We start from the raw sequence: 288,123 nt of genomic DNA, 5'->3' as shown, positions 1-288,123 counted from the left end.
GGATTTTAGGGGACCTTGAAGGGTATTTCTAGCAGTACTATAGCCCATAAACTCTCACCAGTGTGCTTCTTCTGTCCCTCTCAAGAATATCAATTGACTTCAGCTAGTCATAAAAATGAGCTTTTAGAGAAACAGTATTTTACTAAAGTGATATAGTAAGAACAGTTGATACCAATACCCTCCCCCCCAAGTTTGTGCTCCACTTTCCAATAAGTACACGTAGGGTCTAGGAGAAAATGGTCTCAGGCTTAGAGCACATGTGTCAAAGAAGCTAAGTTGGAACCGGTGGGAGTTTTTTTGCTGGAATCCTAAAGATGTTTCCCCTTAGGCATACTGTAGCTTTCTGATGGGCTCTTTGTAGAGTCCCAAAGCTGCCTTTTCTAGTAGTTTTAGTTTGTATTCGACTCCCAATGCAGACGCTGCCGCCAGTCTCTGCTGCTCTAGGGTGTCCACCAGGACTCCTGTGAGAAGTCCAAATCCTCCATCCCATAGAGATTCACAAATTCCTCCTCTGGTCGAGGTCAAGGAGGTGGAGGAGGTCATACTGCTTCTGGCCATCTCCTGCCCCTAGGAAATTCCCTCTCAGGGGTTTGGCTCCAACTGTTCTCTCCTGGCTAGCCTTCGGAATGCTGGTATCTGAGCTAGCTTGCTATTTATAAAAGACCCACAAGACCTGACAGAGGTTACATTAGTTTAATGCCTTCAATTGATTGATTCTACAGGGACATTTTCACCTGATAAAGGTATGGGGCTAGAGCAGGGGAATCCAAACTTCACAGAACACATCCTTTTATTCAAGGGGCTGCACTTGAAGAACTAGAGTGCTACACGTGACCTCGAGGCTGCAAGTTCCTCACCCCTGGGTTAGAGTATCTCATTAAAGTGGGGCCCAGCATGATTGATAGGTAGTTTGAATCAATTGACTCTCCCCACCCTTACACAAACATGAAAAGTTATATGAAAATAATATTAGGCAGTGTGTGATTGCTGACTAGGTGGTACAAATGATAGATTATATAGGAGTTCAGTGGTGGGGACAACTTCTGTGGGCTAGAGTGGCTGGGAAAGACTTTGCAGAAGAGATGAGATGAGCCAGGCATTGCAGAATGTCTGGGCTGGGGACTGGGGGAGATCCATGAGGAGGTTAGATGAGCCAGGGTGTGGGCATCAGATTGAGTAAAGTCCATGCAGTAGACAATGAGCTGAGCAGCCTAGCTTCATTGGAAGATTCCTGTGGGGAAATAGTGGCATATATTACTAGTAAAATTAATTGCAGCCAGACTATGGAGGGAGATCAATACCAAGCTAAGGAATCTGGATGTTATTCTATAATCACTAGGGAACTACTGAAGGTTTTTGAGGAGGAGAGAAAAATGATGCAAGTGCAGTTTTAGAAATATTAGTGGCATGGAGGATGCATTAGTGGCAGTAGAGACGATAATTGGGGAGCCTAGTTAAGAGAACGTTATAGAATACAGGAGTGAGGCACTAAGCATCTCATCTCTAGTCCCTGGCAGTGAACCCAGAGAGGAAGGAATTAGGTATAAAACAGATTATTAAGGAAGAAGCCACAGGATTTTCTGATTGGATGAGGGATCAGGAAGGATCACAGCTCTAGAACTGGAGGAACCTCAAAGGCCTTGTAAGGCCAGTCCCTTAATTTTACAAATAAGTAAATTGAGGCCTTGGGAGGGTGAGTGATTTGCTCATGATCGTACAGATAGTAAGCTTCAGGGGCAGTATCTCTACCTAGGTCCTCTGACTCCAGAGACAGTTAGAGCTAGCCTGAGTATATGAGATAACAAACATTTGCAACATTATGAAAATTCTCTTCTTTTTTGTTGAGCTGGAAGTAACTGGAGACTGGTAATGTTCAAAGCTGGTAACAGATTAGGCCTGGGATCCTTAAAACTATTTCCGTGAAGTTTATGACTAAAAATTGGCTAGCTTATATATTTATGTTTAGAAAAAAAATAGAGTGTTATACAAAGATCATAAACAGCTTTTAGGAATGAGAAGTAATGATAATGCTTAGCAGTGGGCTATTTTTTTTTAAATTCTCTTGAAGCCTTTGAGATGGGTTCATCTACCTCCCCAAAATTATACAAATGAGGAGCACAGAAAATCTTCAGTTATGCTATGTGCAGCCAACCAAGCACTTCTTCTTAAAGCTTTGTTAGTCTATTCAATTTAATTCAATTTAACAAAGCCTTTATTAAGCCCCTACTTTGTGTCAGGTGCTGCGGTAGACATTAAAAGTGTAAACAAAATGAAAAAACAGTCCTCCGCTCAAGGATGAATTCTGTCAAGTGAGATAAGATACCTAAAGCACTTTGAAAACCTTGAAGTGCAATTTAAATATTACTTATAATAACAATTATTATATCATAATAATGATGATAATTATTATTATTATTATTATGCAAGATAGACACAAGTAAATAAATACAAAAGGTAATTTGAGTTGGGAATGGGCCTTAACAACAAAATGAATCAGGAATGACCTCCAATAGAAGATGAAACACTCATTGATCCTTGAAGGAAGTCATGTGTTCTAAGAATCAGATGTGAAATAGGAGGCCATGGCAGCCATCAAGGACAGACTATGAAATGGCATGGAGGCTGTGGATGAACTACCTAGTTCTGGGAATAGCCAGCAGAACAGTTTGACTGTCATGTAGAGTATATGAAGGAATGTTAAATAATCCTGGCAAGGTAGGCTATAGTCAGACTATGAAAGACTTTAATGCCAAGCTAAGGAGTTTATATTTTATATTAGTGACAATAGGGAACCATTGACATTACTAAAAGGGGAGTGAAATGGTATTTTTAGGAAGATTGTTCTGGCAGTTGTATGGAGGACAGAGTAGAGGGGGGTGAAGTCTGGAAGCCAGGATTTCAATTAGAGGGTTGTCACACTACTATGTTAGAGAGGGGATGAAGGCCTGAGTTTAGGTGGCAGTGATCTTAGAAGGGAAAGGGACAAATGAGAGATATTATAGAGGTAAATCAACTAAACTTAATAATTAATTGGACCTGAAGGGTGAAGGGAGGGAAGATTTCTGGATGATTCTACAATTTCAAATCTGGATGCATGGAATTATGGTTGTGCCCTCAATAGGAGGGGTTTGGGATAAAAGATGATGAATCTATTTAATCCCTGATCTCGTGAACAATTTCCTTCTACAAGAATGTCTAAGTCCTTTTACAATGAAGACAAGAAGAATGGATGTTGGATATGCACATGGCATTACTCAGTGTTGATTCTTTTTTTAACCTCTCTTATGCTGCTGGTAACTGCTAATGCTTCACTCTATCCCTAAGTTCTTTATAGTCTCTTGTAAAAATTTGGCAGTTTGACAGCTCTACTTACTCACTGCGAGTAGATAAGTTTTAAAAGTAACCTTTACCCAAGCACTAAACAAAGCTATTCCTTGGACTCTAAGGACTTAAAATGGCAGCTAACATGGCTCATAAATTTACTTATATTGATTGGTTTTTAAATGGACTGAATTTGCTGATCCAAGAAAATGTTGGTTATGATCTTCTCTTACTGTGCTAGGTATGTTCTATAGCCTTACGGGAAATATCCACATATGAAGTTTTTTTGGAAGCTCCACTACAGTGCTACCTCATAGTGATCAACACAGTGAGAAAACTTATAAAAATGTTTTATGGAATATATTTGTACAGCTAGAATACCACTGGAACATGCAGACAGCCCAAGAACACATCTATCCTTTTCAGTCACATGTCTTCCGTATGATGTTCTTCACTCCTTCCCGTACGTTTCCTCTTTGGTATCATGTTACCACCTTACTCATCACATGCCTTTTCATTGTCTTTTGGGTGACTCATAACTTCCATTCTTTGGAGATTATAGTATTCTGTGACATCAACAGAAGAACATTATCGACAAGTATTTTTAAATGCCTACTATGTAGCTCAACACCATGCTAAGCTATGCAGATACAAAGAATGAACCAGTCCCTACTTTCAAAGAGTTGACATTCTTAAAAGATGAGATTTTCAAAAAGAAGCCTGAGATCCTTAAAGCACTGCAGTTTCCCAAATGTAATCCAACCCAATCTCCTCCTCTTCAACACTGGGTCTAGTTCATTGGTATCCTTTGGTATCCATCCTATATTAAGATCTAGGGGAAGGTCTTCAGCACTTTGGGTGGACTCTCAATAGAGGATTTATGGGAGGACATGGACAGATTCCTAGAGAGAGAAGAGGCTTGGACCAGCTGTCATCTGCACTGTTGAAGGGAGTACTCACATTAATAACATCACAAATATATTAATATAAAAATAGCTTTACTCCCTTGATCCTCACCACAGCATCATGAGGTGCTATGATCAACCCCATTTTACCGATGAAGAAATTGGAGCTTAGGGAGAGATTAAAGTAATTTGTCCAAGGTCATTGTTAGCAATTGTTAGAGGCAGGATTTGAACCCCAGTCTTCCTGTTTATAAGCCTAGCATCTATTCAGCACAATAAGTCAAAATATTCTTCTGCATTGCTAAATTGAAAACAGATGTTTTCAGGGCAATAAATTAGGAAATACTATTGTCTTTTTAGGTTTTGTAGGTTATTAGTTCAATACTCTGTATTCAGGGCACATAGAAGTGACTTACAAATAAATGACCTGGATAAATGAATGTAAAAAAATGATATGGGCCTCATTTGCTACTGGCAATTATGTGATGGCTCTTATTTTAAATTGTTTTTTCAGAATTCCATTTCCATTTTTAATATATGTAAATTAGCATCACTATCTAGGTTTAAACTAATTTCTTGTGCTAGATTGTTTTCCAGAAGTGGGGATTCTCTTACCTTTAGTTTAAATGTTCAGTCTATTTCTACATTATATATGTGTTTGTGTGTGTGTATAATTTATACATGCATATATATAGATATTACATATATTCATATATGTGTGTGTGTACATATATATGTATATATATTCAGAAAATTTCTTACATCCACCAATTAGTGCCTCTAGTGTAGGTCATGGGGATTTTTTAGTTTACATCTATCTGAAAATAGGTCAAAAAGCCCTTCTCTAACTAGAGTTGTGTGTTCAGTTCTAGGTGGTGTATTTCAGGAGGGACATTAACAAACTGGGGGACCTCCAGCATAGGGTAAGCAGGATGGTGATTAGATTCATGATTTGGGGAAAGTTTAAATTAGATGACATCTGAAGTCCCTTCCAACTTTGAGTTTGTGATTCTACTATTCAAAATGTGCCATGGAGATCTGGATTTTCTAGCAATTTACAGTATTTCGATTTTAAAATACTAGAAAAAGGCAGATCTCATTGCCCCCCCCATTATCTTCTATTCTAAGCAAATGTCTATTTTCCTACTATCTCTTTTTCCCACTCTATATATTAAAAATAATTAAAGAGACTGGGAATATTTAGTCTAGATGTAGCAACTGGGTATCCCACTTAAACATGGGATCCCAGAAAAGTGATCCCCAAGTTCAAGGTACACTGTGGATTAGCAGTCACTAAAAACTATAACTCATGAGTCCCACCGCCTCCCTGATGTGTTGCCTTTTGTCAAGTAGCCAGAGGGAATATTAATTTAAAACAAAATGATTTAATCAAATAGTATAGTTGATAATGTAACAATAAAAGATTCCTTTCCCCCCACCCCAAACCCTTGCACACATGGAATACTGTCTTCTAAAATTAATATACCACAGAAGAAAATATGTGATCAGCATATAGGCATAGCAAATAGGCATGTATGTTAGGAGGGCACACATCGATGGTGCAACTCACCTCTGATGCCATATAGCTGCTCAAGGCCTCTGGTGATGACATTGCACTGCTCTGGGCTCCTCCTTTCTGAGCATCTCCACTTGTCTCCTATTCACTCACCTTATCTCTGCTGCTTAAGTATCTTCGAGGATCTTCAGGATCATCTGCTAGGTTCTTGGCTCTCAGTTACTAAGATTGGTTCTATGACTAAAAAGCCTCACCATGACCAGGGCAGGCTGATAGCTCTTTTGCTAATAGTCAACTCTATAAGTCACCACATATAGCTAAGAGAAACCAACTGAAGTTCCCCTAGACTAATAAGACTAAGTCTATTCATTTTTTTTAACTTTTAAAGAGCATTTAATGCCTATACTTTACAATTTATTTACAAAGATTAAGAAGGCACTCTGCCAAACTTTAAAAAAATTAATTTATTTATTTTTAGTTTTCAACATTCACTTCTGTAAGTTTTTGAGTTTTAAATTTTCTCTCCCTCCCTTCCCCCCTCCCTCCCCAAGATGGTGTGCAATCTGATATAGGCTCTACATATACATTCCTATTAAACATCTTTGCACATTAGTCATGTTATAAAGAAGAATTAGAACCAATAGTAAGTCTATTCTTTTGCTTACCTGCACCTTGTGCTGATTTTAAGCCATGGCCCCAAGCATTTATTTATCTAACTTAGGGTTAGGAAATTCCTCATGATTACCTTTTAACCTTTGATTGGTATCCTATGTCTCCAAAACCATTTCAAGGATTCTGCCCAAAAATTCCCACAAGATTCGTATAGAGGCTGTTGCTACTAAACCTGCCTCCCTCCTATGATAGCATTCAGATAAGTTTTATGGAAAGTTAAGTAGACAAGGCTATTGCCCTCCATTATACTGGTCCACATTCCTTACATTATGCATAGAGATATATAGATATACATACATACCCCTATACACAATACTATATATATATATGGGGGGGTATGTTGTCTATATATGCATGCTTGCATATATATGTATATACGCATGCATATGCATGTATATATGTAAGTGTGCATATATGTGTGTACATATGTATATGTATATATGTATATATACACACATATCTATATGTATACACACACACACACATATTTTTGTATATGTATTCTAGAAACAATAACCAAAAAGGCTCTAGATTTTGTGCTATAGAATTTGTGGGGACGGTAGAAAGGGGTATGATCATTGCCTTCAATTATTTTAAGGGCTTCTAGTTACAAAAGAATTAGATTTATTCTTTTTGGTGCCAGAGGGCAGAACAGGAGTGATAGACAAGAGATGTAGATTTCAGCTCAGTGTAAGGAAGAACTTTCTGATTTTGGAGTAAGGAAGGTCTGGACCTATGATTTCCTAAGTGCTGGGTCCTCCTGGTACTGAAACTCTCTCCATCCAATGTGGATCAGAAACTGTTCTGTAAGTGATTGTCTTAAGGAGTTGCCTGAGATTCTGGGAGTTTAAATATTGCTTAGGGCCCTGCAGTCAGGATGGATCAGAGGCAGGAGCTAACCCAGATCTTCTTCCCTCCAAGGCCAGTCTTGTATCCATCATGCCATGCTATCTCTCTCCTAGTGTTGAAAAATGGAACAATTCTTTCTCCAAAGGTAGATTGGCTATCTCAGGAGATGTGAAGGAAAGGAGGATAATGACCACTTTGGGGGAATACGACAGAGAAGGAATTCATGCCTGCTACTGGTTGTTGTCCTTCGTTCTCAAGGAAGACCAAAATGACATCACTATGCTAGAGTCAGGTTTCAGTGTGTCCGACTGTGATCAGACCAATACGAGCTCGGAATGCTCTACCACAGGTCAGACACAAGTAGTCCATGTGCACATTTGGGGTGGATTCTCTAAATTTATATATCTCGCATTTCTTTTGAGCTATTTCAATTCAGCTTTGCTCACAGAGCACAGCACCTTCTCTGATGTGGGCACACCATGCTAAGAGGTCCTATGCAAAGTCTCCCATGCCACACAATCAATTCCAAAGTTCTTAAGAGAGACCTTGAGAGTGTCCTTGTATCACTTCTTTTGACCGTCATGTGAATGCTTGCCTTGTGTGAGTAGCCTTTTTGGCAAGCACATGTTTTGCATTAGAACAATGTGGCCAGTCCATCAGAGTTGTGCTCTCTGAAGTAGAGTTTGAGTGCTTGGCAGTTTATTTCGAGAAAGGACCTCAGTGTCTGGTATCGTATCCTGCCAGGTGCAGGAATTCATGCCTAAGATAAGGTTGTACTAGATGACCTTCAAGGTTGATAGATACAACTGTTTCTAACCCAGGCTATAAATAATTGTAGCTTTCGTGCTGAACAACATGATAAAAATCTGTCAAAACCCAATAATTACCTCCAGTAACTCATGCAGCCTGTCTTAGATCTTCTAACTTGATCATGTTGGGTAAATATTAAACACATTCAGGAAACAGACCAGGTTAACTGGAAGATTCCTGGTTCTCTCTCTGCATAAGTCAGCAGGGATCTTTTGTGGTCTAGAGTGAACTGGCCTCAGATTAAATCCTAAGTGAACCTGGAACCTTGGAGATACAAAATCATTAACCTTCCTTCTGTAGTCTTTTGTGTGACCTAGATGCTGGAGGTTTTCAAAAGAGACTCAGAAGGACTCACTCATTCACCTTTGGAGGACTGAACTGTGAACTAAATTAAACAGGTTTTAGAGGTGGGACAGATAGACAGCATTAGGCCAGCTACTCAAAGAACATAGGTGAGTTGGTGAGTTTATTTAGCACTGCTAAGCCCAGCATGGAAGGAAGGAAGGAGGGAAGAAGGAAGAAGGGAAGGAAGGAAGGGAGAGGGAGGAAAGCAAGAAAGGAAAGAGGGATAAAAGGATGGAGGGAAAAAAGAAGGCATGAAGGGAGGAAGGAGGGAGGGAGGAAAAAATGAAGGAATGAAAGAAGGAGGGAGGGGGAAGGAAGGAAGAAGGAAGGTGGGAGGGAAGAAGTAAAAAATGGAGGAAGGGAAGGAGGAGAAAAAAAAAGAAGGGAAAGAAGGAAAAGAATCTCTGACCTCAGACACATTAGAACCTAATAGACATGGCAAGATTTGCTCCTGGGTTTTGTATATGTGCTTTGGTGTTGAGGTATGTGCTACTGAAGGATGAAGCTGTGAATATTTTGGCCTCTCAAAACATTGCTGTTGTTGCCTTGGGTGTCTAGTTTCATTCTGCTTTCTAAACTTATGCCTCTCTTGCTCTCTAGCAAGGAAAATGTCTCCCTTCTGCTAATCCTGCTACATCATCTGGATGTTTCAGTGAGTAATCCTTTAAGTTTAAAATTAGACTGAGCAGCACAATTCTAGATGACCAGAAATTTGTTTTAAAATTTTTGCTTCTAATTTATTTAACAGTTTTTGGTATGCTTTCTTCAGTTTCAAGAGTACATTTATTAGGGCCAAAGAACCTGGATGAGGTTACTTTTCTGAATTATTTAGAGATGAAAAAGTTAGGAGAAAGAAATATTTTTAACCTATATGTGATGCTATGATAGTGCCCTCCTTTCCCAATGACAGGAGTTGGAAATCAGTCACAGCCCCAAGGAGGATAGTAGGGGCAACCCAGGTCACCACATGTGAACTGCTATAAGTTCCTCAGAATACTTACTTGACTCACTCCCCCACTCTCCATATAGTGTATGGTGCACCTTGCAAGGACAGTGGTGCACTAGTGCTGAAGGCCACACAAAGATAGCTGAAATACCTGCTCTTTCCCTAAATCATGAGTGTGTACAGCTCCTGAAACTTATATTCAGTGATTAACTTAGTTCTGTTTCTCCAGATGCTCCCTGACATTCGTTTCTACCATAGCTTCCACTACTTTTGTTTAAAAGAAGCTTGGGGGGGGGCGGATGTTCAATTTTAAATTTTGGTTAAAAGTAAATGTGAGATTAAGGCAATAGTTTTGCCCCCTTTAGTAAACTACACTAAAAATTCTCCAGCTGGACTTCTTGAAGTAGTTAATTAAGGAAAGCAAGTGCACTTGGGGAAATTATTGTAATATAATATATAATTATATTAATTTATATATTAATAATTATGGCATAATCAAATGTGTTTTTCTAAACACAAACATTAAAAAAAAAAGATTTGAGAAGTGTGACACATGTTCTGGAGCTCCAAATCTAATTCCCACTCATGTTGATGAGTCAGGTCCCTAGAGTTTGGCTGCTATGGCTTCCTTCAGAATTCTAGGAATAGCCATGAGAAATTGGGAGGTGTGTGTCTAATGCTACAGCTCATGAGCCCCCACTGGTGTACTTCCTGTGATGATTATCCGTTGATGTTAATTAGCCAGACTTAACTGATCTTAGAAAGAGATATTTACCAAGGTGGTAAGAACAATTGGTACAAAACATTCCCCCCAAAAGTCTGTGATACACTCTTCCACAAGTACATACAGAATCCAGAGGAAGGTAGGCTCAAATTGTAGAGAGTATATGTGTCAAGGGAAGTCCTTTTCTCCCCTTTGTGGAGGTACTCAATAAAGTTCCCCTTAGGCATGTTACATCTTTTCTGCTGGGTTCCTTAGAGCCTTAAAATATCTTTCCCCATTTTACCCAGTCTGTTCTTGGATTCTGGTATAAACGCTCACACCAACCACTGCTGCCCTGGGGAAATGAAAGAATGCCAATTAAGAAGATGGAAAGTCAAAAACCTTTTGGATCATTTGAAGCTCTCAGAGTCCTCCTCTGGCCAAGGAGGAAGGTGAAGAAGCTAAGGCTGAAGTCTGGTACTCTCCTCCCTCAACCCAAGTGATTTCTTTTCAGAGGCATCTCTCTCTCTCTCTCTCTTTCTCTCTCTCTCTCTCTCTCTCTTTCTCTCTCTCTCTCTCTTCTCTCTCTCTCTCTCTCTCTCTCTCTCTCTCTCTCTCTTCCCTGCCCCCAAACTCTTGAATCTCTTGGGTTCTGAAGTCATTCCTGTTTTTATACAAGTCCCCAAAGGTAGGATCAAGTTCCTCTCCCAAAAAGAAAAGACATCTTACTGTATGTAGAGGTATCCAGGTCTTGTGCATAACTAGCAAACTGAGATGTGTTCTCCCTTAATAAATTTAAAAGGATGATTTCTACAGCATCCTTAGAGAAGAAATTAATTAACCAATCAACAGGCATTTATTAAACAAAGTAGGCAGTGAAGATATAGAGACAAAGAGGAAATAATCCCTGCCCACAAGGAACTTGAGGGGCAGGGCAGAGGGAGGCAGAAAAGACATATATACACATAAAATGCATATTATATATATATATATATATATATATCTCCACAGATATACACACATATAATAAACATAAAGTAATTTGGGAGGGAGGGGCTAGCAGTTGAGATATCAGGGAAGGCTTCGTGTAGGAGGTATGAGGAACAACAGGAACAAGTATGGCTCTGCTACTGGACAATCTATCCTGGGAACAAGCATGAGTGGGCAGGTTTCTGTCCAGGAGTAAGGAGGATGTTTCCTCTTATACATAAAGACAAATTACCTTGATGAACCATTAATGGCTCATGCAAAGTTGGCTAAACATCCCATTTTAGCCTGTGCAATGTCTTTTCCTATGTAATTGCTAAGCTCTTGGCACCAAGATGATATTTTGTTTTGATAGCCAACAAATCATATGTCTTGTCCCCATTTTTATTTGTCAGAATGAATGATAGCTAAAAGGAAATAAGATTTCTGGGCTATTTCCATTCTGTTATTCATAAAGTTACCAAAAATGAGATGTTAGCCCTTTAAAAACCCACACCCCCCCCCATCTATCTCAAGCAAACAGTGACCTCAGATAATGGAACTAGCAATAAGTTAATACCTCAAGTTTTCAAAGATCCTTTATCTATGGCAAGGTCCTTCAGGCTAAAAAAAAGAAAAGAAGCCAGGTTTGGGTGATGCCTATCAGCACCATTGTGTTCAACCAGGTCTGGCCCCATTTTCATAGCTTTCCCTTTGACTGGGTCTCTTCCAGGTGTCTAGAGAGACTGGTCTCTTTTCAGGGCTTTGGGAGAGCTGCAAATAGGAGACAAGTAGGGGAACAAAGGGAATTGGAAATCTTTTCAAAAGTCCTTTTTAATGTTTCTTACCATGTGCTGCAAAAAAAAAAAGACATTTGTCAAAATCAGAGAAGAAAGTAGAAAAAGGAATGGGAACATAGATTTAGAGGAGAGAATTTCAATAGATCTATAAGAACATAGTCATAGAACGTCACAGCCAGAAGGAAAGTTTGAAGGTATCTAGTTCAATCCTTAAATTTTACAGATGACACAGCTAAGGTCCAGGGATACAAGTGACCTGTCTAGCAGTGGCTGAATTAGAACTAGAATCCATGTCCAGCCTCTTTCCTCTAGAATAAAACAGAAATTCCTCTGTTTGACATTTGAAGCTCTTTGTAATTTGGCCCCTTCTTACTTCCCCAGTCTTCTCTACATTACTCCCATCTGTTATCATTTTTAATCCAGTCATTCAGCCTTAGTTGCTATTCTCCACACAAGGTCCTCCCCTCAAAAAGCCTTTGCACTGAAGATCTCTCATGCCTGGAATCTACCCTCTTCCCAACTCTCTCTTTTGGAAGCCCTGGTTTCCTTCAATATTCATCTCAAATACAACCTTCTACCTGAAGCTTTTCCTGGTTCCCCCAGTTGCTAATATACTTCGTTTCCAAACCACCTTGCGTTTTCTATACATGATGTATACGCTTATATCTATATATACGATCTCCCCGAGCTAGAATGTAAGTTTCTTGAGGGGAGGAACTGCTTCGCTTTTGTCTTTGTATTTCCAGCACTTAGCACAGTGCCTGATGTAGGGTAAGCGCTTAATAAATGTTTGCTTATTGATCGATTACACTATGCAGACTACATCCTACAAAGGGAATGTGTATGTACCAATCCTTCTCTTCCAACTGCCAAATCAAGTAACAGGACAATTAGGTGTGTATGCCTTGACAGAATGCCCCCTCCATGAGAAGCTGACTTATTGAGAAGCAGTCTGAGCTAAATTGGAGTGTCTGTTTCCCTACTTACTTACTTTGTATGAAGGGATCATGGAATTTCAGACTTGGAAGGGAGGGACACTGGAAGCCATCGATTCCAACCCATACCTGAGAAAGAATCTCTCCTACAGATCCTAGATATGGACATATCTGAGAAGTGGTCATACAGCCTTTACCTGAAGACCTCCAGTAAGGCAGGGACAGAACAAGCATTTATTTATTCAACACCTACTTTGTGCCAGACATTGTGGTAAGCATTTTACAAATATTATCTCATTTCATCCTCACAACTCCAAGGGATATGTCCTATTATTACCCCCATTTTACGGTTGAGGAAAATGAGGCAGGTAACAGTTGAGGGATTTGCCCACGGTCACATAGCTAGCTAGTAAGTATCTGAGGATGGATTAGAACTCAGGTCTTCCTGATTCCAGGCCTAGCTCTCCATCTTCTGTGCCACATACCAGAACAACCCAGTATCTCCAGAGGAAACCCATTCCATTTTTGGATGACTTATTATTAGAAAGGTTTTTTTAGTTTTAGTTGTTTTTTTTTAATATCAAATATAGATTTACTTCCTTGCAACTTCTATACATTACCCATACAATTCTGCCTCCTGGGACCAAGTTTAAAAAAAATCTAGTCCCTCTACCACATGAGAGCTCTTCCAATACTTGGAAATGACTCTCATTTCCCCCACTGAGTTTTCTCTACTTCAGGCCCCAGTCCCTTCAGCCAGTCCTCATGTGACATCACCCTTCATTATCTTGGTTGCCATTCCCTGGACACTCTCTAGTATCCTTCCTCAAATGTGACTCTTGCAATTGAACATGGTACTCTAGCTGCAGTCACCTTTAGAGTCCTGGACATTGGGCCTGTCTTCAAGCAGCTCAAGATTATATTAGCCTTTTGGCTTCAAGGTTGCCCTGTTGACTCATATTGAGCTTGAGGTCTACTAAAGCCCCCAGATCTTTTTCAGATGAGCCAGTGCCTAGGAATGCTATACATAATGTAAACTCTCAAACTCTTTAGTCACTTAAATTCCCTGAGCTTTCTTTTCCTTGTTTGTAAAATTCAATTAGGCAAACATCTAAGTGCCTACTGTGTGCAAGGCAGTGGGCTTGGTACTATCTCTAATATATAGTAGTTTGAAGAAATGGAGAGAAAGCTCTAGCAACAATTGGAAAGGAGGTAGGAGAAAGGGAGTGGACAGCCAAGAAAGGCATCACCCAGGAGGTGGCCCTAGACCAAGAAGGATGATCTGTTCTGAAAGGCAAAGATGAGGACAGCATGAGTGAAGGGGTTGGGAATCAGAATTTTTGTGAAAATTGGATGAAATAACGTAAGTGAGAACATTCTGTAACTGTAAAGCACTATATGAGTGTGAGCCATGGGCAACTTCCTAGATTACAAATGTAAGAACATAGATTGAAGGTGAACCAGGAACATAGACAACAAAACATCCTAGCCATTGGAACTCAGATTAGTGCAATGACCAAACTGGATTCGAGAGGAATGATAATGAAAGATACCTCTCTCCTCTTAGTAGAGAGGTCTTAAAGCAACAGGTGTGGAATGAGGCAAATACTGTCATTTGCCTCAAGATAAATCTCAGTTTATTCTGCTCTTTGTTACAAGGAAGGGTTCCAGAGGTAAGGGGGAAGGGATGGCTAGAGATAAGTATGTGGTACAATAGATAGAATACTGACTTAGAATCTAGAAGACCTAAATTCAAATCCTGTTTCAAGACACTCATTTATGTGACCTTGGGCAAATCATTCAACTTCTTGACTTCCTCAGTTTTCTCATCTTTAAGATGGGGATAATAACAGCATCTACCTTACAGAGTTATTGTGAATATCAAATAAGATGTCATTTATATAATGCTTTGCAAACAACAACAACAGCAATAATAACATTTTTATGGTACTTACTATGCGCCAGGCACTATGCTAAGCACTTTACAATTACTAGATCTTAAAGTGCTCTAGAAATGTTCACTATTATTGTTGTTGTTGTTGTTGGGAAGCTCTGACAATGTAAAAATAGATTTCAAACTTACATTTTAAAAAATTATATCCTAGTAAAATTTTTTGAATGTTCCCTAATATTAAGAAAATAGGTAGTGTTTAGAAAAACAATAATACATAGCATTTAATTGTCATACAATTAATGTATAAGAGAGAAATAATGATAGGAAGTCCTTCCTGCCTTTGATTAGAGAAGATACAAGGCATTTACTTTTTTATCATTATTATTCTGGTCTTTCTTTGCCATTCCTTCAGTAGTGGGAGTTATGGGTTTGTCAGCCTTCCCATTATTATCCTTTATTTTCAACATCTCCATCTTAGTCACTGAACATTACATTGGACTGGATAGCCGCCTAGAGAAATTTTCCTTAATAGTATATAATGGAAACTTCTTTTATAGCTGTTTATAACCCTGAAGGATATTTTATTCCTTACAAAAATAATTCATAACTAAGCATCTTAAGTGTCTTTTGTGCATTGGGATAAAACTGGGATACTAGAGTAGGATGTGAATCTTTCAATGTAAACTTTTACCAACTAAGTGTAAAGATGGTGACATAATTCTCAGAGTATAATGTATGAGTAGGGCATAATGAAACTAATTAGTCACATCTCATCTACTTATACTGTTATTCCATCCTTTTGCTCTGCCAGAATCACTCAACAGTCTCTCCCAGGGAAATTCATCTGACTAGAGCATTCTCCCGGTATTGGCATCATCTACTTGACTTCTTAGATACGGTCCACCATTTTCCACAGTGCCTCATACTCAGCAAGTACTTAAGTATCCATTGAATTGAACTGAATTCTCCAGTTGGTTCAGGATCTCTACATTTTTTTTTTGCCCTTATCCTTTTATTCTTGCATACTTCATTATCCAGGTTGATTACTTCATAATACAAGCATGAGTTTTCCTCACCACCTGATCAATGTTTCCACTCCCATATGTTCCATGCCTATTTTACTTCAGCCATCCACCAGACTAGGCATGCCCTAAACTTCCTCATCACTTGTAATGGCTCAATCTTCCAAATCCTGAAGTCTAGAATTCCCTTCCATCCATGCCATGCCTCAGTCTATTATCTATCTTTGTGTTCTCAGCACCTACAACAGTGCCTTGCTATAAAATATACTCAAATACTCTCATGGGTCTTTGGTCATTCCCTCCAATGATGCAGCTCGAAAGCACTTGATGCCTATCCATGCTGTGCAATCCTTGTCTATTTCCTTGCATAAGTCCCCCACAGAGGATCCAAGCAATACGCTGGCAGACTGCTTTGCTTTCTCCTAACCTCAGGGATACCAGAGGAGCACTATCTGATCAGTTGTCTTAACTCTTTCATCTCTGGAACTCTCACTCTGTGAATGAGCATCTCCCATGTCTTTACTGTTTCATGCTTTATCATATCACTTTGCTCTCTTCTTGCTAACTACTCCCCATTCACCCCCAGCTTTCCATTTCTGGAACCAATTCTTTTACCAGAACCCCTAATTATACCACCTTCCACCTCTTTGTGGGTTTTGGTCTGTGAGTTATCCTCCTTCCCTCCTCCATCTCTCATCTCCTTCATGTTTACTATCTTGTTCTTCACATACTCCTTCTTTGCTTTATAAATGTGCTCAGGCAACTACTATTTTACTAACAAAACATAAAACACATGTCTTTCGTTGTGCTACCTTACCTTAAGATGTATCACTTTTTCCTTTTACCTCTAAACTTCTCGGAAAAATGGTCCACTACTGACATCTGTTTCCCAGATTCATTTCAATTTGATTCAGAGGACTCGAGGTCTGAAAAGACTAGCTGGTCTAATCCCTTCATTTTATAGATGAATAGAGGCCAAGAGTTACTTTGCACAAAATGACATGGGCGGAGTCAACTCAAGAACTCTTTTGCTGGGCACTGTGCAAGGCAGTAGGGGTGATAAAAAGATAAATAAGTCACAATCTCTATTATTTAGGAGCTTAAAATCTAATGGTGGCAATACAACACTTTCAAATAGTTGTAACACAACCTAGAATTTCCCAAGTGCATAGGAGATGTACTAAAAACTAGTTAAGGTCCATAGAAACCAAGATCGCTTGGGTGGTCATCTGATCTGGGCTTAAAGGATAGCACAGATTTCAACAAAGATGAGAAGAGGGAGGGTGAGGAGTTCATTTCAGATCCACATAATAGCATAGATGAACAAAGTCATGCAGAAAAAATTCAGGGTATGAATGGGAGATGGCAAGTAATCCAGTCTGGCTAGACTATAGGCTTCTACAATCTTGTGTATCCTTTATAGAGCTAATTTACAGATGGGGAAACTGATGCTAAAAGGTTTGCCTGATATTCAAACCCAAGTCTCCAAATTTTTTTTTTGTTGTTATTTTTTGGCTAGGCAATGGGGTTAAGTGACTTGCCCAGGGTCATACAGTTAGTAAGTGTTATGTGTCTGAGGCCAGATGTGATCCCAGGTCCTCCTGAATCCAAGGCCGGTGCTCTATCCACTGAGCCACCTAGCTGCCCCACCAGGTCTCCAACTTCTAAGGTCAGTATTTTCTTCCACTAAACCATGCTGCCCGAAGATTCTTGATAAATGGGTTTTTGGACAGAATTGTAGTAGACAATGAGATCATATCCAATAATCAATAGTCAGTTCTTGAATTATCTTTTTATTCATACAGAAAAGGGGAGACATCAGCTGAGAACCTCATTTGGGTGAGAGTCCCAGAGTCTTCATATGGCAATTCCAGTCATAGGTCACTGAGTACAATAGATACCTTTCTGAAAAGTTGTGTGTGAGTCAGAATGCTGGAAATCAAACTATACTTCAAATAGAAAGGATGAGCTGGATATTGTCCTAGCTGTTCTGTCACTTAGAGGCTTTCACAGGACAGGCAGACCAGCCAGTGATGCTCAAAACAACAGTTCTTTATTACCAGCATTTTGTTGTTGTTTTTTTTTCAAACTCACACAAAGGAGGAAATGAGACTCAAAATGAGAGGACTGGGAATAAACCCATTAAAGAGAATGAAGAGCAGGAACAGTCAAGCATGAGGGAGGTGGAGTGAAGAGTGGAGGGTGGAAGGGAGAGGGCAGAGATAGTCAATGATACAAACAGCGAGGTTGGCATGATGATCTTTAGGCTATGGCAGGAGGTCTTAGATAATTGGATCTAAAGATAAAATGGGGTCATTTTACAGTCAAGGAAACTGAGTTTAAGTGACTTGCCCAGGGTCACACTACTATTAAGTGTTGTCTGAGGTTGGATTTGAATTCAGGTCTTTCTGCCTGCAGGCCCAGGACTCTACTCACTGGGCTACCTAGCTCATTAAAGAGCATTACAGAGCTAGTCTTACTCCTTTTTACAGAGGAAGAAATAGAGGCTCCAAGAGTTTGAATGTGAGTTAGCTAACATCATAAAAGTATAAACAAGTGATAGAGAATTCAGACTTTCAAATCCAGTGGTCCTTTCACTAGGCCACATTATTAGGGCCAGTAAGAGACTGCCCTCCAGTTTTGAAACAATCAGATTATAATAAGCTCTCATCTCTCCTTCTGGTTTGATGGGTTGTTCTACCCAGAGCTTCAGAATTCCTGCTTCAGGGAAGCTTAATAACCAAGGGTTAGAGAGGTTACTAGTCAGGGAAGGGGGAGGGAGGAGGACAGATCTCTAGAAAGTGTGTCTGATTTCTCTCTGATGTTACAGGCAGGGAGATAAGGAGATTGACCAGGAGATAGCTGCCAATTATCAGTCATGGGGATATGGACATTTCCAGCATGTAAGACTATGAGGGAACATTGGAGGTGCCAGGTAGGAAGAGATGCAGGCCTAGAGCTAAGGTGTCTGACACCTGCAGCAGGCCTCAGGCTGCCTGCAACACTCCCAGGTGAGGCCCCAACCAGATTAAAACATAATCTATTTTATAAAATAAATAAAAATAAAATAGAACATAGTGTTAATATATAGTTTTCTAAGTCAACCCACAGTGGGACAGGACTGGAATAATTTAGCAACAACAGCAAAGTACCAGAATTGGTGAAAGTGGTCAGCCCCTGGGGCTTCAGCCTATATGTACCTAGCTAACTGCTGTGCTAAAATATACTTGATTTTCTTCCACACTCTGTGATCTAGCCATACTGACCTCTTTGTGGTTCCTCACCAAAGACACTCTCCAATGCATGTCTTTGTCCTCTTTCACCTCCACCTCTTAGAGTTTCTGGTTTCAACACTCAGCTTAAATCCCATCTTTGGCAGGAGGCCTTTCCTGGTCCCCTCAGTGTGACTGACATGCTGTTGTTCAGACATTGTCAGTCATGTCTGACTCTTCGTGACCCCATTTGGGGTTTTCTTGGCAGAGATTCTTGAGTAGTTTGCCATTTCCTTCTCCAGCTCATTTTACAGAGGAGGAAACTGAGGCAAACAGAGTTAAGTGACTTACCCAGGATCATACAGTTAAGTAAGTGCCTGAGGCCAGATTTTAGCTCAGAAATGTGAGTCTTCCTGACTCCAGGCCCAGCACTCTATCCATTGCACTACTTAGCTGCCCCAGAAGATTTTTCCCTTCTCTGCTCTCTTAGAACTAGTAACTTCCTCTCCAAGGATACCTTCCATCTACTCTGAATATCTTATAGGTACATAATTAGTACATACAAAATAGGTACATCTTCTCCATTAGAGTGTGAACTCCTTGAGGACAGGAACTGTTTTTGTCTTGTTTTATTTTACCTTCCTATACATCCCCAGAACTTAGCACAATGCCTGACTACTGAATTAAACACTTAATCAAATATCTGTTGATTGATAGACAGTTTGAGGGAAGAAGGACTGACCTGGTGCTACCTTGCCCAGGAGGGAAAAACACTAGTACCAATCCATAGTACCTAGTCTGTGAGAATTGAGAGGCAGGGAGGGAGGGAAAAATGAAGGAGTTTCCAGGGGATAAACCTACTAGACTTTGATAAACAATTATAACCTAGTTTTGCCAGGAAATGACCATTTACATATTCTTTTCTTTTTTTTTCTCTTTGGGCTAGGCAACAGGGTTAAGTGACTTGCCCAGGGTCACACAGCTAGTAAGCGATATGTGTCTGAGGCCCGATTTGAACTCAGGTCTTCCTGAATCCAGGGCTGGTGCTCTATCCACTGCGCCACTTAGCTGCCCCTATATATTATTTTCTACAGATTTATCACAGTCCCTGGTCAAGAGCTGCAGAAGTTGGAAACCAAGGACCTAAAATACCTGAACTGGAATTTAAGAGTTAGAATGGAATTTCAATGATGTCAAGAGCTATTTGGAGCCAGAAATATGACAATGATTTCTGTTGTTTCTGAAAAACTGCCGAAGGATGAATTCAGAAAAATTGAATGTCAATGTCATAAGGCAAATTTAAGGCTATACATCCACAGTTATGAGGGTAGCAACAGAAAGAAGAACCACAAATCTCTATGGCCTTTAAAAAAATACAAATTAATAAGTCCTATTACATTATTCTAATAGTACACTTAGACCATAGAGTCAGCTCAATCTCTTTTATGTTGTTTTTTTCCTAAATAAGTTTTATTAATACCTTTTATTTTTACATCTTAGTCGTTTGTGGAAATACTCCTCTCATCTTAACTGTCCCCTAACTTTAACTTAAATGCCATCTTATAATGCTAAAGAAAAACAAATCTGACTAATGTATATAACGTCCTGTCCCTAATAGTTCCTCACCTCTCTGCCAAGGCAAGAGAGCTATATTTCATTATTGGTCTTCCAGTATCATCTCTGGTTTTTCAGAATCCTATTAGTGACTTTTTCATACATATTGTTGTGGGCATTGTGTATATTGTTCATGTGTGTGTGTGTATGTGTGTGTGTGTACACATGTGTATATATAATATATATGTAAATGTGTATATCTATATGTATATATGCATATGTGTATGTATATGTGTATATGTATATATGTGGTGTGTGTGTGTGTGTGTGTGTAGTTTTGGGCATTATGTATACTGACCTTCTTACTCATATGTGCCCAGTGGTGGAATAACTAGGCATGAGCCATTTATTCATTTCCCTTGTGCAATTGGAGATTGTTAGCCAGAATGATTAAACCAATTACACCTCCCCAAACAGTACTACAATAGAAAGAACATTGGACTAGGAGTGGGAATCAGATTCATAGGTCTAGAACTGAAAGAACTTCAGGATAATCCCTATCTAGTCCAATTCTGTCATTTTGCTGATAAGGAAACTGAGGCCTGGGAAGGTTAAAGTGATTTGCCTAAGGTTACATTAATAATATCCAGCAGAGGCAAGATTTGACCCCAAGTTGTCTGACTCCAGACTCCACTATTCTGTGTTATCTCTGTCAAATGTTTCCAACACTCAGTTTCCAACTCCTCTACTTATTTGCTATGTGACCTTGGCCAAGTCACTTTCATTCTCTGGGCCTCAGTTTTATCATCTGTAAAATGAGGGGATTGTAATAAACGATCTCTGAGGTCTCTATTGTTCTAAAGTAGGAATTCTTGATTTTTATCTTATTTTTTGCATCTTGGACCCCTTTAGGGTATGTGAGCTTCTTGAAGGCAGGAACCATGTTTTTGCCATTCTCTGTATCTTCACATGGTGCTTGGCATGTAGTAAACCTTTAATAGGTACTTGTGGATGAACTGAACGGTGAAGCCTATGGGCTGATTTTCAGTGTAAGGCATGCATGTTGCCCATGTATGTTATGTGTATGTTCACATGAGTCTGTTTAAATTGAGCTGGGAGAAGCATGACAGATCTTTCTAGAGTCTCCTCTGTCCCTCGCCAAAAAGATTTTGATATCTATCCGTTCCCTAAATGTTGCTGGTCTAGGCAAAATCATTTTTAGGTTCATATCACTCTCCTAATAACAATCCTTTAATGGGAAAGGAGTATTCCAAGATATATCCAAAGGTTTGAGGCCTAATGTCAATTACACAAAGACCATCACCAATCAGGGATATTAAATAAGACCATTTATTTATTCAAGCTGACTGCAAACAGAAATCAGCAAAGTTCTACAAATTAGAATATATTAGACAATACAGAGTAAATGAGCTCTCCCACTGGGATCAAGATCATTCAGTTTAATTGAGAGAGAATATCCAATCCCACCCAAAGGGAAATTCCCCGTGTGGCAATCAATCAATAAGCATTTATTAAGCACCAGTTACTGTGTGCCAGACACTGTGCTGAGCATTGAGGATGAAAAAAGATAAAAACAATCCCTGTTTTCAAGGAGCTCACAGTCTAATGGAGGAGACAACATGAAAACAACTTTGTACAAACAAGCGATATACAGGATAAATTGGAGATAACAAATAGAAAGTACTAACAGGAAAGGCTTCACACGAATTTCGTTGTTGTTTGTCCTTCATTCTTGTTTTGTTTTGTTTTGTGTGTGTGTGTGTGTGTGTGTGTGTGTGTGTGTGTGTGTGTGTGTTTAGGCAATTGGGGTTAAGTGACTTGCCCAAGGTCACACAGCTAGTAAGTGTTTGTCCTTCATTCTTGAAGAAGACCCTGACATCAGGAAGATGATGTCACGGATTTAAGTGAGGGAGGGCTGTGCAAAGTCACCAGCCTCACTCTCTCCTCCATAGCCATCTGGGTCCCTGTGGCAAGATACAGATCAGGACCACTGGAGATGGCCCCAGATGCAATGGGAGACGTTGGCTTTTTTAAGCTAAGGCCTTTCCCAGGTCTCAGTTTGGCTGAGGCAATACCCATTCAGTGATTTAAGCTAGGTAAGAAATGAGCCAAAGAATGGCCTCTTTTACCTAGTCAAAAAAAAGAAATAAATCTGGGAGGGGATGACCCTCAGGGTTTCTGGCCAAAACAAAAACAATTGCTACTTGCACTCATTTTGAGCCAGCAGGGCCCAAACAGCGGTCAAGTGAGGCTTAGGCTGGAACCTATTATAGGCCAAACAATGAGAGCCCCAGTGATTCGGGTTTAAGGCTTTAAGGTTCAAGAGAGAAATCTAGCCAGTAAGATATCTTTCCAGGTCTGTGATCAAAATTTACGTTCGTTTGGGCAGAACACTCACAAATAAGGGTATGATTTCATAAGTGGCCACAAAGAGAGGAGAGAGGGCTGGAGAGAAGGAATAAAGGAAGGATCGAAGGAAGGAGGAAGGAGGGAGGGAGGGAGGGAGCTGTGTTGAAACACGAAAACAACTGTGTACGAACAAGCGATATACAGGATAAATTGGAGATAATCAATAGAAAGAAAGTACTAATAGAAAAGGCTTCACATAGAGGATGGAATTTTAGGTGGGATTTGAAGTCAGGGAAATTGGAAATAGAGACATGCTTGAGGCACCAATTCCTCTAAGTATTGGATTCTTCCTGGAGCCTTTCTCTTTCTCCAAGTACCTCTCCCTGAAAAGAACTTGGAACCATACATTCTCTCTGGAAGCCAGAAGCCAGAAGCCAGAAAAAGCACTCTCCTCTCCCAGGCTCTCACCAGCTCCACCCTCACAGGAGCATGAAGCAATCATTCTTTCCACCAATGAGGAGAGTCTGATACCAATCTGAGGCGTGAGCTCTTGGGTTACTTCAGAATAATGTTTCTATACGCAGAAAATATATGATTACAAAGGAAACCAATTATATTAAAATACAATAATCATTTTTTTAAAAAGTTCACTGACCCACCAAATTAATATCTCCTGTTCCAGAGGACTATGATTTAAAATATATATATATTTTACAAATGAGGTAACATGTGAAAGCACTTCATTAAATCATAGAATACTCTTCCAGCATACTTCAATACATTAGGAACGTAGTTTGTGTCTTACAACTTCCACAAGGTCACATTATTTAGTTATGAGCTGTGGTTATTGAAAAATCCGGTCACCTGTGGCCCATTTAGGTATGAGCCTCTCAAAACTCTGCTAGGCAGGTCTTCAGGTTAGAGATGGTTACCAGGACTAGATTGGAAGCCTCTTCAGTTTGATTGGAATTGCCAGAATTTGTTTTCCAGCTGAACAGCCTTTGAGGACCCAGGGCCCTATCAATGTCCTGGATGACTTACTGGGAAAATAGCTTCAATGGAGAGGTATAAATATATTGTTATTACCTATAGAAGCTGGAAGGAGCATATGGGTAGGGCTCATATATTTTTTAAAGGTTTTCAACAATGTGTTAAAACAAAAATGGCTTTTCACTTAAGTTTCTTTTCTTTTTTCTTTTGTTTTTTCACTTGTTTCATTTAGCTACATGATATATTTAACTAGGGCACTGCATTGCCTGAGCATTTGGCTTAGTCAAGGTTTTACTGTAATAGCTGTTGAAAGAACTTTAAAGAAGGGGAAAGAGAATTATAGAAATATACAATATCATTACATGTCTTTCTAAAATGTTGGCCCTTGATATATTGTGATTTAATGCTTTTTTTTCCTTCATTCTCTTGCCAAATTCTTTCCAATAGAATGGTGAGTAGCAGAAAAAGTCTATGAGTCAAAGTCACTTTAGATTTGGATTAAATGGGCTCAGATGCTCCTTCCAACCCTGAGGTTCTGTAATAGATCATTTAGCAAGAGCTCTAGGGAGCTGAGAGAGGTGAGAACACTGGACTTGAAGTCAAAAGACTTAGTTGGAGTTCTGGCTCAGCCACTCATTGGTTGTGTGACTCTAGGAGGTCATTTAATGTTTCTCTAGGGCTCAGTTTCCTTATCTGTAAAATGGGTGTGAGGATCCCAGTCCTGCCTACTTCTAAGGGTTATCATTAGAATCCAATAGGAAAATAAATGTGAAAACATTTTATGAGCTAAAAAAGGATGGAAATATATGTAGATATATACACACATTATATATCTATCCAGGGGTAGGGAACCTTCGTGGCCTTGAGGTCACAGGTTACCCACCCCTGAATTATATACATATACATACAATGGGACTTTACACGTTAACTGAGAACATTCAAGTTTTCTCAAGGTTTGGAGCAAAGAGCACAACAGCCAATTGTATATTGCCACAAGAGTGTACAACAACCTAAATTCATTGCTAAGAAGGCCACACCATATGTGTTAGATTTTTGCCACCCATTTCCTGAGCTAGCTAGATAGCTGGTCTCTGCCATAGTTCAATGTTAACCCCCATGACTGTTTTCCACCCTGAATTTTAACTGTTTTGGCTAAGGCTTCAATTTCCTCATCACTCCCTGCCAATCATCACCCTACTCCTCATCCTGGTCTTTTCTCTGGTCACACCATTTCAATTCAGTACAATAAGCATTTATTAAGTGCTAGTAATGTGCAGAGGAGCCCTATAATAGGTATGATAACCATTAGAAGGGAAATTTGTATAAAGCAAGGATTGTTTCTTTGTTTCTCCCCTAGCAACTAACACAGTGCCTGACACACAGTAGGTGCTTAATACATGTCTTTTGATTGATTGACTGATTGATTAATAGCACCTGCCATCCTGGTGCTTGGTATATACATGCAGCACAGGTCAGGTACTACCTGCTACACAAAAGACTTGCTTTCCCTATTCCATCCAGTTATTAGTACTTCCTCCCTCTTGAAATTACTTTTTATATATTTTGTATCTGATTTTTTGTGCATATTGTATTTGCTTGATAGGATGTAAGCTCCTTATGGGCAGAAACTCTGTCTTTGCTTACTCATTGTATAGCACAGTACTTTGTCGGGAAAACCTAAGTTCAAATTTGACCTCATTCACTCACTGGCTGAGTCATCCTAGGTAAGCAATTTAATCTCTGTTTGCCTTAGTTTCCTCAAATGGAAAATGGGAATAATAATAACATCTATCTCACAGGATTGTTGTGAGGATCAAATGATATAATATTTGTAACACACTTAGCATAGTGCCTGACACATAAATGCTTACTTCCTCTCTTTCCTCCCTCTCTTCTCCTTTGCATTGTTGTTATTCAGTCATGTCCAACTCTTCATGACCCCATTTCGGGTTTTCTTAGCAAAGATACTGGAGTGGTTCGCCATTTTCTTCTTCAGCTCATTTTACAGGTGAGGAAACTGAGGCAAACAGGGTTAAGTGACTTGCCCAGAGTTACACAGCTGGGAAGTGTCTGAGCCAGATTTGCGCTCAGGAAGACTCCAGGCCCAGCATTCTATCCACTGTGCCACCTAGCTGCCCTTTATGCATAGTAATCACTTAATAAATGTTTGTTAACTTCAACTGAACAGATCGTGACAAGTACAAGAGAGTAGTACTACTAACAAATTACTCTTTGAGACTGGGGAAGAAAACACTGTTTCTGAGCAGGGTTCTTTGTGATAGCAGTGAGTATTTCCATTTCCAACCCTCTTTATCGAGGACCCTCTAGCCAAAGACATTTTTCTAGGATCATAGATATGGAGCTGAGAGGAACCTGGAAGGTCGTTTTCCCCCCAATCCCTTACTGTGGTTGTATAGGAGGGTCACAGCAATGGATGAAAAGTTTATATTTTAAGTGAGATGTTCAGGATTTTAATAGGGAGCATCTTTGTATTAGTTCTCCTGGTTCTGCTCACCTGACTCTACATCAAGATCTTCCCTGTTTCCTCTGCAATTGTCTCAGTTTCTGTATCTGTATTTTCCTTCCTGCTATTGTTTCCTTAACCTCCTTTGTTTCTGTAATTTTTTTTTTGAGCCAGAACTGTGATTTCATTTAGGTAGGGAGCTCTGGGAAGACCAATATCTGTGCTACAATTTAGAGATTTAGAGAATTATCTGGGGCACTGAAAAGTTAAACAAGTGACCTCCCCAGAGTTCCATAGCCAGTATGTATAAGAAGTGGGACTCCTACTGCCTAACCATTACACAATGCTACCTTGCATTAAATAAATAAATAAATAAACAAACAAACAAACAAACAAACAAATAAATAAATAAGCGTGATCTTCATATGGTTTGTTGTTTAACAGCCATTCTAATAATTTCAAGCCTATTTAAAAATTAATATGAGATGACACATTCATGTTTTTCAATTCAATAAACACATATTAAGCACCTACTGTGTGCCAGACACTGTGCTGAGTGCTGAGGCTACAAATAAGAAAATAAAAGATAGTCCCTGACCTCAGGAAGCTTACAATCTAATGGGGGATAGGGGGACACATCATCACCGGGGGTGTGGTATCATACCCCTTGGAGGTGTCATGTTCCATATTGTTAGAACTAAGTAGAGCTGCAGAGGGAAGGTGTTTCACAGGAAGGACAAGGGGCCAGCCACATGCTAACAAACCTTGAGGCTCCATTGACACTAATCTATGACATAATAGTATGTATGTGACTGTTGCTCAAATGGCAGCTGATTTCAGAGAAGTAAAAAATCGCACGCTGTGTCCTAACCTACCCTCTTTCTTTTTTTTTTTTCATTAGGGAAAGAACAGTGGACAGCAGGTGATGGAAACACTGAAGGAGAAACCCCAGGCATAGGAAGGAGCTGGCACACAGTTATAGAGATGAAAATGAAATTATTTGGAAAAAGCATAAACTTAGCTATCTGCAGGGAGCTAATCTGAAGCTCTGCTAGAGAGACGGGGAAAGAGGAAAGCCATAATGCTGAAAGGATGCTAGGACAACCACGCTGTGAATCTGTAATGTGAGAAGGCGGCCCAAAGGCCAGGACTATTTCAGTCAGTGGGCATAGGAGCTGTTAAATCACGGGGCATCTGTTTTCTTTATTAGATGGCACCAGTGAATCTACATCTGGAATCCACAGACTGTTTTTGGACCAGGATTCCATTATGCCATCCAGACTTTTTACTTGTGTCTCTTTTTATTTTTATTTCATTTATTTATTTATTCATTCATTCATTCATTCATTCATTCATTCATTTATTTATTTGGCTAGGTGATGGGGTTAAGTGACTTGCCCAGGGTCACACAGCTAGTAAGTCCTATGTGTCTGAGGCCAGATTTGAAGTCAGGTCCTTCTGAATTCAGGGCCAGTGCTCTATCCACTGCGCCACCTAGCTGCCCCTTTACTTGTCTCTCTTAATCAACATGGCATTTAGGATTGAGAGTCAAAAAACCTGACCTCAAATCTTGGCTTTGCCTCTTACTAACTTTGACCTTGACCAAGTCAGTGACCTCACTGTACTTCTGAGGAAGCAAAGAAGAAAGGAAGAAGTAGATGCATTTATGTGACAGGTATACTTGAAAGTATAATATTTCTAGCCTTTGTTTTGTTCTCCTCTCCAGGGGCAGGTAGATGGCACAGGAGATGAGCCCAGGGCCTGGAGTCAGGAAGATCTGAGTTCAAACACAACTCCAAACATTTACTAACTGTGTGACCCTGGGCAGGGTCTTAACCCTGTTTGCCTCAGTTTCCTCATCAATAAAATGAGCTAGAGAAGGAAATGACAAACCATATAGTATCTTCGCTATGAAAACTTCAAATGGGGTCACAAAGAGTCAGACACTACTGAAATGACTGAACAACACAAAAAAACACTGTTTTCCTCTCCAGAGTCTCATGCCCTTTTAAGAGAGTGCCCCCTAGAAATCTAGAAAAATCCTTTGAAAAGTTTTTCAAGATTCTTCAGTTATAAGTGGGCTCTACTTCCAGAAATGACTTGTATTTATTTATATGGTTTACCCTCAGTAGGACATAAGTTGACTGACAGAAGGGACAATTTTTCATGTGTCTTTGTAGTTCCAGAGCCTAGAATGAAGCCTGCTCATAGTAAGTGCAGAATAAATGTTCATCAAATTGAATGGAAGTGATTCTTCCAGGGTAAAATGGTTAAAATCTGTCAAAGGTTGTACATACTATATAATCCATGGATTGACAAGCATTTATTAATTGCCTAATATATGATATCTTTGGTAAGTGCATGGTTAATTATTTATTATGAAATAAACACAAAAATGAAATGTTCCTTGCCCTTAAGGAGCTTCCATTCTATCTGAGAAGACAATATATGCAGCTTTAGGCACCCTCAGCTGCTTCTCTCTTCTGATTGATGAACTGGAGGGCAAAGCAATGAACTTTTCCCAAGGCATCCATTTATAGAGGGCCCAGACTTTCTCAGCTAACTTCATTTTCCAACAGCTACTCTGCTTGGTTTTGACTCTTTGAACATCTAGCCCCTATGTCAAGTACTCTTTAGTGCCCCTCCCCTTTTCAGCTTCCTTTTGTCTTAATCCTTTAGATTGTAAACTCTTTGAAGGGAGGGACTATTTATATCCTCAGCACTTAGCACAGTGCCTAGCACATAGTAAGTGTTTAATAAATGTTTATTGACTGTTGGGTGCACCAGTAGTTGGCTGGGATGAAGAAAGGCTTGTAGGGATGATGGCAGCTAAGCTGAATGTTGTTTTTCACTGTTCCACACTTTACTTTTTTTTATTCAATAGTATTTTATTTTTCCAATTGTCCAAATCCAATTTTCAACATTCATTTCTTGAAGGGTTTTGAGTTCCAATTTTTTTTCCCTCCCTCCCCTCTCCCCTCCACAAGAGGGCAAGCAATCTGATATAGGTTATACATGTGTAGTAATGTAAAACATATGTCCACATTAGTCATGTTATGAAAGAAGGAACAGAACAAAAGGGAAAAAACATGAAAAAAAAACCAAAAAAGAGCAAATAGTGTGCTTCGATCTGCATTCAGACTCCATAGTTCTTTCTCTGGATGTGGATAGCATATGAGTCTTTTGGAGTTGTCTTAGCTTATTATATTGCTGCAAAGAACTAAGTCAATCATTGTTGATCATCACACAATATTACTGTTACTGTGTACAATGTTCTCCTGGTTCTGCTCACTTCACTCACTCAGCATCAGTTCATATGAGTCCAGGTTTTTCTGAAATCTGCCTGCTCATCATTTCTTATAACACAGTAGTATTCCATTACATTCATATAGCCCAACTTGTTCAGCCATTCTCCAACTGGTGGGTATACCCTCAATTTCCAAATCTTTGCCACCGCAAAAAAAGCTTGAGCTGAATTTTGATAGAAACTATGGATTGTAAGAGGTAGAGGTGAGGAGGGAGTGAATAGCAGGTATGGGGACAACGCAAAGGCACAGAGATAGAGACAGAATATCTTTGTGAGAGTAGGACAGAAGGCCCAGTTTGGCGAGGCTTGTAAAGCTTAACAAATCTGTAAAGACAAGTTGGGGCCAAGTTGTAAAGGGCTTTACATGCCAAACAGAAGAGCTTATGTTTCATCGCCAAGGTAATAAAAGATCATTCCAGTTCGTAGGTGTGAGGAGCAACATGATCAGGCCTGTGCTTTCAGAACATTACTTGGTCAACCCTGTACAGAATGCGTTGGAGGTGAGTCTTCAATCAGGAAGAACAATCTAAAGACTGTTGAAATAGTTGAGGTGAGAGGTCTACGAGGGCCTGAACTAGAGTGACATCTGTGTGAGTGAAAAGAAGGGATTGGATGTGAAAGATATTGTATAGGTGTTCAGTCTTTTTCAGTCATGTCTAACTCTTCATGACTCCATTTGGGGTTTTCTTGGCAAAGTTGCCATTTCCTTCTCCAGCTCATTTTGCAGATGAGGAAACTGAGGCAAACAGGGTTAAGTGACCTGTCCAAGGTCACACAGCTAGATTTGAGGCCAGATTTGAACTCAGGAAGATGAGTCTTCTTGACTCCAGGACAGTGCTCACTGTGCCAACTAACTCCTCCATTGTATAGGTAACAATGAAATAGACAAAAATAGTGTCTACCTTCCAGGAGTCTCCATAGTAAGATTTGGCATCTAATTGGAATGCAAGGTGAATGAGAAAGAGAAGTCAAAAACCATACCAAGGCCGTAGGCTTGAGGGACTAGAAGGATGGCGGTGATACTGGCAGGAACAGGGAAAATTGGAAAAGGGTGGATTTGGGGGAAAAGATACTGATTTCTATTTTGGACATATTGAGTTTGAGATGCCAATAAGTATATGCATCTTTTTCTAAGCATTTGGTTGTGAAAGCGAGAAGAGATAAAATTATAGCTTGAGGGACAGTGGGGTCAAGGGAGGGACATATGTATATATATTATATATTTATACAAATACATACACATATATACACATATTTAACACGTACATTTATGTATACTATACCTACATATATATTCATATATATTCATTTCTTCCATCTTGGGGCTCATTTGTAAAAACAGGTTTGTTTGGTTTTTTTAAAAAAGATATGGTGTCTTTGATTTTGAAATCACTGTTTAGTTTTGCAAAACGTTGCTGCCCTAGGAGAACATCTTTAAACGCTAAACTGCAAGCAATTGATGGACTTGCATAACAGCTCGAAGGCTATGCAAGGAACAATGGAAATGCAACTGAGGGTTGCTTTACATTGGTGCTGAAAAAAATAAACAGCATTTTAAAGCTAAAAGAGACTATCTAGTCTAAATCCTCATTTTTCCAGAAAAGGAAACTGAGAACCAGAGAGATTGAATGACTAGCATGAAGTCATACAATTCAATTCACTTCTGAGGCAGCTTTGCATTGTGGGATGGGGCTCTGGACTCGGAATTAGGAAGATCTGGGTTTACTTAACTTTTGCATCTGTAAGATGAAGGTATTGGATAGATGGCCTCTAAGGTCCTGTCTAGCTCTAAAGCTATAGACCTATAATCTATAAATCTATGATGAGTCTATTTTTTCAACCAATCCATTAATCAGTTAAGTACCTACTATGTGTCATGCTCTGTGCTAGGCCTAAGAATACAAAGAAAGTCCCTGTTCTCCAAGAGTTTTCATTCTAATATGGAGAAACAGTGTATACAATGCAGATAAAGAAATGCAAAATGTATACAAAGTAAATTTAAAGACAGGCAGTCACTAACCACTGAGGAAGTCAACAAAGGCCATGTGTAGGAAGTGGAGCCTGAGCTATGCCTGGAATGGAACTAGGGCGTGGTGAAGAGGAAGGGGGGGCTTTCGGGTTATGGGGAATAGCTTCTGCACAGGCAGAATGAAATAGGGAAAAAAAAGACGGGGAGGGGGAATGCTGAAAGTAAACATATTAATGATGACATTGTCTTTCAAAATCCATCCTGGAAGGCACCCTTTTTTCATGGTGGCATAGAGTTCACTAGAAATGAAGGTGTGGTTCTTCAGAATGCTCCTGGATGCCAAGCTTTCAGAATTAAACCCTGAGATGAGTCATAAGTGAAAGGCAGAGGCCCTCAGCCACAGTGGAAATGCTCATTTCCCCAATTACTCATCAGGAAAGCATTGAGGCCAGAGCTCTCCATGTGCTAGGAATGTTAACGGTATTTATGCAATGTGGTTGAAGCAATTTAAAAAAAAAAAGGAAATCTGTCATTGCTTCTCTCACTGTAGAATTCATTTCAAAAAGCCTGGCTGCTGTAGTTAACCCTCCTCCACTTACCCCAGCCTGTTATTTTTCAGGAATGTATGCTAAGAAGCAGACAGATCCTAGTATCATCATTTACCCCCCCAAAAAAATTAATAATAATAATCTCCCTACTCTTTAATTTCTCTACCCTATTGTATAAAATTTCATTAAGAGGTATAGCTCCTTCATATATTAGTCTCAGATACTCCATTACAAGATCAGAATTGTGAGTGCTAAGAGTCCAGATCATGTGCTTAATTATGATTCTAAAAATCAAAGAACATTTTTTCATGGAGAAAGTCTATATTCTCTAAAATACCCTAACCCTGCCCTAAACAATATTGTAGATGAATGTCCCAGAAGTACTAAGGTAAATGTTTGAAGTCCCTAGTAGGAGATAAAAACATCATAACAGTTAAAGAAAAGAAGCCTTGGAAAACAACCACGGCTGTTCAAATACAGATGGAATACATTCCAGAACAAATGGACCAGACTGGCAAAGTCTTTAAAAACTCTCTTAGGAATACTTTGACTTGGTAGCTGGTTTTAGCTGTTTATTCAAGGTAGTGGTTTCTTCAATCAAAAGAGATTCTGAAGAGTTTCTCCCTCTTTAAAATGTGGGTGATAATAGCATCTTCCTACCAGAGGATGCGATGAGGATCAACTGAAATAATGCTTTGCAAACCTTTCAATGATATATAAATATTATTTATTATTACTATTGAGAGGAATGATCTGTGCATATTCACGTATCAGTCTCCATTTGTGTCCCTCTCCATTGATTTCTCCTTCCCCTTTCCCCCATAATTTCAAGTCTTCCTGATTCTTTTTACTTTTGAACCCATCTCTTTCAATTCCCATTTTTACCATTCTGGTTCTGAGTCTTAGTACTTGGCATTCTAATGTACTATTGCCACAATCCCCTAACTTTTCTCCCTGCCTTCATCCTTTCTCTGTTCAGTCCTTCCTTCACCCTGACATAAGATTAATTTTCCTAAAACACTACCTTGATCATGTCACTTTCAAAGGCCTACATGATAAAATTGCTCAGGCTGTTCAACTTGTCATTCCAAAGTCATCCACAGACAATATCTAATTTATTTTCCCTACTGCAAATCTCCCTCCCTTCCTCCAAGATTTTCCTGAGCCAAGCCTCTACTCCAATCAAACTGGTCCTTCTCATTATCTCTTCAACACACCTCATACCTCCTCATCCCTGTGATTTTGTGTAGTGTTACCCTCTCCTAAAATGAACTCCCCTCTTCTTTACACCCATATGAAACTTAGCTTTTCTTCAATTCTCATCTTCATTAGGAAATTTCCCACCACCCAAGTTCACTTTATTACTCTGCCCTCCTGAACAACCATAGCACTGATCATCTGTTACTCATGTGCAAGAAAAACACATATAACCTTTGTTCATGCATGTACATATTTGTGTTTGTGTTATGATCATATGCATGTGTGTTTGCACACACATACTTGGAGAAGCGGTACAGTGTGAAGGTGCTTGGAGGCACAAGGCCTAGATTTAACCCCAGCTCAGAAACCAGCTAGCTAACTACAGGCAAGATGGGGAAGTCCTGGAGCAGGGGGCAGGATTGAGAGGGTAGGAACACAAGGGACGCCTTGAGGCTGGAGAGATCTTTTGCTACCCAGTCCCCTTCAAAATCCAACCTGTCTTTATGAAGCACAGAGATGGGGAAGGAATACATTCCAGGCCTGGGACACAAAGATAGAATGTCAAGTGTAGAGAACAAGCTAATATTCCAGTTTGGCTAGAAGGCAGAGTATATGAAGGGGACAAATGTGAGGGTTGGAAAAACTGGCTGGAGCCCAGTTGCAGACTTAAATGTCAGGTTGACAGGTTTGTATTTATCCAAGAAGCAAGAGGCAAAAGGAAATGTTTTTATTTTTATTTTTGTTTTCTAGCAGGGAAATGATATGGTCAAGGCTATGCCTTAGGATATGAAGTGATCAACCACTACCTGGTTCAGGCAGGGACAAGGTCATGTTCAGAATACATCTGCTTCTTCTAGAAACTAAGTCAGGATTTCTCTGTGCGTATGTATGTATACACACATATATGTATATGTACATATGTATGTGCATATTATATATGTATATGTGTATTGTAACCCATTAGAATATAAGCTCCTTGAAGGCAGGGACTAGTTACCTTCATCTTTGTAGCCCCAGCACCTCACCTAGTAACAATAGGTCCCAGTCCAAGCTTCACTTAGTGGTCTTTGTTTGGGCCCTGGATGGCTCAGAGTGAACCTAAATATCAGTTGTTTCTGTTTTGGCCAGAAACCCAGAGGGTCTTCCCCTACCAGATTGATTGTATTTTTAACTAGGCAAATTGGAATGAAGTAGGTGCTTATTAAATGCCAGGAAGTTGATTGACTCACTTGTTGGGGAATACTCTTGCCCTGGCAAATCAGTTTTTAGAAGGTTTGGTCATCCCAAACTGTGATGAATTAGCCTGGGAGGAGGTAGGTAGCCCTGCCCGTGCTCATCCCTAAATATACTAGCGTTGGATTCTCCTGGAGCGATCTCCTGGCTCACTTGCCAGTACTCAGTTAATGATAAAGGAAGTCTCTGCAGCTCAGGAAGAACTAGGTCCAGTCTACTCTATTGATCAGAACTTGATCATCACCCAGATAAAAGGCATGTGGATGTATAGACTAGTCTGCCCAGAGCCAGGGATAATCCTTGCCCACCTGTCCTAGGCTAACCAATCCTTGTAGCCCACATGCTCCTTTACCTTCAAATGACATCGAGTTGATGCTGATTGCCCTTGGGACTGCCTTCAGTTCCCTAGTAATACAGCAGAGTTACGGACCTGAAGAAAACACAGACGATTCAGAATGATTCACAGAGTTTGAGAGCTGAAAGAGCTCTCAGTAGCCAGCTAGCCCAAAGCATAAACAAAAGGAAGCCCACTATAACAGTGCCAACAAGCATTCATTCAGCCTCTGTTTGAAGACCTCTCAAGAAGGGAGGTCTTCTCCATTTTGCACATGCTCTCCTTGCCTGGTTTCAACTTGGCGGAACAAGTTGCCCCAACCAAGACAAACAACGCTTCTAAACTCAACACCATGCTGCCGACTCAAGCCTTGGTGACATTACCTCCCCCAATCTCTTCTCCTCTCTGATTGGAGGGCTTGAGGGTGGAGGTCCAAACTCCTCCCAATGTCTTCCTTAAAAGAGAGCAGAAAACTGTTCTCACTCACTCTACTTTGCATCTGGGTTGTCCCCCCACCACCACCTTTCAACTCCATTAAACAAGATGCCCCTGGGCTGAGTCTCCCCTGGCGTCCCATTCTCCTACTCCTTCCAGAATCCTTTTGTGTGTTGTCTTCCCTTTTAGGTTATAAATTCACTGAGGGCAGAGACTGTCTTTTTATTTTTATTTATTTTATTTTTAATTTATGGACTAAAACATTTTCATAATACAATATAATAAAAAAAAGATGATTGCACGTGAAACTGCAATTCTATTATGTATAATTTGCTATTCCTTTTAAATATATAATAAAGTTATCATGTACTTTTCTTTCTTTTTCTTCCCCAGCATTAAATAAATGCCTATTAGATTGGATTGGTTTGGATTGGATTAAGAGGAAACCCACTACTTACAGAGGCAGCCCATTCCAGTTATGGATAGCTCAAATCACTAATAAATTCTTCCTGACATCAAGCCTAAATTGGCTTCTTTGCAACTTCCTCCCACTGTTCCTGGTTCTGCCCTCTGGGGTCCACCAGAACAAAGCTAATCTCTCCTCCACTTGACAGCCGTTCAAATACCTAAACACCGTTATAATGTTCCACCCAGTCTTCTTTACTACTGGATAAATATGACCAAGTTCTTCAGTCTATCCTAATATGGCATCATGGACTCCAGGCCCTTCATTCTCCTGCTTGCAATCCTTTGGAGACTCCTTAGCTTGTCGATGCTCTTGATTGTTCAGCAACTTATATAGAGTCCCTAATTCCTCACCTCTCCAGACCTTTTTTCAGAACTGCTGCTAACCTCCCCCATCTTAAATTTATAAAGCTAATTTTTTGTACCCAAGACATTTAACCCAACTGAATTTTAAAGCATCAGCTTAACAGATTTGGACCAATGTTCTAGCTTGTCAAAATCATTTTGGATCCTGGCTCCATCATCCACTGTTTTAGCTAGGGCTCCCAAGTGTGTGTCATCTACATGCTTCAGATCTGGTTAGATCACATGTCTCCACCAATGCCATCTACCAACTTGTGCCTGCAGTTCTGAAGAAGAATTCTAGGGGAAGAAGGAGAATGTATATCAGAGGTGTCAAATAGCTGGCCCAAGGCCCATGAGTGTTGTTGAATCAGATTAAAATGTGTTGGGAGATATTTAACAAAGTAAAATAGAATAAAACCTAGATAAGATTATGTTTTAAAACTAAGTCAATACGCAGCCCACAGGGATCCTTCTGGATGGATTGGTGGCCCCATTTCTATTTGAGTTTGACACCACTGGTTACTACATACTCTCAGGCAATGGAGCAATTGTAAGGCTTCCAGGCTGCTGCCAAAAAACAAGGCTTGGCCAGATAAATGGAACCAGATCAATTGACTTGCTGATACCTACTGCCAACCTTTCATAGTTCATGCTTCCAGACACCCACTGACTTCCCCAGCTCTAGATCTCTACTATGAACTTCTCTTTCACCCATTGCACTGTCTTATATTTGGTTAAGCCCAAATGAACCTGCGCTCCTTGGAGGGAAGCCCTGTTTTCTTTTCTTTCTTTTCTTTTCTTTTCTTTTCTTTTCTTTTCTTTTCTTTTCTTTTCTTTTCTTTTCTTTTCTTTTCTTTTCTTTTCTTTTCTTTTTTTTTTTTGCTGGGTAGCACATTAGATAGAGCACTGGACTTGGAATTAGGAAGACTCATCTTCCTGAGTTCAAATCTGGCCTCAGACACTTTCTAGCTGTGTGACCCCGGGAGAGTCACAACTCTGTTTGTCTGTTTCCTCATCTGTAAAATGAGCTGGAGAAGGAAATGGCAAACCACTCTGGTATCCTTGCCAAGAGAAGCCCAAATGGGGTCATGAAGAGACTGAAAGGCAACAAAACAACGACAAACAGCAATATCCAGGGGTCTACCACCATGACTGACAGGGTAGTAGCTGCTTAATGAATACTTGGTGAATTGAATTACCCTGTGGATTCTAGCTTGAATGGCCATCTATTAGGCTTAACTCCCCAGAATGACAACTTGGACCTCTTTCCCTAGGAGGATTCTTTCCCTCAGGCTCTGTTAATTAATGGTAAACTTAGATTATAGGCCCTTGGACAGTCACATGGACTTTGCCTCTCCAGCCTCATTCAACAGCAACATCTACCTGCTCCCTTAAAAAAATTAATTGTTGCTGTGTCATTTCACTCATGTCCAACTCTCTGTGACCCCAGTTGGGGTTTTCTTGGCAAAGATACTAGAGTGGTTTGCCATTCTTTCTCCAGCTCATTTTACAGAAAAGGAAATTGAGGCAAACAGGATTAAGTGATAGCTAGTAGGTATCTGAGGCCAGAATTGAACTCAGGACCTCCTGATGCCAGGGCCAGTGCTCTGTCCACAAAGTCCAGCATCCCAACAGACTGGAAAAATAGAAAAGGGCACTCTACTTTTGTGCTGTGGAGAGAGTGCTAGAATGTGAGTCAGAGGACTAGAATATAAATCCAGGCTCCACCTCTTACTCCCTATGTGTCCTTGGGCAGAACACCTCTCTGATCCTTGATTCTTTATCTATAAAATGAGGAGGTTGGTCTAGGTGACCTCAGAGGTTGCTTCTAGCTTTAAACCCATGATCCTAAGAATCTGCTTGTTGCTGAAAGCATCGTAAGCTCCAGGACCTTATAAGTGCAGGCTGGATATGAGCCAGAGGTGACAATCACCCCTGGATAAGTGCCTAGACACACTCACCTTATTCTTACCCAAAGTTCCATAGTGCTAAAATCCTCTAGAATAAAATATTTGCTAAAGGTCCTTATACTCCTGGAGGGAATCATTTCACCACAGAAACTTTTGTAAAAATAAACAAACAAAACCTCTATGGGGTACCCATATCCTATGAGTACCTCTCTCCTCCAATGAGTCAAGCAATAAGCATTGGAATGTTTTCCTTCCTCTATTCTGACTACTGACCTCCCTGGCTTCTTTTGAGTGCCAATGAAAATCCCACCTTCTACAGGAAGCCTTCCCTGAACTTTTATAATTCCAGTGCTTTCCCTCTTTTATTATTCTTACTTATCTTATATATATTTGATTGTGTGTTATCTTTCCCATTAGATTGTAAGTTCCTTGAGGGCAGGTACTGTCTTTTGCCTCTTTTTGTATCCCAGAGCTTAGCACAGTGCCTGGCACATAGTAAGCACTTAATAAATATTGATTGATTTATTGGCTACTGAGCTATTATTATGTGTCAGGCACTGTACTAAGAGCTGTGGATGCAAAGAAAGTTAAAAAACAGTCTTTGCCCTCAAGGGAGCATCCATTCTAATGGGAGAAATAACAAGATGAAGATAGCAAGAAAAGGGAAAAGCATTAGCCTAACTCCTGATAAAGGTGGGATTTGAGCTGAGTCTTTGAAGGAAGACAGAAAAACTAAGAATTAGAGGTGAGGGGGCAGAGCATTCCATGCATGGCAGACAACCACTGCAAAAGCATAGAGATGGAGAAGGCATGGCATGTTTGAGGAACTGCAAGTGAGCCAATATAGCTGAATTGTAGAATGTGTAGCAGAGGGTAAGGTCATATGCACCTTCTTACTTCAACACAGAGCCAGGAATAAGGGTTAGTATGGAAAGCCTGGGATATAAAATGCTGGGGTCGGGGGTGGGAGTGAAGACGGATGGAAAGGAGGGTATGCATAACAGCAATTACTTTCCAATATCCTTTTCTAGAAATACAGCAGAAAATTCTCTTTCCCATGGCATGTGGGCATTTTTTGTTTGGGATAAATCAAGTTGCATTTATTAGGGTAAAGGTTTTAGAATCTCAGGAGGACAGTAACATACATAGAACATAATTGCCAAATCTTGCCTAGCGTGTTCAAAGGCTTTGTCCCAGCTCTGCCTTCACCTATAGGTTCAGTCTCAGCCATGGTCTAATTCCAGATCTGTGCCTGTGCAGAGAACCTCTAAAGGAAGACATTGGTTTCCTATCAAGATCAATCTGGCTACAGCCTCTTCCCCTCCCCAACTCCCTATACTTATTGCCCCATCTTTTGGTCTTAGTGAAGTTGAATTAATAGTTAACGTTACATTTGATTGACCAAAACCCTATTGACCAGGCTCCCAATGGCTTGGTTCTGCCCCAGATGCTCAGTCTGTGCCTGGGTCCTTCTGCACCTTGTCCTCTGGTTCTTTGCCTGTGTTCCTGGCCCCTGACCCATTCATTGGAAGAAGGTGACTTCTCCTGGTGCAACTGGTTCACTCTAAATACAAAATTCTATCAGTAGATTTGGATTATCTTTCCGCTTGTGCTCTTCTTTTCTGGGCTACATCTCTTGACAATGACTTCTGTATATATGAATATGTGTGTGTATGTGTGTATGTATGTATGTATCTATGGATGGATGGATGGATGGATGGATACAAGTACATGTTTATTCTCACTAACCACCATATCCAACTATCCAATCAATTGCCAAATCTTGTCAATTGTCTTCCCTCCATTATGGAGGGTAAAAGATAAAATGACCAAGGAAACAAAGGTCAGAGCTTCCAAGCACATCAATTTATTAATCAATGAATGCCAACTGCAACATAAATTGGGACAGGGCCTTCTCAGCTTTGGCATGGACCTCAGGGGGAGACAGGTTTTTATGCATTTAGACATTAAAAGCAATTGTTCAAATAAGACCAATTAATTAAAGAAAATAACAGGGTACAAAACAGGATACAAGATTAGGTAGAGGAAAGATTAGAAACTTTCCAATTTGGGAGGGAGAGAGGGAACAAGTTCAATTTCCTGAAATCAGAAAGAAGAGGTGTCCCACTCCCCCTGCCCAAGTGTCTGCATTCAATCAAAGGAACAGGGAAACAATAACTGATTGACCAGTATGGTGCCAGTTTTCAGATAAGACATATGGGTTGCTTGAGATGTATAATTATGAGAAAACTTTTAACTTTGGATCTGACTGGATTTCTGGTCAGCATGACCTAGATCTAGCTTCCCAGTCATGCAGGGCTAAGTTCAAACAATGCATTAAAGTTTTTTTCGCACCATTCACACTGACATCATCCAAATCCAGGCCCATAACAACAGGCACACACACACACACACACACACACACAACACACACACACAGCTGCTTCTGTCTATGGCAGAGGTTATGACCACAGTGAGATATTTGGGGCTCTTGTCTCAATTATTTGAAAGACACTTGAACTGGGTATTGAGCATATCCAAACTCTGGCCAGGAGTTTCCTCTGCCCACTTACATTTTCATGTTTCTCTTAATTATTGCTGAGGCCCTACTGGTGTGATATTTTTGCATATGGCCCTCAACTGTACTTTGCTCATCTGGTGCAGGTTGGTGATTACTGACCCAGGAGTGGATTCAGACTTTGTCTTACCTGATGCTCCAAAGGGCAGGGCTCTTCCTTTGGTATCTCCCTCTGGCAACATGCTATCATTGATCTGAATAAGCCCTTAAAGTTCAACTGCCTCTTTTTTCAGAGGAGGAACGAGGCCCAGAGAGTCCAAAATGACTTGCCAGTCATACAGATAGCAAAGGGGAAGAGCATGGGGTCAAAAAGAATTCTTCTCATCCAGTCCTGGTGTTCTTTCCACTTTACTGTATTGCCCTCCATAGGCTAACTATGAACCCTTCTTACGTTCCCAGAAATTTCCCTGATCAATGACTTAACCAAACTCAACTTCTCCTGGATTGCAGCATGTATTGCAACATTCTACTGATGTATTCAACATCAATTGAAGTGCTGAAAGAGTTACAGACAGTTGTGCTTTCCTCCAGTATTATAGTATTGGGTTTTACCTATAAGAGCATGAGAGGATTAGAATCCATTATCCCTATGGACCCTTCTTGCACTAGTGTTTATGATTCCATAATTAGATCAACATATGATGACACTAATATTAGGCAAGAGGCAGTGTGATGTAGTGAATAGAGGGATAGTCTGGGAGTCAACAAGACCCGAGTTCAAGTTATGCCTTTGACAAATACTGGTTATGTGACCCTGATCAAGTTACTCCCAATGCCTCAGGCAACTCTCAGAGTCTTAAGTCAAAGGCAAGTGGCTGTTCTCCATCACAGGATTATAGACTGAGAGCTAGAAGGAACATTAAAAGTTACTTTTACAGACCCTTCATTTTACAGATGAGAAAACAAAATCCCCAAGAGGCTAAATAACTTGCCTGATGCCAAAGGAGGGAGTTTCCACCCTCTGGTGAAATAACTGGTGTGGACAGACAAAAACAAATGACATTTAAATTCTACATACTCAAGCAACATTTTGCATAAGGCCTCTTTTCTTCTGAGTTTCTATGAAATCTACTTATTAGCCCTACACCAATGGAAAGGGCCATTCCTATTCACACAAAGAAATTCACATTGAAACATTTAGATTGGTTGGTGGTATAGGTTGTTGGTATTGTTGTTCTTCAGTCATGTTCAACTGTTTGTGGTCCCATTTGGGGTTTACTTGGCAAAGATATCAGTGTGCTTTGCCATTTCCTTCTCCACTTGTTTGACAGATGAGGAAACTGAGGCAAACAGGGTTAAGTGACTTGTCCAGGGTCACACAGCTAGTAAGTGTCTGAGGCCAGATTTGAACTCATGAAGGCCTGGCACTCTATCCACTGCTCCACCTAGCTACCCCTTTCCCCATGTACCATACTTCATTCTTTCAAGTGATATATATTTTCTGAGTGCCCAAGGCACAGCTATTATTAAGGAGACATATTCCTTGTGAGTGAAAACATGAACTTTGAAATCCCATCCAGAGGCAAAGCACACCCAGGAGCAGCTTCTGAGGGCACATCTTGCTATTTCGGGTACTTGTTCACTGAGCCTATGAATGAAAACTTACTTATATTTGCAGTGATCAAAGATACTCCTCTGAGTGTTTGAATGGAATAGAATTAGCAGGAGTAATTGCGGACTTGAGGTGGGTGTGCAAGGAGTGCAAACATCCATCTAATGGCTGACTCTGACAACCTGTCTTACTGGCTCATGATTTATATACAGTCAAAGTGCTTTGCCTTAGTACCTGCTATACCAGCAGCTGTTCAGCTGAGCCAAGAGAGCTGCCAAAAAACAGACTGTACTCTGTTCTGCCCACACACCTCCACGATTGCTAACTGAGCGTGGCTTCCAGAATCCTTTCGCTGGAGATGACTGGATGACTTACAAGTAATGCATGCAATTTCATGAAGGTACAACTCCCTGAATGAACCTCTGTGGCACTTTGTCCTCACCTAACTGCCTGACTTTGGTCTCCAGTAGGATTGGACGTCATTTAGGTCCCCCTGTTTATTATTTGTTGCTCATAGGGTCTTTCATTTTAGGGTTTAATCCCCTAGGGAACTGTTCAGGTTGGCTTGCTTTTACAGGGCTGTAGTCGGCCAACAGGTAGCATGTTTCTATGGAAAGAGCATTGGGCCTGGAGCTATGATAATAATAATAATAACAGTAACAACAACAATAACACTTACTAAATAATAAATAATAATTGTTATTATGTAACATATAGTTATCTATTGTTGTTATCGTTCAGTTGTTTTCAATAATGTCTGACTTTTCATGCCCCCATTTGGAGTTTTCTTGGCAAAGATACTGGAGGGGTTTGCCATTTTCTTCTCCAGGTCATTTTACACGTGAAGAAATAGAAGCGAACGGGGTGAAGTGACTTGGCCAGGGTCACACAGCTAGTAAGTGTCTGAGGCTGGATTTGAACTCAGGAAGATGAGTCTTCCAGACTTTAGGCCCGCCATTCTATTCACTCTGCCACTCTAGCTGCCCAATTATATATCACGTATTATATTATAAAGTAGTAATGTTTATTAATAATATTATTGCTAGCACAATAGCTAGCTATAATAGCAGCTAACATAAAATTATATTTGATATAATGTATTATACATTGTAAGATAAAAGTAATTATTAATATCATTATTATTACTGGCACTATAGTTAGCTATAATAGTAGCTATCAATAATAGTGGCTAAGTGCTAAGCACTTTAGAAATATCATCTCATTTGATCTTCATGACAACCCTGGGAGATAAGTGCTGTTATCCCCATTTTACAGTTGTGGAAACTAAGGCAAATAGTGCCTGGTGTCTAGTATGTGGCAAGAGCTTGACATATTAATTGAACAGTTTCAAAGGATAATGAGGTCAAAAGTTTGGTCACCCGACTGAGCAGCTGAGCTAAGATGGAGGCATAGAGTTCATGGAAATTGAGAGGGCTGATGACTATGGAGGTTAAGGCATTAGGTTGTTGTGGTAATGAAGATTTAGTTGTTTCATCCATGTCTGGTTCTTCATGATCCCATTTGGCAAAGAAACCAGAGTGGTTTGCCATATCCTTCCAGCTTGTTTTGCAGATGAGGAAACTGAGGAAACAGGGAAAAGTGACTTGCCCAGGGTCACATAGCTCATGAGTTTCTGAGGCTGGATTTGAACTCTGAAAGATGAGTCTTCTTGACTCCAGATCCAGCACTCTATCTACTGTCCCACCTAGCTGCCCTGATTAGAAAGTGCATCAACACAAATGCTTAAGCCTCCACTGAAGAAGATGAACATAACATTTATTCAATAAGTGATCAGATACCCTGTTAGTAATTATGTAATCAGTAAAAACAATCATTTATATTTATATGATGCTTTAGGTAATGTAGATATTACTTATACCCATTCTTACAGAAGAAGAGGCTGAGGTTTAGAAGAGTTAAGTCACTTGCCTATGGTCACACAACTAGGTTGTAGCAGAACCAGAAAGAATACTGCATTTGGAGTTAAAGACCTGGTTTTGATTCCCAGCTCTTATGACCTGTATGAACTTGGGCAAGCTACTGAACTGTTCCCAACATCAGTTTTCCCATCTGTAAAATTCGGCAATTGGAGTCAATGATCTCCAATATCCCTCCCAGTTCTGTATCTGTAATCTGATGAACTTAGTAGAAAGCCTGGATTCTGATTCCACATCTAGAACCTCATGCTGCTTCCTCCATGGACCACTTACTTCTTTGCATTTTATCCTCTGCTACTGAATAATTCCATTTGCTCTATTTTATGGGTTTTTTAATGTGCATAATTATTATAGTGCTGAGTACTATACAAATCATGAAAGGCTGAACGTGAATGGACCTGACCTTGAGAGTCCCCAAAATGAAACAAGAGTATTCCATGTCCTTTCCTGCTCGCTGTGATAATGATGTGCTTCATCTTTCCAATTATTTTTGAGGCCTTTAGTTGCAAGGGGCCCTTGGGTTTTAGCTACTTACTTACAAATAGCATCCTACTAGCTAGCCATTATTTGTTTTCTAAGACATCTTTGAAAGGGGAAATAATGTACAAAGGTCTTTGTTCTCAGCAGGAACACAAGTTTATAAGGTTTCCTAGACAAGTATATTTACTGGACTGTGTTCATTTATGAGGCTGTGAGATATTGTATGACATAGTGCATTAGAAGGCATTGACATCGCCAGTTTACTGTAACATATGAAATTTTCAATTAAGTGGACTCTACATCTATGCCCTTGAGGGAAGGGGAGATTCTGCCTCCCCTTTAGAAGGTATGACATAAATTGGCTTTGGGTGCCACATCTTCCCTATCAACCTGAAGCCTTAAATATCTGCATATAGGGCCATTTATGCCATTCAAAGAGGTAAAATTGGACATGCTGTCTTCAGCTGAAGTGAAGTGCCTTCAGCTACATCACAAATGGATTCTTTGTTAGTGAAATTGGCAGACACTCAGGCACTCAGGCACTCAGCTCTTTGGCTGGAGTTTTAATGCGCACCAAAAAGGGAGGCAGAACGATTGGCTCTCAGTCCACTGTACAAGAATTCATTTATCTCCCTCAACAATAAGGTACTTTATAACAAGGTGAATTTCTTTTCTTTTTCTCTTTTCAGTTTTTGAAGTACTACCATTCACATAGGATTTTTGGTTTGGAAATGGTATGGGGTGGGGGCGAAGCCAATGATTTCATTGGCACAGGGAACTCCCAACGTGGTAATTTCTTGCAGTGATACAGATCAGCAAATTATTTGTGACTTAAATCTTAGAGAGTTGCCTGGGAAAACGGGGAGTTTAAATAACTCATCTACAGACACACAGTATGTTTCAGAGGCAAGACTTGAACCCAGATCTTTCTGACTCCAAATTCAGGACTATATTCATTATGCTATATTGTCTCTCAGTAACAACACCTATCAAGTTATATGTTGTTAAAACAAAAACAAATGTAAATAGAACAGTCGCACTTGGGAATTAGGTAGATTTTTAAAACTATGGTAGGTCCTCGTATGCTTGGGTTGAATTATTGAATGATAGACTTTCAGAATAGAAAGAGACCTCAAAGGCCTTCTGTTCCAATTCATATGTGAATTTGAATCTGACCAATAACAAACAGGCAAGTGGTCACTTAGGCATTTGTTTAAAGACTTCAAATGAAGAAAAACTATCTACCTTCCTACTACTTCCTGAAGGAGACATTCTCATATTGGGATAAATCTAATTGCTAAGAGGTGGACACAGAGAAATGTCCAAAAAACACCTTGATTGTGGTCTAGCTCATAGTCATGATTACATGTCAAAGAATCATAGAAGTACAGCATTAGAATGGACCTCTGGGGTCATTAATCCATTATAATTTCTTTTTTCTTCTTTTTTCTTTTTTTTTTTTGGGGGGGGTCTAGGCAATGGAGTTAAGTGACTTACCCAGGGTCACACAGCTAGTAAGTGTTATGTATCTGAAGCCAGATTTGAACTCAGGTCCTCTTGAATCCAGGGCAGGTGCTCTATCCACTGCACCATCTAGTTGCCCCATAATTTCATTTTTAAGAGCCTCACATCTCTCTTGCTATGTCTTTCGTCTCAATGACTCAAGCCATCAGATTATGGCTTCTTTTCCTCCAGACTTTAAAAATCGATTTTGCTAAAGTCAAGGGTGCAAATCTGGCCATTCCCAGTGCTTTTTCTCTTCATTAGCATCTCTTTGGCTGTGATGAATTCTGAGAAGATGCAGTTGCTTTCCTCCATCACTTCCACTTCACCAACCAATTACTCCTTGCTGGTCAGCATTCGGTCAAGAGTAGCAGGAACGTTTCTTGCTTCTTTTACTTTCTAAGAGACGAGATTGTAGTCAAGGGAAGTCCCAGAATTTATTAACTGCTCTATTTTTGGTGGACTGAGATTTCTAGCAAATTCCTGGATAGTTGAGGGCCCCCATAATTCTATTACCTCTTGCTGTCTTGGTAGAGAGAATGGGCCACAGAGATGAAAGGAAGGCAAGTACCACCTCCCACACAAGAAGGAGATTACTGTTGGATTTTCCCAGCATCAGGCAAAAGGGAAGGTGAAGATGTTAAGAAGTAATCCCTTATTCACAGTATATTGAGGAGTAAACTGACAAAAGAATTTACCTAGGAAGGCCTGACTTAGATTAGTCCTCAAAGAGGAACTCCCCCAGGAAAGCCTTTTTGAAGCAGAAAGGGTGTGGCTACAACTTAATGGCTGGGGTTTTGCCTTTCCTCTGGCTGTTAAGGCAGCTGGGAGTGGGAGTGGAGCTGACGTAATTTATCTGAATCCCTCTTCTCTACCTTGCCTGCAGGTGTTTGTTAGACTGTGGGGTGTTTGGTCCCCACCCCAGAGCTGAGGTTGGTCAACTCTTTGCAAAGGGGAGTACATGATGACAGTGATTGAGGCACTTTGGTACAAAGGAAGTAGGGTTGGTTCTGGAGTCAGAGGACCTCAAATCAAATCCCAAATTTGATAACTTACTCTCTGGGTAACCTTGAGCCAGTCACTTCATCTTGCTGGGCCTCAATTTCCTCATCTGTAAAATTAAGAACCTTTAAGGTCCCTTCCAACTCTAGAGCTTTATTGTTTGTTCAGTCACTTTTTCAGTTGTGTACTATTCTTCCTGACCCCATTTGGAATTTTCTTGGCAAAGGTACTAGAGTGGTTTGCCCGCCAGCTCATTTTACATATGAGGAAACTGAGGCAAACAGGGTTAAGTGACTTGTCCAGGGTCACACAGCTAGTAGTGTCTCAGAGGCTGGATTTGAATTCAGGTCTTCCTGAGTCCAGGCCTAGCACTCTATCCACTGTACCACCTAACAAGCTACGTTTTAAAAAATTATTTTTTTGCTTGATTTTTATTTTCAGCTCTGAATTCTCTCTCTCCCTCCCTTCAGCCCCTCTCCCACCCACTGAGAAGGCTAGAGATTTGATGCTTGTTATATATATGAAGTCTTCTAAAACATTTCTGCATTAGCCATGTTAAAAAAAAAGCAAGAAAAATAAAGAAGGGAAAAAAAACATGCTTTAATCTGTACTCTGAATTCATCAGTTCTCTATCTAAAGGTGGTTGTGGTGGATTGTTGTATTGATCAGACTTACTAAATCTTTCACAACTGATTATCTGTAAGATACTGCTGTTACTAATGTACATTGTTCTTCTGGTTCTGCTCACTTCACTTTGCATTAGTTCATTTAAGTCTTCCCAGGCTTTTCTGAAACCATCACCTTCATCATCATAGTATTTCATCACATTTATAGACCATAATTTGTTCAGCCATTCCCCAATTAATGGGCATCCCCTCAGTTTCCAGTTCTTTGCCACTACAAAAAAACAGCTGCAATAATTTTTTTTAATATACATATGGGTCCTTTTTCTTTGATCTCTAGAGCAGAGTTTTTAACCTTTTTTTTTTTGACATCTACTCTTTTGGAAATCTGGTGAAGCTTATGGACCCGTTCTCAGAATAATGTGGTTTTTTTAATTCACGTTGAAGGAAATGATAAATTTCAGTTAGAATTTAGTGAAAATCAAGATGCAGGTTTTCTTTTCTTTTTCCTATCTAAATTCTGGAATACTCAGATCTCCAAGGAATCAGAACTTTATTTGACCAGAAAGGTAATGCAGAGACACTTGATGGGAGAGAAAGAAGGAAGGAAGAAAGGAAGGAAAGAAATAAGCATTTATTAAGCACCTACTACATGCCAGGTATTATGCTAAGCACTTTTAAAATATTATCTCATTTGATCCCCACAATAACCCAGGGATCTCCATTTTACAAATGAGGGTTCATAACAATAGATTTTTCAAAATCTGTCTATTGGCTCCTTGGGTTAAGAATACCTTCTCAAGGGCTATGAGCCTGTTACATTATTTTCTTAGCCAGGCAATAAGGCCTTCAGGTACCTCTTTCTTCACTGGCTGGGAAGAAGGAAAGTGGGAGAATTCAGCTTCCTTGCTTTTCTGGGCTCCACAGATGGTCTGGAAAGAAAGCTGTAATTGCAGTCTAGGTCACCTCTGTATTCTCATGCAAACAGAAAATTAATTTAATTTCCCAGGTGCCATTAAGCCTGTATTTATTAGCTGTGTGACCCTGGGCAAGTAATTTAACCCTGTTTATCTCAGTTTTCTTATCTGTAAAATAAGCTGGAGAAGGCAACCACTCCAGTATCTTTGCCAAGGAAACCCCAAATTGGGTCACTGAGAGTTGTACATGACTGAAATGAGTGGACAACAACAAAGGAGCAGGGAAGTGAGAAGACTTCAGGGAAGGCAGAAGTTTTGTCAAGGCCCAAGGACATTCTAACCCCTCCTGCCAGCCCCACCTACCTTGCCCAGTCTGTTCATTGTCTCAAAATTTCTGCCTTATCTTGAAGGTGGGGGAAATAGGACAAACAAAAACAGACAGGTCAGAAAAAACAAAGGTCAATGAAAGACTTGCCTTGGAGCAGAATGGATTTAATTGGGAAAAAGTGAAAATAGATGAGATTGTTGCAAATCACTGAAGACTTCTTAGCCAGTGTTTTGGATTTGGCATGGAGAATAATAGGGAACCCTTATAGGTTCTTAAGTAAGGGAACAACATGGGAACAGTGTTTTGGGAAAATTAATCTTGACAGCAGTCTGCACAATAATTTGGAGCTGAGAAATACTGGGATAGGCCAGTCAACTCTGCAGCTGTTGGAAGAATCCTTCAAAGTGATGAGAACCTAGAACAGTTAATCAGTCAATAAGCATTTATTATGTATCAGGCACCATACTAAAAATTAGGAATACAAAGAAAAGCAAAATCAGCCCCCTTCTTTCAAAGAATGTATATTCTAATGGAGGGGATAATATGTAAATAAATAGGTATATAATTAAACAAAATCAGAGGAGTTGGAAAGTTCTAGGGGATGGGGAAGGCAACTAAGAGCTTCAGAGACCAAGGGAAGAGCCTCTTAAAGAAGATGGGGTTTGAGTTGTCTTGAAGGGAGCCTGGAAAATTGAAAGATGGAAGTGAGGGAGCAGGCAATCCGAAAGTACAGAAACAAGAGGTGGAGTTTTGTGCTCCAGGATGCAAGGGACTCGATCATGTTGTGTGTGGAGGGCAGTAGAGTGTAAGGAGGCTGAGAAGCTAGAAAGGGGTCAGGTCATGAAGAGTTTTAAATGCCAAATAAAAGAGTTTATATTTGATCCTACAGATAAGAGGGAGCCACTGGAAGTCACTGGACAAAGGGATGACATGGTTAGACCTACATTTTTTAGAATGGAGAGAAAAACATGAATCTGAGAGAGATTGTGAAGGAAGAAATAACTAAACTTGATGATACATTGGATATAGAGGACATTGGGATAAAAAAAAAAGTTCCACCTTTCAGGTCCACCTGGGAGTTTAGGTGGATTGCAAGCTCAGTATGAGTCAAGGTGCTTTCAATATTCCCAAACTATTTCCTAATGCAAAGAAATATTCTCTTCAAAATGTCAACATTCTCCCAGTGATGCTATGTAGCTATGAATTATGGAACACCAGAATCTCCAAAGAATCAAAATTGGGTTTGATTAGAAAGGTAACGTAGAGATACTTGGAGGGAAGGGAGGATGGAAGGAAACAAACATTTATTAAGTGCCTACTGTGTGCCAGGCAATGGAACAGCTAAGTGGCATAGTGGATAGAGTAGGGATAAGTTTTGTCAAGTCCCTAGGACATTCTAACCCCTCCCACCAGCCCCTCCTACCTTGCCCAATCTGTTCATTGTTTCAAAATTTCTGCCAAGTCAAGAAGACTCAGCTTCAGACACTCACTAGCTGTGTGGCCCTGGGCAAGTCATTTAATCCTGTTTGCCTCAGTTCCTCATCTATAAAAATGAGCTGGAGAAAAAATAGCAAATCACTCTAGTGTCTTTGCCAAGAAAACCCCAAATGAAGTCATGAAGAGTCAAACATACCTGAAACAATTAAACAATAACAAACAATTTGTCAGGCACTATGCTAAGCTCATTATAAGTATTATCTCATTTGATCCTCACAACACCCCTGTGAGGTAAGTGTTATTATTTCCCCTATCTTATGATGATGAAACTGAAGCAAACAGAACTTAAATGATTTGTCCAGGATCACACAACTAGTAAATGTCTGAGGCCAAATTTGAACTCAGGTCTTTCTGCCTCCAAGCCCAGTGTTCTAGCCATTAGACTACGCATTATTATCAGTGCCAACTTGCATACAAGAAGTGGCATAAAAAATATCCAGGAAATATATGCTTGAAAAAATAAGTGGGCCAGTAATGTGGTGAAGGGTAACAGTGGAAGGGTAACAGATGGACAGCCCCAAGCACTGAGCTGGCGCTAATGGAACTCTAATGGGCCAAAAGGGAAATTTCTAGTACATTGGATAACTTTTCTCTGGTAGATTTCTGGGAGGAGGTGATAGGTCATGATCTATATCATTAGAAAGAGAAACTATATCTGTAAGATCATCATTCCACTGAAGCGTTAAAGTATTAACCAGAGCAAGAATCCTCATTTTTGGAAGCTGCTGTCAGTAAAGAGGGAAGGGGTTGGGGGGAAATGGCTAAAAAACCCTTGTCTCCTAAATGCCTTATCTTTGGTTTACCTAACTTCTGATTAAAACCTTTGGTTGAGCTCATTGACTCAATGCTTATGAAAGACTACAGTGGAAAGAAGCTGCATGTTTTTTGTTTTGTTTTGTTTTGTTGGTGTTATTTTGTTTTGTTTTTTATGGTTGGGGAGCTGTGAAACCTGAACAGCCATGTAACCACAACATGACGCTGACATTAAATGAAATAATATTTATAAAAAGTGCTTAGCACAATGCCTGGCACATAGTAGGCACCTTATAAATGCTTATTCCCTTCCCTCTCTCACCTTTCTTTCCCCTCCTCATCACCACACCCAGATTGATGGCACAGTGAAAAGACCAATGTATCTGGAGTCAGAAGAAATTGGCTTCACATCCAGACTTTGCTACTTATTCACCATGTGACCCTAGGCAACTTATTTCATTTTTCTAGAACAGTGATGACAAACTCAAACAGGAACAGAGGCCACTAAACCATACATGAGGATCCCTGCAAGGCCTCCTATTAACTTGGGAAAGATATTAACATTCTCTTTGTTCTATCACATTTTTATATATTGTGTTAAATGTGCCTCAATTGCATTCAGTAGCACTAAGGAGTATTGTTGGTTGGTGTTTGACGCATCTGAAGTAGAACAATGATTCTTAACCATTTTGAGGTCAAGGCCTCCTTTGGCAGCCTGGAAGCCTATAGGTTCCTTCTCCAAATGATGTTTTTTAAATGCATGAAATAAAATATATAGGATGATAAAGAAAACCAAATATATTGAAATACAGTTAATCAAAATACTAAAAAAAGTTCTCAGACTCCAGGTTAAAAACCACTGATAAATGATATCTTCTACCCCTGCACTATGATCCTGCACCATAATCTTGACACTCAACATGACAGTTTGAGGTCATCCCCTTCCTCTGAACATCCTATGGTGCAGATGCATCTGAGCACCATAATAGGAACCTGCCTTTGATGGAAATTTGGTATTGTTGTGTGTAAAAATTGTCATTTTTTGTGCTGATACTTCTCAAGGACTCCTTGACCCTATAGGGCTGTTCTTCCCCTGTCTTTGGACCATCCTTCTCGTTTCTGTTTCACCACTCCTGCCTAACCCTCTGGACTTAAATTTTTCCAAAAGAACTCTTTGGTTTCACCCCAGCATGGGTTCTTTTTATCCTTCTGGATCAAGACTTGGACCACATCCTTTCACATACATACACACCCCTCTCCTACCCCCCATAGCAATGTTCTTTTCCCCAACCCTACATACTATATGTATATAGTATATAGCATATTCTGTATGCTTGTCCCATCCCCACAAGGGGCCCTATCTCATCCTACACCTAATTTCCTCACCTTCCCTTTTCCCTCCCCTCAAGGAATTAAAATTTTTAAGTTGGTTTAAGCAAACACTATGTAATGCAACAGCAAGTTCTTCTGGGAGTGACATTTCCTTTTGATTTTCAGAAACATGTTCGACTATTTCTACATAAATCTCATCACTCAGCATTTCTCCAAGGAACTAGAACATCAAAATGCAGCCTGTTTATTACTGGAATGAAATGACACACATCATTAGTTGCATCCTTGATGGAGGTGCATCTCATTGCTATACCAAGTCCACAGCTGATTTTAAATGACAGTAGTTAGATAATGTGTGCACAGGGGGAGGGGAGGCCAACCAGAAGTTTCTCTCTGACAATGACAAGATCCAAGTTGCTCCTTTGTAGGTTGGCCCTACAGATGCTCAGGGGCCAACACGAAAGCCTTTTCTTTTCCTTTCTGTAACACAAGAGCAAACTTTATGTCTGAAAGGTCACCTCATTTGCCTTTCTGACAGATTGATTCATACTAGGAGACCTGGTAAAATGGGAGACTGCCATATATAGTCATTATATAGAGAGGAGCTATTTGTTTATTTTTGAAATGTTACTCTACAGATTACCCCCCAGCTTCTGAATTAGAGAAGATGACAAGTTATGCTAGTTACATGTTGTATTATATGTATTATATAATATATGTTGTAATATAATATATATGTATGCTAGTTAAATTAGTTGATTTTTAATTCTATAAGTCTGAGAAAGGCCACAGTACTAAATTTGGTCCCTTTACTACGTTTGCCCATATTAGTCCACAGTATGTACCTATACCTGTCAGTATATACCTATAATTCTCACAGATTAATACAATGTGGGAGCTGGAAGGGACCTTGGAAATCATTTAGGGAAAACCTCTTAATTTATGGATGAGATTAAGAAACTTAACCTCAGGTCTTTCAGGTAGTAAATGACAGAATTAGGACCGGAATCTAATTCTCTGGACTCCCAGTTCAATATTCTTTTTTCTACCTCATGCTGTTGACTTGTGTCCAACTCTTCCTGACCCCATTTGGGGTTTTCTTGGCAAAGACACTGGAGTGGTTTGCCATGTCCTCCTCCAGCTCATTTTACAGATGAGGAAACTGAGGCAAAAAGAATTAAGCAGTTTGCCCAGGGTCACACAGCTAGTAAGTGTCTGAGGCTGGATTTGAGCTCAGAAAGATGAGTATCTTGATTCCACGCTGGACTCTCCATCCATTGTGCCACCTAGCTGCCCTACCTCATCTTACTCCCCCCAAATACTGTGAACGTCTCTAGATATCTCCGTAGTAGACTTCTAACTCTGGTTTGCTTATTATGCTTAGCTTCTTCTTGAAACAAAGGCCCATCTTTTTAACATCAGTATTCTTTAATGACTCTGAGTCATGGAATATTATAGTCTTTGAAAAAGTCGAAGTTGGCAGTGGTTAAATGGGTATGGAAGAGCACAGAGGGGCATGAATAGGCTGCAATACATTATACATGGGAGGATTACCTAAAGGAAGCAGTGCAGAGAATGTTATCCAAGACAGGGGGACCAAAAGAGATGGGCTGGTCACATGGTAAGAGCAAGGGACTATTCATGTGCTCCATTAGTATCCTCATGATGTTATGAAGAAGGTCCCCAATACCTCTATGGTAAACTTGTGATTCATACAGCCTGCCAGTCAATAAATATTTATTAAGCACCTACTATGTGCCAAGCACTATAATAAATTCTAGAGATACAAAAAGAGGCAATCAATCCCTGCCCTCCAGGAGCTCACAGTCTAATAGGGGAGGCAACATGTAAGCAACTACGTACAAACAAGATACCTACAGAATAAACTAGAGATAAACACCAGAGAGAAGGCACTAAAATTAGAAGAGGACCAGGAAAGGCATTTTGTAGAAGGTAAGATTTGGCTGAGATTTGAAAGAAGTCAGGGAAGCCAGGAGATAGAGAGAGGAGAGAGAGGGTTCTAGGTGGCACAGTGGATAGAGTGCCTGGCCTGACGTCAGGAAGATTCATCTCTCTGTATTTAAATCTAGCCTCAGACTTTTACTAGCTATGTGACCCTGGGCAAGTCACTTAATCCTGTTTGCTTCAGTTTCCTCATCTGTAAAATGAGCTGGAGGAGGAAATGGTGAAACACCCCAGTATCTTTGCCAAGAAAACCCCAAGTGGGGTCATGAAGAGTCAGACATGACTGAAAAAAATAGCTGACTGAAAGGATTCTAAGTATACAAAAGAGACAGAAAAAGTGCCTGGAGCTAAAAGATGGAGTGTCTGTGAAAGGAACTGCAAGATGGCCAATGGCACTAGATCACAGAAAGGTGTGTACAGAGAGTGTAAGGTGTAAAAAAGACTAGAAAGTCAGGAGAGAAATGCCAGGTTATGAAGGGCTTTGAACAGCAAAGAATTTTGTCTTTGATACTGGAAGTGATAGGGAACCATTAGAAACTATTGAGTAAGGGTATGACATGGCCAGATCTGTGCTTTAGGAAGATCACTTTGACATTTGAGTAGGGGATGAACTAGAGTAGGGAGAGACACAGAATGAGTAGACACAGATGAGTTCTGTATCATTTAAAGGAAAATCCACATCGATGAGATCACAAATCCTTTGGAGTATTAGAAAACGAGTTCAAATTGGAACTATCAAAATTAAACATGTAAAATGAAAATGAGAAAATAACTTTAAGAGGAAAATTAATTTTAAAAAAACATAGAGCTTCATTTTATGTAAGAAAGGAAAAATTCCATTGAGAACTTTCCCTTGTTAAGTGTTAAGCACCTGTAATTGAATCATTAATTAAACCAAGCAGAAGTATCTATTACAATCTGTTGCAGGTTGCCAGGGGTGGGGAACCTGAGGCCTAGAGGTCACATGTGGCCCTCTAGGTCCTCAAGTGTGGTTCTTTGACTGAATCCAAACTTCACAGAACAAATCCCCTTCATAAAAGGATTTGTTCTATAAAACAAGGCCATACCCATTACCTCCATTCTCACCTTAGAATATTGGTGTCCAAGTTAGAGAAATGGAAGCATAATGGAAACAGAAAACAACTCACCCTGGGGCAGTTAGATGGTGTAGTGAACAGAGCAAGAGTCCTGGTATCAGGAGAACCTGAATTCAAATCCTGCCTCAGACAGTTGACACTAGCTGTGTGACCCTGGGTAAGTCACTTAACCCCATTGCCCAGCCCCCCCAAAAAAATTTGTCATGGGAGTTAGTTAATAATAAGCATTTATCAAATGCTTACTTACTATTTGCAGAGTACTGTGTTCAGTGTGTTCAGTGTGTGAGCCAGACTTCAGCATGATAGGTGGGAGGCAAGGGGCTAGTGTCAGTTTGAGACTTGGGTTGTAAACTAATGTGATATTCTAGGAGCAGAAAAATGGCAACCTACAGACCAGTGTCCTTTAATGGCCCTAGGGCACACTCAGAAGTAGCTGCCATTTTGATGTTACTCTTTTGCCCAAATGCAAATATCACTTTCCAAACTCTTCACTCTTTTATAACTCAGAGATCTTGCATGATCTTAAATCTTACTTCCCCAAATTTACTTTCTAAACTCAAAACCACTGCTTACCCAATATACTGCATGACCTCTGCTTGCTCTTTCCCTTAAGGAAGTGCTATTATTATCCCCATTTTACAGATGAGGAAACTAAACCTAGGAGAGAGTAAATGACTTGCCCAGGGTGACTCCAAGTCCAGCATTCATCTAGCAGCATCTCAAATAAATGAATGCATTAGTGGGAGTTTGTTTTGCATCATTCTACATATTTGTAATAGGTTTCCTTTTTCTAGACTTCTCAGTGGATTGAGGAAGAGGGAAGAAGGAGGGAGAGAATTCAGAGCTGAAAATAAAATAAAATTGAATTTTAGAAAAAAAGTGAATGAACCTATTATACCAGAAGCCTTGGTTCATAGATTTTGATTAGATTACATTTTCTTTCCATAAGCACAATTCCATTTTATATTTTCCTCCCTCTCCCCCATTGTACCTCATACAGTTACCCACCCTTGTTTAGAGGGCTAGGACTGTTCCATTCTTGTCTTTGTATTTCCAGTGCTGAGCAGAGTGCCTGGCACACGGTGGATGCTTAAAAGATGTTTGTTGAATGGAATCAAACTGATTGGCACATAAAAAGAGAGAATCTACTCCTTTCCAGGAGCTTAACATTGAGAGGCCGCATTTTCCTGACCCTTTCCCCAGAAAGAGAATTGATAGACTCAGTGTAGATTGAGCATATTTTCTTTTATTTATTTCTTTTCTGACTTTTTTTTTCTTGGAACATGGCTAATATGGAAATTGATCATGAAACATCATTATCATCTTCCTTATAAAACACTTATTGACCATAATTTTAAAAATTGTGTCCTTGAGACTCATGATGAAACATCCTTTCCACCTCCAGAAAGAGAATTGAAGGATTCAAAGTACAGATTGAAGCATACTTTCTTCTATTTCTTTCTTTTTATTTCTCTTTTTTTCTTGGAATGTAGCTAATGTGGAAAGTGATTTTGCATGTCTATACATATAGGTAATGGGTTTTTTTTTCCCTTGCCTTCTCAATAGGTGGGGAAGGGAGAATGGAAGGGAGGGAATTTGAAACTGAAAATAAAATAAAATTCAATTCTAAATAATAATAATGACTAACATTTATATAGTGCTTTATGAGGTACAGTATCCTTTGTCACACAAGTAAGCCATACCTCAAACTTCTACAAAAACCTTTTTGGCTGGGAGGTCAGGTGCAATTTTGCACAGTCATGACATAACCAATTTTAAAAAAAACCCATAACCAATGTTATTGAGGACAGAAATGCTATTTGTGGTTCACTTTATACTGCATTCCTTTGTGAGGAGATTGTTTTCTTTGTCAGTCTTTACCTTTCTGACTGAACACCATTTTATTTAATAGCTATTATGGGATCTCATTCTGCTTCCTTTTCTTTTCCTTGGCCCTCTGATGTTTTCAGAAGTCTATTTTGTGTGGCTTAGAAGTTGCATATAAAACGTGGCCTTAATCTTCCCCATCTAACATCTTATAAGAGTTCTTGCTGAGAACTTTGGTGCCAGCAGGGAGCCAGTGATGATACAGCTATTCTCCTTGCTTCCTTTGAACACACTTGCTAGGTAATGTTCTCCTACCAGGAACTAAAAGTTCTTAATTTTGAGAATCATCAAAGTTATGCTATATCTATCTATCTATCTGTCTATCTATCTATCTATCTATCTATCTACATATACATATATATATATATATATATATATATATATATATATATATATGTACACATATGTTTTAGAACAACCTTTTCTTTTTAACACAGGTTTGGTCCAATGACCACCAAAAACTCAGGACGTCAAAAATGCCAAAAACATATTATGCTCAAAAAGACAAAAGGAAAAAAAATAATAAATCAGAGTGTGGCTATGTATTACATAAAAGTTTATATTTTTAAATCCATGACCCATAAAGCCCCAACTTTACAGAGCTGAAATAAGGTAGAGTGGGAAGGCTTTCAAAAATATTTTTACAGTTATCTTACTGTCAGAATACCAATTACTGCATGACAGTAAAAATGAGGAACATTTAATTTTTTTTTCCTTTTTATAAATAAAGAGAAAAGTTTTCATGGAAAGGTTACTGGAGGAAAGTTTATAATATCATAGTGCATCAGATATTCTGAAACAGCATTGTCATCTTCCTTATTGACCATAATTTTTTTAATTGTGTCCTTGAGACTCATGATGAAACTTGCTCTCTACCTCCAGAAAGAGAAGTGATGGACTCAGAGAACAGATGGAAGCTTATTTTCTTCTATTTCTTTTTCTTGTTCTTCTTTTCTTAGAACATGGCTAATATGGAAATTGATTTTGCATGTCTATGCATATAGGTAATGGGTTTCCTTTTTCTTGTTTTCTCAATGGCTGGAAAAGAGTGAAGAGGAGGGCAAGAGTTTGGAACTGAAAATAAAATAAAATTGAATTCTAAGTAACAATAATAATAATAATAATAATAATAATAGCTAACATTTATATAGAGCTTACTACATGCCAGAACTGTGCTAAATACTTTACAATTCTTATCTCATTTCATCCTTACCACAACCCTGTAAGGTAGGTGCTATTATTATCCCTATTTTACAGATGAATAAATTGAGGTAAACCAGGGTTAAGTGACATACCCAGGGTCACACAGTTAATAAGTGTCTGAAGCTAAATTTGAACTCAGGTCTTCCTGACTTCAGGCTTGGTGGTCTGCCCACTGTGCCCCTAGCTGTCCCAATTAAGTAAAATAAAACAAGATAAAATAATGTCCTCAAAAGTCATAACTATTTCTTCCATTAGTTAAGAAAAAATAAACCTTTGACTACATGAAGGCCAAATGAAACTTACAATAAATAATTGTTAAAATGAACTAAACAAGTTTATTGGCCATATTAATTTCTCCCAAAAGGGTTGATTCTTCCATGTAAGGGGTTGTTTTTATTTAGAAGCTATTGAGCCACAAGATGAGAAGTTCGGGATATGAATGATATTAGACATCCTTTGGGGGATAGTGGGAGAGCGTAGACCTGTGATTTCCTTAGGAAAGGGCACTCCTGATGAGAAAACTCCCTCTATCAATGCAAATTGGCACTTGTTTGGCAATTTATAATCTAAGAGAATTGCCTGGGGGGATTGAGAGGTTCAGTGATTTGCTCGGGGTCACATCGACTCTGAGATTAAGTCAAGAAGACTTAGACCCACTCTACCCATTAGACCTCACAGTTTCAGACATTCCCTAAATGCAGGCAAATGATCAGGCCTGTAAGTCACTGATGAGGGCCTTCAGTCCCCATCAAGGACCAGAGCTTCTAGAATGTCACTTTGGAAATTGTGTCTGCTTTGGAGCTCTTGCTGTTCATTCACACTCCTAACGTGACTCTAAGACATTTGCAAGGAGCTGGCTGTGGGTTTGGGAAAGTGCTGCCCTATCACTCCCCTAAGAATTCACTGCGAACATCTGACAGTCCAGAAACCTGCAGCTCTGTAACACTCCATTACACTATGATTCAAATCATTGCCACGACTCATGAATTTAGACACCCTGCCCTTCCCCATTCTCTGTCTCAGGGATATCAACCTACCAGCCATAGCTTGGCTCTAGCTCCTACTTGTTCCAGGACTTAGAGACAGGCTTTCTATAGCTCTCAGCTATTCTTACCACAAGATGTTTTCTTCTTTTAACCTCATACCAAGCATTTCCAGGAGCTTTAATTAGAATTTTCAGATGGGGTGAGCTGCAGAAAACCATTTACGCTGACAATGATTAATCATCTGACTGCTATCCTCAAATACTACAAGACAGTTTTTCAGGAGCAATTATTATTTGTAATGCTAACTTAGATTTTACATGGGATTCTATGATCAATATGATTGATAGCTTTTACAGGATTCATTTTTCTTCAGGAGTAATGCTATCTTTGGGGCTTAGTTTCCTCACTTCTAAAAATGAGAGGATAATCTCTAATATCCTCTTTAGTTCTAAAAAATTTTAAAATATTATTGCATTAAAAGTTCTGGCATCTATTTATTCCAAGAGAAAGAAAGACAGACAGAGACAGAGAGAGATAAGAGAGAGGGAATAAGGCTCATTTTTAAAAAATGAAGATGTAAACAAACAACTCTTTTGAAAGCAGGGTTCATAACCTTTTTCATGTCACGGACTCTTCTGCCAGTCTGAGGAATCTTATCACCCTCTTCTCAGAATTATGTTTTCAAATGCATAAATTAAAACACATAGAATTACAAAGGAAATCAATTATGTTGAAATAATTATTAAGATTTTAAAAACAGGAAAAATCCACAGACCTCAAGTTAAGAACCCTAAGAATCCTGACACACACTTAGAAATTATAATTTATAAAATGTGTTATTCATAAATAATTTAATTCAGAAACATATCATTGAAGGCATCACCACATCCAGAAAAATCACCCTTTTGAGAAAGGGCAGGAAAGTCCTTTGGTACTTCATTGACTTGGTAATTTCATCAAGTTGGGCACTCTTACCATCATTGCAGAACTGAAGTGCCCACAGGGCTGTTGTGAAGATAAAATGAGATGACTTTTGTAAAGCACTCAGCACAGTGCCTGGCACACAGTGGGCACATTAAATGTACATACTCTTCCTTTCCTCAGCTCATCCTGTTGGAGTTCCTGGGTTTGTCTTTCTGTAAGTCCTCCACAGAAGACCTCCCCATTTTAGTGGAGGGAGTTTCTGGTAGAGGCAGCAAAACTAAGGAACAATGCAAGGACATCAGAAGTCATGGCACGCCTCAGCATTGGAAGCATGAGCTGTCCACTCCTTGTACATGTCTCGGCCATGTGTATTTCCTTCATGTGTGCCTCTCCACTTGTGAACTCTATGGGCACCCATTCTTCCCAATGATGCTGAGTATATTTGTGGGTTATTGTACCCCAAGTTTATGAGAGATGTTGGTTGCATTGCATTTGTTCTATGTCATTTCAGTAAATAATCTGCCTTTAGCTAATTGTGTCCTCTGGCTGACAACAGTAAAGATAAATACTCCAGTGGAGGCTTGTGGCTATATTTAGAGAAGTGTAAACTCACAGACGACCTTGAACCTAAGCTAGTTGTCCCGTGGGGAGATTCAACTTGTGAGTATGAATTAGGGAGAGGCACCAAAGGGGGGTGCTACCATGGTTGGTGATTGTATCAAATAGTCTGCTACATCTAAGAGGTCCAGGCATGCCTCACGTTCTACCTCAACCATCTTCTTGCCATCTGCTCTCCCCATTGCTGCACTTGCTGGACCACTGGACCTTTCCATCCACACTGCTGCAACATCTTTCTAGACCAGATACCATATCATGGAGGACTTAACTTTCTCAGCTCTAGAACTCCCACCCTAGGTCCCACACTATCCTGATTATTGAGTGTGTAGGACATAGTGTACTGTATGTCTCTGGCCCCCATCATGCTTCACATTCCAACTTGGCCATCTTCTTTCCATCAACTCTACCATAGCATGAATACTCTCATACTCCCTGTCAACTACTCCTCACTGTCCAGCTCTGGAATCATAACTCAATCAATCTTGTCATTGCTACTGGGAAGGGCAGGTCAACGAACTCTCCTATAACTCCATTCACTATCCCTGTGTCTTCTCAAACCAAACACTTAATTGGCTACCACTCCCCTGTATGTATTGCCTTCCCCTATCGATGTGTAGAAGGGAAGCAACTGTCTCACTTTGGTATTTTATCTCCTGTGCCCAGAATGATGCATGGCATGCAGAAAGCAACTAATAAATCATTTTCATTCATTCATTATCTTTTAATATTTTGGGGAAACCAATGTTGTCGTTCTTCACCCAACATGCCTCCTTTTCTGACCATATATGTTTCTTATATCACTTCTTTCATGCAAGTCACCATTAGCAATATTCTGCCTCCTACTTGCATTCACCATTTGTTTCTATTGCCATTTAAGCCTCATTAATTTTCTTTCTTCAGAAATGGGGGTGTTCCATTATTTGCAGTTACATGGCATCACTGGGAGAATATTGTTGTTAGCAACTTAGGATAAATAAAAAAGTTGAACAAATGGGACTTAGACATCACTAATTACTTCTACCCTATTGAAAGGAAAAATAGATAAATAAATTTGTCAAAGTGGAAATAGTAGTCTTCTTAAGATTCCACTCACATTTTTTCATCGTAATTTGAGCTGTAATCATCAAAAAGACAGACCTATGTTTTGACAGTAGAACACAAATTTCCCTATTGGCAGATATGTTACACCTGCAAAATAATGCCTATGCACATATTTTTACATGTCTAATGCTGTAAATTGTATCTAATTTTAAATACCATAAAAACCACCCAAGAATAAGAAGATGTTAGTTGTGTTGTGTATTAGTCTGATGACATCTAGAGTATTGTGTTCAGTTCTGGGTGCCATATTGTAGAAGGGACATTGATGAGCTGGAGGATGCCCAAGAATCTCAATCAGGATGGTGAAGAATCTTGTAGCACGTGAGGAACAAGGGATGGTTTGCTAGAGAAGAAAAGGCTCAGGGACATGAGAGCTGCCTTCCAGGATTTGAAGGGTTATCACATGAAAGAGGGGATATTTGGCTTGGTCCCAGAGGACAGAGCTGGGTATACAAATTACAAAGAAGAAAACTTAGGTATAACTTGTGGCCTAGGACACTAATATTTTGGTTTCCCTGGACCAAGTTAAATCTTGGGAGTTTCTCGAAAAGTCTCATCCCTTTGGATAGTTTTATTCCTACCCAGGTTTCCCTAGGAACCTCAGAATTCGACTCCTGCCTCTACCCAAGATTTCTCACAGGAGCTTCAGATTATGACTTGTGTTTAGATCTTCACGATATAGGTCAACATAGTCTAGCTCCTGGACAAGTACTCAATCATGCAATATTATATATTGGATAGCCTTTGTTTCATTCCACAAGAAACATGTAGAAAAATACCCAGAACTCACAAATACACATAGTCATCAAGATGTTCTCTTCCCCTCTGGTGAATATGGTGGACAAGAGCACTGGCTCTGGAGATAAAAGATCTAGATTCAAATTCTACCTCTGACATTATCTATATGGCCTTGGAAAATCAACATTCAATCAACAAACATTTATTAAGTATCTATAGTCAGCTTACTGGCACAAGGGATGGTAGTGGTTAGACCTGGAGTTAGGAAGACCTGAATTCAAACCTGCCTCGGACAATTCTTAGCCATGTGATCCTAGGAAAGTCACCGAACCTTTCTCAGCCTCACTTGCATCTTCTGTAAAATGGGGAGAATAATCACATCTACCTCAGGCAGTTGCTGTGAAGCAAAAATGACATCTGTTATGTGCTAGCCAGGCACTGTGCTGAGCGAGTCACCTAATGTTTTGGGGCTTCAGTTTCCTCATTTATAAAAAGAATGGATTACACTGGATGACCTACAAGGTCTCTTTCAGCTCTTAAATTTTTTTTTTAGGTTATACATGTACAATCATGTGAAACATATTTCCACATTAGTCATATTGTGAAAGAAGTTTCAGAACAAAAGGGAAAAAACTACAAGAAAAAAAACAAACAAAAAAAGTGAAAATAGTCTGCTTTGAGCATTCAGACTCCATAGCTCTTTCTCTGGAAGTGGTTAGCATTTTCCATCATGAGTTGTTTGGAATTATCTACAAATATCACAATGCTTGGAAGAGCTAAGTCTAACATAGTTCATCACAGCACAACGTTGCTCTTACTTTTTACAATGTTCTCCTGGTTCTGCTCACTTCACTCAGCATCAGTTCATATAAGTCCAGGTTTTTCTGAAATCTGCCTGCTCATCTTTTCTTATAGCACAATAGTATCCATTACATTCATATACCACAACTTGCTCAGCCATTCCCCAATTGATGAGCATCCCTTCAATTTCCAATTCTTCGCCATCACAGAAAGAGCTGCTATAAATATTTTTGTACATGTGGGTCCTTTTCCCATTTGTATGATCTCTTTGGGATACAGACCTAGAAGTGCTATTGTTGAGTCAAAGGATATGCAAATTTTTATAGCCCTTTGGGCATAGCTCCAAATTGCTCTCCAAAATGTTTGGATCAGTTCACAACTCCACCAACAATACATTAGTGTTCCAATTTTCCCACATCTTCTCCAACGTTTATCATTTTCCTGTTTTGTCATGTTGGTCAATCTGATAGGTGTGATGTGGTACCTCAGAGTTGTTTTGATGTGCATTTCTCTAATCAATAGTGATTTAGAGTATTTTTTCATATGACTATAGATGGCTTTAATTTCTTCATCTGAAAGCTGCCTGTTCATATCTTTTGACCATTTATCAATTGGGGAATGACTTGTATTCTTATAAATTTGACTTAGTTCTCTATATATTTTGGAAATGAGGCCTTTATCAGAGACACTGGTTATAAAAATTCTTTCCCAGTTTTCTGCTTCCCTCCTAATCTTGGTTGTATTGGCTTTGTTTGTGCAAAAACTTTTCAATTTAATATAATCAAAATTACCCATTTGGTATTTCATAATGTTCTCTATCTCCTGTTCGGTCATAAATTCTTCTGTTCTCCATAAATCGGACAGGTAAACTATTCATTGCTCTCCCAGTTTGCTTGTAATATCAGCCTTTATATCTAAATCATGAACCCAGTTTGACTTAGTTTGGTATATGGTGTGAGATTTTGGTCTGTGCCTAGTTTCTGCCATACTCTTTTCCAGTTTTCCCAGCAGTTTTTGTCAAATAGTAAGTTCTGATCCCAGAAGCTGGGGTCTTTGAGTTTATCAAATAGTAGATTACTATAGTTGTTGACCACTGTGTCTTGCATACCTAACATATTCCACTGATCTGCCACTCTATTTCTTAGCCAGTACCAAGTAGTTTTGATAATTGCTGCTTTATAATACAATTTAAGATCTGGAATGGCTAGGCCACCTTCCCTAGCATTTCTTTTCATTAGTTCCCTTGATATTCTGGAACTTTTGTTCTTCCAAATGAGTCTTTTTATTATTTTTTCTAGCTCTAAAAATATTTTTTGAGAATTTGATTGGTATGGCATTGAATAAGTAGAATTGTCATTTTTATTATATTAGCTCAGCCTACCCATGAGCAACTGATGCTTTTCCAGTTATTTAGATCTGACTTTATTTGTGTGAAAAGTGTTTTGTAACTACGTTCATATAGTTCATATAGGGTTTGTTTCACAGTTTCCAATTCTTTGCCACTACAAAAAGAGCTGCTATAAATATTTTTGTATACTTGGGTCCTTTTTTTTTTTTGATCTTTGGGATACAGATCCAGTAGTGTTATTGCTGGTTCATAGGGTGTGCACAGTTTTATAGCCCTTTGGGCACAGTTTAAATTGTGCTCCAGAATGGTTGCATCAGTTCACAACTCCATCAACAACGCATTAGCTTTCCCATTTTCCCACATCTCCAATATTTATCATTTTCCTTTTCTGTCATATTAGCCAATCTGATAGGTGTGATGTGATACCTCAGCATCTCTTAAATCTTTAAGCCTACTTTCCACCCCAAGGACTATAAAGGACTCCATCCTTACATTATGAGCCAAAGGGTATGGGCTTGCTTGGACAACTAGATGGCACAGTGGATATGCCAGGCTGGCTATCAGGAAGACCTGATTTCAAATCTGACCTCAGACACTTACTAGTCATATGACCCTGGGCAAGTCACTTAACCCTGTTTGCCTCAGCTTCCTCATCTGTAAAATGAACTGGAGAAGGAAATGACAAATTACTCCAGTGTCTTTGCCAAGAAAACCCCAAATGGAGTCATGAAGAATTGGATGCAACTGAAAACGAATAAACAACAAAAACAACAATATAGGCTTACTTCACTTGGAAGATAGACAAATTTGAGTTTACTAGAGTGTTATCTATCTCCTCACATTCCAGTGAGCTTCATTTTCCAACTCAGAGACCTGTTTAAGCCTCCCTTCTTATAATGCTAATGTAGTCTTACAAATTTTGGATTCGACTAGCATTCGAATGGGAAGGACAGTCATTTTCCCTCAAATAGTTACAAACTCCAAATTCAACTGAAAATTGGTTCAGGCAGTTGACCCCCATCTCTAAGGTCACTTAATTGTAAGAGGAAGGGTGTTCCTGGGCATGAAGGCTGGCAAAAGAGTGTTCTGGCACTGAATCCTGGACAGTGATGAGGGCCATACCTAGTGAGTGGTGTCAGCACCCTTCACATCTCAAGCAAGGTGGATGCCCTTGGTAATTCAGAGGCTGCACTTAGCTCCAGACTGTGGTCACCAAGATCATGCTTTCACATCATTAGTGCTTTTCTGGAATCCCTAAAAGGAGGTTCCTGACCTCAAGCACAACCCCCAAGCCCTTGGCTTGTAAGATATTATCATTATTATCCTCTTTAAAGGAAAGTCACCATACTGCAATGCAATAAACTCTTCAGTCAATATGTTTTCTCTTCTGAGAATCATTAAGTCAAATTTAAAGCATTTGGTTTCTTATTAGAATAGATTGTTGGCCATGAAAAAGCATTCAATCTTCATGATATTTTAAGTTTACAATTCATTTTCCTAATGAGCAAAACATAGTGAAAATAGAACTAAAAGACAATAACTCTTATTGGAAAAAAAATGTATAATTTGGGTTTCTGGCTTTCAGGATGCATATTACAATTGCAATACGTGCTTCAGATTTCTTTCTTTATTACTTTCTTTTTTTTGGGGGGGGGAAGGGAGGCAATGGGGTTAAGTGACTTGCCAGGGTCCCACAGCTGTAAGTGTCTGAGGCCGGATTTGAACTCAGGTCCTCTTGACTTCAGGGCCAATGCTCTAATGATTCAGATTTCTTATAAACAATATGAATGACTTATTCACAGAGTTTTAGTGCTGGAAGGAATCTCGGTGGCTGTATAGTCTCACCTCAATTTGAGAAAAAATAGGCCTTATAAAAATACCAAACAAGTAGTCATCCAGGCAGCTAGATAGAGCAGTAGGTAGAACACTGGGCCTGGAGTCAAGAAGACCGAGTTCAGATCTGACCTCCGAGCCTTGTCATTCTGGCCAAGTCACTTAACTTCTATTTGTCTCAGTTTCCTCAACTGTGAAATGGGGACATTCATAGCACCTAGGGTATTATGAGGATAAAATAATATTTGTAAAGTGCTTAGCACAGTGCCTGGCATATAGCAAGCTCTTAATACTTATTTTTGTTTTCTCTCTGTCCCAGTCTTTACTTGAAGACTTTCAGTGAGAGGAGCCTACTGTTTGCATTGGCAGCCCATTCCACTTTGGGAGACTTCTAATTGTTACGAGGCTTTTCACGACATCCAGTCTTCTTAGAGGGTATGAACAGGAGTAAGCCTGGGTATTCCATAAGACCTTTTTTTTTTTTGAGGCTTTGATTAATATGTTTCTAAGGAAGGCATGGATATATCCATTGATACCCCACTGTAATGACTAATGACATCTTCTTGATGTGGGGACATACTTTGGGTTTGGGGTCTTATTAACTCATCCTTGGGGCAGCTAGATGGTACAGCACATAGAGTGCTGGCCCTGGAGTCAAGAGGACTTGAACTCAAATCTGCCTCAAACACTTACTAGCTGTGTGACCCTGGGCAAGTCATTTAACCCTGTTTGCTTCAGTTTCCTCATCTGCAAAATGAGCTGGAGCAGGAAATGGCAAACTGCTCCAGTATCCTTGCCAAGAAAACCCCAAATGGGGTCACGAAGAGTCCATCGCGACTGAACAACTATTTATTCTTACTTCATTAACGATGAATGATTAAGTCTTCTCATGAGTGGTGATGTGATTGCCTCAGGCTATCATTCTGAACCTATTGAAGATGGAAGTCAGTCAGAGAGATCTAGAGAACTGAGATTCCAGAGAAGAGGCCAGAGACCTAAGAGCAGATCTCGATCCCTAGGGGTGGAGAGTAAGAAGTGAAGCCTACACTCAGTCTCCCACTCCAAGGGACACAGAATTTTCAGACCTTCTAAATGTCGCTCAGCAGAGGTCACTGTGGCTAGCTCAGAGTTAGATCTTCTCTGGAGGTCACTACCCCCCCCCCTCTATCTTTTCAGTCGGTGGACCAAAAACCACCAAGGAGAATGCTGGAGGTCATGAGATTGAATTCAATTTCAATTATCTCAACCTCAAAATTAAAATGAGGATTTCAATAAGAGAGGCAGTTCTTGAAGTGTGGTTTGAGGATCCCTGGGGGTCCCCAAGACTGTGAGGAAAATTAATTTTCATAATAAAACTGAGACTTTGCCCATTAAAATATTTCTCCCTTTTCCAACTATATATCTGTGTTAGGCCAGATTTTCTTTATATTCAACCAAAGTAACATATCACAACAAATTGAATATCAAAGCAGATATGATCATTCAGTTATTAGATATTAAAGAAATTTGCAAAAATATGTCTTTTTAAAAAATGCCACTCTTCTCATTAAATTTCTTTGTTTTGGAAAACAGCTATTTTTGTAAAAAAATATGCTATGCTAATAGCATATGTGATAGGTTCTTTGCTATTTTTAATGAATTAATAAATAAACTTTAAAAAATACATCCAATTAAATTTCTAATATGGTAAATATTGATAGATATAACCCATATTAACTAAAGCTCTTTGAGGTCCTCAATAATTTTGAAGAGTGCATAGGATTTCTTAGACCTTGGTTTGAGAATTTCTAGCCCAGAGTGAAGGTCTTGGTCCATGGGGTTTACTTTCTCTTCAAAGCTAAGAACAACAACAACAATAATTTTTAAAAAAACTTCATAAAATGCTCCCAGTTCCTAGGTAATCTCTCCATTGCTAAACCAGGAGGATGATCTCCCAGTCAGGTGAATTTAGTAATAGCAAATCTCCACAGGTTTCTCTTCCTTCTCAGATAATCCCCAATAGCAAAAAACACAAACTTAGAAAGTAGTTTGAATTATATTAACTTTATCTAGTAAATCATTGTCTTAAAAGTGTGAATAATAGCAAAACATTTTAATAGCAAAGAAACTCTTAGTAATTAACCTTTCAGCCAATTGCTAGAATAATAATACAAAAGGAAGAAATGGAGAGTGGAGTAGATTCCCATTGTTCTGGTAGTTTTTCTGAGAGGCCAGAATTCAGTCCCTCTCTGCTGGATTCTTTTAATAAGCTGAGACGCAAGCCAGGGAAAAGGAAAAGGTTCCGGCCGGTACAAGGCTTAGAGTCAGTCTCCTGGAAAGAGTCGTCTATCTGCTGCTGACTGCCGCCACCATCACTGCCTCCTCTGCTGCTGCTGCCAACACCACTGTGCCCTCTCTCCAACTCCCTGTCCCCTTTTAGATAGATTTTTAAAACTCCAGCTATGCTGAAAGACTCTGCCCTCCAGTCCTGATGCCTACATAAGAATCCTCTCTTCCTGAGCTTGGAAGAAATACAACTCCCAGTCCTGAGTGTCCAGTTTGGAGGCCAGCAGTCCAAGTCTTGAAAGAAGGCTGGTTTTTTTTTTTTTTTTTTGTTTTTGTTTGTTTGGTTTTTTCGAGGCAATTGGGGTTAAGTGACTTGCCCAGAGTCACACAGCTAGTGTTTTGTTTTATTTTTTAATGTGTCTGAGGCCAGATTTAATCTCAGGTCCTCCTGACACCAGAGCCTGTGCTCTATCCACTGTACCACCTACCTGCCCCAAGAGGGCTGTTCTGTCACAAAAAGTACATGGGTTTTGGGGTAAACCATTGTAGAAGCCTGCTTGATGTGCCAAGGAAAATAGAAACCAGAGGGCTGAAAGGGGGTTTCTGACTTGCTGCTATTTCCCATCTTTAGGTTAGAGTTGAGGGCTTGTCTGTCCTGGAGTATAAGGTCCTCAAGGGGGTAGAAGAAGGGAAGGGGTTGGGGTGGTGGGCTGTAGCCAGCTAGGACCGAAACTAGGTGTGCTCCACTTAAGTCTTTTAGATTTGTTTGAAAGGATTCTCCGTCCTTGATTCAAGTGCACAATGTAGTATAGAACTAAGAACACTGGATTCAGAGTCAAAGGACCCTGAGTTTGAACCTGAATTTTCTTCTTAATACTTTCCCCTGACAGGATTCAGTTATTTCATCTGCAAAGTAAGGAGGTTGGACCAAATCAAATAGCTCCTGAGTATAGACCAAACCAGATTAAAATGTGATTGGGAAATATTTAACAAAATAAATAGAAATATAATAAAACAGATATAATTAATATGTGGTTTTCTAGGTCAATATGTGGCCTGCAGGGATCATTACGTACAGTTTAGAGTCTACTGTTTCTATCTGGGTTTGACATCATTGGCCTGGATGACCTTTAAATTTCCTTCTGGCTCTAAAGACAACAACACCCTCAGTCTAGCCAAGAACATGCAATTAGGAAAGGGGTGGGAGTTTCCTGAGTACAAATGAATGGCTATTACAATCTGTAAGAGACAAGAAGGCTCAAAAACTATCAAAAGAGTTGCATAATGAGATTAAAATATTTCTATTCTCTTTTAAAATGTCATTTCTATACTTAGAATTTATAGTCGGTCATGAGTCACTTTTTTTTTTTTTGGTGAGACAATTGGGGTTAAGTGACTTGATCAGGGTCACATAGCTACTAAGTTTCAAGTGTCTGAGGCCAAATTTGAACTCAGGTCCTCCTGACTCCAAAGCCAGAGCTCTATCTACCGCGCCACCTAGCTGCCCCCACAAGCCATTTTTACATCACATAATGTCATGGAAAGAACACTAGCCTTGGTTCTACTCCTGATTCTGTGGCTAACACATACATGTATATCTGTGTGCATGTATATGGGTACATATGTCTTTATGTGTATATAATACATATAATACAGAAATATATTGATTTTATATGCCATATAGATGTATTTTATATATAGTATATAATATAAACATACATTTATATTAACTATATATGTAAATTATATTAAATGTATTTTATCCTATATGTACCTTGTTTGTATGGATTTGTGATTATTTTATCATCATATTAATAATTGATTTTATATATGGGACCCAAAGATCCTCTTTTTGATTATTAATAACCTATTATTAGTAGGTTAGTTATTAGCAGGGTTTTTTTTTAATTTCTTCATTCAAAGCCTAGTCTTTGTGAAAGACAGGAGTGACAATGAGACATTCTCTTCATTCTTGGACAGAACCCCGTGCAACTGGGAGAGCTTATTTCTGATTAAAGGGTATCTCAGTGAATTCCAGCCCATTGTTCACCTGAAGTGGTCTGGGTGAAGATGGATACTTTCGTCTTGATTACTAAGTGATGGGAAAGTGCTAACAGGATCAAAGTCGTGTCCCCGGACCCTTATTAGAGAAAACCCATCTCTCCTTATAATATTCATTCTCTCACTAATTGTTAACCAATCAGAGTTAATTTTCACTCTCAGACACAATTCCTTTTCCAAAAGTATTTAAACATTCAATGACCTCCATGTGGGGTCTTTGGTTACTGAGAGAGCCTTTCACCTCAATTTATTATTTGCTAGCCTAATTAATAAATTTATTATTAATTACCCAGAAACTCTGTCTCTTGGACTTTTCACTCATCTCGACTGTACATATTTATACATTGTTAGTACATTTTTATGTTGTATATAAACTACATATATTAAATATATATTTATTCTATATGTGCCTTGTTTGTACATATTTAGCTGTTTGTAGTTTCCTCCCTTAGATTGTGAGCTCCTTGAGGGCAGGGACTATCTTTTGGTTTTCCAGCACTTAGCACAGTACCTGTGGAGTATAGAAAGTGCTTAATAAATGCTTATTGATTGATCAGCTGAACTTTGGCAAGTCATTTTACATGCTAAAGCCTATTTTCTTAGCTGAAGAATTATAGTGAGATCTCTCAATTTTTTTCCTTCTTTAACATTCTGTAGAGTACTTTTGTGCTTACAAAGCACTTTCCTCAGAACAGTTCTGTGAGGTAGATAGTATGAATATTATTACCCCCATTTTGCAGATTAGGGAACTGAGGCTCAGAAAGTTTAATGACTTGCTCAAGGTCATGTAGCTAACAAGTGTTGGATTCAGAATCTGAATTCAGGTCTTTTGATTCCAAGACAAGTGCTGTCTCAACTCACTGTACCACTGCCTCTCTGGACATTTCCAGATGTTGCAGAAATGAAGTTGGTGTCATTTTGGACACATACCTATAATTCTTTTCTAGTGAGTCTACCATAACTTTCTTCAATACTTCCATCAATCTATAATCCATCAATGCGGATATTCCCTCTCTCAAGAATCTGCCCATTTTTTTTTCATCCTGTGCAATTGTTGTCTATATTCTTCCATAAATCCTCCACACAGTATCTGCTCAGGGTGATGTGTATTTTTAATATTTTGTGAATATCAGCATGATACTGTAGTAGTTCATCTGTCGCTCTTCTAGGATCATAGGGTACAGAGCTGGAGGAGCCCTCAGAGGCTGATTCGTTTCACCTTTTCAGGTCATACATGAATGAATGAATGGACAGGTGCATTTATTAAGCACTTAACATATGCAAAGCACTGGAGATGCAAATAGAAAAAAACAAGATAGTCCCTGCTGTCAAAGAGTTCACATTCTTATGGCAAAGAAGACGCATATGGAAATTTCAGCTGTAAGACAGATGGAAAGGTCTCAAGGTCTTCAGGGAACAGCTGCAAAGCAGATGGTAATGTCTTTTATTTAATGTCATTTCCACTGATAAAATCATATCAGTTTCTGATGTTGAACTATTTGACAGCGTTGAAGGTTTTGGTGACAAGAATGTTCCTTTTTTGGATCTTTTATTTAATGTCATTTCCACTGATAAGATCATATCAATTTCTGATGTTGAACTATTTGACCGTGCTGAAGGTTTTGGTGACAAGAACATTCTTTTCTGGGTTTTCAATAGATACATGGTGGTACCCATATTCTTGATGATATTCCTCCAGCCGAATGTAAGCTTCTTAAGGCCAAGGACTCTTTTTGGTTTTGCTTTTGTATCCCTAGCACCTGTCACACTGCCTTGCACAAGACAGGTACTCAATAAATGCTTGTTGAATGTACTGAAAGAATAAATGTCTTTGATTCTATTTCTTGTCATCATTGGTAATGTGCTATGGATTTTGTTTTACACCAAGCATCTTTCTTACATAGCCCTTTGTGTCCCCTGCAATTGCAACACAGTTCTCAGAACGATGTCCAATGATTCCTAGTCATATCGCTTAAGCAGGAGAATATTGGCCAAAAAAAAAAAAAGATGGGCTTTGACAGCAGGAATTAAGAAAGCAATGTACAATTTCTCAAATATGATCCAAGCCATTTTACTCACCATGTTCCATTCCTAACCAAACTTAGTGTCCATCTATAGTGCAGGAATAGGCTGCCTATTCAACTAATAATTATATTGCCAGAATCTGGACAATATGCATTCTTCACCCACTTGGTTTTTCCTGTGTAAACTGATAGCCTTAACTCATTTAAGTAGTTGAGGATCTCACTGAGAAATTCTGTAGTATCTGATTGGTGAAATTGAGACAATGTCAGTTACGAATAAGAACGTCTAGAGAACCTCACTACCTATAATGAATCCCTCTTATATTTGGCCTTTTTATGGGAAACTCTCTATGGCAATAATGAGTATCTCTAGCCAATGTATCTCTATTTCATGACTCAACTGGTATTATAATCAGAGGAGCTCCAAACAGTTATCTCTGTGGTTTAGTTTGGTTAATGATACCATCCTTGCTGTTTTCCATTCTTTAGGAATTTTACTTATTTTTAGTATCTTAAAAATGTATCCTTGAATTCCTTTAAAATTGTGTTTCTTCCTGCACAAATTTTGCCTCCACCTATTTGGTAAGACCCAGACTTAATTTTATTTTCTTCAGTGTTATTTCTATTTCCTCATAAAGTGTTAGAGGCTAAGAAACAAGGTTTTAGAGCCCAAATGTGATGGCTCCATGGCATTGATGATGAGAATAGGTTTCTATAAAACTAATGGCAGATCTATTCCATTTCACATATATTTATTATTGTCCTTCCAGTTTTATCTTATAAAGGTTCTCAGAAGAATATGGCTTAATTGGAGTTTATGACAAGTTATTTTTTTCTGCACTCAATAATTTTTACTATTTGGTGAGAATAAGTGGTTAGTGTTCTTCCATCTTCCTCCTCTTATGCAATATTATATAAATAAGATTTTATTCTAAATAGGTGCTGCCCTTCCCTAACATGTTTCAGCTTAGTAAGGATATTAAGTGTTTTCTGGCTGATGAGATTTCTGGGCTCTTCTGTTTTTCTCATTGTGGCAATTGTTTAACCCTTGGTTAAACTTTTCTGGAAAAGAGTAGTAGAGTCAATGTCTTTCCTTTTTCCCATTTCACATTTTTTCCAGAGTCACAGAATCACAGAATTTAAGAACAGAAAGGGATTGCACTGGCCATTTAGTCTGACCTATACACAAAAGGAGATCCCACTATAACATACTCAAAAAGTGATTATCCAATCTCTGCTTGAAGATCTCTGAAGCAGGGAACCCATTACCATTCAGAGTAGCCCATTCCACTGATGGACATCTCTAGCCGTTAGGAAATTTTTCCTGACATCAAACCTAAATTTGTTTCTTAGCAACTTCTACCAATTGGTACTGGTTCTGCCTTATAGAGTTAAAAGAATAAATCTAATCTCTCCATCATGTGATAGTCCCTCAAATACTTAGACTAGCATGTCCCCTGAGCCTTTTTTCCTCTTGGCTAACCACACCCAACTCTTTCTTTTCTTTTTTTAAATATATCTTTATTTTATTAAATATTTCCCAATTACATTTTTTAAAAGTTTTTAACATTCATTTTTAAAAATTTTGAGTTTCAAATGACCACCATCCATTCTGCCCCTCCTCTACCCCTCAGGAAGGCAAACAATATAATTTCAATTATACATATGAAGTGATCATGCCCAGTTCTTTCAACCTATCCTCATATGTCATGAAACTCAAGGACTTTCACTCTCCTGATTGTTCTTATCTGGACACTCTTCAGTTTATCAAAGTCCTCTCGGAACCAAACAAAATACTCCAGATTGGGTCTGAAAAATGGCAGACTGCAGTGGAAATTATTCCACTATTCCCAGAAGTTATATGCCTTCTAAGGCAGCCCAAGATTACATTAGTTTTTTTGGCTGCTATATCATACTGCTGACTCATTCTGATCTTGCAGTCTACTAAATCGTCATATCTTTAACTCATTTAAGTCAGCAGTTCATTTAAATAGGTTGAGTTAGAACTCTTGGATTTGCAAATAAGGGTTTGCCGTCCTTAAAATCAATTAGAAAAAAAATGGTAATTTTCATCTTAGCTCCAACTGGTAAATGATCTGACTGTACACAAGCAGCTGATTTGGAAATAACTCTCACACTAGGAACCATTTTCTTTCCATTAAGAAATAGTCAGTTTCATTTTTCATGATGTCATTTTGTGCTTGCCACATTTATCACTCTCTATCTGTTTTTCTAAAGAGATTATTCATGACATTGCAGATATAAGAGTAATCTATAAGCATTTAACTCTTCATTTTAGAAAATTCTAATCTGCATCTGAAAACATAGTCTTTATCAGCTTTCTGTGCCCATTTTCACATTGAAGTTACTGGGTATAGAGGTAGATGTTGACTAATTTTGGAAGATCCTGTCATGTTCTTTGTAAAACATATTTACTTCATCTGTTGAAATAAAGGTCAACACATATGCTGTAACTACCTTTATAGCAGTTTCCTCATCAGTGTTCATCATAAGATCAGATGGCATAGGATCCCAAAGGGTCCCATGAAATTATTTTTCTTGTTGACTCTTGATATGAATTTAAACCAATTCCTTTGTTTGTCCATAAACAACATACAAGCCATTTTTTTATTTAGCTACAATTTCTTTACGTCTTCTTATTTTACTATGTAGCAAGAATATTATTACAGAAAAAAGTTAATTTTTTCTAGTTATATAAGCAATGCATTTCTTGTTGGACAAAAAACTCACAGAATCAACAACTAAACAAATATTTGTAGATAGTCTTAAAGCTATGAGATCCTTAGCACTTTCTACTCTCTTCCCCACTACCCAGCACTGTTAGAAGTGGAGCAAGAAAAATCACTGTATACATTAGTGCATTGTAGGTGCACTAATGGATTGGTCCAACCATTCTGGAAAGCAACTTGGACCTCTGCCCGATAGTTATTGAACTGATCAAGGAAAAGTTCCCAGTTATACAAAAATATTTATAGCTCCTCTTTTTGTGGTAGCAAAGAATTGGATACCAAGTGGGAGGAGGTATCCATCAGTAGGGAGATGGCTGGACAAGTTATGATAAATAAATGTAATAGAGTGCAATTGTGCTGTGAGAAATGACAAAAAAGGGACAGTTTCAGGGAAACTGGAGAAGATTTGTATGAACTGATACATAGTGAAGTAAACAGAAGCAGAAGAACAATTTTTACAACAGCAACATTGTAAATATAAACAACTTGGAAGGACTTAAGAAATGTAGTCAACATAATGGCCAACCATGAATCCAGAGGACTCCTGATGAAACACTATCTGTCTCCTCACAGAGAGAGGATGGACTCAGGGTATAGAATGAGATGTACATTTTTTGGAGATAGCCAATGCAAAAATTTGACTTTTTATGCCACCTCAGACACTCACTGGACACATGGCCACTGGCAAGACACAACCTCCATCTGTTTCAGTTTCCTCATCTACAAAATGAAGATAATAATAGCACTTTATTTTCCAAGATTGTTGCAAAGATAAAATGCCATATTTATGAAGTCTTTGAAAACATTAAAGTGATATTTAAATCTTTTTATCATCATCATCATCATCATTATTTTTACTATGAATTTTTATTATAAGAGTTTTGCTTTCTTTCTCTTCTTTTCAGTAGGGGAGAATGAGATATTTGTAAAATGATTTGAAAACCTTAAAGTGATGTATAAATGCTTTTATCATAATTATTACTATGAATTATTACAACAATTTTCTTTTCCTTTTTTTCAAAATGAGGGAGAAGGTGGGAAGGGGAAAAATAGATTTTTGTTAATTGAAAAAAATTAAAATTAAAATTTTTAAAAAGACACTGTACTAAGAGCCATTTTGTATTTAATCTTTTTCTTAGGTCACCATGGACAAAGAGCTCATCATCTTTTGGTGACCATGCTACTATTGAGCCTCACTTTATTTAGATGGGATGTTATCAATGAGCCAATCACTTGTTACCAGAACCATGTTCAAAGGTCTTCCAGGTACATAGTACCTGGCAGAACCTGAATGCTTCTGACATTAGACCTAGTCATCCCTACATTATGGTGAGGCATCAGCTTAAGATAACCCTCATCAAATAAACTAAATTCAAATCCTTTCCTGTGGTTCTATAGGACTCATCAGCTTGACCAATCCTGTTTCCTTCATTTCTCATTTTATGACTGAGAAGTTCAAGGAGGAATAGAGGAAAGTACAATCGATTTGGAGGCAGAAGACCTGGGTTCAAATCTTGGCTTTGCTACTTACTCCTTGTATGACCTTGATCAAGTCATTAACCTGTCTGGACCTTAGTTTCCTTACTTGAAAAATGGGAATATTAGATTACATCAGTGGTTCTCAAACTTTGGTCTCAAGAACTCTTCTATTCTTAAAAAATATTGAAGATTCCCCCCAAAACATTTATTTATGTAATACATTTTCTATTTCTATGCACATGTAGACACATATGTATATGTTATATATACATATGTATATAGATATTGACACATATTCAATATATGTATATCTACACATATATACATGCTTCTTATTTTACTATGTAGCAAGAATATTATTACAGAAAAAAAGTTCATTTTTCTAGTTGGATAATGCATGTGTGTGTATATATGTGTGTATGTGTGTGTGTATGTATATAGATGTAGATATAGATATGTAAATGTTCATACCTTGATATTTACCACATTACAAATGAAACCCCTGAAATCTATGTCCCAAAGTCTGTTGGTATAAGATTCTCTCTTTATTGGTAAACATGAGGCATTACATTGCAAAAATGGTTTTGACTTCATAGACTCCCTTGAAAGGGTGTCAGGGACCCTAGGCATTTCTGGACCACACTTTAAGCACCACTAGATTAGATGATTCTAAGATTTCTTCTAACTCCAAATCTTGTGGTCCACAAAATCCATGCCAATGCTTAACTATGGCATCTGGGCTCTCCCATTTAAACATTTTAATTTATCCATAAAAATTCCTCATACCACCTTCAGCATATGAAAATAATTGTCATAAAATATGCCTGTAAAATAAGTAAATATAATAGGTCAGAGTGAAATGTGACTTGAGCCCTTGGGGTTCCATTACTGGCACTGTCTTGCTGTATGACTTTTGACACCAGAGCTGGCTGTGCAAGATGTGTAAAAGTCAGTTTGGCACCTCATTTTGGGCTCTAAGCTTATGTAAACAACGCTGAGATATTTCCTTCTTCCCTCTTTCCCCAAAATGAATATTGTCGTCTGAGGGAATTCATGTCTGAGGATTGGATTAGTTCAGTTCCCTCCATCTTCCACCTCTGTCTTGGATGGGAAAGGTTAGTCCAATTTATGAAAGGAAAATTTTGTTGTTGTTGTTGGAGGGGGAGATGTAGGGGAGCTAGGTGGTTTATTGGCTCTTCAACAAGTTGTCCCTTCTTATGATCTCAACTCTAAAAGGACAGGGACTGGACTTGTGATATAGGAACTCTTGACCAAAGAAACTCCCTCTACCAGAGCAGGTTAGCACTTTCTTTGCAAATCTTAAGAGAGTTGCCTAGAGGTTAAGTGACTTGCCTAGGGCAGTCAATACATGTCCGAAATAGACCTTGAACATAGGTCTTTTCAGTTCCAAGGACAACTCTTTATCTACTACACCATGTTGCCTTCATTGAGTATTTTTGGCTGCATTTTGCTACATTGCATATTCACTATTCTGATACCTAATTAATAACAATACCTTAATTATAAGAAATAGAAAAGGGCATCCTAAGGAGAAAGTGAGGCTGACGACTTTGCATAGTCCTCCCGTACTTAAATCCAATTCACTTGCAAGTCACGGCATAACCTCCCTGATGGAATGGTCCTCTTCTAGAATGGAGGACAAACAACAAGTGGCTGTAAACCTTCCTGAGAGGATGCAGGGCAGAGATGACCATGTCTCCTAACCAGCAGAGCAAACTCCAGCTTACCCCTTGTGATGATAAAGAGATCATGTTGACATAGTGTATTAAGTGTTGGCTAAGTGAGAACCTTTCAGGAGGTATCAACCCTCCAATCAACTCTACCTAGGAGGAGAGGTGACACCTGCTGGATGACACGAGGTATTTCAGAAGGGCAACACCTGGTGATGCCAGCTGCGAACAGTAGGAAAATACAGAGGGAGAGGAAACTACAAAAGGAAAGAGGAAGCATGATAACATTTTCATAGGGAAATTAGAATGTTTAAATGGGAAAGCCCAGATAAGCATTGGCACGGATCATATAGACCACAAGATTTAGAGCTGGAAGAAACCTTAGGATCATCTAATCCAATGGTTCTCAAAGTGTGGTCCTAGAGTCCCTGGGCCCCATTTAAAGCCTATTATCAGGTTATTTGTGTGAAGGAATGGTGAGACTTATCTTGTTTGGCCTACAAGGGAAGGGAGGGAAGTGGTGGAGGATAAGAAATAAGCACTATACAGCACCTACTGTGTGCCAGCCATTGTGCTAAGTATTTTTTTTAATCTCATCTGATCCCCACAACAACCCTACATGGTAGTTATTATTATCTCAATTTTACAATGAAGGAAACTGAGGCAGACAGAGGTTAAATGACTTACCCAGGGTCACATAGCTAGTTAAGTATCTGAGGTGGGATTTGAACTTAGGGCTTCCTGACTCCAAGCTCAGCCCTCTAGCCACTGCATCACCAGTAGAAACAGGGGTATCAGAGTGGAAGATGCAAAGAGGCAAACTGGCTTAGTGTACTCCCTAACATTGAGAACTGTCCAAAAGTGAATGGACTGCTTCAGTCCTTAACGAACTCCCTGTCTATCTCTGTTCAAATGGGGGTTGGATGATCATTTGCCAGATAGATCATAGCATAGGGAGATTCCTTGTGTGTGGGTTGGCCTGGATGGGGGCTGAAGGTCTCTTCCAACCGTCAAATCTTGGATTCTCTGATACTTAGTTCAGATTTCACATGCATGGAAAGGAACAAGGATCTTGGGGAGATGATTGTTCATGAGACTGTGTTTGTTTTCCTCAGTCTTTCATTACAGCTATTTGTCTTTCATAGTGTGAACTCCACGCCCAACTGATGGGTAAAACAGATAGGTATCACTTAATCTTGACCTTGGCAGGGCTAGTTATCACAAACCTTTACTTCTAAGAATATCAGCAAAACAGAATCCCACCTCTACCTTCTCTCTCTGAGAGGCCATGGGACATAATGAAGTCAGGAAGACTGGGGTTCAATTCTCATTTCAAACACCATTTGGTTGTGTGACATTGGACAATTCACCCCCTCTAAGCGTCAGTTTACCAATCCGTAAAATGAGAGGGATAATAATAGGACTTATAACACATGGTTGTTCAAGGATAAAATAAGATAAAATAAACAGAAATCCTAAAGTCCATATGAGTAAGAACCATTATTATTGTGTTATGACCAATAGAAATTCCCTCCACAGAGCAGTTTCTGCTATTTGCTGCTGTGAAGATGCCCTTCCTTGACTATGCCCCAGATTCCATAGTATGTAGAAAAGAAAGGTATATACCTTGCTCATCCTACTACTGTTTGCTTCCTCAGGGAGTGGTCCCCACTATTTTAAAGTTTCTTATTCAGACTTTTCACATTCATAATGATTGGCATAAATGCCCCAAAATATGCAATTGTACTTTCTTTTAGCTTGATTGTACCCTAACATTCCCAAGATTTTGCTAATTGCTTACAGAAGACCTGCTATGGTAAGCAATAAAGTATCAGGAAAGATCACTGGCTCAGGAGACGGAAGATCTGGATTCAAATCCCACCTATGATGCTTAACTCTGTGGACAAGCCGCTTCACCTCCCTCACACCCAGTTTCCTCTTAGGTTAAATGAGGAGGCTGAGTTTGATGGCTTCTAAAGACCATTCCAGCTCTAAAGCTATGAGTCCATGATGAAAGAACCACTGCAAAGATAAGTGGGGAAAGAAAAGTCCTTACGGTGAAAATCTCACAGGAAAAAATAACTGAAAAAAAGCGAAGAAATGAGTAGGCAAACAAGAGGATGATACAATGAATTTAACAGTATTTAATAAAAGGAAAGCTAACCTGACCATTAGAACCCCAAAAGAGAGGTAAAAAGCAATTCCAAGATTTTCTAACCCTTTTAAATCAGGTGCTAGGGGCAGAGATTTGCTCTTGGTGAAGGGAATTTTGTCAAAAGACAAAGGCCTTCAGGTCTCACCTAGCTATTTAATCTGTGTTCCAAAAAAGCATGGTTCCTGGGCACACAGATGGACTTCATGCCACATGGAAGATAAGCCACAGGTAGCTGCTACAGTTACTACTTGCAGAATTTTTTTAAAAATATCATACCAGTGAAATTGCAAGTCAAATTCCTATTACTAGCTTTAAACCTTTAATGTGAATTTCTTTTGTTGCTTCTTTCTTACAAAAATGGAGTACAGGAAAAAAAATCATGATTTGTTAAGTTTCTGATGTCTGTGTTTCTATACATAGGACAGGAATAAAGAGAATGTGTTTAGGAAACACATTCATTCAGAAATGACAAGAAGAGGTGTTCTCATCCCTGTATTTCTCCAGTCCTTTTAACATGACTTTCAATTTCTTTGTAAGCCATAATTCAACTCAATTCAATAAACATTTATTAAGTGCTTTCTGTGTTCCAGGCACCATGCTAAGTGATGGGGATACAAAAAGAAGCAAAAGACAGTGCTGCCTTCTAGGATGTTACAATCTAGTGGGGGAAGAAAACATGCAAACATATACAAAGCAAGCCAAATATAGGATAAATAGGAAATAATTAACAGAGGGAAAGCCCTGGAATTAAGAGGGGTTAGGAAAGGCTTCCTGTAGAAGGTGGAGTTATAGTTGGGACTTAAAGGAAGCCTAGTCAGAGTGGAGAAGAGAGAATATTTCAGGCACAGGAGACAGTCAAAGAAAATGCCCACAGTTAAGAGATGGAGTGTCTTACTCATGGAACAGTAGGGATGCTAGCGTCACTAGATTGAAGAGTATATGTTGGGGAATAAGGTATAAGAAGACTAGAAAGGTAAAAGGGAACTGGGTTATGAAGGACTTTGAATGCCAAACAGAGCATTTTGTATTTGATTCTGGAGGCAATAGGGAGCCACTGGAGTTTATTGAGTAGGAGGGGATGACATGGTCAGACCTACATTTTAGGAAAATCTCTTCAGTGGCTGAATGCAGGGATGTACTTGGAGAGGGAAGAGGCAGTAGGCTATTTCAATAATCTAGGCTACAGTGAAAATCAACTATTTTTTTTCTCTCACTATGACTTAAATCCATGGGATTTAGAGCTAGGAGGGACCTTGGGGGACATCTAGTCCTTATATTACAGTCAAGGCACCTGAAACCCAGAGGGACAAGGTTTTAGGTAGCAAGGAACAGAGCTGAGATTTGAACCCAGGGTCCTGACTCCAAATCCAAGGCTCATTACAGATGTCCCCCTTCCTGCCCATGCTGACAACTAGTCATGGTTCATACTATTCACGGAACCAGCAGCAGAAGCATGGAATTGGACACAAATCGTAATTAATTAAAATGTTATGAATGAAAGGCCCCATGTAAATGCAGGCTGCAGTTACTTCTAATCACAGCTGGTTAGATGACTCATTTTTATTATTTAGGTTTTGAAATGGCCAGATTGGCTAATAGCTGTTTTTACCTGCTACATTAGTTCTAACATGCTGATCTCACAGTAAGAACTGCTGTAATTGAAAACCACTAGTGAGAAAACAGAAAGTGAATAATAGTTGGCCCTCAGCAAGTGGTAGACCTTCTGAAAGCCACATTAGGTCAGTAGATTTTTGCTTTGTGTTTGGGTCCCAGTCTATCTATCCTCTACATAATAATCCTTTGAAACTGTGTAATAATGTAAAGGTAAGAAGGACCAGAAAACCGAAGGTACAAGAAAGAAAGTCCAGTAGGAGGAGACGACCTGCAGCTAATAAAAAAAGACCTTGCCTTGAGGGCTTTCCATGGGAAAGGCTAATTCAGAGAACTGTATACAAGAGGGCATCGGGTTCTTAACTATCACTGGCTCTGCACCAGTTTCTATCTGACTCAACGAGCATTTACTAAGAGTACACTTGGTGGCAATCACTGTGCTAGGCTCTGAAGATGAAAGAAAGAAAGAAAGAAAGAAAGAAAGAAAGGAAGGAAGGAAGGAAGGAAGGAAGGAAGGAAGGAAGGAAGGAAGGAAGAAAGAAAGAAAGAAAGAAAGAAAGAAAGAAAGAAAGAAAGAAAGAAAGAAAGAAAGAAAGAAAGAAAGAAAGAAAGAGGAAGGAAGGAAGGAAGGAAGGAAAGGAAAGGAAAGGAAAGGAAAGGAAAGGAAAGGAAAGGAAGGAAAGGAAGGAAAGGAAAGGAAAGGAAAGGAAAGGAAAGGAAAGGAAGGGAAGGGAAGGAGGGAGAAGGAAGGGAAGGGAAGGGAGAAGAGAAGGAAGGAAAAGGAGGAAGGAAGAAAGGAAAGCAGGAAAGCAAGAAAGCAAGCAAGCAAGAAAGAAAGAGAAAAGGGAGTAGTCCCTGCCCTCAAGTAGCTTACATCCTACCAAGGGTGACTTTATCAAAATCCTTAAGGTTTTCTGTGCTCTTCTATCCAGAAGAGATGAAGGTTATCATGAATATAATATTTTCTACCTCTCAGAATTGTTGTGAGGATCAAATGAGATAATATGTGTAAAGCACTTTGCAAATCTTAAAGTCCTATACTGCCTTGCTTGTTTATATTTGTACACTAAGTGCTTAGCAAGTACTGGACATATAGTAAGTGCTTAATAAATATTTTATCATCTGTTACACTACTATTATTCACTACTTGATATTATTATTTATTCATTTATATTTATTTATATTACTATATATTTATCTTTATATTCATTTATAACATTATCATTTATTACTATTATTATTACTACTTTAATAGTTATTACTACTTTAGACTCTGTGAGTCCTAGCTCACAATCACTCTGGCAAATCAGGTTGCCTGAAAGTTGGCTAGCTATAATCTCCCTCTTGGAGTCCTAGGAGTACCCCTCAGGAGTAGTGGGGTTCATTTAGTTCTAACAGCTTGAACTCCCACTCTAGCATCTTGCCTCCACCTTTACATTATCACCAGTGATTAATATCCCAGTATCATTTAACCATCTAACATCAATTAGCTTTTATAAAGGGGTATTTACTAAAAGAATATAACAAGGACAGAAGTACAACCACATCTCCCCTCTCCCGATATAGGGGCACACTTTTCCCTTTACCACCTTGGTCCCTGGGGAGAGTACACATAGTAGGTACTTAATAAATGTTTGCTTAATTGAATTGAGAGTGGGTTCAGACTTAAAGTAGCTGCTCCAAAACATCCACCCCACCAAGTTTTCTCCTGAATACAGCACAGCTGATGGATGGAGTTGCTCCCTTGCTTTCAGGACAGGACATCTCTGCAATGTGTTGCTGCTGCTGGGCTGCGTCAAGCAAGTCTTTCTTCAGGGCTGCATGACTACATCAGGATTGCCTGCTGGTAAATTCTGATTAGACTCCAGTTCCTGTATTTCTGGTGGCTCATTCTTCTGATCTTTCAAAGATCATAAGCTCATAGCACTCTCTAATAATCCTTCACCTAAGAACAGGAAAAGAATTGACCCAAGAGAGACAAAAACAGCTACACTGTGTGCATTAACATTGTCGACCATAAAAAACAGAGTTTATGTTAAGAAAGAGACAAATGGATTAGGTTGTGTGTCCACATTTTACTTCTCTCACAAGCTGGAGACATACATGCCATGGGAGTTATAGTCCAGAACTGGCTCCATTTAGGGGTTGGGGGTACAGAGTTATATGCCCTTCAAAGAGTAGGTGTTCCCAAGGGGTGTCAATCAACTCTGATTGGTCAACACACTGGAATGTGGACTATATTAAGATGAGGGTCTTGAGTAGGAGACTTAGATCACTCAGTAATGAGTACAACACCTTTTCAACTGTGGCTGATATCACCCCACATTCCAACAGAGGAACTACGTCTTCTATCAGATCATCCTGCCCCAACCAGACCACTCCACTCCCAACCTTGGGATAATCTAGGCAGAAGAATCTGTTTCAACTCAAGCAGCTTCAAATGCAATCTCATTATCAGTAATGTCCTTCTGAAGAACTTGGGAGAAGGGGGCTAGTATGACTGAGAGTGGGGGTGAAGCTCTGAGTCTCCAAGATATTGATTACTAAAATTTAAAATCATTTTTCACAACATGTATATGCATGTATTTAAGCCTGTGTGAGGAGATTAGGCTGCTTCCATTATTTCTCTCTCCCCTCCTGGAAGCTTACAGCAGTCCTTGCCTTTATCACCATCAATAAAAAGAGAGCTTGAATTGCTCCCGGTGGAAGTCTTTTGGACCCACACTCACAGTTCCTGTATGCATACTCATTTCCTGATCAGTGGCAGTGAGACTTCATCACCATGAAGTAAGCTAACAGGAAACCATCATTGGCTAGGTAGATATCTGTGCATGTTCTCAAATGGAGAGCAGAGCTCTTCATTACACATGACCAGAAGCAGGCTCCCCAAGGCTCCTCAGCAGGCTTGGCAGTAAATAGTCAGAGCCTTCCATGCATGCTCCCTGCCCTGGGCTTTTATTGGCCAGTCATTTTGAATCTCTCTGTGCAACAGAGACTAGCAGTGAAAGTCATGGATAAGACCCAAAGGGTCTTCATTCCTGTAAGGAGAAGACAATCGAATTGTGGGTACACCCAACACTATGGGGGAACTATTGTTCTTCAAAACCTTGTTAGGTATCACTTCTACTGTTAGGTATCCCAAAGCACTCTGTTCAAACCAGTCCAAATCCATGTCTAAAAGCACTGTTTCAGATTGTTAGGTTAAATGCTGTTCTCATGGAAACGTAGGTTTGGACTGGAAAGTTCTGAAAAAGGAGTCAGTTGGCAAAGTGAGTCCTTGCTAGGGGGTTGCTAAGAACTGCCCTTGTTTAATGTGTAGTTCAACCATTGAATGTATGCAGATTAGAGTCAGATCTGTAGGCAGGCGGGGCAAGAGTGAGTTTCCTGCCAAAGGGGAGAGAAAAGAAGTTTAAAATGTAGACACAGTCTAGGAGAATCCCATTCTGTGACTGGAAGGAGCCCAGTTTCCAGGAGCCATGGCTTCCACCATCTCCATGGCATTACTTTGAAATGGGAAAGCTTCTTGAATTCTGTTTCTGCTATGTGACCGAGGGACTTGGGATAGAAAAGGAAATCATTAAGGTTATGGCTTTCAAAAGGAAAAATACAAAAAAAAATCCACCAGACTATATGGGGTGGCTCTGAAAACTCTACTGGTTGTACTGTCTATATAACTGTTTGCTTAGGAAGAGTGTTGATGTAAACATTTCAAAGATCTTGGATTTCATCTGTATGGGGACCCTTCTCTCCCTTAGTAAATTCAGTTCCATTTTTAAATGCCATCAATCATTTACTGTGAATAAGGACCTATGTTAGGCAAGTACTTGGGATATGAAAAGGAAAATGAAACAGTCCTTGACATCAAGGAGGTGAATGAAAGGGAGATGATGATAATGATGATGATGATGCTACGTAGCATTTACATAGTGCTTTAAAGTTTACAAGGCATAAGTATATAAATATTATCCCATTTGATCTTCACAACCACCTTGAGGGCTAGATGCTATTATTATCCTCATTTTACAGATGAGAAAACTGAGACAGGTAGCAGTTAAGTGACTAGCCTTGGGTCATACAGCTAGGAAATGTCTGAGGCTGGATTTGAACTCAGGTCTTCCTGGTTCCAGATCCAGCCCTCTTGTTTACTGTCCCACTTAGCTCTACCACATATAAGTAAATGCAAAGTAATTTCAGGACAGGGAGAGCTCATACAATGGGGGAAGGGAGGGCAGCTAAGGCTTTGTATGAGAGGTGCCTCCTGAGCTAAGCCTTGAAAAAAGCTAGGAATCTTAAGGGGTGGAGATAAAGATGCAGTACATTTCAGAAAAGGGGGATAGCATGGAGCTAGAAGGTGGAATGTATGAGAAATAGCAAGTTAGCCAGTTCAACTGGAATTTAGAGTACCTGAAAGGGCAGTAATAATGTGAAATAAGTCTGGAAAAACAGGCAAGAGTCAGAGTGTGAATAAGCTGAAAGGGACAAAGGCGTTGTTTGTATTTTATCTTGGCAGTAATAGGGAGCCACTTCAGATTATTGAGAAGGGGATTGACTGGGTTGGAAGCAAAAATTAAGAAGCAGTCACATGAGAGTGTAATGTGACTGAGAGAGTAAAAGTCTTGGTGGCTGGGATCCCTCCAGTCACGGAAAGGAGGTCTCCTGTTCACTTCTGCCCCTCTTTCCTTCCTTCCTTCTTTTTTTTGAGGATTTGGGGTTAAGTGACTTGTCCAGGGTCACACAGCTAGTAAGTATCTGAGGTCAGATTTGAACTCAGGTCTTCCTCCTGACTCCAGGGTTCATTGCTCTATCCACTGAGCCATGTAGCTGCCCCTCCTTCTCCCTGAAGACCTGTATTTAGATGCTATTATGCTGTTGCATAATCTCTACTAAAGTCCTACTGCCAACCAATTGTGGAAGGAAAGTAACTTGGGATCTCCAAGGCTATGCCAGCCCAGCTCAGTCTGTAAAAGCTCATCCCAATGAGAAGGCTGGCCACCAAGGAGAAGATGTTGCCTTCCATTCCTCAACTCAGAGAATCCCAGAGAACCCTAGAGAATCCCACAGAATCTCAGGGTTCAAAAGCTCCTTAGGAGCCACATCTGGACCAATCTGTACCTTGAAGGAACCCCCACTATAACCTCCCCTCAAATGGTCATACAGCTTCTGCTTAGAAACCTACAATGGACAGAAACCCACCAGCTCCAGGGGCCAACATTTTAGACAGCTCTGTTAGGACAATTTTCCTAACATTGAGCCTAAATTCACCATTTTGCACCTCTCACTTACTTCTCCTAACTCTGCTCTCTGGGGTCAAGTAGGACAAACATAATCCTCTTCCAAATGACAGTTTCTCAAGTACCTGAAGTCAGCTATGGTGTTCTGGGAGTCTTCTCAGCTCTAGCCTGACCAATGAGGTGGGGCTCCTCTTAGAATTCCCATCTTCATACAAGGTCTGTCCCTAGTCCTCTCCATGTAGATGAATTTAAAGGTTCCTAATGAGCTGAACTCTCAGAGAACCTAGGAGTGTAAGGAGAGAGGGAACCTTCTCGTTCTTTCAAACAAAATTTCTCTTTGTAAGGAGTGGGTAAATGCCATGTAAGCAGTGGATAGAGTGCTGGGCTTAGAATCAAGAAGAGTCCTCTTCATGAATTCAAATCTGGCCACAGACACTTACTAGCTGTGTGATCCTGGGCAAATCACTTAATCCTGTTTGCCTCAGCTTCCTCATCTATAAAATAATCTGGAAAAGGACATGGAAAACCACTCCAGTATCTTTGCCAAGAAAACCCCAAAATGGGGTCACAAAGTCAGACATAACTAAAACAACGAAAACAAAAGTAAGGTCCTTGTTTCCATTATTGGGAGAGGCAATAGGGACAGAAATAAGGATATACCAAATATGACAGCCTGTAAAATAACTGAGGACCTTAAGTCTTCTTTTCTCAAAACTAATGTCCCTAGTTCCTTTGACTGATTCTGATTCCTCCCAGTAAGGAAAGCCCTTCCAGTAATGAAGGTTGGTACCATCTCTACAACTTACAGAGACTATAGAGAGATTAAGTGACTTGCCCAGGGCCACATTGCCAGCATGTGTCAGACACGGGACTTGAATCCATTATCCTGATTCCCAGGCCAGATCTCGATCCATTACACTATTCTGTCTTTCTCTCCACATTTTAAAAAAGACCACTGACAGATGCTGGCAATCACATTAATGGCTTTAGTACCCTGGGATGTAATTCAGCTGGACCTGGTGCTATCTACTGACAGTTAAAGGCTCTCCTATTATTCCTTCACTTTTCTTGTGAGTCAACTTGCTATTAACTATTTTTGTTCCTTCTCAACGATTTATTCTATCCAATCTTAGAAGTGCGTTCCTACATACAGAAAACAGAAAATAAGAATTGAGTTTTACCTTCTCTCTGTGGTCTACGATTATTGTCCTCTATGTTCTAAGCACTAGGGCTATCTCTTCTAGTAGCCTAGGCTTGAAATTTGATCTTTTCTCTTCTCTAGTCTCAAATTCATCTCTCAAATATCATATCTCTCAAATCTATGTCCTTGTTTATACCCCCATTGCTACCAGCCTAGACCAGGTTTCTTCTCATGGAGGTAACAGACTCCTAACCCTCTAGTATCTCCTCTAAACCCTCTAAAAGATTAATCAGCCTAGTATCCATCTCTGATCATACCACTTTTTAATACGACCAAAGAAGAAATTCAAAGCTGTAGATTGAGGCAAGGGGGAGAGAGTTCAATTCAAAGTGGGGTCAGAAAATACCATGGAGAGCGTCACCAAGCGTTTGCAAATGAAAATTTGTCTCTTTCAGTCTTCAACTGAGAATATTCACATTATCTCCTCATTCTCATTCGGTTGCCATGACCCTGTGCATGAGGACATTGGCCAACAGCATGCTGCAAGCACCAAGAGATGTTCCATAGAAATTCATAGAGTCAGGAGAGGGCGGGACAAAATTGGAATGGTCTCATTTAGTTAGTTTAAGAGCAAGAAAGTAATTAGACTGAAATAAGACTGAAAGGGTAGGTTGAGGGCAGGTTTGTGTGCAGTACTGAAGGTCAGTATGTTTTATCCTGTACATAAAACCAGGACACTGATTTGTTTTGTTTTGTTTTGTTTTGAGCAGGGAAGTGATACTGCCAACCTGTGCTTTAGGAATGATTTTGGGAGCTGTGAGAAAGGATTTGAGAAAGAAAATACAGCAGAAGATGAGATCAGTTAGGCTGCTATTATAACCAAGGAAAAGGTAAGGAGGATCTAAATTAGGATTGTGGCAGTGTGGCTACAAGAGGAAGTGGATGAAAGGGATATCATAGAGATGAAAATGTTCAAAAAATGTTCATTGAATCAAATGACCTGAGAATGTCTTTTGGTCACCTGAACACTTCGTGCTTGCTACAGCAGAAAGGCAGGGGTAAAGCAGTGACGTATAGCTGTCAAAATAGTAACACTGAAATTAAACAGGGATAAAAGCATCTTTCTGGGCATTGTTTCTCCAGGTCTCATCCAGTTCAATAGGCATATAATACTGGCCAAGGAACAGGAGTCAATATGTACAGGTTCCCAAAATGTGCACTTTACTGCCATCTACTGTCAACATTGAGGTTCTGTGATTTACAAGCAATTCATGCCTTACAAAGTTCTAAACAGATAACTAGCTGACTTTGAAGTCTTTAAAAGGATAATTTCCTTAGACTTTTTAAATTGTCCTGAGTGTGCCCTAACCTCCTAACAGCCATATCAAGAAAATAAGTACTTGCAGATCCCAAAGTGTATCATAGGCAATAGTGGGTCTTTATCTTAGGGTATAGTGTATTATGGGGCAACTGGTGTTTCATGGATAGCGAGCTGGGCCTGGAGGCAGAAGGACTCCAGTTCAAATCTGTCTTCAGATATTTACTAGCTGTGTGACCCTGAGCAAGCCACTTAACACTGTTCGCCTCAGTTTCCTCATCTGTAAAAAAAACTAGGAAGGAAATGATAAGCCACTCCAGTATCTTTGCCAAGAAAACCCCAAATGGGGTCACAAATGGACATGACTGAGCAACATACTATATTATTCCTTCTCAATTCTAGATAGAGATACAACTGTAAGAAGATGGGAATTGCTTCATCTAGAATGTTGACTATGCTTAACTAAACAAAAATGGAGTCATTTAAAAAATATATGGATTATATATAGTAAGCTTCTCTACAACTGCTGTGAATGGGACAAGACTTGAGGCTTAAACTCTACCCATGCCATTCAAAACCCTCCACAATCTGACCCCACTGTATCCACCCAAACTTACCACCTTCTATTCTCTAATGGGAACCCTTTTCTTTCGCGAGACAGCTCAATGGATAGAGCACAGAGCTTGGAGTCAGGAAGACCTGAATTCAAATCAGGCCTCAGAGACTAGCGGTGTAACCCTGGGCAAGCCACTTACCCTATCTGCATTTGTATCCTTATCTGCAAAATGGGGATGATAATAGCACCTACCCTGCAGGGTGGTTATGAGGATAAAATGTAATAATTGTAAAGTGTGTGGCACATAGTAGATGCTATATAAATGTTAGCCATGGTGATGATAATGATGTTTTATGCCATCCCACCCACACTAGCAAAATGTTAGCTCCTTATGGGCAGGTACCAATACCTCACATACTTTTTGTCTCGTTTTGGGGCAGTGGAGGCTGTTACCCCCTGTGATTTCATGAGGGTAAGGGAACCCCCAGCATGAAAACTCCCTCTGCTGGCGCAGATCAGCACCTTGTCTTTAACTCATAATCTGAGAGTTGCCTAGGGGTTCATGATCATACAGCTAGTATGCATGGAGGGGGGTGCAGGACTTGATTTCCTGGCCCCAGTGATGGCTCCCTCTCCATTATACCCCACTATTTCCTGCCTTGAGTTTAATAAATGCATGAATGTGTACTTTGCTTCATGGCTACAGCTATAGTTTACAGAACATACTACTCTATATTCTGGCCTTCTCAAATGCCTTTCCTCAAGGTAAAAAGAAAAAAGAAAGCTAGCCTGAGATTGCTCAAGGCCAAGTGTTCCATCAGCACTTCCTTCGTTGGAGTCTATACTAATGCAACATGGTCTTGTGATGTGCTCCTGGAACACAAAGCACAGAATCCAATGTAGCTCATTTAAAGCTCTCATCCCCCTTGAGTACCACAAAAGTGTACTCTGGAAACAGCAACAAACAGAAGCAGTATTCTCTCTGCTCAGAGGTTGGCAATGGTGGACAGCATTTATCCCAGGTACACACACTTGAGCATTTAATGACCTCACACCTACCCTACCCTACTCAGCTCACTATTTCAAAGGGATGAGTTGTTAGGTTAATGGTGGCTCAAAGCTGAACTGCCTACCGTGGAGTAGAAGGTTAGGATCACTGACCCTACAGCATCAATATTTTGGCTTGGTCCAATTCTCCAACCTGGAGAATTTTTTGTTTGTTTGTTTTATTTTGTTTCAAAAAGAAATCTGTAGCTCACAAGGACAGCTGGCCTTGTTTTTAACTTGCTTAATGAAAATGCTATCTTGAGTTTGCTGGCACCAAGCTACTGATATCAGTAGCCTAGTAGTATTCAATAACATAGTAGTTTATGTATCACAGTTTCTAAAACTACACAGAGGTTTTGAAGTATAAGTTACCAATCAGTTTAAAGAGTAAAAGTCATATTAAAATGTCATGAGCATTTTCTTCCCCCAAAATATAAGTGGTTTTTTTTACTACTTCAGGAATAATTATAAATCATATATGCAACAAGTTAATTGATTATTATGGATTTTCCCAATAAGCAACCAAAAATGCTGTCTCAAAGGGCATATTTTCACATCTCCACATTCAATGTTAGTGTAGACACTGGCTTAAGAAGGTTAAGCATTTGTTAAAAAGCTCCATATATAGGGTCAGATCTGTGTGATTCCAATAATGAGGCAATGCTTTAATTCAGCAGCTTGCAAAGGAACTGTGTATGACTTTCAAATAAGTTTCATAATAAATAATGGGAATATTTCTCATGCGTTTCTGAAAAATGAGTGCTGGATGAGGCAAACGCAATAACGTTGCTGGAACTAAGCATAGATGCAATGTAGGAAGAATAATGGGTCTGGTAGGAGAAAATGGTGTGCTATATAACAAAGGAAAATAACTGTAATTTAGAAACATATTTTGGCAGCCTCAAACAAATGAAGATACTACATAAAATCCTAGACTTTTAAACATCATTTTCCTTCCTCATATCAATTTATCCTCAAGTGTTCTGGTTATTTAATTAAATTCTGGAAATTGAATTTTATTTATTTGCCTATTATATACAAACTGTTGCACCAGGCCCTGCACATATAAAGGCAAAAAATAAATGGCCCTTGCCCTCAAGGAAAGCTGAGATGAGTGAATGTAAAGTGTATAAGAATACATTTACAAGAGGAAGAAAGAAGAGGGAAGGCTTCATCTAGGAGGTGGCACCTGAACTATGCTTTGGTGGAAGCTAGGGGTTTTATGTGTGAGAGGTAAGACCAGAGTGCAGTTTAGGCATAGCGGAGAGCACGTGCAAAGGTACAGGGATGACAGATGGAGTGTCATGAATAAAGCTAAATGAAGAAAGCAAAACCAAGAAAACAATATACACAATGACCACTGCAATGTACACTGACAACAGTAACAGAAATTGAACTGTGATTAAAATATAATGAAAATATCAAGAACCCTAGAAAAGTGATAAAGAAGCATTCCTTCTCAGCAGAGAGGTCAAAACCACGGATATGTAATGTAGTATACATAGTCAGAAGTCGTCGCTTTGTTGGTTTGATTTGCTTAGAAGTGTACAGGGGGGATTGTTTTATAAAAGAGGTATCTTGGAGAGAAAGGAAAAGGTAAAGGAAAAAGAATGATGATATTACCCCCAAAAGGGTAATCAAGAGGACATGATTAATACTCATGACCTATATGCAGATTTCCATACCTTTATAAAACCTTTATGAAAATTATACATGTATGTGTGTATCTATATGCATGTTTATATATATATATGTGTGTGTGTGTGTATATATATATACATACATACATATACATATATATATATATACACATACATATATATACATTTATGAAGAGAAAGAGAGAGAGAAAGTATCCTTGATAAAAATATAAGAAAACAGGCAGGCTTTCACAATTTTCCATGAAGATCATATCTTTACAGTCACACAACTGGCTAAAGGTCCGATAAATACAAAACACCATTGTTTATTTTTTGTTGATTAAAAAATTGATACTTTGACAAAGTGTCACCTTAAAAGTCCTCCCTCAGTAAGTCTCATACATATGTTAAGATGATATGATTCCTTGATGTGCTCAACAACAGAGACAAATCTGTTCAATGACCCTCTGATTATTAGTATCAACCCAGACATACACGCTCAACAAAGCTATTTGCCACTGGCATCAAAGAAATCCTACACAAAGTCCAAATGGAAGAGATCCCTTGGTGATGGGGAGGTTCTCCAGATGATCATGTTTGCATTATGCTGATTGTATTAAATCCCAGAATATTATGTTTCTTCCCATCACACACTCTTCAATTCAGTAAAACTTCCTTCTTGCTATTCTGTACATATCCCATCTCCACGCCATCGTACAGGCTGTCCTCCATGAACAGAATTCCCTCCTTTCTCACCTCCACTTCTTAGAATACTTAAATCCTTCAAGGCTCAGCTCAAGGGCCTCCTCTATAAAGCCCTCCCTAGTCCCTCTAGCTGCCAGTCTCCCACTCCCTCCAAAAATTTATTTGTCTTTGTAGACACTTGTGTAAGTGTCATCTCCCCCAACAGAATGTAAACTCCTTTATGGCTGGGACTGTTTCATTTTTGGCTGTGTATCTGTAGTGCCTACCAGCACATTATAGGTGCTTTAAAAATTCTTAGGGGCAGTGAGGTGGCGCAGTGGATACGGCACTGGCCCTGGATTCAGGAGGACCTGAGTTCAAACCTGGCCTCAGACACATAACAACACTTACTAGCTGTGTAACCCTGGGCAAGTCACTTAACCCCATTGCCTAGCCCCCCGCCCAAAAAAAAATTCTTAATACAAATGTTCTACTGATTATCAGAGCATTTCTTACATCTAAGTAACCCAAAAGACAAGGAAGGTGCAAGTGAGCATTTTATTTCCAACAATTACCTGCATTTAAGAAGTGGCAAAGAGATAAAGGAGTTGTAAAATCAGAAAAGGAGGTGAGTTTGTCTTGTAATAAAGGTCAGTTTGAGTGCTTCTGTGATGTCCATGAAATAGAAAAGGACCTAGAGGAAGAACTCTAGGACATGAAATTCTCCAGAGAATCTCTAGGAGAGGACAGAGGAGAAATACACTCCTTAGAAAACATGGTGGGGCTGAGGGGGATGATTTGCAATGATGGAAGAAACCCATCTGTGAGATCACAGGTCTTCCAAAGTATTTAAGCACTGAAGGTAATAGGGAGCCATTCGTGCCATTTTGAGCAGCACTGTGGCAGGGTCAGACTTTGTCTTAGCTAAATGGTTTTAACAGTTGTGTGGACGATTTTTTTATTCATGGGAACATGGAAAGGGAGAGGATGGAAGCAGGGAGGCCAATCAGGAAACTTTGTAATAGGTTTTTTCAAGTTTATGATTTAGTAAAACCATAGGCAGAGGGTATTCACTAGTAAGGGGATGGATTGCCTCAGCAGTCTTTAAGTTCACTGAGCAAGAACTGTTTTCAGTCTTGTCTGTGCATCCTCCAACAGCCAGCACGATGCCTATAGGACTCTAGGATATCAATAAATCATCGTCGATCTTTCTCCTCACAGCAGTGACAGGAGCACTACTAGGGCAGAATGTTCTATATGTTCTCAGCTACCTTTATTATTTCAGATATTTGTGCTTAATGATAACTTTTGTCAAAAGGAAGGTTCGATATGGGGGTGGGGGTGGGGAGGGAGGAACTTATTCCCCCCGAAATGATTGATATAAAGACAAAAGACATAAATACAGCTTTTTTTAAAAATGCCTGCTAAATTGAACTGGAGGGAGGATCATAGCACAGAAGTTGAATAAAAAAAGGTGGGGATATGGTAATAGGAGAGGAAAGGTAAAGAAATATAATGCCTTTAGAAGCAGGTTGGTTTCCCCCCAGTTGAAATCATAAAGTAGAGACCAGATGACCAATTGAAGGGGATATTGTACAGGAAATTCCTATCAGTTGTGGATTTGATTCGACTGTATCTAAGGTCCTGAGTTTATGTAGAGTTCTTCACTCAACCCAACCCAACTCCTACGCCTTCCCATCCTCACCATGTAGTCTTGTTCTTAGGTTATAATCATCTTCAAAGCTTCTCACTGGAACTCTGGACTCCACTCTTGAAGCTGAGAGATGAATTTTTGCTTCATCCTGCCAGGGTCCAAGCATCTACCAGCTGTCTCCCCACCATTTGGCCATAGAAACACTTCCCCCTTTCCCCTACACCATTCTGGCCATTGTCTCCCTCCCTCAGAATGTAAGCTCCCTGAGGCCAGAGTATCCTGCTTGGTTTGGGGGTGGTGGGTTTGTTTCTCTAGTGTTTAACACAGCATCTGGCACATAGTAATTACTTAACATAGGTTTGCTCTTTCTATCTATCTATCTATGTGATTACATTATCAATATTTGCTGCCTTACATCACCAGCAGCAATTAATCCTCCCTTCCACTCATTTTATTTTTTAGGGGAAATGAATAGTAGATTCTGTCTGATAAAGGCTGGAGCTCCTATGTTAAAACAACATATACACAAGAATGACAAATATCAAGTGTTTTATTATATATTTCCAATTAAGAAAAACAGTCTAATGAAAACAGTATTTACATGACAGTATTTACAACAACAACAAAAGACATTTAATCAGGAAATGTATTAAAATATTACTTATTGGTCACTATCACTCTAAAATGTGATATATTGTCCAAATATAAATTATATAAACCAAAAAGGGAATCTTAAAGAAAAATTAAGATTATTACAGAATATCACTTCATGATAATCATATGGCTTCAAACCTGCATTAACTGTATTCTGGATGCTAATATTTATTTCTCCATTTTCTTTGCAAACTATGGTAAATGGGGAAATGCAATGTAAAAGGGTTTGGTTTCAATGTGACATTTTGTACAAATAACATGATCATGTATGTATTAGAGCTATTACAAATTTTAAGACATAATTTTGAAACACTGCCTAAAATAATGCAAAATTGGTTAACAAAACGACATAAATAGAATTCTTGAATATTAATGATAATGTTATATATAAAATATTGACCATATTAACAAATATTTTTCATGGAAAGAGTATGTCAACATATGTACTTTACAGAACATATAGGTACTGTTTTATGAAATATTTATTAGTCAAAACTATTAATTCACTGAATCTCATGCCGGTCAAGAGAAGAAGTTATGATGACAAACTGTCAATAATTACAAAATTAAAAATCTCAACTAATATTTAAATGCTTATTTCAACATAACATATAAAACAAATGCTTTATAATAATATGACTTAAATCTGATGTTGGCAATCGGAGAATCAAATCCATTTGGAATGACTTTCAATCAGCAGACGAACCAAAAAGATAAGTCATGCATGCATGTGCACAGGTAGTGGTGGGGTGGGGAAGTCATATTCTATGACTGTCAAACAGCTGCCACACCACAAAGGCAAAGTAAGAATTTATAATTTTGTCTCAGCAATAGATGGTCCCTGACATTTCCTTTGACTTATAAGTACCATACATAATGGAGACACAATACTTCTAAGCATGCCATTTTATATACTCATAAGGCATATTATAAAAATGGTATAAAAAATAAACCTTTCAGCAGATAAAATAAGAATAAAAAAGAGTACTATTGACATTTTAAAAAATATGATAAACCAATCCAAAATTCACGACTATTTTGTACCATGATTGTACAGTGTCTTGATTCATCCTTTGAATTAATTAAATAAGAAACCTTTGGTCCATCAAAGTTTTAGTTGCCAAATTCTTCCGCCCTATTGTATTACGGATGAATCTAAAAATCTGAAATGAACATTAAAAATAATTCAGAACAAAAAGAAATGTGCAAATAGTTTAAAATTTGTATAGCATTTCAAATAGCTTCTTTAATTATTTACTCTGAAAAATAACCCAATACTGTTAATGAGCTATATGATTTACTTAATACATAAAATAACTCGATATATTTGTACCATCATCATCTGTTTTTTCACAGTTGCAAAAAGAAATTTCTGTATCTGGAAGCCACTTTTATGAAACTGTAAAACAACTGCTCATTACTTACAGGGGTTTTAGTTGAGTTTTACACACACACACACACACACACACACACACACACACACACACGTATATGTGCATATATATATGCATACATACAAACATGTAAATGTATACAAAAACAGATAACAAGAAACTAAAAATCCTTTTTGATTTTTTCATAAGGCATGAGAGTTTTATCCACAGATCAGTTCTTGTGAAGCAAGATAAAATTTTTTCCTCTTCAGTTATTTATTTAAAAGTTGAGAATACCACATTAAGTAGAAAAAATATACTTTAAAATTAATTTTAAATGCATGTAAAAGTAACCACATTTTGTAAAAAAAAAGTTTTTCAGAAACGTTATTTCATGTGGTCACACACACACACACACACACACACACAACACACACACACACACACACACACACACGAGACCACTTTTCCTCTCAGACCTTCCTCTGAGGTTTCCAAGTTTTGTCTTCCCTTCCTCCCTGTCTCCCCCTCAGCCTATGGGCAGTACCTGAGTGGAATTCTAAACAATATTTTCAGAGAAATCAAAATGATCAGCTCCCTTTATTTAGTGGCACTGCCATGTACATCTCTGTGGGACTTTGACATGCCCATTACAGGATTCAAACCTGCCCATGAACGTGCCCTTTATCTACCAGGGTTATTGGTGAGAGAGAAGAGAGAGATAATAAAACAAACCCAAACCCCTTTCTAGAAAACAGCCCTCCTCTTTGCTTGCTCTGATCTTAGATGCTTGCCTGATGATAAAAAGAACAGTATCCAAAGACTTCTAATTGGAAATAGAATTAAGAGATTATCCAATGAAGTTATTCAGTTAGGATCACATATCTGGAATAAATCAATCCCAGCTAGAAGCAAGAATATTTTTAATCCTGGTAATCATAACATGTTTCTGTAACGTAAAGGTGTAAAAAAATCTATCACTTTCCCTATGCCTCCTAATGTTGATAGCAACAGCTAGCATTTACATGGTGTTTTAAGGTTTGCAAGTGCTTTATAAACATTAACTCATTTGATCCTCACAAGTTAAGAAGGTAGGTTTATTATCCCCATTTTATGGAAAAGGAAACAGAAAGCAAGACACATTTAGTGACTTGCCCAGCATCATACAGCTAGTAAATGTCTGAGGCAGGATCTGAACTCAGGTCTTTCTGACAAGTACCATACTCAGTCCACTATGCCACCCAGCTGCTGTCTCACCCCAAATTTTCTTTTTTTTCAAACGATTCCAATACTTTTAGGGTCTCCTGTCTCTGTCCTTCTCCTTTTCTCCTTTTCTTCTTCCTCCTTTTGCCACTCCTTCTGTCTCCTCTATGGGATATTGATCAAGGTCTATCCACTCATCATGGGGGTGTGCTAAGGTTCTGTTCTGCACCTTCACTGCCTCTCCCTCTATACTATTTCCTTTGGTGATTCATCAGTTCTTATGAATTAATTCAATGATCCTCTCTGCAGATGAATCTCAGCTCTATTTATTCAGCCCAACCTCTGTCCTGACCTCCAGTCTCAGGTCTCTAATTGCTTCTTGGACAACTCAAACTGGACGTCCTGGGGGTATCTCCAGGATATTCCTCACATCCAAAACTGAACTCATTATAGTTCCACCCAAACCCTGTGCTCTCCATTGCTGCTGAGGACCCCATGCTCCCAGTCAGGAGTCACTCTTGTCTCCACTCCCTCCCCACTATATCCAAGCCTTGGCAAGATTTGTTGGCTCCACTTTTCCTTATGAAGGGATGTAAAGAGCCACAACAGATTTTCTATCTCACCTTGGAGGTAATACACAGGGAGCTGTTGGAGGTGACATCAGTAAATGGGGCAGGGGGTGGGGGATAGGGGTTTCTCATCTGAAAACACACTTGCCCTACCTTTCTCATAGCAAAGTCATGAGGAATGTACTTTACAAACCATCACATGTAAATTACTGTTAGTATTACCCTGAGCTCACATTACTGACCTTTTACTGTATCTTCTGGACTTTATACTGCTTAAACCTAAAACCAAGGTGAAACCAACAGCCCCTCAAACATGACAAGAGAGAGCTTCTCCATAACACAGACTCTGGATGCTATTTTTCCCTTTGGAGCTTCCATGATGCCCACCAGGCTCATGGGTATGTGTTACAAAGCCCATTAAAATATGGGTGCTGTGGTTCATTTCATAGCATATAGATTTTGGTTTCTATGACCTTTCTTATGATAGAATGATCAACCTTCACTCCTCTGACACAGCCACCAATCTGGTGCAGAGCCTCATCACCTTCACCTGAACCATTGCAATGGCTTGAGGGTGGGTCAGCCTGCCTTGAGTTTCTCCCCACTCCAGTACATTTTTCAACTCAGCTGTCAAAGTGATTGTCCTTAAGCAGAGGTCTGACCATGTTACTTCTTACGCCTTACTCAAAACTCTAAGGGTCCTATACCTGCAGGATCAATAGAGCCCTTTGCAAACTGGCTCCTTCCTACTCTACAGCTTCTTCTTACACCTCACACTCCAGGACCCAGTGACAGAGGCCTCCTGGCTGTTCTTCACACAAGACACTCTCTCCCAACACCCACATTTTCTCTCGCTGTCCTACATGCCTAGAATTCCCACCTTCCTCATCTCTACCTCCTGGTTTCCCTGGCCTCCTTTAAGGTCCAGCAAAAACTCTCCCTTCTACAAGAAGTCTTTCCCTATCCCTCTTAATACCAGTGCTTTCCCTCTAAGGTCAGCTCCAGATTATTCTGTCTATATCTTGTTTGTATATAGCTGTTTGCATATTATTTCCCTCATTAGACTGTGAGCTCCTTGAGGCCAGGGACTGTTCTTACTTTTTTTTTCCTATCCCTAGCATTTAACACAGTGCCTGGCACAGAGGTGTTTAATAAATGCTTCTTGACTTTTCTATGTCTTCTCTCTCTGCTTCTGTCTCTCTTGCTCTGTTTCCCTTTCTCTTCCCTCCTGTCTTTCTCCCCAGCCATAATCTCCTTTCCTTATGACCACATTACTAGTCCTCAATATTTTAAACTCTATTAACCATGAAAGGTGGAAGTAGTATAATAGTAGACTAAGTAAAAGACAAAGCCATATTCTGTGTGTGTGCGCCTGTGTATTGAACCACATGTTACTAGTCACTATCTACTTCTCATAAATGATGTCGCTTAAAAAATGACCAGAGTAACAATTTCAGACTTACCTCCTGTTGTAGGTAAGTAAGAAAGGCTGCTAGAACAAAATCCTGAGAAGCTAGATCCACAACAGAGAAAAACAGTATATCAAAGAGGAGAATAGTGGCTTCATTTCCATAATAGAGAACTTTGCTGAAAGAATAATTTTCATCTGTAAAAGGGAAAAAAAACTTTATGATGCAATCTAAGTTCTTAAAAACACAATTTTTTAATCAAACAGAATTAAATATAAAATTTGGATGATTCGGAACAGCATACGGAGCCACTAAGAAAGTCACACTGTGGAAAACTACGGCTAAAAGAAGTTACCGGCTGACTAATCTTAAGAGTTAGAGGAGAGGTCTGGTTGACTATTATATTTTGTGAAGAATTAACATTGTCCAATGTTTAGAGTTCATCAGCTGGTGGCATTTCCAGCATGTGGCTATACGGTGCTAAGCTCAGTTAATGAGCAAACCCTCTTTGTTCACTGCAGCTTAAAGCTAAACTAAACCTGGGAAGTTCCATTTGCATGGTGTTATGAAGCAACCACAGAGTCTGATCTTAAACTAGAAATACTAAGTTACTCAATAGTGACAAGAAAGATTGTTTCAGTGCATCTATTGCTTTCTTAATCAAATAATCTGAATAAGAAAGAAATCCCCCCAAACTACTAAGCATTAGATTTGTAACCTTCAACTGAGATACTGATTAGCAAACTGCTGTTGAGAGGAGAAAAGTGACCTAAAGAATACTAGACAATGTATGAGAAGGTCAGAGACAAAGGAACCTAAATCACTGAAAAACTCTGCTCACATCCTTGAGAAAGGCATTCATTTTTTTTAATCTACTGCAGCAGGGGGAAAATTGCATAATATGAATAAAAATGTGGTAGCAGTAACACTTGAATATTCACTCTAGGAAAGAATGTTAAAGCAATGACTCTGAGATTTCACAGAATTTTACAAATACAACAATCTCAGAGCAGAACAGAACCCTCTAGTTCAATCTCAGAACAAGTTTATTCCCTTCGCCACATTATGGTTTTTCAAGTATGGGAAAAGAGGTATGTGTCCCTACTAGGTCAGCCTGGACCCAGAGGGTGGCACTAGTATGCCAGTACTCTGTTTAAGAGAGCAGCTAGCTGGTACCATGGACAGAGCACTGGGCCTGGAGGCAGGAAGATCTGAGTTCAAATTCGGCCTCAGACATCAGTAAATGTGTGTGACCCAGGAAAGTCACTTAACCCCTATTTGCCTCAATTCCTCATCTGTAAAATGGGGACACACTAGAAGGAAATGGCAAACCACTCTGGAATCTTTGCAAGAAAACCCCATGGACAAAGTCTATGGGGGTCACGCAGAGTCAGACATGACTGAACAATTCTGTTTAAATCAACCTCATTCTTTCCTCCTAAATCTTTTAGGATCAAAATAACATAAATTAAAAGTTTGTGAGACTCCCTTTTTATAGTGAGACACAAGACTTTTCAACTATTGCTATCATAGAGGCCTTACTTTTGAAAAAATAATGAGCATAAGCCAAAGATTAGATAAGAATATATTGATACACAAGTTTTCACTGTATAAGTATTCTTGTAAGAATTTCTACCTGATTTTTTAAAAAAAAAAACCCAACAAATAAACAAACCCCCAAAACTAGTAAAATAAACACTAGCCTGACTTTAAAAAGAAAAGAAAACCAAATGGTTTGTTTCAAAAGTGAAATAGGAAAATTCATAAGAATTGAAGCAGAAATAAAAATAACTATCAGGAATTATTTTATCCAGTTACATGCAAAGCATTTCCAGCTGAATTAGGACATAGCACAAAAGCTGGAAATGCTCCCACTGGCATTTACAGATACCCACACTATCATCAACATATATTGGAGTTTGACATTTCCTCTAGTTGTAATACAAAGAGGCTTTGAAACTTGTCTTCAATCCTTCTTACGGAATATGCCTTTTATCTGGACGTCTTCTTTGACTTGACAAAAAGGTATGTGATCCGTAAAAGATTAGGATTTCATGATATTGACTAAATTAGTTACAATTATCTTCACCTTCCCATAAAGTTATACAATAAAAAAATTCAAGTTATAATGTTTATTTTTTCAAACTTTGAAAAAAACTCCAAGATATATCAAAGTAATTTAAATAATACCATTGTAGAAGATGCTTTTTTCCACCGGTTCTATGAATTCCATACCAAGAATGCGTTCAAGAAGCAATTTATCTTTTACAAAGTAATCCATTTCTTTGTGAACCTAAGAAAGACAAAGCAGTTTCACAAAGAGTAATGAAGTAAATATATTTTAATAAATTTACGCCCAGAAGGAAGATTAAAATATGAATAAACATACAAATGTAGTTTACTTTTTAAAAATCAGATAATTAGCATTTATTATCAGTACAAAAAAGATTTCTTTCTTCATCATTCATGTGAGGAATCCTTTATATAGAAACCTGTGAAATACTTAAAATTAGTTCTGATTTACAGAAACAATTTTACACGCATCTACTCAGGGATATTATCTGTTGCATGAGGCAAGATATGTCTGTAATGCAAAACACATTAATTGTTTTGTATCTAAGAACAACACTTAAATGGAGGTAGAGTGAATCTAAATGTTTTGCTTGATAACAAATCTCCATTATAACTCACAAATTATTTTGTGCCCCAGAACAATATTCAAGTGTATGTATAGATGAAATGAACCTAACTAGTCTGTCTAATGACACTATTCTCCATTATAACTGACCTTATTTTTACATACACAAAATCTTCATCCTTAGGATAGAGGAATCTGGGAATGACTTGTGTTTACATTACTACCACTTTTATTTACATAGCCCTTTACAATTTACAACATACTTTGCATTACTTAAACCCACTTTACAGATGAGAAAACAAAAACTGTGAGGTGAAGTGACTGTCCAAACTAGAAAATAACTGAGCCACATTCATTCCACTATTAGCTTTATCTTATTCTACATTAATTTTATCATATCTACGCATTACCTTTTTCTTATTCTTTAGAATTTAACCTGACACTGAAAAGCACTATGGGGATTACACTAAGAAATGTCTAAAAAGTTCATATCCTTTGACTCAAAGATCTTATTGCTAAGCATATTCTTCCAAAAAGGTCAAAAGATAAAAAGGTCCCACATTTGCCAAAATATCCATAATATAATAGGAAATAACTAGAAATATTACAGGTGCCCATAAATTGGGGAATGGCTAAACAAACTGCGGCACACAATGTAATGAGGTAGTTCTCTACTGTGAGAAACAAATAACTGACACTTTTTTAGAAAGGTGCACATGAACGGATGCAGAGGGAAATGAATGGAACCACAGGAATGATACGTACGATGACTACAAGAATGTAAATGAGAGAAACAATAAAGTGAAAGTGAACACTTTGAAACTGTGATGCCCAGCCCTGAGGGTCTGAGACAGTGAGCCTCCCTCCAATATAACGGAGGACGCTGGAGTCTGGAAGAACAGCACTGCATCTGTTGTCTCACAATGTAGCTGATGTGTGGCTTGGGCTTGTTGACATGTTTTCCTTTTTTTTCTACCTTTAATAAAGAGAATGTTCTCTAGGCAGGTGGGTGATCAATATGTTTTGAAATAAATGGTATAAAAAAAAACAAGGCACCAATACAACAAAACAAAATCATGCAGACCTTAGTAACAACAACAACAAAAAAACCACAAAACAAAAAACCCAAACAAAAAAACCCCAGAACAAAACCAAAAAATCCAAAGGCTTTTTGCAGTTCACCTACTTAGTTGAATCAAAATAGAATTTTTTTCAAACAATTATTGAAAAGATGTTTTGATTTTAATATGAATATTAAAATACATACATGATCAATGAACGAGCCAAGGAATTTATTCATGGCATGATAAGCTTTAACACCTTGTTCAAAAGTAGCTTCTGATAAACTTAATAGTTGAATAGGGCCTTTTGTCTAATGTGGAAAAAAAAAGAGGTAAACTGAATGCAACATATTTTATATTATTGGTGTTTAAATTATGTGAAATAATTTGTACATCTCATTTATTTATATTTTATACCTACCCTTATTAGTGTTTCATGAATTCTGTCATAATGCTGTCTTGTTTTATTAGAAATGGACATCTGAAAGGTCTGACCATCTGTGTTGGGCAGCAAACCTCTTTGGCTGCACAAATTTTCCTATGCAATTAAAAAATTTATGTTAAGAAGTGAAAGATTAAAACAAAGTTCATTTACCTCAAAAAACAATTTTATTAGCCTGGGAATAAAGAATTTCATTTCACAAAAATTCTTAGTAACAGATTTTGAATTTAAAGAAAACTAAATTTTCCTAAGTTTTAGTTTCTGAGGTTTTTTTTCCCTTCTAGTTTATACATGGCTTCAGTTTCTTTTGGTTTAAGTTCACTTACTGACCAAATATTCTACCACATTTAAAAAAATCTGTTCTGTAGTTTACAATTCATTAATTTTACTGTCCTTTGTAGAAAAGGTCTGACATTTCAGTTCAGTGACTAATTCATTCATTTTAATAAAGATATGCAAATTTTAAAAATGTTTCCTTTAGAATTATTTAAATAAAAATTAAATATACCTTAAACTAATTTAAATAAGAAGTTATTGAAATGTTGTGGCTGAGTAGTTAAGGCAAAAAATTAAAAATCTATTGCCTTTTTCCCTCCACAGGTTTGAATAAGGAAGAGGGGAAAGGGAACATGCATTTATTAAATGACTTCTTTGTGTCAGTCACTGTGCTAAGCACTTTACAAATGTTATTTCATTCCAACCTTGCAACAATCCTGGGAGGTAGGTGCTATTATCAGTCTCCAATTACAGCTGAGGAAACTAAGGTAGTAGGAAAGGTTAAGTGACTTGCCCAGGGTCACACAATTGGTAAGTATTTGAGGTCACATTTGAACCCTGTCTCCAGGCCCAGTGTTTTATCCAAATCTTCTCTATCCTCTGAGGACCAGTTCAAATCATACCTCCTCCATAAAGTCTGACCTAACTATTCTAAGGCCTCAGTAATCTCTCCTATTTTCAACAGCACTCACCATAACTTCTATTTCACATGATTCAGCCCCTAAACTATACAGTCTTATATTGTTCAATGTTGTTTCACAGGTGTTAATTCCGTTTTTGCAACTATAGTGTTAGTTTCTTGAAGGGAGGGAACACGCTCTGTTTTCTTCTGTATCCCCCATAATGATGAGCACATAAATAAAGATCTCCATAAAAACTCAGTGGTCAATTAGTTCGGTATTTTTTTTTAATGAAAGGAAGACTACTCATGGCCAATACTTTTAACTATTCTTTATTATTATTCGTATTAACAATTTAAGAATATCCATTTTAGGTATATCCTGAAATGCAGAAAAACCATAAAAGTTGATCTGCATTATCCCTACAGGAATGTGAAAAGGACAAAATTTAATATCATATTTTGGGGCAAATGCTACGGATGTGGCCTGGTCCCAGAATTGAGGAAGAGGAACATTTAGGTTGGATTGCTTTAGGGAAACTGCACCACGATTCCAATAATCTCAAACACCTTGATGTTTCAGAAGTCTATTTACTTAACAATAATATCCTCATGGTGATGGCACATACCCACGAGTCACTGATGACACAATCATAGATTTATGACTGAAGGGACCCATGAAGTCACATACTTCAAATGCCTCACTTTACAGCTAGTGCAAACGAGGCCCAGGCAGGTGAAGAACCTTGCCCAAGGTTATAAAGCTATAGTCAGCAGGAGAGTCAGGATGGAAACCTAGGTTGTCTGACTCACAATCCAGCACTCCTTCTACTGTACCATACTATCTCATCATCTCGCAAAAATTAAAATGACAAAGAGCACAGCCAATTACTGCTAAGTTAACCAAAATGGTTTATCTAATAATTAAAAACTTCCATTACAACTTGCCTTAATGTTTCACCAGAAGCAGTCTTATTTTAATGGAAAAAAAAAGTACATGCTAGACCCAAGGAGACTATAATATATTTACAGCTTATGTACAATGCATAGCATATGCAAAGCATAAAATGTATTCATGAGAACACCTATGACCAGAAGAGGAAGTGGGAAAGAATGAGAGGAAACAGATACACAACTCATGTTACACTGAGGACCCCCAAGATACTAAAGGAACAAGAGAAAGGCCTCAAATACTTCACAAGTTTCTTTATAGAGAGCTCACAGGAAAGTATAAGCAAGAATTACCCAGAATGACAAGGTATTGAGGGGGTTATCTTCTACTTTGATACCCTCCCTTATGAAAGTGAAGGATTCTAGCTTACAAGGACTAAAATTCTCATGTGAGCTCACGTTATCTGTAAGAGCCAGTAATGGCCCAAAGCAAGAATACTGAAAATAACTGGCAGCAAGGGGTTAATCTGTACACTATTTTCCAAATTTGACCACTTTTCTTCACTTCAATTAACCTACAAGTATTTACAAAATATTATAATAATAAAAATAGTAATAACTAAAATTTATATCATGCTTTAATATGTAAAAATGATAGCTAAGTGGCCCAATGAATAGACTACAGGGCCTGGAAAAACCTGAGTTCAAATCTGGTCTTATAGATACTTACTAGCTGTGTAACCCTGGGCAAGTCTTTTAATTTTTCTGTGTCTCAGTTTCCAATGTCTATAAGATGGGAATAATAATAGCACCTATCTCTCAGGGGTATTGTGAGAATAAAATGAACAAATATTTGTAAAGCGCTTTGCAAATCTATAGAAATGCTAGCTACTATTACTTACCTATACTATCTCATTTGATATAATTTGCCTAGTAATTATTTCTGCAGACACAGAAAAGGCATAAGGCTTAGAACTTTCAATCAAGAAGTTTCTAATCTCATTAGAGACATAAAATTAACACACATGAAACAATTAAAAAAGAAGTGCTGTGATGCTAATTACCACATAATTTTAATAGGGTTTCAGAGAAGGGAAAGATCAGTGTGAACTGAAGTAGCTGGAAAAGTTTCAATTTGAACTGGACATAATTTTGATGGAAAAGAAAAAAGAAAAGCATTCTACTTAAAAATATTTTAACTATATGAGAGTATGTGAAAATAATTCTCCAAAGGGTACCCTCAAATCTGAACACAGATAAGAGTAGTTAAATATGTAAGCCTTAAAAATCTGATGTTTCATTGCTTTGGAAATCTGTACATCATTAATGTTAACGATTCTTTTTTTTCCCCAGGTTTTTTTTTTAAACTCCCAAGGCTTCCTCTCCTCCCATCCTCCCAACCCTGCCCAGAATTCTCTAATGGAATAATACTGTATTAGTCTACAATACAAAAGAGAACTTCCTCACAAGCAGTAAGAAAGATGAGCATAAGAGACACATGTTTTTTGGACATACCGCCTCCCTCTTAAGATTTATGTTCATTTCTTCCATGTCAGTATCTGCATGTCCGTGAACAGATCTACCATGAATATAATATCCAAAACATTTGTGTGATAAGAGAAATACTGAGATCTATAAAGAGAGAAGGAAATAAAATAATTAGCAATCAAACCTTTAATCAGCAATCAAACCTTTAATCAATATAAAGTAAGTTAGATTTAAAATTCTTCCATACTCCTTACTTTTGGAGTAACTGGAAAACTATAAAAATTTGACAGTGAAGTCTCTGAAGAAGAATTATGTATATTTGCTAGAAAAAGAGAAAACAAAATTGGTGAGAGAAAATGCCCAGGTTCACTGCAGATCCAAAAAGGGAAAATGAGTTAATAAATAGATTTGAAAGCAAACACAGAAGAGGAAACTAACAAGGTAGTTGAAAAATAACTTGTATTTGATTGCAATTCTGTGTAGAATTACCTTTGTAGGTTGACTGTTGTAGGTAGAATGGACAACTAATAATGCAATGTAAATCTGTTCATACAAATTCATTTTTCTAAATGTCTTAATTTATTAATAACTTTTTTAAGAAGAAAAATATAACTTTCAAATAAAGTTAAGATGTACTTACATTGCTTATGGAGCATAAATCAACAAACTGTCGTATTTTATCTTCTACAAATCTTTCATAAAAGACAGAAAAGAACACGATCTGAAACATTAAACCAAATTGATGTTCGTTAGCCTCTAAGATTTTAATTTTCTTTTATAGCTCAGTGCAGTCTGCTGAACAGTGGGGAAGCTCCAACCTAGAAGCGGAGACACTTTAACGACTCCCATGGGAGTCCCATGGGACAACTGCAAACTCAGTTGTTACTTCCGGTTGCTTTTTCAAAGGAACATGGCCTTGGAACAATGTATAAAACCTCACCCCAACACACCCTACTGTCAAAAAAAAGGAGGGGTTGGTTTTTTTTTAAAGGCCCTAAACAGGATTTTGACAAAGGGGTGCTTTAAAGGGTTGACCAATGGTTCTCCTTGTAGTTCTGCCCATTCAGAGATTTTCAAATTATTCTTCTCTGATGGAAAATGGGGAGGGGCAAGGGGGAAAGGAGCAGGAGTATGGTCATTCTGACTCCTAGACTAGTGCTTTGAGGGCACAACAGAAGAGAAATGTGAGGGTGAACAGGGATGTGCAAACCTCAGCTTAAGTTCTCATAGAAGATGCAGAAAGCGTGGAGTGAAGAGATTCAAAATAAATGGAAGTCTCTTCACAGTAACATGGAGATTTCAGAGAGTAACACTAAAGCCAGACAGCTGAGAAGGCTGTGGGTTATGGAGGGGAAGGTCTGAGGTGGAGAGCAATGCAGATATGGGGAGCTAAGGGAAGAAAAGCGGATTTTTGCTTTTGCAGATATTAACTCTAATTTGTGGGTTCAAGTGGAAGAAATTGAAACCTGCCTACCACATAAGGGGAAATGACCAATCAATAGGCCCCCCTACCTTTTAGGGTCATAAAATAAAGTCTTTTTTTTGTGTGGCCCCTCAATGCCTCTAACTATTAAAGGCTCAGGTGATCTTATATTTCTAAGACCCTGATGGCAGAGAAAGAATAAGGTGATAATTACGTTCCTGGAGACTGGGCTGAGATCCTATGCAAATCTCAGGGGATAAGACATACCTAGAAGATACTCTACATGGGGCCCAGACACTCAGTTCCTGATCTGAAACAAAGGCCTCTTATAATTAGCCTTTAGGACACTGAAACTTGGGATCTGTAAAAACCTTTTAGTCCCCTTTCAGAACAGGTCCTGTGCTGCCCCAAGCAGCAAGAGGCTGTGACCTGAAATGGAAACTTCTTTGAGCTAGCCTGCCTCTTCTTCTGGCTCCTGGAGGCCAAGACCTCTTAGAGTTCTGAGTCCTGAAGGCAGAGGAAGAACAAGGTAGTGATTAGGTCCTTAAAGACTGAGCTCACCAAACAAACAAAAAAAAGACTAAGCTCATTCTCCATCACTATCTCAGAGCCTCATTCCGTAAGAGTACAGAGACAAGCACACCTAGAAAATACACGGCATCCCAGTTAAATTCTGATCTCCCTGGGTGCAAAGGCATCCCTCAGTCCCTTTGGTAATGAGGCTAGAAATCAGATATGGGTCTACAGTCTCCTTCAGAGAAGGGCCTGCACTGTGCCCTGTGCTTAGAGGCACAAATGTTTAAAAAATTGTAAGTGATAAATGCACTTAAAAGTATATAAATGATAATTAGTTCTTCTAGCAGTAATACAAGGTAAAAGTAGAGAAAGAGATTGCCCCTGTGGTTGTGAGCATTGGCAGATTCTTTTTCATTTCCAGTAAGTAGTGGACAAGGAAAAATTACCTTTTTCCCTGTCTAAATGTCAGGATGGGACCATTTTGTGAGAGTGTAGCTTTTGTATATAAATAGAATAACAGAGATAATGCTGTTTAAGAGCATCATCCATACATACCTGTATCAGGCCAATGACTAGCCAGAGGGTAGTAGAGACAGCATATCGCAAAATGCGGCTGTAAGATGCTATATAGCTACTTGTACTTCTTGAAAGACTAGAAGATGAATCCATTAATGCCAAGTTCTTGAATCCAACAACCTGAAGATAAAAAGGATAGCATTTTAGGGCAAAAGAAATACCCTCACCCATAATAAAAACAGAAAATCCACATATTACGCAAAATATTCAATTCAATTTGAATTGATATCAGAACTACTAAAAAATTGGACTTCAGTTGATTAATCATTTTACCCAGCATTTCAGTTTGTGACTATTTATGCAAGAATTATTATCTAGTCTCTAAAATCCTACAAAGAAGATGCCAGAATATCAAGGAGGCAGCCTGAAGTAGTTAAAAGAGCTGAGTTTGAAAACCTAGCTGCCACCAGAAGTCACTGAGGGATTCCCAAGCCCAAGAGAGGTACTGAGCCACTCTTTCTTAACCATAAATAGGGATGGCAACACTTGTACCAACTACTTCACAAGGCTATAGTAAGAAAAGCACTTCATAAATCTGAAGTTCAGTAGAAAGGCATTGTTATTATTACTGTTGTTGTTATTACTCATGCCTAATACCATCCTTGTGTGCTAAGGCACAAATATAACAAGCGCAAACACAAAGACTCAGACGGCACGGTAAACATGTTCAGCAAGAGGTTGCTCAGCATGATTTTCATCCTTTCACAACATCGTGGCATGGTTAAGCTACCCACTAGAGGAATAAAAGAAATCATGCCTTTTAAAAATCAAGTTCAAGTGAACGTTTTAGGTGTAGTCTTATAATTCATCACCAGAAAGCTGGCCACCAAGCAATGAATCTGTGGCATCTCATCTAATTCATGAGTACTTTCTTCAATGCTAGATGTGGTAAACATCAAAGAACATTGTGAAAATAAAAGTGACTATATATTCACAAATAGGAAAGAATCTGTTATAGACATAATGGTAATTTCAAAATTTGTTTTCTACAAAGAGTCCTATCACTGAATAGTTACTGCAAAGATAAAAGAAAATGCAAATCAGAAGGAAGAAAAATATAAGAGAAAACATCAGGTCGTCATAGTAACTCCAACTCAATCTGTTTAAACAAGATGTTGAGTTTGAAATACACTCTTGGTGGAGCTATGAATTGGTGCAACCAATGGCATTAGGGATATGGGTTGAAAATGTGACTTCAGAGGTATAGGGAGCTCTCAGTGAGGGACTTCCTGTACCAATGTGATCAGCACCTTCTCTACAACTTAGAAAGTCTTACAAAGTCACCTAGAGGACCAAGGAGTTAAGGGACTTGCCCAGAGTCACACAGCCAGTTTGTGTCACTGGTTGGGATATGACTCTAAGGTCAGCTCTCTCCATTATGCCATGGAGAGCAATGTGGGTCTAGACCTAAAAGTCATACCACTACTTGTGATATACAAGTGATATCACTAATTATAATAATAACAGCTACCATCTATATAGTGCTTACTATGTGCCAGGCATGATGTTAAGCGCTTTACAATATTATCTCATTTGATCCTTACCATAATCTGTGAGGTAGGTGTTATTATCCCCATTTTACAGAGGAAGAAACTGAGGCAGAGGTTAAATGACTTGCCCAGGGTGATACAGGTACCAAGTGTCTGAGGCTGGATTTGAACACAGGTCTTCCTGACTCCAGGTCCACAGTTCTACCCACCACCAGCTGCCATTATAAGGCATATGCTTCAAAGAGGTTAAAGGCAAAAGGAAAAGACCCAACTGCACACAAAGAGTGAAAGCAGCACTTTCTGGCATAGCAAAGAAACGGAACAAAGTGAGTGTCCATCAACTGAGGAATAGTTGAACAAATTCTGGTATACAAATGTAATGGAGTATTACCGTGCAGCAAGAAATGATGGCTGTGCCTGGGAAGACCTGTATGAACTGATGCTGAATCAAGTGAGCAGGACCAGAAGAACAAATTACACAATGACCAAAATAACATAAAGGAAAACAGCTTTGAAAAATTTCAGAATTTTGATCAATGCTGTGAGCATCCACGATCCACGACGTCAGAAGAACAAAGAACAGCTGTTTCTCACCTCCTAGAAAGGAAGTGCTAGGCTAGAACAGAGGCGTGACCAAGCGCTGCCCAAACCGGATTAAGATGCAACTGGGGATGTTTAATGAAACAAATAAAAATACAATAAAACAGATCATTTGTAGTTATCTAATTCAATACGCTCCTGCAGGGATCTGTTTCTATTTGAGTTTTATGCCACTGGGCTGAATGTACACAATGAGGTCTATTTTCAGACATGGCTGATGTATTGATTGATTTGTTCTATTTGACTATATTTATTTGTTAGAAAGAGGTGAATAGTAACAGAGATGACCAACAGGAAGAGAGAAGAGAACACCAGTGAAACACTAAGAAAAACACAGAGAAGAGAGGAGGAGAAAGTTCCAAACACAAGCTGGAAGAACTATTCAGAAGATACACACAGACAGGGAAGCTTTGTTATCACAAAGACAGCATACTCAACAGAAGCGCACCATTTCACATACATCCTCTTTGCTGTTCTTCTTTGTACACTGAAAAGCCTGCTTGCTGACATTCACTAAATCATTTTGTTATCACACACTTACTTTACAAAGAAAGCCTTAAGAACACTGATCTATGCAGTAACTAATCATGGTTTCAGCAAACTGGCGACGAAGCATGCTTCCCATCTCTCCACGAAGGGCAGCTAGGTGTCACAGTGGACAGAGTGCCGGGCCTGGAGTCAGGAAGACCTGAGTTCAAATTTAGCCCCGGATATTTATTAGCTCTGTGACCCTGGGCAAGTTGCTTAACCCTGTTTGCCTCCATTTCTTATCTGGAAAATGAGCTGGAGAAGGAAATGGCGAGCCATTCGACTATCTGTGCCAAGAAAACACCAAATGGGGTCACGAACAGTCAGAAACAACTGAATAATACAGAATAACATATGTTTTCAGACATATCCCCCCCCCTTTATTTATTTATTCATAACAGAGGGCTTCTGTTGGGTAGGGAGGAAGGAACATAATTAAGCAGTGATAGAGATGCAAAACAGGAAGAAAAGATTGATAATGAAATATCGTTAAAATATGCAAAATAGAACTCAAAGAAGTTCAGAGAGGACACTGGGAAACTGAGCAGATTTGATATATTTTTAAAAAGAAATTATACAGAACAGAAGTTTCACAATTTTGTGTACAATCTTGCCGGTCTTTGCTGTGTATTGAAATATTCATGTTTGTAAAGTTCATAATAAAAAAAGAAAAATTTAAAAATAAAGACCATCTCTTATGTAGAATCTAAACAAATTAAGTATTTCTTACCAATATAAAGGTTCTTCTAGATATTCCTATTCACAGTTTACCCTGTATTAACTGCATCAAGCCTCAGGTAAGTACAAATCCTCCTCAGTGAAATTCAGAGTAATAAAAAAAATTACATAAAAATTTTAAGTTTAAAAGCACTTTGTTCATAGTAAACTTATGAGATCGAGAGTACAAGTATTCTTCTCTCTGCTTTACATGCAAGGAAAATAGGGCTCACGGAGGTTAAGAATCTTGCCTTATAGCCACACAACTACTACATGTCAGGGCAGGAAATCAAACCCAGACCCACTGGCTCCACAACCAATGTTCTCTTTCCACTGTGCTGCAACACAGAGCAGTCTAACCCTTCACACTTGAAAAACAAAATGGATTAAAAAAATGCAAACTATGATACACAGTTGAATACGCAGCCCAATGAGTTAGTCTACCCCTCTCTGCTTCTGTCTCTCTCTCTCTAATACACATATATTTTAGACAGGTGCTGCAAACAAATAAAGAACATCTATGCAGATCATTCCCAGATGTTTACATCTAAGCACAGACTCTCTCCCAAGTTCTACTCCTATATCAGAAGGCTGTAGGATCATAGATATAAAACTGGAAGGCTCTCAGAGGTCATTTGGTCCAACTTCCTCACTTTACAGATGAGGAACCTGAGACTCAGTAAGGATAAATGACTTGTCCAAGATCTCACAGGTACTAAGTACTAGAAGTGGGATTTGAGCCCAGGTCTTCTGACATCAGATCCAGCATTATTTCCACTCTATCACCGAGACCCTATTGGATATTCCAAACTGGATGTCCCACAGCTAAACTCAACATGTCTAAAATAGAATTCATTACGTATTTCTCAAAACCCTCCCCTCCTTCTACGAGAGCATTGTCATCCTGCCAGTTACCTAGGTTTGCAACTCATCTCAACATACTTAATCAATTTCCAAGTCTTACTGATTCCCCTACCACATCTCTCACATCTATCCCCTTTTCTACTCACATGGCCAGCATCCTAGTTCAAGGATTACTGAAACAGTCTTCTTATCTAGACTATTACAATAGTCTCCTAATTGTTGTCAAGTCTTTTCCCTTCTTTAATTTATCGTTCCCGCAGCTGCAAAGTGATGTTTCTTAAGCATATGAGTGATCATGTGACTCCCTTGCTCTTCAACCAAATACAAACTCCCCTGTTTAGCATTTAAAGCCCAGGCTCCAAACTCCCTTTCCAGGCTTATTCATCCTACTTTGGATGGACTTTCTGTTCCCCATAGACAAAATCCCATCTCTAGTCTCCCCGTTTTTGCACTAGCTGTTCCTCATATATCCCTCCCCCATCTTAGAATCGCTGGTTTCCTTCAAAGTTCAGTTTAAGCACCTCTGTCACTCTTCCTGATCCTACCCTCCCCCCAAACACATGGTGCCTCCACTCAACTCCAAAAATTATCTTGTATTTGTTTTTAAATACACATATGTACATGCACATTGTCTCCCCTGGTAGAATGTAAGATCTTTAGAGACAGGGAACGTTTCATTTGTCTTTGTTTAGCTTTCCACCCATGTGCCTAGAACATACTACCTCATTACTTCCATCTCAAAGAGTCCTTCTCTTCCTTTAGCACACAGTTCACACAACATCTTCTGCTTGCAACTTTCACACTCCCAGCTGATAGTACTCCACCTCCCACACGACTTGGTATTTAATTAATCTGTATATTATTTATTAACTTTTGTCTTTATGTTATGTATGTGCGTAGTTTATATGTCCTTGCTGTTTCCCACATTAGAACATAAGGTCTTTGAGAGTAGGGATTATTTCATTATTAGTATTTGTATCCCTAGTGCCTAGCACATTGCTTGGCACATAGTAGCTATTTAATAAATATTTGTTGACTGATTGGGCCCAGAACTGAGCAGGAAAAGAAAAGCAGGTTGGATTGCCTTAGGAAAATGGTGCAGAGAGCTTGATGATACCAAAACAAAAGCCCAGCTCTTTAAACAATAATACTCAGTCAGTGATGCTATATGGCTATAAATCACAATACCATAACCTCAGAAGAATCAAAATTACAACTCCAAAGGAAACAGAAAGACATATAGTGGGTATAAGTAAACAGCAGCCCAATAACAAAAATTACTTTGGTAATACAGGACTAGAACAAAAAAAAAGAGATTAGGGTTGCATACATAAATCTGGGAGTCATCTGCAGAAAGGTGATAAGTGAACCTATGGGAACTGATGAGATAAATGAGAGAGGACTCTCTCTAGGGTGCTCCAGCAAAGGACATTAAGAAAAAGTGGTCTGCCAAGTAGGAAGAGAAGCAAGAGAGAGAAGTGTTGCCAAAATCTGAGGAAGAGAAAGTGGGGCGGTCAACATTGTCAAATACTGAAGCAGTCAGAAAGCTAAAGGACATTGGATTTGGCAGTTAATAGAGGGTTGGTGACCTTAGAAAATGCAGCTTCACTTGAGTGGTGGGAATGGAAACCAGACTGCAAAGAATTAAGAAATGAGTAGGGAAAAAAGGAAATAAAAAGGAAAAAATAGCTTTTTCTAAGAGTTTTGCAGTGAGAGGGAGAACTATAGGATCACATCACTACTATTATTACAGGATTAAAAGACAGAAGGTCAAGCTTGTTTGACTTTTTGTTTTTTTTAAAGAACGGAAAAGTCCTGGACTTGTTCAGAGACAGCAGAAAAAATAGTCAGGACATAGGAAGACTGAAGATGGGGAGTGGGTTGGTGATGACAGAAGGGTCAAGCTATGGGAGGTGATGTGATCAAAGCACAAGCAGGGGAATTTGCCTTATTGGGGTCGACTTTTTCATCAGAAACTGGAGAAAGGAGAGAATAGGGGTGGGTTGAAGTAAAGGATGAAGATCTAGACAGATGGCCTCTACACTGTCAGTAAAGTAGGAGGTAAGGATCTCTGTCGACAGGGAAGGGAAGGATTTTGGGGAAAGAAGAAAAGGTTGGGAAAAGCAACTGCAGAGAGTGAGAGTCAACTGGGGAAGAATAAAAGAAACTGTCATACAGCAATAAAGTGGGACCAAACAATATGAATTTGTAGGGGATCCAGTCAGCACACTTGTGAATCTTTCACCAGTGGAGTTCAATTCATGCTTGGTGTTTTGAAAGGCATGAACTGTGCCAGATTAAGAGGGCAAGGCATTCAAGAGTGAAAAACAGTATATGGCTGAAATAATCAACTACGGGGTTGAGATTTCTAAGAGAGGAAAGTAAGGCAGAAGAGAGGAGATAAATTAGGACAGAAAGAAGGGGAGGGAAAACTAGAATAGGATGATGATCAAGAATAGGTTTTGGAGAAATGAGGTAGAGGGAGAGACAGAAGGATAGAAGACTGTGGTCAAATAGAGGAGAGATACAGGAAATGGGAGAAGAGTTTAGCAAATGAACTAATAGGCCAGAATGTTTAAAGGAAATAGTAACAAATATATGTATGTGTGTAGACATATACATCTATGTATGTGTAAACCTACATATATATGCATGTATGTATGTTGGGTTTTTTTGAGGTTTTAAGTATAAGGACTAGAGCTAAGGTGGAAAGGAATACTGTGAGCCAGGTGCTGAATTCCTTGAGAAGGAAAGAAAATGACTTGGGACACTAGTACATGCCTGTGATGAGGAATCTGAACCAGGTGATAAAGATGGATGAAGTCAACTTAAAAGGAAGAGAGGCTGCTGAGTGACAATACTGGAGAGCAAGGAGTATGCCTACTCTCCCTGCTCTACCCTTCCTCTATGTTTTAAAGAGGAGGTTCACTCAGTACTGGAGAGGATGTCCAGCACAGTAGGGTCTTTTTTTTTTTTTGGCTAGGCAATGGGGTTAAGTGACTTGCCCAGAGTCACACAGCTAGTAAGTGTTATGTGTCTAAGGCCAGATTTGAACTCAGGTCCTCCTGAATCCAGAGCTGGTACTCTATCCACTGTGCCGCCTAGCTGCCCCACAGTAGGGTCTTTTGAAGAAAGCTAGGTTCCTGTGAGTGCAAGACAGGAGGGTGAGAGAGGAAGATGAAGGACGTCTGCTAATAAGAGCAGAGATTCCACAGGGCACAATGAAAGAGGAAGGCAGAACAGTGCACGAACTCAGGAGAGGCAGGGCTGAGAAGGATAGGGATCTTGGAATAAGAAATGGTAGTAGGGGAAGGGGACTATTGTCTATACAGCTGGCAACTATGTGTCACAGGGATTAGTAGAGGAAGCAGTGGTCATTTGTTAGTCATAGGATAGAGAACGATTTGATTGGAGCTCCTACCCTCATAGACTCTTTGATGGCAAAGAATAGAACCCCAAACACAGTATTTCTCCATTGCTTTATGCCATAGTTACAGGACAATAACGATCACTAAGCATTCTTGTTATAAATTTAAAATGTTAACATTTATATACAACCCAATTAAGCTAACATTAAGCACAACATACAGCATGTTTTTTTTTTATCAGTCACTAAACATACCTCTAAAAAGAAGAGAACAGTAAGCACTTGAAAGAGGGGTTTAATTTTTCTCACAGTCTGAATTTCATTCCACTCGTTTGCTACAAAATATGTCCTCCATATGCTCACAGGAACAGAAGCACGTCGTAGGCCTCTTTCACCTGGTTATGAAAGATAAAACAAAGGGTAAAGCCAACCCTTCCACACTTTGAATGAGAGAGCACAAATGATTGTTTAAATTACCTTCAACAGCTTTCAGAACTTTGCCTTTGGGTCTCTCCCAGTCGATGAAAAAGATATCTATAGTAACCTGGGATATAAGCATGTGCAGAAATTGCAGAGTCTGAGAACAAAATAAAACATATACAGAGACAAATTATAGACATTAAAATTAACTCTTGTGGTTTCCCTTACTTAGGAAACTCCCCCTACTACAAGAAGTGGATCTACAGCAGCTCTATCACATATTAGTAGAGAGAGAGTGGGGCACTGAGTGTATTTTTCTAGGCCAATATAAATTTTCTAGGTCAGAGATATCAAACCACCAGCAACACTACCTAGTGCCAGCTCCAAATGTACTTGGGAAATATTTAACAGAATAAATAAAAATACAAAAGAACATAGATAACATTAATATGTGGCTTTCTAAATCAATATGTGACTGAAAGGACTGTTTTGACACCACTGGTCTAGGCAGTATCAGAGGTAGAACTGGAACCCAGGTCCTTCCTAACTAACTCCAAAGCTAGCTCCCGAGCTGGTTTTTCTTTTCTTTTCTTTTTTTTTTTGGTGAGGCAATTGGGATTAAATGACTTGCCCAGGGTCACACAGCTAGTAAGTGTCATGTGTCTGAGACTGGATTTGAACTCATGTCCTCCTGACTTCAAGGCCAGAGCTCTATCCACTGCACCACCTAGCTGCCCCCCGAGCTGGCTTTTCTATGCATGTTGCATGCATAGAAAAAAATTAACTCCATTCTGTTGATAAAATAAAAATACCATAATTAAATATAACAACCACAAGTGATTTTTAACAAGACTGTATTCTGGGAACTTCATAAAGCTGAAAATCAATGGAAGTTTATATACAGTCATATAATGACTGATTTTTTTTCTCTTCCTACCTTAAAAATGAAAGGATAAAGGAGAGTTATCTGTCACTTGACATAAAAAAGTTAAAGCCACTAGCACAGTTTATATGTAGGCTGGCACAGTTCTGTATTTGACAAGGGATGCAGTCTAAAATAGGGATGGATAAAAATGAGCTTTGGAAACTCAACAGTAGTTAATCATTCCATTCTCAAAGAAGATGAAAGGTGAAGTGCTTTGTACATAGTTTTCATTAAGTATTTGTTGAACTGAATTGAATTTACTACTGTTAAAAACATTAGTTTAGATTAGATGGATTCTCTGAATCTCATGACACCCAGATGTTCACCATTACACTAATAACAGTAATAATAAAAATGATAATGATAATAATAGTTAGCATGCATATAGTGCTTCAAGGTTTGCAAAGCATTTTACAAATATTAAAGCATCTGTGGCTCATCAAATTAAACAGAAATGGGTGACTGAAATGGTTAGTCAGGAGAGGAGTAAAGCACAGCTTTCAAGGCTGCATGATTCAATAAACTCAGTCTTAGACATCTCCCATATTGTTCACCTGTGAGTTTAAATCTGAAGTGGGCTTTAGCTTTGTAAGACTTTCTCTAAGACAGATACTACCTCCAGAATGGACTTTCCACTGGGCATGCCTTCCCTATACTTCCAAGGTCTCTGGTTGACCTCTGGTAGCTCCATGTTGACAAGTCCTGTGTCTTGACATTGGAGGTACTGCCAACAAATGCCCAACCTTCACTAGACTCCCCCCAAAACATGACTTCATCATTAAAGTGAAATCAAGTTTTTAACTCTTCTGATTATGCATCTAGGCATAATATGCATCTGAAAGCATCTGGGCAGAGACAGGTAGGACAGTACATCAACCAATACAGACCATCTTGCTTAGTTGCTAACAATTCTCCTCTTTATCCCATCATGTGAATGTAGAGCTGAGGGGGATAGGGAGGAAAGAAGAATAATTATTATTTTAGCTGATATTAACTATTATATCACTATTAACAACAATAGCTCAATAGATTTTTCAAGCCATTTTTTGTACATTAACTCACTGGAGTAATGGAACACAAATTGCCTGCCAAACTCTCTGCGGTAACAGGTGAGTATGCCTTTACTATCTTTTTGCATACAGTTAAATTCAATTCAACAAGTATTTATTAAGCATCTACTAAATGCAAAGCACTAAGGGAGATACCAAGAAAAATAAGATCAAGTCCTGGCCCTAAAGAAGCTTGCAAACAAGTGGGAGATAGCCAGTATCTCAAAAAAATAACTAAGAGGCAGCTAGGTGGCTAAATGGATACAGCACTGGACCAGGAGTCAGGAAGACCCGAGTTCAAATCCAGCCTCAGACACTCACTAACTATATGACCCTGGGCAAGTCATTTAACCTCTGTTTGTCTTAATCCACTAAAGAAGTAAATGGCAAACCACTCCATTATTTTTGCCAAGAAAATCCCATATGGGGTGTTAGACAGGAGCTCCTCAGCTCCCTTCAGGTTCACTCTGGATTTGGGCAGAGTAGAAACAACAGTGGAGACCACAGGTAAGGGGGTCATATTATTTTATTCTTGATGGCAGCAGGTTGAGACGGGGTGGGGGGGGCAGGGGAGGGGGCGTTCATCCACCCCTACAGCATCCCCAGCATTCCGCCCTTACTGACCAGTGTATATTTGATTTATAAAGAAGCACACAAAGAAGGCATCGTGTCAATAATAAGGTCATAAGTTTACATTAAATAGTTATATAACAATGTGTCAGCATAGAGCAAGTGCAGTGCGGACGTTTACAGGCTAAGCTTATCAGCATGGCACAAGCGCAGCAAGAGTGTCATGGCCAGGATCCTGGCCTGGCCACCTGTATCAAACTGGATCCGTGCCACTTTACACACGTGGAGTCACAAGAATCAGACACAACTAAACAACCTAACAACAAAAATAACTATAATGCAAGGCTGAATGAGGTTAAGCGCGATGGAAGAGATTTTTATAAAAAGTGCTAGGGAAGCACAAAAGATAGAAAGCTCACTTCCAGCTGAGGAAATCAGGAGAAGGTGGTGCAGGATTTAATTGGGCTGGGCTTGATGGGCAGAGATACTGTAGCAAGAGGATGGAGGAAGCAGGGATTTAGAACCTTTTAAGTAGATAAGATTTGAGTAAAGATATAGAGGTAAGAAAGCACAGGACATTTTGAGGAAACATAAGTAGCTTGGTTCAGCCAGAGCAAAGGGTGGATAGAAGGAGAAATGGGAGATAAGATTATAAAGGTAGGTTGGGGACAGATTGGAGGATTTCATGTTTAGGACTTTGGACTTTATTTGGTTAGTAATCTGAATCAGTGGAGGGTTTTGAGTGAGGGAATCATAATCAGAATTGTATGGTAGGAAAATTATTATGTCAGCAGCGACTGAATGAGGGAAGAGACCAAAAATGAGGCAGTAAAGATGAAAGGTTTTTAAAATTGGACAGCTAGAGGAGTAATGACACCATTAACAGAGACATGAAATTTTAAAAGCAGAATCGAGGATTGACTGCAAGGAAAGAAGATGGATTTGGCTTCAGACAGGGTGAGTTGGAGATACAAATAGGATATCCAAAAAGAGGTATTCAGTAAGATAGTTGGAAATTTGATTCCAGAGTTGGGAAAAGAGGTCAGGACTAGAAATGAAGATTTGGATTTGATAATCATCCACAGAGAAAGAATAACTGAAAGTAAGGAAAGGAATATGCAGAGAAGTAGAGGATAGCAGCTGCTGTTGCTGCCCAAGCTCAGAGCACAAGAACTCACCCTCCCCCAATCTTGTGTTTCTTCTACTTGCTCCCCCAACATCCTAATCAGCTCCTGGGTAGCCCCCTTTCACTCTCCCTCCCCCCAGGACATGGGCATTTTGATAGCCAGCACACTGCAAGCGTCACTACCCAGCTACAGAAAATGGTTCTACAGGAAGTGACTTATTATGATGTTTTGGGGGAAAATTCATTGCTCCCAGAAAAAAACTAAACAAGGCATATAGAAAACTAGTCTTGAAATATCTCCCAGATAAGAATCCAAACAAAGGAGTAAGCTCAGATTCCTCAAGCTTATGAAGTGCTTTCTGAGGCAAAGAAAAGAGACTTATATGACAAAAGTAGAGAACAAGCCCTTAAAGAGGGTGGCTCTAGTGGTTGCTTTAATTCTCCAATGGATATCTTTGATATGTTTTTTGGATGAGGCAGAAGAATGAAAAGGAAACAGAGAGGTAAAATGCTGTTCATCAGTTATTGGTGACCTTAGAAGATTTATATAATGGTGCAACAAGAAAACTGGCTTTTGCAAAAGAATGTAATTTGTTTTTTTTTTTTGGTTAGGCAGTTGGGGTTAAGTGACTTGCCCAGGGTCACACAGCTAGTAAGTGACAAGTCTTTGGTCTGAGGCCGCATTTGAACTCAGGTCCTCCTGACTTCAGCACCGGTGCTCTATCCACTGCGCCATCTAGCTGCCCCCAAAAGAATGTAATTTGTGATAAACGTGAATGATGGAGTGGTAAGAAAAGAGCTGTAGAATGCCATCCAAATTGCAGAGGTACTAGAATACAAACAAGAATTTATCAGATGGGACCTGGAATGATTCAGCAAATTCAATCAGTTTGCATGGAATGCCAAGGGAATGGGAAACAAATCAATCCTAAAGACAGATGTAAAAGCTGTAATGGAAGGAAAACTTTAAGAGAAAAAGATTCTGGAGATTCATATTGACAAGGGCATGAAAGACGGTCAGAAGATAACATTTCACGGTGAAGGTGACTAGGAGCCAGTACTTGAGCCAGGCGATAGCATCATTGTTTTGAATCAGAAGGATAATGGTATATTTACAGGACACAATGAGGACCTTTTCATGTGTACGGATAGCTAGTTGGTTGAAACACTGTGTAGCTTTCAGAAACCAATATCAACTCCTATAGTAAAACTATAGTCATTACTTCTCACCTTGGTCAGATTGTTAAACATGGAGATATCAAACGTGTGCTGAATGAAGGTATGCCAATTTATCACCAACCTTATGAGAAAGGAATTCTAATAACTGAATTTAAGGTAAACTTCCCAGAGAATGGCTTTCTTTCATCAGGTAAGATATCTCTGTTGGAAAAGTTACTGGCTGAAAGAAAGGAAGTAGAGGAGACTAAAGAAATGGATCAGGTAGAACTGCTAGACTTTGACTCATCTCTAAGAGAGAAGAGAGGTGGGATTCAATGTCAAACCTCTTAATGGGGGCCAATGAATACTCTTCATTGTAATGCTGACTTTTATGAGCAATAGTGAATGAGTAAAGAACTAAAGTCGTCTTAACACGCTCACATTTTTTTTGCTGTAATATTAAACTAAAGTTGTGTTTTTAAAAGTTAATGCACTGTTGACAGTTGTGAACTGATCTAACCATTATGGAGAACAATTTGGAACTATGCTCAAAGGGTTATAAAACTGTGCACACCCTTTGGTCCAGAAATACCACTACTAGACTGTCTCCTAAAGAAATAAAAAATGAAAAGGAAAAAGGATCTATTTACACAAAAATATTTATAGCAGCTCTTTTTGTGTTAGCTAATAATAGAAAATTGAGGGAATGTCCATCAATTGGGGAATTGCTAAACAAGTTGTGGTATGATTGTAATGGAATACTATTTTGCTATAAGAAATGACAAGCAGGACAGTTTTAAAAAAAGTAGAAAGACTTATATGAACTGATACAATGTGAAGTGAGCAGAACAAGGAGAACATTGTACACATTAACAACAATACTGTATGATGATCAATTGTGAATGACTTAGCTATTTTCAGCAATACAGTGATCCAAGATAATTCTGAAAGACTTATGATGAAAAGTTTTAAATGAAACAGAGAAGAATTTCCTTATTCACCTCCAGAGAAAGAACTGATGGAGTCTGAATATAGATCGAAACATACTTTTTTTTTTACTTTCTTTATTTTCCTTGCAGTTTTTTGTCTGTTTTCTTTTACAACATGACTAATACGGAAACACGTTTTGCATGAACGCACATGTAGAACCTATATTAAATTGCTTGCCTTCTCAATGAGGGGGAAGGAAACAGAGAGAGGGAGAGAATTTGGAATTCAAAATTTTAAAAAACAAATGTTAAAAATTTTTACATGTAAGTTGGAAAAAATATTTAAATTTTTTAAAAAAGTTAATGAATAAAATCAGTAATATAAAATGCTGACTTTGCAATTTATGATGTTCCGTGTGCAAGATAATTTAACATCATTAATTGTTTCCTTATGGTGAGAAGACTTTGAGAATTTTTTTATGACGTGTGCTTTTTTGTTTCAACGTATAGATACAGTGGCTTAAACTGAGGTTTCATTCTTGATTGACACAAGCATTTATAATTGTTAAGCTCTGAAATAAAAATTTTGACCTGAATCCACAAAAGAAGGAAGCAAGGAAGGAAGGAAGGACAGAAGGAAGAGGGACTGGATTGGGGGAAAGATAACAGGTTCTCTTTTAGATGTGATGAATTGGAGATGCCTATTAGACACTAAGTAGACATGCCCAACAGATAGAGCTGATGGTGGGGGACTAGAGCTCAGGAGGGAGTTATGTGTTGTTTCCCCATGACAGAATGTAAGCTTTTTGAAGATGGGAGCTTCCATTTCTGTCTTTATATCCTCAGTGCTCAGAACAGTGTAGTAAGGGCATTATAAAAGCTTGCTGATTGATATGTAGATTTAGGAGCCATCTACATAGAGATGATAAATGAACCCATGGGAACAGATGGAATACCCTGGAGATGAGAAGGATCTATAGAGAGAAGCAAAGCCCTGGGGTGCCCTCATTCTTCGAGGTGAGGGGGAGGGATGCGGGGAATTTATGATGATACCAAAAAGAAGCCTATGAAGTAATGGTTAGACTGGCAGAGGAAAACTAGGAAAAGGGCAGTGTCACAAATGGCAAGAGAAGCCAGAGCATCCAGGAGGAGAAATGAACAAGTTTTAAATGAAACAGAGAAGTCAAGAGAGAAGAATTTCCTTATTCACAAGACCAAGAGGTAAGATATGCTTCCCACTTTTTGACGGAGGGGTGGTAGACTGTAATTGTCATCCATGGTCAATATGGAGGTCTGTTTTAGGATGACTATACTTTATTGCAAAGGGGGATTTTATGGAAGAGAGTAAGGTGGGAATAATTGAGGGAATGACATTGATGTTTAAAAAGGCAGAGATAAAACATGTATTATTTTAAAAAAGAAAAAGATGAGTGAGAAATGAATAATATTGGGTTTATTTCTTGTTTTGAAAAAGGGAGGGAGCCAAAGAAAGTAGATGGGAAGCTGGCACCTGAAGTACCCAAAAGGGATGCCAGGAAAAAACGTGTCACTCAGTACCAAGAAAATGAAATCTATAGATTTTATATGTTAGCCTAGTCTGACTTTCCTATCTTTAATTGGGCAGGCAAAAAAATTAGTGGTGCCTAGCGGTGTTGATGTCATGCTTGTCTAAGAATGCATGCAAATGTAAAATTTTACATTATTTACAAACAATTTTTGTATTTTTGGGGGGAAGTGATGCAATCGGGATTAAGTGGCTTGCCCAGGGTCACACAGCTAGTAAGTGTCAAGTGTTTGAGGCTGGATTTGAACTCAAGTCCTCCTGACTCCAGGGCCAGTGCTCTATCCACCTAGCTGCCCCAGCTGTATGTGTTTTTTAACACAGATTTTACTTCAAAGAAATTCTGTTCTAAGAGGATACATGAATGAATACATCAGGCATGATATAATCCACATGATACAACTGTATCCATTTGAACTACTATTGTTACTTCTTTAAAAAATTATTCAAAACCTTTTTGTGGAAGGATCTTTCTAACTATGACAAACAAAGCAAATTTTTCTTTTAGAGTTTTTTTTGGTTTAAAGATAGTTACTAATTTAGTGAAGAATGGCAATGTGGGATAGTGGATAGTGTGCCAGTCTCCAAGCCAGAAAGACACAGTCAGACAATTCTCCAGGACTGTAAGTTGCATTAGTACAGTTTCCTCACAGGTGAGCTCCCCATAGTGTCCATCCCTGTCATCTCCCTCTACTACCACATTACAGTAAGTCCCTTTATCTAAAATTAAACACGTTGTTCTTAGAAAGCTTATCTTTTTTGTTTGTTTGTTTTTGCTAGGCAATGGAGTTAAGTAACTTGCCCTGGGTCACACAGCTAGTAAGTGTCAAGTGTCTGGTCTGAGACTGGATTTGAACTCAGGTCCTTCTGACTCCAGGGCAGGTGCTCTATCCACTGCACCACCTAGCTGCCCCTGAAAGCTTATCTTCAAAGAGGCCACATGACAAGGAGGCTAGAAAGCCAGCTTCAGGGTGGAAAAGGTCTCAGTTCCAGTCTCAGCCATGACACACATTAGCCATGCAAACTTAGGCAAAATATTTTACTTCTCTGCATCTTAGAAAACTTGCTAAGATGAGAGGTCAAATTGTTGGAGATCTATCTATAAGACAAGGGAATCTGCCCCACAAGTACTTTCCTAAATTATTGGAATCATAAGTCTGGACTCCAGCAAAAAAATTCATTTAAAAGTTACCTTTTCTAAGGAAAACAGGCAGTTTTCAAATGAAGACAGTAAAGCTATAGTCATGTGAAAAAATGCTCTAAATCACTACTGATTAGAGAAGTGCAAATCAAAACAACTCTGAGGTACCGCATCACACCTATCAGATTGGCTCACATGACAAAACAGGACAATGATAAATTTTGGAAAAGATGTGGGAAGATTGGAACACTAATACATTGTTGGAGGAGTTGTGAACTGATACAACCATTCTGGAGAGCAATTAGGAACTATGTCCAAAGGGCTCTGAAACTGTGCATACCCTTTGACTCAGCAATACCACATACCACCTCTAGGTCTGTATCCCAAAGAGATCATAAAAATGGGAAAAGGAGGGGGCAGCTAGGTGGCGCAGTGGATAGAGCACTGGCCCTGAAGTCAGGAGGACTTGAGTTCAAATCCGGCCTCAGACCAGACACTTACTAGCTGTGTGGCCCAGGGCAAGCTACTTAACCCCACTGCCCTAAAAAAAAAAAATTTAAAAAAATTAAAAATGGGAAAAGGACCCATATGTATAAAAATATTTAAAGCAGCTCTTTTTATGGTGGCCAAGAATTGGAAATTGAGGGGATGCCCATCAACTGGGGAATGGCTGAACAAGCTGTGGTACATTAATGTAATGAGAAACTATTGTGCTATAAGAAATGATGAGCAGGCAGATTTCAGAAAAACCTGAAAAGACTTATGTGAACTGATGCTAAGTGAAGTGAGCAGAACCAGGAGAACATTGTACACAGTCACAACAACATTGTGGGATGACTAACTTTGATAGACTTAGCTGTTCTCAGCAATGCAAGAATCTAAGACATCTCCAAGAGTCTCATGATGGAAAATGCTGTCTACATCCAGAAAAAGAACTATGGAGTCTGAATGCAGATTGAAGCATACTATTTGCTGTGTGTGTGTGTGTGTGTGTGTGTGTGTGTGTGTTTTGTTTCTTATGGTTCCTCCCATTGGTTCTAATTCTTTTTTACAACATGAATAATGTGAAAATATGTTTAATATGAATGTATATGTAGAGCCTATATCACTGTCTTGGGGAGGAAGGGAGGGGGGTGAGAAAATTTAGAACTCAAAGTCTTATGGAAGTGAACACTGAAAACTAAAAATTAATAAATTAATTTTAAAAACTTACCTTTAAGGCAAAAGCACACCACACATAAATGACGAAGTTTTCTTCTTGGCCTAGCATTGGTAACAAAACAGAGACAGCCTTCTGTGCCTAGAAGGAAAATTATGAGGCCATAAACAGCATGTTCTTACCCTTTCTGACACTAAATATAATAGATGCTCAGTGAAACTGAAAAGGAAGAAAAAAAATGACACATTCACTAAATGCAGCAAACAACATTCTGGGCAGGCATGAACCAAGGAAAGAAAAAGAATCATTTATAAATACAGCTGAACAAAGTTACTCTAACAGCATGCAGGTTAAGTATGATGAAAAATCTTACTTACTTTGAAAAAAATTAGCCAGTAAAGACCTGTTCCCGTAGCGATGATAAAGAAAACATTACCTAGATCTCCAGCATAGTACATCAAGAACTTCATAACTGTCTGTAATTATTAAAAATAATACAGCTATTGAGAAAATTAAATTATATTTAAGGAAACATATACTAATAGGCTTCAATCTAATCATACCATCATTTTGAGAAACAAAATATTCTGTACATTTACAATACGTTTACCCTTATGCTCATCTGCTTTACATACATCCCTTAATTCTATTCAATATTTACTAAATACCTCCTATGTGCAAGGCACCAAAGATACAAAGACAAAAGCAAAACAGCCCCCGTCCTCAAGGAGCTTATATTTTATTTGGAGTTGGGCAGAGAAGAACAATGTGGATATGGGTAACTGAATATACAGTTAAGTACAAGGTAAGTTCTAAGTAGCTTTGTCAAAGAGAGCCCTAACAATGGGGAAGCGGGGAAGGCCTCTTGTAGAAGGCGACAGCTGAGTCAAGAATTCCAAGAGACAAAGTAAGGGGAAACATGGCAGCTGTAGTGGACAGTCTATACAAAAAGAGACTAGAAGCAAGAGGCAGAATAATTGGGCAACATGATATGGCCAATCTGGCTGGAACACACAGAACATGAAGGTGAGTAGCTAGAAATAAATCTGGCAATGTAGAAATGAGCCAGATTGTAGAGAGGGAGAGGGAAGATGGGAGAAGAGGGGAAAGAAAAGAGAGTAAAGAGAGGAAGAAGAAAGAGAAGAGGAGAGACGAAAGAGGGAGAGAGGGAGAGAGGGAGAGAGAGAAAGAGAGAGAGAGGGAGGGAAGGAGAGAGAGGAAAAAGGGGGGGAGAGAGAGGGAGAGAGGGAGAGAGAGAGAGAGAGAGAGAGAGAGAGAGGGAGGGAGGGAGGGAGGGAGGAGGGAGAAGGAGAGGGAGAGAGAGACAAGAAAGAAGGATAAAAACATTAAGTGACTACTATGTGCCAGGTCCATGCTAAGTGCTTTACAAATATCTCATTTAATTCTCATCACAGTCCTGGCAGGGTGGGTGCTCTTATTATCTCCATTTTACAGATGAGGAAACTGAGGCAAACAAGTAAGTGACTTGCCCACAGTCACATAGCTAGTAAGTGTCTGAAGCTAGATCTGAACTCTGATTCCAGAACAGAACTCTATCTTCTGTACCACCTAACTGCCTCCAGCAGCTAGAAGAGAGAAGAGAGAGGGCAGGGAAAAGACAGGAGAAAGGAAAATGGAGAGGGAGAAAGGAAAGAGTTTATACTTCTTAAGTAGGAACAGTTGTTCTGGCCATATGGCTACTGGGACTCTCCTCTCCCAGCAGTTGCTGAACATTTCTCTATTTTCCTTTTTTCCTTACTGCTTCCACTTAGGCTCCATTCCTCTCCCATGACTCCTCCTCCCCAAACCCTGTTAGTGTCCCTGACCTAGGCCACAGGAACCACTACCAGCAGCCTGGAGACAGGGGAATGCCTACTTCTTGGCAAGTGAAGTAGTGTGGGTGGGAGAAACACGGAGAGTAATCTCTTCTCCAGCTGCAACTGCACATGATGTGTTTCTAACATGCTATAATGAAACTCTGAACACATCTTTCCTATAGAGAGTGTTATATGTGCTAGTGAAGTTCTAAGGGAACTATACTTATTTCAGTTATCGAGGAACCATGCACTCACTGGCACAGATATTCCCTCTGCTGACACAGAATGCTGCATTTCTACAACCTGATATATGGTCTTTAACACAGATAGATGGCCAAAACATTTATCTCCCTGAAGCGAGCCTGGTCCTGTGAAGCTTCTCCAACCTCAACAGGCTGGTTCTCAGAAGGTAGTCATACAATTGATCACTGGGCTCACACTCAAAGCTTTTAAAGGATGTTGGGAAATTAAAAAGCTAATGATGCTCCACACTTCAACAAGATATTAAAGAAGGATTAGTAGAGGTACATCTTTGCTTACATAGGCTTTTGGAGGATGAGAGGTGTGATTCTAAAATCATATCACCCCTTACAACACTGCTTCTATGGAAAAATGGATTCCAAATTGAAAACAACCAACCCAAAAAAATTTTAACACTTCATTCCTTAGCTGAAGACTTCCTGAGTTTTTCATAATGAACTAGGTTTATTTATTATATTCTTTCTTTCTATCCTACAACTACCTTTTCTAATATAGGCTAGTTCAATGTAAAATAAAATACCTAGTCTCATTTTTATTCTCTACTTTCACCACAATGGAAGCTAGTTAAGGTCCTGTCAAGGTCCAGACCAAGGTAATCCTAATAAATAAAAGAACAAAATAATTATACCACCAGCAAATACTTAAGGTATAAACTAAGTATACTGAGATCAGGAAGAGCACCAATTTCAATTTAAATCCATTATAATAGAAACAAAGTCCAAGTTAGTGTGAAAATCTTGCTTTCCATTTGCCAGTAAGTATCCCAAGATCCAACTCACTCATTCTCTCATTTACAAATCCTTGGTTTTTTTTTAACTTAAGTGCATACTATGCAATACATACTATACTGTACTTTGACCTGAGAGAGACACAAAAGCAATCCAACAAAGTCTTTGACCTCAAAGAATTTGTAACATATTAAGTCTTCCAGCTGTCGGGGAGAAAATGATTGTATAAAAGATTTATATTTAAAAGAACATAACATTTCTAAAACGACAGTTTCATACCTGCAAGTCAACCATAGGACTTCCTATGCGTCTCTTCCATCCTGCAGTCTTTAAAAGAGCCCATAGAACTGCCAGCCCCCCCAATACACCCAATGAAATCTAAAAAAAAAAAGTTATTGTTTTTAGAATTTATATAATCTCTTTTATAACACCCTCCAAAAGGCTCCCAAGAATTATGACAATATTAACTCACATTAGTTTGGGTACGTGCTGTTTCTTGGTCCATTTCATATCTGACTGAGAAAGAAACCTGATATTAAAAAAAAAACCCACAAAATTAATTTAACTGATATGTAAAACATATTGCTTTTATCTTAATGATATATCCAACATTAGGAAAATATACTATATGTGAATATATAAAATGAATTATCAATACACTTACAACCAAAATGCTAATATAGTTGATATGTTGATAGAGGCAGCTGGTAGTACAATGGATTAAGTTCTGGGCCTGAAGTCAGGAAGATCTGAATTCATATTTGCACTAGCTGTGTGACCTTGGATAAGTCACTTAACATTGCCTCAGTTTCCTCATCTATAAAATGGGGATGATAATAGTATCTCCTTCCTATAGTTGTTTTGAGGACAAAATGAGATAATGCTTGTAAAGGCCTTTATTAGAGTGCCTGGCACATGAAAGGTGCTATATAAATGCTAATTGTTGGGGGGTGGAGACAAGATGGTGGAGTGAAAGCAGTAACTTGCTTGAGCTCTCCCCCAAACCCCTCCAAATACTCATAAAAAATGGCTCTAAACAAATTCTGAAGCAGCAGAACCCACAAAAAGACAGAGTGAAACAAATTTCCAGCCAAAGACAACCTGGATGATTGAGCAGAAAGGTGTATCACGCTGGGCTGGGAGCGCAGCCCAGCGCAGTGTGGGCACACAGGCCACAGCAAACCTGGAGCAGGCCTCAGAAGACTGAATCGCGGGCAGCTGTGGAGATTTCCAGACTCCTCAATCCACCAATGCCAAAGACAATTTAGAAGGTCAGTGGGAAAAGTCTGTTTCTGTCGATGCTGAGAGAGGAAGGTGGGGTCTCAGCTCCATTCCCCAAGAGTGTGGCCCTGGGGGGGGGAGCTGCTTCCTGAGCTTCCGGCCCACAGAATGAGGGGGAATCCAGTGGCTGATCAGACATGGATTGCAGGGATCTCTTTGCCAGTACTGAGGAAGGAATCTCTTGCTTTGCCTGTGTTTGGATCTGGGTCACAGTTCTGGGCTGCGGTGCTGGAGTGAGGAGGAGCGCTGGTGTGGAGGAGCTTGGAGTGGCTGTGGAGAGGAGCCCCTCCTCACAGTTACAAGACAGAAAGGAGTACTTGTAGTCACAGGCCAGGAAAGGAGTAAACATTATCATACCCTTATCATACCACCTTGGAAGAACTGAAAATTTACAGGTCCCTACAAGTATCTCTAAAAACAGCTGTACAAACCCCTGAAGCTTGGGACAGTACATTCTCCACACTGGAAGCAGATTCGTACCTTAACAAAGAGTTTAAAACTCAAATAATTGGCCAGGATCATGAGCAAGCAGAGCAAAAGGAGTCAGACTATATTATCTTACTCTGGTGACAAAGAAGATCAAAATATACAACCAGAAGAAGACAACAAAGTCAAAGCTCCTACATCCAAAGCCTCCAAGAAAAAATATGAATCAGTCCCAGGCCTTGGAAGAGCTCAAAAGGGATCTTGAGAAGCAAGTAAGGGAAGTAGACGAAAAACTGAGAGTGATGCAAGAAAATCACAAAAAACAAGTCAACAGCTTGCTAAAGGAGACCCCAAAAAAATACTGAAGAAAATAACACCTTAAAAAATAGCCTAACCCAAATGGCAAAAGAGGTCCAAAAAGCCAATGAGAGAAGAATGCCCTAAAAAGAAAAATTGGCCAAATGGAAAAGGAAGTCCAAAAGATTACTGAAGAAAACACTTCCTTAAAAATTAGAATAGAGCAATTGGAAGAGAGTGACTTTATGAGAAATCAGACACAGTAAACAAATCCAAAAGAATGAAAAATTAGAAAACAATGTGAAATATCTCATTGGAAAAACAACTGACCTGGAAAATAGATCCAGGAGAGAGAATTTAAAAATTATTGGACTATCTGAAAGCCATGATCAAAAAAAGAGCCTAGACATCATCTTTCAAGAAATTATCAAGGAAAACTGCCCTGATATTTAGAACCAGAGGGCAAAATAGAAATTGAAAGAATCCACAGATGTCCTCCTGAAAGAGATCCCCAAAGGAAAACTCCTAGGAATATTGTAGCCAAATTCCAGAGTTCCCAGGTCAAGGAGAAAATATTACAAGCTGCCAGAAGGAAACAATTCAAGTACTGTGGAAACACAATCAGGATAACACAAGATTTAGCAGCTTCTACATTAAAGGACTGCAGGGCATGGAATATAATATGCCAGAGGGCAAAGGAGATAGGATTACAACCAAGAATCACCTACCCAGCAAAACTGAGTATAATCCTTCAGGGGAAAAAATGGTCATTCAGTGAAATAGAGGACTTTCAAGCATTCTTGATGAAAAGACCAGAGCTAAATAGAAAATTTGACTTTCAAATACAGGACTCCAGTGGAACATGAAGAGGTAAACAGGAAAGAGAAATCATAAGAGACTTATTAAGATTGAACTGTTTACATTCCTGCATGGAAAGATGATATTTATAACTCATGAGACCTTTGTCAGTATTAGGGTAGTTGGAGGGAAAAAATTATATGTATGTATATGTATATAGAAAGATAGAGGGCAGAGGATAAGTTGAAGATGAAGGGGTCATATCTGGAGAATAAAATTAAGGGATGAGAGAGGATGATACTCAGAGAAGAAGAAAGGGAGAGGTAGAATGGGGTAAATTGTCTCACAAAAACAAGACAGAAAAGAAAAGTCTCTTACAGTGGAGGGGAAACTGGGGAAGGTGAGAGGGAATGAGGGAATCTTATTCTCATAGGATTTGGCTTAATGAGGGAACAACATACACATTCAATTGGGTATGGAAATCTGTCTTACCCTACAGGAAAATAGGGGGAGAAGGGGACAAGAGAGCAGAGGGATGATATAGAGGAGGGCAGATTGGGAAAGGGGGTAATCAGAAGTAAATACTTCTGAGGAGGGACAGGGTTAAAAGAAAGAATAGAATAAATGGGAGGGCAGGATAGGATTAAGGGAAATAGAGTTAGTTTTTCCACAACATGTCTACTATGGACGTGTTTTGCATAACTGCACATGTACAACCTATATTGAGTTGCTTGCCTTTTCAATGAGGGTGGGTGGGGAGGGAGGAAGAGAAAATTTGAAACCTTAAGTTTTAAAAACATATGTTTAAAAAAATGTTTTCACATGCTACTGAGAAATAAGAAATACAGGAAATGGGGTACAGAAGTCTTTCCTGCCCTATAGGAAAATAGAAGGGGAAGGGGATAAGAGAAGGGGAGAGATATAGAAGAGAGGACATACCAGGGGAAGGGATATTCAGAATGCATGCCATCTTGGGGTGGAGGGAGGGGTGAGATGGGGTGAAAATTTGGAACTCAAAAACTTGTGGAAGTGAATGTTGAAAACTAAAAATAAATAAAGCAATTAAAAAAATAAATAAATGCTAATTATTACTATTAAAATATTATTCATGAATATATTGTTCTCTGAATGTATTATTCATAATAAATCCTTCAATACACCTTTGAACATTCAGAAAAGAAAATTATTATCACTAGCCACAATACCTGGTTCAGAATGTCATAGTATTATTACACTTCCACTTTTGAAATCCTACCACTTCTTGGAAACCTGCCAGAAATGCCATCTTCTTGTAGGATTCTTGCATTTAAGCCTGGAAGGGCCACAGCAGATCATTTAGCACAGCCCGTTCATTTTACTTATGAGGAAACTGAGGCCAAGATTTTCTTCAAACAAGGGTCTGACCATGACACTCCCCAGCTCAGTAAACTCCAGTTGCTCACTCTGGGATCAAACACAGACTCCTCTGGTTGACAATGAAAGTCCCCATAAGCTGGCTCCAACCTACATTTACAGCCTTCCTACCCATTACTCCCTTCACTGTCTAGCCAAAATAGCCTTTTCAATGCTTCTCAGATAAGGCCCATTTCCCGTCCCCGTGCTTTTTACACAAGCTGCCCCTAACTCCTGGAACACGCTTCCTTCTCACTGCTACCTCTTTGAATCCTTCGTTCAACAGCTGTTTTCTACAGTAGCCCTTTCTTTGTTCCTCCAGCTGCTCCTGCCTCCCTAAGGATATTTTAAATAGCCTTATATGTTGTTTCCTCCAGTAGAATGCAGTAAGCTTCTCAAGGCCAGGGATTGATTTTTTCCTGTCTTTGTATCTCCATCACCTCGAAGGTACCTGGCAAACAGCAGGGGTTTAATAAATACAGACTGATAGACTGACTAGGCAAGGTCATATAGTAAAAAGTAGCAGTCAGGATTTGAACTCAATTTTCCCTGGTCATTCACATTCCCCAGATGGAAATTATTTCTCTCCTCAGAACTTTTTCAGATAACTGTATGTACCTCTCAAGCACTCACCATGATCTATCTTATCTACACTAAATTGAACTTATGCCCTGTCCCTCTTTTTTAAATTTATGGCTGATATACAGCACAAAAGAACAGGCAATGCACTGTGGAACAGAATCAGAAATCAGTATAATATCAAAAAGTTTGGAGCATGGATCTAAGCATGGGTTATTAGAACTGAAGTCAAGTGAAATTTAACAAGTATAAAATACTGGCTTTTAAAAAGTGGTTACGTAAGTACTGATTAGGGGAAACATGGCTTAGTAACAACAACGACAATAACAACAGTTCATATGTGGAAAAAAATGAGCTTGGGTTTTTTTTTTCCTTCTGGGATTAGCCACAAGCTCAATATAAACCTTTACTATAAGGTTATTTTTAAAAAGCTACTGAAATTTTAGGCTGCAGTAACAGAAGTACACTATCCAGAGAAAGGAAGAAGATAGTACCACTCTACTCCAGACCAGACAGTCATTTGTGGCACTGTGTCCAGTTCTATACAACACAAGCTAAGAACAGTGAAAAACTAGTGTGTCCAGAGAAGGGTAAGTAGGAAAGAGAGTTCTTGCAATCATGTCATGAGAAGAACAGTGGATGGAATAATGTTTCACAGGGAGAGTCATCTAATCAAAAGAAAATACTAGGCCAGGTATAGCAGCTAACTACATATATTTGTAGGGCCGTCACGTTGTTATGTACAATTCTCTGTGAGCCCATTTGGGATTTTCTTGGCAAAGAAACTGAAGTGCTTTGACCATTTCCTTCTCCAGTTCATTTTACAGATGAGGAATTGAGGGAAACAGGGTTAAGTGACTTGCCCAGGGTCACCCAGCTTAATAAGTATCTGAGACCAAATTTGAACTCAGGCCCTCCTGACTCCAGGGCCAGCATTCTAACCACAGTGCCACCTAGCTCCCCTAGGGCCATCATAGGAAAGCAGACATAGATAACATTCTGAATACTTCATAAGGCCCAACTAAACCAATTAATGGATGGAAGTTATAGGGAGAAAGATTTTGGTTTAATGAAGAGAAATGTACTAGAAATTAGAGGCATCTGAAAATTTAACACCTTGCTTGAGAAGGTGACAAGCTCCCTGTGACTAGATGTGTTTAAGCAGAGGCTACATGATCAACCATGAAGAATAGAACAGAAGATGGAGCTGAAGAATCACAGAGCTGGAAGGAACCTCAGAAGTCATCTAACCCAGGCCACACTTGACAGTAAGTGCCTCCTATAGTATCATCTAGCTTCCTTCCACCTGAAGCCATCTATTACTAGGAAGACCTCTACCTCCTTTAGACGGTGCTAACTCTTAGGGAGTCTTTGCTTTTTACCAAAAATCTGCATCTGCAACTTTAAACCAACCTGCTGATGACAATGGTCCCTTCTAATCCTCAGTCTTTTACAATGCAACCTTTAGCATCTTTGAATCTCCCAAAAGTAAGAGACTTAGAATCACAGGATTGAGAACTCAGAGTGAGTGATCTTGGAAATTATTTAGTCCAACTGGTTCATTTTGTAGATGAAGAAGTAGAGATTCAGAGGCTCACTGCATTCTCTCCCTGTACTTCATGTCACCAGGAAAAGGCTTTTAAGCCAAAACAACTAATTACTTCTGTGATCAACTTCCCCAGTGAGAATGTGAACTTAAATGAGAAAGGAAAGATAGTCAGTAACAGGGAAAAAAAGAAGGTAGAGGAAGAAGGATGGGGAAAAGAAGTATAACACACCTCAGACTGCTTGTGTGTTAACCTCAAAGACTATTCCATTTATTCCTGGTCTAGGGCCAGAGAAGCAGGCCCTAGATGACCAGTAGACCAACATAAAGAAATTATCAAAAACTGAGCACAGGGCCAAGATGGAATAGCACTATTTCCACAAGTAGTACAGATAATATAGCTTATATTTGTACCTATTTGAAGCTTGAAAAAGATTTGATGAGTTTTCTGCCATAATAACAGCCAGCATTTATGCAGCGCTTTTAAGGTTTGCAAAGCACTTTACAAATATTACCACATCCCTCGAAACAACCTGGGAGGTAGGTGCTAGTATTATTATTCTCATTCTACAGATGAGACAATTGAGGCTGAGAAGTTAAGTGTCTTGCCCAGGGTCACACAGATAGGTTATGAGGCTGGATTTGCATTCTGGACATCTAGAAACACATTTGTTAGGACAGCTTAAGTTAAGAACTCACCATCACAGACTGGCTATTTGGATCCTGGATCTCAACATCTTGGTAGGCAACAGTAATTAGAGGGGGATAAATGTTTCCACTATTGGTGTTGGGTACCAGGGAAATACTGTGGAAAATAAAAAAAATTCTAATTGGTAAACATATAGGGGAACAAAATACAGAATAAAGTCACCTTCCTGACTCTAGGGGCAATGCGCTATCTACTGCACCACCTAGCGACCTGGTAAATACTTTATTAAGACTATTTCAAAGAATTTTAGAGTTGAAAGGGACCTTAAAAGTATAATGCAATCACTCATCCAATACAGAAATCTCTTTGGTATCATTCTTGACTGATGATCTCCTCCAGTGACAGGGAGATCACTACCCAGAGACATCTTGTCCTACTAACAGACCACTCTACTGACAAAGTACTGTACTTTCTGCTGTTACGTTAAAATCTACCTCCCTGTAACTTCTACCCACCAGTGCTAGTTCTGCAATGTACAGCAGCAAAGAACAAGTCTACTTTATCTTTTATGTGATAGACCTTCAAGTATTTGAAGACAGCTATTATGTCTTTCCTTACACAGGCCAACCATCTATTTCTCCAACCTGCTTTCATATCGCTGAGCCATGATTAGAGTACAGTGATAACTTATGAAATGGATTTCAGACCCCATACCATCCTAGCCAATATCGTGTGTGTACGTGCATGTGTACGTGCGTATGTACGCGTGCACGTGTCCAGTGTATGTGTTGTCAATAACCTGCCTAAAATGTGGCACCCAGAATTCAACACAGTACTCTGGATGCAGTTTGACTATGGGAGAGTACAACTGTTACTATGACTTCCCATAAACTAGATACTACTTTTATTAATGTAATAAAATAACAACAACAATACTAGTAGCTTACAGTTATATCATGCTCTAAGGTTTGCAAAGTGCTCTCATATACTAATCTCATTTGATGTACTTTAACATTGCATTACCTTTCTGAAGTAACTTTCATTCTTTTGCTTTATTTTAAACATATGGTCAACTAAGACTTTGAATCCTTTTTGTATATAATATTTCCCCATCACATACTCATGTAATTTATTTTCTAAACCTAAATCGAGTCCTTATTTTTATTCCAATTACAGTTCATTTTGCTGGTTTCAACTTAGCATTCTAGCCTAGCAAAATGACTTTTAATTTTGATCCTTTAATTTGACCTCTTCTATTCCTCCCTCCTAGCTTTGAAGCACCTGGAGATTTCAATTCATGACTCCTGTCTTTATCCAAGTCATTGATACATGACTGGTATTTCACTAGAGATCTGTTTCTGTTGAACAATTAAGTAGCATACTTTGGTTCTAACTTTGGTTCTCATACTTTTTGTTCTAACTAGCTAAAAAATCTATCATCGTCGAGTCCATACTTCATCATCTTATTTACAAAGAAATAGTGGCGCACACTATGTCAAAAAACAAAGCTACAACCAACATACACTACATTTATGACTTTCCTTTGATTTATCAATTTGACAATTTTATCAAAAACCGGACATGAGGTTAGATATGCAGGATTTCATTTGGTCCTAGAGAGTCACTTGAAGTGAGGTGTGCTCTCTTCTTAACTCTTTACCTAACCTAGACTTCAATTTCTTTTATATACCTATTCTACACTGTCCAGTTTGAAGACTACTCTCCTTGCTAGAGAAGATGGAATTTAATGTTAAATAGCTCCACCTTTTTTTGGTCATTAGTTGACATTCTACCATCATCCCCAAACAGTGGGTCACTCCTTTCCTTGATCTTTTTGTTGCAAGGTTTTTTAAAGCCCCCTTTGTTATCTTTAGGTTGGGGGACGGAAGAGGTATTTTATTGTTGCTACTGTTTGCAAACTTCTCATTCTGGACTTCTACCTTCTTGATAGGGTTGTGCTGCTCTTCTATATTTATTTAAGTGCCTTTCTTTCCATCTTTTTTATGTTAGTTTAAAATGAGTACATCACAGTGACTCTTTTTTATAGATCCTTCTACTTTTTTTTTCTCTTAAGTATTATTTGTGATTGTATAGGTGGAATTTCATCTCACATTCTTGATAGTCATAACTATTAAGAGTTTCCAGGATTACTATTCTCTTAATTTTTTTTTTACCAACCTGCTGTTCAAGAGTCTAGGATATGGGGCTAATTATCCCCAGTGTTCCCTTTTCACTAATATGAACCCCAAGATGACATGGTCACTTTTCCCAAAAGTTCCTATCACTTTCACATCATCAACTGTTTCTTTCTTATTGGTCAGATTAAGTGAAGAACAACAATTTCTATGCTGCTTTCTACCTGATGAGGGACAAAACAGGCAGTAAAGAAAGTCAATATTTTGTCATTTATCATAACCAATTTTTAAAGAATCATATTTTTAGCAATTAGCTGAAAGGCTAGAATTAGTTTGGTTAGATGTTCTTGCAAAGCACTTTCTGTAGTCTCCATCTTTTGGGGCAGTCTAAGTATACTTTCACAATAATATAATTCAACCAATTATACAATCAACATTTTTTAGGCACCTATTACATTAAGTGTATGCCATTAGGTTCGATGGGGCATGGGGACAGGGACTGTGATTTCCCAGGTAGGGAATCTCCGTCTACCAATACCGGTGGCACCTTCTCTGCAACTGATAATCTTAGACAGTTGTCTAGAGCAGTGAGAGAGACAAAGTGACTTGCCAATATGTATTAGAGACAAGACAAACCCAGATCGTGCTGGCTCTGATACTGGCTCTTTACGTCACACTCCCCATGGGATATACAAATAAGCCATGGTTCTGGCACTCTTAACTCAGCTGCTGAGGTCTGTGGATACTACAATTATCTATTCCTTGTATATAGTTGCTCTCCTCATTCTATTAGACCTGTTTCTTTTGAGTAAATTATACCCCTTCATAGCCCTACTTCAATAATTAATCCCATTCTACCATGTTTGACTGGCACCCAAGAGATCATCAAATCTACTTGTGTTAGAATTTCAATTTCAATTTGTAACTGTTACTCTGTATTGAGCTAGACGTACGCCTCAGGCCATAAACCTTATCAATGTCAATCAATGTCAATTATTTTCCCCTGAGATTGCCGGGTACCACTTCTTGTGCTACATACAACACAACCAGGAATAAGTATAATATTAGACATTTATTCACCTCATTCTTAATTTGGTGGCAATTCGAATTACTCTTGGCTGACTCCTTAAGTCACTTTCTCGTCCACTTAATGTATCTACCAGGAACAGGCGGCGAGTCAGAAGCCACTTGGCAGAGCTGCTGTCTTTGTTGTCCAAAAACAAGATAAAGGAGGAAAAAAAAAAAAGAACAAAGACGCTTTAGTTTTATACTCTGGTGTTCCTGTGACTTCACTGGTCGAAGTGCTCACTTGCTAGTCTCCCAGCTAAAGAGATAACAGTCCTACTCCAGGAATATCTCCAGCCCATCCCTAGAGAAGCTGGCAAAAGTGTCAGACTAGTTACACCTATGATGCATCTTTCCATTGCTCTTTGGGAAACTTGTCACTTTGTTTCTTTCCAAACTCCAGGGTTCAGGGGCAGCTAGGTGGCACAGCGGATAGAACACTGGCCCTGAAGTCAGGAGGACCTGAGTTCAAATCTGACCTCAGACCAAAACGTTGACACTTACTAGCTGTGTGACCCTGGGCAAGTCACTTAACCCCAACTGCCTAAAAATTAAAAAAAAAATTTTTTTAAACTATTTAACAAACTGCAGGTTCCATAATTCAGATCCATCTAGCATCATCAGAAGAAAACTGATCTTAAAGAGATGGGTTCATATGACAGTGAGGAGTTTAAGGTCATTGAGAGCACTGCACAATTTACAAAATGCCTGGAGGAGAGAAGAGGAGAAAGAGAAGAAGCATTTATGCAGTGTTCACTACATGCCGGGCACAGTGCTAACTAAGCACTTCACAAATATGATGAAAATGGTACTGAAGGTAGAGTCAGAGTGCCTGGACTTCCATCTTGATTCTACTAAGGTTATTTTATCTTGGGTAAGTCACATTCCCTCCGCCTCAGTTTCCTCACTGTAAAATGAAGGGTCTGACTAGATGGTCTCCCAAGCTCAGTACAACAGTCGGTGGGTTTAGAATCAGGAAGGCCTGGGTTCAAGTTCTTCCACCTGCACATGCTGGCTACGTAACTCTGGGTAAGTAAGTCACTTACCCTCTCAAGGCTCCAGGCCAGGGGTGGCTACTACCTATACCTAAGGATCTATGGTGACAAGCCACATGTTAACATTATTTATGTTCTACTGTATTTTTTAATTTTGTTAAATTTATTTCCCAATTACATTTTAATATGTTTCTGGCCCAGGGCCAGTGTTTGATGCCCCTGCTCTAGGCACCTCTATAAGACTCGAAATTGCACAAAAGGTGTCGATCTGTATTGGTAGAGGAGGTTTCTACACTGAGACTTCCCTATACTAATGAAATTATGGGTCTAGTCTCCCTGCCACCCAAAATAAACCCAAGCCATGAAACTTACATTGTGGTCTGGCCATTAACCAGTTCTGAATCCATGTTACTACCACATGCCCCTACATCTACCTTGTCCAAGAGAACAGTTCAAGACTCTTCATCAAATGTTTTGCTAAAATGAACTATTCACCATGCATTCACAGAGCACCTGTCCTGTACGAGGCACCCTGATTTCCTGCTCCAGTAGTCTGGCCTCCCTGTTGGCAAGGATGAGGTGAGATCTTCTGGAGTTCTCTGCAAGCAGACAATGTCACACTGTCCATGGGACACTCTGGATGGCTTGAGGAAACACGTAAGAAACCCTTCTTGGCCTATGCCCTGTAGAGGGTAGGTCCTCAGGACCAATACTGGCACTGTCATCATGAGCACAACCCTCAAGCAAAGCTACTTCTATAGATGTGTAGGTATCATTTTAATATATACATAAAAAAACTTGTTTGAAAAAAATATTAAAGGCTACTTTTGCTGTAGTAAGTCATTTTTTGTTGTTGTTCAGTTGTTTTTTCAGTTGTGTCTGATTCTTCATGACCCCATTTGGAATTTTCTTGGCAAAGATGCTAGAGTGGTTTGTCATTTCCTTCTCCAGCTCATTTTACAGATGAGGCACTGAGAGGCAAACACAGTTAAGTGACTTGCCCAGAGTCACACAGCCTGTGTAAGTGTAACCTTGGGGAATGTGTGTGACCAGGTAGGGAGTTTGGCCCTGATATCTTTATTCCACCAAGATACCCTTCAAAGATGTCTGGTTTGCTGTTCAAAAGTCTGGGCCATCATGTCACACCTGGACTCAAAGAGCACTTCTTAATCTCATAAGAGAAGGCGGGGGGTGTCGTTGCTAGCCCCCATGACCAAATTTCAAACCAATTATGTTGTTCCCTGAAACTCAGCTCTGTAACCAATCATGTTGCCCTCAATCCCAAGACCTATAAAAGGGGAATTGTCCTTTCGCTCAGGGTCTTTGGCATTAATGGAGGCAAGCCACTGACCCATTTGTTGACAGGTAGAATGCCCCTGCTAATGAATGTTATCTTGCTTGGAGATTTGCCTCAGTTACTCTTTTGTTAAAATCTCAAATGCAACAACTAACTATAAGAAGAAAGATTAAAAATAAGAAAAAAATATGTGAATTTAAAGCTACAACCTGACCTATTTAAATAGGGACATTGACATTAATTATAATAATTCATAAGGAAAGTAAACCAATGTAAATCAACTGCCATAACAATCCACAATCACCCAAACTAGTTTGTCCTGACTATCCACACAGGAAAAACCAAGTGAAGGGTGCCTATTGTCCAAACTATGATATGCAATTGGATGGACAAACTATAGCATCCATTCATCTTACACACATACACACACACACACACACACACAGACACACACACACACACACACACACACAGACTGACCTACTCCATCACTTGTTTTCAATCTCTTCCTCTCTACTGGTTCATTTCCCACTGCCTATAAATATGGCCACATCTTCCCTATCCTCAAAAAAGGACCCTTGACTTGATCCTTCTATCACTGCTAACTACTGTCCTATATCCCCTTCTGCCTTTTGTGGTTAAACTCTTTGAAAATGCCATCTACAACAGGTGCATCCACTTCCTCTCCTCTCACAGTCTTAACACCTTATAATCCAGCTTCCAACCTCATCACTCCACTGAAACTGCTCTCTCCAAAGTCACCAATGATTTCTTAATTGCTAAATCTCCTTGATCTCCCTGCAGCCTTTGGCACTGTTGCTCATCCTCTCTTCCTTGATAGTCTCCTCTCTCTAGGTTTTCCAGACACCACTCTCTTCCTGGTTCTCCTCTTCTGGTGCCCTTCTCTTGGATCTGACCACTCCTTCTCAGTCTCCTTTGCTGGATCCTTATCCAGATCATGCCTTCTGACCAGAAGCGTCTCACAGGGCTCTCTCCTAGGCCCTCTTCTCTTCTCCCTCTATACTACTTCACTCGAGGATCTCATTAGCTCCCAAGGATTTAATTACCAGCTTTAAGCTGATGATTCTCAAATTTACCTTTCCTGCACCAGCCTCTCCGCTGATTCCCAATCTTGTATCTCCAATTGTCTTTCAAACATCTGGAACTGAATGCCTAGTAGACATCTTAAATTCAACATGTTCAAAGCAAGACTCATATTTTCTTTCCTCCTAAATCTTCCCTCAACCCCCACACCTTCCTTATTACTACAGAAGGCAACACCATCGTCCCAGTCCCTCAGGCTGACAACTTCCTCAATATCTCACTATCTCTCACCCACTCCCACCCCTTTCCCAAACTGTTGCCAAGGCCCATCAATTTCACCTATGCGACATCTCTCCAACATTCCCCCCCCATTCTCTTCTCTGACGCTGCCACCGTTTTGGTGCAGGCCCTATTCACCTTATCCCTGGACTATTGCAACAGCTGCTGGTGAGCTACCTGCCTCAAGCCTTTCCCTCACTCTAATCCATTTTCCATTCAGCCGTTAAAGTGATAAAGCATAGGCCTCACCATGACAGTCCCTAACGCAATAAACTCCAGTGGTTCCCTATTGCCTGCAGGAGAAAGTACAAAATGTTCTGTTCAGCACTCAAAGCTCTTCATAACCTAGTCTCCTCCTACCTTTCCAGTCTTTTTATATCTTACTCCCTGCTATGTACTCTTTGATACAATGACACTGGCCTCCCTCCCTATTGTTCCCCAACAAGACACTCCATTCTCCCACGTCCAGACAATTTCTCTGTCTGTCCCCCAGCCTTGGAATGCCCTCCATCCTCATCGGTACCTCCTGGCTTCCTTCAAGTCTCAGCTAAAATCCCACCTTCTGCAGGAAATCTTTCCCAACTCTCTTAATTCTAGTAACTTCCTTTTCTTAATTATTTCCTACCTATCCTGCAGCTAACTTGTTTATCCATATTTGCTTATTATTTCTTCCATTAGATTGTAAGCTCCTTGATTGTCTTTTACCTCTTTTTGTATCCCCAGCACTTAGCATAGTGCCTAGCATGGGGTAAGAGCTTGATAAATGTTTACTAACTATTTATTGGCAGGCATACACATACACACACACACACACACACACACACACACGTACATATCTTAGAAAGACACTACAAATAGACTATGCGTTGGACCCAGAGTTGACCAGAAGAATGGTCAGGATTGGCTTTGGAAAACTACTAAGTCCTTCGAATGATCTCACATTTGTCCCTTTTTAATGTTTTTAATACTAATATTCTTCCAGTGTTACTATATGACTGTAAGTCACAGAACCCTCCAATCTCTAAACAATTGCAATGAAAGATCACCCAAAAGGCAATGCAGAAGCCCCCAGTGGAACTAAGAACACTACAACACATTATAAAACAAGGAATTGTGAAGATGTCAACAAAGAAATAAATTAAAAGTGTTTTTAATTACTTAATAACAGCATCTTCTGACTCTCTTAATGAATAAAGGATTCAGGATTATAGGCTTCACAAGCCTTTGAATTTGTTTAGTTCTTGATCTCAAACAAACTTTTCCTGAAGTAATTTCCTCCACCACTGTGACAATTTGTGATCACTGCTTATCATTTGCACGTGAACAGTGTGATGTTCAAAACTTCCATAACTGTCCAAGAATAATTTGGAAAAAATACACTAAACAAAACTAATATGCAAAGCAAATATATTTTGCTTCACAAAAAGAGGCTAAAGAGAAAATGGTGGTAAGAACATTGGTGGTAGTGGTTCTAGCGTGATCCTAGTAATTAAACTGCCTCCATCACACCCAATTATTATTTCTATAACTTTAAGTTTTCATCAATTTGGAAAAGTAATTCTCCCCAACTAATCTGAATTAGTGGGCTTTTGCTATAGATAGAACTATTTAAAGGGGAAAAATGTTCATCATTTTGAGAAAAAGGTCCCATGTAATTTCTATCATTTTCCTCTGGAAGTTTTCAGCAAGGCATTCTATCAAGGACAACAATGGAGAATCTAACTTGATATAAAACAATACAACTGAAATTAAAAATAAAATAAGCCATTAGTACATTAAGTTCTTACATTCATTTACTTACTTAGATAGCTAGGTGTCACAGTAGATAGAGGGCTGGGCTTGGAGTTAGGAAGACTAGGAAGACACAAGTTCAAATCCAACCTCAAACACTTACGAACTATATGAGCCTGGGCAAATCATTTAACCTCTGTCTACCCTAGTTTCCTCACCTGTAGAATGGGGATAATAATAATAGCACCTACCTTCCACGGTGGTTGTGAGGATAAAATAACGTAATATTTATCTCATTCATTAGACTATAAACTCCTTGAGGGCAGGGTTGCCTCTTTCTGTAGTGCTTAGCACCGTATCTGGCATACAAGTGGATGCTTAATGTTTATTTATTGATTGATATTTGTATAGTGCTTTACAAACCTCAAAGCACTAATAAATGCTAGCTATTATTATTATTATTATTACCTATTTGAGTCAATTTAAGGCACATAAGATAAGTATTAAGGTCTTACCTTGGTTCACAAAGATTTTATTGTATTGAAGATTTAGGTTTAATATTGGTATAGCCCAAAGATGTTGCTCTTGATTTTCATTAGTATACTCAAGATACACATCATAAAATACTGGACTTGTAAAGTCTGTTAAGATCTTGGAGATGGGAATCTCACACTATTAAAAAAAAAAGCATCAAACTTTAAAATTCCCATTGGTAATCTTCAAAGATGTTTCAATATAAATTTAGAGGAAATTTTCATTAAAATACTTTGAATAAATACATATATATAACTCCATGCTTTCTCCAAAATCATAAAAATTCATTTTAAATGGGAAAAAATTAGGTAAACCAACAAGTAGAGAATAAATAATAGGCATGGTTGTCCTGGTCAAAAAAGCGTAGTTTCCTCATCAGAAATAGCAATTTAAAGCCACTAGTTGTCTTTTAGTCACCAAAGTCTTCAGAGCACTAAATTGTATCCTGACAATTTAAAACATGAACTCATCTTTCAAACAGTTTAATACAATTCAGTGGCAGGATGAGACTAATTATATTATCTTTCCTGATGAGGGGATATACAAAAATATTCAGATTTTTAAAAATACTTCCTAATTTAAATTTCCATTTATAATCTAGCCAAGAATGGTGCCAAAAGTTGTAGTTACAGTTTCTACCTTCAAAGTATGGCAAAAAAAAAAAATTGAATGTATTAGTAACTGAACATCACAGGCAAAGAATTTATCTAAAGTAAGAGTATTCTACTATTGTTATGTGTTCTAGTTAATTTAAGTGTGGATTACAAAGCTCATCAGTGCAACATCAATGAAATCTTACAGATCATTGGCCCCCAAAATAGCTTTAGCATGCTCCTGAATTCCTTCAGTGAATTTCCAGAAAATTATAAAATTTAGTAAATTTAAACTATGATTAGGTATTGGGACTCAAATAGGATAGATTATATATGTAATCCATATGTATCCATACATACATAAACACACATAGAAATTTTTAGAGAAAAAATGTTGTAATAAAAAACACATAATTTTCTTCAAAAATTTCAACATTAGATATAACCGTCTTTTTCTTTATATGTGTAAATCTAGGTAAAACAAACATGATTAGGAAAATATATTATCATTTTAAGAACAATACTTATTGCCAAGGAATTAGGAAAAACTTGCAAATCAATTTACGAATCAGAGTGACTTCATAAAATTTAAAAACATGTGACACTCTTCTCATACCATTAAAATTATGTAGATTTTCTGAGTCTAGATAGTATTAGCTACATTTTATTTTATCACTATTTGAAAATGAATGAATCATGAAATTTCATTTATTATCTAAAACATTAGATAACATTTTCTCAAGGATAAACATTTTCCTCCAGTATTACTGGCATGTTTTTAAAAGAATGAGATTTAAGTGCAGAATAAGTGTAACTTCATATACTTTAAGCTTACATTTTGCTGATAAGTTGTTCCAAAGTTATAAGCAGCATTCAGTCTGATCACTGTGTCTGGACAAAGCTACATCAAAATTGGCAAACAAGTACAGAAAATGAGACAATTCAAGGCAAAAGGGTTAGTTTATCAACAGAAAAATGTATATGGTAGCTTGAATAATACAGGTGTGGGCACTCTCATATCAGTAGTATTAAACTCAAATAGAAAAATGAGTATCTAAATCATATTTAAGGAGCTCTGCAGGCCACATATTAACTCAGAAAGCTACCAATTAACATTATTATGTATGTCCTATTTCACTTGTATTTATTTTGTTAAATACTTTCCAGTTACATCTTAATCCAGTTTAGGTCATACTCTGGTGTACTGTGGACCACACGCTGCTCTGTTCTACATTACCAGGGTGTGCAAAATTAAAGAAAGATACTATATTAGGGATTAAAGGGACTATTCTTTATTAGAGTGATTTTTAAGGTAAGTACTAGATAATTTTAAAAAACCTAATAAAATAGTAGCTTAGATTTACACAGAGCTTCACATTTACAAAATAATTTTTTTTCAACCATTGTGTCAGGCAGGCAGTATAGATATTAGATATTTACAGATTTGGTAGGGTGAAAAAGAGTGCTAGACTTGAAATAGGACACCTGCGCTCACATCCTAGCTCCAGGACATTGTTGCTGTGTGACCTGAAGCACGAGCCAGTCTCTCAGTTTAAAGTGTGATATAAGCTTAACATTTAAAAGGATGCTCCATTTAAAACAGTGATTGTTTTTTTTTTCCCTTTTATTCTGAGTGTAATTTTTAAAAAAGCATATTAATAATTCTTTAACTAGAATAATGTTCACCTGCAAAAGACCTCTTTCCAAAGTCCTCCACTCGAGAAAATTTCCTCTCACATCATAGCAAGCTGCAACAAACTTCAGTTTCATATTCTAATGACGAAAGGCAAAAGCTAAATTACATATTCTTACATCATGATAATTTTGAGAAAAATAACATTCACTGCTAAACTGCCAAATATTAAGTATTCACTGATTCTGTAAAGCACTGATTCACACTAAAGACAACCGCGTAAGTTTTGGTACCCAAACTATTAAAATAGATTCAAGATCAAAGAATATAGCACTTCTGCTTTTAGCATCTTATTTTCATATATAAAACAACTTTTTTTTAAGTGCATAAATTGGGGAAAAAATCAAGTTTTCCCCTCTTTCATGGATTCCGAGGCCCAAGGCACCTTTAGCATTCAGGCAAAGGCCCAAATGCCCTACTGCACCAATCTCCAGGATACTAGGGGCATGCCATGGCAGAAATTTCCTGAGACTTGGGTATGAAAATCATCATTTAACTCTTGTATCTCAAGACTTTTGTCAGGGGTCCACAATACAAGTTTCCCTAGCTTTGTAAATGGGACCTTCAGAACGCCTGGGGGAAAGAATTCTGTCCCTAAATAGACAGCTTACTGTATCTAAGACCTGTATGTCCCTAAGCGCTAGGAACTGCCACATCAAATGTCCAGAAGTACTGAGAGAAAGCAAATATTAACAATTGTATTACTTAGTTGCTAAAAGTAGTTGACATTAGGGAATAAAGTTAAGGTTCCTTTTTTAAAAAAGGAATTTCAAATGACTTTGACAATTTAAAAAAAATATATCTGGCAACTTCTTTTAACCACTCTAATTAGTTCTTAAATTTAGATGTTATATACTTCTTAGAGGACTGGGTCTTAAAGAATTAACGACATACCTGGTTTTGACCTTTAAAGCTGAAATTTGTGGAAAGCTGGGTAGTTCTGAGCGCTTGAGGTGCTAATCCTAGCTGGTCCCCATAGAACAGCCATGGAAGATTCTGTCTCCTGAAAATAATTTTTGCTTAAACCACAGAAATTCAATATTTCTATTATTAAAATTTGCACAAATAGTTGCATGTACAAAAAAGGTACATCAATAAAAATGTTCATACCAGAATGGTATAGAATGAACAGTGCCTACTCCAGCAGTATGGTCAAAGATAAACCGAAACAGATGACAAGCATCAAAGGCAGCAGAGCTCCAAGAATTCATGTTCATCACACACATATTTCCAAGGGCTTGGCAAGATGTAAGATTAGAATATATCTTTAAGGGAAAATGGAAATAAAATTTAGTATGACTATTAACAAACTAAGCAAAAGTTAGTATGGAAAATTAAATTTAGCTTTGACTTTGATTATTCTAATCCTATAGTCTCCAATTTTGGGGTCTCAGGACCCCTTTCACTCTTAAAAGTTGTTGAAAGCTTTTGTTTATGTGGATTATATCTATCAATATTTACCCTATTGTAAATTTAAATTTATAAACTATTTACTGATTCATTTAAAATAGCAATAATAAACTCACTGCATGTTAATATAAATGACATACTTTTTATATGAAAAATAACTACATTTTCTAAAATGCAAGTGAGAAGAGTAGCATTGCTTCACATATTTTTACAAATCTATTATCTGGCTTAATAGAAGACAGTTGTATTCTCACATCTGCTTCTGTATTCAATCTGTTGTGATATATTGTTTTGGTTGATGTATATAAAGAAAACACAGCTTCCCACAGATATATGGTTGGAAAGGAACGAGTATTTTAACAGTCAAATGACATCTTAGTATTATTATAAAATTAGCTTTGATCTCGTGGACATCCTGAAAGGATCTTGGGGACCTACAGGGTCTTTTGATCATACTTTGAGAACCACGCTTCTAATCATTCCATTTGTTTCTTCCTCATTCTGGAAATCTCTGTGTTTGCCAGCTCAGAAATTACGAACCTCCCCTTAGTCTCCTATCTCTATTACTATCTTGAGTTTTTCTGCATATTCCTAGGAGCCCAGATTTAGGGATGGGACATGAGAGGACCGTTAGTCCAACTCCTTCACTTTACAGACATAGAAACAAGCCTAGAGAAAACAAGTGACAGAACTAAGATTTGAACCTAGGGCATCATTCATCTGTGTGTATATACACATACATACATATATACACATATATGTATATATGAATGATAAAATATAAATATGTTGTTAATAAATACAAATAAATGATGCTATAGAACAAGTGTACTTATTTAATTGCTGGTGTTTTTGGAAACTTGAAATATCTTTGAAGTAAACATACCCTTTGACACAATAATTCCACTACTAGGAATATCCTGGAAGTATTAACAAATCAAAAAAGGGCTCTCTATTGAAAAATGCTCATAGCAGCATTATTCATATTTTTTTTAAAAGAGGAGGAAGCAATCTAAATGTCCAATAATGGGAATATGGTTAAGTAAGCTGTACTACACTGAGCTAATATAATACTTCATTATTATAATGAATTGTATTTTAATGCCATTAAGAATATGAAGGATATATGAAGTATGGAAACACCTTTGTGAAATACTGAAAAGCAAAAAAGCAGAAGCAGATGAGAATAATTTCAACTATGACTATATTAAAGGAAAAATGAATGGGAATTAGTGAAAAAAACCCTGGTGAATTGCTTAGAGCGTTTAAAAAAATTTTATGTACTGAAATTCATATATTTAAATGCAAATAGTCACAAAGTAAGTTTAATTGGCTATACTGATGTTTAACAGTAAATTTTTTTTAAGCAAAAAAAGGGACAGCAAGGGAATTTATGGTGCGCTGGTTATGGCCTATTGTAAAATTAGGTTTCTTTTTCTATTGCTCTTAGTTCTCTAGTAGATTACATCTTTATAAGGTGCATTTTTGCATAACATCAAACCTCTTCATCAGCTAGAAATATACTCCTGTCTCTTTCTAGTTTTTAAGTTCAGTGCTACCTCTTGACCACCCACTAAACTCATATTTTCTCTCTCAGCTGTGTTTGTTTCTATAGAAGTGATGATTGACATGTTCTAGGCATCATTAGCAAAATTATTGTTTCATATTACCAGCTTTGCCTATAAGACGCACAAGTTCCTTCCAATGGTTCACCATTCCTTCCTTTCCAAGGAGGGGTAAGAATTATTCCAAATCCCAGTAAATTAAATTTATAGTTAATGATATTAAATACATATTAACATTTGATACATATCCAAAAAAAGTAAGAAGGACATGGCCTCACAAGAGGGTGGTGCCAGCAAAGAAGGGCTGGGGATTGAGAGCTGAAGCAGTCCAAGGTTCCTTTTCTATCTCTGCTGTGTCCTAGGTGCTACTGAAAAGATTGCCTGTTAAGACCTATAGCTATCTAATCAAGTGGAGGAGAGGTACAGCCCGTCTCAGGAGGATCTGGGAAAATGATGGCATTTTTTACAGTTGGTAGAAATATCTTTAGTGGGGCATGGGGCTATTATAATAACCTCTTCTCTTGAGAATTCCCCAATAGTGGGGGTTTGGAGACTAAATTTCCATTGAATTCAAACATTTAACAAGTATACATATTATAGTCTGAACAACAGGCATTCATCATCTACTTGTCTCTTCTTACACGGATAGCTGGGCCAAATTTTGTGACTCTGGGTCTCATTCAGAGAGTTCTGCAATGTTCCAGGGCTTGATACAATCAACACTTTATCAATAGTTCATTTACACTACAAAAGCATTTGATTTGGTATGGCCAATGCCACAATGCAAACTCTCTTTCAAAGTGGTATCTCCATTGTATATGTCAAAATCATACAAAATTCTTTGAAACATGTAACAATCAAATTGTATCTTACATGATTTCAACGACTAAGCGTGGCCCTAGAGAAGAGCTGAGAAAAACTTTCTCCTTCCCTTTTTTACAGAGGTCAGTGTATGGGGGTGCAACACTGCATATGTCCTGTCAGATTTCATTAGTTTTGCTGAACCACTTTTCTTTTTATTCTTTGTTACAAGCGATAGCTCCCTGCGTAGGGAAGAAATACATTTGGAAATGAAGGCGATATAATAACAAAAGATATAAACCAAAAATTTTAAATAAAATTTAAGAGAACTTTATTCAATGACCCTCTGATTATTAACATAAAATAATGCAGGTGCAGCCTTGCCAAAGGTTTTTGCCACGCTCATGGAACATAGTCAATGCAAAGTTCAAATGGAAGAGGGATACCATATAGAGAGGGTGATGTGCTCTAGATACTCCTATGAAAATCAGAATATTTATATCTTAGAAAGAACCTATAACAGATATACAAAAACTGGGCCCAGAATTAAAAAGGAGATGGGTAATTGGCTGGATCACCTTGAAAAAACTGTATGCAGTTCTTTTCATAACCCCAAGTTTCTCCATGAAGCACAGGTCAAATTTCATGTTCAATTCAATTAAGTGCCTTCTATGAAAAGGCAGCATGGAACTAGACTGTAGAGGGCTTAAGCCAAGGAAATGTTGAATAATTTTTAAGAAAAAAGGTAGGCACTTTCAGGGTGATTAAAAAAAACAAAGGTATAAGTGGAAGGATATAACTGATGAACCAGTATCCCAGAGTAAGTGTGAATTAATCGAGTTCAGAGTATGGGTTGAGGGGAAAGAAAGAACCACTTCCTCCTGAAACTGAAGAGAAAGCAAAGAAGACAGGAAATATTACAAATAATTTTTGAAATATGTAGGAGTAGTGTCTAGGAAGCATGAGTTTCATGTCCTGGATTTTCTAACAAAGACATGTGCTAAGAAAAGTGGTGTCCAAGTGTACCCCACCCCTCACTCTTGAGGCAGGGCTGAGATTTCAGGAAAGTCAAAAACATTTAGGACAGTCACCATGGGGAAATTTCCTCTTGAGGTCTTATGACTCCTCTGTAAGGGGAATGGAAGGGAAAGAGGTGTTTTAAACATTATCCAAAGTTGACTGCAAACTTTCACCCCACTTTTCCTGTATTCCCATTTCTCAGCTTCTGACTCAATAACAATGCTGCTGCCACAGTCAAAGCTGCAAGCAATGCACAAAGAGGAGGTGAGAGTCTGGCAAAAGGGGAAAGTCAGATCTTATTATAAGTATTAATAGATTTTATTTCTTCTTCTGAAAACTACCTATTCATATCCTTTGACCATTTATCAATTGGGGAATGGCTCTTATTTTGATAGATTTGGCTCAGTTCTCTATATATTTGAGAAGTGAGGTCTTTATCAGACAAACCTATGATAAAAATTCCCCCAGTTTCCTGCTTTCCTTCTAAATTTGGCTGCATTGATTCTGTATGTAAAACTTTTTTTAATTTCATGTAATCAAAGTTACCCATTTTGCTTCCCATGATCCTTTCTATCTCTATTGTAGTCATGAACTCTTCCTTTATTCACAAATCTGACTGGTAATTTTTTTCCACACTCCCCTAATGTGATTATATCATCCTTTATCTCTAAATTATGTACCCATTTTTGACTTTATCTTGGTATAAGCTATGGATGTTGGTCTATGCTTAGTTTCTGCTGAACTGCTTTCCAGTTTTCCCAACGGTTTATGTCAAATAGTGAATCCTTGCCCCAGTAGCTGGGATCTTTGGGTTTATCAAACATTAGATTACTACAGTCATTTGTTGCTATATATCGTGTACCTAACCTATTCCACCACCCTCAAAAAGGACACAACATACACGCATTACAGGTATACACAAAACAGATACAAAGTTCCTCTGACATGGAGGGAAGGCTCTCTCAGCATGGGGCAAGGAAAGGCCTTTGCAGAAAATGGCATAAAAATTTAGCCATGAAAGACACCAGGAATTCCAAGAAGCAGAAATGAGTAGGGTACATTCCCTCTCCTATGTGAAAGATGGATTCCTTTAGGACCAGACTTAAGGCGGGAAGACTTAATTAGGAAGCTATGGCAATAGTCCAGAAGACTGATGATGAAGGCCTGGAATGGATATAAAAGATGTTGGAGCAGTAGATTTGGCCTCTAATTGAATAGATAGAGTGAATGAGAATGAGCAGTCAAGGATGACAAGTAGGTTCTGGAACAGTGGTGGTATCTCTGGGGAAGTTGGAACAAGGGTGGTTTTAGGTGGAAAGATAATGAGTTCTGTTTTGAATATGCTCAGTTTGAGATGCCTTTGGGGCATCTAGTGAGAACTGTCCAATAGACAGCTGGTGATGTGGGACTGGAGGTCACGATAGAAACTATGGCTGAATAAATAGATCTGACAGTCATCTTTACTAAGGTGACAAATCCATGGGAGCAAATGAGGTCACTATGAGAGAAGAAAGAAAAGAGCCCCAGAAAGCCTGGGGTATACCTGTAGGGGACTTGGTATGGATGGTGATCCAGCAAACGAGATGTCAGAGAGGCAAAGGACACCCAACAAGGAACAGTGTCACAGAAACCCAGGAAGGAGAACACATGTAGGAGGAGAGGGCAGTCAACATGCTTGTCAAATACTTCCAAGAGGTCAAGAACTAGGCCAGTATACTGTAAACATTTTTGGACGCAGTGACTGAATTTTTTCTTTGTCACACGGGAGGGTTTAGTAAGATGAGATTAGAGGGATGAAATGACTACACTCTGAAAAAACAAAAATGTATTCAAAAAAGTATTTTTATAACAAAATAAAATGCATAAGAAATATGGAAGCAAGGGAAAATAAAAGAAGACTAATTAATGTAAGTGCATTGTACAATCCTATAAAAATGGTGTCATGTGCGCTAACATAGGGAAGTCGTAGGCAGCAAAGATGCAAGAGAAGACCTATATAAACTAATGCAAAAGCAGAATCAAGAAAACAATATACAGAAGTACAAAATCATAAGTGTAAATACAACAAAACAACTGAAACTAAGTTCTTCAAAATTATGAAGACCATGGTTGATCTGTAAAGAAAAGATATGGGGCAGTTAGATGGCACAGTGGATAGAGCACTGGCCCTGGAGTCAGGAGGACCTGAGTTCAAATCTGGCCTCAGACCAAACATTTGACACTTACTAGCTGTGTGACCCTGGGCAAGTCACTTAACCCCAACTGCTAAAAAATTTTTTAAAAAAGAGATATGTGTAGCTATCTCCCTTCCCTCACTTTTTCACACAAGTAGGAGGCCAAGGTTGTAGAAAGCTATACATATCATCCAATTCTTTTGATATATTGGTCTAGGGCAGCTAGATGGTACAGATCTGGAGTCAGAAAGACTCATCTTCCCGAGTTCAAATCTGACCTCACTTACTGTGTCATCCTGAGCAAGTCACTTAACCCTGTTTGCCTCAGTTTCCTCATCTGTAAGATGAGCTGGAGAAGAACATGGCAAACCATTCTAGTATCTTTGTCAAGAAAACCCCAACTAACAGGGCAGTGCCAAGATGGTGGAGAAAAGCCAGGAACTTATCTGAGCTGTCCCCAGTTTCCCTCAGAAACAATGTTAAATCAAGCCTCAAAATGCATTTTGGAGTGAGTGAACCTACAAAAAGATGGAGTAAAACACATTTTTTCCAGCTTAAGATAACTTAGAAGGACTTCAGGAAAGGTCTGTCTCACTTGGGTAAAAGAGGAGGGCAGCCCAGTGCAGACAGTGTCCGTGCAAGCTAGCAGGAGGCTCTTAGCCACAGTATAGATCAGCAACTGAGGCCCCTTGGTCCTAGCTCTGCAGGCCAGCGGCACAGCAGGCTGGCTGGGAGGCCTCCAGCCCCAGGGCAAACTGCCAGTCCCTGAACACAGGGCACAACAGGTGCAACTAGGCCAGGCCATCCTAGTGCAGTAGGCAAGCTGCCAAGCACCTAAGACCCTGGTTCAAGAAGCTTAGGACTGTGCCCTCTATGCCCCAGGAGCATAGCTCACCTTTAAAAGTCACAAAATAGACTAAAAAATTAGCAAAAAACAGAAAAGAGCCCTGACCATAGAAAGCCACTACAGTGACAGGGAAGATCAAAATACAAACTCAGAAGAGGACAACAATGTCAAAAATGCCTATGTGTGAAGCCTCAAAGGGGAATATGAATTTTTCTCAAGCCCAAAAGGTTTCTTGGAAGAGCTCAAAATGGATTTAAAAATCAAATACGAGAGGTAGAACAAACACTGAGAAAAGAAATGAAAGTTACGCAACAGAGAGTCAATAGCCTGGAAAAGAAAGGACATAAAATGACTGGAGAGAACAATTCCTTAAAAAATACAATTGGCCAAATGGAAAAAATTCCACTGAGAAAATGACTCCTTAAAAAATGAAATTGGCCAAATGGAAGAGGATATACAAGCTAACTGAAGAAAATGATTCCTTAAAATTTAGAATTGGGCAAGTGGAAGCTAATGACTATAAGAAACATCAAGAATCAGTCAAACTTTTTTTTAAAAATGAAAAAAATAAAAGAAAATTTAAAATACTTATTTGGAAAAACTGACCTGGAAAATGGATCCAGGAGAAATAATTTAGGAATTATTGGACTACATGAAAGCCATAACCAAAAAAGAGCCTGGATAGCATCTTTCAAGAAATTATCAAGGAAAACTGCCCTGATATCCTAGAATCAGAGGGTAAAACAGTCATTGAAAGATTCCACCAATCACTTCCTGAAAGAGATCCCAAAATGAAAACTCCAAGGAATATTGTAGCCAAATTCCAGAATTATCAGGTCAAGGAAAAAATATTGCAGCCAGAAAGAAACAATTCAAATATCAAGGAGCCACAATCAGCATTTAGCAGCTTCTACATTAAAGGATAGGAGGGCTTAGAATATGATATTCTAGAAGGCAAAGGAGCTTAGATTACAAGCAAGAATAAACTACCCAGCAAAACTGAGCATAATCTTTTAGGGGAAAAGACAAACATTCAATGAAATAAGGGACTTTCAAACTTTCCTGATGGAAAGACCAGAGCTGAACAGAAAATTCGATCTTCAAATACAAGACTCAAGAGAAGTATAAAAAGGTAAACATGAAAGAAGAAAAAAACATGTCTAATAAGGTTAAAAAGTTTATATGCCTACATGGGAAGATGATACTTAAAATTCTTGAGAACTGTGTCTCTATTAGGGCAGTTAGAAAGAGTATGCATAGACAGAAGGTACAGGTATTAGCTGACTTTGAGATGATTATTTAAAAAATTAAGGGGTGAAAAAAGGATTGTACTGGGAGATGAGGAAAGGGGAAAGCAGAATAAGATAAACCACATCACATGAAGAGGTTCAAAAGATATAGTAGAGGGAAAGAACAGAGGGGGTGAGCATTGTTTGAACCTTACTCTCATCGGATATGGCTCAAAAAGTAAATAAAATACATACTCAGTTGGGTATAAAAATTTATCTTACCCTATAAGGAAGTAAGAGGGGAAAGGTGAAAGTAAAGGGAGAGTGGGGCTGATAGAAAGAAGGGAAGGAGGGCAAAAGTAGGAAAAAAGAATGAAAAGGGAGGGGGGCTGATAGAAAGGAGGACAGATTGGGGGGGGTGGTAAGAAGCAAAACACTGGTGAGGAGGCACAGGGTGAAAGGACAGAGAAAAGTATAAATTGGGAAAAACAGGATGGAGGGAAACACACAATTAGTAACCATAACTGTGAATGTGAATGGGATGAACTCTTCCATGAAACAGAAGCTAATAGCAGAGTAGATTAAAAACCAGAATCCGACAATATGTTATTTACAGGAAACACACATGAAGCAGAGAGAAACACACAGAGTAAAGGTAAAAGGCTGGAGCAGAATATATTATGCTTCAGCTGAAACTAAAAAAAAAAAGTGGTAGCAATCCTAATCTCAGACAAAGAAAAAGCAAAAATAGATCTAATTAAATGAGATAAAGAAGGAAATTACATCTTGCTAAGTAGCACCATAGACAATGAAGTAATATCAATACTAAACATATATGCACCAAGTGGTATAGGATCCAAATTCTTAGTGAAGTTAATTGAGTTACAAGGAGAAACAGATAGCAAAACTATATTAGTGGGAGACCTCAACCTTCCCCTCTCAGAACTAGATAAATCTAACCACAAAATAAACAAGAAAGAAGTTAAGGTGAATAGAATTTTAGAAAAGTTAGATATGATGGAATTCTGGAGAAAACTGAATGGGGATAAAAGGGAATACATCTTTTTCTCAGTGGTAAGTGGTTTTCTCACTTACACAAAAATTGACCATGATTTAGGGCTTAAAACCTCACAATGAAATGCAGAAAGGCAGAAATATTAAATGCATCTCCTTCAGCTCATAATGCAATAAAAATTATACGTAATAAAGGACCATGGAAAGATAGACTAAAAATTAATTAGAAACTAAATAATCTAATCCTAAAGAATGAGCAGGCCAAACAACAAATCATAGAAACAATAATTTCATCAAAGAGAACAACAATAATGAGACAACATACCAAAATTTATAGGATGCAGCCAAAACAGTTCTTAGGGGAAATTTTATATCTCTAAATGCTTAGATGAATAAAATAGAGAAAGAGCAGATCAATGAATTGAACATATAACTAAAAAAGCTCGAAAAAAAAGAACAAATTAAAAATTCCCAATTAAACAAATTATAAATTCTTAAAATCAAAGGAGAGATTAATAAAATTGGAAGAAAATAATTGAACTGATAAATAAAACTAAGAGCTGGTTTTAAGGGTAAAAAAACAATAAAATAGATAAACATTTGGTTAAGTTGATTAAAAAAAAGAAGAAAACCAAAATACTAGTATCAAAATTGAAAAGGGTGAATTTGATGAACTTTATGCCAATAAATCTGACAATCTAAGTGAAATGGATGAATATTTACAAAAATATAAACTGTCTATTTTAACAAAAGAGGAAATAAAATACTTAAATAATCTCATTTTAGAAAAGGAAATTGAACAAGCCATCAATGAACTCCCTAGGAAAAAATCTCCAGGGCTAGATGGATTTGCAAGTGAATTCTACCAAACACTTAAAGAACAATTAATTCCACTACTGAATAAACTATTTGGAAAAACAGGTGAAAAAGGAGTCCTACAAAATTCCTTTTATGACACAAATATGGTGCTGATACCCAAACCTTCAGGAAGAGCCAAAACAGAGAAAGAAAATTATAGACCATTTTTCCTAATGAATATTGATGCAAAAAATTTTAAATAAAATATTAGCAAAGAGATTACAGCAATTTACCATGAGGATAATATCTATGACCAGGTGGGATTTATACCAGGAATGCTGAGCTGGTTCAATATTAGGAAAACTATCAGTATAATTGAACACATCAGTAACAAAACTAACAGAAATCATATGATTATCTCAACAGATGCAGAAGCTTTTGACAAAATACAGCACAGATTCCTATTAGAAACACTAGTGGGCATAGAAATAAATGGAGTTTTCCTTAAAATGATAAGTAGCATCTATCTAAAACCATCAGTAAGCATTATATGTAATGGGGATAAGCTAGAAGCTCTCCCAGTAAGATCAAGGGTGAAACAAGGATGCCCATCATCATCACTATTATTCAATATTGTACTAGAAATGTTAGGTTTAGCACTAAGAGAAGAAAAAGAAATTGAAGGAATTAGAATAGGCAACAAGGAAACAAAACTATCACTCTTTGCAGATGACATGATGGTACATTTAAGAGGATCCTAGAAATATAAAATAAACCCACATAAATCATCACTATTCCTATATATTACCAACAAAGCCCAGAAACAAGACATAGAGAAATTCCATTTAAAGTATTGTAGACAATATAAAATAATTGAGAGTCTACCTGCCAAAACAAACCCAGGAACTATGTGAACACAATTACAAAACATTTTTCATACAAAAAAAGTCATATCTAAACAACTGGAAAAGTATCAACTGCTCATGGGTAGGCTGAGCTAATATAATAAAAATGACAACTGTACCTAAATTAATTTACTTATTCAGTACCATACCAATCAAACCACCAAAAAATTATATTATAGAACTAGAAAAAATAATAACAAAATTCAGCTGGAAGAACAAAAGGTCAAGAGCATCAAGAGAATTAATGAAAAAAAAAATGCAGAGGAAGGTGGCCTAGCCGTACCAGATCTAAAATGATATTATAAAGTGGCAATCATCAAAATTATTTGGTACTGGTCAAGAAATAGAATGGTAGATCAGTGGAATAGGTTAAGTACATAAGACACAGTAATAAATGACTATAGTAGTAATCCACTGTTTGATAAACCGAAAGAAAAACTGCTGGGAAAACTAGAAAATAGTATGGCAGAAACTAAGTATAGACCAACATTTCATACTATAAACCAAGACAAGGTCAAAATGGGTATATATTTAAGACATAAAGAGTGATACCATAAGGAAATTAGGAGAACAAGGAATAGTTTACTTATCAGATTATATGGAGAAGGGAAGAATATATAACCAAACAAGATATAGAGAACATCATGAAATGCAAAAGAATAATTTTGATTACATTAAATTAAAAAGTTTTTGCATGAACAAAACCAGTGCAACCAAGATTAGAAGGAAAGGAGAAAGCTGGGGAAACAATTTTTACGGCAAATGTTTCTGATAAAGGTCTCATTTCTAAAATATATGGAGAGCTGAGTCAAATTTATAAGAATATAAGTTATTCCCCAATTGAGAAATGGTCAAAGGGTATGAACAGGCAGTTTTCAGATGAAGAAATAAAAACTATCTATAATTATATGAAAAAATGCTTTAAATAACTACTGATTAGAGAAATGCAATTCAAAATGACTCTGACATACCACCGCACCCCTATCAGATTAGCTAATATGACAGAATAGGATAATGATAAATGTTGGAGAAGATGTGGGAAAACTGGAACACTAACACATTGTTGATGGAGTTGTGAACTGATCCAACCACTACGGAGAGCAATTTGGAACTATGCACGCTGGAACCTCTGATCCAGCAATAGCACTATTAGGTCTATATCCCAAAGAGATCATAAAAAATGGAAAAGGACCCACATGTACAAAAATATTTATAGCACTCTTTTTGTGGTAGCCAAAAATTAGAAATTGAGGGGACACCCATCAACTGAGGAATGGCTGAACGAGCTGTGTTATATGAAAAGTAATGAAATACTATTTTGCTATAAAAAAATGATGAGTAGGTGGATTTCAGAAGAACCTGGAAAGACTTACATGAACTGATGCTGAGTGAAGTGAGCAGAACCAGGAGAACATTATACACAGTTAACAGCAACACTGTGAGATCACCAACATCATCAACTATGATAGACTTAGCTCTTCTCATGATCCAAGACAATTTCAAAAGACTCATGATGAAAAATGCTATCCACATCCAGAGAAAGAAAGAGTCTGAATGCAGATCGAAGCATACTATTTTCACTCTTTTTTTCTTTTGTTCTTTCTTTCTTGTGCTTTTTCCCTTTTGTTCTGATTCTTCGTTCACAAAATGATTAATGTGGAAATATGTTTAACATGATTGTACATTTATAACCTACATCAGATTGCTTACTTTCTTGGGGAGCAGGGAGAAAACAGAGGGAGGGAGGGAGAAAAATTTGGAACTCAAAATCTTATAAAAATGAATGTTGAAAACTATCTTTGCATATAATTGGAAAAAATAAAATACTATTAAGTGGAAAAAAAACCCAAATAGGGTCACAAAGAGTTGGACAACACTGAAAAATGAATGAACAAGTCTTACTGAACTTTTGGGTTTTTTGCTATTTTTTAGTTTTTTAAGGGATGACCCTCTGGGCATAGACAGGAAGAAGGATGCAATGGAAAACGTGATGACATAAAAATTGAAGATATTGTTTTATAAAAAATGGAATAGATTTCAGAAATAATCAGGATGTATTAGTTTTGTTACATTCTACCCTGGCTGGACCACATCTTAAATACCTTCTTCAGTCCTGGGTGTCACAGTTTAAGAAGGGCACTGATAAGCTAGAGAGCACCCATGTAACAATAACCAGGATGATGAAGGACCTTGAGTCCATGTCATAAAAAGAAGAACCAGAGAATGTTTAGCCTAGAGAAGACCAAGGGAGAACATGATAGCTGTCTTCATATATCTAAAGGGTAGTCAGTGGTAAAAGAATTAAACTTGTTGTGTCTGGCCTTAGAGAGCAAAACCAAGAGCAGTGGGTGAAAGTTATAAAAAGGCAAATTTAAGTTTGATGTCCTCAGGAAACTCTCCCTAGCAATAAGAGGCTTAGGAGGTTCTGGGTTACCCCTCACTAAAGGTCTTCAAGAAGAGAATCAGATATATTTTTAGTGAGGATTCCTTTTGGTTATGTCTGGGTCTACCTGGCCATTAAGGTCCCTGCCAACTCCAAATATCTGTGACACTTTTATCCTGAGTGTCCTCTTCTCCATGCCCATGAAGCTATCATTCAGCATCTCCTCCTTTCACAGTCAAACAACTAGAAAAAGTGGTCCACATTCATGGCTTCAATTGCCTCCCTTCCCACTCACTTTTCAGTACATTTTAATATAGCTTCTCACCACACTGACTTACTGAAACTACTCTATCTAAGGTTACTAAAGCTCCCATAAAAGCTAAAACCAGTCCTCATTTTACTTGGTTTCTCTATAGCTTTTCTATTGTGACTCACGTCTCCTTCCTGGACACTTTCTCTTTCTATGGCTTCCAGGACACTCCTCTCTTTTGGGTTTCCTCATAACTCTCTATTACTGCTCCTGCTCCTTTTCTGGATTATCATTCTGCCCCTAGCCATTAAGCACAAGTGCCCTTCAAGGCTCTGTCCTGGGCCCTCTTCTCTCTATACTGTTCTTGGTCTCTCATCAGCTCCCATAAGTTTATCATCTTTTTGCAGACGATTTCCAAATGAACCTATCCAGCCTTACTATTTGTCCTCAACTCCAATCTCATATTAGAAATCGCCTCCTCAATGATCTAACTCAATGTCCCACAAATATCTCAAATTCAACATTTCCAAACTAGAATTCACATTTCCCCTTAAACTTACTCCTTCACCAAGCTTCTCCATTTCTATTGCTAGCTCTATCACCCTTCCAGGCACCTAGGTTCATGACTTTGGAATCCTTCTTGACTCTTGCCTCTCTCTCGTGCCATACTCAATCAACTGCTACATTTTGTTGATTCTACATCTATAACATGTCTTGAATCTCTCCAACCTCTCCTAATTCAGACCCTCATCAACTAGGGCACTCAAGTGGCACAGAAGATAGAGCTCCAAAACTGGAGTCATAAAGATCTAAGTTCAAATCTGACCTTAGATACTTCCTAGCTGTGTGACCCTGGGCAAGTCATTTGACCTGACTCAGTAAACTGTAGAATAAGGATAACAATAGCACCTACTTCGCAGGGTTGCTGTTATGATCAAATAAGATCATATTGGCAGTATTTAGTACAGTGCCTATCACACAGTAGGTGCTTAATAAATGCACGTTCCTTTTCCTTATCCCTCTTACCTAGACTATTGGAACAGTCTCCTAATTAGCCTCTCTACTTCTAGTCTATCCATTCTCCAATTCATTCTCCACACAGCTGCCAAAATGTTATTTCTAAAAAATGGATCTTACCACATTATTCTCTTACTAAAATCTTCAGTGGCATCCTATTGCCTGTAGAATAAAAGAAGAAATACTCCGCCTAGATTTTAGAGAGCCCTCCACAATATGGCTTCCATCTTCTCCTCCCATCTTATTTCATATAATTCCTCTTCACTGACTTTCCATTACAGTCAAATCTGCCTGCCAGCTATTCCCATGAATGAGAGTTCTTCTTTCTAGGCAATGTCTCTCATTGGAGGGGAACACTTAGCAGCCTTTTCAAAAGATCCTTCAGGTCTGAGATTCCCTTCTCTCTCCCCTCATCATCATTTGCTAGAATTCCCAAAGCATAACTCAGCTGTCACTTCTACTTGAAGACTTCCCTAATCTCCCCCACACAGTGGTAGAATGTAAGCTCTTCGAGGTCAAGGACATTCTTTTTTTTTTTTTGGTCTTTTTATCTCCAGTACTTAATACAGTATCTGGCACAAAGTAAAAACTTAATAAAAGTTTAGCTGATTTTCAAAAACTGCACAATGATTCCTTATTTTCAAATGTTCATTTCTTTAACACCTGGTAATGTTATATAGTTGTGAATCATGGAACATAATAATTTTGAGAGAATTAAAATTGCAAATAACCTAAAGGACAAGAAGAAGATAAATCATGGGATTGAGAAGTAAACACTCTATAAACAATAACTTACACTATTACTGAAGATATGTATCACTAGAATGTAGTAAGAACTTTGGTGTCTCCAATATATTAAAAAAAACAAAAGGAGGGCCTTTAGTTGAACAGATCCTCTATATGATATTTATGGGAAGAAATAAACCAGAATTATACACGATAAGAAAGCATTAGGGATTGAATGGGTTATGATTTACATCCACTGATGGGGTACTCACATTGATGAAAAACAAATCAATAAAAATAACCTCTTAGACTATATAAAGGACATACATAAAATATTTAATCAACATGCAGAACTCTTGGTATGGAAACTCTCGAAATGTAAGTCACAACACATCTATGCTGGCAGATGGGTTCTACTGGGTTGTTTGAAGGAAAAACTTCAGCAACTTGACCAGGGTTATATAATGTCAAAGGCAGGATTTGAATTCTGGTCTTCCTGACTCCATGCCTAGCACTCGACCAAGCCATAACTGTTCATATGTCTGTGAAAAGATTTATTTTAAAAATTGAAAAATGTTTAAGAGGCAGCACGGAGGTATGGCTAGAGAGCTGACCTCAAAGTCTGAGCAACAAGTGGTACAAATCCTGCTTCTGACACACAATGGCTATTTGCCCCAAGCAAGTCACTTAATCTCACAGTGCTCCACAAAATTCTCTAAGATTATACTTTGCAAAGAAAGTGCCAACACAAATTGGCAACAAGAGTTTTCTCATCTGGGAGCTGTCTCTATCAATGAAATCATAGATCTAGTCTCTAGTCTTGTTTTAATAACTCAAAAATATAATAAAAACTAATACTAAACAAAAGCTTACATAATTAAATTTAAAAGAAATTATCAAATACAACATATTTTAAAGAATTGAAAATAAGTCACATGTTTAATAATTTGATATTCATTTGCTTGAAAAATCATAATAATTTTAGCTGGAATTATGAACATCTGTAAGCAAATCATGAAATAATTTATCCTCTTGAAAATTCAAACTGAGTAATCTTGAAGGTAATATATATGGATATTAAACAAAAATTTTCTTAAATTTTTCTATCAATAAATCAGAAACCATTCACTTGTTCAGTACAAAAGCACTGCTTTTTCATCAGAAAAAAAGTGATACAATTCATAACATTTAATGATAAATTTTTAAAAATTGAACTCACCCAACAAGCAGCTGCTACTGATTGCAAATATTCTGAAAACCACTCTGAATTAAGTGATGCACCCTGTAAACAACAAAAAATGAATTTTTATTTAAACATTAAAAGGAAATTATTTCTACTTAAAAGGACTAGTTCTTCTTAACATGTACTTTTGAATGGGGAAGAACTCACATTATCTTTTCAATGCTAGTAAAAAATTAATTCCAAAGATTACATAAGGTTTTTTCCTTCATTTAATTAGATTGTAGAATCAAATCCTAGGATTTCTGGATCAGTCCTATGTCTTATATTAGATAACAGTACCATGCAGCACTATCATACAGTAAACCTTCGATATATAAAGACACAAAGAAAGTCAAACATTTCATGAGCATCTACTATGTACAAGGCACAGCTTTAGTGAACAGGACATTTCCCATCTTTATGAAGTCAAGAAGGTGCTAAGCCAACTTTTTTTTTAAAAGCTAGTAACCTAATTAGGCTGAAACATAAGAAATGTTCTAAGAGAAATAATATGAGTTAACTCTATAAAAGTGGAAGTCTTTAAATATCAGGCTTACGAATCTGTATTTTTGTCCTAGAGAGAAGCACTGATTATTTCCATGCTGAGAAGTAACATGTTCACCTTTGCCTTAAAACACATGAGACAAGGAAATCAAGTAGGAGGTTATGACAACCATCTAGCTAAGAAGTAATGAGAGTGGTGGCCTTGGGAAAGGAGTAGTAACAGATGTAAAAGACGCTGTAGATGCAGAAGTGGCAGAACTTGCCACTTAACTGAATATGAGTGGGAAGGGAAAGGAAAAGAGTCATGCTAGGAGGTTGCTGGCTGCCATAAACCAAAACAAAACAAACAAAAAAAACCCTGGGAGAATTTGGAGGAAAATCAGGTTAAGGAGGAAATGATAAATTAATTTGTGGACACACTGTGTTTGAAGTACTTAGCAATTCATCCATGCAGAGGAGATGTACATCAGGCATTAGTTTCTGGACCAATGGGACCTGAGGGCTTAGAGAAGAGCTACAGACAGTGAAAACTGATTAGAGGTAGTGTTTCAATATTGTGAAACTTTATTCAAATTAAAATACCAAATCTGGAGAACCTTCACATTCTTTACTTACATCCTAGGGCTTTACCAATGATTAATGTCCAACTATAAATAGTTTAAAAGAGAAGATTTTTCTTAATACTTTGTAGAGAAAGGGGAAAATGTACTAGCAATTTTGTAGTGATCGATTCTCATCACTAATTAAAGAAAAAACAGCATACTTTCTAAAGAAAGGATTGAGATTCTCCCACAAAGTAGAAAACTATCATGAATGAAACTGTTATGACACAAAGGGAAACAATTTCAAAAGTTATAAAAATATGAGTTATCTGAAGAGACTGATATGCATGCACAAAGAAATCTGAAACTAACTCAGATTTTCAAGAGATACGTACAGAATACGGTTGTGGTACAGTCCTGTAAAAGTAGTGTCAAGAATACTAAAGCTTAACATAAGCTGAGTAAAAGGTGGATAGCTAATGACAGCAAAAAGGTTTTTTGTTGTTATTGTTTTGTTTTGTTTTTTAATATGTGAGCATTGTCAGTCTTTGACCAACTGATTTCTATCTTGCTAGTGGATGTAGTCACAGATAACAAAGGATAGATAGCAGAGGTATTCACATGCTTTCCTCCCTCCCTAGCCCTAGAATTTTATTTTTGTTTTGTTTTTCAATTAAGAAAAATTATTTTTCTCCCTTTTACATCTTTCATTATTGAGAAATTTTTTTAAAAATTCTTGCAATAAATATGCATAGCCACATAAAACAAATTCTCCCACTGAGTATATAGCAGGTATTAAATTAACTGTAAAAATTATCTGTGATCCCTTTATGAAGTAGGGGCATGTCTCTTGAGTCAAATCAGAACAATAAACAATGGCACTGACCAAAGAATAACTGACCATATCCCAAGGTAACTCTTTAGTGATAGTGGAAGAGTTCAAGAGAAAGGAGTTTAAGTGAGTCCAGTTGGGAGCCAGACCAAAGTGGAATCCAGGTCCTTATGAGATGTGTAGATGCATAAAGTTGTAGAGAGGGAGGCTAAGAGAAGCCAGATGGAATTAGAAGAGTTGAAGCAGTAGCACTGGCAGGGGCTGGGACACCAGGAATGAGACTATTGTGGTCCTATCAAGCACAAGAAATGTTGGAATGGACATTCTGAGAGAAAGAAGATGAACAATAAGGAATAAGATTGCTGCTAAATGAGATGATGATAATTGCTTTTTCTACCAAGAAGAATTAGAAAGGACAGAACAAGAAAGGCTAATAGAGAACTGATCCATGAGTAAGGAAATAGTAAGAAAGCACATTCTGAGTCAGATGAACTACTTCCTTGTGTACTGAAGGAATCAAAGGAAGTGACTGTTAAGTTAAATAATGTTATTTTCAAAAATTAGGGTGAGGGGCAGCTAGGTGGCGCAGTGACTAGAGCTCTGGCCTTGGAGTCAGGAGGACTTGAGTTCAAATCCAGCCTCACACACTTAACACTTACTACCTGTGTGACCTTGAGCAAGTCACTTAGCCCTGACTGCCTAAGCAAAAAACAAACAAACAAACAAACAAAGGTGAATAGAGAAAGTAGAAAATATTGCCTCCATTTTCAAAAAAGGGAAGAGAAAAGTCTACAACTTTTAGGACAATAAGCCTGACTTTGATTCAATAACAGATTATTAAAGACATCATTAGTAAACATCTAGAAAAGGAGTTGGTGATCACAAAGAACTAGGCTTCATTAAGAACTTGGCCATGTCAGATTAAATGCAGTCCGTTTTTTGTCAAGGTTTATATCATGCTATTTTTGTGCAAATGACAGAAAGATCTGGCAACATGAGAGTATAATGGGAGGGACCTGCTACTGATTGAATGGTCAGATTCGAATAGTTCAGCATCAACTTAGAAAGAGGTCTCCAGTTGAATGTCCCAGGTATCTGCCCTTGGCACTGTGCTAGTTAATATTTTTATCAAAGACTTGGATAAAGATATATATGACATACTGACTAAATCTGCTGATAACCTAAAGCTGGGAAGAGTAGTTAAAAAGATCCAAAAAGATTTTGATGGGCTAGAATAATAGGCTGAATTTATTAAAATGCTATTTAATAGGGAAATGAATAATTAGACAGTAGTTTGTCTAAGGCATTTTTCAGAAGAAATCAAAGCTATCTATAGTCATTTGAAAAAAGTGTTCTAAATCATTATTGATTAAAGAAATGCAAATTAAAACAACTTTGAGGTACCACTTCACACCTATCAGATTGACTAATATGACAGAAAAGGAAAATGACAAATGTTGGAGGGGATATGGGAAAATTGAGACACTAATGCAATGTTAGTGGAGTTGTGAACTCATCCAACCATTCTGGAGAGCAATTTGGAGCTATGTCCAAAGGGCTATACAACTGTATACCCTTTGACCCAGCAATACCATAATACAAAGAGATTAAAAAAAAAAAGGAATATCTATAGCAGCTCTTTTTGTGGTGGCAAAGAAATGGAAATTGAAGGGATAACCACCAATTAGGGAATGGCTGAATAAGCTGTGGTAAATGATTGTGATGGAACACTAATGTGCTATAAGAAATGATGAGCAGAATGCTTTCAGAAAAACCTAGAAAGACTTACATGAAATGATGCAAAGTGAAGTGAGCAGAAGCAGGAGAACACTGTACACAGTAACAGTAATATTATACAATGATCAACCATGAATGACTTAGCTAATCTCACTAATACAGAGATCCAAGACAATTCTGAAATTGCCAAAAAATGCTATCCATCTCCAGAGAAAGAACTGATAGAATCTGAAAGACTGAAGCATACTGATTTTTTTACTTTCCTTTTCTTGTGGTTTTTTTGTCAGTGTTTTCTTTCACAACATGACTAATATGGAAAAATGTTTTGCTTGAATACATATGTATAACCTTTATCAAATTGCTTGCCTTCCCAGTGAGAAAGGAGAAGGTTAAAAGTGTGAGAGAATTTGGAACTCAAATTTTTTTTAAAAAGGCAGGAATAAAATTATTTTTACATGTAATTGGAAAAAAAATAAAAGTTAAAGCCACCCTATATTACATGAAAGGAGGCTTTGACTGCAGGAATGAGAAGGTGATAATACTATTATACTCTGCCCTGGTTGGACCACATACGGACCACTCAACTATTCAGTTATAGGCATCCCAGTTTACAAAGGGTATTGATAAGCCGGATAGCCTCAAGAGAAGCACAGCTAATATGCTGAAGGGCCTGACTACACAGACAATATCAGACGAAGGAACTGAGAACATTTAGCTTGAGAAAAAGAAGGGTCATGACAACTGTCTTAAAGTATTTGAAGCTGTCATGAAGAAAAGGAACAAAAGCTTATTCTGCTTGGCACCAGAGGTGGAACAATGAACAACAGCAGAATCAGAAAGAGGCAAATGTAGTCCTGGTCTAAGAAAAACTTTCTAACAATGACAGCTACACAAAGCACAATGAACTGCCTCAGGAGAAAGAGGGTTCCCCTCAAGGAAGTCTTCAAGTAAAGGAGGCCACTTGCTGGTTATTTTACAGTAGAGATTCTTTCCAGGTGGAGAAGAAACTAGATGGCACCTGAGATCTTTCCCAATTTTCAAATTCTGTGATTATGGACTGTAACAAATCAGAGCAGGAAGGACATGTTCTAACGATGGGAACAGAACAGTGAATACAAATAACATTAAAGAGCAGATGAGATGACATTAACTACAATGCTCAATCTTAGTTGCAGAGAACAGATGATGAGGTATACGGTCTTCCTCTTATCTATATGTTGCTAGACAGTCACTGTTATTCGGCTTTTTAAAGTATTTTTCTTTGTAACAAAGGACAGGATGTAACATGTTAAATGATCATGACACAAAAGACAAAAGGCATTAGAAACCTTAAAAAATAAATTTTAAATCACTAAATTTTAAATCAAACCACTTTAAGATACAACTATATTTTAAATGCTTAAATCAAACATCAAAACATCAAAAATCAAACATCAAAAGAATATTAAGTGACTCAAATATATACAGATCTAAAGAAATAAAATAAAAATAAAAAGCTGGTAACATCCACATTGTGTGATGACTAACTTTGATAGACATCTCTTCTTAGCAATACAAGGATCTAAGACAACTCCAAAAAACTCATGATGGAAAATGCTATCCATATCCAGAGAAGGAACTATAGAGTCTGAATGAAGATAGAAACATATTATATATGGTCTCTCTTTTTTTTTTTTGTTTCTTCTTTCTCATAGTTCCTCCATTGGTTCTAATTCTTTTTTACAACATGACTAATCCGAAAATAGTTTAATATGAATATATATGTAGAGCCTATATCAAATTACACGCTGTCTTGAGGTGGGGCAAGGGGAGGGATAGGGAGAAAATTTGGAACTTCAAATCTTATGGAAATGAATGTTGAAAACTAAAAATAAATAAATAAGCTTTTTTTAAAATAAAAAAAAATAATAAAAATCTACAGATTTGAAAGAACAACTGCAAATTAGTGATTCCCCAAGACATCATTCTAATGTTTCTTAGCAGTTAAGTCTATATTTAAATTAACTTGAACATAAATGTTGCTAAATTTGGTCCCAATATAATTACTAACTAAATAGAAATTAAGAATGTTTAATACCAAAAGAACAAAAAATTAAAACACTTACAAATTGTCCATAATGCCAAGTTGTGACTGCTTGTGGAGGGAAATTTCGTTTGCTGTTGAAACATAATCCACCTGTCTTTGTTAACAATTAAGCAACAGAAAAACTTCAGTTAGTAAAAAGGTATAAATTATTTGATAAAACTATGTATTATATTAATTATTATACTTTTTTCCCTTACTAAAATGGCACGTTCTGAACATGTACAGGACTTTGTTGTATTGATGAATGTTGGTTCACATCTGACGCACCTATGTAATAGAACCCACACAAAAAAATTAAAGCATATTCACAAATGATAAAAGTATTAATGTAAGAGTCACCCTCCTAAATGATAAATCAAAATAAACCAGCTCAAGTCAGAAGTTACTATATCTTAAATAAAGCAAATTTGAAATTTTGACCAGAAACAAACCTGTTCTTTGCAAATTGCACAGTGCTATGTGACACAGTTCAGAACTGATAACAAATGTTAGGTAAATTAATCATTCAAATGGTTTTTAAAAATCAGTGATAAAATACACCAAAATCAAATTCTATGAGTTTTTAGTTTCTAGTCTACTGTTGTTTTCCGTTTTTCATGGTATCTGCCATAAAGCTGGAGTTCTTAACCTTTTTTTGTATCACAAATCCCTTTGAAAGTCTGATGAAGCCTATGGATCCCTTCTCAGAACAATATTTTAAAGAGTATAAAATAAAATACATAGTATTATAAAGAAAATTAATTATAATAAAATATAGTTATCAAAATAAAATTTCTAAAAAGTTCTTGGATTCCAGGTTAAGAATTTCTGCCAAAAAGCTGACAAGAGTACCTAAACCTAAAAAGAAACTTCCTTCCCAATATACTTTTCTAACTTGAGACAGGGCTATCCAGTGCCCAAAATAAGAGGAAATTAATGCCAAGGAAGTGAGAGAAGAATTAGAAAAGGTAAAGAATCAGGAGGCAGTTCAAGAAGTTTGGTCTATCATGATAAAATCAGGTTGTTATATAAGGAAAAGCCCCTATCTCAAGCTTCTAACAGATAAAAAGCTGTATCTGGGAACACGTACTTTTGCTTCTTCTTTTCTTTTCTTTTCTTTCTTTTTTTTTTTTTTGCTTTTTTGTGAGGAAGTCAGAGTCAAGTGACTTGCCCAGTCAAGTGAGGCCGTATTTGAACCCAGGTCCTCTTGACTCCAAGGCTGGAACTCTATCTACTGTGCCACCTAGCTGTTCCTGTACTTCAGCTTCTTAAAAAAGATGTCCAAATAGGGCCAAAATTAAACAATAAAAATTATTCTTTTACACACTCAAAGGACTATTCTGAAGAGCAAATGAGACACATAAAAAAGAACTTTTAAAAATACAAAACTGGTTAAAACGTAGGTTATTAGTATCCTCAACTTAGTCAAATTTATTTCTAAAATTCAAAAGCCCCCATCATGTAACTTACCTATTTCCAAATATATTTGCTGCTGAGAAAGAGTTTTCATTTCCATCACAAAGTATACAATTTGCTTCAGAAAACAACTTTCCGTTAGTATCTCGTTCCACTACATAATTTAAAAATAAAATTAAAATGTAATATGTAAATGTGATTTATTTCACAAACAAGTCTTTTCTTTATTAAAAAAGTATAATACCTACTTGCAACTATTCTCCAATGAATGGGCTTTTATGGATACAGACATATAAACAAAAATAAGTACAAAAGATTTTTTTTCTACTTTAAAAATTTTTCCTTTGGCCTTCAAAACTCTCTAAAATAAGTAATACTAATAATAAGGGATGAATCAGTAGATTGCTAAATTTGAAATAAATTTCTTCCACTTCTATTACCTGATTGGTGTTTAAACATGTCTGTGTTGTATGATACCCTGTGAAGAATACTCAACTATGCTTAATTATAAATCAATGCCTTATCAAAAATGATTAACTTTCAGTTGACCATTAAAAAATAGCTGCTCCTAAATTTTTCCATAGGTTTAGATAATTAGCCAACTACCAGTTTTAAGTCCCTCTTGATCTTCTAAAATAGCACCCAAAGTCAATTGTCAATCCCTACCCGAGCTATTTAAAATTATTTTATCATCATATTGACTCTGACACTACCATCGCCCTACTGCACACCCTCCTCACCTCATACCTGGATTATTGCAATAGCCTTCTGGGAGGTCTGCTTGCCTCACATGTCTCCTCAATCTAGTCTATCCTCCACTCAGCTATCAAAGAGATCTTCCTAAAGCACAAGTCTGACTCAATATTCCAGTGGCTCCTTAACTCCAGGATAAAATATAAAATTTTATTTAGAATTTAAAGGAAACTTGCCCCTTCCCCTCATTCCACTACTTTTCCAGTTTTCTTATTATCCTTTCTTGCCATCCCTGTATTGATTATCTCCAATTTAACCTGTATATATTTTATTTGCACCTAGTTGTTTGCATGTTGTTTTCCCCATTAGATTGAGCTCCTTGAGAGCAGGAACTGTTTTTTTGGCTTTCTTTGTGTCCCCAGCACTTAGCACAGTACTATACAGTACGTACTTAATAAATATTTACCATCAAATGAAAAAGTCAGATCAGATAAATCTCAAGGATTACTCTCTCATCTCTAAAATTCTATTAAAAAGTATGTCTTTTCCTCTACTGAAATTGAGTATCAAAATGACAATATATACAAATACTAAAAATAAGTGTTAAAATGTATCTGCTTAAGAGTTTACTTTTTTTTTTGGCTAGGCAATGGGGTTAAGTGACTTGCCTAGGGTCACACAACTAGTAAGTGTTATGTGTCTGAGGTCGGATTTGAACTCAGGTTCTCCTGAATCCAAGGCCAGTGCTTTATCCACTGTGCCACCTAGGTGTTCCAAAAGCTTACTTTAAATAATGACAATAGCTAGTAGCATTTATATAGTGCTTTAAGGTTTGCAAGGTGTTCTGTATAGATTGTCTTTTTTATCTTCACATCAAGTCTCTTAGGCAGGTGTAGTCGTCTTCATTTTAGAGTTGAGGAAACTGAGGTTAAAAGAGATTAAATGATTTAACCAGGATCACACAGCAAGGAGGTGACTAAACCAGGATTTGAACTCAGGTCTTCCTGATTCCAAGTCCAGTGCTCCATTCACTACACCATGTTTAAAAAAAAATTTCAGACTAAATTGTAGTAAAACTTGAGATACTTGGCACTGCTCTATGCTACAGTGGGGAATCAATTCTCTTCTTCTCTCCTCACCTCTACCTGTCACTGATTTGCTAATCTCTGAAAGCAACAATAATACAAGTAGCTATAATGTTGAAAGAATTTCTAGGGCCAAAATAGTAGCCAAAGTGGTGCTTCCTTGATGAAGAGCCATGGTTTTGCTGATTCTTCAAACTTGTAGCTGTCCCTAAGAGGCAAGTGCAGTATGGCACAGAAAGAGTGTCATTTTCAACTCCAGGTCCCATAGCCAAATCTTGGCAGAGCACCAGAGGGCAGAAAGGGTTTTTGTTTGACTGTTTTGTTTTGTTTTTAAATAGTAGAAAAAAAAAACGTGACTTGTTGATTCTTTTCTTTGAGGGGCATCTATATTTTGCCCTTACCCTGATAGAGTTTTAAGGAATCTCAGTTACATCGTAGTAAACAATTAACACAGCTGAAACAGATTTAGTAATAATAGTAGCAACAGTGTTAATAACACCACTACAGTAGTTGTTACAGCATCATTCTGCTGGCCGTTGCCTTGGTTACCTTAGACATGTTCTTTCATTTGATTCACTTAGATTCATCCAGGGCTGTGTGCCTGATCATTTATGACAAAATTCTAGAACATATGATCAAAGTGGCTTGTGAATATTTAAGAACAGAAGCAGTGATCATGGAAAGTCAGTATGACTTCATCAATAGGTTGTGCCATATGAACCTAATGTAGGAGACTGCTCTGAGGGAAACTAGGAATTCTATGCGGCAGAGTAAGGACAGAACATATTCTAGACAAAGGCAACCATCTGTACATAGGCAAAAAGATAGGAAAGAGAACATCAAATTTGATCAGCTTACTGATACAAAAGAGGGTTAAATACATAATCATTAGTATTGCTTTATCTAGAATCTATTCCTTACCTAAAATATGATCAGTGGGGCACTGGCATTTTCCTTCTGCAGTGAGACCACTGGGACAAGAAATACAATTCCAGCCATCCTCAGTAACTCCTCTCTGAGTAACAGAACATATTTTTAAAAAATTTTTTGTACCAGTCTAACTTACAATATCTCCATCAATATGTTTATTGCAGACTATATGCTGTTTTATATATACCTATATATGCATACATATTTGAGGAACAAAAGCAGGAACTGAATATGCAAGGAACATTTAAGTATGTAAACTATGTAGTTTATGAGTCTATAAATATATGATGATGATTATTTTTTAAATTCAGGTAATTTTCTCATCCTCATGATTATGTCAAATTGATTCTATAATAAAGTAAAAGGTAAATTTGAATATTCTATTCCATGCTTATGGAAACAAGTGAAATAAAAATACAACAGTACAACCACTCACTGGCTTCAGTATTCTTTAAGTAAAGAATACTGTGTATTCTAAAATAGTGATTCTAACTTGAATCCACTTACTAGGTTCTTAAAAAGTATTTCTTATAGTGCCTTCGCACACTGACATTCAGCATTCCTAAAGAGCTGGACTAAAACCATGGAGAGGGGAGGGCCAGATCTATGATTTCATTGGCATAAGTGGCTCCCTATGAAGAAAAATCCCTTGACCAATACACAACTGCAACTGTTGTGCAACTTAGAGTCTTAACAGAGTCTCAGGAACTGAGAAATTAAGTGACTTGCCCAGTGTCACATAGCTAGTAAGTATCTGAGGACATATATGAACTCAGGTCTTCCTGACTCCAGGCCTCAGGCTCTATCCATTGCACCACCCACCTGCCCTAACTAACCACAGAACAGGGGTCAAAGACAGGGCTCAAACCAAAGTAGTGCAGGCAATGATGCTGGTCCTCTAATCACTATGTAATGCTACCTCTCTTGGTCTAAAATATAACATCTAAAATAAACAAGCACCTGTAATATTAGTATCTAGTGATCCTAAATAAATACTATAAGCATAATTCCACTAGAAAGTGAGCTTCTGGAGAGTAGTGAGTGGTTTTTGCCTTTCTTTGTATCCCTATTGCTCAGCACAGAGTTATGCCTATAGTAAGTGCTTAGTAAGTACTTACTGACTGGCTGACAACACAAACTAGGGCAAGGGAATTTGAAATTTTCTCATAAATATCAACAAGCTCCTAGGTCATAGAGAATACTGACAAAAGCACCATCACTCATTCTTTAAAAAGCATGGAGTTTTTCAAAAAGGCTAGAACTCAGCTCCAAATTCCCCATAAAGCTGTTTGACTGTCATGAAGTTTTTTCAGTGGCCACTCGGAAAAAGAATTCTGGCATGACATCATTGTACATCAGCAGCTACTAATTGTAGTTTCTCTTAATATCTTACCTCATTTGGGCTGATTACTAATGATATTTATTAGAACCAGTCTTTCAGACAATATAAAATTTCAAGATGTATCTTAACTCTATAATAAGGTAGCAATCACAAAAAACCTGTATTTCATAGTACCCAAAATACAAATTTTTTTTATTGAAAATAACTCAATTATCTCAAACTTTCAAAAGCAGAATGTACAATATACAGGAGAGTTTTATTTAACTACAATATTCATTACATACTTATTCTGGATAATTGAATATTCAACATAGTTGTGATTCACCATATAATGAAATCACCAATTTTCAAATAATCATAATAAAACAAAGCATATTTAACACATATCAATTAAACTATATCTATATAACCTAATAGTTCCTTAATTATTCAAGAAGCTACTTCAGGATCTTTCACTGCCAAGTTTATCACTTTGATTACTGTACAATACTGTGGAAGTAAAAGATGTGCACAGGAGATTAGGTTAAAACCATTCTGACTAAAGAACATACTATTTGTATTCAGAACATGAAAAAAAGAAATCCCGTTATTTTAGCTTTTTGCTTAGATTCCAGTTGAAGCAAGAATGTAATATCTAATATAGATTTCTATTTCAGCCATGGTATGTTTGCATAAAATTTAAAATCTTTTATTGTTCCACCAAAGCTAATTCTGATAAAATAGCAATTCTACGAGAAAATAAATTTCACAAATTAAAAGATACTTAAAAGTTGCATTTATTACATTTCTTACAATAAAGTTATGAAAAATTGGTCCATACCATATTCTCTGGGCACTTTTCACAAATAATAGGTCCACCATTATTAGAAACCATCCTAAATCCAGGAAGACATATGCATGAAATCCCTAAAACAAAACAAAACAAACAAAAAATACCAGATTTTTTTGCAATGCTGGAGAAAAAAATAAATGCCCATAATAGAAAAATTAATAGTTATTAAAATAATTGTGACCAATCAATAAAATATCATAGCAAACTTTTATTTACAATTTAAGGGGGCCTGAGAAAATGGTTCAGAGAGGTTCGTGTTCTGATCTACAAACCTATGCTACATCAATTTACATAAGCCCTTTTAAAACTATTTTACTTACATTACCTCTAGGGTGTAACACTAAAGAAAGGTCTCTGGAAGAAATCTGGAATCTGAGCTTGGTCCTACACTATTTCATATGGATGAAGGCATAAATACCAATATATAGGGCAAGGAATAATAAACATACTAGATAAGAGTGAGAATGTAAAATGATCTCAATAAGCCAGAGTAACTTCATCTAATAAAATGAAATTTAATAGGGGCAAATGTACAGCTATACACTTGGATTAAAAAAAATTTATCCCAAAGAGATCAAACAAATGGGAAAAGGACCCACATGTACAAAAATATTCATAGCAGCTCTTTTTGTGGTGGCAAAGAATTGGAAATTGAGAGGATGCCCATCAATTGGGGAATGGCTGAGCAAGTTGTGGTATATGAATGTAATGGAATACTATTGTTCTATAAGAAATGATGAACAGGCTGACTTCAGAAAAACCTGGGAAGACTTTTATGGTCTGATGCTGAGTGAAGTGAGCAGAACCCAGAGGACTTTGTATACAATAGCAGCCACGTTATGCAATGACTAAGAATAAACTGAATCCTTCTCAGCATTACGAGGATCTAAGACATCTCCAGAGGCCTCAGGATGGAAAATGCTGTCCACATCCAAAGAAAGAACTATGGAAGTCGAATCGCTCTCACTTAATTTTACCTTAAGTTGAATTTTGTTTCATCTTTCTGATGGTTCCTCCTATTGGTTTTAATTTTTACTTACAACTTCACTAATGTGAAAATATGTTTAATGGGTATGTAAATGTAAAGCCTATGTCAGATTGTGCGCCGTCTTGGGGGGGGAGAAAAAGGGAGAAAAAATTTTCAACTAAAAGCATATGGAAAAAAAATAAATAAAAAAATAAATAAAAATAAAAAATAAAAATAAAAAGGGAAAGGGAGTTTCCATCGAAAAAAAATTTATTTGTGTAAGTATAGGATGGAAGGAGCCAGGCAGGGAATTGGAGAGAAGTAATTTGTGGGAAAAAAGACTTTGTAGTTTTACTGCATTAAAATCTCACTGAGGCAACAGTGTCATATGACAGGCCAAAAAACTCATGACATCTTTGGCTTAACTGGGAGGCACCCTGTCCCAAATATCCCACTGTGCTAACTCCTGTGGTAATTAGGACATAAAGACTGGCTCTTAAGACAGTAGTTTCACCTGAGGGATGGGGAGAGAAGCAAAGGGTTAAGCTGAGAAAGTAGTCTCAAAGTGAAGCCTACAAGGGTGATAGACAACTTTTTTGGGGGGAAGGGGATAGACAACTTTTTAAAGAATGTTAGCAGCGAAAGGGAGGAAGTTTGGAAGGGTAGCCAGATTGACTTTGATAGATGGTTCAGTGGATAGAGCACCGGCCCTGGAGTCACGAAGCCTAAGTTCAAATCCAGTCTCAGATACCTGACACAAGTTTCCCTGACCACAAAAGTGTTCTTTTAGAAGCACGTTGATACTGACATACAAAATGTCTGTAATAGTCGATTACAACAAATTGCTACCTTGGTGTTCCTGATATTGATGTTGCTGTATTTTCTATAGGAACAGATACAGCCACAGTTCCCGGTCCTGCTGGTTTTGACCCTGCATGTGGAGATCAGGGAAGGTAGGTAGGGAAGTGGATACAGCACCAGGCCAGGAGTCCGGAAGACATGAGTTCAAATGTAGCCTCAGACACTTAACTAGCTGTGTGTCCCTGAACAAGCCAATTTACCCTGTTTGCTTCAATTTCCTCACTTGTAAAATGAGCTATAGGAAGAAATAGCAAACCATTCCCGTATCTCTTGCCAAAAAAAACTCCAGTCACTCAGAGTCGGGACACGACTAAACAACAATGTGGAGATCAAATCTCAACCTGACCGACAGACACTATTTCTCCAACAGCCATTTTCACTTTTTAAGAGACCTTTCAATATTTTAGATTTTTAAAATAATCTTCAAGTAGCTTTCCCAGCCTTAAACCGCACAGAACACTGTAGATTAAGGGTGTGGGTTTCACTGTGCTTAGGGAAGGTAGGTGGGGTGATGCCCGGGATGGAGCAGAAAGCAAGAGTAGACAGCTTCTCCCCTGCCCCACCCCCTTCACTTTAACCCAGTGCAAATTATTAATTCGCACGAGCACTCGGCAAAATAAAGACAGAATAAGCAATTCTCATTCCCTCCACCAGCTTATTTCTGAACCTCCAAACCTGCTCCAGCAGCGGGAGGGGCTGGAAGGCAGGCCTGGGCCCGGGCCCCGACTCTCCCGAGGCTCCGCTCTCTCACCTCGGGAGTCCCGAGTCTGGTTCGCTCCACACGGGACGCAGGACAGGGAGGAGACATCAAAGTACTGGTGGTGATCGCACGTCTCCGGCCGCCGGAAAGGCAGCGAGAAGCGCTGGGCCGCTGGGAGCCCCGGAAGCACCAACGCCACGAGCACAGCCACTGCTGCCGGAGTACCTGGTCCCCTCGGAGCCCAGCCGACAGCCATCGCGGCCCGCGACCCACGCTCAGCCGTCGCCATGGTACTGACAACCCGCGCCCGGCCTGTTGGGCCCATAATGCCCTGCGGCCACGTCGCCCAGCTGATTGGACGGCTCGGCGGCGCGCCCCCTAGCCCACCGCCAGCCCAGAGGATTTTTTTAAGTAGAGAGTGAGGCGGGAACTGGTGGAAAAATTGTAGCGGGATGCGGTTGCTAGGTTACCAGAGGCAGCAGAGAGCTCACGTGACTGGCCCTCCGGACGAGATCACTTGCAGCCGGGGCATCTCTGAGAAGGTTGCCTACGTTGAGACCGTCACCTCCCGGTCTTCTGCCTTTGAATGCCTTCCTTCTGTTGGTTATCTCCAATTTATCCTGTATACTTCGTGTTTGTAGGTACTTGCTGTGTTTTGTCTACGCCATTAGACTGTGAACTACGGGAGAGCAGGGAATGTTTTTTGCCTTTCTATCAGCGCTTATCACAACGCCAGGCACATAGTAGGCATTTAATAAATTCACCTTCCTCCCTTGGTCCTAGGTACTTAGCTTATGTTACTATACAAAATCTGTTATGTATTTTGCTTTGTTTGGCCTTCATAGTTCCGGTTAAAGTAAATACCTGGGTTGAGGATTTCTAGAAAAGTGGTAATCAGGGAGAGGATACAATCGCGAGCCTTATTGGTGTGACACAAAACAAGCAGGCAAACAAAGCATGTACACACACTACGGTAATATAAACAGACAGGTTTGTTCCTACAAGCAAGATACTCACCCCCAACAAGATAGGTAAAAGACAAGTTAAGAAGGGAACACACTCAAACTTGGTATTCAGGTGGCAAGATTATATAACCTAAATATGGTCTTGGTTGAGAACAGGAAATTGCTGTCAGATGTAGGAGGGGGTATTTATTGGTAATCAGACCCTGATGTGGTAAGTAGAAAAGTTCTAGGGGTCCCTTATCACTACCAGGCTAGGAGAACCTCTGGTAGGGGGAGTTTCTTTATCAGGTCCACAAAGTGGTGGGAAGGTGTTAACCAAGCAGAAGGACTCAAGGCCCCAGCAATAGGTCAAGAGTTCATCCCATCAAAAAACTATAAGCTTTATCTACCTGAACTAGAATTAACGGTGGAAAAATACAACTATCTGTTTTGCTTACATATTTCTATGGGCATTAGAACCACTTAACCTAAGTGAATCCATATTTGAATCTTATTATAGTGTGATTTCAAACTATAATCAAACAATATAAAGTTTGTAATTATTACATATTTAAGGAAACATGATACATACTTATTTAGCTATAAAGGCAGTGTTGAAAAATCTCTACTGGCTTGTAAAAGAGCTGGGTTCACATTCTTCCTCTGAAACTTATTGTATGAGCTAGAACAAATCAATTAATCTCTCTGGGCATCATCTATAAAATGAGGAGGTTAAATTAAATGACTTCTAAGGTTCATTCTTATCTCAAAATTTGTCAAAGAGTTCAATATTAGAAAGTGAAAGTCTTTCATCAGTGGAAGTTGTATTAATGAAGAGGCCTTGCTATCTATTTTGCTGTGCTTAGCACAGTGCTTTGCACATAACAAAACCCTTGATAAATGCTTTATTCATTCATTCAATCTATGATCCACAGTAAAGCAGCATAACAGAATTATTGCAATTTTACAGCTAATGGTGTGCAAACTAATGATTTTCAATATATTCGAGATATTAAAAGGACAGATATATGCTTTACGAATACTCCAGGGCTTTTGATCTGTGTTATTTTTATCTTTAAAGTTGTCTTCACTTAACTAGTTGTCCTAATATTATTCATTATGCCAATTATTTTCCTATTGGTAAAACAGCCTTTAATTCATTTTTGTAATCCAACTTCATCATAATGATTAACTTTTTGATATATTATTTCAGTGTCTTTTCCAAAACTTAATTTAATATTTTTGCCCCAGTGTTCATTGTGATAGTGATCTACAATGATTCTTTCCTTCATCTCTCCAAGATTTGGGAATCAAGACCACATTTGTCTTATAAAAAGAGTTTGGTAAAGTATATTATTTCTTTGTGAAATAGTATATACAACAAAGTGATGTGGTCTTTAAATATCTGATAGAATTCACTTTGTAAATCTGTCTGTACCTAGATTTTTTAAAATCTATGGGAGTTCCCTAATACCTTGGTCAATTTCTTTTTCTGAAGTTGGATAATTTAGATTATTTATTGCCTGTTTTCTTTATTTTTGTAACTATTTATTCATTCATTTAGATTTTCAGTTTAGTCACCAAATAATAATAGCAGTTTCTGAACTTTTCCATTTAACTCTCTGCATTTGTTGTAAATCCACCCTTTTCATTTTTTTCATATTATGAGTTAAACCTTGCTCTCATTCTTTTTTAATCAAGTTTATTAATGCTTTATAAATATTATTCGTCTTTTAAAAACTCAGTTCTTTGTTTTGTTATTTCATTAATTCTTTTTAATTATTTTTATCACATCTTTAATTTTTAAATCATCTTATTTTCTCTTTCAGAGATTATTAATGTGCTAGTTTCCTAGGTTCTTAAATTTTATGCTTAATTCCTAAATCTTGTCTTTTAGTACTTTAGTACTATTTTGGGAACATGTGACCAGGGCATTAGTGCAGCAATGTGTACCACTTGCTGTTCTAATCACCTTCATTAATAGGGTATGCACACACATATACACACTTACACACATAGGAACATATATGTGCAGAAACACCATATGCCTCCAACACTGGTAAGACTGTTGATCATAAATTGTTGAGCTATAAAGAACCTTAGAAAACATCTAGACTAACCCCTCATTTTGAATATAAAAAAAACTAAGTCCCAGAGAAGTGAGCTACACACTGTCTGGCATATCACAGATGCTTAATAAATGCTTGCTTTCTTGACTTGTTGCACAGATAACAAAGTGACAGAAATAGGATTTGAATCCTCCTTTAATTCTAGATCAGAGACCCCTTCAGCAAGCCTGTGGACCCCTTCTCAGAATAATGTTTTTAAGTGCAAAATTTTAAATGCCTAGAATAACAAATGAAACCAATTTTATTGAAATGCATTTATCAAGCAATTTTTTAAAACCAGTTCACAGATCCTAGATTAGAACCTGAGTAAGAATCCCTGCTCTAGGTTCTGATGCAGTGGTAGAAATGGCATCAGACCACAGATCAGAAGAACTGTGCTCTAGTCCTGGTTCTTTGACTTACACGCTTTGTGACCCTGGCCCAGGAAGAAGGCAAACTGGCTAGCATGTGGAATACGAGCTCAATCCAATCCATTTCAACAAGCATCAGTAAAGCTCTTAATATATGCCAGGCACTGTGCCAACCAGTGAAGATAAAAAGAGAGAACAAAAAACAGTCCTGGACATTGTTGTTGTTCAGTTGTGTCCAACTTGTTGTGACCCCATTTGGGGTCTTCTTGGCAGAGATACTGGAGTGGTTTGCCATATCATTTTCCAGCTCATTTTATAGATGAGAAAACTGAGGCAAACAGGGCCAAGTGACTTGGCCAGGGTCACACAGCTAGTAAGTATCTGAGGCCAGGTTTAAACTTAAAGAAGATGAGTCTTCCTGACTCCAGATCCAGCACTCTAGCCACTGTGCCACCTTGCTGCCCCACTTGAAGGGACTCATTCTACGGATGTAATTCATAAAAAGGTAAATACGCATCATCATTTGAGGGTGAAGAGAAGGACTAGCAATTGGGGGATGTCAGTAACAAGATATGAAATTAATTACCTTGAAGGAAGTTAGGTCATCATTCTATTCTCTGCCACTTGGCTGGGCATTGATCCTCTGTTTTCCACTGATCATTTTCTTCGAGATCTTTGCTGTGAATCTGTGATGGACATGTGGTTTCTGAACTCTGCGCAGCTTCTGGGTTTCATCTTTTCAGAATGAAATGCTGACATCAGCTCACATGTGCTACGGTACAATGACTAGAAACTTATACATTATAAGAGCAGGCAAAGTCTTTATGTCAAGATACCATTAATGATGAGGTAGAAAAGGGTGCTTGAGGCAGGTGGAGCAAGCAGGACATGAGATAGGAGATGAGATGCAGGGTGTTGATGGGGGCGGGGCCCAAGCCAAGATCTTCGCCCTTTGCCCCAAAAGAGAATCTGACTCACAGGCCTCAGACCCTCATCTCCCTTTGAAAGCCTTAGGCTCCCTTTTGTCTACAGGCTACAGAAAGGCCTTCTCTGGTCTCAAACTGTTCCTTATCGACTTCCTTTATCTCCTTTTGAAAGTCCTAGCCCCACCTTGATTTTGTGCAGATGCCTTTCAAACTTCTGCCTTCCAGTTCCCTCCATTATCTATTCCCATTGTCTATTCAATCTCTCTGACCTCCCCAATTAGAATTCTTACCTAGACCCTTTTCCAACCCCCTTCTCTGGTCACCCAATGTTAACTTTAGTATTTAAGATCCACCTTGGCCCTCATTCAGATGCTGAGAATCTCAAGCCCACAAGGCTGAGAACCTCTCATGCCCGCTTGTCTTTACGGGTGTCACCCAGCTGAGAATCTCAGGCCCACAAGGCTGAGAACCTCTCATGCCTGCTCGTCTTTACAGGCGTCACCTGGTCAATGTGATTTATCACTAATAAACTTTTCCTCTGGCTGAAGAAGATTTGAGTCGAATTCATTCAGCAGGGTACCGCGATCTTGGGGTCCCAGCACCCCAAAAACCCTAGAGCTCTTCAGGTGTGACTAGCCAGAAAAGTGATCAAAGAAGATCTTGCATTGAACTCCCCCTTCTCCCCCCCCCCGACTTACCTGTGTGCTTTCACAAAGCACCCTCAATTCCAGAACAGCTCTTCCCATCCCCTCTCCTGTTCTCTTTGCTTATTGCTTCTGGTATACCTGATATCCCAGGCATTTTGGAGCCATGCTTGGACCTCCCTTTCTCTTGTCCCCTTCCCCGATTCCATAAAATTATATTTAAACCATATGTTTGACCCAGCTAAAGGCCTTTGCCTCCTATGGGAAGCAGGGGCCTCTCTGCTCCCTTAAGCGAGAAGGACCTGCAGCCCATGCTCTGCCTTCCACAAGGAGTAGAGCCCATTGGGGCTCTGCCTCACAGGGAGCAAGCCACTTGGGTGCATCACCCTACTAAATGCCTTTCTTTAAGCTGGAGATTGTCCGAGTGAATTCTTTCATGACACTTCGACCCGCACGACTATTCCTCATCATTTCAAGTAATACCTCGGCCTTCTTAGAGTCCATCCTAAACTCATCACCAATGGCTAAGAGAAGTCTTAAGTGAATTCTTTCACACTTGAACCACTCTCCCAACTCTGACCTCAGCAGTAGGAGATACCTTGTTTTCCATTGTTAAAGCTCAGCAAGCAAGCTGTGCCCTGAGCAGGGCATAACAACAATCCTTTGCTAACCCTATGGATTATCTCAGCTGCAGCAAAATCCCAGAATTGTTTCACACAATTATTGTATTGCTTTGACCAGCATCAGGTGTTCTCTAAGCTCAGACAAGCAGGGGACAAGCTTAGACAAGTTCCGGGGACAAGCTTAGACAAGTTCCGGTCATGAAGCCCTGCTACTAATCAAACTTGTCTCATTGTTGTTGTTACCCCTTATTGTCAGGACTACAGCTCACTGAATAGCCATTAGTATAAGTCTTGAGATCTGCCAACACTGAAGTGGGTTTCCATACTGGAGGAATGGGGTGGGGTGTGGCACATGTGTCTAATTTCCCTCCTTGTTAGCAAGCCATTTCCCTCACTTTGAAATTAAACTTCTGTGTGATCCCTGACTCTCCTGTCTCTAGCCTGCTCCATTTGGCTTCAGCCAACCACAGGTTGGAGGCCAGTTTGACAAGTCATAGCAAAAGGCTATGTACCAACACACAAGATAAAGTAAAGGCAGAATCTGGGGTTAGGTAGATCAAAGATAATGACTTTATCTTTCATTCTGGCTGATATTCATTTGTATACCAAGCTAGAGGGGAATCTTTGGAATTTTTAGCCACCAGTCAGATAGTTGTCTGAGACAAAGGACCCTAATTCCGGCTCAACCCCAAAGAGTTAAAAGAAATGACTTTATCTTGGCCTAGGGGCATTCTTTTGGGATTTGTTTTGTTTTGTTATAGACAGTCAGAAATGGAGGTGTGTGGGATGCCACTCAAATTAAAAATAAAACGAAACACAGAGGTGTCCAAGGAGAAACAGAAAGTTAATTTATTATAGCTATAATTATTATTATTATTTCAAATCTCGAGATTTGGGTGTCCTCGCACCAATGGCTCTGATGAGAAGAGACAGCCTGCAGAGGTAGAAATCAGTTTATATAACCCTGAAGACTCAATTCCCCCTCCCTCACAGCTGTCCGGATGTTAACTCGGCTAAAAATGTACAGTTAGGAAGATAATTTACAATTGTTTTTGAAAGGTCTCGGGGATTGAACAGATAATGCTGGGAACAGAAAGACATCTGAATAAAACCCTGTCACAGGGAGATAAGGGGAGTAGATAAGGAACCTTTTAAGGGTTTTCTGGAGCCAGATTCCTTTAGGGGCAAAGATGCATTTGAATAAGATTAAAAAGTAAGTTAAGACTTAACGACTAGACAAATTTTAACTACTGATATATGTCACTAAAAAAAAAACTCACAGAAATCTATTCTTAACCGTATCCTACCTTCTGAACTCATTACCTTAATTACACTGAGAAGTCTTCACTGGGTCATCCCATTCAGAGGCATAGTAGTTGTCCTCCTTCTGCTTGGCCTAAAATCCTGCCTTTATTATGTATAAGTGTATATAATTAGTTTTGGATTCTATGCTATGTTTTGGTCAATAAATAACCTAATTGTCTCCCTACACTTGGATAATTCCAGCATAGGGAATGCAATCATTTAGTCACAGAGAGGGTACAGGATAGCTATGCAGTGTAGGGGCTGGGTGACTGATGAGGGAAGCAGGGCTGTTTGCCAGCATCACCAGCTCCATCTAGTCTCTTTTAGTTTTGCTCCTAAACTGTCTCTCACTGGTCACCTTCTTCCCCCCTGCCCTCCCTTTCCCCTTCCTTTTGTGTATTATCTTCCCCCATTATATTGTAAGCTCCTAGAAAGTTGGGACTCTTTTTTATCTGTATTTGTTTAATCATCACTTAGTGCCTGGGATATAGTGGATGCTTAATAAATATTTATTGATTGACTGAAACTGGAAATTATGAAGGAAAAGTGATATAAAAGATGTCATCAAAGACGTTTTTCAGGAAGAAAAAAAGATGGACTTGTCAAGTAAGTAGCCAGAGTAACAGATAGCCATCAAAAGCCTATATCTTCATAATACTAAGAGAAAGCAAGGAAGGCATCCAGCATATTGGTTGGACCCCTCTGGCAAACTTATCTTAGGACATGGAAACGAGTCTCTCATAATGCGCAGGCTTGTATGGGTAGCAATCTACATCAGTGGAGGGAATGACCACATTGTTGAGATTACAGATCCATTTGAGTATTTTGAGTATTTACTTTGAACTAATAAGTGCTCTGATTGGCTAATAAAAGAAATACATCTGTGGTGTGGTGTAAGAAAGGTTTTAGGGGGTTAGGCTTCCACAGCAGGATAAGGAATTCTAAGATCTTGTGGGTAGTCCCTCAACCAATCAGAAAGTGTACCAAACATTCTGTAAACAACTAGTTCCTTAATTAAGAGCCCTGGAGGGGCAGCTAGGTGGAGCAGTGGACAAAGCACCAGCCCTGGATTCAGGAGGACCTGAGTTCAAATCCAGACTCAGACACATAACACTAGCTGTGTGACCCTGGGCAAGTCACTTAACCCCAATTGCCTAAAAAAGAAAAAAGAGAGAGTCTTGGAGGCTAAACTCGTTGCAACTTGTGGGGGTCAAGGACAGGGCCTCAACAGGGTAAAGGTTTTCTCCACTGCGATTGCTTAATAAGCTTATTAAATATTAATTACATACCCCGAGGGCATAGATAGCTGCCATTTTTGCTCATGGGATGCATGACCTAACGTGACAAGGAGGAAGATGGAGGAACATGGGATAGGCTGTCCAGGAAGAGTGTAACTCAGATGAACTAGACCAATTCTAGCCCTGGTAGGTGGGAGTGTGGATCTTACTAACCATTTAAAATATTATTCTACCACTGAATCCAGGGCCCATGTGCTACTTCAGTGCATTGTGCCTGCTTCTCTCATGAGAAGCACAATAAAGGCTTTTCTTCACTCACTCCTGTAGTACATTTTGGTTTCATATTTTTCTAACAGTGGGAATTCATGAGCCAGGGTTGGAGTAGATATTAACTAACAGTGTGACTTGAACTTGATTTGATTTTTTTCTTCGAAGTTTGAGAGACATTTGTATGTGTATGGTGACCATTCCTGGAGAATGGCTCTCAATATTTACTGGTTTGTATCAGTTCCCTGTAGATTTTGAAAGTCAGGCTTTTATCAGAAATATTTTGTGCAAAAATTGTTTACCATCTCTATTTTTTCTTATTTTATCTACATTTATTTTGTTGATGCAAAATTTTTTAAAATAGAATCAAATTCATATATTCTGTCTTTTATTGGCTAAATCTAATAAGATAAATAAACATACATGTAAAGCTTTATACTTGGGTGTAAGAATAAATTTCACAAATATCAGATGGAAAAAGCGTGACTAGCCCACAATTTGTCTGAAAAAACTCTGGGTATTTTAGGGGACTACAAACGCAATACAAGTCAAAAGTGTGATTTGGCAGCCACAAAAACTAATGTGGGTTTAGAATGCAATAACAGAAATACAGCACGCAGGAATAACGAAGCAATAGTCTCTCCAGACCTGATCTGGAGTACTCTATTCAATTTTGAGCAATATAGTTTCATCATACGTTGATAAGCTGGCGAGAGACCTGAGAAAGAAAACCAGGATGTTGAAGAGCCTTGAGTTCATGACTAGGAGGATTGATTGAAGGAAATCATCATATTAACCTGAAGAGAAGACTCAAGGAGCACGTGACAATTAACTCTGTTCAAGGATTTGATAGGCTGCCATGCAGAATGAAGGTTAGGCTTCCTCTGATGCCAGAGGACAGAACTAGGAGGAATGGTAGGAAGTTGCAGTGAGGCCTGTCAATTTAAGCTTGATGCCATGAAAAACTTGCCAACGATTGGAGCTGTACAAAAGTGGAATGGTTTGTCTTGAGAAGTGATAGTTTCCCCTCTCTAGAGGTGTTCAGTTAGAAGTTGGGAGACCACTCCTAAGGGATATCATGGTGGAGGTTCCTTTTGAGAATATGTTGGACCAGGTGGCTATTAAGATCTTTCCAATTTTTTTTTTTCAAATTCTGAAATATCCTTCAGTAGTGTTTCTTAGCAAAGCTGTAAACCAGTACAACTATTTGGAAATCAATTTGGAATTATACAAATAAAGTGACTAAAACTCTCTACGTTTTGACCCAGAGTCTACTGCTGGCATATATCTCAAGGAGGTAAATGATACAAAGAAATGACTGGTATATACCAAAATATTTATAGAAACATCTTTTATGGAATAGAAAGCCTGGAAACAAAGTAGATGCCCATCGACTAGGGAATGGCTGAACAAATTGTGGTACATGAATGTAATGGAATATTTGCCATACTGTTAGAAATGATTAATGTGATAAATACAGCATGGAAAGATTTACATGAACTAATACAAAGTGAAGTAAGCAGAGCCAAGAAAACAATATACACAGTGCCTACAACAATGTAAACGGAAAGAACAATGACCACAAATTTTTTTTAAAAAGCTTGATCCAAAGAAGCAATATGAAAAAATACCTCCCCCCACTCCTTTGCAGAAGTGGGAAGACAATTAGTATGTCACATTGCATATATTATCACCCTTTTTTTATGGAGTTTTTTCTCTTCATTTTTTTTCGCTTTAGAAGAAATTATTTTATGGATAGCTTTCGGGGGGGGAAAGGGATGAATTGAAGGGAAATTTATGTGATGTAAAAACAAAAGAATTTTATTTTAAAAGACTGCTTTGGGAATCTTTTTCTTTTTCTCTTTTTCCATTTATTATCCTTCACTTTTCCTCTTGTTATAGTCATAGTACTCTGTTCTTTGTTCTGTTTTTTTTCTCTTTGCATTATTTTGTAGAATTTTTCTAGATTTCTATATATCCTTCATACTTGTTGGCTTTAATTACATTATAGTATTATATTACATTAACGTACCCAATTAAAAAAACCATTTCCTTTTTGTTGAACATACTAATTCCTTCTGGTTTGGAGCAATAATGCCATTATTAAAATAGTTCTTTATTCTAATAATAAATTAAGATAGCTCTTTATATTGATTATTTTAAAAAATACTTTCAGAGTATATTCCGAGTAATGCAATTATTGGTTCAAAGAGTACATTGTTTTTGTAATTCATTTTTACTAGTTAATTGATATTAGGGTAATATTAAATGAAGATTGATACGAGGATTCATGAGTGACGGCACTAGAGAAACAACCTCAAAATCTGTCAGAATTACCACTGAGGGGAGGTGTAGTCGGTATCCATACTCTGGGGACATGACCAACTAGTTCAAATATAGAATGGAAGAATCTATAACCTAGGTTCTACAAACTTTTTCTGTTGTCAACAACAGATGGAGATGTTTGTCTTCTTTGATAATGTTTCTTTCCTTAGTTTCTATTTTTGGGAGGAGGAGAAGGCCTTATTTCTATAGCTAGCATTTCTATATCTGTAAGAATCATGACGCTATGAACCTTTGCATCACTTCTAATCTAAATAGTAAATCTTGGGGTAATTAGGTGGTGCAGTGGATAGAACACTGGCCCTGGAGTCAGGAAGACCTGAGTTCAAATGTGACCTCAGACACATAACACTTACTAGTTGTGTGACTGTGGGCACTTAACCCCAAATGACTTGAGGGGAGACAGGAAGGGAAAGAATGTAAAATAGTAAATCTTCTACTGTATTCTCCATTCCAAATGCTGTTAGCTGTTGGTTTCGAATAAATGCTTTTGATCCCATTGAGGAAAGATCTTTTCGTTCCTATGCTTTTTAATGTAAACAAGTGTATTTTATAAAAGACCTTTTCTGCAGCTATTGCTTTATCATATTATTTACATTTTGTGTTATCAATTTAATATGCTAATTATTTTCTAATTTTGAACCATCTTTGCATTCACAGCTTAAAAAAAAATCTAACTTGGCAATGGAAAATAACTTTTGGATATATTGCTATGTTCTCTTTTCCAAACTTAATTTAATGTTTTTATATAAATATTCATTGGTGATATTGATCTAAAATTATCCTCTCATATATATCAAACCTAGGTTTGTTATTCAGAACTTGTTTGTCTTATAAAAATAGTTTAGTACAATGCCTTTTAATTTTTAAAATAATTTATGTAGCATAGGGATTTATTACTTAAATTTTGAGAAATTTAACTTGTAAATCCATTGGTACCTACTTTTTCTTATGTATAGGAATTCCCTTATGCCTTAAAACAATTTCTTTTTCTGAGCTAGGATTGTTTAGATTATCTGTTTTGTTAGTTTTTATATTTTATATTTCTGTAGATGTTTATCCATTGTTATTTAGATTTTCCATTTTGTTGGTAAATAATTTGGTGTAATATTTTCTGCTAATTTTTGGTATCTTGTTTCATGATTGTCTTTTTAAAAAAACTGTCTTCTCAAGAGAAACATGAAAAGGTAAAAAAGGAAAGAGAAAACGTAAGAGATTCAATAAGGTTAAGCTGTTTATATTCCTACATGGGAAGATGATACTTGTAACTCTTAAGGACTTTATCACCATTATATCAATTAGAAGTATATATATGGAAGAGGGTGTAGGTGTGAGTTGACTATGATGGGATGATATCCAAAAAACAAAATTAAGCAGTGAGAAAGAAGATTGCACTAGGAGTAAAGGGAACGGGGATACAGAATAGGGTAAATGATCTCTCATAAAAGAGGTACAAAACAGCTATAATAGTGGAAGAGAAGATGGAGGGAGGCAACATTTGAACCTTACTCTCATCAGAATTGGCTCAAAGAAGGGATAACATACACACTCAGTTGGATATGGAAATATATCTTACCCTAGAGAGAAGTCAAAAGGGATGGGGATAAGAGAAGGAGGGGGACTGATAGAAGGGAGGGCTGATTGTGGGAGGCAGTGGTCAGAAGTAACAGCACTTGTGAGGAGAAACAAGGTGAAAAGTAAGAGAAAGAGAAGGATAAACAGGTGAAAAATAGGAAAAATAGGATGACAGGAAATATATAAATAGCTATCATAGCTTTATTTTTTTTTACTATTTTTTCTTATTTTTTCTTTTTTTCTTTCTTTTTTTACTTTCTAATATAAATTTATTTATTTTTAGTTTTCAATATTCACTTCCACAAGTTTTTGAGTTCCAAATTTCTCACCCCTCCCCCCACCCCAAGATGGCATGCATTCTGAATACCCTTCCCTGGTCTGCCTTCTCTTCTATCTCTCCCCTCCCTTCTCTTATCCCCTTCCCTCTCTATTTCCTGTAGGCAGGATAGACTTCTGTACCCCATTTCCTGTATTTCTTATTTCCCAGTGCATGTGAAAACATTTTTTTAAAACATGTGTTTTTAAAACTTTGAGTTCCAAATTTTCTCCCTTCCTCCCTCCCCACCCACCCTCATTGAAAAGGCAAGCAACTCAATATAGGTTGTACATGTGCAGTTATGCAAAACACTTCCTAGTAGACATGTTGTGAAAAACTAACTCTATTTCCCTTAATCCTATCCTGCCCTCCTATTTATTCTATTCTTTCTTTTGACCCTGTCCCTCCTCAGAAGTATTTGCTTCTGATTACCCCTTTCCCAATCTGCCCTCCTCTCTATCATCCCCCTGCTCTCTTGTCCCCTTCTCCCCCTATTTTCCTGTAGGGTAAGACAGATTTCCATACCCAATTGAATGTGTATGTTATTCCCTCCTTAAGCCAAATCCTATGAGAATAAGATTCCTCATTCCCTCTCACCTTCCCCGTTTCCCCTCCACTGTAAGACTTTTCTTTTCTGTTTTTTTTTGTGAGATAATTTACCCCATTCTACCTCTCCCTTTCTTTTCTCTGAGTATAATCCTCTCTCATCCCTTAATTTTATTCTCCAGATATGACCCCTTAATCTTCAACTCACCCTGTGCCCTCTATCTATCTATCTATCTATCTATCTATCTATCTATCTATCTATCATCTATCTATCTATCTATACATACATATTTTTTTCCTTCAACTACCCTAATACTGACAAAGTTCATGAGTTATAATATCATCTTTCCATGCAGGAATGTAAACAGTTCAATCTTAATAAGTCTCTTATGATTTCTCTTTCCTGTTTACCTCTTCATGTTCCACTGAGTCCTGTATTTGAAAGTCAAATTTTCTATTCAGCTCTGGTCTTTTCATCAAGAATGCTTGAAAGTCCTCTATTTCACTGAATGACCATTTTTTCCCCTGAAGGATTATACTCAGTTTTGCTGGGTAGGTGATTCTTGGTTGTAATCCTATCTCCTTTGCCCTCTGGAATATTATATTCCATGCCCTGCGGTCCTTTAATGTAGAAGCTGCTAAATCTTGTGTTATCCTGATTGTGTTTCCACAGTACTTGAATTGTTTCCTTCTGGCAGCTTGTAATATTTTCTCCTTGACCTGGGACCTCTGGAATTTGGCTGCAATATTCCTAGGAGTTTTCCTTTGGGGATCTCTTTCAGGAGGAGATCTGTGGATTCTTTCAATTTCTATTTTGCCCTCTGGTTCTAATATATAAGGGCAGTGTTCCTTGATAATTTCTTGAAAGATGATGTCTAGGCTCTTTTTTTGATCATGGCTCTCAGATAGTGCAATAATTTTTAAATTCTCTCTCCTGGATCTATTTTCCAGGTCAGTTGTTTTTCCAATGAGATATTTCACATTGTTTTCTAATTTTTCATTCTTTTGGATTTGTTTTACAGTGTCTTGATTTCTCATAAAGTCACTGTCTTCCAATTGCTCTATTCTAATTTTTAAGGAAGTATTTTCTTCAGTAATCTTTTGGACTTCCTTTTCCATTTGGCCAATTTTTCTTTTTAGGGCATTTTTCTCCTCATTGGCTTTTTGGACCTCTTTTGCCATTTGGGTTAGGCTGTTTTTTAAGGTGTTATTTTCTTCAGTATTTTTTTGGGTCTCCTTTAGCAAGCTGTTGACTTGTTTTTCATGATTTTCTTGCATCACTCTCATTTCTCTTAGTTTTTCCTCTACTTCCCTTACTTGCTTCTCAAAATCCCTTTTGAGCTCTTCCAAGGCCTGGGACTGATTCATATTTTTCTTGGAGGCTTTGGATGTAGGAGCTTTGACTTTGTTGTCTTCTTCTGGTTGTATATTTTGATCTTCTTTGTCACCAGAGTAAGATAATATAGTCTGACTCTTTTTGCGCTGCTTGCTCATGATCCTGGCCAATTATTTGAGTTTTAAACTCTTTGTTAAGGTATGAGTCTGCTTCCAATGTGGAGAATGTACTGTCCCAAGCTTCAGGGGTTTGCGTAGCTATTTTCGGAAATACTTGTAGGGACCTGTAAATTTTCAGTTCTTCCAAGGTGGTATGATAAGGGGTGAGGTGTTTACTCCTTTCCTGGCTTCTGACCACAAGTACTCCTTTCTGTCCTGTAATTGTGAGGAGGGGTTTCTCTCCACAGCCCCTACGAGCTCCACCACGCCAGCGCTCCTCTTCACCCCAGCACCGCTGCCCAGAACTGTGACCCAGATCCAAATATGGGCAAAGCAAGAGATTCCTTCCTCAGCACTGGCAAAGAGATCCCTGCAATCCCTGTCTGATCAGCCACTGGATTCCCCCTCAGTCTGTGGGCCAGAAGCTCAGGAAGCAGCTGCCCCTCCCCCCCCAGGGCCATGCTCTTGAGGAATGGAGCCAAAACCCTGCCTTCCTCTCTGACCACTGACAGAAACAGACTTTTCCCACTGACCTTCTAAGTTGTCTTTGGCATTGGTGGATTGAGGAGTCTGGAAATCTCCACAGCTGCCCACGAATCAGTCTTCTGAGGCCTGCTCCAGGTTTGCTGTGGCCTGTGTGCCCACACTGCGCTGGGCTGCGCTCCCAGCCCAGCGTGATACACCTTTCTGCTCAATCATCCAGGTTGTCTTTGGCTGGAAATTTGTTTCACTCTGTCTTTTTGTGGGTTCTGCTGCTTCAGAATTTGTTTAGAGCCATTTTTTATGAGTATTTGGAGGGGTTTGGGGGAGAGCTCAAGCAAGTTACTGCTTTCACTCTGCCATCTTGGCTCCGCCCCCTATCATAACTTTAAATGTCAATGATATGACCTCATCCATAAATTGAAAATGGATAGCAGAATGGATTAAAAACCAGAATCCTACAATATGCTGTTTATAGAATAATGCTGTGTTATAGAGGCTAGCACAGAGTAAATATAAGGGGCTAGAGCAGAATCTATTATGCTTCACTTGAAGCAAAAGGAAAAATAATAATGATAAAATTAAAAGAGATAAGAAAGGGATATATATCTTGCTAAAAGGTATCAGAGACAGTGAAGTAATAGCAATACTAAACATATATGCACCAAATTGTATGGCATCCAGTTTTTTAAAGGAGAAATTAAATAGTTACAAGAGGAAATAGTAAAACTATACTAGTAGGAGACTTCAACTTTATCCTCTCAGAACTAGATAAATCTAACCAAAAAAAAAAAACAAATTAAAGAGGTGTACAGAATTTTTTAAAAATTAGATATGATAGACTTCTGGAGAAAACTGAATGGTAATAGAAAGGAATATACCTTTTTCTTTTTTTTAAATAACCAATGAATTTCCACTTTTATTTTTTAAAAAATCATTTAGCAAGGACAATAACCAACTTTAAATTCAAATGAACAAAAAGTCTTTTTAAGATGGATTAGTTTACAACAGAATCTTCAACTTAAAATATTAGCTTTTCTGCATAGGTCCAAGGAGGCCAGTAAGCTCCAGTTTAAACAGCAGATTTGCACAATTAATATATTTTCCTGCATTTGGTGGCACAAAAATATACAGGTTATATAACTCCAAAGAGACAACCTCCATCTAGGAGTTATGCAAAGAACAGTCATAGGAATGACTTGAAATTCCCTTTCCAAGATCACTCAAATTCTGTCACCAGTTATTTGGAAATCTTCTGTAAACAACAGAATTCAGGGTAACTGAGGGAAGTTCTCAGCATCCACAAATATTTATAATCTAGAATAAAATAACAAAAGAACAGATCAAAGAATTGAGCATGCAACTAAAATAAAACTAGAAAAAGAACAAATAAAAAAATGTCCAATTAGATACAAATTGGAAATCCTGAAAATCAAAGGACAGATTAATAAAGTTGAAAGTAAGAAAGCCATTGAAGTAATAATAAAACTAGAAGCTGGTTTTATGGGGGGCAAAAATAAGAAAAAGAAAGGAAGGAATTAGAATAGGTAATGGGAAAACAAAAAGACCACTGTTTCCAGAGGATGTGATAGTATACTTAGAGAATCAACTAAAAAACTAGTTCAAATAATTAATAACTTTAGCAAAGTTGTGAGGTATAAAATAAATTATTATGCCTGTATATTACCAACAAAGTCCAGCAGGAAGAGATAAAAAGAGAAATTTCATTTAAAATAACTCTAGACAATATAAAAAATACTTTGGAGTCTACCTGCCCAGACAAATCCAGGAAGTATATTAACACATTTATGAAATACTTTTCATATAAATAAAGTCAGATTTAAACATTTGGAAAATATTAATTGATTATGGGCAGATTGAGCCAATATAATGAAAATGACAATTCTACCTAAATTAATCTACTTATTCAGTGCTATACCAATCAAACTAGCAAAAAGTATTTTATAGAGCTAGAAAAAATAATACCAAATTCATCTGGAAGAACAAAAGGTCAAGAATATCAAGGAAATCAATGGAAAAAAAATGTGAAGGAAGATGTCCTAACCACACCAGATCTCAAACTGTATTATAAAGTGGTAATCATCAAAACAATATGGTACTAGCTAAGAAACAGAATAGTGGATTAGTGGAATAGATTAGGTACACAATACACAGTAGTAAATGTTCTTGGAAATCTAATGTTTGATAAACCCAAAGATCCAAGCTTTGGGGACAAAAACTCACTATTTGACAAAAACTGCTGGGAAAACTGGAAAACAATAGCCAGCATCTCACACCGTGTACCAGGATAAAGTCAAAATGGGTACAGAATTTAGACATAAAAGATGAGAACATAAGGAAATTAGGGGACCATGGAATAGTTTATCTGTCAGATTTATAGATAAGGGAAGAATTTAGGACCAAACAAGAGAGAGCATAAAAAAATTTAAAATGGATAATTTTGATTATATTAAAAATGTTTTGCACAAACAAAATCAATGCAACCAAAATTAGAAGGAAAACATAAAACGGGGGGGGGGATTTTACAGCAAGTATCTCTGAGAAAGGCTTCATTTCTCAAATATCTAGAGAACGGAGTAAAATTTATGAGAATGCAAGTCATTCCTCAACTGATAAATGATCAAAAGATGTTATCAGGCAATTTCCAAATGAAGAAATCAAAGCTATCTATAGTCATATGATAAAGTGCTCTAAATCACTATCTAATTGACTAATATGATAGAAAATGAAAATGATAAATTTAGCAGGGACATGGGAAAACTAGAACACTAATTCAGTATTGGTAGAGTTGTGAACTGATCCAACCATTCTGGAGAGCAATTTGGAACTATACCCAAAGGGCTAAAAAACTGTGCGTATCCTTTGACCTAGCAAAACCACTATTAGATCTGTAATACAAAGAGATCAAAGAAAAGAGAAAAAGATCTGTGTGTACAAAAATATTTATAGCAGCTCTATTTGTGGTAGCAAAGAATTGGAAATTGAGGGAATGCCCATCAATTGAGAAATGGCTGAACAAGTTGTGGTATATGATTGTAACGGAATGCTATTGTGCTATAAGAAATAAGTAGGCAGACTTCAGAAAAACCTGGAAAGGCTTATATGAACTGGGGTAGAGTGAATTGAGCAGAACCAGGAGGACATTGTACACAGTAACAGCAATAATGTATGATGATCAACTGTGAATGACTTAGCTATTCTCATCAATACAATGATTTAAAACAAACCCAGAGGACTCATGATGAAAAATGATATCCACCTCCAGAAAAATAACTGATGGCATCTGAACAAAGACTAAAGCTTACTGTTTTTTTACCTATCACTGTCACCTCCTGGATGAAATATGAAGCCATGCTTGTTATTTAAGAGCACTTCATAACCTGGGCTCTTCCTACTTTACAGTTTTTACCTTATTCCCCTTCATGTATTCTGCAATCCAGTGACACTGGATACCAGCATGTTCCTTAAATAAGAAACTCCATCTCTCAATTCCATGCATTTTAACTGAATGTCCCCTGGAATTCTCTCCAGCCTCATATTTGCTTCCATTTTGCTGGCCTTCAAGTCCTAGCTAAAATCTCATCTTCCAGAAGACACCTCTTTGAATCCGCCTTACTGCTAACGCCTTCCCTATGTTGATGATTTCCAATTTCCCTCTATCTGTCTGTCTGTCTCTCTGCCTCTCTCTTTCTTTTGTATGTAGTTTTCATTTTGCCTCCCCCGTTAGATTGTAAGCACCTTGACAGCAGGAACCGTCTTTTTTTCTTTGTTTCCCCAGAAGTTAGCATAGTCCCTGGCAATATATAGAGTAAGAGCTTAATAAAAAAAAAATGTTGATTTGCAAAGAAAGAATGTAGTTAAAGGGTGGGAGGAGGGCAATATTCCTGAATATTATAAAGATATACTCTTAAAGAAATCTTGGAAGTAGAGGAGAAAAGTAAAGAGGATGGCATTTAAGTGAAAATCAATAGAGAAACAGAAATCTAGCACTTCAGCCAACTATGCACCTTTTGGCAGAGGCCGCAGGGGCTGGTGACCTTTCCTAATCCATGTTATTTACCCAGAGGAGTAATGAATGCAAATGAATTTCTATTTTATTAAGGCGACTAAGTGGCTCAGAGAATAGATCAATGGGCTTGGAATCAGGAAGACTCATTCTATCTATCTATCTATCTATCTATCTATCTATCTATCTATCTATCTATCTATCATCTATTTGTTTATTTATTTATTTTTAGATTTCAGCATTCACTTCTATAAGATTTTGAGTTCTAAATTTTCTCCCCCTCCCTCTCCTCTCCCCTTCCCCAAAAGGCATGCAATCTGATGTAGGCTACATATGTACAATCATATTAAACACATTTCCGCATTAGTCATGTTGTAAAGAAGAATTAGAACTAAAGAGAAACACCATGAGAAAGAAAAAAAAAGAGAGAGAGAAAATAGTATGCTTCGATCTGCATTCAGGCTCCATCATTCTTTCTCTGGATATGGGTAGCATTTTCCATCATGAGTCTTTTGGAATTGTCTTAGATCCTTGCATTGCTGAGAAGAGCTAAGTCTATCAAAGTTGGTTATCTTACAATGTTACTGTTGCTATGTACAGTGTTCTCCTGGTTCTGCTCATTTCACTCAGCATCAGTACATGTAAGTCCTTCCAGGTTTTTCTAAAGTCTGCCTGCTCATCATTTCTTATAGCACAATACTATTCCATTACATTCATTTGCCACAACTTGTTCAGCCATTCCCCAATTGATGGGCATCCCCAAATTTCCAATTCTTTGTAACCACAAAAAAGAGCTGTTAGAAATATTTTTGTGCATGTGGATCCTTTTCCCATTTTTATGATCTCTTTGGGATACAAACCTAGAAGTGGTATTGCTGGGTCAAAGGGTATGCACAATTTTATAGCCCTTTGGGCATAGTTCCAAATTGCTTTCCAGAATGGCTGGATCAGTTCACAACTCCACCAACAATGCATTAATGTTCCAATTTTCTCACATCTTCTCCAACATTTATCATTGTCCTGTTTTGTCATGTGAGACAATCTGATAGGTGTGATGTGGTACCTCAGAGTCATTTTGATTTGTATTTCTCTAATCAATAGTGATTTAGAGCATTTTTTCATATGACTATAGATAGCTTGAATTTCTTCCTCTTAAAACTGTCTGTTCATATCCTTTGACCATTTATCATGGGGGAATGATTTGTATTCTTATAAATTCAGCTCAGTTCTCTATATGTTTTAGAAATGAGGCCTTTATCAGAGATACTGGCTATAAAAAATTGTTTCCCAGCTTTCTCTTTCCCTTCTAATCATGGTTGCATTGGCTTTGTTTGTGCAAAAACTTAATTTAAATGTAATCAAAATTATCTGTTTTGTATTTTATAATGTTTTCTAACTATTGTTTGGTCATAAATTCTTCTATTTTCCATAGATCTGATAGGTAAACTATTCTTGCTCTCCTAATTTGCTTATAGTATCACCCTTTATTTATTTATTTTTTGATGAGGCAATTGGGGTTAAGTGACTTGCCCACAGTCACACAGCTAGTGAGTGTTATGTGTCTGAGGCTGAATTTGAACTCAGGTATTTCTGACTGCAGGACTGGTGCTTTATCCACTGTGCCACCTAGCTGCCCCAGTATCACCTTTTATATCTAAATTGTGTACCCATTTTTACTTTATCTTGGTATATTGTGTAAGCTGTTGTTCTATGCCTAGTTTTTGCCATACTATTTTCCAGTTTTCCCAGAAGTTTTTGTTAAATAGTGAGTTCTTAACCCAGAAGCTGGATTCTTTGGATTATCAATTACAGATTACTATAGTCATTGACTACTGTGTCTTATGTACCTAACCTATACCACTGATCCACGACTCTATTTCTTAGCCAGTACCAAGTAGTTTTGATGATTGTTGCTTTATGATACAGTTTTAGATCCAGTAAGGCTAGGCCACCTTCTCTTGCATTTCTTTTCATTAATTCCCTTGATATACTGAACCTTTTGTTCTTTTTTGGTAATTTGATTGGTATGGCAGTGAGTAAATTAATTTAGGTAGAATTGTCATTTTTATTATGTTAGTTCAGCCTACCCATGAGCAACTGATATTTTTTCCAGCTATTTAGATCTGACTCTTTTTGTGTGAAAAGTGTTTTGTAATTGTGTTTCTTATAGTTCCTGAATTTGTCTTGGCAGGTAGACTCCCAATTATTTTATGTTGTTCAGGAAGACTCATCTTCATCAGTACAAATCTGGCCTCAGACACTTACTGTGTTTTCTTAGGCAAGTTGCTTAACCTTTTTTTGCCTCAGTTTCCTCATCTGTAAAATGAGCTGGAGAAGGAAGAGGCAAACCACTCCAGTATCTTAGCCTAGAAAACCCCAGATGGGGTCATGAAGAGTCAGACATGATCGAACAACAATAACAAGGATCATTTACCTGTCTTCTAGGTTTGTCATGGGTTCATGGTTCTAGAGCTGCCTCTCTTCTCCATAAGGAAACAGGGCTCCCAGTGCTTAAATTCTGCCTCCATCTCAGATTTCTGAAGATTAAATCTATTTTCTATTCTAGTCCAAGGAATCTTACCCAGCAAGAAAGTGAAATGGAGGGGAGAAAATAAAAAAAAAGTAATCAGTGTACAAATATAAATCAGATATAGAACTGGGAGCTTTTATTCCCATGTAGAAAGGGAACACTAAGCATAAAGAATTGTGATGATTACAATATGTTAAGAGGCTGTATCTAAGCTGTGTTTGGCATAGCATAGAACAAGGGTGCTCATTTGCTGTTACAGATTTCACCTCTACTGAGAGCAGCCTGATCAAAGCAAAGTTGAGTTCTCTATTTCTAGCTGTTTCTCTCTGTGGGTGACTCTTTCTCTTGGCTAGTTGCTGGTACCTCAGCTGTTCCAGTAGCTGAAATCCCCATGGTTCCCCTTATGTGCCAAACCATTTCCTGCTTTTGCACAGGCACTACTTTTCATTTCCATCTCTTACAAATCCTAATTTCATTTTATTCTCAGTTTACAAGCAATCTCCTATGTGAAGCCTTTCCTGATCTTTCTAACTTTTAAAATTTACCATTTCTCCAAAACTATTTTGTATTTTTGAGTGCATGTATTGCATTTACTTATCTGTGTACATGGTGCTCTCCCCAAGTAGAATGTAAGCTTCTTTAGGATAGAGATGATTTTTAGTTCTGTCTTATATCCCTGACACCTAAGACAGAGTCTGGCACACAGAAGTACTCAATGTTGCGTGAATTGAATTGAATTTACATACTGCAGTAGTTGGTTAACCTGGAGTATTCATTGGTCTACTCACTGTCTCATGAAATAATTTCATGTTTTCTTGCTCTTGGGCTTTCACTCACAGTTATGCCAGGATGATATCTGATTCTATTCCCTTTTCTGTTTCTTTAAACTTAAATACCTGGTCCTTGAAATTTTTTCCTACATTCCCTTCTTTTCTCAGAAATGATCTTTTCTTCTTTGAACTTGCATAACAATTTATTTGTGATTTTTTTTATTAACTTAGATTCTCTTTTATTTTTATGGTTATGGGGGTCCACACCTTATCTCCCATATTGTATGGAGGCAATTTGGTATAATGGAAAGGGAAGTTGATTTGGACTCAGAATACCTGAGTTGGGGCAGCTAGGTGGCACAGTGGATAGAACACTGGCCAGAAGTCAGGAGAACCTGAGTTCAAATTCAGCCTCAGACAAAACACTTAACACAAGCTGTGTGACCCTGGGAGAGTCACTTAACCCCAATTGCCTTAAAAAAAAAAGGGAGAAAGTGAGTAAATAAACATTAAAAAAAACACCTGAGTCAACATCTCACTCCACAATCAATCAGTTGATCAATATACATTAATTAAATGTCTACAATATATCAGGCACTGTGTTAAGTACTGGGGATACAAAGAGAGGCAAAAGACAGTCCCTATTCTGGAGGAGTTTACAATCTAATGGGTTATATTTCACAGCCACACAATTCTGGGTAACTTAGACCTTTGGATTTATCAAACACTAGACTGCTAAGGACATTCACTGTTGTGTATTTTGTACTTAATCTATTGCACTGATCTACCACTCTATTTCTTATCCAGTCCCAATTTGTTTTGATGATTTGTTGTTCTGGTAGTTTCAGTTGTGTTCATCCCCATTTTGAGGTTTTCTTGGCAAGGAAAGTGGTTTGCCTTTGGAGTGGTTTGCCATTTCCTTTCCAGTTCATTTTATAGATGAGGAACAGAGACCAGAATGGTTAAGTGACTTGCCCAGGGTCACACAGCTAGTAAATGTCTGAGGTCTGATTTGAACTCAGGAAGATGAATCTTCCTTATTACAAGCTCAATACTCTATCCACTATGCCACTTAGCTGCTCCAGTTTTGATGATTACTACTTTATAATACTGTTTGAAATCTGGTAAGTTTAGACCACTTTCCTTCACATCTTTTTCATTAATTCCCTTTATATTAACCCCATCTTTTTTTTTAAGCACCAATATTTTTCCAAGTGATTCTCTATGGCTGAGAATTATGGAATTTTAACCTCCAGAGAATCAAAATTTCAGGTGACCCAAAAGAAAGAGAAGGACACATGGTGAATGCCAATAGGCTTTATTGTGTTATCAGAGAATGAAAAAGAAACATCTACATACATAATATACTTAAGTGCTGAGCATTGTATTAAGCACTAGAAATCTAAAAGTTATGGTGTTTAGGGGGGTTAAGGGTCCTGGAAACCTCCCCCTCCCAACTTTCCTTGAACTTTCTCACATGGCTGTCTCTGGCATTTGCCTGAGGCATTGATCCATCCCAACTGACCTCTCATTATGGCATAAGCCCAAACCTCCAATTCTGTATTGCCTCTAACCTAGCCCAGCCCTTCATAGTTTTTAATCTCCAGATTGCCCCAGGCTACTTCCCACCCTTGATTCTATCTAGACCCCATTTTTCCTTGGTCCAGGTCTCCCCAGCCTACTGGCCACTCCCATCCAGATCTTTTTCCTATAAAAAGAGTTAGTCTCCTCTACCAAGAGGTGGATTCTTAAAATCTCCCCCACCCTGACTGGTGTTCTAATAAACCTTGTTGGCTGAAAGAAGGATTGGTTTGCATTCATTCGAGGTAGGACCTGCATAACTATTTTGGGGTCCCATTACCCCTAAACCTCAACAGTGTGACTTCCCTACCCTTAAGGAATTTATATTGATAAAGGAAGATAATGGCATATAAAATGAATCAATCAATATTCACTGAGCACCTGCTACAGGCCTGGAACTGTGCTAACAGCCAGAGGTATAAAGAAAAGCAATGAGTTTACAATCTTTCATTGTAGATTGGAGGAGACAATAAACAAATGTATACAAGGCAAATTGTTGTTGTTCAGTTGTTTTCAGCAGTGTCTGATTAGTAGTGGCTTTCTTGGTAAAGATACTGCAGTAGTTTGCCATTTTCTTCTCCAGCTCATTTTAGAGATGAGGAACCTAAGGCAAAGGTTAAGTGACTTACCCAGGGTCTCCTTAATAAGTGTCTGAGGTCGGAAAGATGAGTCTTTCTGACTTTAGGCCTAGCAGTCTATCCACTGTGCTACTGAGCTGCAAAGCAAGCTGTATACAGGATTTATAATTAAGGGAGAGAAGGCACTTGAATTAAGAGGGGTTGAGGAAGGCTTCTTGTAAATAATGGGATTTTAATTGGGAACTTAAAGGAAGCCAGGGAAGTCAGTAAGTGGAATTGAGGAGGGAGAGCATTCCAGGCCAGGAGGACAGCCAGAGTAATACCTGGAGTGGAGAGAGATGGAGCATTTTGTTTGTGGAATATCAAGGAGGTCAATGTCACTGGATCAGAGTACATGGTGGGGTAATAATATGTAAGAAGATTGGAAGGGTAGGAGGGGGTTAAGTTATGAAGGGCTTTGAAAATGCCAAATAGAACATTTTTTTTTAATTTGATCCTGGAGTCCACAGGGAGCCACTGCAATTGTTGGGTGGTGGGGTAACATGGTCAGACCTGAGCTTTTGCAATGATCCAGGCATTTGATGATGAGGACCTGTACCACACTGGTGGCAGAATCAGAGGAGAGAAGGGGAAGGGTTCCAGAGATGTTGCAAAGATGACACTGATAGTTCTTGGCAACAGATTGGATGTGGGGGGTGAGGTAGTGAGGGACTGAGAGGAAGGTGTTACACTTTACAGAAATAGGGAAGTAGAAAGTGGGGAGGATTTAGGGGGAAAGATTGTTGTTCTTTTTCATTTTCATGCGTGAGTTGGATTTAAGTTCAGCAGAGTTGCACAAAGTTGTTAGCCTTACTCTCTCTTCCTGAATCATCTAAGTCCAATCAAGATGAAAGTCAAGATGACTGATGATGGCCAGGATGAAGTGAATGACCTTGGCATCTTTGATGTCTGACCAAGCTCCAAGTGCTCTGCGGTGCTTGCTTCAGCCATCTTTGTGGCCATTGGAACAAATTGTTCTCATCTGACCATTCTAACAGAGGAAGTTTTCACATACTTAGGGTACAACCCACTGATGAGTTTGAGGCCTGTTGTTTACTCTCAACCCAGTTTAATCCTGCTGCTGAGATGGTTTTACCAGAGTATGATTGCTGCTCATGCTACACATTTTTTGGAGCCACAGGCAAGAATTGGGTGAATCAGGTAGATATCAAAAGTGGACGAGCAGTCCTGAAAAGGGCTTAGCAAGTCCCTCACACCAGAGGTGCTAGCTCTCCTTGAACATCCTATACAACTCAGAGGGAAAGATAATGTTGGGTTTAAGATGTCTACTGGACATCGGTTTGAGATGTCTGAAAGGAAGTTGGAGATGAGGGAGATTGAGGGTCACAGGAGAGGTTGGGACAGGATAGATAGATCTGAGAATTAATGTGCATAGCGATACTGATTAAATCCTAGGGAGCTAAAGAGATCACCCGGTGACTTAATATATAAGGTAGAATGGTTAGAGGGTGTGGTCTAGCTAAGGATCTAGCCAAGGATCTTTATTAAGACTGGGTGGCCCAGGAACAAGAATGTGTGGGGAATTTACAGGGTTAGTGAATTGATCATTAGAACAGTCAAACAATATAACTTTCCAAGAATAATGGTATTATAGGAATACTAATTTGATCAAGATTCCCAAATCCAGAAATGTCGTAAGAGATCTCATCAGAAAAGGGCAACTAGGCATTTAGATAGTAAACAGAGGTAAGGAATGTCTAAAGGCAGACTTTAGTTCCTACTGGAAGATCTCTCCTTCACTGGTACCTTTTAGAGGATTTAAAGGAAGCCAAGGACTAGATACACATTGGATACAACTCTGTGCACTGGTTTGATCTGTATCACTTGAAGGAGTATCCAGAAAGATAACAACCCAATCCGTTTAAGGAAGCCTGGCAGCAAGTCTTACATTTGCTTATTCACTTTTGTATCCTTGAATGTAATATACACAGTTATAAAGTACACAGTTGCATTTTAATAAATATTTGTTGGATGAATGCAAATTTTTCCCAAGATGTACATTGGAAAGCTCCTCCCAGATCCTTTTTTAAAGAGGTGGGAACCCAGGAAAACACCTCCTCATTTCCTACCTGGCCGATTGTCAGTAAACATATGACTAAGTGTCAGGCACCATGTTAAATTCTGGGGATACAAAGAAAGCCACGGCAGGCTGTGCCCTGAAGGAGCTCACAAGAAGCTGAAAAGAGGGGTAGGGGTGGGTAGGAGGAGTACCCAGCTCTTGGGCATGTGCATGGAGGAGGGAGGAAATGATCTAAGGAGTTGTGAGTTACAAAGTTGAATTTATCTTTGCAAAATGATCAGTTTCTGGAAACATACTAGAGATCACTAAGGGATGAGGTGAATTCCCAGGCTGCTCTCCTTAAATGTCCGGTGATCTGGGAGGATCTTCAATGTCCCACCTCCATTCTCTTAGGCAGGGGGTACTGAGGAGGTGTGCATTACAGAGTTGAACTCCTCTTGCAAAATGATCAGTTTTTGGAGAAAATGAGACAGTGCAGCAGCCAGGTGAGAAACGATGAAGTGTCTGCTTGAACTCCCCCTACCCCCACTTAAATACAGGAGCTGGGAGGAACTTTCAAATGTCTGACTTTCACTCCTTCCAATCAAGGGGAGGGGAAGGCCTAAGGGACAGGGATATGGAGGGGGTGTGAATTACCCTGTTGGGAATTAGAAGCTTCTGGAGACAATGATGAAGTCCAGTGGAGCAGCCTGGTAAGAAAGGGAGGAGGGGCAAGAAGCAGAGGGTACTGAGAAGGTATGAGTTGTAAAGCTGATGCTGGCCTGGACTTCACCATTCCTCTCCTCTCATACCTTCCCTCTCCTGTCTCCTCCCCCACCCCGCTTTCTAGGTGGTTTTTACGTCTTCCCCCTTTAGATTGTAAGTATCTTGAAGGTACTGTCTTATGCCTTTCTTTCTATCACCAGAGTTAACCACAGTGCCTGGCACGTGGTAGACGCTTTATAAATGTTTGCGGATTAACTGACGTCTACTCTTTCGCTCCTTCTCCTTTCATTAAATTTCCGGGAGACCAAAATGCAGACACCCAGACTTGGCGCATGCGCAGGAGTCACGAAGAGGAAAGGGACAGATTTCCTCGAGTAAAAAGCGCTTTAACGAGTTCGGCGACCGAATGCGCATGCGCCTCAGGTTGCCCGGCGGAGAGGGGCGGGAGGCGGGGGAGAGCGCGAGCTCCGAGAAGGGAAGGCGCATGGGCAGACCAACTGCAAGTCGGTTTGTCTAGAGACCCCGGGGGGGAGGGGTAGGAGTCGCCGCCATTTTGTGGTAGGCTTGCTCCTCCGAGTTGGAGCTTTTTTTTTATAGCTCCCCTCCCCCCTTAAAATTTTTTTTTCCCCCCTCGGAAAGCGGTTGTGGTGCCGAAGGAGACCTCCCAAGCTCGGCTGGGGGCTTCAGACTCTGCAGCCGCGGTGTGTGTTTGTAACCGGGTTGTGGAAGAACTACGCTGCAGGCTCCAGGAATGGTGGGAGGGGTCCGGGCAAGTGGGGAGACTAGGGGGATGGGGGGGAAGAAGCGGGCCGAGGTCGAGGCCCGGGCCGAGGCAGGGCCCGCCTGCGCCGGAGGAGGAAGCGGCGGAAACAGCGGCGGCGGAGGCAGCAGCGGCAGCGGCGGCCGCGCAGGGAAGTAACCGCCGCCACTGCTGTGGGCAGCGCCCCCGACTCGAGCGCTGTGCCGTAGCGCCCGCGGCGGTCCTCCCGATCGCGGGCAGCCGCTGCCCGGCTCCCTCTCTCCACCTCTCCCTCCCCGCGCCCCCTCTCCGTGTTAACACCCTCCTCTGTGTTCGGGGGCCGTGGCTCCGACCCTCCGGCGTAGTGACGGTCGGGGGAGGCCCAGGCCCTCCTCGATTTCGGGGAGGGAGGAGGCGGCGGCGGCGGCCGCCGCGCGCCTCCTCTCGGCTCTCCGGAGTTAGGTAGGATGGAGGTAGCGGGCGACCTTGGCCGAGCCGCTGGGTAGGGGTGCTAGCCTCCCCGGGGAAAATGAGTGACTGAGTACCCTCGGGCCGGCCTGGGAGACGGACGGAGGCGCCTGCGAGGTCAGGCTTGAGTGACCCTGGGGGCTGGCCCCGGGCCTGGGGTCGGCGTCGGATCCCATCTGGCGACCTTGGCCTGGCGGGAACGAAGGAGCCGCTTGACTCTCTTGGGAATGTGGACGGACTCTAACGGCATTTGGCTCTAGAACCCGTGGTAACGGAGGCCCCTGGAGGATCCCCCCCTTTGAGGAGGATGGAGGATGTTGAGGGGAATCCCGTGCACCCCGTGGAATCCATCGTCTCCATTATTTTCTTGTGTCTATCGGAGACTAAGGCTCTGGGCAGTCAGTGGCTTTGGCGCTCAATTGAGGGAATCGTTCCCAAAGACACCCAGATAGGCAGTCCACCGATCCTAGAAACTAATTGAGAATGGCAAAGGAAGAGAGAGACCCGTAGAGTTGTTGAGAGTTTCTGAAGAGTTGTGGGATCAGTCACGTTTGATCCAAGAGCCCGAGAGGAAAATCGCGGTTTTAGTCGTCAATGTCTGGAAGTCAACTTACGGTGTTCTAGTTAAAGCAACGTAGATAGAGCGCAACTGATGCCAGTATTGAAGGGCTGTTTTTGCTTGTGTGTTTTTTGGCTCAAATTAGAGGAAGACTTTGTTAATTTTGTAGGACGAACTGGTGAAAGCATTTATGCATTTAGTGGTTGTGTAATCTCTATGTCTTCGTTGCAGTTGAGTATATTTTTAAGTGAACTTTTTTGTAACCTGACTCCACACTTCGTTTTCATTTAGCTCTGAAGGTTTTGGTTGTAGTTGACCAGTCTGTGTGTAACTCTACAAAAGTAGGCAAACTTAAATTTCTCTACCTATTTTTCATAGTACAGTTGAATGTGTCTTGTGTTACTGTCATTTTGTCTAATTTTTTTTTTGGTATGAGGGTAGACATAAACATGGAAACTTAATTTAAAGATGCAACTTGGTGGATTGACAAACTTTTGAAAGTTTGTCTTTGGGTGTGCTTGGTTAGTCTGCCAAACAGATTTTACTGCAGAGTGAAAAACTTGCCCTTTCCCCACTATCTCAAGACCAAAATGTTTTAATAAAAGAAATTGGAATGTTTGTAGCTATGGTGCTTCACTAGAATACCATCTTGGCCACTACCATTAAAAAAAAAAATCTCTGGTATAGTTCTGAAGTGGAATCATTAAGTGTTCACTGAAATACTTTGTTAAAATGACTTAGTGTTTTTAATATCGATGTCATTAGAGATGGTTTTAAACCTGACACTTTTGCCCCTAGTACCATATCCTTCAAAAAGCTTCAGCTTTTAATTTTCTTTAATGTCTGCAGGGAATATAAATTGCTGTAGGAAACTAATTGATTTTACTATATAATAGGCACATTTTTACCTTACTTGACCATATGGTATGTAGTTTATACAGTTTTCATCTGTTTTAATAATATAAAAAAAGTTTTCTGGACATTGTGCAGAGTAGGGAATTCTGTAGTTATGCTTAGAGCCAGTGCCAGAGAAGCTTGCTTAATAGTGTTTATAGCTACTTTCGGAGTGTTCTAGATACTGCTTTATAAAAAGAAAAGATTAGGAGTATTCCTGGCAGTTTTTTCTTGGTGGCTAGTATAGTTACAGTAAACTTCATTAATTTGAAATTAATCCTAATTCTAGACAAACACTGAGTTAAAGATTTGTTATGAAAATATTAAGGGTTGAGGGTTTGTTTAATCTGAAGTCAAATAGTTAAAAGCTTCAGTTTTTTTAAAAAATAAAGTTAATTACAGAAGAAGCCTATTTGTTTATTAAATAAGACTTGGTAAGACATTCAATTGGATATGACTTTTAGTTCTGCTTGACTTGCAAAGTAAGAAAACCACTTTTCTAAAAATACTCCATAATTTGAACTTTGACTAATTCAGACTGCCCTTCCTTCACTGAGAGTTAGTTTGGTGTAGTATAAAGTGCACTGGTTTTGGAATAGAAGGCCTGATTTAAATTCTGGCCCTGGCACTTATTTGTGTGACCATGGGAAAGTCACTTCAACCTGTTTGAGTCTCACTTTTCTGTAACATTCCATCTCTGTCTATGATGGGGATAAAAATACTTGTTCAACCTATCTTACAGAATTATTGTGAGGAATATTCTATGTAAAGTTGAAGTGATATATAAATGTAAAATATTCCAAATTAATGTGATGTTACTGTATTTCACTTGATTTTCTATAGTCTATTTAGAACTTTTTGTAAACAAGTGCAATTTAGTTGTTTTGAAATGAATTAAGATCATATTGTACAGATGCTTGCTGCTTTGTCTGACTGATTTGGTGGGTAACTGGTATGTAGTGGTTTTTTAGCTAATTAATTTTTCTTTTAACAGTAATTATCTGTGGGAGTTCTAGTCCATATTATGTTCCGGTTCAGTAAAAGCTTATTTGATTTTAGTGATGGTGAAGGAATTGTCTCAAGATTTTAATGAAGACTAGTTTGTTTTTTAGGAGATAGGTGTATGAAAGCTTGGTTCTGTCTGAAAGTTAGGCACAGTATATGCAGTGTGCACAAGTGTCACAGGTGGTGACACTTGGTCGGATTGGATTTGTGGTTTACTTGTGACAGAAGGATTTCAGGCATTGTCTTTTATGGTTTCCTTTCCTTAGTACTTTGAATGGTTTGGTTGTTGCTTTATTTTGCTTTGTTTTAAAAAGGAGGAAGGAAGAGGAGTTGAACATTAGTATAATCATATCGTGAGCTGGATTTTTGTTCCTTTCGTGGATGGAAGTAATGGAGGGTTTTCCTCCTAACAGCCTTGGAGCTCTTGAGTTTCATCTATTCGTTGTGGAACAGTTCATGATCAATTAATTTCAAGCATGTTTTCACCATTTGCTCACCTCAATTCTCATTTTATATTTTCTTTTCTACTTCTAAAATGGAATCAATCAGATTACTTAAAAAAAAAACTTAAGCAAAGACACAGTATGTGGCTTTTTGTGGAAGGAGACCTGATTTGCCCTTGGAACAAAGAAGAGTATTCCATAAAAATGTGCCCATAATTGTGGTTCCTTACAGTGCTTCACTGTTGTGTTATAGCCACGAAATGGACATTCTACAGTAATCTGGCATTGTTTAAGACAAAATACAGATGGAGCAGGCATTAATTATGTTTCATTTTCTTTCCACAGTTAAGTTGGTTTTACAGAATTATCAGGTCTTCGAGAAAAAAAAAATAAACAAACAGGTAAGCTGTCTAGAGCGTAATGCTTTTCACTGAGCCTTGTCAAAGATCATGGCTTTTCTCACAGAATTCTAGCCGGAAAAATAGAATTGTACACCTGGGTACTCATGGCTTCTGCTCTTTATGTCTGATCTACAGTGCGCCATTGCTAGGTAGTTTTACATTGGTGAGCAGAAATCATCCACTGATAGAACTTGTCTGAGAACAAAATTCATCTTGTTTGGTGAATTATTTTAATTCTAAAGTTTTTATTTTTGTCTTTTAATATTCTATCAGTTAAGACTTTTCAGTGTAAGAGAGATTTCTAAGTCAAACTAATAAGAGTTTGGTCTTGGTATGAAGCAGCAATTGGCAGGCTGGAGCCATGCCATGGAAGATTTGATTTTTTCCTTTTTTCTTTTTTCTTTTTTTGGCATTTGGATTGTGCAGGGCAGGTGATGTGGGACGTTTCTTTGAGGAAGAAGTTGTTTTTACTTTTTTTTAGTTGGGATAAAGTTCTTCCCATGATTTCTTAAGAATAAGATAGGATCACTGATTTGTGAACTTGAGTCTCGCTTTCATTCATAAATTGAATGAGACAGAAACTAGTAATTAAAGGTTTAGTTTGTGCTAAGATATTATAAAAGTAAGACTTGCTATTATGTGTACCTTTTTGTCTGCAGGTCATTATTGCTGTGGTTTGAGCTCAGCATGGCTGTAGTCATCCGTTTACAGGGGCTTCCTGTTATTGCGGGGCCTGTGGATATTCGTCACTTCTTCTCGGGATTGAATATTCCTGATGGAGGAGTGCATATAATTGGAGGAGAAATTGGGGAGGCTTTTATTATTTTTGCAACAGATGAAGATGCACGACGTGCCATGAGTCGGTCAGGAGGGTTTATCAAGGACTCCCCTGTAGAGCTTTTTCTTAGCAGCAAGACAGAAATGCAGAATACCATAGAAATGAAACGAAAAAGATTTGATCGTGGAGGAAGAGAACTGATATCGGGCTCCAAAAGACCTGGATCTAGTAGTTCTGGTGCATCAGGGGTTGGCAGCCTATCTAATTTAGTTGAGGCTATTAAGAAAGGAATAAATAAACCAGGCTATGATCCTACGGATGATCCAGAGGCTGGTTTTCATACCAATGGTACAAGACATGGTATTATGGGGCCAAGAAAAGAAACACGTACATTCAAATCAGATAACCGTTACTTATTTTTACGTGGTTTGCCATACTCAGCAACTGAAGATGAAGTACGTGCTTTCTTTCCTGGATTATGTGTGGATGGAGTCATTTTACTAAAACATCCAACTGGCAGAAATAATGGTGATTGCTTGGTAAAATTTGCTACGTCTCATGATGCTTTAGGAGGGCTTCAACGCCATAGACATTACATGGGCTCAAGGTTTGTTGAAGTTAGTCCGGCTTCAGAGCAGCAGTGGATTGACTGTGGCGGTAGTGTAGATATGAAGGATGAAATTCATTTCAGAAGTGAAGAGCGTTCTCCACAAAGAGGAATAAATGATGTACATTTGAAAAAACGATCGCGATCAAAATCTCCAAGAAGAGTGAAAAGACGCTCTCGTTCCCCTCACAAATACGGATTTTATGTTCACTTAAAAAATCTGTCACTAAGTGTTGAGAAGAGAGATATAAAAAATTTCTTTAGAGATACTGATCTGGCCAGTGACCAGATTAAATTTTTGTATAAGGATCAGAGAAGAACAGGATCTGCCTTTGTGATGTTTAAGACATTGAGAGACTATAATTCTGCTCTTGCCTTGCACAAATTTATATTATTTCATCGTCAAGTTCTTATTGATCCTATATCTAAAAAAACAATGCTGAAATTCATTGAATGTTATGAAAAGAAAAGATCAGGGTCAGTGGGGAGAGAACGACCTGGGCATATTCCGGAAAAAAGCTACCGGGAAGGACATTCTGGCCCAAAGCTGTGCATATATATAAGAAATTTTCCATTTGATGTCACTAAAGTTGAGGTGCAAAAGTTCTTTGCTGGGTTTTCTATTGATGAGGATGATGTTTACTTGCTTTATGATGACAAAGGAGTTGGTCTGGGAGAGGCATTGGTGAAATTTAAATCAGAAGAACAGGCGATGAAAGCTGAAAGTTTAAACCGACGAAGGTTCTTGGGAACAGAGGTATTATTAAGACTTATATCTGAGGAACAAATGCAGGAGTTTGGTGTGAATATTTCATCGATCCCAGGTGAGAAAATGCAAGATCATTCACAGACACGAGATAGAGATGAACATTCCCATTCAGTTGATACACAAGGACCATCTGTGCATTCATTCGGCCCTCCTGGAAAATTCCGGCATCCCCCAGAGGATTTTCGTCAGCAACCTGATAATTTCCGGCATCCTCCAGATGATTTCCGGCACCCTCCAGACAGACACCCTCCAGATGATTTCAGGCATCCTCCAGACAGACACCCTTCAGATGATTTCCGGCACCCTCCAGACAGACACCTTCCAGATGATTTCAGACAGCCGGATAATTTTAGACCACCACCTGATGATTTCATGTGCCCACCTGATGATTTCAGAGGTCCTCGTCCTTTCATGAATTTTGGCCCCCCTGAAGGTGAACCGTTCGGCAGGTTTGATTTTGGAAACAATAACATGGGAGGCTTTCCAGAGGGAAGATTTATGTCTGATCCAAATTTTAATTGTGGCTCAGGTAGAGTAACTCCTATTAAAATTATGAATCTTCCATTTAAAGCAAATGTCAATGAAATCTTGGACTTTTTCCATGGTTATGGAGTAATACCAGAATCAGTTTCAATACAGTATAATGAACAAGGATTACCATTAGGGGAGGCCATTGTTGCAATGGTAAACTATGATGAGGCTATGGCTGCTATTAATGACCTGAATGACAGACCAGTTGGCCCACGTAAAGTTAAACTAATTTTGCTCTAGAGGCTACTTATAAATTGAATCTCCCCCCCCACCCCCATTCCCCCCACAGTATTGGTGCAGCAAAATGCATTTGTATAAAAAAAAGTGTTTATTTTTAATTACCAAAAAACCCCAAACCTTTAATTTTGACAATTTCTGTGAACACAGCAAGTTGTAAATAGTGGAATGTTTAGATCTTTTTTTTATGTTTTTTTTTTTTGCGTGTGTGTGTGTGCAAATTGCCATCTAACTTTTTTAAATTTTCAGCTTCATTATGCTTTTATTCTTCGACAGTGGAAGATAGCACTAATTCTTAAAATGATTTATGTAAATTGCATAGTTTAACTTCAAAAATTGAAAAGTAGAGTTGTTATGTATTTGGGAAAAGGGAAATTTTAATACTTCCTTTCCATAGTCCATAGTATCTTTATACAGATGTTAAGGAAATGTTACATGATTGTTCAGGGATGACATTTTCAGTGCTTACCTGACTGTACAAATACAACTCCCTAACCACCACCTGGGATAATACTGTATTTAGTCCCATGTTAAAATATTTCAAAATGGACAGAATATAAACTTGAAAATTTCTTCTGTAAAAATCTTAGTACACTTGTTAAATTGTTTCATATGTTCACAGGGATTCTTAAAGTTTCCATGTTCATTACTTTACAGAATTAAAAAAAAATAAAGATACAGCTGAATGGACCAACTATTCAGTGTTTACTTGTGTTTGTATGAAGGGGGAAAACCCTACCAGTTTGTTTTTGGGGGGGATTTTTAATGAAAATGTTAAAACTTTACAAGTAAAATCAGATATTCATAGTGTATAACACTATTGTTCCTCACAATAATATCTGACAATATAAAATTTGTAAGATACCTTGATTTATTAACTACGGGCATGAATCTATGTATCAAAGTAATTAGGAACTCTCTGGATTTCTTTGTGAGGAAGAATAGACTGATCCAGAGTGGTCTCAGGGCTACACTGCAGTTAATCTAAGTCTGCATAGTTAGTATTTGTCATTTCTAGTTTCCAAACAGAAGGCTTTAGGTGTTACTGGTAGGTACCTTAGAGATTGTGGAATAATTTTTTATAGATATGAAATTAATACTCAAAAGAGGTGAAATAATTTGCATAAAATCACACAACTAGGAAATGGTATGGTTAGGACTTAATTCAGGAATTCAGAGCCATACTACAGCATACTGCTTCTCAAAGACTCAAATTACCATAGGCAAACATTAATAACTTATAAAATGAGATTTTATTAAAAAAAGCATTTTGAATATCTTATTGCATAACTTTGACAGTATTTCAAGTTTCTGCTACTTTTGAGAATTGGATTAATTGATGCATTTAATTTCAGCAGATATTAAAGTACTTTTGGGGAATTCTAGCATAGCAAATACATTATAGCATGTAATTCTAAAATACATATATTTTAAAGTTTGCTTTTACATTAGGCCTAGCAATTTCTGTAAGCAAAGAGAATGTCAAGTAAATTTCTGTATCAGTATCTGGACTGGTCAGTTGTACAAAAAATTTACCAGTAGGTTTCCAGCCTACAAACAAAATTGCTCTTCTTTTATTAGACTTATTTTTGATGGTGCCTACAATGTACTTCTACAGCTTATTTCCGTATTTTAATCATTTTAAAGTTCTCTTAAAATGAATCCCAGTTCTTTAAGTGTGACAGATTGAGTCACTTAACCTTTCTGGGACTCCTGTATCCTTATCTGGATAAGGGCGTTGGACTACATCATTTCTGAAGATCATTTTCAACTCTAAAGTTCTGTAATTGTAGTTTTCCTGTGGTTTTGTATATCAGGATTTCCTCTCCCACTATACTTTAATAAACAAGAAAATAAATTCAGTTTAGCTCAGAAATATTCAGTCGTATTCAAACCCAGCCCACCTGTATCTTGACATAGTGTAAGAAGCTAATAAATCTACTGAAGTGTACTTTGAAAAAAAAAGCCTGTTGAAAGTGGGAAACAGGTACACCAGTACACTAAGGAATTATGTCCAGTTAGCTTGTTTTTTCCCCCCAGTATTCTATTGCATGTCATAGACAATGACATGAACCTGTGGATTGGGAGGTAGTGATTGGGAGCCCTCAGTTAAATAGGAAGCAGGTGTTTTGTTACATGTGTGTTTTTAAACAAATGAACAAAAGTCATGTATTGATGGCACATTTATCCTTGTTTAGTGTGTCTAACAAATAGATCTTTTAGCCTGCAGTAATGAAGGCAGTGTACTCTTTGAGGTGACTATTAGGATTATTAAAATATAATTTACTAGGTTTTTTTTTAATCATTTAAGTTTCAGTGGCATTTGGTCTATATAACACAAGGGCTTTGCAAACTCTTAACTTGGCATCCTTGGGAAAAACTGATTTGAAAAGATACTAATTAGCTTTTAATTTTAGTAGTCCAGTGTAACTGTTATCCTGTTAGAAATGTTGAGAGCTGAAAAAGACTACTCATAACTAATTTTCTGAGGTAACCCTTTATCTTGAACCAGAATTAACATAAGCTGATTGGAAAAATAAATTGATCAAATTGTCAGCATTAGGAATTTTGAGGCACTAGTTTTGAAAAGAATGGAATAGCTTGATATAGCCTCAGATATTAAATAGGAAACTCGTTCACAGGGTTCTGAAATGCAGAATTCTTAAGTTCTTGATGTTAATGATATTTTTTAAAATGGAAGGTCATGTGGGGCAGAGGGAAGTAACTCTACTGTTTAGATATGTAGAAAAGAAAGCAATGTTATTTAGTAGAGTTCTGATAGAAGAGAACCTTCCATATGTAACTGGCTAACATATCTTTAGTACTACATACCAGATTATTTCAACTTTTTAACATCTTTATAGTAGCTAATTTACAGTGGTATTATTAAAAATATATGAATGATTATATACTAATTGCAATATTTAGAAGCAGTACCTTTATTAAAAATTAAATCACAAAACCAACATAGTTTCTGTAAAGTCTTTATTTTTATGTCTTGTGAATAGTTGGTTTTCTGGCATTCCAAAGGAAATAAATTTCACAATTAGCTTGTCTGAATCAATGAAATAATATGAAGATTATAAATGTTTTCCCAGAAGGAAATCCTGGAAGTGAAAAAATGTCACAGACATACCCCAAAATCCTATGATTCAAATGTCTCCAACTTGATTATTTCTGGGTATAAGAATCAGTAATTAATGAGAATAAATTTTAGTATTTAGAAATCCTAATACAATTTCAGACTTCCTTTTCCTAGTGGCTTGTGCCTCTCTATGGGGCATTATAGTAGGTTCTCTAAAGTCAGGATCACACATTGTAATAATTGCTATTTGAAATTCACAAAGGCTGCTCCATTTTTTCACCCTTTTAACAATCTTATCCCTTTCATGTTTCATGGAATATATAAAAATACAACCAATTTCCTTTGCCTTCTAATTTCTTGGCTTATTATGGGCTTTGACTATTAAGGTAGATCTGACTTGGCAAATAATAAGTAAAGCAACTGCATTTAAGTAATTTATGGAATGGTATTAATTTATCAGAATGATTCTGAAGGAATTTTAACTGATACAGTTTTTTTAATGAAGGCATGGAAACTGTTCCCTATATACAAAACCAAGAGAAAGTGATATAGTTCTTTTGGCAATTGTCATTTGTCTGTGTGATATGACAACATCTGAAAGACAGCTTTCAAGATAATCCAACAAATACCATAACCTTGGGTAAAAGAATGAATCTGGTGGTAGATCTTAAATTTTATTTTAGCTACTTAATTTTGGGACTACTGAAATTTAATTACATTCCATTCTGGGGATAATTCCTCAAAAGCCATTTGCTTTTTGAAACTTTAGATTCTTTGAAATATTTGTTAATGGTGTGTGTGTGTGTGTGTGTGTGTGTGTATATATATATATTATGTGTGTGTGTATACATATATTAGTTTCTTGTTGCCTAGTTTTAAAATTTTAACAATTGATGGTCTAAATTGAAGTTTTGATGATTTTGAGGGAAACTGTTAAAAAGCACATATAAAATTAATTTTCTTCCTCTGTAACTTCTAATTCATCATCATCCTCTTCGTCATCATCTTGTCGATCTTTTCTTATCCGACTGGTGGGAATCTGCTAAAAATGAAGTTTAACATAAATCATTTATTTTTTATCTGAATACTGATTAATCTTTTTTTCAGGATCCTTGAACTTTAAAAGGGTTGTAGCTCTTATAACTTAGTCTACAATAAAGTCATGTTTTGTGATGAAAAGGACTATGATACTATGATATGAAGCATGAAAAAATAAGATGAAGTTATATGACAGAGGACTTTACAGTGGGCTGTGGGGCAAAAGCATTAGTGCTGCCTTAGCCTGAAGAATACATGAAAGAGTTTGTAAAGATAAATACATTCTAAAAGGATGGATTAATTTTTGTTCTAATGAAATATTCTTGTAGAATCCAATACATTTAAAAATCACAGAAATAAAGTTTTTAAGCTGTTAAGCTTTTTTCTAAGCCCATAATTCATTACTGAAGACTTGAAAACACCATTTTCGGGGCAGCTAGGTGGCTCAATGGATAGAGCACCGGCCCTGAAGACAGGAGGACCTGAATTCAAATCTGGCCTCAGAGCAAACACTTAACATTTACTAGCTGTGTGACCCTGGGCAAGTCATTTAACCCCAATTGCCTAAAAAGGGGAAAAAAACCAAAAACTAAAACAAAAACCACCATTTTCATATATCAACAGAAGCAAACAAAACATTAAAGTTTCTAAGTAGAATTGTACCTTTGAAAAATTAATCTTATAGCACATCATTATAAATGTCAGTCAAAAGTTGTGTAATTGGGATAAATACTTTTTAAAATTAAAGTATCAGCATACCACCATGATAACCTGGATAAGCACAGAGATTAAAATAGGAGTGAATACTGACTTCAAAATCACTATCAAAGACCATCTTATTTTGTGCTTGTTTAGGTTACATGTAATTTAATTACTACATGTTCAAACTTTTTGTGATATTTTTAATATAAACTTAATAACCATCAGCAAATACAAACCTTCCAATTCACAAAGAAAAAGACCATATCATGAAGTCTTATCTTTCATCACTTAATTTTTTTTACCAAAAATACAAATTAACAAAGTTAATTGCTATATGAAACTTTATGTTCTTTTCCACTTAAAAAACATTTATATTTTGAGATAGGACCTGTGATTTTATTGGTATGGTTAACTCCCATGGAAACTCTACACATATATAGTTCCACATTTATAACATTAACTTAACTGCCTTCTAAATTTAAAATGCCCTTCAATATACCCTGTATATATCTTATTTGCATATTGGCTCCTCTGATAGCTCTTTGACAGCAAGGAACATACTTTGCTTTTCTTTGCAGCTCCACCACTTGGCATGTGAGCACTTAAAAAATGTTTGTTGACTTATCATTTTAGGGGTTGTCTGGAGTTCTCAGAGTATTAAGAGGTTAATCATCTACTGCCCATGAGGCAGGACTTTATCCCAGTTCTTCCTGTCTTTGAGTATGTCCCTCTATTTACTATGTCACAGTGGCTCTCAAAGCAATTTTTAAGAAATATTTAATGTTTTTTAATGTAAAAGACTTGATTCTAGAATAGAGAGCTCAAAGTGGCCCCCATCTGAACAGCCAGCCATCTGTCTTCCAGCTTTCCTACCTGGAGACCCAAATTTTAATAAACATTTACGTCTACCCTGTGTGGGGCTGTGTGCTTTGCACTGAGGATGAAGACAAATGAGAATAATTACTTATCCATCATGAGCTTTTATTCTACCCTGTATCTCAACTGAGGAATGAAACTGCAGAGGCATTACAAAATCTACTTCAAATTTGGGGGATGATTAACTCATATCGAAACTTTCATCTCTTTTCAGAAGCCCTAATCTACCCTAGACCCAATTTTCCTTGGCCCAGGAGTTGTTAACCTGTGTGGTTTTTTTTCTTCCACTTTGGTAATTTTCAGTAAAATTGGTTTTCTTTGTAATCACATGCATTTTATTTTGCTTTAAAAATTTATATTACATACACACAAACCTATAACATGAAAACATTTTATTATGTGTGTAGCTATTTTATATGTAAAATTTAAATTTTATTTTAAAAACATTCTGAGAAGGGATCCATAAGCTTCACCAGACTGCCTTAGGTGTCCGTGACACAAAAAAGGTTAAGAACCACTGTTAACAATACATTTCACTGGAAGATGTAATACCTCTTGGCCACTTCTATTATCAAATGTCCTTATATCCTCAAACTTTTTAATAAACATGGTTTCCACTTCTTTAACTAAGACCTGGCTTTCTCATATCTTTTGCAATACCCAAGTGGAACTCACTTGGGTGGGTGGGAATACTCTTTGCTCCCTAATGTAATTTCAGACCATAATTTTGTTTTTAATTTGAAAAAAATATCGATGCTTAAAAAAAAAATCACTGGCATTTCTCACTGAACCACAGCCACTGAGCAGTAAAGTTAAGTAAAACAAACCAACATCTTGATGTATTCTTGTACCTGCAAATCCATCATGCCTTTGAGTATAGAATTATGATTTTTATTGTAGTTCCTCTTAAGTCAAAATTGATCTCATGCCTTTCAGTGTTGTTTTCCTTTGTGTTAATTGTGTACATTGAATAAACAATTTTCTTGGCTCTGGTTACTTAGCTTTGAATCTGTTCATAAAGTTCTTCACAAACTTCTGAGTCCTTCCTGGCCATCATTTCTTATGGTACATTAATATTCCATTACATTCATATATCAGTAGTCAGTGATGTGATGAACCATTGATGAACTGATGAATACTCACTTTGTTTTTATTTTTTTTTGCAACTACAAAAGTGCTGCTATATACTCTAAATTTAAAAAAATAATAGGGCCGTTTCATCTAAATCCAGTCCTTTTAAAATCTATCCTTTAATAACCTAAAATCTTTTGATATTATGCAATTTGTATTTACTATTCTCCCCACTGCTGTGGCTGTCATCTACCAACTTCCAGGTGACAACATTTTTGGTGAGTTTGGTGGATGACTCATGGTTACCCTCATTCCTTGCCATATCCCTAGAGGCTTCACTATTGCTGTGAATGACTTATCTAAAAACTTGATCTCAATTTCAATGAATACCTTTTCCTCTCACCCACATCAAGGTTCAGGATCTCTTAGAATTGTACAGTCTCTGTAACGGCTTTGCAATTACATTTTGTTGATGATCACTCAATCCTTCCAATCTTTCCCTCTTAATTTCTAAATCTTCCATGCCCACAAAACTCCAAGCCACCAAGAAGTAAAAATAGCCTCAACTAGAAAGATTGGCCATCTGATGCCTCCATATTTCTGACTCCAGTTTTCCTCAAACTCAGCATTTTCATCTCTCATCCCAGAAGACGCATCTTTATTCCTTCAGGCAAATCACTTGATCCTATTCATTACTACCTCCTCCAGAATCTTCCTCTACCAGTGACAATCTCTCACTTGTCTTCATTATCTACTCCACTAGCTTCTTCCTATGTGCTTATAAACTTATTCATATCCTTCCCTCCTCCCCCAACCCTAAAACAACCTTTTCTTTAGATTTATATTTAGCTACTATCCTATTTCTCTCCTTCTCTTCATCACTAAACTTGTCAAAAACACTTCCTGAGCTCAGTGCTTCTACTTCCTTACTAGTTACTGTCTTCTTATAATAAGGCCTCTACTCCTATTATTCTACTGAAACTCCACTCAGATATCACTAATCATCTTTTTGCTAACAAAACTGAATGACCTTTTCCCATTCCTCAATCCTTGACATGTTATTTTTGACTAAATTGACAATTTTTTCATATTGGATAATTAAATTGGATATTTCACGGATGTATCAAACTCAACACGTGCAAAACAGAACTCAAAATCTTTCCCCCCAAAGCCTGCCCTTTAACAGATTTTCCTTATTTTTGTCAATGGGACCATGTTCTTTCACAGTCTCATAGGTTCATAACCTGGATGTCATTCTCAACTCGTATTCCCTCATTACACATGTCCAATCAGTTGCCAAAACTTGCTATTTCTACCTCTCTTGTATCCACCTCCAAACTACTTACACTGCTGCCACCTTAGTTCAGGCATTCATCACATCCTGCCTAGACTAACTGTAATGACATTCTAAGTAATATCTCTGCCTCAAGCCTATCTCATTCTAGTAGTCTGCTGCCAAAATGATTTTCCTTAGGTGTAGTCTTGACCATTGCATTCTCCTATTCAGACTCTAGTGGTTCTCTATTCTCTCTAGGAAAAACTGAAAACTGGCTTTTAAAGCCCTGACTCCAACCCATCTTTCTGGCCTTACTACACATTATTCTCCTTCCCACAAAGTTGGTCCAGCCTGGCTTGTATTCCTCGAAGACAAAACTCAACTTTCCATCTTCTGGCACCTTCGCACTGTTCCCCATGTCTAGAATGTACTTTTTCCATCTTTGCCTCAACAGAATCCCTTACTTCCTTTAAGGCTTAACTCAAGCACTTTCTACACAAAGCCTTTCCTGATCTATTGCTACGTAGTTCTCTTCTTTCCTAACTACCTTACATTTATTTTGTATCCTTTATAGACTTTTTTGTACATTTTTAGTTTTTTTTTTCTGTGTCCCCAGCACATTTATTGGCACATAGCAGGTGCTGAGCTTAATAAATGCTTGTTGATTTGTCTTCTCTTTTGGTTTCAGCAATACCATGCTCTTGTTCCTCCCTTTCTAACAGATCTTTCTCTGACTCCTTTGCCGATTCATCCTCTTCCCAGTTCCTTAATGTGAGTGTTCTACAAGAGTCTGTCCAGGGACCTCTTTCCTTCTTTCTTTGTAGACTTGAATTTAATTTACTTTTACATTTACTTCCTCTATTAGAAATTCCTATGAAGGTGACTCCCAAATCTTATGAGCTCCAGACACACAAGACTACATATCTAAGTTGATAAGGAGTTAAGATGTCATTTGGTGTAAACCCCTTTGATGCCCATTTTACAGATGAGAAAACAGGGACTGGGACGTAAAGTGGCAAAAGTAATAAGTGGCAGAGCTAAGATTTGAATGCAAATCCTCTGGCTCCAAATCCAGCACTCTTTCCACTGTATTATCCTACATCTAGAACTGTCTCGAGGTACACTACTTGGATGCCCACCATCACCTCAAACTCATTATATGCCAAACTGAGATGTTCTTTCTCCCTGCCCATGTTTCTCCTTTATTGTTTCTGTCTACAATACTACTATTCATCCAACGGTCAAAACCTTGGCATTATCTTTTCCTATGTTACATCTAATCAGTTAGCAAGTCGTGTTGATTCTACCACCATAATGTTTCACATTGTTGACTCCTTTATTTTCACTACTTCTACCTTAGTATTATCCTCATCAACTTGGCCCTATAACTATCCTTTATACTCCTGCTAGAGTATGCCTTGCCCTTTCAAAGTTATTTCTGAAAATTCAGAAATTTTCAGTGGCTCTGTATTACCTCTCATGTAAAGTTCAAAGTTATATTTTTTCAGTGAAGAAATGGAGGTTCTGAGAGGTTAAATGATTTGTCCAAAGTCATGCTGGTCATTTAACAGATATACTTTATGTAAACGATTAAGAATCAAATTTATAATATTAATTTTTTAAGGTTGGTAAAGTCCTTAAAATACTACCTCATTCCATTTTAATATCTAAAATTTTTACTGATTCTTTGGTTTTAGCTTACCTGTCCTGTTCCAGATACACACTTGGCAGAAATAGATCTCTGAAGAGGAGATTTTGAGTTTGCTCGAACAATATCTAAACGTGTTGAATAGTCAGGTGGATAAAGAGAGCTCCGAAAAATCTATTACAATGATAAAAAAATTTATACATGAAGATGAAAAGTTCCTCCTTAGTTAAGGAGATTCCTTAGTCTACTACTTTAGATAAAGGCATGAATGATGTATTTTTTTAAAAAGCTATCAACGCATTAGATTAAGACTTCATTTTTGAAAGATTAAGATTGAAGAATTATGCTTGAAGATCAGAATTATAAATGGTATAAGCATTTGTTAATTCAATTAATGTTCACTGAGCACCTACTATGTGCAAGAAATAAATCAGGCCTCATTAGGCGATACAGATTTGAGCAACATGGAGCTTTTTAGCAGGGGAAATAAGTACACAAATAACAGACTTATCCAAGAAATAACTAAATTTCATACTTCAAAGGCATCCCTTTAAGCCTGAAAGATTTAGGACACTAAAAATGAGTTGCTTTAAGAAGCAGGATAATAACCGCTGAACTCATTAATCTGAAAGCAAGCCAACTGAAAATAAAACAAAGGTTCAGGAAGGGTTTATTTATGGTAACTAGGTCCCCAACAGTCAAGGCAGGTTTGTGATATCTGAAGGTACATGCTAAGCACCGAATGGTTGATGCCTTTTTAACAGTGTGACTTTTGCAATTGTCAGTTTGGCTACTCTTGCTAATTTCGCTAAATGATATTGTGGAAATATTGAAGGAACTTCATAACTTTTGGCACAAAACTTATTCTAGCTGAGTAAATGAAGAAATAATTGATGGAGAGCTATGATTCAAAATTACAAATACATTAATCCACTAAAGTTTTACTGAAAATTAAGCTCCCTCATAATTAATTAAAATATTGACAGGAATTTTAACTTAGAAGCTAGAAAGCTTAAAACAAACACCACCTCGCCCCAAACCCAACTTTGTAATATAGTCATACGCAAACAATCAGATACGTACCCTTGCATTAGTTTGCTCTCTAGCCTCCTCTTGATTTTAGTTTATTGTTCAGTTAGCTTGAGACCCAACACAGTGGAGGGCAGGGAAACCTAAAGTCTGTCTTCTTGGATCCACTCATGGATAACTGGATTATTTATAAAACATTTTAGTGCTATCCTCTAAGTTCTGTCAGGGTTTATCTTTCCCTCCCCCAAAATGTACTTCCAATCCTGTAAATTTAATAAATCTAGATAGCTTTCAATGGGGATGCTTCCTCTGCCAATGCAGAGCAGCAAATGTTCTGCAATTAGTCTTAATATAAGAGTTTACTGGGGCCACTGAGAGTTTATGTAACCCTGGCTAAGTTTGCCAGTATATGTCAGAGGCAAGAGTTGGACCCTGGTGCTGTTTCTAAAATCTACCCTCTATCCATTCTACCATAACTATTAAGGTGCTCTTAGCAAAAATTTTTAAGCACGGGTATAACCTACCAAAAGGTTTGGCTAAAAGATAAAAGAAAACTCAACATTAAAGCAGTTCTATGAGAAACTCTTAAAAAAACCCAGTTTATTTTATTGAAGTTAAGGGTTATATATTGAAAGTATAGTTTATTTGAAACAGACACAGCGTGGATAAAAGGACACATATATCTTTGGAGAAACAAGATTTTTCGTTTGCCAAAATCATCTAGGTAAATTGTTAGTTCTGCTTTGCTTGTTGATAGCTTGGTTTCAGTGGAAATTTAGTTGCCATGTACTATTAACTAAGTAGTATTTATAAATATTCAAAAGAGACACTTCTAAAACAAGCCTAATTTTTGCAATCCTTCAAAAATGTAAGACAGCATGATGCAGTGGAAAGGGTGCTGGATTTGGAGTTAGAGGACCTGTATTCAAATCTTAGTTTGGCCATTGGATTCTGGGCAAGTCACTGTACCAAGAGTGCCATGGTTTTCTCATCTGTAAAATGAGGGGTTTGGGCTAGATGACCTCCAAGGTTCCCTCCAGCACAATCTATGATCAGTAATTCTACTAATGTGTGTAATGCATGGAATTGCTCCTTCTTTAGTAGAATGGCAAGTTACCCCATTGCCTGGCAGCCATCTTTTTGTAATTAATCCCTCTGAATTTACCTAGGGTGGTACTGACATGAAAGGTTTTTCTATCACGGGACCTGTGAGAACTCATTTCCATGCCAAAATGAGGAATGGGAGTAGAGGATTTTCACTTTTACTTTCCCATACAACAATACTGCCTTATTTATAAGTTTCACTTAGTAATTAATAATTGTAAAATCACTGCTAAGACTCAACCTAACCATCTACAATTTGAAAAGCAAAAATGACAAGGCATTTATCCTGCTTTTTACCTTATAAACAAGACCTACACTGCTAGATTCATTGGTAGAGTTCAAGTCTCTCTGATTACATGGAAAATTCAATGTTAATTTAACAAAATCTTTAGAGCCTGTATTTGACGCACTAGGCTAGGTGCTAAGGGAGATGCAGAGATGAACAAAACATCTGACACTAAGGAGGTTTCAATCTGGTGGGAGAAGCCATCTAAAATTAAAAACTATAAAGAGTTTGTAGTTCACGAGAGGTGCACAATTTAAGAATACAAAGAAAGAAGGGATGTGGGGTAGCAATGCTGTGATATGCAAATTATCATCACATCTACCATGCTTTTGTTTAAAACACTATAATCATCATGAAAATTTCAGTATACCTTCAGATTAATGAAAGAAATGGGCTTATGTATTAATAAATACTCTTACCTCTATATCTTCTTCTTCATCAATCTTCTGTATATTTTGGTAGGCAGCAGTGTAGACTTCTAAAGCTTTGCCATGGAATAGCATTTCAATTGTTATAAATTCTGAAAATATATTCTAAAAAGAGGAGTGGAATTTTATTCAATCATGTTAATCTACAATTATTAAAGCCAAATTTTGTTTCTTAAACATTTTGTGAAATACTGAGATGGTTGCTGAGAACACGTTGGGGAACTGGGATGATTTAAATGTTAACTTTTAAATTAGTATGGGAGCTGTCCGAATATTACCTCCACTTGCTATTCCTTTTATCTTTTGGTTTTGGTCAGCACTTCTACCTGTATCTAACAAAATGTTTTCAGCTGGCAATGAGAACACAAGCCAAATAAGAGGTACCACACTAATCTATGTACTCTGTTCCATGCCACATATGTAGAGTAGGGATTGTTTTATTCATTGCATTTGTATCTGTAGCACTTAGGACAGTGAGTGACACATAATGGTAGGCATTTAACAAATGCCTGCTGATTGTGTTACCTTAGGCAAGTCATATAACCTCTTACTTCATCTAGAATAATGGGATAATAATGTCTATAGTACCTACCTCCCAAGGTAACTGTGAAGTTCCAATGCAACAATCTTAAATTCCTAAGTTTAGCCCTTCACAATTTAAACTGAATATTAACTTTCCAAGCTTACTGACCATTACTCTTCTTCACACAATTCAAACTGGCCTACCTGCTAGTCCTAGAACTCAGTATTCCATCTCTTGTCTCTCATTGCTATTGTACAGACATGTACCCCATGCCTGGAACAGCACTTAGGTGGTGTAGTGAATAAAGCACTGGATTGCAGTGAGGACATCCTGAATTCAAATCGACCCTCAAACATTTACCAGCTGTGTGACCCTGGGTAAATCACTTAAAGTCTGTCTGTCTTAGTTTTCTCAACTGTAAAATGGGGATAATAATAGTATTTACCTCCCAGGGTTATTGTGAGGATCAAATGAGGCAATATTTGTAAAGCACTTGACACAGTGCCTGGCACACAGCTGGTATTCAATAATGCCTGTTCCCTTTGCTTCCCCTCCCTGGAATGCACTCTTTTTTTTATCTCTGCCTCGTAAGACTCTTTAGCTTTTTCCTTTATGGCATAGGTCATGCACTATTTTCTATAAGAGGCCTTTCCTGATTTCCCTAGTTCTTAGTGCCCTCTTCCTCTTCAGTTTATCCCACATACATTAAAATTTTTACATGCTACATTCCCCAGTAGAAAGGGGATCCATTAAGGATATAATATATAATAATATAATACAATATATAACATAATCCTTAAGGATAGGATTTGTTGGTCTTTGTATCTCCAGAGTTTGGCATTGTGCTTAGTAAATGCTGGCTGGATTGGGTTAAGGAAGCTACAAAGCTTAGATGAGATACAGCTCCTCAAGGAGCTTACAATCTGGTAGAAGGCTATGAAACATACAGATAAATATGATGCAAAATAATGCATAAATGAAGTGTAAAAGAAAGTGTTAATATGAGGGCCTAGCAAGGGGAAAGTCATTATTGACATGCGTGATCAAGAAGATGGAAGTTAAGTTGGGGTTTAAAGAATGTTTCTGACAGAAAATAAGTAGTCTTGTTGGCAGGATAGAGCACACAAATGGGAGCAGTATAAGTTGAAAAAGTCAGGATGGCCAGATTATGAGGGGTCACGAATGACTATCAAGTAAAGAAGTCTGAACTTGGTAGGCAATAAAGTGCCATTTAAGATTTTTGAGCAAAGGAGTGATGTGACCAGAACTGTGCATAAAGGCTGTGTGTTCAGTAAAATGGGGTCCACCTAGCTTGAAAAACATTGCCTTTTCATTCTAGGAAATTTTCATTTTGCATCAATGCAGACTTTAATTAATAGGATGAGATTATAAATACGGTAGGAGAGACTATATGCCTAGGGAGAACACATAATTATGATGATGTAGTATCTTCCAGATGTATAATCTGGAAATCTTCAAGATTTCAAAGTGGTTTACTGACCTACTGGAGGAGGAAGGAAGTTGGAAGGATTTTTAAAAAAGGAAACCATTTTACCACTTTGATAGGCTATAGCTTATAAGCAGTTCAGAGGTAGTACTCATAGCACTCTATTCTGGAGGCTGAGTAGTTCACATTTGATTTTTTTTCTTCTTTAGCCTGGCTGAGTTTTGATATTTATTAATTGTCTTGAGGTTCATTATCACCTGGTTCAGTTATAGAGCGCTAAAAAAATTAAGAGGGAAAACCTTTGGTCTAGCCTATTTTAGCAGAGAATCTAAATGCTTACCTAGAATAGGGATTCTCTAATCATTTATTGATGAAGAATTAATTTTGGTTTATTTAAAATCTTTTGATTTATAGTTTGTATTAAAATATTTAACATAAAAATTTCACTAATTAAAAACTCAACATTATGTATTCTCTCCCTGTTTGTTAAAGTTTGTTGTATAATTTATAAAAATGTTAGGCAGTCTTTCAGATAAATATTGCACATTGTTCTGTATTATGATTTAACTTCTTATGCTTGCAAATGTAAGGTGTGTGCGGCAGCTAGGTGGTGCAGTGGATAGAGCACTGGCTCTGGATTCAGGAAGACCTGAGTTCAAATGTGACCTCAGACATCAGACACTTGACACTTTCTAGCTGTGTGATCCTGGCCAAGTCACTTCACCCTATTCCCTCCCCCCCCCCAAAAGTAAGATGTAGTTAATGCAGCTTTCCTGTCACTTATATTTACTTTGATACTTTCACATATTAGAAAAATTGCCTATTCTAAATAGTTGCAAGAGCCAAAAACTACTCTACTATGGAGTGCAATTTTATGTCATTAAAAAGACAAACATGGTTTTCTCAATAATATCATATGTTATAGTCATGAATACTAACTATAGTAATTTGAAATCCTGCTGTCTTATCAGCAAATATTGAATGGTCAGTAACAATTGAAGACAACTGCCCCTCTATGGTATTGTACCTAATGTGAGCCAATTAACGACCTCAGGCAGTGCGTGTTTGCACTGCATAGTCCCACAAATAAGCACTTACAGCTATGAATTTCAGTTGTCTGTCATTTTAAATAGCTGCTTCGTTTTAAAGATATTTCTTGTTGAGAGTAAATACTGACCCCATTTTTTCTGCTATCTGCCATTATCAACAGTGATGACTGCAATGGGTGTGAAACTACTGACTGGCTCTAACACTTCAGTGCCTAAGTTCAAAATCTAGCTACAGCAGGCTCTCCTACCACACCAACCTAGCTTTCTCCATCCAGTATCACCTAGCAAGTCAAATGGCAGTCAGAAACAAAACCCAGAAGTCCTCCTATTGAATAAAAGAATCCTACCTTTCCAGAATTCGTACACCTTGACCCTTTCCCTTCATGCACTACGTGACACTGACTTCCTTGCTCTTCCTCATATATGACATTCTATGCCTGAATTCTCTTCCTCTTCATCTTTGCCTCCTGGACTCCCTAGTATCCTTCAAGTCTCAGCTAAAAACCTACCAGCTAGTGGCTTTCCTTTGTGATTATCTTTAATTTTCATACACACACACACGCACACACACACACACACACACACATCTGTAGATCTTGTTTGTACATAGTTGTTTGCATGTTGCATTCTCCATTAGATTTTGAGTTCCTATGAGGTAGGGACCATCTTTTGCCTCTCTTTGTATCCCTAGTGCTTTAATATAAATGCTTGTTGACTTGACTTAGGGGTTGGAAAGGGCTTTAGAGATCATCTAGTTTCAACTCTATCCACCCAATGCTTCAAACTTCCTTAAAATATCACTGCCAAATGTTTGGCCAGCCTCCACTTGAATATGTGTAATGACAGGGACTCATTACATCAAAAGAAAGTCTATTCCATTTTTAGATAACTGGTGGTTTTAAAATCTGTCCTTCTAATAAGCTGAAATTCACCTCCTTCTAACTTTTATCCTTGATCCTAGTTTTGCCCTCACAATAGAATGTTTATTCCATCTTCCACAAGACAACTCCTCACATATTTGAAGATAGCTATTATATATCTCTTTCTTCTCTCTTTTCCTAACCCATAATAAATTCTCTCCAGGCTAAGTAGGTCCTTTAACAAATACTCAAATAACGTGATTTTGAGCCACTTCACTATTCTGACTATCCTCTTCTGGACACACTCTAATGGCCTCCAAAACCAAACACAACAAAGAGTATGATTCTCCTACTTCTGTTCTATTAACATATCCACAGATTGGAAGATATTAGGTCAGAGTAGCTTACCTCACAAGTTGCCTCTTCCTCAAACTGTTTTCTGTGGCCCCAGTGAGAGGCTTATTTTCCCATGCTCACCACAAGGGCACAGACAGAACTCCTAAGGACCAGGGTGAAGATGTCAGATAGAGAGGAAATAACTAACATGTCAGAACACTTTTTGCCTTAGGAAGCCACCAAGTCCCACCCAGCTGAGTCTTTGCCCTTCACATCCTTCCTCTAATGCCTCAAGCACCTGTTCCTACTAACATAGTTCTTCTCTCTTCTACCTAACTAAACAAGTATCTTCTATTACTCCCTCAAACATGACAATATTATTTACCCCTCCTCACCCCAAATTTAGGTGACTCTAATACTCTGTCTCCAGTTTCCTAACCTTAACCCTAACCAGAATAATCTCAAGGCTTCAGGCAAGTGAAAATTTGAGAATCACTGTTACTATAAAACCTTGGCAATCTTCCATTTGTCTACATTATATCAGAGTTGATTTATACATTCTTGATGATACTGGGGGTAGGGAAATACTATTGTTTTTTCACTCAGCTGTAATTCAGATTTGATAAATTTAGCTTTCTGTAGCTTCCACAGAAGACTTAATCCAGTGTATATCTGTGGCATGGAAATAGCTTCATATTTGAAAAGACTATGTGCCTGCAGAGCCTTGACAAACCCTCTGGCAGGTCATATGGTAAACTGGAATGTTCTTTCCGGTCACTTCCATCTCTCAATCATGGTGCTACAGTTCCAAGTGCAGCCCACTAGGGACTATTTGTCTGTGATCCAAGGACTAGCCTACTTAAGTCCTGAGAGGCTCATTCCCATAAGGATGACCACCAGGTAATGAGTCTTTTCAACCACTGCAACTTGAGAAATATAGAGAAGCTGGGAGCTGTCTTTGAAAGGATACCTAGATGAAATCAAAGATCTTTTGTTGTATCAAGGTATATTTTATTAAAAAACTGAACAAAAACATTTTCTGCTAGATTGTAAGATTACAGCGATGGTAAATCTGCATATTTTTCCAGGACCTGCTTGGGAATACTTATACTTGGGCAGTTTCTTGAGCACTTACCATCTCCCCATGTATAGACTGGGGAAATCCATAGGAAGAACCTATATAATTTTAGTCTTGGAGATCACTCAAAAGATCTCAAATGACAGGCTGGAGACCCCAGACCTTGGATAGTGTCACTGTTTAAGTTTAAATATAATTTTAACATTATATTTTATAGTTAATACATGAAATTGGTCACTTGTATACATCTACATTTTATATAAACTTTTGTCTTTCTATGCATAGGTAAACATAGGCCCCAAAATATAAACATTTTTCTGTTGCATAAAATAACTTATAGGGCTTGTAAGCAGAGGAGGATGATCTATTTAGTCTCTAAGACAGAATAAAAAGAAAGCAATTATTTTCAAATTCTGTTGTATTAACTGACAAAATCCTCAGCAACACTGAACACTTTTAAGATACAAGAACAGACTTATATGAAGCAGGATATGCAATTAAGTAGAGCAAAAATATTTTAAAAAATATAATACAACTTAGCGTTTATTCTTGGAAATACCTCTCTTTTCTCTGGGATGTCACTTGTGTGTACAATCAAAATTTAGAAGATAAGTTTTAGTTGAAAATTTTAAACTTTAAAAAGTCAAAGAACACTGTAGGTTTATACTTCTGGCTCTACATTTTGAATATGTGTGGAAATAAAGTTAACTGAGCATTTCCACATTAGTGGAAGTTAACTCTGCTAAAGGTTACACAAATGTTATTATTATGCACAAGGTACATAACTTGAGTTATTTATGAGTAATTAGTATTTTCATATGCAAAAACTAGTATTATTTTTATGTTCATGCTTTATACATACTTTGACACTGTTGAATCAATGGATCATGTAAAATGTAATCTGCAGTTGTAAATATCATCTAGAGGCCTGCTAAATTATACTTACATTGTTACATGTTGGAAGTGACCTACACTGCCAACATTTGCAAAGACATGCAAACTCAAGTCATTTTATTCACCATGAGGTACAAAGTTTTGGCTTGTCCTGGATGCATGGTGGGAAATCCATTACATTTCTACAGTTACTGATTAAAGCACTACATTAAAACTTTAATATATTTCTTTAAAACATTATAGAATCGATGAGTCTTTTCATAAAGGGCATAGACAGAAATGCCTTCTATTCATTTCCCAAGCTTAAGGACAGACACAGTGGCTACATCCCTAGTTATGTATAGTGGCCAGCAGGACAACTCTCCCTCATGAATAACATATTTTCCTAAATATAGGCTGCACCTCTCTAAAATGAGATCTCTTTGAAAGTTTTAAAAATGCACACTGAAAAATAATTGCATAAAGTTACCATATTAAAATGTTTACTTAAAATTATTTCTTTCAAGTCATCAAATAAAGATGTTTAGGGTATTTTTATTACTACTGTTCTCTTAATCTGTCATTTTGATTATTGTCCCTTTGTTTCCAATTCTTCTTAAAATGATGACTGCATAAAAGGTAGTAATAGGTTATACTTAGGTTATGTACAACACAGATTTTAAGGAAAAAAGTAAACCCTATATTCAGACCAATCCATAACCATAACCATTTTTTTCCTTTGTAAGGAGAGTCTTACAAAAAAAACCACACAGGGATATGATTAATTTGCCTTAGAAAATCCAAGGTAAGGACATTCTTGTACCTTGGCTGCTCTTATTTTAGGCTATAATAAGATTCTGCACAGGTAACAGAGTCAGCCACAGCAGCAATGTGAAGAGGTAAAGGAAATAATGTATCTAGAAGGGAAACTACAGATGTTGCCTCCTATAGTCTCTAGCGTAGGACTAAGATTAAACTACTCAAGAGAACTTATTCAACTCTTAAATACATCAACAGATGGAGATCTTATGTCTTCCTTGATAACAAGTCTCTCTTTAAATTGTTTCACGAGTTGGTAACCTTATCTTACCTAAATTTCAAGTTAAAATTTAAGCCTATTTCTTGGAGAGGGAAAAACCCTTCTTATGTTAACTTTTCAAATATTTTAAAACCATTATTAAATTTTACTTCTGCATTTTTTTTACCCAATTCTCTATAATCACTTGATTATAGTAATCTTTACAGGAGGCATTCTGCTCTCCCTATTTCCCAAGCAAGTCCTTGAAAAATATGCAGATTTACCATCACTATAATCTTATAATCTAGCAGAAAATGTTTTTGTTCAGTTTTTTAATATACCTTGACACAACAAAAGATCTTTGATTTCATCCAGGTATTCTTTCAAAGACAGCTCCCAGCTTCTCTGTATTTCTCAAGTTGCAATGGTTGAAAAGCCTCATTACCTGGTGGTCATCCTTCTGGGAATGAGCCTCTCAGGACTTAAGTAGGCCGGTCCTTGGATCACAGACAAATAGTCCCTAGTGGGCTGCACTTGGAACTGTAGCACCATGATTGAGAGATGGAAGTGACCGGAAAGAACATTCCAGTTTACCATATGACCTGCCAGAGGGTTTGTCAAGGCTCTGCAGGCACATAGTCTTTTCAAATATGAAGCTATTTCCATGCCACAGATATACACTGGATTAAGTCTTCTGTGGAAGCTACAGAAAGCTAAATTTATCAAATCTGAATTACAGCTGAGTGAAAAAACAATAGTATTTCCCTACCCCCATATCATCAAGAATGTGTAAATCAATTTTAATATTACGTAGACAAGTGGAAGACTGCCAAGATTTTATGGTAACAGTGATTCTCAAATTTTCACTTGCCTGAAGCCTTGAGATCATTCTGGTTATGTTCTGAATAGAGACAGAAGAGTTCAAACAATAAAATTCCTCAATGAACAAGGTCCCTACCTCTCATCTGGGAATTCTTGCACACCCTAGACAGGGCCCTTGTAGCAGCAACCATCATAAAAGATCTGTTTAGGCTAGGGCTAAAGCTAATCAATTGATAGGTTCTAATCTACTGACTAGGGAGCTCTAATTTAAGGAGTAACAAAATAACAATCATGCAAGTTATAATCTATGGTACTGTTTTTTCTTTTAAAGGAAGAGAAGGGGGCAGCTAGGTGGCACAGTTGATAGAGCTCCAATCTTGGAGTGAAGAGGGCCTGAGATCAAATGTAGCCTCAGACACTTGACACTTACTAGCAGTGTGACCCTGGACAAGTAACTTAAGCCTGGCTGCCTCACCAAAAAAGCAACAAACAAACAAACAAAAAACTAAAGGAAAGGAAGTTATTCTTTGAGTTTTCTAACCATCTGATATTTCACAAATATGGAGTGTCCCAAAAATCTTAGTGCAGTTTTAAGCTTCAATAACTTAAGAAGTATAAATACTATAAACTTACAAAAACCATATGGAAGATTAAATTGGAAAAATATTGATTTTTTTAAATTACAATTCAACATAATCATCCTTTTGTGTTTTTACTCTTGTTGATTTTTGAACTCTGTAAAAACGTTCATCAGCTACTGCTACTCAGTAATTGAAAGGACTGCATTTGTAATCCTAACTTTAAAATTATCCAAGAATGAGGTTTTGATGCATATGTAAAAGTTCTAACATAAATCCACAAAAAAAAAGTCTAATGGAGACAGATCAGGTGACTGATGGCCAAGCAAGAGATCCTCCTCTACCAATCTATCAGTCTGAAAAAATGGCATCCAACCTTTTCTACATGGGCAAGGCATAATGATAGGGTGCCCTATCTTGTTAAAATTAAAACCAAATATTTAGTATACAAAATTCACAAAGCAAAATAAGTTTAAAAGAAATTTAAATTAACTTTCAAACTTTTTTTGTAATTTTGTAGCATTTATGTCTCTGAAGCTATTAAAGCTTAAAACTGCACTAAGACTTATAAGTTTGAAAATTATTTTTTCTCATATGTTCAACTGACATTTAATTATTTCTACTAATGGAGGTGGGGAGAAAAGAATTATGTACATGGAGTTGAAAGAAAAAATAGCACAGCAGGTGATATACTACTTGTCAGTATTTGGGTTCATACAGACAAGGCAAAATCTTAAAAGCAAGAGTTTTGAAATTATAACTAGGAAAATTGATTAAAAATACATTTTTTTTGCCAGAAAAGAAGAAGTTATATAACAAGGAGCTAGTTTACTAAAAATGTATAACCACATTCAACTCAGATATAAAATAATGGAGATGTTCATAGGTCCTCTACTGGAGGAGCAAGCAGACTTTAATATTTGTATTTAAAACTTCTCAGCACCATTTTTTAATTAGTTCTCTTCTTACAACAATGAAAAGCCTTATGAATGACTGGTTAGCAGCTGAAGAAAGGAAGATTCTAAACTTAGTTCATGTCAGGCAACTAGACTCCCACTTCTTAACTTAGGTATCTGTTCCCAGTTCTGTCCTTCAAGTAAAAACTAATTATTTTAGGATTAATCTTCCTCCCTGTTCTTTGCTCCTAGTCTAATAACAGAAGCCAATCCCTACAAAATTATTCTGTCTTGCCACCACTGTTGAGAGCTATCTTTGGAGAGCTACATAGGAGTTGGGCTGGCTCTAATAGGGACCGCTGAATAATTTGCAAAGCAGATTATCCAACAACAGATAAACAGCTTCCATCCAATTGCTAACTTATTGTACTTAAAGTTGTCAGGCAAGCACTACACATAAACTTACTTTAGTTAGTTTACTTTATGGGACAGACTAGGGGTGGGGAACCTGTGGCCTCGGGGCCACATGTGGCCCTCTTGGTCCTTGGGTGCAGCCTTTTGACCGAGTTCAAGTTTTAAGGGGATTTGTTCTGTGAAGTTTAGATTCAGTCAAAGGGCACCACCTGAGGACCTAGACAGCCACTTGTGGCTTTGAGGCCTCAGATTCCCACCCCTGGGATAGGCTACTCTCCTTAATCTTGTGTCTCAGGACCCTCCCTATGTCTCTACCTCTCTAACCTATTCCAACAAGGGAGGAGGAAGACAAAGATAGGGTATATAAAGGAAATATAATGGGGGGGGGAAGAGGAGAGGAGGGAAGGGAAAACAGGAAGAGAAACAGGAAAGAAAATGAAATAAAGTCAGGAAGAAGTGTTTGGCTATAAAGTAATGAGACTAATTTTCCTGTGTGGTAACTGTTCCAAAATAGAAATTCCCAAAATGTTTTGAGCAATAGCATTTTCATTTGAATAAACAAAAAGCCATTCAAAGGGGTTGTTGTAAAGGACAACAGTAATTTAAATTTACATACATAATTTATACATTACATATTATAATTATATATTACATATATATTTTATAAGCCTCATTACTTCATACATTTTATTCAATTCTTAAAGATGATAAAAAGGGGGAGGGAGATGGTGTATTAGAGACCACTGTAATCTGCCATTATAAAACAAAGTATAGGACTCTTAGCTGAGACAGAAAGGATCCATTTTATTGATTCAGAACCATTTGGCTACTAGTGGGACCACTTAACCATAAATCTTTCTTCTGACAAGGTAAGCTACATCATAATGAGAGATTAAAATATTAAAAGTTCAGCGCAAAATTTAGTTTCTTTTAAAGGCAGATTTGCTTTTAGAAAATGTCAGATTGGTTAAGTGTTAATGCTAATCCATCAATCAACAAGCACTTACCATGTGCCAGCCATTCAATGGCAAGTCAAGAAAGAAAATGATTGTGCTTGTTACAAAGAAACTTACAATGATAAAATGAAGCAAGAAAAGTCATTTCTGGATCAGTTTCTTAAAAAGACCATAAATTCCTATATGACTCCTCCCAAGTTATCTCAGAAGTGCCTGTAAAAATCTCTCCAAAGAGGCCCTTCTAAATTCTATGCTCTTTTGATTTGTTATAGTCTATCAGATATACTATATGCAGTAAGTATGAAGGCTTATTAGAGCTAAGTATAGCATCATATCATAATATATACAATTTTATATATCTGGCTATTGTATCCAGTTTGAGATAGCTGTACTTGAAAAAGATTTATTATATTAAGAGAATTTAGAATTGATTTGTGGTTATTTCTATTAAAAACTTGCCATCAGGACCTCTGTCAGTAACATAACTCTTTATTATAATTTCTATGGAAAAGCAGATTACACATACTGGTTTGATTCACAGTTCCTTTTCCAGAAATAAGCCTTTCTATAACTGTAAAGCTTGCATATATTTTTAATTCATAGAATTATGACTTTATAGCCTAACATCCCTAGAAAGTAGAAATAAGACTTCTGAAAAAAGCATTTTTTAAACCTTAACAATCACAGGGTCACAGAAAGGTTTGGAGGAGTCCTTAAAGTTCTATATTCCAACACCCTCCTTTTACAAATGAGTAAACTAAAGCACAAAGAAACAAAGTGACTTACAAAAGGTAGCAATTAGCACTGAGATAGTAAGGGGCAAAACCTGGACTATGACCCAAGATAGCCAACTCCAAACCTGCATTCTTCCCACTACTCGGTGCTGCCTTGTCAGCATGCTTTTTTTTTTTTACCTTTATGTCCTTTATTTTTTGCTTTTCAAAATTGTCAATTGTTTCCTCCAGATGCCGACTCGTTCTGGTAGCATCCATTGTAGCTCTCTGTAATTCAGTTTCTGCCTACAAAGATATTGACAAAATATATAAAACAAAAGAATCTCAGAATTGATTTTCTAAGCCCACCAGGAGAGATATATTGGGATACTAACGCACTGCCGAATTTATTTTTAATTATTGGGCTGTAGGTAAAACAAATGTAAATACCAAGGCTATCCTTAAGTCAGAACCATGGGATAAGTGTTTAATAGCATGGGCACCACTCATCCCTCTTCTTCACCTTGGAAAATGAATATGTATCCTATCAGGTTCAGTAAAGATGAAATCATTGAGTGACAAATAGCTGGCAAAAACCCCCCACAAAAAAAACCACCACAGAATCTAGAGCTGGAGGGGACTTCAGAAGCCACTTGGCCCAATTCACACCTGAATAGTAAGTTCTACAAAACTGCCAACAAGAAGTTTGTTAGCCTTGGCTTGATGGTCTTGAGGGGGAAACTACTACTCCCTGAGACAGCTCAAAAAGAATTTAAGATATTATAAAGTTCTAAATGTTAAAAAAGTTTTTCTTTATATCAAGACTAAATCTGACTTTTTGTAACTTCTTCCAATCGCTTTTAATTCCTTCCTTTGGGTCTAAGCAGAGCAAATCTTCCACTTGACTGTTTTTCAAATAGCTGAAAACATCTCTCATGTCCTCCTTGTCTTCTCTAAGCTAAATGTCTCCAACTATAGCATGATTTTGAAGCACTTCACCATCCCAACTGTCCTCTTTTAAATGCTCTGCAGCTTGTCAATGTTTCTTAAAATGTGGGGCCCAGAACTGAGCAAAATACTACAGATGAGTGCTGAGTAGAGAATCATACAGGATGGCATCTTCCTAGTCCTGAGGCAGCCTGCTTTTCTTTCTTTTTTTTTAAGGCACTTGGGGTTAAGTGACTTGCCCAGGGTCACACAGCTAGTAAGTGTCAAGTGTATGGTCTGAGGCCGGATTTGAACTCAGATCCTCCTGACTTCAGGGCCAGTGCTCTGTCCCCGCAGCCTGCTTTTCTTAATGTAGCCTGAGACTGCATTAGCTCTTTAGGCCACCATTATCACATTACTGGTTCACACTCATTTTGTAGCTCACAAAAACCGTTTGGACTTTTTCAGACAAATTGTCAAGTCATTCCTCCCTTGGTTTTCACTTGTGAAATCTGTTTTTTTAAAAATATAAGTTTAAGACTTTACATTTATCTCTATCAAGTTTTGTTTCACTAGATTTAGCTCAATGTTTTAGCCTGGCATGACAAGATCTTTCAGGATCCTGTCATCTAGCCGACTTTCCTATCTTTGTCACTTAAATATGTTTGATAATCATATCACTGTTATCTTCAAGTCATTAATAAAAATGTTAAATGGAACAAGGCCAAGCAAAGACCCCTGAAAAACCACATTCAAGATAATACCGAATGACTACTTGTTTAGTGTCAGCATTCAACTTGTTCTGATTCTACCTAACTGAAATGATAATATAGTCTACAGCTTTCTACCTTTTTTCACAAGAATACTATGAGAGATTTTACCAACTATTTTTCTAAAATCTAAGAAAATACAGTTACAATATAACTCTCTCTAGGAGCCTAATAATGTAAAAAAAATAAAAAAAGAAAGGTTTACATAAGTATGCCTTGCTGTTTCTGATAACTGCGTTCTTCTAATGTTCACTAATCATTCCTTTAGAATTTTTTAGAGTTCCATTTTGGTGTTTTTCCTGGAATCAAAGTCAAGTTTACTGCACTAGAGTTTAGAAACTCCACATGTCTGTTTTTCAAAAGCCCAGAATTTCCCCGAGTCCTGCAGCACCTCTATTCCCCTGTGATAGCAGCTCTGTAATCACATCTGCCAGTTCTTTCAATACAATGGGATGTAATTCATTTGGCCTGGTGACTCAAACTCATAGAAAGCAATTAAGTGCTTTTTCACTATAGCCCCCCTCCCTCCTTTATCTTGGTGAGTATTATATAGATCTAGAGCACTTTCTGTTCATTTCTGGACAGCATTGAGATCATTCTTCTTGGCTGAGGGAAAAAAAACAAGAATTTAACAACATTCTGCCATTCATTAATGTTGTTTCATCTACCTCAGCAATAGCTACCCCTGCTTTGAACTTTCACTTTTCCCCAGTGTAGCTTAAAAAAAAAAAGACCTTTTGTCCTTGCCAGTCTCAGCTCATCCTGTGCTTTCATACTCCTGAACCATTCTTATAGGGTTCTGACATGCTACTCTATCCATCTTATGTTGCCTGCCCTGGCTTCCATATTCTACACGTCATTTAAACAAAATTATTCTGAATTTAACATCAAAAAGAAGACCATTTCCTTAGACAAAGTGGAACAGAAAGATACATAAGTGATCCTCTATTAAGTATAGCTTGATTTGTATAAATATACACATAGAAAATAAATTCAATGTTACTTTCAAAGTTGTCCTACTTATTTGAGTTTCTCCTTGAACTTCCTTCTGTTCCCTTATGTGAATTTTTAAAGATACTTCAATGATATTCTTTTATTCCTCTTTTTTTTGGCAGCTCTATCAATAGCTTTCCCCTTTCCTCCCCCTTAACCTCCATAAAGAGGAAAAACACAATCCTTACAGCAAATGAGCATAGTCAAGTAAAACCAAATCCACACATTTGCCAAAAACATGGCTCATTTTGCAACTTGGCTCCATTATACATCAAGAAGTAGGGTAGTATGCTTCATCATTGGTCCTGTGGAATCATGGTTGGCTTTTGCATTAATCAGAGTTCCCACGTCTTTCAAAGTTGCTTTAAAAAAAGACAGACTTGTATAAATTGTTTTTGCGGTCCTATTTACTTTACCCTTCATTCATTAGTTCATATTGCCCAGGATTCTCAAAATGTGGAGGAACTACTGAGGGAAACTGTTATTCTGTACCTAGTTCTTACCAACAAGAAAAAACTAGCTGTTGGAAGTAAAAATGAGACTCTTGAGAGGGTGTTGGTGGGAATAGAAATGTCTCTGTTATAAATAATAGCTGCTATAAGTATTTTTGTACATACAGATCCCTTCCTTCTTTCTTTGTTCTCTTTGGGGGTATATTGGGGTCAAAGTTAGAGTACAGTGACTTTTGGGGCATAGTTCAAAAAACTGCTTTTCAGAATTACTGGACCAATTCCTAACTCTACCAGTGGGATACCCATGTGCCTATGTTCTTTTACCCTTTCAAACAATGGTCATTTGGGGGTTTTTTGGGTCATCTTTGCCAATCTGATGTGCAATGTAGAACTTTAGTGGTATTTTATAGTTTATATTTCTCTAATTAATAGTGATTTGGAGCATTTTTTTCATGTGTTTTTGATCACTTGGATTTCTTTCGAAAACTGCTTGTTCACATCCTTTGACCTGAACATCTTTCAAAATCCAAGTTCATCACTAAGTTCCCTGTGTATTCACATAGGTCTCTATATAACACCCCTTTTAATCAGCAGAATTTTTCCTCACTATGTCTTTCTTATTTAATTTTGAGAACTTGCCATATTTTCAGGGTTGGCTTCCACTCTAGGATTTGAGCCCATGCCATTCTTTGACTTTCTGAAACGCTTTCTAAAAAACTAAGAGTGCAAGTCTCAGAGTGGTCATCTCTTGCTCCTCTTTCCCTTGGTTCTTATTATTTCCACTCTAAGAACTAGTTTTTCCTTGTTGGTAAGAAACGAATTATAGAATAACAGTTTCCCCATTAGTTCCTTCCCACTTTGAAGGCTGAAATAAATTACCATTAAGGTTTGTTGATCAATTATTATCTGCTTTGCTTTTGGCACAGAGAGAGCTCAAGCAGATAACTGGATAAATGAAAATTCTTCCAGCGCTACTTTATCATGTCTCTATGCTGCAAGGCTTGTTCATTCTGAATTTATCATCTACTTTCTTTTTCTTGCTGAGTTATATTCTGCCAACAATAATGCTCCTATTTCTATGGCAATCTTCATCTAGAAAATCTCCGCCTCAGAGAACACATATGGTTCCTGCTTAGTGTATATTCTTTATATGTGACATAACCTTTCTGAGCCATATTCTAATTGTATTTCCAGTGTCTCAAAGACAAAGATGTCAGATAAGGTCCTTTGCATTTGGTTCTTTAGTTCACCCCATGCTTTGTGCATTTGTGTACAGACAGTCTGTGTTTTCTGTACATTTCTGGGCCCTTCTATTGCTATCTTCTTAGTATACATTCTTCCTATATGACATGACTTTTTGAGCCACTGAGGAAGAAATAGCTAGGCATAATGTGAGTTGAGTTCCAGATTCTGGGAAAACATACTTCAAAGATTTAGAAAGAGTATAGGTAGGATAATTAATACACTGAAGACAGGATTCAAAAAGACAGGCTAGAACATTAGGCCAAATACACTAAAATGAAATTTCACAGATATAAAATGTACAGTTAGGTTAAAAAATAAACTTTACAAAAGATGGGACAGCCTTGGCTTGATAGCAATTTGTCTGGAAAAGATATAGTGTTTTTAAAGACTGAAAACTGAATAGAAGTCGTGTTATACGGCAGGCAAGAAAGCTAATGAAATCTCAGAAAGTGTTAAGAAAGGTAAAAGACTAGGAAAGCTGTGACAGGAATAGTCCACCTCGTCCCTGCCATGTGGGCCAAGCTAGTTATTTTCTTAAAAGGCAAGGAAGCCAATCGTGAAACTTGACTGGTCCAGGGCTGGTCACCTAAGGGCATAAAATGGGCCAGCCTCACAGGAGGATGTACCATTAACCATGGGAGTCACCCTGCTGACCAGACAGGTTTTTGTATGGAGGTAAGCCAATGCTGTATTCTTGTAGATTATCTCTTTCACGTTATAGCTAAGTAGATCTCCTTTTGTTAATTGTTAAATTGCCCACAGAAGTCTCATTTCATTCCAATCTTGAACCTCAGTTACCAAACTGGCCTCAGTCAGGCTAGGTCTACAATAGAAATGGTAGCTCAACTGCACTCTGCCCTAAGTCAAATTTTCTGTAGTACCATATTCAGTTCTGAGTGCTACATTTTAGAAAGCACGTTTACAAATTAGAGAACATCCAGAGCCAAAGCAATATGATAAAAGACCTCAAGTTACCATATGAAGGTGGATTTAAGAAAATAAGTGTTTAGCATGGAGAAAAGAATACTATAGAGAGACATATCTTAAGGGCCATCAAGTAGAAGAGATATTAGATTTGTTTCGTTTAGCCCAAAAATACAGAGCCAGGAACTGTGGGTAGAAGGGTTAGCATGTGAAACTGGCATTTCGCTTGTTCTGACTGACACTAGGAGTACAGAATTAGAAGAAACAGATGGAAGCTGTTGAGGCAAATTAAAACACGAAATTTTAAGAAAAAAATTTCTGACAATTAGAGTTGTACAAACATTGACTGGGCTGCTTTTTAAGGTAGTGGTAAGGTCTTCAGAATAAGGTTGAATATGACTACTTATCAGGGATGTTGTGGAAGAGATAGATACCTGTTCAGGATGGGTTGGAGTATATGTCTCTGAGTTCCCATCCTACGCTGAGATTTTGTGATAATGAGGATGACAATGATTTTAATAATGCTGAGGACAGAGACTGAACCAGTGATTTCCTTAGTACAAGAAATTCCTTCTATTAATGCTGACTGGTATCTTCTCTACAACTCAGAGTCTTAGAGAGTTGCCTAACACACTGATAAGTGGGATTTGGAGGATAACACTCTAGCTGCTATATCACACTAATTTTCATAAAGCACTCTAAAATTTGCAAAGAACTATAAATATATCATTTCATTTGATCCTCACAACAACCATGTGAAACAGATGCTATTATCATCATTTTGCAGATGAGGAAACTGAGCTGGAGAGGAGTTAAATTACTTGCCCAGAGTCATATAGTTTGTAAGTGATTGAGGCACAATTTAAACAAGAGTATTTTTATTTCAAGTCCAGCATGCTATCCACTATTCCACCTCTGCCTCAGATAGTGGTTTCTACAGTGATTTTAGAATTAAATGTGTTTGTGACAAAACTCAAAAAGGATTTACTCTAATGATCCATCTTGAGAACACCATGCAATTACCCACCTGTGACTGAAATTGTCTATAAAGGAAAAAAAAAGATTCTCAAAGATAATATAACAATATTTTCAAATTAAAGTTATGCAATCTTAATTATGGATAATTCAGAGACATTCTGACAGCTTACAAACAGTGATCATTCAAAATTAGGTGACATATATACTAACCCTTCCCCCATAAAAAACCTAAGTTTTTATTAAGATCAATTAATAAAAACATTCTTCTCTGTTAAAAGGCTGAGTTTCTTTTAAATATAACCACCATACAGAGGACATTTCAAACACAAGGAAGTACATTTGAAGTCATGAATGTTACTGAGACTTGAGGAGAAAGTGAAACATAGACAGGAGAGGATAATGTGGAATAGCAGTTTATATTAAGTATAAATACTCATGTGATAAATCTAGCTACTAGAGTGCAAAGTACAATGTATAACTTTTGTGTAAGGATCAACAGAGGTAATATTGTTATAAGAGGATACTATGGACAATTTAGACAGGAGGTAGAAACAGAGGAATTCCACTATGGAGGCATGATGGAGAATTTCCACTACTCAGTTATCTATTCGAAGCATTCACTGCCCAAAACAGCGCAAATAATACATTTCTGTACTCCTTTAAAAATATGTTTAATCTTCAAAAACTAGAAGAACCAAAGAAGGGTGATTCTGTTCTGGCCCTGATTCTTACCAATAAATATAGAGCAGTTACTGGGTCGAAAAAATGAAAATGCTGACATGGGGGAAATGATCAATACTATCTCAGAATTTGTTAGAGAGACAAGAAAATCCAGACATATATGACATATACTCAAGATTTGGGAATGGCAGATTTTTAAAAGGTTTCACTGAGAAAGGACAGAAAAGATCCCATGGCCTAAAATTCTATAAGTAAAGGACAGAAAGCTTTCAGGAATCAAAAAACAAAAAACCCAACCAATTTATTAAACAGATACAATTCCAATGAAAAAGAAAAGGAAGAACTGTCCAAAGAAACCAGTATAAAGGTACAGGGAACTTAATGAGAAATTTGGACTTAAAATTGAAATCTAAAAATTTATAGAAGCCAGAACAGGTAATGAAGGATGAAACAGAAACCTGGTACAGCCTGGTAAAAATAGTATCAGAAGTGTTAGAGCTCAGAAAGAGGTAAGGCTGGTGAAGAATGCTAAGGACTACATTTATTTTTTCAGTTCTTTTGGGGAAAAAAGGAGTATCAATGAAGGGATGACTCCAAGAGTGTGCTGGGGCCAGCCTGCACTGACTTGTTAATTTCTAAATTTTCAGTGTGTGCATTCACACCTTACAAATTGGCAAATGCTACAAATCAGGTCTTGATTTATTGGTTTTTTGATTGTCTAAATTAAAGTGACAGAAAAATGTTAATAATGCAGACTAAACTTATAAGTGTGTTGTACACTATTTTTTTTCCTGAAGAGCTAGTTATTAAACTTTTACTAGCTCATCATGAGCTCCCTCTTCTTCATCTATCACTTTGATGCCTTCACGTTCTCCTCCTTTACCTCTATCTCACATGATGAAGTGGCCTTGCTCCTTATCAAGAATAACGCTTGTACTTGTTCAAGAGATCCCATTCCATCCTGTTTCTTCCAACAGATTGGCCCCTCTGTTATCACCACTCTGTTGCTTTTTTCAATCTCTCCCTCTCTACTGGCTCATTTCTTACCGCCTACAAACATGTTCATGTCTCCCTTATCCTGAAAAAAACCCCCCTCAGTTGATCCTTCCATCCCCACTAACTACTGTCCCATGCTGCTTCTGCTTTTTATAGCTAAACTCCTCTAAAAGGCTGTAGATGCCTCCACTTCCTCTTCTCTCACTCTTGTTAACCTCTTACAATCCAGCTTCTGAACTCAGCATTACACCAAATTGCTCTCTCCAAAGTTACCAATGATCTCTCAGTTGCCAAATCCAATGGAATTTTCTCAGTCCTCATTCTTCCTGACCTTTGCAACCTTTGACAATTGATTACCCTCTCCTCCTTGATACTCCCCTTCTAGATTTTTGGGAGACCACATGCTCTTGGTTCCCCTCCTATATATCCAACCACTTCCTCTGTTAGATGCTCATCCAAATTATATCCTCTAACAGGCAGTGTCTCTCAGTGTTTTGTCCTGAACCTCCTTCTCATCACCTCTGTATTATTTCACTTGGTGATCTCATTACTTCCATGGATGTAATTACCATCTCTATGCTGATTTTCAAATCTACCTATCCAACCCAAAACTCTCTGATGATCTCCAGTCTCTTATTTCCAACTTCCTTTTAGATACCTTGGAACTGGATGTCTGGTAGATATCTTAACAAAATCAAAACAAAACTCTTTATCTCTCTCCTACCCCCCCCACCACTCCCCACTCTCTCAGGCTCACAACATAGGTGTTATCCTTTACTCTCTCACTCCCCATATGCATCCAGTCTGTTACTAAGGCCTGTTGATGTCACAACTGGCGTCTCTTGAACATGCCTCCTCCTTTCCTTTGACACTGCCATTACTCTGGTACAGGCCCTTATCATCTCATCTTTGGATTATCGCAATAACCAGCTAGTGGGTCTGCCTGCCTCAAGTCTCTTCCCACTTCAATTCATCTTCCATTTAACTATTAAACAGAAAAAGCATAGTCCCAGCATGACTCACCCCCCACCCCACCTGATAAACTCCAGTAGCTCCCTATTACTTCCACGATCAAATAAAATTGTTTGACAGTCCATGCGATTCATAACTCAGCCCTCTTCTACCTTTCCAATCTTCTTACACCTTACTCCCTGCCATGTACTCTTCAATCCAGTGACACTAATGTCCTTGCCGTTCTTTGAACAAGACATGCTGTCTCCTGACTCTGGGCATTTTCTCTCATTCTTCCTATGCCTGGGATGCTTTTTTAATCTCTGCCTCTTGGCTTCACTGGATTCTTTTAAATCCCAACTAAAATGCTACCTTCTACAAGAAGCCTCCTGCAACCTCTCTTAATTTGGGTGCCTTCCCTCTCTTAATTTATTCCTTATAGGTTCCGTATGTGGCTTGTTTGCACATATTTGTTTGCCTGTTTTCTCCCCCATTAAACTGTGAGCTTCTCAAAGGCAGGGGCTGTCTTCTGCCTGTTTGTATCCACAATGCTTAGCACAGTGTCTGGCACATAGTAGGCGCTTAAGTCAGTACTGACTGACCCCCCCCCTAGATTAGACCCATACCTATAGTGGATTGATTGCCAAAGGCAGGAGATGACAAAGAGAGGTTGAGGCAATTTGATTCCTGTTTTGCTTTCATTTTCTCTGCCAAAGAAATGAATTTTGTACTGGAAAGCAGAGAATACAAATGATACCATTCAGTACAGGCAGGGAGACTCTAAAACATACCTAGGTGCTTTTGATAAATTCCAGTCACTAGGATTAGATGAACTACATCCCAGTATGCTGAACTGGCAGATAGGACCGATAAAGCCTTTTTCAATTATATTCAAAAATTGTGAAAAACAGGAGAGTTGCCCCAAGAAAAAGGCAAAGGTAGGCCAGGCTTAAAAATAAAAGAGAGAATATTTTTCTTCTCAATGTTACAGAGCAGATTCTTAATCAAATATAAGTTGGACTTAATGACTTCTGAGTTCTTTTCCAGGTGTGAAATTTATGAGTTCAGTCTTGGATATGTTGAGTTTGAGGAGCTGGAAGGATATCTAGGTGAAGGTATCAAAAGGGGAATTGGAAATTCATGATTGGAATTTAGAGGAAAAATCTATGCAGAAAATACAGATTTGAGGATCACCTGAAGAGACAAAGAGAACAGGTTAGTGTACAAATTATAAACTAATGGGCTTAATTTAGATTTCTACCACAATTCTAGAATCTGTTACACTATATGGCTGATTAAGTGAACAACTAGAAAAGGAAGCAATGATTATAGTATGTCTTCATGAATAGGTCATACCACACTAAATTAATTTTTCTGACAATGGATTGTTTTTGACTTAATTTGTATCATCGTCACCCCCAGCACATATATAATGCTTTAAAATTTGCAAAACACTTTATAAATATCATTTTATCTTCACAACAACCCTGGAAAGTAGATGCTATTACTACCCCCATTTTACAGATTTCAAAACTGAGGCAAACAGAAGTTAAGTGACCAGGGTCACTAAGCTAGCAAGTATCTGAGGCTAGATTTGAACTCAAGTTCTCCTGACTCCAGGTCTCGTACTTTCACTACACCCCAGAGCTTAGCAGTGCTTACCATGTAGTATGTGCTTTTTGTTGACTTGACTTAAGGAGAATGCTGTAGTTAAATTAACCTGGATTTTAGGAAAATATCTGATAAAATGCTGATACTATTCTTGTAGAAAAGATTGAGAAATGTGGACTAGAACAAAATTCTCCAACAATTAAATTGAGGTGGAACTGGATGAATGGAAGGACTCAAAGGTTAGTCTATGAGGGTTCAACATCAACTTGGAAGAAGGCCTCTAGAGGACTTCCCTACGGATCTGTGCTTAATCTTATGCTGTTCACGTTTCTGTCAAGAATGTTTACAAAAGTACAGATGGAATGCTTACTGAGTTTTGAGATGAAATAAAGTTGGCAGGAATAGCTAATAAAGTGGATTAGAGAATCAGAATGCAGAAAGTTCATAACAGGATAGAACACTGATCTGAATAAAATAAAATGGAACTTTCCAGGGAAAACGTAATCTTCTACTTGGTTCAAAAAAATCAATTTTACAAGTACATGTTGGTGGAGGTATGGCTATATGTGGGAAAAATAACTGAGGGTTTTAGTAGACTGCAAGCTCAATGTTGAGTTGACACTGACACTCATCCTCAAATGGTTATCATCAATTTGGGTGTTTGCCCCAATGATTTAGGTCCTAAAGCATAGGTACATGTCTGTTCTTTGTGCCTCTTGTTCATATCTTCCCATAAGTACACCTTGGAGGTCCATCCGACTTCTATGATTTCTTCTGAAATCATATGAATAACAATGGAGCACGTGAATTGTCCACTTGAACTGTTACCCCTCAATCTTGCCATATGAGAATTCATGACTTTTATTCCTGTTTTTCTTTGAAGGTCCTTATTATCTGTTGCAGCCTGTCATGTTCCATATATGTAGCAAAATAACAACACTGGGAAAATACTGATATTACAAAGATGGACCTGCAGAAAGTTGGAGTCATTAAAAGAGCTTAGGATTTCCTGAAGACAATCCAGACTGCTCTCCTCTCCTAAGTCTGGATCAAACTGGCTGTCTATTTGTATCTTCACACACGTATATGTGTATATTTGTGTGCTCTACAGGTTTTCCTTCCAACTGCATGTTGTATAACAGGCAACTAGATGGCAAGTGTATAAAGCACTAGACCCGGATTCATATCTAAGTTCAAATCCAGCTTCAGACACTTAGTAGTTTCATCTGTTAAATGGGGACAATAATAGTACCTACCCCTGTGATTGCTGTGAGGATCAAATGAGAAATAATTGCAGAGTGCTTAGCATAGTGCCTGGCATATAGTAAGAGCTACATAAATGTTAACTATTATTATTATTATTGTTGTTGTTGTTGTTATATGCATTCTTCATCCACTTGGTTTTTTTCCCCCATGTGTATGATTAGGCCATGTGTTTGGTGATTACAAATCTTTTCCAGAAGATTCTGCAATGTTCTGTGGCTTGATCCAACAAACTTACAACACCTGCAAACAGGAGTCTGACCTCACCATTTATACATAATACCACTGCAATTTAGACTCTGTTGGATAACCCTCATCACAGTAGCAAATGCCTTGGTGAATCTGAGTGTCTTGTTTAATGCTTCACCAGATTTTTGTGATCAGAGTGGGTCAATAAACAAGGCTGTCTCTGTTGTTCTATCTTTTGAAGCTGTCTCTTTTACATAAATTTTGATATATGTACAAGAGTGTTTCTTGTTAGAAAACAGCCTTTAAGGTATCATTTTTTTCTACAAAATCACATGCTTTTTATAATCAAGAAACAATAAGCACATTGGAATCTTATGTCTGCTACATCTTTCAGTCAATTGTGTGACCAAGATGTATGATGAAATACATGAAATATCACTTGTGAAAGCCTGCTTATGTCCTATTGATACCTTCATTTAAGATGTCACTGATACATGTAGGCTCAAATTTTATACAGATGGTTAAAATAGGCACACGAGTCAGTAGTTGCTGATGTTCTGTCCTTTAGACCTTCAGCACAATGTGCTATGGCAACCAAAACAACAAATGTAATTTCAGGCTGCATCAAGACAGGTTTAGCATGGGGAGGGAAGTGGGAGTTTTACCATGCTCTGCCCTCATCAGATCATATCAATCCTGCATTCACTTCGATAGATGATATTCTGGAAAGACTAGATATCCCAGAAAACATCCAGGGCAGTTTAACCAGGATAGTGAAAGGCTTTGAGGACATGTCATATAGAGATTAGCTGAATGAATTGCGAATATTTAGATTGAAGACTTGGAGGGAAAATGACAGGTATTTTAAATATTTGAATGGCTGTCTGATGGAAGAATTAGGCTTGTCCTAATACACCCCAGTGACTAGAGAAAAGAAAGAGGTTTGTGTTTGAAGTCAGGAAAAACTTCCTAAAAATTTGAACAAAATGGAATTTGTTGCCTCAGGAGGAAATGAGCTTCTCCACACTAGAGGTCTTCAAGTAAATGTTGGATAATTATTTTTGTTGTATACAGAAGTCTTATTCAGTTTATGTGTTGGATTGGAGGATTCTTATTCAGGTATGAAGTGGTATTAGTACACTTTGTAGAAGGCTGTCATTGAAGGAAGGAGATAGTACTTTAACTTGATGGGTAGCATGCTCATAGGAAGCTTTTTTTTTTCCTTTAAGGGGAAACTAAAAATTTACTATGTGTATGGAGGAATAACTAGTACAGGAGAAATTTAAGATAAAAATGAAAATAGAGTTGATAAGTAGAGTGAGTTCAAGGCCATAGAGGACAGAATAACTGGGATAAAGAATACAGATGAATGTATTAGCTTTGGCAAGAACAATACTCTCCATCTTTTTAGATGAAAGAGGAAGAGAGAATGAAGGTATAGTGGGGTTTGGAATATCTGAGGAGGAAAGATGGTCTCAGTATTTTTAGTAAAGTAGTAGACAAGATAATGGGGTAGAGAGGTGAAAGGAGAACTGAACGCTTAAAGAATATGATAGAGATGTTACAAAGACCATATGTGAAGAATGGAAAGACCTGTGAACTGATGCTAAGTGAAAGAAACGCAGGAAAGCATATGACTACTGTCATGTAAACAGAAAAAACAACAACAAAACAACCAAAACTGAATGCTTTAAAATTATAATGACCAAAGCAGGCCCCAAAGAAGATAATTAGAAGATACCTTTCCTTATTCTTTGCAGAGGTAGGGGATTATGGGTGTGGAATACTGCATATAATGTTAAAAATTTTTGATGCATTTTTTAGCCTTTCTGAACTGTTTTTCCTCCTCTTTATTCTTTGTTACATGGGAGGGGAAGGATGGAGTGCTACAGTGAGAAATACAGGTGATGTAAAAATAAAAAAAAACTTAAAAAAAGGAGTGAGATAAAAACTAGATGAGGAAAGAAGAGAGAGGTATGGAACTGATAACTCTGGAGCTATTTTTTTTCCTTCTCTACAGGTAGGCAGAAAGCAGCCAGAGACTATTTTCTGTTCAATGTAAAATTGTCAATAATGAAGCACATTCAAGAGGAAGACAGTTAAATGGGAAAACTTTCAGTTGTATTCTAGAATTCCCATCCCGATCATTTTATTTTTCACTATGAGAATGAATCTTTAAAATTATTCTTAAATCTCCCAAGGAACGTTGGTTATTTGTAGAATAGGTGGTTGTCTCGAAGCTGATTTTTTTAAAAAGTGTGTGGGACTGAGGGTTATGTTAAGAAAACTTATTTTCTTCCCAAAAAAATAAACATAAGGAAGAATTATGAGAATGTGCTTTGATTGACTTCAGCCAATTCATGTACCATTGGAGTCCTACAAACCATTTTTATATTTCTGGCCATCAAAACCCCTTGGCTCATGGAAATACTGTTGTTTTTTATACTGTCACCATACAAAAAGATGTACATTTTCTAGAAATCCTGTAGAGAACTGTTTAAGGGAATCAATTAAAGTATTATTTTTACAATGAATAATTTCTAAAGTTGGAAAAGAAAACCTAAAATCCTTTTAAAGTAGGAACTCTAAATTCTCTGACCATGCTATGTTTTTAGTAAATGTAAATAGTCAGTTTTTCAAAGGAGATTACCTTTCTATCAAATAAATTAAAAAATTCTTTTTTCTTCAAAATTTAAAGGATACTATAACATGCCGATCTGATGGATTCCGCTGACGTGTTCTTTCTAGTTGAGTTAACTGCTTAGCTTCTCGATTCTTTGCTGTTAGAGTTGCTTTGAGATCCTCCTGTAGACATATTTACTTTCTGGTAAGTTACTGCTTTATTTACCCATTAACTCGGAGCTACAATAATAGGAAAAAGTCCCTTGCTTAATATGAATACTTTTACTAAAAGAATTCAGACTTGCACACTTTGCACATGTATAGGTTTACAAGGCTCTTCTTCACTTTACAAAAATAATGCTATTTCCATAATACTTTAAGAATCTTGATATCATCATACATGACAACTCTGCCCTGTCTTAGAAGATGGCTTAATGAATTGTTATGCTTACAAAGTGATTACACCTGGATACTAACTCTCTGGTGGTGGCCCTTTGTATCCTTAGCTCTGCTGCTGTAATGAAGTTAGAATTCTGGTTTTGCCACCTATGTGACCTCAGAAGTCACTTAACACTTCCTAGTTTTCAGTTACCTCCCTAGTAAAACATGAGGGTTGGAATAGATTCCATCTCTAAGATCCCATAGACTTCAGACAAAAGGCACAAAATCCACTGCTGAGGCCAAGCAAAGCCTTTTCAAGTTGGTAGGACCTGCCAGAACCTGTGCTCCACTGGGACTGCCTTCAAGAACATGGAGTCACCTCACTACAGCAAGTAGGGCTTTAGTGGAAGAAGATGCAACTATACAGTTAAGAATAATTTTACTCTCTCTATTTTTATGACTAACTTGTACATAAAAGGTCTTCCAAAAATCTAAGTGCAGTTTTAATAGCTTTAATTACTTAAAACTGTACTAAGACTTTTGGAATACCCTGCATAGAATATAAGTAAAATTAGAATGTCTTACATTTGTATAGTTTTATAATTTTGAAAATATTTTTCAAAAACAACCTTTTCATCTAATTCCATTTAGTTACAGGCAATCATCTTCCAAAATCTATAAAAACAGATAACTTGACCCCTCACTCCACTTTTTATATATGAACTTTTTATAAAATGACCACTGGCACATGTACATGAATAACCCTTGCCAGATCAGCTAGTAACAGAGGGTAGAAATCCATGCACTTACCCGTTTCATTTTCACAATAGTTCCATAAGTTTTCAAAGGTTCAACTACTTTGGCTTCAAGTCTTTCAACCTATCGGCAAAGATTACAAAGTATAACTGAAACAAAATATAGGAATAAAATACTTTCAAAATTAAATCTAGTGCTAATTTTATCCGAGTACAATCACTACATAAGTCAGTTTTTTTAAAAAAAGAATCAATCTGATTTTTTACCATAATGTTTTTTCTAGATAAATTTTAAGGGCAATTACCAGAAATATTTTTAAATCTTATAAATTATATGTACAATTCAAATAAATTCACTGGCCTCCAAAACACTCCATTCTCTGGGATCTGGGCATTTTCTTTAGCTGTTTGTTCTCCATACGTGGAATGCTGTCTCTCTACATCTTTGTTTCTTGACTTTTCTAGCCTCCTTAAAGTCTCAGCTAAAATCCCACCTTCATAAGAAGTCTTTCAATAATAGTACCTTTCCTCTATTGATTACATCCAATTTATCCTGTATATAGCTTATTTGTATATATTTGTTTTCAAGCTGTCTCCATCATTAGATTGTGCGCTTTTTAAGGGCTAGGACTATCTTTTACCTTTCTTTGTATCTGCATAACTTAGTACAGTCCCTAGCACACAGCAGGGGCTTAAAAAAATGTTTACTGGTTGACATCTCAAATAAGATAATAAATGCATCAATCAACAAGCCATTATTTAGTGCTTACTATGTGTCAGGCCATGTGCTTAGTGAGAGAGATAAAAGAAAAAGCAAAAGAAAGGTCCCTGCCCTCAAGAAATTTACATAGTATTGGTGGAGGCAACATCTATAAACCAGAACATACAGAAGGAAGGAAGGAAACCTTAGGTGCCACTTGCTGTTCTGACTCTTTGTGACCCCATTTGGCGTTTTCTTGGAAAAGATACTAGAGTAGTTTGCCATTTCCTTCTCCAGCTCATTTTCTAGGTAAGGAAACTGAGGCAAATGTGGCTAAGTGTCTTGCCCACACAGCTAGTAAGTGTCTGAATCCAGATTTGAATTCAGGTCTTTGTAACTCCAGGCTCAGTGCTCGATTCACTGGACTTATGTGCTACTTGAGCTGAGTCTTAAATGACACCAGGAATTCTATGAATTGGGAAGTTGTGGGGAAAACATTCCAGGCACAGGGACCAGCCAATACAAAGGCAAAGGGATGGGATTTGAGGAGCCTAAGCAGACCAGTAGTGCTGGATCTTAAGAATTGGAAAGGGATGATAACACCAGGTTGTGAAGCACTTTAAACGCAAAACAAAAGACCCTATATATAATCATGAGAGGTGATATGATCAGACCTATGATTGAAGAAAATCAATTCGGCAGCTGTGCTAATGGTGATGTATTGGAGGAAAGACTTGAAGAAGACAAACTGAAAGGCTACTGCAATTGTTCAAGCAAGGGTTGATTAGTACCTAAATTAGGGTGGTGGTTTTGTGAGTGGAAAGAAAGGGACTATGTGTGAATTGCTGAGCAAGAAATTCCAAGATTTTGAATATAAATTGATAAGTGATCAAGGGAGAGGACTGGAAGAGATTCTGAGGTTGTGAAGCTGGAAAACTGGAAGGATAGCGGAGCAGTTTGCGTAAAGGCATGGAGTTAGAAGACAGAATGTTGTGTGCGGGGAATGAAAGAAGGCCAATGTCGCTGGAAAAAAATGTGCAAAATGAAGTCATGTATAGAAGCATTTATAAGAAGACAGTAATTTGTGTAAGTATAACTCATCACCTGAATACAAACTCTGAGAAGTCATGCCCTGCACAGGCACTTAAACGTTTGAATGATAATAGATCATGAAAAGAAGGCATCTACAAATGAAAAATGTACTCTAGTGAAGACAACACCATCTGGGGATCACAATTCTGAGTGACAAATTAACACTGCCTTCCTCTAAATACCTTTACAATAGTATAAATATAAATGAAATAATTCAAGTAAAAGCTCTTTGCATTGTTACAAAGAAAAAAATACTATCAAAATAATCAATATATTACTACAAAGTCTACTGATACCCATGACATAAAATGAGATACCCCAACCTTTTTCAGGTTGGCACCTATCTATAAATTTGCTGGGGCAAGGGTAGGCAGGGGAGAGATTAGAAGAGACAGCAAGGGGAATGGCCTCTCTTAGTCAGTCATATACATCCTTTATTCCCCATCAGAGTTGTACACTTACACATATACATCCTCTCTTCTTCAGTCACAGCTAAAAATTTGTGAAAAGAAGTGGGGAAATCTAGGACTTCATGCCATAGCACAGGAATCTAGGATTTACAATTGGCAGGGTTCTATGTAGAACAATCTCCTGAGCCTTAGGACACTTATGAAAAAAATACCATAAGCAACCTGAGGCTCAGAAGACAAGTGACTTGCCTAAGGTACCAGACCAGTCTCACTCCACTTTGCCACCTGCAGCCTTGACCGGTTTCAACGGAACAAGATGCTCCTCCCAGGACAAGGTTATCACTTTACTCTCATCACCTTGCTGCTAACTCAAACCTCTTCTCCCCTCTGATTGGAGGGCTGAAGGGTGGAGTATTCCTCCCCAAACCTTCCTTTATAGAGAACTGAAACTGGACTCCACTTTGCATTTGCCGTTTTTCCTGGTTTCAATTCCAAGGAACAGGATACTTTCTCCTATTATGTTCCCCAAGCTTCCTTAGCACAGAGCCTGGTACTACACAGTACGCGCTTAATAAATGTTTATCGAACCTAATTTATTGTAAAAACCAGGCTCTTTCTACTTCACCCAACTGTCATTATACAATGTTGCTACCCTAAATATTTTTTGTTATCATCAATGTAATAATAGTAATAATAAAGAAGTCCAACCTCTCTCGCCCATTACAGGGCAGGCACAAATCACAGCGAGGTTCTCCGCTGCCTTCCTACCTCCGCTTGCCTGTAGTCCTGAAGTTTGGCAAACTCATCAGCAAAGTTCTTCAGACCGTGCTTCAGGTTGGGCGTCTCGGTGGCGGCGTAGGCGTTGATTTCATTCACCAGGAGGTCGGCTTTGTCCCGCAGCCGGGCCGTCTTGCGCACGTAGGCCGCAAAGATTTGGCACAGCTCCCCGAAGTGCTTCTCCACGTTGGAAACCGCATCCTGCAGCTGTCTGGTCTGGGCGTCCCTGGAGAGGGCGGCGACACGCGTGCACGCACGAGGCCTAGCCGGTGCCCCTCCTTCTGCCCTCACCCCCAAAATAAGGTGACTCTCCTTTCCCTCCCGGCTGGAGCCCTCCCTTAGGCCTCAGGACCCCCCGCAGGGCCTGGAGAAGGCCCGCCGACTAGAGCCTGGCGGGGCCGGGATCTCCGAGTGGGCCTACAAGGACCCTTTCCGGGGAAGGAAGGGAGGGAGGGAGGAAGACAAGAGGGGAAGCAAGGAAGGAGAGAGAGAGAAGCGGAGGGAAGAGAGGAGGGATCTACCGGGCCTCCCCTCCACGACCTCCCTCCCACCCCCAGCCCGTTCCCCAGCCCAGGCAGGGTCTCCCTCGGCTCCCGGGGGGATTGTTACCGGCTTTCCAGGCTCCGCCTCAGCATGTCGCCTCACGAGCTGCCCGGGACCTCGGGATGGAGCCCTTAACGGGCCCTGCGGTGGAACCGCCGCGGCAAGCGCCGGGACGGGAGCCCGCGTGCCCGCCGGCGCGGAAGGGAAGGAGGGAGAGAGGGCGGGAGCGAGCCCGACCCCCTTCCAGCGCGCGCGCGCGCCCTCGAGGAGCAGGCCCCTCCGCCCGCTCTGTTTCTATGGAGACCGATCCAAACTGCTTGGGAGGAGGGGGAAGGGGGAAAGCAGGGGAGGCCGGGTAAGGAGATCCTGCAGGATGGGGCTCCTCCTGGGCTCCTCTGACTAAGTGAGCCCGGGAGTGGTGGAGGCGAGAGCACTAGGGAAGGAGAGGAAGAGGATGATGGCTGAAAGGAGCTAGGAGAGACGTGAAAGGTTATCCTAGGTTTAACCTCTCTAGTGACAAATGGGAAAATGAGGAGGCCCGATTAAGTTGGTTTGCCAAGTTTACCCCAGGAGTTAAGTGGAAGGCAGGCGCACCCTGGTCAATGTGAAATTGTACACAGGACGTGCTTTAAAGGTGAATCTGCGTCATTAACATTTTCTCCATTACAAGCCCTGGTGTGTGGGGTTGGCTAGAGATAGGGATCCCACCCAGCCCCTATAAGAGGTACCCTTAGGGGATGGTCTTCAGAAGTTGTGGTGGTTCTGCAACCCCCCCCCCCCCCCCCCCCCCCCCCCCCCCGCCACACACACACCATGCAATCCCAGGTTGCCGACTCTCCAAGCTCAGCTTTTCCAGACAAGTTTCAAGACTTTCCAGCCTTGTAGTAACTGTCAAAACTTACACTTTATTGACAGAGTCTTAGAGCAGAGGTGTCAAACTCAGGCATTTGCAAAGGCCCAGAACTAGATTAAAATGCGTTTGGGAAGTGTGGTAAAATAAAGATGCCATACAACATAATGTTAATTTGTGATTTTCTAAGTCAATGTAAGCCCTGTAGGGATCTCTTTCTATTTAAGTAACACTACTCTCTTAGAGAACTGTTGTTACCTCCTGGTAACTATATTGGTAACTATATAACTCCTGGGACTATATTGAAATAAGATTAGTGCAGGTTTTATACCTGAACATACTTTGAATGTCTGAAAACTTTTTTTTTTTCTGTAGCATAGATGGATTTACTTTGTGAAGGGTCTAATATCTTGTGTCTCCAGTTGGACACTAAAATGTATGGAACACCATCTTCAAGTCTTGTTTGGGGGCACATAAATGATTATATTACTGCTTGATTAGTACTCACTGCTTCCGAGAGTTTATTAAATATGACAAAAAAACAGAGAGAGGGATTTCTTTCTTTATTATTCCTAAGTGCAGTGACTTTAAATCTAGATCTCAACTTGTTTCTCCAGTTTTATAAACTTAAAACCACATAAAACAATTTATACAGTGACTATTTAGTAATAGAATCAGGGTTTCTGTACTGAGGTGTGGGTCTCATGCTTATGAGATGGGTTAGCAGGCAGATAGAAGGGCACTGGAAAAGGATGGGTAGTTACGCATTGACTCCTTTTGTTTTGATTCAAGTTATACCACAGCACACTAAGGTCTAGCAAGTTTACATTGTTTTATAGTTAGGAGAACAAAATGAACCAGAGCTTCTTATGAATGAACAAAACTATCCCAAGCCACTTTTAAATACACAGCTCTTGATTTAAGTTGGTAAGGATGAACATTAGAGTTGGTAAAAAAGTTTTGGTACTCAGTGTTTCACTTAGGGATTCATCATTCATTTTAGCCTGGTCTTTCTACACATCTGTCATTCCTGTTGGAGGGCTGGGGCCTAGTCTATAACCTGACTGTTATTTGGATTCATACTGTTGAGGTCAGATTTGGGAGAACAGTTCAGGTATGAAAGAATTCACTTAGATGACTTTCTCTTAGCCAATGGGAACTTTATTACATGAAAGCTACACACATACCCTTTTATTGTAGCCATGGGGCTGAGTGAAAAAAAGGTACTGATATTTGGAGAACAGGCTTATATAGAAAGAAAGCTTGTAGATGTTCAGGATGATGATGTAGTTTTAGGGTTTTATAGTGGTTGAAGATTAAGAAAGAATTTTATGACACAGGATGAGGGAGATGGTTGCTTATAAGGAGGAATTTTATGATACAGGATGAGGAAGATGGCTGACAGAATAGGAAAGACAGAAGGACGTGGGATAAGGAAGGAAAAAAAGCAATTCTTTTGGTCTTAGAAGATAAGGAGAAGTTTTGTGGTATTTCAAGATAAGGGGAAAAAAACTTTAGGATGCCCTCAAGTTACAGGATCTCCAAAATACTGGAAAAGCAACCTTTAATATTCTTTTTAACCCTTAGGGCGCCACTTGTATCCACATCAATACTACAAAGTACAGGAAGGGGAAAATGTGACTAAATAACATTTTGGGATAAAAATACCTGGAGATTTTAATGGACTGAAAGCCCAGTATTAATTATGGCAACAATTTTTTTTACTCCAAAGCTAATATAGGGAACTCCTGGTAAAGAAACTTTCTCCACTAATGCCAGTAGACAGATTATCATCTTAGAGAGTTCTACAGCTTTGAGATGATTTGAGAGCATTATGAGGTTAAGTGACTTGCAACAATGACCGAGTTAAATAGTGAGAATGTGTCACAGTTGGTGTTCTCTTCAGCAAGACTGACAACTCCTGGCTTAGGATGGTCAGAAGTCTCTCCCTTTTGAAAACCACGATAAAATAATTATAGCAACAACAACAACAACATTTGTATATAGTACTATGAGACAATACATTTCAAGAAGCTTACATTCTAATAGTGGAAATGGAACACATATAAGGGAGTACTGTCCAGGAAAGAAACTTTTAATCAAGGTAATAACAGGGATTATGAATGAAGCTATGAAAATGGTGTCATATTGTTGTGCCCTTTTCCAGTAATAATGGTGATATTTTTATTCCCAGGTCAACAGCAAGAAGTAGAGAAAGTTTAAGTGAAGGGGGGGTGAGGAACGGATTCCACTTGTAGCTCCAGGGCAGATGGCAAGATACCTATCCTGAGTAGGCCTTAAAGTAACTTGCTTTTACTTTTCACTCACTCACCAAACAGAGCACTTCTGCCCTAGGAGGAATCCCAAAGCTGAGTGGATTGGAGGTGAAGAGGTGGGGAAATGGAGGGCTTTCAAGCAGGTGCCAAAGGGCCTAAATCTCTAGACTTTCTGTTTGGTAGGGAGAAGGGGGCAGCAACAGGGTAGACCATCATTATGTAATAAACCTGCCACTGGTGTGGATTTCTAGATCCTATTAGTATATAATCAATCAGTCAATCAATAATTAAGTAACTACTATGTGCCAGGCACTGTGCTAAGCACTGGATATGGTATAATACTATGTCCTGTTGAGACTTAGCAAAACTGAGGTCACACTGGGAAGAAGTCCACACACTGAAATATAACAGGGAAACCATTTTCATGTGTAAGGAATATTAGGAATGGGCTGATACTTGAATAACTCAAATGAATATGAATAGGCCGGTGAGATAATGAACTTGTACTTCAGTACCTTTGTTCACAGATGCTCATTTGAATAAAACCTAAATAGGAATCTGGGAAGTATAACTGGCTGGTCACCCTAAGTAAGAAAAGAACAACTACCTTACTAAGGCAGTCTACTTTGCATAAGGAAGATTTATCAAACAGGGGAGTCTAGACTACTCTCATTTCCTGCCTGAAGAAGAGCTTCAGTTCTGGGCAGATAGATGGTGCAGTGGATAGAGCAATAGACTTGGGATTAAGAAGACCTGCATTCAAATCTAGCCTTAGACACTTACTAGCCATTCCAATGTGGGCAAATCACTTAGCCTCTGTTTACTGTGTTTGTACATAGCAATCACTTAATAAATGCATTTTGATTGTTTCATTGAATGGGCTTGCATTTACTACAGATCCAAGAAGAATGTGCTTTTATTATTCTTTATTTCACTTGGCACCACTCTGGACACTTCTTGGTCTATAGACTTCCTCAAAGAATACTCTAGTACAATTGCTACTGTAGAACAGGGATCACATATTAATAAACACTTAGGGCTGCCTGACTACTATTCCAAACCCATATTCATAGGGGCAGGTTGGGTCCCCCAAGGGTAATTACTTTACTCCTCAGGATTCTAGGGTAATCCTTGAGGGGTTAGTGTTCTTTTCTATTATTATAACTCCCGAGCCCCTACCACTATGCTAGCCCAATAATAATTAATTGATGTCAATTAGCCTGCCAGACTTAATTAGCTTTTAGAAATGTTTTATAACAACTATTCTTACTAATAAGGTGGTATAGTAAGAACAGTTGGTACAAAAATTTTCCCCCAAAAGTTTGGGAGATACTTTCCCACAAATACGTATAGAGTATAGAGTGAATGGGCTCAAACTTAGAGCTCATGATGTGGCAAAGGTGATCATCATAGCATTTGGAAGTCCTTTTGCTAGAATTCCTTTTCTTCCCTTCATGGAACCCTTACAATGTTTTCATTAGGTCTGATGTAGTTTTCTGCTGGACTCTTTGTAGATTCGGTATTCCTTATTTGTCTTTGCCTCTTGATGCAGACATTGCTACCAGATGTACAGAGGATACTGCTAGGATGCTGATGAGAAACCAAATTCAGCTGACCCTTCAAAGAAGGGCTAAAAGGGTTGAAGTATGCACTAACGGAGAAAATACTCAAGCATCAGTTCACAGATACTTTTAAGAAGTATTGAAATACTTTAGGTAAGCATTTCTTTCCAACTACATATTTCTAAATGTAATTTCTACTTTCTCATTTAGACCATTAGGAACTAAGGTTTTCGAGTCAAAATACAGTGTTAGCAAATCTATTCCATCTTCCACTGATTTATTATTCTTTTAGTTATGCCAATAACTCTTGAGATGATCTAATTTAATTGAGTCTCATGCCATTCTTCCTGTTTACTCTTTCATTCTACTGGTTTTATTGCTGTTTTTCAAGGCAAACTTCTTTCAGTCTCCTCTGAATGTTTTGCAAATGAATTTCTATTTATCAGGGCAGTTAGGTGCAGTGGATAGGATGCCAGGCATGAAGTTAGGAAGACTCATCTTCCTGGGTTCAAATATGGCCTCGGACACTTACTAGCTGTGTGACCCTGGGCAAGTCACTTAAGCATTTTTACATCAGCTTCCTCATCTGTAAAATGAGCTAGAGAAGGATATGGCAAACTACTCTAGTATCTTTGCCAAAAAAAAATCCCAAATGGGGTCACAAAGAGTTGGACAAGACTGAACAGCAATCGTATTTGCAGAATTCATTAGGGTTTGTAAAGTCATCGAAAAGACTTTGAGTATGACTTCAGGGATGGTTTATTATTTGTCTGTTGTGATAGGACCAGCCTAGTGGCTAAATTCATAGAAACTTAGAAGCAGAATATTGGTCACTAAAATATTCGTTTTCTTCATTTACAGCAACTTAGGACAGTATAAGTTTGTGATCTCAGCTGGTTGAGGGAAAGCCCATACTGATGAAACACAGATCCTTGAAATATTAAAGTATATTTTAAAAAAATTATATTACTTTATAGTCATATCCTATATATTGCTAAGAAGACCTCAACCTATGAATGTTTCTGTCAGTTATCTACAGTTAAAGGAAAAAAAGATCATGAACATATCAGAATGATTTGTGCTGAGGATAAAAATACATGCATATGAAAGAAAGGGTGAACTTTAAAAGGTTTGCCTATGTCTTGTTTTGCATTCATTCAAAACCAGTGCAAATTGACAATACTTACAGAGTATGCATCTCTTTAGCCAACAGGTTTGATTGGTTGTCTTGACAATATTGGATCCTTGGGCTCCCTCTGGTGGTAAAATTAAGTACTCGAACTTCTCCCAACCACACAGGTAGGTAAGTGAATCTGGTCCTGCTGTGTTAGGGTCCTAGGGAAAATGACCAATTTTCAAGTGGAAAGATATGTAATTTTCTTTGTCCTTGGCATGACTTTCAATATTCCTTATTTGTGATTTTTTAAAAAATTGATAGAGCTACTTCATAATTTTGGCTTTGGATCACAGGACCAGTCACTTTATATTAATACTCTATAAATGTCCTATAAATATTAAGCATTTGAAAGTTTTAATTTTTACTGTTATATTTAGAGGACAATTATTTGTCCTGTATTACTGTTTCTCTATACCTATGAGAGAAGATTTGGCTCTGATACAGATATCAGATTCAACTTTTAGTTTTTTCAGCAATAATTACAGCTTAAAATTATTATTATTAGTAATACTATAGGTAATGATAGAGAGCTAGCCTTAAAACCAAAAAGAATTGCATTCAGGTCTCACCTGTGACACATACTGTCCGTGTTCCTTAATTTCTAAGTGCTCTAGGCAACTCTATAAGACAATGAGTTGCACAGAAGGTGCCAGCTTGTATTAGTCGAGGGAAATTCTTCACCTGGGAATTCTTTATATCAATGTAATCACAGTTCCAGGTCCTACTCCTATTCCAATATTATTAGATGGGACGCGAGCTTACCAAAAATGTGACATCAGAGTAATGTATTCTAACTTTTTTTCTTATATTCTTTATTATAATTGAAAACCACTAAATTAGCAACAGTACAATCAGGGCATGCCAGGTTGGAGTTGAGGAGAAAGAGTAACTACAGCCACTCATAAAAATTCATTTGTTGCAGGCTGGAGATGGGAGAGATAGAAGGCTGGGAGGCTGATTAGAAACCTCTTGCAAGTCTGAGTGAGTGGTAGTGTGGGTCTGAAACAGGGTGGTAGCTATATACATGGGGAGAAGGGGATAGATATAAGAGCTGATATACAGGTAGAGTCCACAGAATTTGCCAAATGATTAAATATTGGAGTGAGGGAGAAGGAAGGTCATACGATGACTTTGAGGTTTTAAACCTAGATAACTAGAAAGGTGATGATGTCTTCAACAGCAAGAGGGAAGTTTAGAGAACTTCTCATTTTAACAATAAAATGTTTTGTATATACTGAAGTTTGGGGTGCCAGAGGGTGTTTCCACTTGGAGATGTCCAATAGGCATTTGGGCAGGTGGGACTAGAATTCAGGAAAGAGATTGGTGCTGGATATAAAAACTGAGAGCCATCTGGGCAAAAGCAGTAAGTGAACTCAAAGACAGAGAGTAAAGCAGGAAAAAAATTAGATATGGAATCAGAAGTAATATGGTAATAATACTATTAAATATGCTATATATGTAAATATATGTATGTAATTTATATAAATATAATGCTATCAAATTCTAGCAGTCATACAACCTAGTTAAGTCACTTAACCTCTCTAGACCTCAGTTTCTTCCCGTAGAAAGTAAAGGACTTGTAGTAGATGACCTCCTGGGTCTCTAACAGCTTTAAATTTAAGTCAGTTTTTCTGGCTTGGATAATGAGCCCAGTCACTTTGTGGTAACACTCTATAAATACCCCATTTTGAGACTTTGATTATTACAGTTATATAGAGAGGGGCTTGGTTTGCCCTATTGCTGACCAGTCAAATATTGTATAATAAGAAGCCATTTTCTACTTCCATCTTATATTTTGAAATTTTTCTTTGCTTTTTATAACATTTTACTGGAAAATTAAAAGTGTTCTCATTCTTTTCTAGTTGACATTTTTATTTGCCTTTTGAATGGAGATATAATTATAATTAAAACTTTTGGGTTAAATAATTTTATTGAACAGTGGCCATAGACTGAAGTGTCCTTGATAATTGTTGGTATGTACAAAGTACAACCTTCTATACTTCTTGACCGCCACGATCATTTGAAAACTGGAAATAGCATTCTAAAAAAAAAAAGAATGTAGTTTATTTTTCTATCCAAAATAAGAGCTTTTTAATATTTATTAGGAAGTGATAGGCCTGGAGGAATTTTTCCATTTACTGAAAATTCTGTAACTCATTATAAATTAATAAATATAAATATGTTGAGATCTAGAAATTGCTAAATTTGATTTCTGTCCTGTTCTGTTGTATCCTGTCCTATTCAGATAGGAATGAAAAGTGAGACAAAAATTAGAAATTATAATAAAAAACTAAACCTTCAAATTGTGAAATCTTCAAAGACTTCTAAAACAAAAATAGAAACCATTGGAGAACTCTTCTGTTTTCTCCAAACAGCTTTGTAGTTGAACTGTGAGCAATTTGTCTGTATAAAGAATATGTCTTCCTATTGCTTTTTAGTTCACAAATTATAAAGATTTTTATATACATGCACACACATATGTATATGTATAGGTATTCATAATTTACATTTTACAAATGAATGAAAATGTTTCTTTGTACTAAGGTTTTTTACAAATGTTAAACAACTCTGGGTGGATAGGTGGTGCATTGGATAGAGCACTGGCACTGGAGTCAGGAGGACCTGAGTTCAAATGCAACCTCAGATACTTATTAGCTGTGTGACTCTGGGTAAGTCACTTAACCCCGATTGCTTCCCTCAATCTTAAACAACTGGTAACAATAAAACTATACATTTTCAAAAAGTAGATGTTTGTCTATATTTCTAATGCAAACTTGACTGTTGCATAATGAAAATTTCTCACCTAGAGAGGTAACATGAGTTGTCTAGTTATAAAATGAATTTTGATTCAAAGAAAAACCATTTTTACATAATGTGAAATTATACAATACATAATACAGTGAGTAGTTCTTCCTGGCTCAATTGTCCCATCTTCTTCAACACAGTAGTGTAGTCATAAGAGACTGGTTTGTCATCCCAAATGCAAGTCCATAAGGAGAGTGAGGAATTTCTGCTTTACCCCAAAGTGCAAGTGCATCAATCTATAAAATGCGTTTTACTCTGAGATGGCTGAATATTTTTATGATAGTTTTCCCAGATTAATCTTTCAGTTACTGAGCTCAATGAGGGTCATTTCCAGGTGTGTGATGAATAAGAACGCTTTAGATGGCGTTCCACATCCTTACACGCGTGGGTTGGAAGGACACCACCTCATGTTCACATGCTTCTTAGACTTTTTTTGTGTGTACTTGACCCGTGATTTTATTTATAGAGAATTCTATTCCTCTCCAGTTTATTTACATTCTTAGAGAATACTGAGGGGAACTGAAAGGTGAAATTATTTGCCCAGGGTCCTATAGCCAAGTGTATGTCACAGGCAGGGCAAGATCAGGGCTTCCTGTCTCAGGATTGCTCTCTATCTACTTCATCATGCTGTGTAGGCTTTAAGGCCTACTCTTAGCTTTGGATAGTAGCATGCTTTTCCCACAAAGGGCCCTGACTTTGGGCTCATATGGGCCCAGTTTCATTCTTGAGGAGGGAGCCTCACCCCTAAAAGAGAGGAGTTAGGCTTTTCTCAGATTCTCAGTACCACCTTACTCTGGAGTTCTAAGGGAAAACTTAGGTATAGTTTATGCTTATGGTATCGCCCAAAGGAATTAACAGGGTTCATTTTAGGGAATGCATTTAATAACAAAGTAGATAATAACAAAAGCTATTTATTTCCTGTATTGCAAAAGAAAGGCTGAAAGCACAAAAGATTCATATGCTTGCATTAACAAATAGCTTCTCTGTGAATGGGCCCACAGCTCGGGGTTAACAATACTCTCATCTATATTATAGATAATATAAATACTAACAGAAAAGAAATAATAAATAATAAAATAAAATAATAAACAAGATAAATTACATTTACCCTGTGATCACAAAGCAGTTCTAACATCCAATATCTTTTTAGCATACTACAGCTTGTCACTTCAAAACTGATCAACTTGTCTTTTAAATGACGCAGAGTAACTGATTCAGTAACTGTAGCTCTTACGATTCCGAGCAGTGCAGATAAACTCAGCACGAAACTCCATATAAAACTCTTGTAGGGCTACTGGTCAAATATTTGGTGTTCACCTTTGCTGTGCACCGTCTGACTCCGGATATCTAGGCAAGCCAGCATTTGACTTTGGCCCATTAGTTGAAGAACTTTCATGGTGGTGATGCTGCTCCTCTGAGAAGTACTGACCTTGCAGGAGTCGCCTCTCAGTAGCAATTAGCACCTGACTCAGAACTTTTAAACTCTTAATATCTTAATTTACCACCAAGGCTATGATTACGGTTCATTCAGATGTTCTCAGGGAAGGAAACATGAAAGCAGCAGAGGCGGCTGTGGACTTTTGAGTCCTGTCTCAGGCTTCCCTAGGTAAGCATGTGCTCTACATATGTGTAGTCACCATATATGTTACTAGGGAAAAACATCCTCTAACTCCTCCTCTCCCTACCCACTTTGCAAGTTCAAGGGAAAGCTTGAAGAGTTCTATATGACATGCTTAAAGAAAAGAGCTTTTTGTTTCTCTTGAGGTCATCTTTTAGCTTATTGAGTGGGCAGCGCTTCCTGGCTCAATTGCCCAACTTCTTCAACATAGTAGCATAGTCATAGGGACCAATAAGAGACTGGTTTGTCTTCCCGAACGCAAGTCCATAAGGATGGTAAGGAAATTCTGTTTTACCCCAAAAGTGCAAGTCCATCATGTTCAGTTAAGAAAAAAATAGGGTATAGAAATAGTGTACAAAGGTTTTCTTTTCTTCCATGTCCTGGAAGATATGTCTTAGAGACCAAAGAGAAAAATTAGGAAGATAATTTCTTTTTTCCCCATTGAAGTAATTGAGCTTAGGTAAAATATAGTTAACATTTATCTACTTTTACCTTATTTTGGAGAGGGATGGGAAAGATGGGTGCATCGATGCATAGCTAATTGAATAGATAACTTCTGACAATCATGAAAATGAGGGACAGGTAAACCACGCACAAAGGAAATCCATAGCAAACCTCTGATGTTCTCATTTGTATCGAACGCTTCTCCCATAAAGCCTTTTATTAGAATTGCTAATAAGTAGCTATGTGAAATGATTTAAAGCTCATTTTCCTTTTACCTCTGCCCATTTTCTGCCTCTGACAGGACCACCACCAAGGAATGAAATAATCGAAATATGACATACTGAGAAAATTTAATTAATCAACAAGAATTTATTAAAAGTGCCTACTACATGGGGCAGCTTTGTGGTACAGTGGATAGAGCACCATCCTTGAAGTCAAGAGGACTGGAGTTCAAATCTGGCCTCAGACCAGACACTTAACACTTACTAGCTGTGTGACCCTGGGCAAGTCACTTAACCCCAATCGCCTAAAATTTAAAGGAAAAAAAAAAGAATCAAAGTGCCTACTATGTGCCAGGCATTAGGAATCCAGACAAAAAATGGAACACTCTTCTATCAAGAACCTTACATCCTATTGCAAGAAACTATGTGTAATTATAAGTAAATATACAAAATAAGTTGGAGAGTGAGACTAGCAACTGAGGGAATTACAGAGAATTCAAAATGTTTCTTTTAGTTTTGAGTTGTTCCTGCTCTGGAAGCTTCCAAAGGACTGTCTCAGTTTGGTTCTGCAGTGAAATTGGCCCTTCTCTAGGGCAATAACTGAGCTTGTGTGACCTGGAGCTGATTTGTGTTTTCTTGAAGGTTATTCACGTCACCTTTATCTTAAGAACATACCAGAAGTGCTTTGGGGGATTCTCAGAACAAATCATCTAAGTAGGACAGATTTGGTGTGTTGCTCTTTTCTGGGACCTTTTCCTCTCTTTTCAGCACCCTGCCCACAAGGTGCTAGGTATTTCCACCCTACCCTCGTCTCTCAGTAGAGGAAGGTGAATACTTATTTTACACTAAATTGTCAAGGACAGCATGATACAATGGAAAAACATTGGGGAAAAAATAGGAAAAAAATCCCAACTCTGACATTTACTGGCTGTGTGACCTTGGCCAAGCCTACGTCTTGGCCAAGTCTGCCTCTTTGAACCTGTGTTTTCTCATATGCAAAATGAGAGAGTTGAACCAGAGGACCTCTATGACCCTTCATAGCTGTTTATTCTAAGCCTTATCTCCCCTAGAAATACATTTGAAAAAGAAGACCCCCCCACCAACACAGAAGAATAAATTACTACTGATAAGATTTGCTGGAAATTTTTTGATAAAAGTAAAGTATTAAATATAATCTTGACTCACTTAAAGATAATTTTATTTCTCAGATAGCAGAGGAAACAATGAAGGAAATTTCCACCTTAGACTTAATCTTAGCCAACAAGGAAGATGGTAAAGTGGAACTGATGAAAGCCTTAGTCACTATCTCATCTTAAAGCTCATAATAGCCAAGGGAAAAAAAAGGGGATTATCTTTAGATAAAGACCCTTTCTTGAGGAAAAACAGATTTCAGAAAGCTCAGAGAAAAGGTGGATACTCTTACTCTGGCCAGCAACTTTAAAAAGGAAAATTGCTCTAAGAGGGATGACAAGGTCTAAAAGTTTTTGTTAGCTGGTATTTATATAACACTTACTATATGTAAAGCATTGTGCTAAACATTTTACAATTATTATCTCATTTTAGCCTCATAACAACCCTGGAAGGTATGTATCATTTTACAGATGAGGAAACTGAGACAAACAGAGGTTAAATGACTTGATGAAGGTCACATAGTAAGAGTCTGAGACTGAATTGGAACTTGGAAAGCTATAAATATGAAGGAATTTAATGGAATGAAATAAGCACTTATTAAACACCTACTATATGCCAGGAACTGTGCAAAGCATTTTGAAAATATTATATAGGGTGAGCAACAGCTAAAGAAACTAACATGGCTACATATAGAACTCTCCAATGGACTTGAATTTTTAAAAGGACATTTGCAAAAGATAAAAGGAGGGATAGGAAAACAAAGTTGATTATGAAAGCTTGGCATAAACTGTTAACGTAAGTGTCATAAGCCTAGGTTCAAAAATCAATTTCACAAATATAGGATTGAAGTGGTATGGTTTGACAGTAGTTTGAAAAAGATCTTGGAGTTTCAGTGGACTGCAAGCTTAACAGAAGTTAGTAGTATGTTGTGGCATCCAACAAAGCATATGTGACCTTGGGTGGGATTAAGAGATACAAAAATAAAGAAGTGATCCTTTGGAGAGCTCAGGGGCAGAGCCAAGATGACAGAGTGAATGCTTGCTTGGGCTTTCCCCCAAACCCCTTCAAATGCCTATAAAAAAATGGATGTGAACAAATTCTAAAGCAGCAGAACCCACAAAAAGACAGAGTGAAACAAATTTCTAGCCCAAGACAGCCTGGATTGTTGATCAGAAAGGTATATCGTGCTGGGCGGATAGAGGAGTGCAGTTTGGCATGGGCTCACAGGCCGCAGTGAACCTGAAGCAGGCCTCAGAAGACTGAATCACAGGCAGCTGTGGCGGTTTCCAGACTTCTCAATCCACAAACAACAAAGACAACTTAGAAGGTCAGTGGGAAAAGTCTGTTTCTGTGGTGAGAGAGAAGCTAGGTCTTAGCCCCAGTTCCTGAGCATGGCCTTCAGGTGGCAGGGATCTCCTGAGCTTCTGGCCCACAGACTGAGGGGGAATCGAGTGGCTGATCACAGGGGGATTGCAGGGATCTCTTTGCCAGTGCTGAGGCAGGAATCTCTTGCTTTGCCCATTATTGGATCTGGGTCACAATTCTGAGGGGCGGTCCTGGGGTGAGAAGGAGTGCTGGAGTGGTGGAGCTTGTAGTGGTAGTAGGGAGAAAATCCTCCTGACAGTTACAAGACAGAAAAGAGGGGTTGTGGTCACTCATAGACCAGAGCACAGGCCAGGAAAGGAGTAAACACCTCACTCCTTGATCATACCACCTTGGAAGAAATGAAAATTTACAGGTCCCTAGAAGTATCTCTGAAAACAGCTGCACAAAACCCCTGAAGCTTGGGACAGTACATTCTTCACATTGGAAACAGCCCTCTATCTTAATAAAGAGTTTATACTCAAGTAATTGGTTGGGATCCTAAGCAAACCTGGCAAGAAGGGTCAGGCCATAGAATCTTTTTTTGGTAACAAAGAAGATCAAAACATACAACCAGAAGAAGACAACAAAGTCAAAGCTCCCACATCCAAAACCTCCAAGAAAAATATGAATCAGTCCCAGGCCTTGGAAGAGCTCAAAAGGGATTTTGAGAAGCAAGTAAGAGAAGTAGAGGAAAAACTGGGATGAGAAATGAGAGTGATGCAAGAAAATCATGAAAAACAAGTCAACAGCTTGCTAAAGGACACCCAAAAAAATACTGAAGAAAATAACCTTAAAAAATAGCCTAACCCAAATGGCAAAAGAGGTCCAAAAAGCCATGAGGAGAAGAATGCCCTAAAAAAAAATTGGCCAAATGGAAAAGGAAGTCCAAAAGCTTACTGAAGAAAATACTTCCTTAAAAATTAGAATAGAGCAATTGGAAGCTAGTGACTTTGTGAGAAATCAAGACATTGTAAAACAATCCAAAAGACTGAAAAATTAGAAAACAATGTGAAATATCTCATTGGAAAAACAACTGACCTGGAAAATAGATCCAGGAGAGAGAATTTAAAAATTATTGGACTATCTGAAAGCCATGATCAAAAAAAGAGCCTAGACATCATCTTTCAAGAAATTATCCAGGAAAACTGCCCTGATATTTTAGAACCAGAGGGCAATATAGAAATTGAAAGAATCTACCGATTTCCTTCTGAAAGAGATCTGCAAAGGAAAAATCCTGGGAATATTGTAGCCAAATTCCAGAGTTCCCAGGTCAGGGAGAAAATATTACAAGCAGCCAGAAAGAAACAATTCAAGTACTGTGGAAGCACAATCAGGATAACACAAGATTTGGCAGCTTCTACATTAAAGGACTGCAGGGCATGGAATATAATATTCCGGAGGGCAAAGGAGATAGGATTACAACCAAGAATCACCCACCCAGCAAAACTGAGTATAATCCTTCAGGGGAAAAAATGGTCATTCAGTGAAATAGAGGACTTTCGAGCATTCTTGATGGAAAGACCAGAGCTGAATAGAAAATTTGACTTTCAAATACAAGACTCAAGTGGAACATGAAGAGGTAAACAGGAAAGAGAAATCATAAGAGACTTATTAAGGTTGAACTGTTTACATTCCTGCATAGAAAGATGATATTTGTAACTCATGAGACCTTTGTCAGTATTCGGGTAGTTGGAGGAAAAAAATTATAGGTATGTATATATGTACGTATGTATATATATCTATATATCTATATATATCTATATATATATGTGGAGAGAGGGGGGGGAGAGAGAGAGAGAGAGAGAGAGAGGAGGGAGAGAGAGAGGAGAGAGAGAGAGAGAGAGAGAGAGAGAGAGAGAGAGAGAGATAAATATAGATAGAGGGCACAGGGTGAGTTGAAGATGAAGGGGTCATATCTGCAGAACAAAATTAAGGGATGATAGAGGATTATGCTGGGAGAAGGAGAAAGGGAGAGGTAAAATGGGGTAAATTATCTCACAAAAAAACAGAAAAGAAAAGGCTCTTACAGTGGAGGGGAAATGGGGAAGGTGAGAGGGAATGAGTGAATCTTATTCTCGTAGGATTTGGCTTAAAGAGGGAATAACATACACACTCAATTGGACATGGAAAGCTGTCTTAGCCTACAGGAAAATAGGGGGAGAAGGGGACGAGAGCAGGGAAATGATAGAGAGGAGGCAGATTGGGAAAGTGGGTAATCAGAAGCAAACACTTCTGAGGAGGGACAGGGACAAAAGAAAGAATAGAATAAATGGGGGTGGGTGGGATAGGATTAAGGAAATCAAGTTAGTTTTTCACAACATGACTACTATGGAAGTGTTTTGCATAACTGCACATGTATAACCTATATTGAGTTGCTTGCCTTTTTCAATGAGGGTGGGTGGGGAGGGAGGAAGGGAGAAAATTTGTAACCCAAAGTTTTAAAAACACATGTTTTTTTAAAAAATGCTTTCACATGCAGCTGGGAAGTAAGAAAAAAAGGAAATGGGGTATAGAGATCTATCCTGCCCTACAGGAAAGTAGAAGGGAAAGGGGATAAGAGAAGGGGGTGAGAGATAGGAGGGAGGGCAGACTAGGGGAAGGGATATTCAGAATGCATGCCATCTTGGGGTGGGGGGAGGGACGAGATGGGATGAAAATTTGAAACTCAAAATCTTGTGGAAGTAAATGTTGAAAAAATAAAGTGATCATTCCCTTGAACTCTGAGCTGGTCAAACTATAGCTGGAGCCCTGAGTTTGGTTCTGGGTGTCACAATTTAAGAAGAGCATTGATAAACCAGAGAATGTTTTGGAATGCAGGAGATCATCACATGACGTAGATGGAGATTTGTGGGATTTAGGCAGGTGGGCAACAACTGTATATTAAACATTTACTATGTGCCAGCCACTGTTCTAAGGGCTCAGGGATGGTGGACCCAAAGTCTACCACATGCAGGAGTTGTTCTCCCTGGATTTTGGCTACTCACCTGAGCCATCATTGTGTCTACCTACTCAAGGAATACAGATGCTGTCAGTGCTCTCTAAATTTTGGTGTCCTGGATCAAAGCTCTAGTCACCCCTTCCTAACTGTAGCTCTTGCCAGGTGATAGGGAGTATCTTGGTGCCTAAGTGAATGCAAGTTTCCTGACCTGGGTTGGGGGAAAGTTGATATGCCAAAGTATTGAAAGCTTTCTGATATGAAATTGAAAATCTTTGGGAAGCTGGGGAAAATCAGAAGAGGCACCAGAAGACTAGAGTGACAAATGTTCTGATATTCAAAAATAGTTATCCCTTCCACATTATGGGGTTAGGAGTGCAGCATCTGCCACCCCCCTTCTCCTCCTGTCCCCCCCACCCCAGTGATCTAGGGAATCTGAGTAAAATTTTTTGGCCCTCCATTCATACCAGAGAAAAAGTCTGAATTTTTTCTTTTTCTTTTATGAGGTATTTACAGTACCTTATTGTAAAATTTGGGTTAAGTATTTGGTCATAGGCTCTATGTCATCTGCTGGCTTTCTTGTCTCATCAGCAGCTTCTGCAAAACTCCCCCCAAATTCCATTTAATTTCTTATGCAATATATGGAAACTGTGCTGAGGAAAGTTGCAATGTAGAAGGGATAACTGTACTTAAAAAATTTTGGACCTTTGAGGTTGTTTACACAGAGAACATTCAGAGAGCTGACTGTAGAAACTAGGTTTGGGCTTCTAATCCTCACTGACCCAACAGTGGCCTGAGGATAGTGACAGGGACAGTATGCAGTGTGTAAACCATGTCATATGAGGAACTGCTGAAGAAACTGTGACAAGAAGATTCAGGAACAATTTGATAACTTGTCTTCAATTACATGTAGGATTATCATGTAGAAACTTTGGTTCACCTTCTTAGCATTACAAGGATCTAAGACATCTCCAGGGGCCTCGGGATGGAAAATGCTGTCCCCATCCAAAGAAAGAACTATGGAAGTTGAATCGCTATCACTTATTTTTACGTTCTGTTGAGTTTTGTTTCATCCTTCTGATGGTTCCTCCTATTGGTTTTAATTTTTACTTACAACTTCACTAATGTGAAAATATGTTTCATGGGTATGTAAATGTAAAGCCTGTATCAGATTGTGCACTGTCTTGGGGAGAGTGGGGGGGAGGAAGGGGGAGAAAAATTTTCAACTCAAAAGCATATGGAAGTGATTGTTGATAAATCAAAATAAATTAATAAAATTTAAAAACAAAAAAGAAAAAAAAAAGAAACTTTGGTTCAAATTCCAGCTCTCCTGCTTTTAACGTTGGGTATAACTTTGGTCAAATCACTTAACTTTTATGGGCCTCAGTTTCTTTTTCTTTAAGATGAAGGAGTTGATCTAAGTGACCTCTGAGGTCTATTCCAGCCCTAAATCTATGATCCTATACTTCTATCTCAGTTTGAATCCCAGTTCTACCACTTGTGGCCTATATGACCTTGGGTAAGTCACTTAATCTTTCTAGGCCTCAGTTTCTTCATCTGTAAAATGAGGAGGTTGGGCTAGATGGCCTCTGAGATTTCTTTCAGCTCTAAATTTGTCACCTCTGACTGGGTGACCTCTAAAATCCTTTCTAGCTCTAACACATTCTGTTATCCTGTGATTCTATGGATTGAGTTATTCTGTGGGGCTCCAGGGCAGTTAACTAAGACCGAGGGAATTATTCACAAAAAGGCAGATTTTGTTTCAATATAGGGAAGACCTTTTCAACAAGTAGAACTGCCAAAAAATGAAATGAGCTACCTTTTGAAGCGATGTTTCCTTTCACTAGAAGTATTCAGACTAGATGATAATAGGTAACATTTATGTACGTTGAGATTTGCAAACCCCTTTACAGATATTCTGTCATTTTATCCTCCTCAATCCTAAAAGGTAGGTACTATTATTCTTCCCATTTTGCAGATGAGGAAACTGAGACAGAGATCAAGGGCCTTGCCCAGGGTCACACAGCCAGGAAGTATCTGAGGCTAGATTTGAACTCAAGTCTTCCTGACTCTAGGTTCACCACTCTTTTTACTAGCTGGTGGTATAACTTCTCAGGTCCTTCAGTAGGGGAGATATTTTTGGGAAGGGACAGAGGAATTTTGCATCCCCCCCACTTCAAATTAATTGCTTATTTTGCCTTTGCATAATGTCTGCTATGTTCCTTAAAGGGTTCTCTAGAAGTCTTCAGTGATGGGAGCAGCTAGGTGGCATAGTGGATAGAGTACTGGCCCTGAAATCATTAGGACCTGAGTTCAAATCCAGCCTCAGACCAAACACTTGATGCTTACTAGCTGTGTGACCCTGGGCAAGTCACTTAACCCCAATTGCCAAAAAAAAGAAAGAAAGAAAGAAAGAAGTCTTCAGTGACTTTGGAGTGGGAAGGGAAGAAGGGATCGATCTTGAATGGGGGAGAGTAATTTGGTCAGACTATTATAACTTCAGTGGGGAGAGGCTATAAAGCTTATAAAATCTGTATCAGCTTTGGATAATGGATCTTTATTACGTAAACAGACCACTCTACTAAATTAATGGGTAAAATGCTTTTTTGGTCAGCTTGCTTTTTTGTCCCCCTGTTTCTGACTTACTGATAAAGAAAATTGGTAAAGTTCCCTGGTTTGGGCAGTTATATTTAAACTGTGAAAATGAGCTTTCTGAGGAGTTAATGGAAAGAAATCTGCAATCAGGAGTTAAAAGCTAAATGCAGATCAGGAAAGGCCACAGAGTTCTTTGATTGCTGGATCATGAACAAGCATTCTCCTAATGTAACACTGATTTGGAATCATGATTACTGAACTGTATGTTGTTCATGAAATTATGAATCAAACAGTCAATCAATAGGCGATTACAGCTAGGTCCTGATTAGTTTGAATAAGGAATTCCCTGAAGTGGTCAAATGTATTTCAATTTTCACTATTTGAAATTATAATTCTGTAAAATATTGTAACTGGTTCCAGCCCAATGGAAATATGCATGTAGTGTATGCTAGACTCTGTACCGGATCCTAGGGATACAAAGACAAAAATGTAAAAGCCCCTACTCTTAAGAGGCTTACATTCTATCAAGGAAAATAATGTGTATATATAAGTAAATTAAAATGTACACAAAGGAAGTACAGGTAATTTTTTTTTTTAGTAGGAGCAGAGACACTAGTATGAGGGCGGGGGATGAATCAGGAAAGGCCTTTCATAGGAAGCAGCATTTATTGTGAGCTTTGATGCATGGCAGGGATTCTAAGAGGTAGAGATGAGGAGGGAGTACATTCCAGGTATGTGGGGCAACCTGTGCCGAGGAGACAGGAGGGGCAGTATTGTGTAAGAAGAGCAGCTTGGGGGCCAGTTTGGCTGAAACTGAGAGCACTTGAAGAGGATTAATGTGTAATAATCCTGGGAAGGGGGGGAGGAAGCAGATTGTGAAGCACTTTATATGTCAAACAGAAGAGTGCATTTGATCTTCCAGGCAATAGAAAACCAATGGATTGTTTTTGAGCAGCAGCATGACACAGACCCATGTTTTATGAGTATTAATTTAGCCACTGTGTGGAATATGGCTTCTAGAGACTTGAACTGGGGATACCAATTAAGAGGCTATTGCAATAGTCCAGTCATGCAATAATGAGGGTATGAACTCAGGTGGTAACCATTCAAGTGGAGAAAAAGGGATGGGTATGAGAGATGTTGTAAAAACAGGGTCAACAAGACTGGACAACTAATTGGATATATGCAGTGAGAGAGAGAGTGGATTAGGAATGGAGTTAAGGACGATTCTGAAATTGCCAGCCTAGGCAAGAAGGATGTTCATGTTCTTAAGAGAAATAGGAACATTAGAAAGAATTATTGGTTTGGAGGAAAGATACTGAGTTTTATTTTAGACATGTTGAGTTTGATATGCCTATTGGACTTCCCTTTGGAAATGTCCAATAGAAAATTGGCATTGCAAGACATGAGCTCTGGAGAAAGGGCATGTGCAGATATTAGAATGGTGGGCATTGACATGAAAATTGAACCCATGGGAGCAGATGAGATTGCTGAGAGAATATGAAGAAAAAAGACTTCAGGGCAGAGCTTTGTGGACCAGCCACAGATAGTAGGCGTGGCATGGATGATGATTGAATTGGATTTTGATTCCCATTTGGAGTAGCCAGAAAGGTAGGAGGAGATCAAGAGAGAATAATGCTACAAAAACAATAATACTACAAAAAACCCAGAGAGGAGACAATACTTAGGAGTTAGTCAGTGGGCATTTATCAAGCATATACTATATATTGGGCACAGTGCTGAGTCCTGCAGATGCAAAGAGAGACAAAAGACAGTCTCTGTTCTCAGGAAGTTCACAGTCTAATGAGGGAAACAACATGCAAGTAATTGTGCACAAAAAGCTATATTTGTCATACATATGCAACAATAAATTAGAGATAATCTCAGTACTAGTAAGGGGGGAAGACTTGTAGAAAATGAGATTTTAACTGGGACTTGATGGAAGTCAGAGAGGTCAGGAGGTGGAGATGATGAAGGAGAACATTCTAGGCAGCGAAGACAATCAGTAAAAATGCCAGAGTGGGAAGATGAAGAATCATATGGGCAGCATGTCAAGGCCAGTGTTACTAGATCACAGAGGACATGGAGTGGAGTAAAGTGTAAGAAGACTGCAAAGGTAAGAAGAGGACAGATTATGGCTTTGAATACCAAAGAGAGAATTTTATAATTTGATCTTGAAGGAAATAGGTAACCACTTGAATTTATTAATAGTGTGTGGAGGGAGGGTAACAGTATCAGTCCTGTGCTTTAGAAAGGTTAATATGAGAGCTGAGTGGAGAATGGACTTTAGCGAGGAAAAATTGATGAGGAGAAAACAGTCAGCAAACAATTGTAATAGTTAAGGTATGAAGTGATGAAGATCTGTACCAGGGTAGTGAAAGTGTCAGAGGAGAGAAGAGGCATATGTGAGAGATGAGATGTTACAAAGGTAGAATTGACAGGACTTGGCAACAGATTAGATATGGGAAGTAAGAGAGAGAGTGAGGAATGACATCTAGGTAGAGAATCTGGTTGATAGGGAGGATGGTGGTATCTTCTACAGTAATAGGTAAGTTAGGAAGGAGAGGAGGATTTGGGGAAGAAAGAGAATGAATTCAGCTTAGGACAAGTTGAATTTAAGATGTCTATGGAATATCTAGTTTGAGATATCCAATGTGCAGTTAGAGATGTGAGACTGGAGGTTATGAGAGTATTTAGGTCTAGATAACTTGATTTGGGGATCATCAGTATAGAGGTGATAATCTGTAGAAGGTGATGAGATCACCCAAATGATATAGGAAGAAGAAAAAAGGCCCAGGACAGAGCCTTGAAGGACACTTATAGTAAGTGAGTGTGATTTGGATGAAGTTCCAGCAAAGGAGATCGAGGAACCATCAGACAATTAAGAGAGCCAGGAAAGAGTAGTGTCATCAAAATCTAGAGAGAAGACCATGTCAAGAAGAAGAGAGTGATGGACAGTATGAAAGGCTGCAGAGAGGTCAAGGAGGATGAGGATTGGGAATGAGCTGTTAGATTTGATTAAGAGGTCAGCGGTAACTTTGGAGTACACTTGTTGGTTGAGTGATGATGTTGGAAGCCAGAATATAAAGAATGAGAGGGAAGGAAGTGGGAGCAACTGTTGAAGATAGACTTCTTAAGCAGTTTAGCCACAAAAGGGAGGAAAGATACAGGTTAATATCTAGTTAGTTTGGATGGATCACATGAGGGAGACATGAGTGTGCTTATAGGTAGTAGGGAAGCAGATAGTAAACAGGAAGAGATTGAAGTTCAGTGAAATGGTAAGGATGATGAAGGGGGTATGGAAAAGATGGCATGGAAGGGTATCACTTGTGCATGACCACATGTTAGGCTTAGCAAGGAGAAGGGCCACCTCTTCATGTAAGACAGGGGTGAAGGAAGAGAGAGTGGTTGAAGGCATCAGAGTGATGTGAATTGGAGAGAAGGGGAGAAGAAGGAGCTTTCGGTGAATGGCTTTGATATTTCAGTGAAATATGAGTCAAAGTTCTCCACTGAAAGGATGGGGTAGAGGGGAGATGTGGGAAGTTTGAGGAGGGATGAAAAAGTTTAGAAAAACTGATGTGGTAAATGGGATGATAAATTGATTAGAGAGATATCTTGCCACAGTGAGTGTCCATTTGGGACTATATGACATTAAGCTGAATAAGATTGAGTCATCATGGTTTGTGAGTTTCTCCAGCATCATTCAGCAGCACATGAGTAAAAGCAAAGGCAGTGGATGGTACTGAGGACTGGCAGGGCAAGATCTGTGACAGGATAAAGGGGCAAGGGACTCAAGAGAAAAGGATAGCATAGAGTTGAACTTGTTCTCCAAGTGATCAAGATAGGAAAGGGAGGAGAGTGAAGCTAGTGCCTGGGTGGCAGCCTGGGAAAGAATGGTGGTGGAGAGATTAGGCATCATAATGAGGACAAAGGGCAGTGTTTGGGGTTGCAAGGCAGAAGAAATGGTGGAATGCTGACAGATTATAATAAGATGAGGGGAATTAAGAGTTCATGAACATGGAAGTGGAACCGTTAAAGGAAATGGCAGGATCAAGGGTACGAACATCTCTGTGTGTAGCTGCAGTGGGGTACAGCAATAGGTAATGGGAGATGAAGTTGAGGAAATAGTCAGAGGTGACTGAACTTTAGACCTTGAGTGTTAAGGAAGGTGATACTATCATGAACAACTATAGGGAAGTTGATAGGTGATGGGTGGGCTTCTGGGGGCAAGTGAGTTCACAGAATCACAGAATTGCAGATGTGGAAGAGATTTCAGAGGCCATTTGATCCAGTCTATGCTTAGAAAAGTATCCCTGCTGCAATAAACCCAACAAGTGTTTATCTGTGATTTGCACGAAGACCTCCAGCAAAGGACCCCGCACATCATGAATTAGCCCAAATTACTCCTGAGTAGTTCTAATTATTAGTAAGGTTTTTTTTTCTGATACCAGGCCTAAACTTGCCTCTTTGCAATTTCCATGTTGCCCATAGTCAAACACTTAATAAATATTAGAGACAGGGTTCAAGTCAGGTTCAAGGTTTTTCCTTACTCTAAGTACAGAAATCCTTCCACTATAATATCACCCTTGCCCTGAGGACCTTTTCAGTGCCTAGATTCTGAGATACATTTATGACCTTATGTTGTCAGTTATCTTTCCCATGTATATGTGTTATTTTACCAAACTATAGCTTAAATTTTGTAAAGTCAGGAATGATATCTGCTATTTCTTTGGTTTCTCTTGTGGTTCCCAGGACAATGCTTTGCATCTCCTCAAATATTGAAATACATCTGTGATCTCATTGATGTGGGTATTTCCTCCCATGATGCAGATTACAATCCCTCTATGCTTGTGTATCCTTTGCTACTTTTGTCTGTTTCTTCCTATAACTTCACCATACAGTGGTCTGCCCAATATTCTGGACAATGGCAGGTACTTAATAAATATTTGCTGATTGATTTTTTTTGGCTAGGCAATGGAGTTAAGTGACTTGCCCAGGGTCACACAGCCAGTAAGTGTCAAGAGTCTGAGGCCAGATTTGAAGTCAGGTCCTCCTGACTCCAGGGCCGGTACTCTATCCACTGTGCCACCTAGCTGCCCCTGATTGATTGTTTTAAATAGTATTTGAATGTCTTTACTGAAAATGCCCCTGCAGCCTCTCTGGATTAACTAGTTGCTCCTAGAACCTCCATTTCCCCCTCCATTTTATTTTATTTATTTGTTTGTGTATACACACATATGTGTATATATACATATAAGTCCCCCCCCCCAATTACATGTCAAAACAATTTAAAAAAACCTTTTTAGTTCCAAATTCTATTCCTTCCTCCCTGAAAAGGTAAGCAATCAGATATAGGTTATACAATCATGTAAAAAAATTTCCTTATTAGTCTTTTTGTACAAGAAGACTCGAATAAAAGAAAAAGAATGAAAGAAAGAAGGTGAAAATAGCATGTTTCAGTCTGTATTCAAACAATATCAGTTCTTTTTCTGGAGGCATATAGTATACTTCATCATTAGTCCTTTGGGATTGTCTTGGATCATTGTATTCCTGAGAATAGCAAAGTCATTCACAGTTCCTCATTGTACAATATTGCTTAGAACCTTCATTTTAAAGAGGGTGTCCAGGCCTGCTATGTCTTCATTCTTCTCCAACCTCATTCCTGACTACTCCAGAGTTTCTCTACTATGCTCCTTTGCTTCTTCCTTAACTCTTTCAGTTTTCTTTTACGTGTTGTCTTCCCCCATTGGAATGTTAGCTCCTGGTGGTCAGGGGCTGTTTTAATTTCTGCTTGCATTTGTGTTCCCAGTACTTAGCACAGTGCCTGGCAGATGGTAAGAGCTTAATACGTATCTGTTGACCTTGACTTGACATTCTGGCTGGCTAGGAGTGGATTGGTTTCAGAAGTTAGAGTTGGAACCCATTTTTGATGATTCTGTTGTCTATATACAACCTAAGTATTCTGGGGATGATGACTAAGTTAATAAAATTGCTTGTAAGCTTTAGAAAAGTAGTCATGTGCTGATCTTAAGCCATTAATAGGTCAATTAAATTAAGAAGGAAATAGGAAAGTGATAATAAATTGTCAACTTTCTATCTGACAGTAAAAAAAAATGATCAAAAAGATGGAGCACTCTCTAGCTTTCATGGGTGCCACTAGCATGCTGAGTAAATAGATGGAAGCATTTTTCTTCAGATTTTTATTAGTTCTTCTTCATCCTCTCCTGAAATGTTGTTTAGCTCTTTTAAGCTATTCTGAGTGAATTATAATAAATACTTCAGTGCTACTCTACAGCAAGAGTCATGGAAAGTGTATTTTATCTTTTTATCTGTAGAACAACATTGCCAAAGAGTCAGATTAAATCAGAGTTCCAAATGGTCCTTTTTTACTTAACATATTGACCTAAAATTGGCAAATACTAAAGTAGTCAGTATGAGATAATATGTTTCACTTGTATTGTAGAAATTGTTAATGTAATATAACACACTCAGGGTTGGTTTCATGGGAGCTGGTGTGGTATTGGCTCACATCCTTGGCTTTGGGAAGCTTCCAATTTTTGTGTTTAACTGACTCTGAAAAAAGGTAGTATTTAATTTTTTTTATTATGAACTTTAAACTATCAACAACAGAAATACTTCAATAGACAAAAAGCAGAAAAGAGAATTGTATGTAAAATCATGAACTTCTATTACATATAAATCTCTAAAGATATATTAAATTTAATTTCAAAGCTTCGTTGAAGCAAAGCTGCCCTGCTTGTTTGTGTCTCCTTCTGTACTTCCTTGTGGTCTTTTCTATCTTTTTTCCCCCCATTTGCATCATTACCTACTAACTTTCCTGCTGCCCTGCCAATAAAAGATTTCTTTTGTGTTAAGTAAACATATCGTGCAACACAGATAAACATATTGACCATGTCTGGAAAATACATTTCTCATTTGACACCTCTAGTTTATTACCTCTTAGCCAAGAGGTGAGAGGCATGCTTCCTCATCTATTGTCTGAAGCTATGATTAGTCATTACAATGACCAAAGTAGCAAAGTCTTTTCAAGTTTTTTTCCTTTACATCATTGTTGTCCTTGAATAATTGTTTCCTGGTTCTTCTCACTAACTCTGTATCAGTTGATACAGGTCTTCCTAGTTTTCTCTGAATCTTATCATATTCATATTTTTTTTCAGCACAATACTATTCCATTACATTCACATACTACCATGCATTTATTCAATCCCCAATTGATGCTTCCCCCTTTTTTCTAGTTCTTTGCTACAAAAAGGACTATTATAAATATTTTTGTACATATGGGTTATTTCCCTTAGCCTTTGACCTCTGTGGAATATATTTCTAGTAATACAGTAAAATTGCTGGGTCACCATTTAGTGAATTTGTGGATATAGTTTCAAATTGCTTTCCATAGTGGCTGGACTAATTCATAGCTTCACTAGCTGTATGCTGTTAGTATGCCTGTCCTCCTGCTGCTCCTTCAATACCTGTGATTTTCTTCTTTTGTCATCTTTACCAATATAATCAATCAGTTAATCAACAAGAGTTTATTAAGCACCAACTATGTGTCAGGGGATTTAAGTATAAAGAATGAAACAACCTCTATTCATAAGGAGCTTATCTTCAAGTGGGGGATACCACCCCCACTAAACTACTTAGTCTGTCATCTGAGTCATTTCACAATCTGGCTTCACCTTGAATTCCTAGCCTGATCTTATACTAATACTCTCATATATTCTGATCAAATATGCTCACCTCTGTGCCTTGATTCTCACTCTTCTTGGTCTCTGCTATGCCCTCCTTTTTTTCTTTCCATTTGTTAAATTCCTGTTTGTTCTTTAAATCATAGCCTTTTCTATTTTAAAGCCTTTCATGATCACCCCAGTCCATGAGCTTTCCTTGCTATTCCTTGTACTGGACACTCTATCTTCCACACAACATCCTGTCTCCTGTCTCTAGGCATTTCCCCTGGCTGTCCCCCATGACACCTAGAACTTTTTCTCTCCTCGTTACTGCCTGTTGGCTTCTCTAGTTTCCTTCTTATCTCAGCTAATGTCTAACCTTCTGTAGAAAGCCCTTTTCAGTTCTCCTTTATTTTAGAGCCTTTCTTCTGAGATTATCCCCGGTAACATCTGTCTACATCTTGTTTGTACAGAGCTGTTTCTATACTGTCTTTCTCAGTAGACTAAGAATTCCCTGAGAGCAGGGGCTTTTTTTTTAAACCTTTCTTTGTAACCCCCATGCTTGGCATATAACAAGTACTTACTAAATGCTTATCAACTTGACTCCTTTGCCTTCAGACCTCAGAAACTACAGCACCTTTTTTTTTTTTTTTGGCAATTGGGGTTAACTGACTTGCCCAGGATCACACAGCTAGTGCCAAGTGTTTGGTCTGAGGTTGGATTTGAACTCAGGTCCTCCTGACTTCAGGGCCAGTGCTTTATCCGCTGTGCCACCTAGCTTCCCCTAAAGCACTTCCCTTGCATTTCTTTTAGGCACTTATCATAAACAGTAAAGCTTAATAAATGCTTGTTGATAGATTGAAATGTAGTTTTTTTATTCTTATTTTTAGGTATCAAAGTCCACGTTAGGCTAAATGCACCATTTTATGGCAGGCACCTTGTCTTATCTGGCCTTTTTGTTTCTCTCGTGACTCTGCTTACTCTGCCTACAGAGATGACAACAACAAAACATTTATATAGCCCCTTTTTTCCTTAGCACCTTACATATATATTATCTCATTTGACACTCTCAACAAACCTGTGGAAGTATTATTACATCCATTTTGCAGATGAAGAAATGAGGTGGACTGAGGTT

At 38.2% G+C, this 288,123-nt stretch overlaps 3 protein-coding genes, 1 long non-coding RNA gene and 1 pseudogene across 8 annotated transcripts; 3 read left to right on the top strand and 2 right to left on the bottom strand.

Annotated features, from left to right (window-relative positions):
- Positions 1-96,862: 96,862 nt before the first annotated feature.
- On the bottom strand, positions 96,863-182,425 carry TMEM67 (transmembrane protein 67). Its single transcript, XM_020972890.2, has 28 exons — positions 182,131-182,425; positions 179,540-179,625; positions 177,369-177,462; positions 174,724-174,823; positions 173,472-173,541; positions 173,294-173,368; positions 167,571-167,633; positions 151,323-151,477; positions 151,107-151,215; positions 150,206-150,292; positions 149,355-149,420; positions 147,908-148,064; positions 142,062-142,185; positions 138,897-139,002; positions 132,351-132,407; positions 132,158-132,256; positions 129,450-129,548; positions 129,127-129,213; positions 119,512-119,611; positions 119,290-119,429; positions 111,448-111,588; positions 109,594-109,674; positions 108,981-109,097; positions 105,659-105,775; positions 105,444-105,548; positions 103,729-103,831; positions 101,593-101,735; positions 96,863-98,147 (listed from the first exon to the last, which is right to left on the bottom strand). Exons 1-28 carry the CDS (start codon positions 182,402-182,404, stop codon positions 98,067-98,069), a joined length of 3,036 nt encoding a protein of 1,011 aa, XP_020828549.1. The 5' UTR covers positions 182,405-182,425; the 3' UTR covers positions 96,863-98,066.
- LOC110198544 (dnaJ homolog subfamily A member 1 pseudogene) lies at positions 121,449-124,633 on the top strand (annotated as a pseudogene).
- A 27,625-nt stretch (positions 182,426-210,050) lies between the features above and the next one.
- Positions 210,051-217,656, top strand: RBM12B (RNA binding motif protein 12B). 2 transcript variants are annotated; one of them, XM_020972894.2, is made up of 3 exons: positions 210,051-210,231; positions 213,984-214,039; positions 214,699-217,656. In XM_020972894.2, the coding sequence occupies exon 3, from the start codon at positions 214,727-214,729 to the stop codon at positions 216,962-216,964; it is 2,238 nt and encodes a 745-aa protein (XP_020828553.1). In that variant the 5' UTR covers positions 210,051-210,231; positions 213,984-214,039; positions 214,699-214,726; the 3' UTR covers positions 216,965-217,656. The 2 variants fall into 2 exon arrangements, with proteins under 2 accessions (XP_020828553.1, XP_078009786.1); XM_078153660.1 differs by having other exon boundaries at positions 213,984-217,656.
- Positions 217,657-219,929: 2,273 nt separating this feature from the next.
- Positions 219,930-260,590, bottom strand: CIBAR1 (CBY1 interacting BAR domain containing 1). Of its 4 annotated transcripts, none has more exons than XM_020972898.2 (9): positions 260,394-260,588; positions 259,776-260,010; positions 256,861-256,929; positions 255,751-255,852; positions 247,367-247,411; positions 241,269-241,373; positions 229,496-229,609; positions 226,712-226,831; positions 219,930-221,085 (listed from the first exon to the last, which is right to left on the bottom strand). In XM_020972898.2, exons 1-9 carry the CDS (start codon positions 260,417-260,419, stop codon positions 220,999-221,001), a joined length of 903 nt encoding a protein of 300 aa, XP_020828557.1. In that variant the 5' UTR covers positions 260,420-260,588; the 3' UTR covers positions 219,930-220,998. The 4 variants fall into 4 exon arrangements, with proteins under 4 accessions (XP_020828557.1, XP_020828555.1, XP_020828558.1 ...); XM_020972896.2 differs by having other exon boundaries at positions 219,930-221,088; positions 260,394-260,587; XM_020972899.2 differs by having other exon boundaries at positions 219,930-221,088; positions 247,367-247,405; positions 260,394-260,587.
- Positions 259,999-274,559, top strand: LOC110198555 (uncharacterized). The gene is made up of 5 exons (XR_013486285.1): positions 259,999-260,087; positions 265,006-265,168; positions 266,222-266,314; positions 268,737-268,861; positions 271,361-274,559. It is a non-coding gene; the product is annotated as an uncharacterized LOC110198555 (long non-coding RNA).
- The last annotated feature ends 13,564 nt before the right edge of the window (positions 274,560-288,123 follow it).

This window comes from Phascolarctos cinereus, unplaced genomic scaffold (genome assembly GCF_003287225.1).
Source record: "Phascolarctos cinereus isolate Bilbo 61053 unplaced genomic scaffold, phaCin_HiC Scaffold_4;HRSCAF=312, whole genome shotgun sequence".
Lineage (NCBI taxonomy): Eukaryota > Metazoa > Chordata > Mammalia > Diprotodontia > Phascolarctidae > Phascolarctos > Phascolarctos cinereus.
This window is presented reverse-complemented; position numbering and strand designations above follow the sequence as displayed.

Bases quoted from the DNA above. Each gene is read 5' to 3' on its own strand.
- RBM12B (XM_020972894.2), top strand. From the start codon at position 214,727: ATGGCTGTAGTCATCCGTTTACAGGGGCTTCCTGTTATTGCGGGGCCT.
- CIBAR1 (XM_020972896.2), bottom strand. From the start codon at position 260,419: ATGCTGAGGCGGAGCCTGGAAAGCCG. The intron at 247,412-255,750 runs GTATCCTTTAAA...AGACAATTTCAG, and splicing joins CATCAGATCGGCATGTTATA to TCACAGGTGGGTAATTGCAT. The intron at 226,832-229,495 runs GTAAGAGTATTT...TCATTGTAATAG, and splicing joins ATGAAGAAGAAGATATAGAG to ATTTTTCGGAGCTCTCTTTA.
- TMEM67 (XM_020972890.2), bottom strand. From the start codon at position 182,404: ATGGGCCCAACAGGCCGGGCGCGGGTTGTCAGTACCATGGCGACGGCT. The intron at 173,542-174,723 runs GTAAGTTACATG...TCTATTACATAG, and splicing joins GCAAATATATTTGGAAATAG to GTGCGTCAGATGTGAACCAA. The intron at 167,634-173,293 runs GTAAGTGTTTTA...TGTTGTTTACAG, and splicing joins CTTGGCATTATGGACAATTT to GGTGCATCACTTAATTCAGA.